This window comes from Phallusia mammillata, chromosome 5 (assembly GCF_965637545.1).
Source record: "Phallusia mammillata chromosome 5, kaPhaMamm4.hap1.1, whole genome shotgun sequence".
Classification (NCBI taxonomy): domain Eukaryota; kingdom Metazoa; phylum Chordata; class Ascidiacea; order Phlebobranchia; family Ascidiidae; genus Phallusia; species Phallusia mammillata.
The window spans coordinates 10,981,307-11,201,945 of record NC_137256.1 but is presented as its reverse complement, the minus strand read 5'-3'; the positions used below and the strand labels follow the sequence as shown (position 1 = coordinate 11,201,945).

At 37.1% G+C, this 220,639-nt stretch overlaps 11 protein-coding genes and 2 pseudogenes across 21 annotated transcripts; 7 read left to right on the top strand and 6 right to left on the bottom strand.

Moving 5' to 3' along the window:
• Positions 1-6: 6 nt before the first annotated feature.
• LOC145230183 (uncharacterized) lies at positions 7-19,265 on the top strand. Of its 2 annotated transcripts, none has more exons than XM_080095567.1 (6): positions 7-823; positions 993-1,067; positions 18,031-18,194; positions 18,305-18,440; positions 18,599-18,902; positions 19,200-19,265. In XM_080095567.1, the coding sequence occupies exons 2-6, from the start codon at positions 998-1,000 to the stop codon at positions 19,207-19,209; spliced, it is 684 nt and encodes a 227-aa protein (XP_079951693.1). In that variant the 5' UTR covers positions 7-823; positions 993-997; the 3' UTR covers positions 19,210-19,265. The 2 variants fall into 2 exon arrangements, with proteins under 2 accessions (XP_079951693.1, XP_079951692.1); XM_080095566.1 differs by lacking the exons at positions 18,031-18,194; positions 18,305-18,440; positions 18,599-18,902; positions 19,200-19,265 and adding exons at positions 1,260-1,423; positions 1,534-1,669; positions 1,795-2,098; positions 2,231-2,339 and having other exon boundaries at positions 263-823.
• A 6,373-nt stretch (positions 19,266-25,638) lies between these two features.
• LOC145229548 (uncharacterized) lies at positions 25,639-35,074 on the top strand. The gene is made up of 10 exons (XM_080094902.1): positions 25,639-25,708; positions 25,871-26,034; positions 26,145-26,280; positions 26,439-26,742; positions 33,157-33,185; positions 33,577-33,651; positions 33,815-33,978; positions 34,089-34,224; positions 34,383-34,686; positions 34,984-35,074. The coding sequence occupies exons 1-10, from the start codon at positions 25,639-25,641 to the stop codon at positions 34,991-34,993; spliced, it is 1,392 nt and encodes a 463-aa protein (XP_079951028.1). The 3' UTR covers positions 34,994-35,074.
• A 20,224-nt stretch (positions 35,075-55,298) lies between these two features.
• Positions 55,299-59,974, top strand: LOC145230014 (uncharacterized). Of its 4 annotated transcripts, XM_080095366.1 has the most exons (11): positions 55,301-55,738; positions 55,800-55,850; positions 56,137-56,178; positions 56,246-56,305; positions 56,361-56,411; positions 56,537-56,584; positions 57,123-57,149; positions 57,216-58,531; positions 58,793-59,104; positions 59,175-59,351; positions 59,824-59,974. In XM_080095366.1, the coding sequence occupies exons 1-11, from the start codon at positions 55,701-55,703 to the stop codon at positions 59,892-59,894; spliced, it is 2,193 nt and encodes a 730-aa protein (XP_079951492.1). In that variant the 5' UTR covers positions 55,301-55,700; the 3' UTR covers positions 59,895-59,974. The 4 variants fall into 4 exon arrangements, with proteins under 4 accessions (XP_079951491.1, XP_079951493.1, XP_079951492.1 ...); XM_080095363.1 differs by having other exon boundaries at positions 57,123-58,531; XM_080095365.1 differs by lacking the exon at positions 56,246-56,305 and having other exon boundaries at positions 55,299-55,738; positions 57,123-58,531.
• Positions 59,975-63,989: 4,015 nt separating this feature from the next.
• LOC145227721 (mitochondrial pyruvate carrier 2-like) lies at positions 63,990-68,221 on the bottom strand. The gene is made up of 4 exons (XM_080092617.1): positions 68,036-68,221; positions 66,057-66,097; positions 65,304-65,500; positions 63,990-65,020 (listed from the first exon to the last, which is right to left on the bottom strand). Exons 1-4 carry the CDS (start codon positions 68,130-68,132, stop codon positions 64,990-64,992), a joined length of 366 nt encoding a protein of 121 aa, XP_079948743.1. The 5' UTR covers positions 68,133-68,221; the 3' UTR covers positions 63,990-64,989.
• Positions 68,222-72,871: 4,650 nt separating this feature from the next.
• LOC145227719 (Y+L amino acid transporter 2 pseudogene) lies at positions 72,872-75,182 on the bottom strand (annotated as a pseudogene). Its single transcript, XR_013859956.1, has 2 exons — positions 75,117-75,182; positions 72,872-74,873 (listed from the first exon to the last, which is right to left on the bottom strand). The product of XR_013859956.1 is annotated as a Y+L amino acid transporter 2 pseudogene (transcript).
• Positions 74,875-77,640, bottom strand: LOC145227717 (Y+L amino acid transporter 2-like). Its single transcript, XM_080092615.1, has one exon. It carries the CDS (start codon positions 77,573-77,575, stop codon positions 76,121-76,123), a length of 1,455 nt encoding a protein of 484 aa, XP_079948741.1. The 5' UTR covers positions 77,576-77,640; the 3' UTR covers positions 74,875-76,120.
• Positions 77,641-79,011: 1,371 nt separating this feature from the next.
• LOC145227716 (peroxisomal targeting signal 1 receptor-like) lies at positions 79,012-92,266 on the bottom strand. 2 transcript variants are annotated; one of them, XM_080092613.1, is made up of 15 exons: positions 92,149-92,266; positions 91,582-91,722; positions 91,094-91,225; positions 90,806-90,881; positions 90,138-90,321; positions 88,470-88,589; positions 87,814-87,912; positions 87,595-87,738; positions 87,036-87,106; positions 86,380-86,502; positions 85,405-85,488; positions 84,961-85,102; positions 84,308-84,391; positions 83,153-83,250; positions 79,012-81,674 (listed from the first exon to the last, which is right to left on the bottom strand). In XM_080092613.1, exons 1-15 carry the CDS (start codon positions 92,264-92,266, stop codon positions 81,440-81,442), a joined length of 1,851 nt encoding a protein of 616 aa, XP_079948739.1. In that variant the 3' UTR covers positions 79,012-81,439. The 2 variants fall into 2 exon arrangements, with proteins under 2 accessions (XP_079948739.1, XP_079948740.1); XM_080092614.1 differs by having other exon boundaries at positions 90,255-90,321.
• A 56-nt stretch (positions 92,267-92,322) lies between these two features.
• Positions 92,323-93,635, bottom strand: LOC145227720 (uncharacterized). The gene has a single exon (XM_080092616.1). The coding sequence runs from the start codon at positions 93,473-93,475 to the stop codon at positions 92,702-92,704; it is 774 nt and encodes a 257-aa protein (XP_079948742.1). The 5' UTR covers positions 93,476-93,635; the 3' UTR covers positions 92,323-92,701.
• Positions 93,636-94,375: 740 nt separating this feature from the next.
• Positions 94,376-186,798, bottom strand: LOC145227715 (uncharacterized). 5 transcript variants are annotated; one of them, XM_080092608.1, is made up of 29 exons: positions 186,508-186,798; positions 185,799-185,972; positions 184,954-185,060; positions 183,811-184,093; positions 177,081-177,308; positions 173,992-174,142; positions 165,340-165,423; positions 159,384-159,466; positions 158,709-158,847; positions 158,214-158,336; positions 150,720-150,848; positions 120,328-120,360; positions 107,036-107,096; positions 106,439-106,474; positions 103,226-103,288; positions 102,344-102,577; positions 101,444-101,565; positions 101,177-101,278; positions 100,775-100,973; positions 100,477-100,617; positions 99,889-100,044; positions 98,957-99,126; positions 97,841-98,000; positions 97,459-97,542; positions 97,331-97,386; positions 96,876-96,992; positions 96,409-96,478; positions 95,806-96,036; positions 94,376-95,349 (listed from the first exon to the last, which is right to left on the bottom strand). In XM_080092608.1, exons 1-29 carry the CDS (start codon positions 186,611-186,613, stop codon positions 95,218-95,220), a joined length of 3,774 nt encoding a protein of 1,257 aa, XP_079948734.1. In that variant the 5' UTR covers positions 186,614-186,798; the 3' UTR covers positions 94,376-95,217. The 5 variants fall into 5 exon arrangements, with proteins under 5 accessions (XP_079948734.1, XP_079948735.1, XP_079948737.1 ...); XM_080092609.1 differs by lacking the exon at positions 103,226-103,288; XM_080092611.1 differs by lacking the exon at positions 150,720-150,848.
• A 15,615-nt stretch (positions 186,799-202,413) lies between these two features.
• LOC145229340 (arylalkylamine N-acetyltransferase 1-like) lies at positions 202,414-204,880 on the top strand. Its single transcript, XM_080094664.1, has 4 exons — positions 202,414-202,836; positions 203,150-203,308; positions 203,751-203,887; positions 204,474-204,880. Exons 1-4 carry the CDS (start codon positions 202,654-202,656, stop codon positions 204,682-204,684), a joined length of 690 nt encoding a protein of 229 aa, XP_079950790.1. The 5' UTR covers positions 202,414-202,653; the 3' UTR covers positions 204,685-204,880.
• A 1,596-nt stretch (positions 204,881-206,476) lies between these two features.
• Positions 206,477-208,725, top strand: LOC145227725 (uncharacterized). The gene is made up of 4 exons (XM_080092623.1): positions 206,477-206,659; positions 207,120-207,278; positions 207,341-207,477; positions 208,482-208,725. Exons 1-4 carry the CDS (start codon positions 206,477-206,479, stop codon positions 208,723-208,725), a joined length of 723 nt encoding a protein of 240 aa, XP_079948749.1.
• Positions 208,726-209,348: 623 nt separating this feature from the next.
• On the top strand, positions 209,349-212,451 carry LOC145229249 (uncharacterized). The gene is made up of 4 exons (XM_080094551.1): positions 209,349-209,531; positions 210,407-210,565; positions 210,628-210,764; positions 212,179-212,451. The coding sequence occupies exons 1-4, from the start codon at positions 209,349-209,351 to the stop codon at positions 212,420-212,422; spliced, it is 723 nt and encodes a 240-aa protein (XP_079950677.1). The 3' UTR covers positions 212,423-212,451.
• Positions 212,452-215,516: 3,065 nt separating this feature from the next.
• On the top strand, positions 215,517-218,046 carry LOC145229547 (uncharacterized; annotated as a pseudogene).
• Positions 218,047-220,639: the final 2,593 nt, after the last annotated feature.

The following is a 220,639-nucleotide window of genomic DNA, read 5'->3' as shown; positions in this document are numbered from 1 at the left end:
TGACTACAAATGCAGAAAATCACAGTTCGTTGAGTTGTAACGTTGTGGTGTATTGCCACTGCGATAACATGCCTTGACATTCTAACTCTGAGAATTTGTCACTACTGCTGTAAAAATGTACAAAGTTGTGTTTTGTTGAAACGATTTCATACAACTATTGTCATCTTCGAGTTATTTAAATTAAGATGGCAATATAGTGTTGTAAAAAAATTCGAGTATTAACAAGACTTGCTGCATTTGTATGTCCTGCTCGGACATTTGCATCACAGTTAAATACTTGAACGTTTTTTATGATGTGTTTTGCTAAGTTTTGTTGATCATGTAACATTGTACTTTAAGCCGAACAGCATACCTTTACACTACAACATTTTTTACATTGCAAATAGACTTATTCGCAGCAATAAGTTATCGAACTTTTTTGTGGCGAACAGCTTGGCAGGCAAATAAACTGCAGTTTGGTTTTGGGCAAAGGTTGGAATTTCCCACAATATTCTTTTTGCTTTTACGAAACTGACAAAAACGCCACCATGGTGATTTTGACAGTGTTTATTGTCACGTTTATCGCACCACCACTTATATGACTTTTCATCGAAAACCACTGAGAATTGCCAGAGGAAAAACACCTCTGGTCTTCAACAACTCGACTAGACGAGTGAGTCAAAACCACTGCATTGCAAGCAAGAAAAGTAGCCTGGGGCACCGACGGAAATTACCGAGTTACTGGTATAAAAGAGTGGAGGTTTGTCGAGGAAAATCATCAGTTTCATCGACTCAACAACAACTTTCCTTTGAGATATCGTCAGAAGTCGACTGTCTACACAAGGTAACATTTTTCTACAATAAATTTAATCATTACTGAATTTCAACAAAGTTATTTTAAAGTCAACGCTAAAACCCAAATGCAACAGCATACAATTTCGACGGTGTTAAATATGATTGTTGTTATTTAAAAATCAAAGTTTGTTTATTCACATATCTTTGTTTTGTTTTAGTTAAGATGAAGATTTTCATTCTGACCATCGCGTGTGCTTTTATAGGGGCTGCAAGCGCAGTGACGTATTATCCAGGTGAGATGGCTAGTGTTTCAACCAAAAGTGCAAAGTTGTTGCAATCGTAAACGCAAAATTGTTAAACTTGTTTTGCGCGTATTCAACTAACAATTCCAATGCGAGTAAATATGTCTTTAAAATCAACAAATTAACGACCAATTTAAAGTCTTGGATTTACAACTTTGCCACAAACAAAATTTTCTCGTATAGTTACTTACAACAATCTCGGATGTTGGGGAGACACCGTGACGAGAGCAATTCCTACGAGAGAAGGAGATGCTATTCTTGATGGCAGCTACGGATCAAGATCCCACGCGATTGCAAAATGCGCCAGAGTCGCTCACAACCACGGCGATGACGTATTTGCTGTTCAGGTAATGCTATTATAAGTCATTTATAAAAACAACACCTTTTTTATCCGTTCATCAGAATTTCACATAAATTCTATTCGAATAGAAGCTCCATAAAAATTCTATTCTTTTAGGCCGGTGGTTGGTGCGCCAGTTCATCCACAGCCCGAGCTACTTACCGTAAATATGGTGGGAGCAGCGCATGTGGGGCTGACGGTGAGGGTGGTGCTGGGGCCAATCAGGTTTACGAAATCGACTCCATTTCAGAAGGTAAGAAGTTATGGGTGAAAAAGCAAAAAACATTTCAACGGCGAAAAAATCGTTTAACTATACCAGAATAAAAAAACATTGTTTACATCAAATTGAAACAATCAACAACTTATTTTGATTTTTAGTCTCTCTTCAAAATCTCAGCTGTTGGGTAGACACAGTAAATCGTGCCATTCCGACACTTGAAGGACTCGACCCAGTCCTGGACGGAAGTTACGTCTCACGCCAGGACGCCATCGCCAAATGTGTGCAAGCTGCGCATGCGCGAGGCTATGAAGTCTTTGCATTACAAAACGGTGGTTGGTGCGCTGGAGCACGTGACGCCGATCTGACTTACAAACAATATGGAGCTAGCACCAACTGTGGAAATGACGGTGAAGGAGGTTTCGCGGCCAATCAAGTTTACCGCATTCGTGTCTTGAAAACTACGTAAGTACAACAAGGAAATATTAGTGTCAGTATTATTTCAGTGTTCGTTATCCAATTAAAGTTGCATGTTGTGAAACAATATCGTTTTAACCTTACCATCGCCACAAGTAAATAAAATCTATATTTTTTCAGAACCTACTAATACAAAGAAGTAAAAATCAACACTGCTTTCAGAGACGTCCAAAGTGTCTGTTTTCGGTTTATGTATATTTCATCAAAAATAAAACACAAACGCATTATATTTGTTATAACTTCCATAGCTATTTGCGGCTTCAAATTTATGCAGCTGTATAAGAAAACTGGACAAACTACAGAGGTGGTCGCATTAAGTCATGTAAATATTTGAACCAAGCCACAAACATGATTTCCCAGGCAGGACATGTTTGGTGAAAATGTGTAAAGAGAAAGTCAGTTTGGTTAGATCTACCTGCAGGTCCTAACAAACAATTCGCAAATGAAGTACTAATGTTGACACATAATTATATGAATCGTAAGCCGTAACTAAATGTATGGTAAGCCAATACTTCGGGGTCAAATGAGTACAAATAAACAGTGCTCGAATTTGAATGCTGAGTCGAAAAAACATGTTAGCAAAGTCTCGTATTGCTGCGTTGTGATTGGTGCACCAGAACACGTGACCAGAGCCTTTAGTGACATGAAATATTTGCAACAGTTTTGGCAATTAAGGTACCTGAAGGTATATAGGCCCGGAAGGTAATAAGGCCCACTACTCATATTTTTTGGTATACATGCAAAAATGTTTCCGTTTCGATATAATTTTTAGATTTATTCAAACTTACAATGATTTGAAAAGTTTTGGACCTGCAAGTTCTGTGTATTAGTTTCTACGACCAATCCAAATTCAAAAGTGTTTTTTTACAGCTTTTTATTATTTAAAAAAAAAATTTTGTTACAAAAATAAAAAGGTTTTGTTGTCGAAATGAAATCTTATTAGGATATATCAGAAAGTGGTCATTTTAGCTCAATTGGAGCGTTATCCAATCTGAAAAAAAGAATTACCTCAAATGAATTTTATTAGGGTTTTGTTTGTCAGCCATTGCTGGTAATAAGGCCCAACAAATTTTTGTCGTTTTCTAAAGTGTTTTTTATAGCAAAGGCGACTGGTATGCAAAAAATTGCTTATTTGCTTTATTAGAGAGATGAAAGTTCCAATAATAAGTCTTTTTTTAAGTTTTTGGAATGTGATGTTTCATTTCGCTTTATTGGTGATCAACTGTCAAGTGGTTGTTTATTCGTTGTTGTTAGTACCATCCGTTTTTACCCACCAAAATTGACATTTTGCCCCTTAGAGAACCCCATATTTGGATCGGAGGACCGGAGTGCGCTAGTTTGTCCGCGAATCCGCCATGTGCTAGTAGTGGTGTTCGAGGTAGAGGTGATGCCTCCTCATGTTACTGCGACTCATCATGTTCAGTTTACCAACAAGTGTTTGCAGCTACTTGCAATGGAACTGCTCATATGATCGAAAAGGAAATTTTCACTTCATACTTTACGTCTATTACAGGTACACCGTGAAATATAGAATCGGTTGACAACAAATTTTAGTGTATATAACACTATCTTTGGCTTTAAATGTATAGGAGTAAACTTTACAATTAAAAAAGTAAGCTTTTAAGAGTTTATTAGGAGAAAAATTTGGTGATTTTACTTTTGACAAACTCAGTTCATTTTTGTGACATGTCGTGCAGAGAATTTGTTCATCGACAACGCGGACTGCGCAGCATCTATTTTTACTATTTCTCCAAGATGGCCACATCCACCCGTGGGTGTGTCATCTTGTTGTTGTAAGTTGACGTTGTACATTGTTAAACCACTGAATCGAAACAAAAAATTTCTGTTTATTTTGGCGTAACTTTATTGTTTTAATTTCACCCCGAAAGATCCACAGACATTTCACCTTCACCTTGTTGTTGTAAATATTTCAAAGCTACCAAATGAATTAGCTAATATACGTGCATTACTGAACACAAATATAAATCGTATTGAAGGCTTTATACCGAATAAAGATACCTTAGCCAAAGACCGACTTTATTCGATAAAACGCCTTCAACCGACCGCACTATGATTGAACATTTACAACCAAGCCCACCGAATTAATTGCTTTAATTTTATTGTCCTATTTTCAGATTTGTTGGGTGTGACGTTGCACCAACCCTACAAAGTCCATGAGCTGACGTCTCCAAATCTAACATCCGGGACTGTCACACTCACAATTCGGTGGCTTCGTCCAACTTCCGAGACAAACCTCAATGGTTTCATCGTCACAATAAGATCATTGGATGACGTCAACGTTATGATCGAACAAGGAGTAAGTTTTAGAGTTGTTTAAAGCTATTCTTTGTACCTAGTTTCCGCTTCAATTTTTTAATACCTTTTCCAGCCAATCGAAAGAACAGAAATTTCGGTTTCTCTTTCCGAACTTGAAAGTCCTTGTTACAACACCATGAACGGCCACCAGGTGGCACTAAGCGGATTGTTACCGGGACATAACTATACTTATACGGTTACGTCACAGTACGACAATGTCACGTCACAATCGTATTGCTCCTCTGGTGATTGTGACGTGACCAGAATTGTCAGGATTCCGAGTAAGTTTTGTGCTAAAAACATAAATTTTGGACTAAATAGTATTTTACAAAGTAACATCCAACCAATTATTATTTCAGTTATTCGTAGTCATTTTACTCTAAAACAACGTTTCGTATTTATTTTAAAGATTTATTTGCTTTCAAGGTATATTTGCTTTAAACAAACCTCAGATACAATCTCGATGACTTTTGATGCGAGTTCATCACTGGATGATCTTCAAACACTTCGCCTTCAAGTTTCGTGGGAAGTAGAAAATACAGGTTGAATCTCTTTTTATTTTAACATCGCAAACGTATTTTTTATGTACTATAAAACACACCAAGTGTACACATAACTTTTTGTATTCTTCGCAGCTGGAATTGATGGATTTTTGTTGAAAGTTTCTCCAACAGGCAATAGCAGTCTCCCTCCGTTGCAACCGATACAACCTTGCGTGCCACAGTAAGTTAGCCGTGTCAACCACGAGTTAATACCGCAACGTCAACTTTTCCAAACCAGTCCACACGGCAATAACATGAAAAGATTTTATATACAATGATGTGTTTGCAGCAACTCGAATTTGTTTTAAGAATAAACGCGTTGATTGGCATCTATATGCTGTAAAGTTGCTATAGAATCATTGTGTACTTTTAGTAAGTTTTAGTCCTTTCTTATGTATTTAGCGATTAGTATAGATATGGACAAGTATATAAAGGTTTCACATTTGAACTGATGTGCCATAGTTGGGAAAATCGGTCAGACTGGCTAGTTGTGTCATTTAAACAGCTAAAACTTTGCATTAAAAATTGAACAATGATACAACTTTATGTGTAATTGATTTTCGCTGTTGACAATTTATTTTTCGCAGACTAATACGTATCAGTCTTTACAATCTTTTAACGTTTGCCATTTTGTTTCATAGAGAACCCCACATTTGGATCGAAGGACCGGAATGTGTTAACTTGCCTGCAAACCCACCATGCAATAGTAGTGGTGTTCAAAGTACATGCTGCTCTAGCTCATGTTACTGCGATTCATCATGCTCAGTTTACCAAGAAGTTTTTGCAAATAATGAGAATGGAGCTGCTGATATGATCGAAAATGAAATGTTCACTCCATACAGCAAAGTAAATGGCTATTTTAATACAAGTCTAATTATGTTTATATTCGTTTTATGATGCATATTTTTTCGCTTTATTCATGCAAAAATGACCAAACATTTTTCTTTACCTTTAAGTCCCTTCGCTCCGCAACATTTCTCGTGGATTTCCAGCGAACTTATCAAGAAGAACTTTATGTCTATAACAGGTACATGGCAAAAAAAATTGCAAACAATAAATTCTAATTTTTATAGCACTACCTTTGGTATTACACGTTTTGGAATGTACTTTTGACTTGAAAGGCTGTCAAGAATTTATTTTGAAAGAAACGGTGATTCACTTGTGTCATGTAACTTTTATAACATGTCGAGCAGAGAATTTGTTGGGAGTCATTTTGGATTTGCAAAGAACACTGACAACGTGGACTGCGCAGCAACTATTTCTATTGCAAGAACCCAAAGATCACCACACCATTCACATTCACCTTGTTTTGGTAAAACCAATTTGAAGTTGTCGATTCAACTAGCTAATATATGTATATGCATTACTGGAATCAGCTCTAATGCGTTCATTCATACAAGCGAACACGGTACACACACGTATAAATCGTATTACGCCACGTCTATTGAAGGCTTTATGCCCAATCAATGCTTGGGCGGCCGACTTATTCGGCATAACGCCTTCAAGGGGTCGTTAAGTCTTTGTCGTCCTAAAGAAAAAGTGGACACCCGAACACACCCAATTAGGTTCAAAATTTCTTGTGCCATATTCAGACTTGTTGGAAGTGACGTTGCTTCAACCTTACAAAGTCCATGAAATGACGTCAACAAACCTAACATCCGGGACTGTCACACTCACAGTTTGGTGGCTTCGTCCAACTTCTGAGAAAAACCTTAATGATTTTGTCGTCACAATAAGATCATTGGATGACGTCAACATTATGATCGAACAAGGAGTAAGTTTTAAGTTTTGGAGTTGTTTAAAGCTGTTCTGTAAAGGTGGTGAAAATTTATTTTTTAATTCTTTTTCCAGTCAATCTACGCAACAGAAATCTCGGTATCTCTTTTCGAACTCGAGCGTCCTTGTTGTAAGACCATAAACGGCCACCAGGTGTCGCTCAGCGGATTGTTACCGGGATATAACTATACTTATACGGTTACGTCACAGTACGACAATGAGATGCCACAGACGTCCTGCTCCTCTGGTGATTGTGAAGTGAGCAGATTTGTCAGGATTCCTAGTAAGTTGTTCATTTAGGACTAAGTTTAAATCCGAAAACAAACTATTCAGGGCATAGTCGTTCGTAAATATAGACTTGACATTTGTAAACTTTAAGATCCCACTGAACTGGTAACAAACAACGGTACTTTGATACAGACGTTGGGTTTACTGGTTTGGTGTAAATCGCTCATGCACTCAACCTTACTTTGGAAGGATTTATAAGCAACTTTAAGATAATACTATTTTTATTTTTTATCACTTGTAATCGTGAATATAAAAATTCTTGTTGATCTATATTATTTTATTTGTTTTAAATGTAAATTTCATAATTTGTGTTGGTTTTTACTTTAAAGGGGTTAAAGACTATTTGTAAGCCAAGAGGTCACTAACACAACAAGTTTGAAAAATTCTTGATAAAGCAATATTTGTGTAGAAAGATTTGTACGAATTTTTATGAGGCAGAACTTGAACCCATTACCCCACACGAAAAAAACACAATTTTAAAACCTTAAGCTTTTCTTTTGCAGGTTGATACTTACGCTGCCTTTACATGCTTTGCGACTAATGTTGGTGTATAACAACCATTTACAACCATTTTTATTGTTTAATCGTATAACTCCTATTGTTCGAATTTTCATCTTAAAATCTTTGAACGAATGTTACAAATGTGGACATATATATAAGTTCCGTCAAACATTTATTTACCATAGTTCAATGTAGGGGGTTATTTATACTGTGTATTGATGCACAGGATGGGCGTAACGTTTAAATCACTTTGATCCATGTGTGTGTGTCCAAGCGTATTGTGCTTCCAAATAAGGAATCACATTTCAGCAAACACTGCAATTCGGTTTTGGCCACACGATTCGGATCATTAGATATACGCCGGTTTAAACAGCAAATTATTTTACTGCATTCTATTAATGTATTAACTTGAAATAGATGTACAAATTTAAAGCAAAGCATTATAGTCGGGCCTTTTTTGCAAAGTTCATATTACCGCAAATTTAACAAAGCCCATCTGGTACACGTTCATGCCCTCATACCTACTAGGGTAAAAGTGTTGTTTTGGCAATTCAGAGGCTTTGTCATTGTCAAATAAAGCAATGAAATGTGCTAAAGGAATTGGCGGGATGTACTTGGATTGGGGCATTATATTGAGACATAAATTTGTAAATAAAAAAAAAAAAAAAACTTAACCAAACGCGTTTAATTCACTTCATCAGGTGTTAAAAAATCAATTGAACTTCTTTTTGTTCTCACAAGCGGATGTTAAAAATATTGGAGATTATTATTGACAGCATCGCATATTAGAACCCTACGTAAAGCTGGTTGATTTATTTCGTTCCTGTTCACTGATGCACATGATGGGAAAACTTTAACCCACTTAGATCCACGTGTGGGTTCGCGAGGGTAAAATGCATTCTGTGCCAAATAATGTTACAGATTTCAGCGAACGAGCTAATTGGCAATTTTCCGTTGACCGTACGATTCGCATCATTGCAGTTTGGTACATTCTTGTCAAAATCAACTCTGAACGATACCTTTATGCAAAGGATGAGTGAGTTAAAACCATTCTCATAGCACTTGTCCAAATTTGCCCAAAAATGTTTTTTATGGAACAAAACTCTGTCTGTAATTATATTCTTACGTAAACTACAGGTATAAGAGTTTACAAATACGGACTCATTTGAAAAAAGTTCTTTTGCAAAGGGTAAAGGAGTCAAGTTTATAAAAAAATGACTCAACCTCCGCTAACAATTGGATAAAGCACTTTAGTAATTAAAAATAAAATTTGTTTGTTCGGCATTTTAGCTTTTTTGGCTCGGTGAAATGCATGACGCCATTATGCCCTATTGTTGATGATGATTGTCTGCAGTGCCTTTTTCTTTCTTTGGGAGATCTATATTGGCGATCTATATTCGACATTTACCATAAAAATGTCATCAAAAGTTTCATTTAAATTTAGTTTTTATAGGCCTGCCGGTACAGTTGTGCAATTATATTTCAAGACACATGATTTTGTTTAACATAATACGTTTTGAATGGGGTTTGAACCCGCGATTCCATGAATATAACCTCTAAGTTATTTTTTTGTCTGCTTATCGGTATGCCAAAGTTTTCTTGCGCAGAAATGAGGACCCAAACTAAAAGCTCAATGTCTTATAAGAGAAAATGTTACACTGTATGCACTCGAACAATTGCTGTTGGCAAAAAAGTCTCGTTTCAACACAGAATTGGCACACACGCAAAAGTCAATTTCTGGGTCAGTGACTTTTTGCATACGTAAGCTTTTACTGTGCAGTACCCATTGAGATCAGTCTGTTAAAAAAAATCAAAAAAGGCAGCGCACTTCACTACGAAGCTACTTGACAGTGGAAATGTTGATGTATAAAGTTTTTTTTTGTAATATGTGTACTAGAGTCTTCATTAACTTTGGATTTAGCAAATCAAATTATTTGTATTAGACGCCTTTTTAGTAAAAAGCTAAGATGAAGATATTCATACTGGGATCAGCCCTAAAGCGTCCACGCAGACCAACGATCACGACATACTCATCGATAAATCGTAGTTCGCCAGGCTCATTAAAAGCGTAATACCGAATCAGTCGGTCACCCAAGCATTCATCATATGGCAAGGCACAGACTAGAAAATATAGGAATGTTAGGGAAACCGGCTTGATTCAGTATAACACATTCAATACACCTGACGTACTATGATTAATTTAAACAGCAATTTATTTTTTTGATATTATACCATGTACAGAAACTGAAACAGATTAACGGAGGTGATGAACTTAATTAATTCATATGAAATCACTGATTCTTGCATTTATATTTGCAACTTTGATCGGCGTTGATTGCCAACAAACCTGCAGAAATGGTGAGCAAAAAATAGTCTTGCAACCATATTACACTGTTAAATTTGGACAAACTTAAAATATTTACTATAAATAAACTATTCCAAAAATAATTCCTATCCTTTCAGAAACAACAGAAATTTCCAACTCCACTATTGCATCGTTGTCAATGCAGTTTGATGCAAGTTCCGCAATAAATGACACAAGTCAGCTTCTTCTAAAGGTTTCGTGGGTCATCGAAAACACAGGTACTCACAATGTAAAATGACACTTTAACTTATTTGTTGTACGGTTAGTAAATTTAAGATAAACTTTTAAAACTCAGTTATGTTTACACTGCAAAAAGTTTTTTTTGCATTTTCGTTGGATTGTTTATTCCGAAGTTTACAAAAACAAACTAACTTAATATGAGTTTGTATCATTCGTTCATCATTCGCTTGTTTACGTTTTCTCGCAGATGGAATTGATGGATTTTTGTTGAAAGTTTCTTCAGCCAGCGACAGCAGTCTCCCTCCGTTGCAACCGATACAACCTTGCGTGCCACAGTAAGTTTGTCGTCTCAACCACCGAGTAAATACCACAACGTCAGCTCTTCAGGTACCAAACCAAAGTAACATGAAACGATTGGGGTCAACAACAATGCGTTCACAACCACTCGAATTTCTTCTTAAAAAATGTTAGCTGTATCTTGTGGGGTTAAATAACCTTAAATTTGCTGTACAGTTTATACATTTGAAACTAAATCTTAAGAAACCATTTGGTATATTATTATGTAAATTGCGTTAGGTAAAGATACAAACCAATTTATGAATGTTTAAGTTATAAATGTTTGTGCTTTTGTAGAGTAAATTTGTTTACTTTTCTTGGCGGTATAGTGACTTTCAACAGGAAAAAAATAATAAACGGAAACAGACTTTAACAACAAAACAATTTTATTTTTCCATTTTTTCCTTGTTTACAATTCATTTGTTATTTAAGATGCGTGAATCAAGACCTATGAATAACTAGCCAAATATTTTTTTGACTTTTTGTCCAACAGAGAACCCCATATTTGGATCGGAGCATCGGAATGTGTTAACTTGCCCGCCAATCCGCCATGCGATAGTAGTGGTTTTCAGAGTGGACGGTTTGATTCCTCATGTTACTGCGACTCATCATGTTCAGTTTACCAAGAAGTTTTTGCAGCTACTTGCAATGGAACTGCTCATATGATCGAGAACGAAATGTTCACTCCATATACAGCAAAGTAAAAAATACTTTTTAATAACGCATTTTTCATCCATACTTTTACTTAATTTAATCCGATTGTATGCATCAGTAGTATAAAACTACAACATTTTACCTGAATAAAAACAATGTAATATGAAACAACCAATAAAATGTGTTTGGAAATATATAGTTATTCTAGCAGTTACAAATGCTTGCGTTTAAGAAAACAAATAAATACTGTTGCGTAGGGTTGCATTTTTGATTGTCGAAAAATCAAACCATATCTGCCCAATGTTTGCGACAAATCAAACCATATCTGCCCAATGTTTCCGACGGTCAAACCATATCTGCCCAATGTTTCCGTCAAACCATATCTGCCCAATGTTTGTAAACGCATATTCAGTATCTTCGCTCTGCAACTTTTCTCGTGGATTTTCAGCAAACATATCAAGCAGAACTATTCGTCTACTACAGGTACAGTGTTACATAAAACTGTACGACCATAATTACTTTTTAATGCCTAACATTTAACTTTGTCTGATTTGAAATCGTTTTTTTTTTTCAACTACTAATTTTTTTATCATTGATTCGTTGTAGCATGTGATTAAACTTCTCCGAAAGTAAATTTATATTGTCAACATGTTGTTCAGAGAATTTGTTGGAAGTCAGTATGCATTTGCAAACAACACTGACAACGTGGACTGCGCTGAAACTATTTCAAGTGCTAGAACAGGATGGTCAAAATCAGTTTCTCCATTGCTGCAGTAAGTTGATTACGTTGTTGCCTGGAGCTGCTTTTACGACTTTATCACTGCAAACTGTTAAATTCATAGTTTCTTCAAGCAATTTTATGCTGTCATTTTTGTTGTGTTTTTATTTCAGATGTTTTGGACGCGATATTTGCACAACCTTACATCGTCAACGAGATAACGTCACCAAACTTAACATTCGGGACTGCAACACTGACGGTCACGTGGCTTTTTCCAGCATACGAAAATAACCTTGAGGGATTTTCGGTTGAGATTAGATCATTAGATGGTGTCAACATAACGATCGAATACGGAGTAGGTGTTAAATTCGCTTTAAACAGTATAAGTTTTTCTTCAAAATTCACGGAGCTGTAATGATTGGCATTGTAGCTCCTGCAAAAAGTAAAAACCAACAAGAAACTATATTTTGAATTATCTTTATGTCCAGCCGATCGCGGCGGTCAAGGTTCCCGTGCCTCTGACGGTTTTGGAAAATTCTTGTTACAACACTTCTACCAGTCACCAGGTGGCGCTAAGCGGATTACTACCAGGACACAACTACACATACATTATTACGTCAGTGTACGATAATGAGACGACACAAAAATATTGTTTCGCCGATAAATGTGATTCGAGCAGAGACGTCAGAATTCAAAGTATGTTTTATGTTTAACAGAAAGATTGTTGTGACTGTATTTAGCACTGTAAGATCCTGGTTTATTTTTACTTATTTATTCCAAGCGAATTTATTTTCACTTAAAATCGATGTTTCATATCAATAATAATGTTTGTTCAGGGTATAGTCGTTCGTTTCCGTTTGCTAAGCAACAGTATTTAAAAAAATCATGTATTTAACAGTGTGACAATATGTGCGGGCAACCATTTTCTTCCCCAGATTTGAGTTTGTGTGATTCGTACGACAACGCTTGCGACAATATATAAGTATACTTCAGTTTGTGTCAGAAGAGGAAACCGATATTCATGTGAATGCAGGACGGGATACATAGTTTCAAACATAATAGGTAAGATATAATTCAAATCACAGTCACCCATAATTAACTTCAATCTCAATTACACTTAATGCTCAGATTTTCCGATTTGCACTGACACCGACTATTGCGAAGAAACTCGTACGAACTGCGTTGCCGAATCTATATGTAAAGATTACCCCGGGCCGGATCTGGGAGCATCTTGTACTTGTCCACAGGGCTACACGGGAGATGGGTAAATAGACTCAAAACTCGTTTGCGGTTTGCTTAACTTTGTTTTAAGTTTCGAAGGTCCAACAAAGACCCTAGTTTGGTTTAGCCCTAAACAAAAATAGTGTTTGCGCAAAGCATTGCAAATTGAGGTGTACTGTTCCACACTGAATAATAAAGAGCTAGTTAGAGTACGGTTGACATCACACCAAATGAAAGCAAAAAAACAAAAAAACATATCAGATATCTTTTTCCAACTGAAACTCTTTTTTTTGCAGGTTGACTTATGGAACTGGATGCAGCAGTGCAAATGGTTTAATTGCTTCTGTTCATCTTGTAGTTTTCCTCATTACATTCTTTTGGGCTTTGTAATTGTATAAAACTCTGATAACATTCTTAATATGTTGTGGATAACCCAGACAAAAACTGAAATAGTTCAATGACGAAACGTTTAAACTGACTGAATGGCGTGCACACATGCAATATATACCGTCAGTTAAAATTCATAATTGTAAACCAAGCAATGCCGTTTGCACAATTTACACTTGATTTTTTCAACTGTATGCAGGCGATGCCAAATAATTATTGCAGGTAGACCGTATGCAAATACAATGTGTAATTTTTCTTGCATTTTTGTGACAGTAATTCTGATTTGGAATTAGCGAATGTGAACGTATGTTTGATTATCGTACCTGTACAAACAATCATTGCGTTATCAAGCATCAAGTTGTTTTAGAGCTATATGCATGCTTTAGGGTGGAAAATATATCTATGTATTTTCCGTATTTTTAATTTCAGTTTATTAACATAAGTGTGTTACCAAATAAATAACAATTACCTCTACATTTTGAAACATGTATTCAATTTGAAACGTCTAGTCGGCCAAGCATGCAAAAAATAGTTTGGGTTTGCACATTGTGGGTGTTTAGTTATGCGAGCACTCACACCATTTTGGTTGCGCTCCAATAATTCTTTTACCCTACCACGAGTTGTGTTTTACGAGTTTTCAGGGTTTCGACAAAGATAAGTGGATTTAGTTTGCTAAACATCAAACACAATTCACAACAAGCTGTAAAAACAAAAAAGAACATTATTCCACAAAACGTATCTTGTTTTTTTGTCAGGACGACGTGGTTTCAGGTTTTGCATCTACAAATTAAAAATCAAAACATTTGCCATTGGATTACACATTACACTATCAAATTATTCAAATTTGTAAAAAAGATAACCAAAACAAAGCAGGAAAACACATTTTTCTAATCCAGTTAATCTATTGTTTTTGTTTGTTCCACAAGGTCTGTTAACGCCTAAAAACGTATTAACGTTAGGCCCTTTCATACGCAACCCGCCCAATTACCAGCCAGGATGTAAAAACAACAACATTAAAATAACTTTCAAAAATTGCTTCATTGGCACCTAAAGGACCTCTGACCAAGTTTGAAATTCGCTGTACTAGACCTTGACGTTTCGTGTCACTTCATTTGCACAAAACATCGTGACATGAGAGTCGATCTTAGGGCACTCAACCTGGTAATCTCGTAGTGGTAATGAGGCATAATGTTTGCAGTAGGTCGGATTTGCTTACGAAAGAACCTCATCAATCTTACCTCAAGTATACACATAAGTGTGGGATATGACTCTATATGCTACATGTGTGGCCTGTAAAATAAATCTGTTGAAAATATAATAATAAAGGGACATTTTTCATTTTGTTGAAACAAGCCACAGTTGTAGGTATATCTGAAATATATGATACAGATGAAGAATGTGTAATACTGCAGATGAAAAAATTACGAACTATTTGCGTTGATAAACTTTCTGCTGAGAATAAGTAAAATGTTTTATTGCCACACTTTAACTTAAAGAAATTGTTAATTTTCTGAAAAGAGATGTTCTTAAAGTGTGACTTAAAAATTATCTGTTAGTGATGCTGCAACGGTTGATGAAAAAACAGATTTGTTGAAATAAATCACTGATATATAACAAAAAAATGGTTTGTGCACTTAAAATGATCACTTAAGCCACTGACGCTTCTTTTAGGGGCATCGTCATGCGACAGAAAAGTCACGCAACACCAATCACGCATATAAGCGTCACAATCGTCGAAATCCAACAGGAAAAAAGGGATAAACAACAGTGATGGTGTTAGTTAGTGGACTACGTGATATGTGTGCGTCCATTTTACCTTGCTCTCAAAACGACGAGCATTCGACTTCTTAAGCTGTTACTACACCGTGATTGGGGACATGGTTTGCTTCCACCAGACTGACAGCCACATAAAGCGATCGCTGAGAATAATTTAAAATGATTTGTTAAAAACTGTTATTTTGCCAAGTTTTGATGGAAAACTAAACTTCTTGCGTCTTTTGTTTTGCAGACATTTCAACAATTGCCGTGGACGTCTTTAGTAAAATAAAAAAAATTCGCATTCATGGTAGGAAACGGCTGGAGCTTGTGCAGAATTGCAATATTTTCTACATACAAGCTTAACACTATATAGTGCAACTGTTTTCTATAAATTGATGTCGTGTGCAAAGACGATAAGCGCAAAACAAAACATCACTGCAATGTATCAATTCAACTTAACCCAATGCATCCTCAAACTGTGTGCCTCGTGTAGCCATGCCTGCCTCGATATCATGACCGCTACACGCGGCACACTCGTGTGGCATGAGAAATTTCCAAAATTTTGCAGCGAAATATTTCCTTTTTTGAAGTGTAAACATTCCCTGTTGTAATAGGTCGTCATGACGAAATACTGGTGTGGAACCTCTCTGTTTTATAAAACAAACCAATAAATACTGGTGTGAAACCTCTCTGTTTTATAAAACAAGCCAATTTACGTGAAAAGTGTGTATCAATGTTATAACACGACTACAACTGTTTGCTTCACTGGTTTAGTGTGTAAAGGTGACGATTCGTAAAGTCAACACTTTAAGAAAATTTGCTCAACCAAAGTGTATTTCAATAAAAATTGCCAATGAGAAACACCTTAATCTATTTTCTCATGTACAAATAACAGTACAGTTAACTTGTTAGGGGGTGTCTGATTTGAAACAAGTTGCAACTTATTGGGTTTAAATGAGTTGCCTGAGAGATTCGTAAAGCGACAAGCTAGGTTTGACAAGCCGAGTTGAAATGAGCTTTAGAAGCTTGCAGCGTTTCTAATTTTACAGAAAGCACTAAATAACAGTTCAAGTAGTCTTCTGAACGCTTGCGTGATTACGCACGAAAACAGCTGACTAGCGTCACAGTGGAAGACTTAGCAGAAACCAGCATGGGTATTACCAGTTTTTTTGCACATTTGAATAACAGTTCTTACTTTAAGTATTTGTTATGAACACGCAACTCCTTTCGGTAACAACAAACCCATTATAATGTTTAAAACCTTGTCCGAACCCCAGTTGAACAGGCTTGGACAGGTTAGGAGAAAGTCATCTGACGCTAAAACTCTCGGAAACGCGGTGCGTCACATCGCACGACGAAAATATTTTGACCTTTAAACTCGCTTAACCCGTTGAAGGGTCGAAAACAACATGGCTACTAAAAGTGGGGAAAGCACAGTCCAACGTGTTGTGACGTTACAATGCTTTATTATTACGCCAATGAGCTGTGCTCTTTGTTATCGTAACGGTTTGTCACCACAACCTAACACGAAGTTGCAAAAAATCGGGGTTAACCAACCTTGTTGTAGAAACGTTTTCACATAATTATTGTCATTATGTGTTGCCAAAAGAAGTATTAACATGACTTTGTATTCAACTTTAATACCAAATTTATTCGTAGCAAAGCTAAGAGACGAACCCACTTAAATGAAACGATGTTTTTGCGTTCAAAGAAAACAAACCGACTTTGTCCATCAAACTTTGCGCACAAATGAAAGTGCCCGCTTGAGTATTTAAATTTTCGGTAATTTTTTTATATCTGTTTGCACATGCCTTCGTGTTGCATCACAGACAAACCTTAAATTAGGTCGTTTCCATGTTTTTGTTAAGTGTGTTTATTCAAATAACATTTTACCGAAAATCAGCCCCGTATTAGATACAAATTGTTTGTTTCTGTTGCAAAATAATCTATTTTCTAATTTATGACAACGCTGCAACATCTATTTGACAAAAGTTTTTTGTAAGCAAGGTCTGCCTAGGTGAGGAGGCTTCTTGGATTCTATTTAAGAGCAATAGTAGGAATGTTCCACACTTAAATTTTTGAATGCTTAAAACTAAAAAAAATACCACCAAGGTGATTTTGACAGAGTTCTTTCAGCATCGTCCATAAAAAATGTATAAAGCCAACTTTTATGCTTTAGATACAAATCGTCACATGGAATCACGAGCGTTTTTTTTGCAGCGAATCGCCTGTGGAAAACACCCGTGGACGTAAACAACCCTGCCTTTCCAGTGAGTCATGGAGATCGTTGTAGTTTCAAAAAAATGGACAAATCAAAACTTCCCCAAAATGACAAGCAAAAAACAGCGCCAGGGGCGCCGAAGGAAACTACCGAGTTGTTGGAATAAAAGAGAGAAGGTTTGCTGAGATAAATCATTCAAGTCATCGACTCAACATCAACTTTCCTTCAAGAAATCGTCAAAAGTCGACCGTCTACATAAGGTAACAACTTTTGCAAGAAATCTAAATTGTTGCTGCATTTCATGAAAACGAATGCGAAGTAAGCATCTAACAACCATAAAGATTTTCACTGCTGTGTTCAGTGTCAGATCGCAATTTAAAAAACAGGGTTTGGTTATTATTATATTTGTCTTTTTTTCAGTTACGATGAAAATTTTCATTCTGACCATCGCGTGTGCCTTTATTGGGGCTGCAAGCGCAGTGACGTATTACCCAGGTAAGATAAGTGGTGTGAAAACTAAAAGTGAGAAGAAAAACGCAAAATGTTGTTTATGCAATCATGTACCAGAAAACAACAACTTAGATTTAAGATTTGTAGGTTAATTTCAGGCTATTTAAGTCATTAATTTGCAAAAGCTTAAATTTTTTTTTTGTTCAGTTACTTACAACAATCTCGGATGTTGGAGAGACACCGGGAACAGAGCAATTCCTACAAGAGAAGGAGATGCTATTCTTGATGGCAGCTACGGTTCAAGATCCAACGCGATTGCAAAATGCGCCAGAGTCGCTCACAATCACGGCGATGACGTATTTGCTGTTCAGGTAATGCTATTATAAGTCATTTATAAAAACAACACCTTTTTTATCCGTTCATCAGAATTTCACATAAATTCTATTCAAATGGAAACTCCATAAAAATTCTATTCTTTTAGGCCGGTGGTTGGTGCGCCAGTTCATCCACAGCCCGAGCTACTTACCGTAAATATGGTGGGAGCAGTGCATGTGCAGCTGACGGTGAAGGTGGTGGTTGGGCCAATCAGGTTTACGAAATCGACTCCATTTCTGAAGGTGATTGTTCGGTGAAGTTATGTAAATAGATTTGTAAGCAAAAAATCGTTTAGTCCACGGCAATTTATTTTATAAAGAAACTACTTGTACAATCGTATGATTTAGTTTGACTAAATTGCTCAAAGAGCAACAACAAATTATCAAATTTTGGTTTTCAGTTTCTCTTCAAAATCTCGGCTGTTGGAGAGACACCGGAAATCGTGCCATCCCAACACTTGAGGGACTTGACTCAGTCCTGGACGGAAGTTACGGCTCACGCCAGGACGCCATCGCCAAATGTGTTCAAGCTGCGCATGCGCGAGGCTATGACGTCATCGCACTTCAAGCCGGTGGTTGGTGCGCTGGAGCACGTGACGCCGATCTGACCTACAAAAAATATGGATCCAGCAGCAACTGCGGAAGTGACGGCGAAGGAGGCGGATGGGCCAATCAAGTTTACCGCATTCGTGTCTTGAAAACCACGTAAGCAAAATTGTAGAAAATATTTTTGTCAATAACATTTCAATGTCACAAAGTTTGCTTCTCAAACTTCCCAAGTTGCCCATTGTGAAAGCATCGCTCTCATTGTCCTAATTTAGTTGCTTCATGACTTTGTACCTCAACTATATATCAGCGTCAATCAATAACCGGATTTAGAATCACACGTCCCTATTCTTAACTTAGCCATTGCAAGACGTTAAAATTATTACCTGTTGCATCACTTGACAAAGTTCGTCCAAATCGTTTTCTCAAGATTTTAACGAATTTATCCATTTTCAGAACCTACTAATATCAACGCACATGAAGATATAATCTACACCTGCTTCCACAAACGTCAAAAGTGTCGGCGTTTGTCTTATTATTTTGTGTTGTATATTTGATTGAAATAAAACACCACATAACTATTAACACTTGCTTCGTATGTTTAATATTTGCTGCTGCAAGAAAACGGGAAAGATTAGTATAGTGGTCGAGCATGAAGCAAATTACAAGACTTAAATTAGGCCATAGACAACGATCTTCCAATGAAAAATACGTTTTGGTGATATAAAATTGTCAAGAGAGCAAGTTTGTTAGATGCACACACAAGTCCACAAACACATTTTATAATCACACTGTTTTTTTGTTTGTTTTTTAATCTCCCGGTTAGGGTAACAGCTTTTTGGCAGTTAAATCATCAAACAAATAAAACTCACGTTAAAGACTTGGTGTTATTTTTGAAAAAAAGGCTTACTTATCGAGCATTTAAATCTCGATTTCCAAATAAACAACCGAAAAAGGTACGAAATTGTTATTTACTAAACAGCGGAAAGTGATAAACGATTACAATATTTGCATTGTGGGGGTCAAAAACTTGTGACGTTTTAACGCTCGAATTATGCCGAAGTCATTTTTAAAACAAAGATTTGCAGCGAAAAAAAATATTGTCAGCATAGAAATAGGGTTGTAAAAAGAAAATTGAAAAGCTAATATAAAGCCGAAGAAATTATTATGCGACATGTGTTTGTGTAAAATGGCGCCATTTATTGCTCTACTGTGATTGGTGCACCAGAACACGTGACAACCCTCTTATTGACGAGACCTATATCATAGGAACTTCACTTGTGAAATTATCATAAAGTTAAAATTTGCTTTAGTAGGACCAGTTTGTCGGCTTCTGGACGGTTTATTTGGCGTACTCAGCAATACTTGATAAGCAAGTCATGTTTGGGCGTAGCAAAGCGCAAAACTTGCTGACTCACTAATGATGACATTGGTGTTTCTGATGCGTTTGGGTAATAATATTACTTCATTTTATTTGATTTGACCGCATTTTTTAGTCGTAGTAAAATCACTCTTCAACTTAGTGCCAAAAGGGAAGGGGACCCATAATTACCATCTAAAGTTTTAACGACAAATCAAAATTCATGTAAACAATCAGCCTATTTGTCCGCTGGTATATATATATATATATATATATATGTGTGTCCTGGTATAAACAATATTTCAGTTCAATAATGCAAGTTGGTTTAGTATAGCAAACTAAGCTATACTGCCTTTGCAGAAAAATCACAACAAGGCGTAACAGGCAAAGGCCCAGTATTATCCCCAAAAGAAAAGTTATACTGCTGCACACAAAAAATTGTCGATTGTCCTTTAAATATTGGATAAAATTTTATTTGACCATTAAATGTGAATTTTTTTTTGGGACACGCGTTTTCTTGAATAATTACAGACAAACACTGAAAGTGTCGTTATCGTGCTCTGCCTGATTGCATTTGTGTGATATTTTGGCAAATTCATTTGCATTGTATTTCAGTTCGTTCGTGCAATGTAATAATATATTGCAAAATTAACCAGGCGGCTTCTATGCAGAAAGAAAACACTTCCCGATTTGTACAACCAACAACAAAATTCTACACATTTGTTGAGTCGAAATTGTACAACATTGCTAAACAAACGAATTAAAGAAAGTTTTTCGGCATAGTTTCTTTTCTGTGATCTAGGAAAAATATTGTTTTAGCAAATGCCACATTCAAAATGGCTGGTAGGTGTGTCGCCGGAGTTTTTTGACTTTACGCGGAATTATGACTGCTCTTTTGCCGTGATTCGCCGACTGAAAAACACGTTGACCTATATGAGTCATGGAGACTATTTTTGTTTTTCAAACCGACAACTCAGGCACTGTCGAAAAATGGCGCTTAAGAAAGTCCTGGGGCACCGAAGAAAATTACCGAACGTTGGTATAAAAGAGAGGAGGTTTACTGAGACAAAACATTCAAGTAATCAGTTTTCTGAACAGGGCCGAAACTTGGGCCAGACATGACTAGAAAAAATCGGCTTGAAATACACTTTGGTCCACAGCGTCCAACATTCCAAATTTAATAACTTATGCGTTTTCTACACCACGTAAGACCGTTTATCCACCATCATTGGATTTCAAACCTTCTTTTAAGTAAATTATTTTACGACTTAATGTAATGAGTCGGACTGCTTTTAATGGAAACTGTAAAATCTTCTAACACCCTACTTTACGGCAGTCACAATTTAGCTCAATTTCGATACATGGCGCAAAGAGCAGAAAAAATATTTGGCGAACCAAAAAAATGTGGTCTCGGGCCGGATGAAATGATTTCGAGGGCCGTATCCGACCCGCGGGTCGTTGTCGGGTAACCCTTTCTGTAAGTAAACAAATAAGCAACGTATCTTTTTGCAAATGTGGCACTATTATTTCTGCGCCCAGCCCAGCTAAAACACGAGCATTAAGGTTCAGGACGCTGCTCCAACTAATAGCTGGCCCGTAAAACCAATGAATATACCAGCATGGGCTCTTTTAATGTTTTCATAAACACATAAGCAAGCGGAGAAGCAAATCCTGCTTTTGTAATTCTCGGAAAGCTCAATTCAAGGTACAAAGTATTGCTCAGGTTGCACTTAATAAAACGACAGAACACGTTATTCAAACGCTAAACAAACATCAAACAAGACTGTCGAATCAAAGTTACCCCGTATTTTAATCACAGCTACACCGCAGGGAGAAAAACCACGTAAGTTTGATTGACAAACGGCCCGAAAGAAAAAGTGAACGGGTGTATAATTAGGGCAACTTTGGAATGCCAAGTAGTCGCGGCGGTTGCGTTCGAAACGGCAAATCAAAAGAATAAAATAAAGTTAATGACAACTAACAAACGCAAAGCGAATTAGAAAATCGAAGTTAAAACAAAACACCTAAGGCGAAAATAAAAGAAAATGAATAACCTAGCGTGACGAAGCAACAAACAAAATCAGTGAAAAAAACAGTACAATAAAACAAATAAAATAATAAAGTATAGATTGAAGTAGAGTTGCAGTTTCCTGGTGATTACTGTTCTCTACATCATCATAATCCAAACCAAGTGCATAAAACCATAGGTCAAACACAGTCAACCGGTGCACAATAATTGCACAGAATATATATTTCAACAAAGGTTTTGGCATCATTAGTTCCTGTGAACGATTACAACACTGCGTGGAAAGTAAATATAGTAAAACAATAAAATAGTAAATAGTAACAAGCTTCCAGTGTTACATGCAACTCGAGTAAACCGTGCAAGAGTGCGCGCAGAACGCAAAACTATCAGATTGTCAAGTCTACTGCAGGTGTAAGGCGAAACAGAAAGATGAAGAGGTGTAGGAATGATAAGCAAGTAATTAGGTTAAAGGAAACGCGTGGAAGGACGGATTTATTAAACACGCTGTAAAATAATGCACTATCACTTTGGTTTGGCTATGACTTTTTTCTATAGTTACTTATTGGCAGCGTGTAAAAAACTGCTAACACCTCCGATTGCAAACGCAACATATCCACAAACAAAATAGTAATCGGACGTTTAAAGTTTTCAATATTCGTTCAAAGGGTCAAACAGGTCAAATGTCATGTAGCACATGTTTGAACGGGAGCTTCAACGTTGTTAACAAACTTATTTATTTAGGATTTATAACTTTATGTTTCTAAATATTGAAGATATGTACATATATTTTTTTGATATGCTACTATGTAATAGTTTATACATATTTTATATAACATGCACCTAACAAGGCACCTGCTTAGTTGGTGTCTTATTTCAACTATCTTTTTTTATATTTTTTTAAAATGATCACTTAAGCCACTGACGCTTCTTTTAGGGACATCGTCATGCGACAGAAAAGTCACGCAACACCAATCACGCATATAAGCGTCACAATCGTCGAAATCCAACAGGAAAAAAGGGATAAACAACAGTGATGGTGTTAGTTAGTGGACTACGTGATATGTGTGCGTCCATTTTACCTTGCTCTCAAAACGACGAGCATTCGACTTCTTAAGCTGTTACTACACCGTGATTGGGGACATGGTTTGCTTCCACCAGACTGACAGCCACATAAAGCGATCGCTGAGAATAATTTAAAATGATTTGTTAAAAACTGTTATTTTGCCAAGTTTTGATGGAAAACTAAACTTCTTGCGTCTTTTGTTTTGCAGACATTTCAACAATTGCCGTGGACGTCTTTAGTAAAATAAAAAAAATTCGCATTCATGGTAGGAAACGGCTGGAGCTTGTGCAGAATTGCAATATTTACTACATACAAGCTTAACACTATAGTGCAACTGTTTTCTATAAATTGATCTCGTGTGCAAAGACGATAAGCGCAAAGCAAAACATCACTGCAATGTATCAATTCAACTTAACCCAATGCATTCTCAAACTGTGTGCCTCGTGTAGCCATGCCTGCCTCGAAATCATGACCGCTATACGCGGCACACTCGTGTGGCATGAGAAATTTCGAAAAATTTTGCAGCGAAATATTTCCTATTTAAGTGTAAACATTCCCTGGTGTAATAGGTCGTCATGACGAAATACTGGTGTGGAACCTCTCTGTTTTATAAAACAAGCCAATAAATACTGGTGTGAAACCTCTCTGTTTTATGAAACAAGTCAATTTACGTGTCAAAGTGTGTATCAATGTTTCACTGGTTTAGTGTGTAAAGGCGACGATTCGTAAAGTCAACACTTTAAGAAAATTTGCTCAACCAAAGTGTATTTCAATAAAAATTGCCAATGAGAAACACCTTAATCTATTTTCTCATGTACAAATAACAGTACAGTTAACTTGTTAGGGGGTGTCTGATTTGAAACAAGTTGCAACTTATTGGGTTTAAATGAGTTGCCTGAGAGATTCGTAAAGAGACAAGCTAGGTTTGACAAGCCGAGTTGAAATGAGCTTTAGAAGCTTGCAGCGTTTCTAATTTTACAGAAAGCACTAGATAACAATTCAAGTAGTCTCCTGAACGCTTGCGTGATTACGCACGAAAACATCTGACTAGCGTCACTGTGGAAGACTTAGCAGAAAACAGCATGGGTATTACCAGTTTTTTTGCACATTTGAATAACAGTTCTTACTTTAAGTATTTGTTATGAACACGCAACTCCTTTCGGTAACAACAAACCCATTATAATGTTTAAAACCTTGTCCGAACCCCGGTTGAACAGGCTTGGACAGGTTAGGAGAAAGTCATCTGACGCTAAAACTCTCGGAAACGCGGTGCGTCACATCGCACGACGAAAATATTTTGACCTTTAAACTCGCTTAACCCGTTGAAGGGTCGAAAACAACATGGCTACTAAAAGTGGGGAAAGCACAGTCCAACGTGTTGTGACGTTACAATGCTTTATTATTACGCCAATGAGCTGTGCTCTTTGTTATCGTAACGGTTTGTCACCACAACCTAACACGAAGTTGCAAAAAAATCGGGGTTAACCAACCTTGTTGTAGAAACGTTTTCACATAATTATTGTCATTATGTGTTGCCAAAAGAAGTATTAACATGACTTTGTATTCAACTTTAATACCAAATTTATTCGTAGCAAAGCTAAGAGACGAACCCACTTAAATGAAACGATGACAAACCTTAAATTAGGTCGTTTCCATGTTTTTGTTAAGTGTGTTTATTCAAATAACATTTTACCGAAAATCAGCCCCGTATTAGATACAAATTGTTTGTTTCTGTTGCAAAATAATCTATTTTCTAATTTATGACAACGCTGCAACATCTATTTGACAAAAGTTTTTTGTAAGCAAGGTCTGCCTAGGTGAGGAGGCTTCTTGGATTCTATTTAAGAGCAATAGTAGGAATGTTCCACACTTAAATTTTTGAATGCTTAAAACTAAAAAAAATACCACCAAGGTGATTTTGACAGAGTTCTTTCAGCATCGTCCATAAAAAATGTATAAAGCCAACTTTTATGCTTTAGATACAAATCGTCACATGGAATCACGAGCGTTTTTTTTGCAGCGAATCGCCTGTGGAAAACACCCGTGGACGTAAACAACCCTGCCTTTCCAGTGAGTCATGGAGATCGTTGTAGTTTCAAAAAAATGGACAAATCAAAACTTCCCCAAAATGACAAGCAAAAAACAGCGCCAGGGGCACCGAAGGAAACTACCGAGTTGTTGGAATAAAAGAGAGAAGGTTTGCTGAGATAAATCATTCAAGTCATCGACTCAACATCAACTTTCCTTCAAGAAATCGTCAAAAGTCGACCGTCTACATAAGGTAACAACTTTTGCAAGAAATCTAAATTGTTGCTGCATTTCATGAAAACGAATGCGAAGTAAGCATCTAACAACCATAAAGATTTTCACTGCTGTGTTCAGTGTCAGATCGCAATTTAAAAAACAGGGTTTGGTTATTATTATATTTGTCTTTTTTTCAGTTACGATGAAAATTTTCATTCTGACCATCGCGTGTGCTTTTATTGGGGCTGCAAGCGCAGTGACGTATTACCCAGGTAAGATAAGTGGTGTGAAAACTAAAAGTGAGAAGAAAAACGCAAAATGTTGTTTATGCAATCATGTACCAGAAAACAACAACTTAGATTTAAGATTTGTAGGTTAATTTCAGGCTATTTAAGTCATTAATTTGCAAAAGCTTAAATTTTTTTTTTGTTCAGTTACTTACAACAATCTCGGATGTTGGAGAGACACCGGGAACAGAGCAATTCCTACAAGAGAAGGAGATGCTATTCTTGATGGCAGCTACGGTTCAAGATCCAACGCGATTGCAAAATGCGCCAGAGTCGCTCACAACCACGGCGATGACGTATTTGCTGTTCAGGTAATGCTATTATAAGTCATTTATAAAAACAACACCTTTTTTATCCGTTCATCAGAATTTCACATAAATTCTATTCAAATGGAAACTCCATAAAAATTCTATTCTTTTAGGCCGGTGGTTGGTGCGCCAGTTCATCCACAGCCCGAGCTACTTACCGTAAATATGGTGGGAGCAGTGCATGTGCAGCTGACGGTGAAGGTGGCGGTTGGGCCAATCAGGTTTACGAAATCGACTCCATTTCTGAAGGTGATTGTTCGGTGAAGTTATGTAAATAGATTTGTAAGCAAAAAATCGTTTAGTCCATGGCAATTTATTTTATAAAGAAACTACTTGTACAATCGTATGATTTAGTTTGACTAAATTGCTCAAAGAGCAACAACAAATTATCAAATTTTGGTTTTCAGTTTCTCTTCAAAATCTCGGCTGTTGGAGAGACACCGGAAATCGTGCCATCCCAACACTTGAGGGACTTGACCCAGTCCTGGACGGAAGTTACGGCTCACGCCAGGACGCGATCGCCAAATGTGTTCAAGCTGCGCATGCGCGAGGCTATGACGTCATCGCACTTCAAGCCGGTGGTTGGTGCGCTGGAGCACGTGACGCCGATCTGACCTACAAAAAATATGGATCCAGCAGCAACTGCGGAAGTGACGGCGAAGGAGGCGGATGGGCCAATCAAGTTTACCGCATTCGTGTCTTGAAAACCACGTAAGCAAAATTGTAGAAAATATTTTTGTCAATAACATTTCAATGTCACAAAGTTTGCTTCTCAAACTTCCCAAGTTGCCCATTGTGAAAGCATCGCTCTCATTGTCCTAATTTAGTTGCTTCATGACTTTGTACCTCAACTATATATCAGCGTCAATCAATAACCGGATTTAGAATCACACGTCCCTATTCTTAACTTAGCCATTGCAAGACGTTAAAATTATTACCTGTTGCATCACTTGACAAAGTTCGTCCAAATCGTTTTCTCAAGATTTTAACGAATTTATCCATTTTCAGAACCTACTAATATCAACGCACATGAAGATATAATCTACACCTGCTTCCACAAACGTCAAAAGTGTCGGCGTTTGTCTTATTATTTTGTGTTGTATATTTGATTGAAATAAAACACCACATAACTATTAACACTTGCTTCGTATGTTTAATATTTGCTGCTGCAAGAAAACGGGAAAGATTAGTATAGTGGTCGAGCATGAAGCAAATTACAAGACTTAAATTAGGCCATAGACAACGATCTTCCAATGAAAAATACGTTTTGGTGATATGAAATTGTCAAGAGAGCAAGTTTGTTAGATGGACACACAAGTCCACAAACACATTTTATAATCACACTGTTTTTTTGTTTGTTTTTTAATCTCCCGGTTAGGGTAACAGCTTTTTGGCAGTTAAATCATCAAACAAATAAAACTCACGTTAAAGACTTGGTGTTATTTTTGAAAAAAAGGCTTACTTATCGAGCATTTAAATCTCGATTTCCAAATAAACAACCGAAAAAGGTACGAAATTGTTATTTACTAAACAGCGGAAAGTGATAAACGATTACAATATTTGCATTGTGGGGGTCAAAAACTTGTGACGTTTTAACGCTCGAATTATGCCGAAGTCATTTTTAAAACAAAGATTTGCAGCGAAAAAAATATTGTCAGCATAGAAATAGGGTTGTAAAAAGAAAATTGAAAAGCTAATATAAAGCCGAAGAAATTATTATGCGACATGTGTTTGTGTAAAATGGCGCCATTTATTGCTCTACTGTGATTGGTGCACCAAAACACGTGACAACCCTCTTATTGACGAGACCTATATCATAGGAACTTCACTTGTGAAATTATCATAAAGTTAAAATTTGCTTTAGTAGGACCAGTTTGTCGGCTTCTGGACGGTTTATTTGGCGTACTCAGCAATACTTGATAAGCAAGTCATGTTTGGGCGTAGCAAAGCGCAAAACTTGCTGACTCACTAATGATGACATTGGTGTTTCTGATGCGTTTGGGTAATAATATTACTTCATTTTATTTTATTTGACCGCATTTTTTAGTCGTAGTAAAATCACTCTTCAACTTAGTGCCAAAAGGGAAGGGGACCCATAATTACCATCTAAAGTTTTAACGACAAATCAAAATTCATGTAAACAATCAGCCTATTTGTCCGCTGGTATATATATATATATATATATATATATATATATATATATATATATGTCCTGGTATAAACAATATTTCAGTTCAATAATGCAAGTTGGTTTAGTATAGCAAACTAAGCTATACTGCCTTTGCAGAAAAATCACAACAAGGCGTAACAGGCAAAGGCCCAGTATTATCCCCAAAAGAAAAGTTATACTGCTGCACACACAAAATTGTCGATTGTCCTTTAAATATTGGATAAAATTTTATTTGACCATTAATTGTGAATTTTTTTTGGGACACGCGTTTTCTTGAATAATTACAGACAAACACTGAAAGTGTCGTTATCGTGCTCTGCCTGATTTCATTTGTGTGATATTTTGGCTAATTCATTTGCATTGTATTTCAGTTCGTTCGTGCAATGTAATAATATATTGCAAAATTAACCAGGCGGCTTCTATGCAGAAAGAAAACACTTCCCGATTTGTACAACCAACAACAAAATTCTACACATTTGTTGAGTCGAAATTGTACAACATTGCTAAACAAACGAATTAAAGAAAGTTTTTCGGCATAGTTTCTTTTCTGTGATCTAGGAAAAATATTGTTTTAGCAAATGCCACATTCAAAATGGCTGGTAGGTGTGTCGCCGGAGTTTTCTGACTTTACGCGGAATTATGACTGCTCTTTTGCCGTGATTCGCCGACTGAAAAACACGTTGACCTATATGAGTCATGGAGACTATTTTTGTTTTTCAAACCGACAACTCAGGCACTGTCGAAAAATGGCGCTTAAGAAAGTCCTGGGGCACCGAAGAAAATTACCGAACGTTGGTATAAAAGAGAGGAGGTTTACTGAGACAAAACATTCAAGTAATCAGTTTTCTGAACAGGGCCGAAACTTGGGCCAGACATGACTAGTAAAAAATCGGCTTGAAATACATTTTGGTCCACAGCGTCCAACATTCCAAATTTAATAACTTATGCGTTTTCTACACCACGTTAGACCGTTTATCCACCATCATTGGATTTCAAACCTTCTTTTAAGTAAATTATTTTACGACTTAATGTAATGAGTCGGACTGCTTTTAATGGAAACTGTAAAATCTACTAACACCCTACTTTACGGCAGCCACAATTTAGCTCAATTTCGATAAATGGCGCAAAGAGCAGAAAAAATATTTGGCGAACCAAAAAAATGTGGTCTCGGGCCGGATGAAATGATTTCGAGGGCCGTATCCGACCCGCGGGTCGTTGTTGGGTAACCCTTTCTGTAAGTAAACAAACAAGCAACGTATCTTTTTGCAAATGTGGCACTATTATTTCTGCGCCCAGCCCAGCTAAAACACAAGCATTAAGGTTCAGGACGCTGCTCCAACTAATAGCTGGCCCGTAAAACCAATGAATATACCAGCACGGGCTCTTTTAATGTTTTCATAAACACATAAGCAAGCGGAGAAGCAAATCCTGCTTTTGTAATTCTCGGAAAGCTCAATTCAAGGTACAAAGTATTGCTCAGGTTGCACTTAATAAAACGACAGAACACGTTATTCAAACGCTAAACAAACATCAAACAAGACTGTCGAATCAAAGTTACCCCGTATTTTAATCACAGCTACACCGCAGGGAGAAAAACCACGTAAGTTTGATTGACAAACGGCCCGAAAGAAAAAGTGAACGGGTGTATAATTAGGGCAACTTTGGAATGCCAAGTAGTCGCGGCGGTTGCGTTCGAAACGGCAAATCAAAAGAATAAAATAAAGTTAATGACAACTAACAAACGCAAAGCGAACTAGAAAATCGAAGTTAAAACAAAACACCTAAGGCGAAAATAAAAGAAAATGAATAACCTAGCGTGACGAAGCAACAAACAAAATCAGTGAAAAAAACAGTACAATAAAACAAATAAAATAAGAAAGTATAGATTGAAGTAGAGTCAAAACCTACGGTTGCAGTTTCCTGGTGATTACTGTTCTCTACATCATCATAATCCAAACCAAGTGCATAAAACCATAGGTCAAACACAGTCAACCGGTGCACAATAATTGCACAGAATATATATTTCAACAAAGGTTTTGGCATCATTAGTTCCTGTGAACGATTACAACACTGCGTGAAAAGTAAATATAGTAAAACAATAAAATAGTAAATAGTAACAAGCTTCCAGTGTTACATGCAACTCGAGTAAACCGTGCAAGAGTGCGCGCAGATCGCAAAACTATCAGATTGTCAAGTCTACTGCAGGTGTAAGGCGAAACAGAAAGATGAAGAGGTGTAGGAATGATAAGCAAGTAATTAGGTTAAAGGAAACGCGTGGAAGGACGGATTTATTAAACACGCTGTAAAATAATGCACTATCACTTTGGTTTGGCTATGACTTTTTTCTATAGTTACTTATTGGCAGCGTGTAAAAAGCTGCTAACACCTCCGATTGCAAACGCAACATATCCACAAACAAAATAGTAATCGGACGTTTAAAGTTTTCAATATTCGTTCAAAGGGTCAAACAGGTCAAATGTCATGTAGCACATGTTTGAACGGGAGCTTCAACGTTGTTAACAAACTTATTTATTTAGGATTTATAACTATGTTCCTAAATATTGAAGATATGTACATATATTTTTTTGATATGCTACTATGTAGTAGTTTATACATATTTTTATATAACATGCACCTAACAAGGCACCTGCTTAGTTGGTGTCTTATTTCAACTATTTTTTTTTTTATTTTTTTAAAATGATCACTTAAGCCACTGACGCTTCTTTTAGGGGCATCGTCATGCGACAGAAAAGTCACGCAACACCAATCACGCATATAAGCGTCACAATCGTCGAAATCCAACAGGAAAAAAGGGATAAACAACAGTGATGGTGTTAGTTAGTGGACTACGTGATATGTGTGCGTCCATTTTACCTTGCTCTCAAAACGACGAGCATTCGACTTCTTAAGCTGTTACTACACCGTGATTGGGGACATGGTTTGCTTCCACCAGACAGACAGCCACATAAAGCGATCGCTGAGAATAATTTAAAATGATTTGTTAAAAACTGTTATTTTGCCAAGTTTTGATGGAAAACTAAACTTCTTGCGTCTTTTGTTTTGCAGACATTTCAACAATTGCCGTGGACGTCTTTAGTAAAATAAAAAAAATTCGCATTCATGGTAGGAAACGGCTGGAGCTTGTGCAGAATTGCAATATTTACTACATACAAGCTTAACACTATAGTGCAACTGTTTTCTATAAATTGATCTCGTGTGCAAAGACGATAAGCGCAAAGCAAAACATCACTGCAATGTATCAATTCAACTTAACCCAATGCATTCTCAAACTGTGTGCCTTGTGTAGCCATGCCTGCCTCGAAATCATGACCGCTACACGCGGCACACTCGTGTGGCATGAGAAATTTCGAAAAATTTTGCAGCGAAATATTTCCTATTTAAGTGTAAACATTCCCTGGTGTAATAGGTCGTCATGACGAAATACTGGTGTGGAACCTCTCTGTTTTATGAAACAAGTCAATTTACGTGTCAAAGTGTGTATCAATGTTTCACTGGTTTAGTGTGTAAAGGCGACGATTCGTAAAGTCAACACTTTAAGAAAATTTGCTCAACCAAAGTGTATTTCAATAAAAATTGCCAATGAGAAACACCTTAATCTATTTTCTCATGTACAAATAACAGTACAGTTAACTTGTTAGGGGGTGTCTGATTTGAAACAAGTTGCAACTTATTGGGTTTAAATGAGTTGCCTGAGAGATTCGTAAAGAGACAAGCTAGGTTTGACAAGCCGAGTTGAAATGAGCTTTAGAAGCTTGCAGCGTTTCTAATTTTACAGAAAGCACTAGATAACAATTCAAGTAGTCTCCTGAACGCTTGCGTGATTACGCACGAAAACATCTGACTAGCGTCACTGTGGAAGACTTAGCAGAAAACAGCATGGGTATTACCAGTTTTTTTGCACATTTGAATAACAGTTCTTACTTTAAGTATTTGTTATGAACACGCAACTCCTTTCGGTAACAACAAACCCATTATAATGTTTAAAACCTTGTCCGAACCCCGGTTGAACAGGCTTGGACAGGTTAGGAGAAAGTCATCTGACGCTAAAACTCTCGGAAACGCGGTGCGTCACATCGCACGACGAAAATATTTTGACCTTTAAACTCGCTTAACCCGTTGAAGGGTCGAAAACAACATGGCTACTAAAAGTGGGGAAAGCACAGTCCAACGTGTTGTGACGTTACAATGCTTTATTATTACGCCAATGAGCTGTGCTCTTTGTTATCGTAACGGTTTGTCACCACAACCTAACACGAAGTTGCAAAAAAATCGGGGTTAACCAACCTTGTTGTAGAAACGTTTTCACATAATTATTGTCATTATGTGTTGCCAAAAGAAGTATTAACATGACTTTGTATTCAACTTTAATACCAAATTTATTCGTAGCAAAGCTAAGAGACGAACCCACTTAAATGAAACGATGTTTTTGCGTTCAAAGAAAACAAACCGACTTTGTTCATCAAACTTTGCGCACAAATGAAAGTGCCCGCTTGAGTATTTAAATTTTCGGTAATTTGTTTATATCTGTTTGCACATGCCTTCGTGTTGCATCACAGACAAACCTTAAATTAGGTCGTTTCCATGTTTTTGTTAAGTGTGTTTATCCGAAAATCAGCCCCGTATTAGATACAAATTATTTGTTTGTGTTGCAAAATAATCTATTTTCTAATTTATGACAACGCTGCAACATTTACTTGACAAAAGTTTTTTGTAAGCAAGGTCTGCCTAGGTGAGGAGGCTTCTTGGATTCTATTTAAGAGCAATAGTAGGAATGTTCCACACTTAAATTTTTGAATGCTTAAAACTAAAAAAAATACCACCAAGGTGATTTTGACAGAGTTCTTTCAGCATCGTCCATAAAAAATGTATAAAGCCAACTTTTATGCGTTAGATACAAATCGTCACATGGAATCACGAGCGTTTTTTTTTTGCAGCGAATCGCCTGTGGAAAACACCCGTGGACGTAAACAACCCTGCCTTTCCAGTGAGTCATGGAGATCGTTGTAGTTTCAAAAAAATGGACAAATCAAAACTTCCCCAAAATGACAAGCAAAAAACAGCGCCAGGGGCGCCGAAGGAAACTACCGAGTTGTTGGAATAAAAGAGAGAAGGTTTGCTGAGATAAATCATTCAAGTCATCGACTCAACATCAACTTTCCTTCAAGAAATCGTCAAAATCGACCGTTTACATAAGGTAACAACTTTTGCAAGAAATCTAAATTGTTGCTGCATTTCATGAAAACGAATGCGAAGTAAGCATCTAACAACCATAAAGATCTTCACTGCTGTGTTCAGTGTCAGATCGCAATTTAAAAAACAGGGTTTGGTTATTATTATATTTGTCTTTTTTTCAGTTACGATGAAAATTTTCATTCTGACCATCGCGTGTGCTTTTATTGGGGCTGCAAGCGCAGTGACGTATTACCCAGGTAAGATAAGTGGTGTGAAAACTAAAAGTGAGAAGAAAAACGCAAAATGTTGTTTATGCAATCATGTACCAGAAAACAACAACTTAGATTTGAGATTTGTAGGTTAATTTCAGGCTATTTAAGTCATTAATTTGCAAAAGCTTAATTTTTTTGTTTTGTTCAGTTACTTACAACAATCTCGGATGTTGGAGAGACACCGGGAACAGAGCAATTCCTGCGAGAGAAGGAGATGCTATTCTTGATGGCAGCTACGGTTCAAGATCCAACGCGATTGCAAAATGCGCCAGAGTCGCTCACAACCACGGCGATGACGTATTTGCTGTTCAGGTAATGCTATTATAAGTCATTTATAAAAACAACACCTTTTTTATCCGTTCATCAGAATTTCACATAAATTCTATTCAAATGGAAACTCCATAAAAATTCTATTCTTTTAGGCCGGTGGTTGGTGCGCCAGTTCATCCACAGCCCGAGCTACTTACCGTAAATATGGTGGGAGCAGTGCATGTGCAGCTGACGGTGAAGGTGGCGGTTGGGCCAATCAGGTTTACGAAATCGACTCCATTTCTGAAGGTGATTGTTCGGTGAAGTTATGTAAATAGATTTGTAAGCAAAAAATCGTTTAGTCCACGGCAATTTATTTTATAAAGAAACTACTTGTACAATCGTATGATTTAGTTTGACTAAATTGCTCAAAGAGCAACAACAAATTATCAAATTTTGGTTTTCAGTTTCTCTTCAAAATCTCGGCTGTTGGAGAGACACCGGAAATCGTGCCATCCCAACACTTGAGGGACTTGACCCAGTCCTGGACGGAAGTTACGGCTCACGCCAGGACGCGATCGCCAAATGTGTTCAAGCTGCGCATGCGCGAGGCTATGACGTCATCGCACTTCAAGCCGGTGGTTGGTGCGCTGGAGCACGTGACGCCGATCTGACCTACAAAAAATATGGATCCAGCAGCAACTGCGGAAGTGACGGCGAAGGAGGCGGATGGGCCAATCAAGTTTACCGCATTCGTGTCTTGAAAACCACGTAAGCAAAATTGTAGAAAATATTTTTGTCAATAACATTTCAATGTCACAAAGTTTGCTTCTCAAACTTCCCAAGTTGCCCATTGTGAAAGCCTCACTCTCATTGTCCTAATTTAGTTGCTTCATGACTTTGTACCTCAACTATATATCAGCGTCAATCAACAACCGGATTTAGAATCACACGTCCCTATTCTTAACTTAGCCATTGCAAGACGTTAAAATTATTACCTGTTGCATCACTTGACAAAGTTCGTCCAAATCGTTTTCTCAAGATTTTAACGAATTTATCCATTTTCAGAACCTACTAATATCAACGCACATGAAGATATAATCTACACCTGCTTCCACAAACGTCAAAAGTGTCGGCGTTTGTCTTATTATTTTGTGTTGTATATTTGATTGAAATAAAACACCATATAACTATTAACACTTGCTTCGTATGTTTAATATTTGCTGCTGCAAGAAAACGGGAAAGATTAGTATAGTGGTCGAGCATGAAGCAAATTACAAGACTTAAATTAGGCCATAGACAACGATCTTCCAATGAAAAATACGTTTTGGTGATATGAAATTGTCAAGAGAGCAAGTTTGTTAGATGCACACACAAGTCCACAAACACATTTTATAATCACACTGTTTTTTTGTTTGTTTTTTAATCTCCCGGTTAGGGTAACAGCTTTTTGGCAGTTAAATCATCAAACAAATAAAACTCACGTTAAAGACTTGGTGTTATTTTTGAAAAAAAGGCTTACTTATCGAGCATTTAAATCTCGATTTCCAAATAAACAACCGAAAAAGGTACGAAATTGTTATTTACTAAACAGCGGAAAGTGATAAACGATTACAATATTTGCATTGTGGGGGTCAACAACTTGTGACGTTTTAACACTCGAATTATGCCGAAGTCATTTTTAAAACAAAGATTTGCAGCGAAAAAAAATATTGTCAGCATAGAAATAGGGTTGTAAAAAGAAAATTGAAAAGCTAATATAAAGCCGAAGAAATTATTATGCGACATGTGTTTGTGTAAAATGGCGCCATTTATTGCTCTACTGTGATTGGTGCACCAGAACACGTGACAACCCTCTTATTGACGAGACCTATATCATGGGAACTTCACTTGTGAAATTATCATAAAGTTAAAATTTGCTTTAGTAGGACCAGTTTGTCGGCTTCTGGACGGTTTATTTGGCGTACTCAGCAATCATTGATAAGCAAGTCATATTTAGACGTAGCAAAGCGCAAAACTTGCTGACTCACTAATGATGACAAAGGTGTTTCTGATGCGTTTGGGTAATAATATTACTTCATTTTATTTGATTTGACCGCTTTTTTAGTCGTAGTAAAATCACTCTTCAACTTAGTGCCAAAAGGGAAGGGGACCCATAATTACCATCTAAAGTTTTAACGACAAACCAAAATTCATGTAAACAATCAGCCTATTTGTCCGCTGGTATATATATATGTCCTGGTATAAACAATATTTCAGTTCAATAATGCAAGTTGGTTTGGTATAGCAAACTAAGCTATACTGCCTTTGCAGAAAAATCACAACAAGGGGTAACAGGCAAAGGCCCAGTATTATCCCCAAAAGAAAAGTTATACTGCTGCACACAAAAAATTGTCGATTGTCCTTTAAATATTGGATAAAATTTTATTTGACCATTAATTGTGAATTTTTTTTGGGGACACGCGTTTTCTTGAATAATTACAGACAAACACTGAAAGTGTCGTTATCGTGCTCTGCCTGATTGCATTTGTGTGATATTTTGGCAAATTCATTTGCATTTTATTTCAGTTCGTTCGTGCAATGTAATAATATATTGCAAAATTAGCCAGGCGGCTTCTATGCAGAAAGAAAACACTTCCCGATTTGTACAACCAACAACAAAATTCTACACATTTGTTGAGTCGAAATTGTACAACATTGCTAAACAAACGAATTAAAGAAAGTTTTTCGGCATAGTTTCTTTTCTGTGATCTAGGAAAAATATTGTTTTAGCAAATGCCACATTCAAAATGGCTGGTAGGTGTGTCGCCGGAGTTTTTTGACTTTACGCGGAATTATGACTGCTCTTTTGCCGTGATTCGCCGACTGAAAAACACGTTGACCTATATGAGTCATGGAGACTATTTTTGTTTTTCAAACCGACAACTCAGGCACTGTCGAAAAATGGCGCTTAAGAAAGTCCTGGGGCACCGAAGAAAATTACCGAACGTTGGTATAAAAGAGAGGAGGTTTACTGAGACAAAACATTCAAGTAATCAGTTTTCTGAACAGGGCCGAAACTTGGGCCAGACATGACTAGAAAAAAATCGGCTTGAAATACACTTTGGTCCACAGCGTCCAACATTCCAAATTTAATAACTTATGCGTTTTCTACACCACGTAAGACCGTTTATCCACCATCATTGGATTTCAAACCTTCTTTTAAGTAAATTATTTTACGACTTAATGTAATGAGTCGGACTGCTTTTAATGGAAACTGTAAAATCTACTAACACCCTACTTTACGGCTGCCACAATTTAGCTCAATTTCGATACATGGCGCAAAGAGCAGAAAAAATATTTGGCGAACCAAAAAAATGTGGTCGCGGGCCGGATGAAATGACTTCGAGGGCCGTATCCGACCCGCGGGTCGTTGTTGGGTAACCCTTTCTGTAAGTAAACAAACAAGCAACGTATCTTTTTGCAAATGTGACACTATTATTTCTGCGCCCAGCCCAGCTAAAACACGAGCATTAAGATTCAGGACGCTGCTCCAACTAATAGCTGGCCCGTAAAACCAATGAATATACCAGCACGGGCTCTTTTAATGTTTTCATAAACACATAAGCAAGCGGAGAAGCAAATCCTGCTTTTGTAATTCTCGGAAAGCTCAATTCAAGGTACAAAGTATTGCTCAGGTTGCACTTAATAAAACGACAGAACACGTTATTCAAACGCTAAACAAACATCAAACAAGACTGTCGAATCAAAGTTACCCCGTATTTTAATCACAGCTACACCGCAGGGAGAAAAACCACGTAAGTTTGATTGACAAACGGCCCGAAAGAAAAAGTGAACGGGTGTATAATTAGGGCAACTTTGGAATGCCAAGTAGTCGCGGCGGTTGCGTTCGAAACGGCAAATCAAAAGAATAAAATAAAGTTAATGACAACTAACAAACGCAAAGCGAATTAGAAAATCGAAGTTAAAACAAAACACCTAAGGCGAAAATAAAAGAAAATGAATAACCTAGCGTGACGAAGCAACAAACAAAATCAGTGAAAAAAACAGTACAATAAAACAAATAAAATAAGAAAGTATAGATTGAAGTAGAGTCAAAACCTACGGTTGCAGTTTCCTGGTGATTACTGTTCTCTACATCATCATAATCCAAACCAAGTGCATAAAACCATAGATCAAACACAGTCAACCGGTGCACAATAATTGCACAGAATATATATTTCAACAAAGGATTTGGCATCATTAGTTCCTGTGAACGATTACAACACTGCGTGAAAAGTAAATATAGTAAAACAATAAAATAGTAAATAGTAACAAGCTTCCAGTGTTACATGCAACTCGAGTAAACCGTGCAAGAGTGCGCGCAGAACGCAAAACTATCAGATTGTCAAGTCTACTGCAGGTGTAAGGCGAAACAGAAAGATGAAGAGGTGTAGGAATGATAAGCAAGTAATTAGGTTAAAGGAAACGCGTGGAAGGACGGATTTATTAAACACGCTGTAAAATAATGCACTATCACTTTGGTTTGGCTATGACTTTTTTCTATAGTTACTTATTGGAAGCGTGTAAAAAGCTGCTAACACCTCCGACTGCAAACGCAACATATCCACAAACAAAATAGTAATCGGACGTTTAAAGTTTTCAATATTCGTTCAAAGGGTCAAACAGGTCAAATGTCATGTAGCACATGTTTGAACGGGAGCTTCAACGTTGTTAACAAACTTATTTATTTAGGATTTATAACTTTATGTTCCTAAATATTGAAGATATATACATATATTTTTTTGATATGCTACTATGTAGTAGTTTATACATATTTTTATATAACATGCACCTAACAAGGCACCTACTTAGTTGGTGTCTTATTTCAACAAACCACAGAAAAGTTGACTCCCCAATTTTTTTTCGCGCGCCACATCATCGTAAATTGACACGCATGAGTAGGCGCAGCCAATCAGCGCTTAGTGACTTTTTGCCGTGCCAAGCTCATTTTAGTCAAAGTCATTTGTCTCGTGGTGTTTGCGGCGTGCGGAGGTGGAATCATCCAGAAGGTACAAGGTAAATCAAAGTTGTGTGTTTTCATCTATGCTACACGTTAACAAATAACATGATAGTATTGTATCGTGTTGGTATTTTAATCAAGTTGGTAACGTTGTACCTGCATTGAATAATAATTTGTTATGAATTGAATACTAGTTTCGATGTACAATTTAACGTTTACATGTACATGCTCAAAATAAGGGCAATAGCATGTTGGGAATATCGTAATGTTCCAATGGTGTATAAATGCGAACATTTTGGCAGTAAATTACTGATTTTGCACACACAACAGATAATTGTACATTGAAACAGTACCGTATAATATCTAATCAATAAACCGAAAATAACTAGCGTTTTATTGTTATGCTGGCATTACAAAACTAACTCAACTAGCAACTGTAGACAGTTCATTTCACAAGGCCATTGCAACACAACGCGCTTTAGGCATTGTGACGTCATACACGAGGGCGCGTTTTTCAAATCGGCGCCGCAAGTGAAATCTGCAACCCGCGGTCTACAGCCTTGAGGGTCACTAGCATTCTAAATGTATTATTAGAACTTGCACAGCCTGTACGAATTACAGATTAAAATATTTTATTTACAGAATCCGAAGTTCTTCTCCTCATGCGATCTCTTCAACTTTCATTCATCGTCGACAAACAACTTTTACTTGTATGTTTTACTTGTAAACACAGGAGTCTGTCGTGGGTCAACCGGGATTGCGGAATTGTTAGGCCTAATTAAGATTAACTGACGTTAGGGTTGAGTGACCTGTTCTTTTTCCGAGCCCGTAAAGGGAGTCCTCCACGGCCAAAGAAAGGCCCAAGTCTATAGGAGTGCTACTGTGACAGCAAGTTGGCGCTAGGGCTAGAACTAGAATGGCACTTTTTAACTAAGGGTTAGGTTAGGTAACATAGGTGGGGTACGTTTGGGATTCGCGCGCCACGTAGGGACTTTAGCTTAGAACGATTTTTAGCTAGGTGTGGCGCGTTGTTAAATGGCTTTAGCTAAAATAAGGTGCGCGTCGAAACACGGCCTGGGCATGGCCTCCACCGCATTGCATTGGCCGCGGTGCAGGCGGGACCGAGTAGCGGACACAGTTACTCTCAATGAAGGCTTTGGCTCGTAAGCCTGAGGGGGCCGACATAGCATTTTGCCAGAAAAGTCCCGTGAGCCACCCTGATAGGGTGCAAACTGTTGTTAAACATTTTTCCCATCCCTGCGTTTGCGTGAAACATCTGGGTCCTTGCGGGGGGACTCGGAGGGCAAGGGCACTGACGCGATGTTGTTGAGTTATACGCCTTAAAACGTCACTGTTCTTTTTTAAACATTTTGCTGCGCCTATCCTAACTGTAATTATAGGGATTTTGTGGATTTTTTTCGGGTTTTGACCAGCTTGTTTTATCCATGCTTGTACGTTCGGCTCAAGGTTTTCTTTTCAAAACGAGGCCACGAATTGGATATCGAGCATGTAATGTAATAACTCCTGTTAATCGAATTGAAATTTTTTTCTAAAATGTTCGCAGAATCAAATGCCCCAAACTTCCCATTATTCTGGTTAAACCCAGGTTTTATTTGTGGATTTAGGCTTACATATTATATACACTAACTTCAGTTCCGTATTCCTGCTTGACCCGTCCATCCAGTCATTATGGGGCAGTGACAATTTGGGTGGTTGTAAAACACGACAGACTCACTTTCTACTTTTATTAGGCTAATTTGCGGCGGTTGAATGCAGGGCAGGTAGTTGAGGCAAGCTTGTATACTTTTACGTCGGCCGTGCAGGGACGATGGCGGTTCCAACGTTTTTTTCAGAAACAAAAGTTTTTAACAAAGCAGATGACCGACTGATTTGTGCCGACGTTGCTGACCGTTTCAATTGCTATTGTTTAACCTTTTAAACAATTTTTCGATTTCTCTGTCGTTTTCCCTCTTTCAACAACATAACTGTGTGAAGAGTCCACTTTTTCTATCCTTTTATTTCTATTTAAGTAGATCAGTTCTTGGGGGGTGTTGTGCCTTTTTACATCAGCCGACAGGTTCTTCATGTTTTATTGTGTATTTTTCATCGCCGGTCGCTTGTACTAACCATGCGAACCGCCATCGTCAAGCGTTAGAACTTGAAAAAAGTTTAGTTGTGACAGAACTCAGGTTTTGTTGCTGTCCTTCAAATCGATTTTGTTGAATTGTAAGTTTCTTGTTTTAACTCCTGCATTGCTGGAATATGATTTTGTTCTTGTTTTTAAGGATTGGAATCAAAAATTAGTTGTTTGTTGTAAAGATTAGGTCAAAAATGTTGAATCTTTTTCAAATCTTTGCTATGCATGGACAGGATTTTTCAGGTATTTTTGAAATTTGCAATTCCGCTATTTTTGCATTAAAATTCAAATCAAATAACTACTGGAATAAACTGGAATATTCCGGCAAAAACCCACCGAAAACCAGATTTTTCTTCGATTTTTTGACCCCCAAAAATCGAAAAAACGGACAGGCTATAGCCAGGGTTGCCATCGACTTGAAATTAAAACTAAGGACAACCGAAAAAAAATTTTGTAGACGAAACAAAACAAACATTTTTGAACAAATCTTTGCATTTATAAGAGACATTATATACCCAATGCCATATTTTTGCCAGAAACCATCTGTTCCATCAATTCCTTGTTCGTAGAAAATACTTCATGCATCTCACGACAGCTCAGGTCTAGGTTTACTTCTACTTGTAACAGGGATTTGACTTGTAATTGTTGAAAATAAGACAAAAGAAGGACTCAAGTCAAAAATAAGGACATTTCTTAGAAATAAGGACAATGAACTTTTCTAAGACATAGCCTTTCAAAATAAGGACAAATCTTAGAAATAAGGACGGTATGGCAACCCTGGCTATAGCCTTAGGTTTTTTTCGAAAATCGGTTCAAATTTTCGATTTTAGAAACCGGTTTAAATCGGTTTGGTGGTTCGGTAGGGAGCTAAAACCGGCTAGAACCAGTTTGAAACTGGAATATTCCGGCAAAAACCCACCGAAAACCGGACTTTTCCTCGATTTTTGACCCCCAAAAATCGAAAAAGTTTTCTTTCAAAAATCGTGTCAAAATTTTCAATTTTAGAAACCGGTTTGAACCGGTTTGGTGGTCCGGTAGGGAGCTAAAACCGGCTAGAACCCGTTTGAAACTGGAATATTCCGGCAAAAACCCACCGAAAACCGGATTTTTCTTCGATTTTTTGACCCCCCAAAATCATAGCCTTAGGGGTTTTTCGAAAACCGGGTTAAATTTTCGATTTTAGAAACCGGATTTAACCGGTTTGGTGGCTCGGTAGTGAGCTAAAACCGGCTAGAACCAGTTTGAAACTGGAATATTCCGGCGAAAACCCACCGGAAACCGGGTTTTCTTCGATTTTTTGACCCCCAAAAATCGAAAAAAACGATACGCTATAGCCTCAGGTTTTTTTCGAAAACCGGGTCAAAATTTTCGATTTTAGAAACCGGTTTGAACCGGTTTGGTGGCTCGGTAGGGAGCTAAAACCGGCTAGAACCAGTTTGAAACTGGAATATTCCGGCAAAAACCCACCGAAAACCGGACTTTTCCTCGATTTTTGACCCCCAAAAATCGAAAAAGTTTTCTTTCAAAAATCGTGTCAAAATTTTCAATTTTAGAAACCGGTTTGAACCGGTTTGGTGGTCCGGTAGGGAGCTAAAACCGGCTAGAACCCGTTTGAAACTGGAATATTCCGGCAAAAACCCACCGAAAACCGGATTTTTCTTCGATTTTTTGACCCCCCAAAATCATAGCCTTAGGGTTTTTTCGAAAACCGGGTTAAATTTTCGATTTTAGAAACCGGATTTAACCGGTTTGGTGGCTCGGTAGTGAGCTAAAACCGGCTAGAACCAGTTTGAAACTGGAATATTCCGGCGAAAACCCACCGGAAACCGGGTTTTCTTCGATTTTTTGACCCCCAAAAATCGAAAAAAACGATACGCTATAGCCTTAGGTTTTTTTCGAAAACCGGGTCAAAATTTTCGATTTTAGAAACCGGTTTGAACCGGTTTGGTGGCTCGGTAGGGAGCTAAAACCGGCTAGAACCAGTTTGAAACTGGAATATTCCGGCAAACCCCACCGAAAACCGGATTTTTCTTCGATTTTTGACCCCCAAAAATCGAAAAAGTTTTCTTTCGAAAATCGGGTCAAAATTTTCAATTTTAGAAACCGGTTTGAACCAGTTTGGTGGTTCGGTAGGGAGCTAGAACCAGTTTGAAACTGGAATATTCCGGCAAAAACCCACCGAAAACCGGATTTTTCTTCGATTTTTGACCCCCCAAAATCGAAAAAGTTTTCTTTCAAAAATCGTGTCAAAATTTTTAATTTTAGAAACCGGTTTGAACCGGTTTGGTGGTTCCGTAGGGAGCTAAAACCGGCTACAACCAGTTTGAAACTGAAAAATTCCGACAAAAACCTCTGAAAACCGGATTTTTCTTCGATTTTTTGACCCCCAAAAATCGAAAAAAAGGATAGGCTATAGCCATAGGTTTTTTTCGAAAATCGGGTCAAAATTTTCGATTTTGGAAACCGGTTTGATGGTTCGGTAGGGAGCTAAAACCGGCTAGAACCAGTTTGAAACAGGAATATTCCTGCAAAAACCCACCGATAACCGGATTTTTCTTCGATTTTTTGACATCCAAAATTCGAAAAAAACGGAAAGGCTATAACCTTATATATGGTCGGAAACGAATTTTTATATTCTTGACCATAACCTCGTTACGAATTTCGAAACAAATTTTGGACATATCTTTTGACTACTAGATGTCAGTAGAGGATTGCAAATAAAAAATGTTTCGAAATTTGTTTCGAAATTTTAAATGTCGTAAATTATACACTTGGGGTTTCTAAGTACAAATTCACACTGCATCAATTTTATGTGAATAAATGCATAGCGAAATTCCCACAATGTTAAGCGTAGTTTCACCAATCAATTTCCAGTAACAAATTTGTTTCCAGTAACAAATGTTTTTCAAGTAACAAATTTGTTTCAAGTTTTTGAACGCTGCAGTAATATGCCACAAGGTGCAACAATATTTCAAGTTTTCAACGCCCGAGTGAAGGCATAACTTCTTGTAACAAATTCGTTTCAAGTAACAAATTTGTTTCCGGTAACAAATTCGTTTCAAGTAACAAATTTGTTTCGAGTTTTTGTACGCTGCAGTAAAAATCCACAAGGTGCAACAATATTTCAAGTTTATAACGTTTGGGTGAAGGCATAACTTCTTGTAACAAATTCGTTTCAAGTAACAAATTTGTTTCCGGTAACAAATTCGTTTCAAGTAACAAATTTGTTTCGAGTTTTTGTATGCTGAAGTAATAATCCACAAGGTGCAACAATATTTCAAGTTTTCAACGTTTGGATGAAGGCATAACTTCTTGTAACAAATTCGTTTCCAGTAACAAATTTGTTTCCGGTAACAAATTCGTTTCAAGTAACAAATTTGTTTCGAGTTTTTGTATGCTGAAGTAATAATCCACAAGGTGCAACAATATTTCAAGTTTTCAACGTTTGGATGAAGGCATAACTTCTTGTAACAAATTCGTTTCCAGTAACAAATTCGTTTCAAGTAACAAATTTGTTTCGAGTTTTTGTACGCTGCAGTAATAATCCACAAGGTGCAACAATATTTCAAGTTTATAACGTTTGGGTGAAGGCATAACTTCTTGTAACAAATTCGTTTCCAGTAACAAATTCGTTTCAAGTAACAAATTCGTTTCAAGTGACAAATTTGTTTCCGGTAACAAATCCGTTTCAAGTAACAAATTTGTTTCCAGTTTTTGTATGCTGCAGTAATAATCCACAAGGTGCAACAATATTTCAAGTTTTCAACGCCCGAGTGAAGGCATAACTTCTTGTAACAAATTCGTTTCAAGTAACAAATTCGTTTCCAGTAACAAATTTGTTTCGGGTAACAAATTCGTTTCAAGTAACAAATTTGTTTCCAGTTTTTGTATGCTGCAGTAATAATCCACAAGGTGCAACAATATTTCAAGTTTTCAACGCCCGAGTGAAGGCATAACTTCTTGTAACAAATTCGTTTCCAGTAACAAATTCGTTTCAAGTAACAAATTTGTTTCCAGTTTTTGTATGCTGCAGTAAAAATCCACAAGGTGCAACAATATTTCAAGTTTTTAACGTTTGGGTGAAGGCATAACTTCTTGTAACAAATTCGTTTCCAGTAACAAATTCGTTTCAAGTAACAAATTCGTTTCCAGTAACAAATTCGTTTCCAGTTTTTGTATGCTGCAGTAATAATCCACAAGGTGCAACAATATTTCAAGTTTTCAACGCCCGAGTGAAGGCATAACTTCTTGTAACAAATTCGTTTCCAGTAACAAATTCGTTTCCGGTAACAAATTCGTTTCAACTAACAAATTTGTTTCCGGTAACAAATTCGTTTCAAGTAACAAATTTGTTTCCAGTTTTTGTATGCTGCAGTAATAATCCACAAGGTGCAACAATATTTCAAGTTTTCAACGCCCGAGTGAAGGCATAACTTCTTGTAACAAATTCGTTTCCAGTAACAAATTCGTTTCCGGTAACAAATTCGTTTCAACTAACAAATTTGTTTCCAGTAACAAATTCGTTTCAAGTAACAAATTTGTTTCCAGTTTTTGTATGCTGCAGTAAAAATCCACAAGGTGCAACAATATTTCAAGTTTTTAACGTTTGGGTGAAGGCATAACTTCTTGTAACAAATTCGTTTCCAATAACAAATTCGTTTCAAGTAACAAATTCGTTTCAAGTGACAAATTTGTTTCCGGTAACAAATTCGTTTCAAGTAACAAATTTGTTTCCAGTTTTTGTATGCTGCAGTAATAATCCACAAGGTGCAACAATATTTCAAGTTTTCAACGCCCGAGTGAAGGCATAACTTCTTGTAACAAATTCGTTTCAAGTAACAAATTCGTTTCCAGTAACAAATTTGTTTCCGGTAACAAATTCGTTTCCAGTTTTTGTACGGTGCAGTAACAAACCACAAGGTGCAACAATATTTCAAGTTTTCAACGCCCGAGTGAAGGCATAACTTCTTGTAACAAATTCGTTTCAAGTAACAAATTCGTTTCAAGTAACAAATTCGTTTCAAGTACCAAATTTGTTTCGTGTTTTTGTATGCTGCAGTAATAATCCACAAGGTGCAACAATATTTCAAGCTTTCAACGCCCGAGTGAAGGCATAACTACTTGTAACAAATTCGTTTCCAGTAACAAATTCGTTTCAAGTAACAAATTCGTTTCAAGTTTTTGTACGCTGCAGTAATAATCCACAAGGTGCAACAATATTTCAAGTTTTCAACGCCCGATGAAGGCATAACTTCTTGTAACACTTTCGTTTCCAGTAACAAATTCGTTTCCAGTTTTTGTACGCTGCAGTAATAATCCACAAGGTGCAATAATATTTCAAGTTTTCAACGCTCGAGTGAAGGCATAACTTCTTGTAACAAATTCGTTTCAAGTAACAAATTTGTTTCCAGTAACAAATTTGTTTCGAGTTTTTGTACGCTGCAGTAATAATCCACAAGGTGCAACAATATTTCAAGATTTCAGCCCCGAGTGAAGGCATAACTACTTGTAACAAATTCGTTTCAAGTAACAAATTCGTTTCAAGTAACAAGTTCGTTTCAAGTAACAAATTTGTTTCGAGTTTTTGTACGCTGCAGTAATAATCCACAAGGTACAATAATATTTCAAGTTTTCAACGCTCGAGTGAAGGCATAACTTCTTGTAACAAATTCGTTAGTTTCATGTTGTGTTAACGGTGCGTTTTTAATTGGTAAATTGGAATGTTACGACAGTTTGCACTAGTTGGCATAGTCTGAGGAAGGACAGAATTCAACACAGAAGAAGTGCTTTAAAAGTTGTGTGCCGATCCTTGGGCCATAAACATGATTTGATACAATATGTAGCAGTTTTGGTATTTGATAACTGACTCTGGCCCTATCGGAACAAAAAATATAAAATCCGCCAAATTTCCAACGCCTGTGTGACATAAAAGGCTTTGTGACGTCACGATACCTTGTTGCATCTATAACAACACAATGACCATTTTGAATTTTAATAATATCACGCAGTGCTGCGATCAAAACACTTTGTGTCAGATATGAAATTAACAACGCAAAAAGATGGAACAGCAAATTGTAATACTACTGCAATCAGTTCAAACTCAGTTTTACTATTTCAAAGCAAAATCATCATTCAAACTGGAAAACTTAAAATAAAACACGTAAAAGACTGTAGTCCTAATTTGGTCCGTGAAAACTGTTTAACTTTATCTGATTTCATTTGTGTTTGGGAGACAGTAGAGTATAAAATAAGCGACCAAATTTTATTGCGCGAGCGGTCAAACTTTAAAAATACTTACGATGTACGCTTGTTATTTCTGTTTTACTGATCACAACAAGCTGAAACTTTGCAAGTTCAATCTGACTGCAGTACCAAGTGGGCTCGTGAAAACCGTTTCATTTTATCTTAATTCGTTTGTGTTTGGGAGACAGTAAAGTATAAAATAAGCGACCAAATTCCATTGCGCTAGCGGTCATGACTCGAAAATACTTACGATGTGCGCTTGTTAATTCTGTTTCACTGATTAGAACAAGCTGAAACTTTGCAAGTTCAATCTGACTGCAGTACCAAGTGGGCTCGTGAAAACCGTTTCATTTTATCTTAATTCGTTTGTGTTTGGGAAACCGTAAATTATAAAATAAGCGACCAAATTCTAATGCGCTAGCGGTCATGACTCGAAAATACTTACGATGTGCGCTTGTTAATTCTGTTTTACTGATCAGAACAAGCTGAAACTTTGCAAGTTCTATCTGACTGCAGTACCAAGTGGGCTCGTGAAAACCGTTTCATTTTATCTTAATTCGTTTGTGTTTGGGAGACAGTAAAGTATAAAATAAGCGACCAAATTCTAATGCGCTAGCGGTCATGACTCGAAAATACTTACGATGTGCGCTTGTTAATTCTGTTTTACTGATCAGAACAAGCTGAAACTTTGCAAGTTCTATCTGACTGCAGTACCAAGTGGGCTCGTGAAAACCGTTTCATTTTATCTTAATTCGTTTGTGTTTGGAAGACAATAAGGTATAAAATAAGCGACCGAATTCCATTGCGCGAGCGGTCATGACTCGAAAATACTTACGATGTGCGCTTGTTAATTCTGTTTTACTGATCAGAACAAGCTGAAACTTTGCAAGTTCTATCTGACTGCAGTACCAAGTGGGCTCGTGAAAACCGTTTCATTTTATCTTAATTCGTTTGTGTTTGGGAGACAGTAAAGTATAAAATAAGCGACCGAATTCTATTGCGCGAGCGGTCAAACTTTAAAAATACTTACGATGTGCGCTTGTTAATTCTGTTTCACTGATTAGAACAAGCTGAAACTTTGCAAGTTCAATCTGACTGCAGTACCAAGTGGGCTCGTGAAAACCGTTTCATTTTATCTTAATTCGTTTGTGTTTGGGAGACAGTAAAGTATAAAATAAGCGACCGAATTCTATTGCGCGAGCGGTCAAACTTTAAAAATACTTACGATGTGCGCTTGTTAATTCTGTTTTACTGATCAGAACAAGCTGAAACTTTGCAAGTTCTATCTGACTGCAGTACCAAGTGGGCTCGTGAAAACCGTTTCATTTTATCTTAATTCGTTTGTGTTTGGAAGACAATAAGGTATAAAATAAGCGACCGAATTCCATTGCGCGAGCGGTCATGACTCGAAAATACTTACGATGTGCGCTTGTTAATTCTGTTTTACTGATCAGAACAAGCTGAAACTTTGCAAGTTCTATCTGACTGCAGTACCAAGTGGGCTCGTGAAAACCGTTTCATTTTATCTTGATTCGTTTGTGTTTGGAAGACAATAAGGTATAAAATAAGCGACCGAATTCCATTGCGCGAGCGGTCATGACTCGAAAATACTTACGATGTGCGCTTGTTAATTCTGTTTTACTGTTTAGAACAAGCTGAAACTTTGCAAGTTCTATCTGACTGCAGTACCAAGTGGGCTCGTGAAAACCGTTTCATTTTATCTTAATTCGTTTGTGTTTGGGAGACAGTAAAGTATAAAATAAGCGACCGAATTCTATTGCGTGAGCGGTCAAACTTTAAAAATACTTACGATGTGCGCTTGTTAATTCTGTTTTACTGATCACAACAAGCTGAAACTTTGCAAGTTCTATCTGACTGCAGTACCAAGTGGGCTCGTGAAAACCGTTTCATTTTATCTTAATTCGTTTGTGTTTGGGAGACAATAAGGTATAAAATAAGCGACCGAATTCTATTGTGCTAGCGGTCATGACTCGAAAATACTTACGATGTGCGCTTGTTAATTCTGTTTCACTGATTAGAACAAGCTGAAACTTTGCAAGTTCAATCTGACTGCAGTACCAAGTGGGCTCGTGAAAACCGTTTAATTTTATCTTGATTCGTTTGTGTTTGGGAGACAGTAAAGTATAAAATAAGCGACCGAATTCTATTGCGCGAGCGGTCAAACTTTAAAAATACTTACGATGTGCGCTTGTTAATTCTGTTTTACTGATCAGAACAAGCTGAAACTTTGCAAGTTCTATCTGACTGCAGTACCAAGTGGGCTCGTGAAAACCGTTTCATTTTATCTTGATTCGTTTGTGTTTGGAAGACAATAAGGTATAAAATAAGCGACCGAATTCCATTGCGCGAGCGGTCATGACTCGAAAATACTTACGATGTGCGCTTGTTAATTCTGTTTTACTGATCAGAACAAGCTGAAACTTTGCAAGTTCTATCTGACTGCAGTACCAAGTGGGCTCGTGAAAACCGTTTCATTTTATCTTAATTCGTTTGTGTTTGGAAGACAATAAGGTATAAAATAAGCGACCGAATTCCATTGCGCGAGCGGTCATGACTCGAAAATACTTACGATGTGCGCTTGTTAATTCTGTTTTACTGATCAGAACAAGCTGAAACTTTGCAAGTTCTATCTGACTGCAGTACCAAGTGGGCTCGTGAAAACCGTTTCATTTTATCTTAATTCGTTTGTGTTTGGGAGACAGTAAAGTATAAAATAAGCGACCGAATTCTATTGCGTGAGCGGTCAAACTTTAAAAATACTTACGATGTGCGCTTGTTAATTCTGTTTTACTGATCACAACAAGCTGAAACTTTGCAAGTTCTATCTGACTGCAGTACCAAGTGGGCTCGTGAAAACCGTTTCATTTTATCTTAATTCGTTTGTGTTTGGGAGACAGTAAAGTATAAAATAAGCGACCGAATTCTATTGCGCGAGCGGTCAAACTTTAAAAATACTTACGATGTGCGCTTGTTAATTCTGTTTTACTGATCAGAACAAGCTGAAACTTTGCAAGTTCTATCTGACTGCAGTACCAAGTGGGCTCGTGAAAACCGTTTCATTTTATCTTAATTCGTTTGTGTTTGGGAGACAGTAAAGTATAAAATAAGCGACCAAATTCTATTGCGCGAGCGGTCAAACTTTAAAAATACTTACGATGTGCGCTTGTTAATTCTGTTTTACTGATCACAACAAGCTGAAACTTTGCAAGTTCTATCTGACTGCAGTACCAAGTGGGCTCGTGAAAACCGTTTCATTTTATCTTAATTCGTTTGTGTTTGGGAGACAATAAGGTATAAAATAAGCGACCGAATTCTATTGTGCTAGCGGTCATGACTCGAAAATACTTACGATGTGCGCTTGTTAATTCTGTTTCACTGATCACAACAAGCTGAAACTTTGCAAGTTCTATCTGACTGCAGTACCAAGTGGGCTCGTGAAAACCGTTTCATTTTATCTTAATTCGTTTGTGTTTGGGAGACAGTAGAGTATAAAATAAGCGACCAAATTTTATTGCGCGAGCGGTCAAACTTTAAAAATACTTACGATGTACGCGTGTTATTTCTGTTTTACTGATCAGAACAAGCTGAAACTTTGCAAGTTCTATCTGACTGCAGTACCAAGTGGGCTCGTGAAAACCGTTTCATTTTATCTTAATTCGTTTGTGTTTGGGAGACAGTAAAGTATAAAATAAGCGACCAAATTCTAATGCGCTAGCGGTCATGACTCGAAAATACTTACGATGTGCGCTTGTTAATTCTGTTTTACTGATCAGAACAAGCTGAAACTTTGCAAGTTCTATCTGACTGCAGTACCAAGTGGGCTCGTGAAAACCGTTTGATTTTATCTTGATTCGTTTGTGTTTGGAAGACAATAAGGTATAAAATAAGCGACCGAATTCCATTGCGCTAGCGGTCATGACTCGAAAATACTTACGATGTGCGCTTGTTAATTCTGTTTTACTGATCAGAACAAGCTGAAACTTTGCAAGTTCTATCTGACTGCAGTACCAAGTGGGCTCGTGAAAACCGTTTCATTTTATCTTAATTCGTTTGTGTTTGGGAGACAGTAAAGTATAAAATAAGCGACCGAATTCTATTGTGCTAGCGGTCATGACTCGAAAATACTTACGATGTGCGCTTGTAAATTCTGTTTTACTGATCAGAACAAGCTGAAACTTTGCAAGTTCTATCTGACTGCAGTACCAGTGGGCTCGTGAAAACCGTTTCATTTTATCTTAATTCGCTTGTGTTTGGAAGACAATAAGGTATAAAATAAGCGACCGAATTCCATTGCGCGAGCGGTCATGACTCGAAAATACTTACGATGTGCGCTTGTTAATTCTGTTTTACTGATCAGAACAAGCTGAAACTTTGCAAGTTCTATCTGACTGCAGTACCAAGTGGGCTCGTGAAAACCGTTTCATTTTATCTTAATTCGTTTGTGTTTGGGAGACAGTAAAGTATAAAATAAGCGACCAAATTCTATTGCGCGAGCGGTCAAACTTTAAAAATACTTACGATGTGCGCTTGTTAATTCTGTTTTACTGATCAGAACAAGCTGAAACTTTGCAAGTTCTATCTGACTGCAGTACCAAGTGGGCTCGTGAAAACCGTTTCATTTTATCTTAATTCGTTTGTGTTTGGGAGACAGTAAAGTATAAAATAAGCGACCGAATTCTATTGTGCTAGCGGTCATGACTCGAAAATACTTACGATGTGCGCTTGTTAATTCTGTTTTACTGATCAGAACAAGCTGAAACTTTGCAAGTTCTATCTGACTGCAGTACCAAGTGGGCTCGTGAAAACCGTTTGATTTTATCTTGATTCGTTTGTGTTTGGAAGACAATAAGGTATAAAATAAGCGACCGAATTCCATTGCGCTAGCGGTCATGACTCGAAAATACTTACGATGTGCGCTTGTTAATTCTGTTTTACTGATCAGAACAAGCTGAAACTTTGCAAGTTCTATCTGACTGCAGTACCAAGTGGGCTCGTGAAAACCGTTTCATTTTATCTTAATTCGTTTGTGTTTGGGAGACAGTAAAGTATAAAATAAGCGACCGAATTCTATTGTGCTAGCGGTCATGACTCGAAAATACTTACGATGTGCGCTTGTAAATTCTGTTTTACTGATCAGAACAAGCTGAAACTTTGCAAGTTCTATCTGACTGCAGTACCAGTGGGCTCGTGAAAACCGTTTCATTTTATCTTAATTCGCTTGTGTTTGGAAGACAATAAGGTATAAAATAAGCGACCGAATTCCATTGCGCGAGCGGTCATGACTCGAAAATACTTACGATGTGCGCTTGTTAATTCTGTTTTACTGATCAGAACAAGCTGAAACTTTGCAAGTTCTATCTGACTGCAGTACCAAGTGGGCTCGTGAAAACCGTTTCATTTTATCTTAATTCGTTTGTGTTTGGGAGACAGTAAAGTATAAAATAAGCGACCAAATTCTATTGCGCGAGCGGTCAAACTTTAAAAATACTTACGATGTGCGCTTGTTAATTCTGTTTTACTGATCAGAACAAGCTGAAACTTTGCAAGTTCTATCTGACTGCAGTACCAAGTGGGCTCGTGAAAACCGTTTCATTTTATCTTAATTCGTTTGTGTTTGGGAGACAGTAAAGTATAAAATAAGCGACCGAATTCTATTGTGCTAGCGGTCATGACTCGAAAATACTTACGATGTGCGCTTGTAAATTCTGTTTTACTGATCAGAACAAGCTGAAACTTTGCAAGTTCTATCTGACTGCAGTACCAGTGGGCTCGTGAAAACCGTTTCATTTTATCTTAATTCGCTTGTGTTTGGAAGACAATAAGGTATAAAATAAGCGACCGAATTCCATTGCGCGAGCGGTCATGACTCGAAAATACTTACGATGTGCGCTTGTTAATTCTGTTTTACTGATCAGAACAAGCTGAAACTTTGCAAGTTCTATCTGACTGCAGTACCAAGTGGGCTCGTGAAAACCGTTTCATTTTATCTTGATTCGTTTGTGTTTGGAAGACAATATGGTATAAAATAAGCGACCGAATTCCATTGCGCTAGCGGTCATGACTCGAAAATACTTACGATGTGCGCTTGTTAATTCTGTTTTACTGATCAGAACAAGCTGAAACTTTGCAAGTTCTATCTGACTGCAGTACCAAGTGGGCTCGTGAAAACCGTTTCATTTTATCTTAATTCGTTTGTGTTTGGGAGACAGTAAAGTATAAAATAAGCGACCAAATTCTAATGCGCTAGCGGTCATGACTCGAAAATACTTACGATGTGCGCTTGTTATTTCTGTTTTACTGATCACAACAAGCTGAAACTTTGCAAGTTCTATCTGACTGCAGTACCAAGTGGGCTCGTGAAAACCGTTTCATTTTATCTTAATTCGTTTGTGTTTGGGAGACAGTAGAGTATAAAATAAGCGACCAAATTTTATTGCGCGAGCGGTCAAACTTTAAAAATACTTACGATGTACGCGTGTTATTTCTGTTTTACTGATCAGAACAAGCTGAAACTTTGCAAGTTCTATCTGACTGCAGTACCAAGTGGGCTCGTGAAAACCGTTTCATTTTATCTTAATTCGTTTGTGTTTGGGAGACAGTAAAGTATAAAATAAGCGACCAAATTCTAATGCGCTAGCGGTCATGACTCGAAAATACTTACGATGTGCGCTTGTTAATTCTGTTTTACTGATCAGAACAAGCTGAAACTTTGCAAGTTCTATCTGACTGCAGTACCAAGTGGGCTCGTGAAAACCGTTTAATTTTATCTTAATTCGTTTGTGTTTGGGAGACAGTAAAGTATAAAATAAGCGACCAAATTCTATTGCGCGAGCGGTCAAACTTTAAAAATACTTACGATGTGCGCTTGTTAATTCTGTTTTACTGATCAGAACAAGCTGAAACTTTGCAAGTTCTATCTGACTGCAGTACCAAGTGGGCTCGTGAAAACCGTTTCATTTTATCTTAATTCGTTTGTGTTTGGGAGACAGTAAAGTATAAAATAAGCGACCAAATTCTAATGCGCTAGCGGTCATGACTCGAAAATACTTACGATGTGCGCTTGTTAATTCTGTTTTACTGATCAGAACAAGCTGAAACTTTGCAAGTTCTATCTGACTGCAGTACCAAGTGGGATCATGAAAACCGTTTCATTTTATCTTGATTCGTTTGTGTTTGGAAGACAATAAGGTATAAAATAAGCGACCGAATTCCATTGCGCTAGCGGTCATGACTCGAAAATACTTACGATGTGCGCTTGTTAATTCTGTTTTACTGATCAGAACAAGCTGAAACTTTGCAAGTTCTATCTGACTGCAGTACCAAGTGGGCTCGTGAAAACCGTTTCATTTTATCTTAATTCGTTTGTGTTTGGGAGACAGTAAAGTATAAAATAAGCGACCGAATTCCATTGCGCGAGCGGTCAAACTTTAAAAATACTTACGATGTGCGCTTGTTAATTCTGTTTTACTGATCACAACAAGCTGAAACTTTGCAAGTTCTATCTGACTGCAGTACCAAGTGGGCTCGTGAAAACCGTTTCATTTTATCTTAATTCGTTTGTGTTTGGGAGACAATAAGGTATAAAATAAGCGACCGAATTCCATTGCGCGAGCGGTCATGACTCGAAAATACTTACGATGTGCGCTTGTTAATTCTGTTTTACTGATCAGAACAAGCTGAAACTTTGCAAGTTCAATCTGACTGCAGTACCAAGTGGGCTCGTGAAAACCGTTTATTTTTATCTTGATTCGTTTGTGTTTGGGAGACAATAAGGTATAAAATAAGCGACCAAATTCTATTGCGCGAGCGGTCATGACTCTGTTATTTCTGAACTCGGTATAATATGGTGTGACTCTTTTTGACGGTGATATGTTTAAAATTTTGCCATGTGCTTGTGATAAATGTAATGTGCTTTCTGTTTCTGGTTCGGCCTGTCGTTTTACGCGGTCAGACACAGAAAACAAATTGAGAGATTGAGAAAAAAGTCAATTGTAATAAATTGTAACTGAAAGTTAGTCGTGATATCAGTTAATTTTGCTTTTTTAGCCTCCTCTTGTATTGGTAGCTTTTTGGCATTTTGGATTCTGCATCTACACGTGCGTTACGTAAAAGAAAAAAAACAACGATTGATGTATATTTTATATCCGACTCCATCTCTAATTATTCCTACGCAAGATATAAACTTTTTTGATACATTTTTAAATTTGTGGATGCAATTGGTTAATATTATAATGTCTCATGGTCGAATTTGAATGCGGTTTTGTAAGATTTTGGATTACCTGAATTATCAGTACGAGTGAAAGCGTATGTGCTAAACGTCGGTGAGGTGAGATTGCTATCTGAGAAGAAAGGTCGAGTAAGTAACCATTAGTGTCTAACATTATGAATGAATATGAAAGAGCTAGAGTCGAAGAAGACAGGTGAATGCTACATTTTAATAGCTGTTTTTGTTCACTTTCCTGTAACACATATCTGATTTAGTTCTGACTCAACGTTGACATCAGACTCCGAATTGAGAGGAAAAAGAGGAAGGTGACTTGTGCTTTTACTGCTTTGTATTCATTCTATGGCATACAGCAGGGGTGGGCAACCTTTGTTACTGTAGGGCCAATTATAAATGTCAAAATTGGATCGAGGGCCGCACATGTGCATCACACAAAGTGATTTTGCTTTGTTTCTTACCAAATATGCTTAACTACAAGTATAATTCGCATTTGATTCTAGCCACATTTTGCCAGATTGCAGAAAACTAGCATCAGGCGCATTAATCAGCTCAAAAAAAGACATTGTTGTAAACTGTGGTTTTTTTACATGACAGGAAAAGGCCAAAAATCACCAGTGACAGTAGCGTTTCTGAGAGGTATGTAAGCAATATACAAATGCACAAAGCGTTAATGTGTGAACATGTTGAAATATTTGTTCATTAGTGCTGGTTCAAGTTCTTGTAGTTCCACTGAAGAGAGTAGTAAAGAATCTGATAGTGAAGGGTATGTTGATGACATAGTAAATTTGTTTCTCCTCTTAAACTTAACATGCATTTAGGAAAAGTAGTTTGCTGGAAACTATTGCACAACAAAGAAAACTTCGTCAAAAGTAAGTAGTCATATCAGAATGGAATTATGTGCGAAACAATTTAATTGTTAGAATCATTTGCCTAGCTAAATGAATCATGTATTAATTTATTTGATTGTTTAACTAATGGGTGTTATGTGTTGCAGAAAACATTCCTTCTCAACAAGTGCATCCTCAAGTTCTTCAAGTGGATTGTAAGTGACAGGCTGAAATAATACAAGTGTATACAAAACAAAAACCCCTAATGGTAAAAAGTAACTTTGCCATACATTTTTATGAATGATTAATCTTTTTCTTTCTTAATTTTCGTAAGTTATACTAGGTATAGTACAACTTATCACTGGTGGGGTTAAATAGATCTTTCCAGAGTGATTCCTGAACTTTTTAAGCATGTGTCTGATTTACAAACTACTTTATCATTCCGCAGGTTATGTTGCAGGATAACATGACAAAAGTTGTCCAAAACGCTAGTTTGCAACAAAAAATAGATTTTTAATGTTGTCATGCCTGCTTGCAATCTGTTATTAACCCAGAGAATTTTTGTAGTTTTAAAATTGGAAATCTCTTGCGGAGCACTAGTGTGCCAGGGGACACAGTTTAAGAATCACTGCTTTGCAGGTTGACTTGCATAAGTGATTGTTAGCAAAACAAATATATTCATAAATATATGCTAGACTTGTCTCTGTATCTAACTGGAAACAAATGTGCAATATGTGATTTTTTGTCATGCAGGTCCTGCTCACCAATAGGCTATAAAAGGTATGTGGATTTTTTTCCCATAAACTTTGTACATTATGATATGACTTTGCAACAAACTGATTTCAGGAGAAAAAGGCATTGTCCATTTTGCTTCAAGCAGTATGTAAATGTTACACACCATCGAAAAAAACATCCCGAAGTAAATCAAGAACTATTTTTTTATGACAGCTTTTCGAAAAAAAGTAGAACTGGAAGTTACCAAAATTTTAGGGGATTCATTTGCTACTTGTGTGGTAGAGGTATATATGGCTTGAAAAGTCATATGGCTAGAATCCACCCTGAGGTCACACTTCCGCTAAGTGTTGCAGAACAACGTTCAATACCAAAAATATTAGAACTTAACGACATATTAGAATGCTACAAAGAGGAAATTGTCCATGTGGGATTTGGTAAAAGAAATGAATGCTGCAAAGAATCAGCTACTACATATTGCAGACAGATCAGAGCCTTGTTGGACAACGATTTGGAGAACTTAAGATTTCCAGATAAAATTTACAAAAAATTAACAATCAAGGCAAACTGCAGTGGAAGAGACAGCACAAGATACACTTACCTTGCTACTTTTCAAAATTTTTTGCAGTATGTCCAGATATACTATAGCAAGATTTATAAAAGGGATGTCAGAAAATTGATTATTCTTGTGAGTCAATGGATGGCAAGGCAAAGAAGCAAAAAAGAAAAACGAGAATGCATAGTGAAGGCGAATGCAACCAAAAATTTAAAAGATTGCCAGTTTCCAGGTAGTGCAGTTGTTGAATATGAGAAACAAGAAACTGCACAAAAGGCAAATTTACTAAGGAAATCTGAGCCTGGTAGTTTGACAAAAGAAGATACATCATTGATAGTATCTGATTTATTTCTAAAAATAATTTGCAAGCAAGGATGCAGATCATGTGTGCTAACAGGCATGACTCACTCAGAACTTCGCGATGCTGGAGAAACAGAGAACAAAAACTTTTCAATCATGGTTTCAGATCAAAAGGAAAAGAAACGGCAGGGGTGCATTGTACTATCTCACAGTGAACTACAAGAGTTAAAGTGCACCTCTGTTCATTTGTGGAAATATCTAGGCCTAACACCTTCAGCAGAGGATAAAGTATTTCCATCATTAAAAGTGCAAAATCAGGCAATTAAAATGCAAGCTTCTGAATTTAATAAGCTTTACAAACAAATAAGTTTGTTTTGTTTTAACAAAGAAGTAACAGTTACTGACACTAGGAAATTAATTACAAAAAAGGTCAGTAAAGCCCCCAAAAGAGTTCAAGCAGCTGTGGCAAGAGCTGAAGGACATTCAGTTGAAGTGGCAGAAAGGTTTTACAACATCACTGACCCGGGAGAGCTAGTGGAAGATGCAAGACAAGCATTAAAATTGTTGTCAGAAAGTAAGTAGTAAGGATTCAACTTTTCTATTAAAGCATATGTTTTATACCAAGCTGACAACTAAATTTTACAATTATCAGTAAGTGTGTAAAAAGTTTGTTGATAAACATACAGAAACGTTTTATAACAAAACATACTAATAACAGTTTTATTTGGCAAAAAAACTTCTTTTGTGAAGCGATATTGTGCCCTTTTAACAGTTGTAATTTTGGTAATTAGTAACTACAAGTAAAGGGGTATTTTTATGATGTCATTTTGGTCAGATGTAAGCTCTGGAGGTTCTGCTGATGCTGATACTATGAAGACTGGAGGACCTGCTGATGTTGATACTATGAAGGCTGGAGGACCAGCTGATGCTGACACTATGAAGGCTGGAGGACCTGCTGATGCTGACACTATGAAGGCTGGAGGACTTGCTGATGCTGACACTATGAAGGCTGGAGGACCTGCTGATGCTGACACTATGAAGGCTGGAGGACCTGCTGATGCTGACACTATGAAGGCTGGAGGACCTTCTGATGCTGAAAAAATGATGAGCAGGGGGGCGACTCATGCTGACCATGCAAAGGCTACAGGTAAGAACATCAAATTAAGAAAAAAGCCAACATCATAAAACATTTAACCACAAATTAAAAATATTTGCAGATTCAATTCGTGTCAAATTCCTTGATGACCAGGAGATTGTGGATATTAACAACATAAAGGACATTCGTTCAAAGCACAAAAAGAGACTGAAGAATTTGCATCAAATTGTGCTGGGCGATGAAATAAAAGCCAGATGGGCTGATGGATTGTTTTATCCAGCAGTTCGAATCCAAAAATGTAATGTTTACACTTGTATTTTATTAAATCAATGCTAAGAATATGGTTTGTATACCAGCCAAATATTTACAATACTGTACATGCATTTTTAGGGTCAAGGTGTGTTGAAGTAGGCCATCGTTTATGGTAAAGGGTAATTAAACTATCATAATTTCATTTGTTTGGGTGAAACTTTGCTGATGCAACATCTTATGGGGTGTTAAGGTATTTCAAGGATTGGTCATTATACTATTGGCTGCTATCAACACTTTTTTCCTGCCCGCTACCATCTTAACTGACTTCGGTACTCATCACATCAAACACACACATACAAAAAAAGATTTTGCATTAAAGCTTGCATGTTTTATTACTTGTCTGTGGAACTATGCATTTACATAGAAACATAAAATATATAGTAGGCCGGCCAAATACAACTGGTTTGATTGAATGTATTTAAACCACTTGTCAAACTGTAACATACCTTTATTTTTAGATTCACCAACCAAAGCATATGAATCTGATTCAGAAATCAAGAAAAAGAAATCAAGAAAAAGTCTGTTTTAGTTACTATACAGCAGTATAGTACTGCATGGTATTGTTCTTTTGTTTTTATATTCGTTAATAAATAATACAAAAAATGCAAATGACACAGACCTGATTTTAAATTGCCAAGACACTTGTGTTGAAATGAGATGAGTTTATTTTGGTAAAAGGTGACCAGCAGCAAAAACATTTATTAAAAAACACAATACAAGGCTATATTTGCTATTGTAAACGTCGTGCAGAAAGTACTTAAATGTAAGTAACAAATGTAAGCTATTGCCAGGCATAATATCAAGTTTGTAGAGCAATTTGCCAGAAGAGCTCTACAACTTGGTAAGTAACAAATTTTCTACGAAGTGGAAACAAATTTGTTTCGAAAATTATTTTCACGCAATTTCCCATTTTTGAGCTCTTTATCGACATCGAGCGAAAGCAAAATTTTCTGAGCAAAAATTCGTTTCGAGTTTACGGAAACAAATTTTTGTTTGGCAGATTTTTTTGGCAAATTTGTTTCGAAAATTTGCTTCGAAAACGAATTTCGAAACAAATTTGGCCAAAAAAATTGTTTCCGAAACAAAATTCGTGATTTCGAAACGAATTTGGCCATTTCGAAACGAAAACGGAAACGAAAATTCGTTTCAAATGCAAAAATGTATGTAATGGTCAACCTGACCATACCCTTAGGGTTTTTTCGAAAATCGGGTCAAAATTTTCGATTTTAGAAACCGGTTTGAACCGGTTTGGTGGTTCGGTAGGGAGCTGAAACCGGTTAGAACCAGTTTGAAACTAGAATATTCCGGCAAAAGCCCACCGTAAACCGGATTTTTCTTTGATTTTTTGACCCCCAAATATAGGAAAAACGGAGTATAGGTTTTTACCGGGTCAAAATTTCAGGTTTACAATTCCGGTTTAAACCGGTTTGGAGGCTCGGTAGGAGACAGAAACCGGTCGAAACCACTTTGAAACTGAAATATGTTTGGCGAAAACGCCAGAAACTTGTGCAAAATCTGATCCCCAACCCGACTGGAGTCCAAGCGATTTGTAAGAAACTCATTAACTGCCGAACCTCGCTGATAAATGCGAGATAGACGATAAACATATCGGCTTTGGTGTGTTAAGTTCTGGCTTAAGGAAAAATTAATTGCATTTGTGCCATTTTATGACTTTAGTTGTGACGTGAAAGAATGAACGTTATTCCGAGAAACAGGGCCCTGGAGAGGATAAACATGTCCTAGTGCAAGTGAATTTCTGGGCCCCTCCTCGTACACTAGTCAGAACCACATTGGCCCCATCAAAAAAGATATCAAATTGTACTGTGCAGCCAAAATAATTTAAAAGTACGGTGCGCAAAGAGCGCCAACTTTCGGGACAGTGCTATACGCTTTTCCAACAGAGGGTACCAACGTTCTAAAAGCGTACCCTTCCATCGTACCTGTACGCTAAATAAATGTTGAACAAATTATTTTATTTGGATCGTTTCCATTTGCAAAAAAATATAAATAACCGAAACCTGATTTACCGTATATACTCGCCGATAGGTCGCACCCCGTATAGGTCGCACTATTAGTTTTGTGTTAAAAAAGTTTAATTTAGAGTTGACTCGCATATAAGTCGCACTGAAAATCTAGGGTATTAAAAGGCCCTTTCCCTAGTTTTTTTTGCATAGATAACTTGTGCAATTGGTTGTTTTTTAGCATTGAACTGCATTGCATTGGATCCGCAAAACCATTTTTTCTTTAGCATTGAACTGCATTGCATTGAAACCGCAAAACAAGCGGGAAAATCCAACGCACGCTGAGCGGTCGCATGTGCGTGTGCGCTCATGAAACTGTCTCGGATTGGTATGTGCGTGCACGAGCGCATGCACCCGTATTCGATAGAACCACAGTGGCAATAGCACATTTCCACTACAATTCGCGTCTATAACGCACACCCTTAATTTTTTATTGAAAATTAGCATAAAATTTTGCGCGTTATACTCGAATAAATACGTCATATCCGCCCAATAAGCCGATCCTAGAAAATTAGGTCGAAAACGTAGGTCCTGAAAATCGGCTTATTAGCCGGAAAATACGGTACTTGCGATAGCCGAAAACTTTCAATTTTGTTCCGACTTGGTGGCGATTTGCACTTACGTCGAGCGGATGGGTCGCACCTATATATTTTTTTAAATATAAGGAAAAAAGTTGCGAACTATCCGCGAGTATATACGGTAGCTGTTTATCAAATGAGTCAAAAATGTTGATGACGTCACTGCTTTCTATTTTGTGCTTAGGTTGGTGATCGCTCTGAAAAAACAGGATTAGACGCGGTCTTTGGCTGCAGTTAAACTGCTCTTATCGGTATAACGAAACGGTCGTTTAACCTGGCTTTTTTGTGTGGGCCTACTCGAAGATCAGTTTGCGTGCCACGGCTCTAGACAACTGTCTGATTGAAAAAGCTTCAAAAGCAGCACTTGCTATTGATTCAGTATTCTGGCATTCAGTGATTGCCATGCAGTTGTCTGAAAAGTAACTATGTCGTTCTGCAGCTAAGGTTCAAAAGGTACACAATAAACTGCATAAAAAGGATACAAATCATTCTATTAATGTTATAGTCGGTATTTTGCATGTGATTGTAGCCCCTTTAAAAATCGTATCAACGTTATCGTAATTTGCAACTTCATTTTCACCAAGGATTTAACATTAAAAAATAGGATGTAAAAAATACCACGGTTAATGTCGTTACACTATCCCATCGTAGAATATGATATCAATCATATATTTCAAATAGGCGAGTTTTGGTGTGGAGCAGCTTGTTTAGACACCACTCACTTAAGTGCAAGTCATGCTCGTAAAATTGGTCTAAATTTGATTCCGATTGGTTTATTTGAACGTACGGTAGACAAAGCCATGCAGTGCCGTGCCCTAGTCGCGTTTGACATTTGGTACAGTACCAACGTAATACTTGCTATCGCCATCCTTAGAAGAGAATCAAAATGCCAATCTGGACAACAACTACTTTTTTTGAACTTCATAAAAACAGTATAAAACGTAAACGTAATTGGGTACAAGTTTACACGTTATTGGGTGCATTTTCTAACTTCCTAAATCCTAAACTCTCCGAATCCACAAATCCCATTTAAATCGGGTAACAATGTTTTCTTAGTATATTTTAACTCTTACATGCTTTGTGAAGAGCATCTTCATTGACTCCGTCGAGCTGTGCTACGTGACTTTTGACTCCACGGTGCTCAGGTCGGTGATGAAAAGCTAAATCGTGTTTGTCGGGTTTTCAGCAAAATCTCTGGTCCTGATTGAGACTTGAAAGAAGCGTGTTTTTTACTATTCAAATGAATACACAATATAATATGTATGATATCTATATGTAAAAATGTATGATATCTGTAATGAGTGTCGTATTAGGGGAATCACCTGCATGTGCTGATAATCTGATATATTTCTGCAGCGCCACGATCGTAAACGTAACGTCGTAAACTTGCGTCATTTTGCCAACTGTGCACGGCTGAAACGGAAAGCAATTATGTTAGGATAAAATAAGCACATTAACGTAAAACTTTGAATCTAATTCCAAGTAAGGGCCAACCGATAAAAAATTAACAAGGGTTGCGTTAATAAAAAGCCCAGCTGACAAATTTAATGCGTTGTTTCTTAGAACATAAGACCTCTGAAATTTTGTCGTGTTGACAGTACAGTGCAACGATTGTTCAATTTTTACGCTTCATAATACAGTGTAGCTGCATCGCGTTTAGTCAGTATCCACCAACTGTGTCAACCCCTGTTTTGTATTCCATATGTAACGTTTCAACGTTGCACAGCTATTTTCGGCAAATCCTTTCAACTGATTTCGCCACTGTTCATAAAGTTGCAAATGGGGCCCGGACTAAGTATAAGTTTACATTAAACAAACTTTGTTTAAACCTGACTGTGTACTCGGGCTCATATCACATTTTGGGTTTCAACTTTTATGTAGGCGACTTTTTTCTTTATTATTGGAGCAATGTTTATCCACAGTAATTTCGCCAATTGCATTACCTAAAGTCCTAGTTAAAACTACATATGAAACTTAGGATATCCAAGTTGGCCTTTGTCAAGCACACAGTCAAACATGTTGACACACTTTGTAACATAAATTATATTGTCACAGACCTAACATATGCACAATGCAATTTGTGTGTGCAAAAACAATTGTTTGGTGCGAAAGTTGTCATAGCAACACATCAGACACACAAAAAATGGTGTAAAATTATAAAAATTCACATGAATTGTGCTATTGCAACTAAAAACAGTAGCAAATAATAAAACAAATTAAATCATAATGTCAAGTGAAAATCACTAAAAACAGATGACGAAATCAACATTAAAATGTAATTGAAAGTCCCAAATAGGCCAACATTACGGCAAAATCTTTGGTACAATTTATAAATTGCATCAGAACATATATACCAAATGGTTCTGATGGTTGAAATAGCTTAAAAGTCAGTTTAGCTCAAAAATAGCCAAATTTGCATTTGACTCATGGTAGTGCATAACATTCAAAGCTTTGCATAAGTTCTGAATTTCTATTTCTAGCATAGCAAAGGCTATAAAAATAAGGTTATATCACTTTAAAATGCTTTCACATTTATATATATATATATATATATATATATATATATATATATATATATATACCTTATGACAAATATTATCCAACAGATAGTGTTAAAAATGTCCAACAACAATGTTTCAAACATGATGGCACAAAACTTGTAGGTAGTGATTACTTTTTAAATTTGTAACACTAACTAGTGAGACTGGCATGCCAGATAATGCTTCACCATATGTTGCAACACAGTGAAAAAAAAACACTACTTTAAAGAACACCATTTTAACAACTTGTTTTATACTGTTGTTCATTTAGTTAAGGAAGAAGTTTAAATTTTTATTTTTTAGCTAATTAGTTCAACACATTTAATGCTTGGACTAGATTTTGTTTAAATAATTCACAAAAAATATTAAATACAAACAAAAATTAAAAAAGGGTAGGTAAGGCATTTCATTTTCTTTTTGATAAATGACAAAAACACAAGCAAAGTCTAATATTCCATGTTATGCTTCATTTGTGCAAGAGTGCATTAATCTTCTTCCTTCTTGTTTAACTTGTACCTGAAAAAATAATAATGCAGCTTTAAGAATTAAATTTTATCCAAAATAGATGTTTTGAGGGCAAGTATAAGTAAGCATATTTTTTTGTGCTTTAAGAGTTAAAAATACTTTTAATATCTGGTCTAAACTGCTTTCACATGGTTACGCACAATTACTGGCAACATTCTAGCGAGAAACTCTAGTATTCTGTAACAGTTACATGGCAAGCAAAATAACTTTTTGTAAGTGATGAAGTTTGAGCTTAAATGTTGCTTGCCAATGTTTGGCCTATGTAATCACTTACTGTGCAACCCTGACAGCTTGTGTAAGTCCAGTCAATCCAAGAAACAGGTTGCAAGATGCAAGGAAATAATTCTTGGGAATAATCACGAAACAATATCTTGTCCATATGAATCCAGTCAGCATCAATGACGCAGATTGGTTAAGACTCAGATTCTCTACAGGTCGAGCCAGATCGGACATTCCAGCAAAAACAAGACCCTGTCATAAATGACGGTAAATAAAAGATACCCAAACTCTAATTGTATTTTTTACAAGTTTTACGACTGCGTTTAAGGTAATGCTTCCGTATTTCGATTAATTGAAAGTATATGTGTAGCATACTTTTGCATTATTATTATACGTTATAGCATAGCGATATTAGTTAATGTCACAAAAGTTCCCTGTTTTTTGAGGTTCGAGTGTGTTGCATGATAAAGTGTGATAAAGTAATGTATGTGATATAAAATGGTAAATAACATCTTTTACCGTACAAACAACAGAAGAAAACTCACTTATTACAAAGATCTCAAGATAAATATTGTATATATTGCTGTGTTATGATAATCTAATGTAAATACATTTCTATTAAACTACCCATGACTAGTGTAAAAGCAGTAGGCAAGCTAAGTAGATTGCAATATTTAAATTAAAGACAACTTTGATGGCATATTCAGCTAAATTGGATTATCTTGGACCTTTCGTTGTATAAGAACTACATTCTAAAACTAAAAAAACAGTTTGTGAGACAAAAACACAGTTACTTTTATATACTTACCCATTTACAAACTGGGCACCAGAAATGAATTGTCTTTGGACCTGTAACAGATAGAAAATTGAGCGTTATAAGATAGTAACTAGAAGGGTGGCTTAGCACATATTGCCATTGCACATACACCGTGACCTATTTCTTAACATATATTTACATCAGACACTTATTTTATATTGGGTCCCATATCATCCACCATCTTTTATAACCTTAGTTGTTTCTGCAAGCAGAAACTCATGGGTCCCCACACATGCAAAGTTGTAAATAACACATTTCAAGAGATAACAATGAGAAAGTTTGGCATTGTAACGTCAAACACAGTGATCGGTACTGTGCTTAAATAAATACGCTGCATGGAGTACAGACTATTCAAATTCATTCCATTCATACATTTATTAAGGTTTTTCTATTTTATGACTATCTGAGAAAAAAGTGTTAAATAGTGAGAAAATAGGCGAAAACACAACAATCAGCTCCTATTAATGGTGAATTGCACTTGACTGTAGGGGTCTAGTGGAGTAAATGATAGGTACTACAGAGTTTAAAACAACAACCAACACCTACAAATGGTACACTCTACAAACTGTCCAAATTTCATTTAATTCATACATTGTTTGAAAAATTGAACCATTTTGGGGGGATAGTGGGGTAAATGTTGGGGCAACAGGGTTAAACACAACATTATACACCTATGAATGGCACACTCTACAAGCTATGTAAATTTCATTCAATTCTGACATTGTTTACAAAATTGACCTATTTTAGGGGGCTAGTGGGGTAAATGTTGGGGCAACAGGGTTGAACATAACAAACAACAACTATAAATAGCACACTCTATAAGCTGTCCAAATTTCATCAAATTCGGACAATGTTTTAAAAATTCACCCTTTTTATGGGGCTAGAGGGGTAAATATTGGGGTTACAGGGTTAAACACACAATTGACACCCATAAATGACAAATTCTGCAAGCTTTTCAAATTTCACTAAATTCTGACACTGTTTAAAAAACTCACCCATTTTAGTGGGTCAGTGGGGTAGCTGATGGGGTTTAACACCCAAAATGATAAAATATGAAACCACGATGACCCAATTAACAGTCATGTAAAATTTTATCCAAATCAAACAATGTTTACAATTTTGACCACTAGAGGTGCTATTAGCAACATTTGTTAACGCTTCTGACGTCATAAGGCTGTTAACACCTCTCTGTTGGCATGTGCAAAACCACCCATCAAATGTTGCACAAACACAAATACAGTATATACTGCCAGTACTGGTGCCTTTATTATACCATTGCACCACAGAAATCTTTCGTTTGTGGTGCGCAGCAACATACAAAAATGTTTTACACTTTGGGGTCTAGCAGGGTAAATACTTCAAGCCAATCAAAGCAAATGGCACATCTACATTACTATATCTACCATCTGTGAAAGTTTCATCCAAATTCACCAAACATTTCATGCCAAAAGTGCATGGACAAACTTCGGCGGAAAAAAGAAAAAAAAACAGAGTGAAATCAAGATGTGTCCCCTTCAGGGAAGGGGACCCATGAAAATGGCCGATGTGATCTTAATTCAGGGTCATGGTCTTTGACATCATGCATAATAGGTCATGACATCATGCAAAAGCTCAATGTTGAAATTTGCCCTCAATACAAGGGCTTGCAATTCAAACACCAGGCCAAAAAAAATAAAAGGCTTCAAATATGAAAAAATATAAATTATGAGTAACCCCAACTTGTGTGTATTTTTAACCAAGGTATGCAGTTTACATGAAACTGTCCAAATACTTTACAGGAAAAACTAATGACAGGAATTAACAGTTCGAGTTTCAGTTTGCAACAAAGCAAAACTTTGATTACATGCAAATGTTTGTAGTTATGTAATTGTTACCATAAAAGTAGTAACTGTGACAACATAGCTCGACCATTGAGAAAAATTCCTTTAACTTGGAATGTCCACTGATTAAGGTTTGTGGCAAATTTGTACCTGCGGGATGGTTCCATTTCTCTCGAAATGCAGGAGATAGTCTGGTTTGAATTTTATTATCCCACCGAAGTAGAACCCTTCGAATAGCAACAGACATTTAAACACACTTGAATGCTGCTCTAATAACAGCACCTGCCGGAAAGAGACAATCGATGATACTTGATGAGACACTTGTTTTGACAAGAGAGTAAACAGTAACATCTGTTCTACCAACTCCTAATTTTTACTTAGCTATTTATTTTTGCGTCAATTGACATTCTATTCTGGACTGATCTTAATTCATGTTGCATAGACTCAATTAACATACAATGATTTTTTATCATACATTATTATTATCCATGTAATAATATAAATTTGAAAATGACAAACATGATTCAATGTTTGCAGTTTATATGAGCAAAAAGAATTCACTGTCAAACTAATGTTGTTTTCGTACAAAATATTTACCAAATATTAATTTAATATGAAGTCAAAAAATGTACATAAAAATCCTCTTATGCCAGAAAGTACGTAGAAATCCTCTTAGTCAACAATACAACATTTACAAACTTTTTCGTGCAACTTGATGAAAGCAGGACATGTCTAAAAGACGGGAATACGGGACGACGGCAATACGGAAACCGAGGTCTAAAAGACGGGACAGACGGGGTTACGGGAGAGACGGGAAAAGTGCCAAACTAAAAGACGGGAGAGGCGGGACTACGGAAAATCGCATATTCAAGTAGAATGAAAGACGGGACTGGGTGAAAGTTCACAGACCGTGCTTATAGCGTTAGACGGGACTACGGAAAAGCATTTGTTCGACATGACTAAAAGACGGGACTCGGTGAAAGTTCACATATAGTTCTTATAGCGCCAGACGGGACTACGGAAAAGCAATTGTTCGACATGACTAAAAGACGGGACTGGGTGAAAGTTCACATATAGTTCTTATAGCGCCAGACGGGACTACGGAAAAGCATTTGTTAGACATGACTAAACGACGGGACTGGGTGAAAGTTCACACGCAGTTCTTGTAGCGTTAGACGGGACTACGGAAAAGCGTTTGTTAGACATGACTAAAAGACGGGACTCGGTGAAAGTTCACACGCAGTTCTTATAGCGTTAGACGGGACTACGGAAAAGCGTTTGTTCGACATGACTAAAAGACGGGACTGGGTGAAAGTTCACATATAGTTCCTATAGCGTTAGATGGGACCACAGAAAAGCATTTGTTAGACATGACTAAAATACGGGACTGGGTGAAAGTTCACACACAGTTTTTATAGCGTTAGACGGGACTACGGAAAAGCGTTTGTTAGACATGACTTAAAGACGGGACTGGGTGAAAGTTCACACGCAGTTCTTATAGCGTTAGACGGAACTACGGAAAAGCGTTTGTTAGACATGACTAAAAGACGGGACTGGGTGAAAGTTCACACGCAGTTTTTGTAGCGTTAGACGGGACTACGGAAAAGCGTTTGTTAGACATGACTAAAAGACGGGACTGGGTGAAAGTTCACACGCAGTTCTTATAGCGTTAGACGGGACTACGGAAAAGTGTTTGTTAGACATGACTAAAAGACGGGACTCGGTGAAAGTTCACACGCAGTTCTTATAGCGTTAGACGGGACTACGGAAAAGCGTTTGTTAGACATGACTAAAAGACGGGACTGGGTGAAAGGGCACATATAGTTCTTATAGCGCCAGACGGGACTACGGAAAAGTGTTTGTTAGACATGACTAAACGACGGGACTGGGTGAAAGTTCACACGCAGTTCTTGTAGCGTTAGACGGGACTACGGAAAAGCGTTTGTTAGACATGACTAAAAGACGGGACTCGGTGAAAGTTCACACGCAGTTCTTATAGCGTTAGACGGGACTACGGAAAAGCGTTTGTTCGACATGACTAAAAGACGGGACTGGGTGAAAGTTCACATATAGTTCCTATAGCGTTAGATGGGACCACAGAAAAGCATTTGTTAGACATGACTAAAATACGGGACTGGGTGAAAGTTCACACGCAGTTTTTATAGCGTTAGACGGGACTACGGAAAAGCGTTTGTTAGACATGACTTAAAGACGGGACTGGGTGAAAGTTCACACGCAGTTCTTATAGCGTTAGACGGGACTACGGAAAAGCGTTTGTTAGACATGACTAAAAGACGGGACTGGGTGAAAGTTCACACGCAGTTCTTATAGCGTTAGACGGGACTACGGAAAAGCGTTTGTTCGACATGACTAAAAGACGGGACTGGGTGAAAGTTCACATATAGTTCCTATAGCGTTAGATGGGACCACAGAAAAGCATTTGTTAGACATGACTAAAATACGGGACTGGGTGAAAGTTCACACGCAGTTTTTATAGCGTTAGACGGGACTACGGAAAAGCGTTTGTTAGACATGACTTAAAGACGGGACTGGGTGAAAGTTCACACGCAGTTCTTATAGCGTTAGACGGGACTACGGAAAAGCGTTTGTTAGACATGACTAAAAGACGGGACTGGGTGAAAGTTCACACGCAGTTTTTGTAGCGTTAGACGGGACTACGGAAAAGCGTTTGTTAGACATGACTAAAAGACGGGACTGGGTGAAAGTTCACACGCAGTTCTTATAGCGTTAGACGGGACTACGGAAAAGCGTTTGTTAGACATGACTAAAAGACGGGACTGGGTGAAAGTTCACATATAATTCCTATACCGTTAGACGGGACTACGGAACAGCATTTGTTCGACATGACTAAAAGACGGGACTGGGTGAAAGTTCACATATAGTTCCTACAGCGTTAGACGGGACTGGTTGATTATGAGGATTGCTCTTACATTCTTAGCAGCACATGTTCCTTATCTTTTCGTGGTTACTTTGACCGGTCCCTGAAAGAAGACTTGATAAAAACACAACTGCAGATTGATGGCCGGACAGCGACAACAAATCCCAGCGAAAGTTTAAGTCAGAAAATAAATTTGCCTCCCATATATACGCTTGAAAATATGACTGACGAAACATCAAGTTCAACTAATGAATGAATCCAAAACTTCCAAAAGTTCAAAAAAAATCCAAAAGTTTGCAGATCTAGTGTAGCCTAAAAACATGAGCAGTACCGTCTTACGCAAACAGGAATAGCGCGACTGTATATGTTAAGAGGGTTTCCTAAACTGTTTTTCCATAATAAACAACATTCCCCTCGCCAAAACTGTGACATAAAAGCTCGTAACTGGCTTAGGTTTATTGCCAGCGATGCGACTGTTAAAAACGTTATAATAAAAAGTCTAAAGATTAACGTTTATGACCAGCTGAGAATGTGGAAAAGTTGTAATTGCCCAATATTTTCGCTCTCGAATGAATGCTTTTCGGACCTTTTTGAAACAAACGACCAACCCAACCTGTGGGCCAAATACGAGGAAGGCCATTGCCAAGAAGGTAAAACTCGAGAGAAACAGATATTTTGCAACACCTGCTTACCTGACCAAAAAAACGTGTTCTGGTACTTAACTTTTCATGCGGACACATCAGAAATAAAAATTGAATACTTTTTGGGTTTGTTTCGTGCTTCTTTCTCTTTTGCATTGTTTACAACTAGTGATGGACCGAACCCATCTAAAAAAGTTCGGGCCGAAACCTTTTGCGGCAGAATTGTTTCGGCCAACCGAAACTTCGGTGCATCACTATTTACAACCTTCGAAGATACAACCAGCATTAATAGCAGAGTGCAGCGCAAGACATTGAAATGCTGTAATAAGTTTAAACTACAAAAAGCACCAACCGTTTTCAACAGGTGTTCAAACGCAAATACAGTTGTCGCGTATTGCAAGCATAAGAGTCTGTAGGCTACTTTGTTAATAGCACCCAGTCCCGTCTTTTAGTCATGTCGAACAAATGCTTTTCTGTGGTCCCATCTAACGCTATAGGAACTATATGTGAACTTTCACCGAGTCCCGTATTTTAGTCATGTCTAACAAACGCTTTTCCGTAGTCCCGCCTGGCGCTATAACAACCGCCTTTGAACTTTCACGCGGTCCCGTATTTTAGTCATGTCTAACAAATGCTTTTCCGTAGTCCCGTCTGGTGCTATTAGAACTATATGTGAACTTTCACCCAGTCCCGTCTTTTAGTCATGTCGAACAAATGCTTTTCCGTAGTCCCGCCTCTCCCGTCTTTTAGTTTGGAACTTTTCCCGTCTTTTAGACCTCGGTTTCCGTATTTCCGTCGTCCCGTCTTTAAGACATGTCCATGAAAGCACCTCACACTCACAGTCACAACCATTTTTTTTTCCAAAAAGAAATTATAAAAACGGAAAATCGCAAAAAAACAATAAAAAAAATGTTGTAAATTGAAATTGGAACCGTTGCCTCACATTGTTTGTTATTTCATTTTGATAACTAGGGGAACTTCCGTTGTAGCGCCGGACTGTTTACTCGACAAGCATTCAACCGTATTTTATTATCCTTCCGTCTGTAAAGCAGTGTTCGAATATGTTTTTCAATCCAGAAAGCGTTTAAATTCGGAAACACAGCTTATCCTTTTGACTAAAATGTTATAACATAGAAAACGCAGATTAATCAATCTTTATACTTCGTGTTTTCATTGTGGTTTTATTTAAGAGCACAGTCGCCTTTATAATTGGCCCTGTCTGTTGTAGTTTCCTTTAGGAGTTGGACTAGTAACCTACTTTGAAAAGTTCTGAGTGACCATTTGATTAATTATGTACTTCACATTTGTTAAAATAAAGTGGAACGAACAGAAGTGGGCATTTTCACTGTGTTCTGTATTATGACTTATATACCTGTAGCCAACTAGTCATGCTCTACAAACTTAAGGAATAAATTCCACATTCACCACAAATTGTTAAAAAGAGAGTTAAATTTCCTATGCAACAACATAACTTTTTGTATTTTAAAGTACAAGGCTGGTACACTTTTAATACAGTACATAAAACAACATTAAACTGTTAATGTATATTGTTATTGCCAATATTAATGGAAATAAAAGGCTGCACTGTAGGCAATTGCAACACTGTGTCTGCTGTCTTGTGTTTTATAAACACTTCTAATTGAAAACGTTTTTCGGAAACAGGAGAAAACACTAAAATACATCAAACATGTCAATCATTAAACCATGAACTATGAGGTTAGCAATAGCATAGCAACGGAATACATTAAATGTATGGTGTAGAAAAGTATTTTGTGAAATTGGTATTTTAAAAAAGGATGTGACATGCCTATTTGGCAATTTAGAGAACAAGTACAGTGCACAATATTCATTTTCTGACACTTGGTTGTAACAGTTACTCAAATGTAAAAAAGAAACACCAAGAAAATGTTAACATCTATACAGAATTGTTTAATGTGATGTCTAAATTCTAAAACTCTTCCTCAAGTTCTGATTCAGACATAACAACAGGGAACAGTTTTTGAAGAAAACTAGTAACAGCATTCATAACAACATCCAAACATCTAGGCCGTTGAGATGGTGTAAGATAAACAAAGAGAAAGTATATCGGAATTCCTGTCAACAGAATTGCTGTGCCTATTAATGATTCAATTGTTTCAGTAAAAAATGGGACAATCACTAAAAATATGCAAGCAGCAGCAAAGATAATCGGGAAGAATATATTGACTTTGAGAGGGCGTGGCAAATCAGGTCGAGAGTAACGGAGATAAATCTGACCAATGATGGATAAGCCAACAGTCAGCCAGTACATGAAACTGTAGTAGTTAATAAGTTGAAACACATCTTTAACACAAAGATAAACCAGTGTTAGACATCCGGAAAGCAAAAGACTTGGAGCAGGAGTAAATCTGTCTGGACTGACCATGGCAAAATAATCAGGAAGATGTCTTTCCCTGGCCCCAACAAAGTAGAGCCGTGAAGATGCCATGAGTGATGAATTTAGTGCACCGAAGGTTGACATAGCAACAGCAATAGGTATCATCCAGCTGACAACACCGAGGGTTTTTCCAGCGAATCCCACAGCAACTGCATCTGAAGCAATAATCTCAGCAGGGGTTAAAACAGCATAGTATGCCACGTTTGCCAAAAGGTAAATGATAGTGCAAATTGGCAATGAAATGTATATTGCCAGTGGTAGATTCTTGTATGGGTCTTTTAATTCTTCAACCATAAAGTTCAAAGTGTCCCAACCGGCGTAGGAATATAGACCAGAATACATTGCAATAGCTATGTTACCCACATTGTTTGTGGTTCCTTCCCATGGTTTTGAGAACGATCCAACATCAGTTCCAAATCTTGCTAAGGATACCATGCCAGCAATGATGATGACTATTAAGGCAATCACCTTCGCATAAGCAAATATATCCTGGATCCGGGTGGCATATCTAACGCTCCAGCAGTTGGCAAACATGATTATACAAACACATGCTGCTGCTAACAGTCGCACCGCCATGAATGGGGGGTCACAAGTGGGGAAGAACGGCTGAATTAGGTAGATGGAAAAAGTAATAGCAATGGCTGCTTGCACCGTGGGTTCAATAATGAGCACCGAAATCCATAATCTCATAAACCCAATGAGTGGGCCAAAAGCCTCCAGGATGTAAGCATAACTTGCACCAGATTTTACTATAGTAGTCCCAAGTTCAGCATAGCAAAGTGCCCCAACCAATGAGAACACTCCACATATTGCCCAGATAATCAAACTCAGCGCTGGAGAGCCACATTCCAACTGGACTCCTTTGGGTGTAAGAAAAATGCCGGAACCGATGATATTTCCCACAATGATTGCTACTCCATTGGCAAGGGTAATTTTCTGTTTGAGTTTGATTGCAACTTCTGCTGTGTTGTCCTCAGAAGACATTTTCGCTGTATTTTAAGCCAGAGGGGATGACAGAGATCTACAAACTTCCTGCAAAAGCACAACAGTAAATTACAAATGAAAAGATTTCCTGATTCACATAACACACCCAAAAAATTACAAAAACCCACTACATCAGGAGGTAATTGACAACTCCACCTAGTAATACACAATACAAAATTAATGGCCATCTGACAAAAATAAATCAAAAGAATTTAAAAACTCATAAACAATAATAACAATATGTCATGCAAGTTCTAATCACAAACATGCATTGCAGTGGTTTTCACACACCTGCTAAACCCAAAGCCACATGCACAGAGCTTCCGAGGAAGATAAGGACATCCATGCAATTATGGTTCCGTTCTGCCCGGACTGATTTGCTGACTGAGAGAAAAATGTGCCCATGTGGCATTCAGACACGCCTGCATGCATGTGTCCACCTTTTTTCCATTGTGTTTCAAGCATGACTGAAGTGCACCTTTGTTTTGACGCACTGTGTGCACATTGTAAAGCATTGGATTTTACGATCCAGGAAAGAGCTAATAAAGTTTTACAAGCATGATGTCCGGAATAGAAAGTTCAGTTTAAATTTGCTCTTACCAAAACACTACAAAACACCCTACTACCATGAACAGCGTATTTATAAAAATCACAAAAATACAGCACTAGTGGTTTTTATTATTCACAGCATCTAAAGCAAAATGTCACCATTTTGTTGTGTCTTATTGTGTGTGTAGTCAAGGTAAATAAGTATCACTTTATTACAATCTAGGTATGACAAAAATAACTTGAATGACTATGAAAAAAATCAGGTAATATTTTAAAACAATTTAGCAACTGTTAAATCCAGCAGTGAAAGATTGCTGGGAATATCAGCAACTTTTAAACAATTCAGAAAAACAGACACAACATTTGTGTATATACAGCCAAATAAAACCATGCAATGCTTTAAAACATACAGACCATGTGACATTGTTAAATATATACATGCAAAAGCTTATCCAAACTGGACAATTGGAATGCAATGAGTAAAGTGACTAACTACTCTTGCATTGACAAACATTAAAACAACTTGTTGATCTTAAATAGTACAACAATGATAAATATCATGGATCAAATCATATTTAGCTTTTTTGTTTGTGACTAAGTTTGGCATTTGGTATAAAAAAGTATATAAGCCCCAAACTCTTGTTATTGCACCACTGTTTTCCAATTGGGTGCAACACAACATTAGCACAACCTACAAAATCTAAAATTAAGAGTTGCCATGGTTACAGTGGAATGAAATAAAATCACTAAAAATTTCCTTCCATTTCTGTTTCTGATATTGAAACTGGTAAGAGTTTCTGACAAACTCTAGTGCACCCTTCAGAGACTGTGGTAAAAAATTTTGGACGCTGGGAAGCTTTTAGCTTTACAAATACATAATACACTGGAATGCCTGTTAGCAAAATGGCAGTACCAATCAGTGACTCAACAGTATCAGATATAAAGGGTACGATGACAAGGAACAGGCTTGCGAGGCAAAAGATGATTGGAAAAATAATGTTGACTTTGAGAGGTCGAGGTAAATCGGGCTGAGTGATGCGAAGGTAAACCTGGCCAACGATGGACAATCCAACAGTCAACCAGTACATAAAACTGTAATAGTTAATCAGGTTAAACACATCGTCGACACAAAGGAAAATGAGTGTTAAACCTCCAGTGAGCAAGAGACTTGGTGCAGGAGTAAATCTTCGAAGACTGACCATTGCAAAGTAATCGGGCAAATGACCTTCACGGGCACCAACAAAAAACAGCCGGGATGATGCCATGATTGATGAGTTTAAACCACCAAAAGTGGACATGGCTACAGCAATTGGAATAACCCAAGCCATGACGCCAAGAGTTCTACTCGCAAAGCCAACAGCTACAGCATCAGAGGCAATAATTTCAGCTGGAGTGAGAACAGAATAGTAGGCTACGTTTGTCAAGATGTAAATAATAGTGCATATTGGAAGGGAAATGTAAATTGCCAGAGGAAGGTTTCGATATGGGTCCTGAAGTTCCTCAACCATAAAATTTAAAGTATCCCAGCCAGAATAGGCATAAAGTCCAGAGTACATCGCAAGTGCTATGTTGCCTACATTGTTTGTTGTTCCCAACCATGGTTTGGATAAAGACCCAGAAGAAGTGCCATTAAACATGGCTACAAAGCCCATAATGATGATCAAGATAAGAGCTATCACCTTGGCATATGCAAAAATGTCCTGTATTCTTGTTCCATATCTCACACTGACACAGTTCATTGCAGTGATAATTATCACACATGCAGCAGCGAACAGACGGACAGCATAAAATGGTGGCTCACACGTTGGAAAGAACGGCTGGACTAAGTAATTGGCAAATGTGATAGCAATCGCAGCCTGTACTGTCGGTTCAATAATCAGAACAGAAATCCAAAGGCGCACAAATCCAACCAAGGGACCAAAGGCCTCCAAAATGTAAGCATAACTGGCCCCAGATTTTACTATAGTAGTGCCTAACTCAGCATAACACAGAGCACCAATAAGTGAAAAAATCCCACAGATTGACCAGATTATAAGACTTAGTCCTGGTGATCCACATTCTGCCTGTACACCCTTTGGAGTCAAAAAAATTCCAGATCCAATTATATTTCCCACAATTAGACAAACTCCATTGGCGAGAGTTATTTTCTTTTTAAGATTGACTGATTGTTTGGTAGCAGTAAGGTCTTCTGCCGTGGACATTTTTTTTTATTTTTTTTATTTTACGAAATGGCACCTACAACAAGATGAAACTTATGGTTTTTATGCTATTAATAATGAGTATATGATACTTTAGACACCATTTCAAAGATAACAGTTTGTATAAATGTGGGTATACTTTAGTATATTTAGCTAAAAAATACACTCACATTGGTAGACAATACACTGCCCAGATCAGAAATTCCTTGACAATTCATACTATACATTCTAAACTAAAAAAGTACCAGTACCACATTCTATCAACAAAGGCTTGAACCTTGAATAACACGTTGTTCCTGGCAATGGAGGATAAAATGTCGGATTTCCACTTGTCTGTACAGTTTCGTTGTGCGTTATCACAACTACTAAGCTTCCTAGTTTCAACTCCAAACGACCGCTATTACAAATAAAGTCAAGCACTCGACATTAGTTGGCCTTGTTGCATCATTCAACTAATGTATGACTTATCTCTCAACATACATGCGGTAATATCCTACGATAACGTAACTGCGGAAGCGACCTTTAGTTAAATTAAAAAAACGCGCTCAGTACAGGCTGGCTTTTGACATGTTACATCATTTTTTTTAAACAGTCTGAGCTCGCGCGGTATAACAACCACGTGGGACAATTGTGAAACTAAAAACAAAGACAACGTGTTTACACAATGACTCACAGTGAACCTTCGACAAACAAAGGGGCCTCTTTTACTATAAATGTGTAGTAAAATCCTACTGACTGTCATTGCTCACTAGCGCTGTTGTTTCGATGAAGTGGCCCCAACTGAACTTTCTCATGCGATGCCACGAGGCACGTTGTAGACGCGGTTACTCAAGCGTGACAGGGGGCGTGTGTCTGTGTTGGTCTGCTTCCACTTATTCAACCAGACTTCTCGCAGAAATGGAAGCAGGTCTGTCGCTTCGAAGTAATCGCGTTTTTCAATTTCGGTCTACAAAAGGGGTTGCTAAGACCTGTTGGAATTGCGTTGGAGTTAAAAATGTGGTTGGTACCGGGAACTCACTCACTCACCTAGGAGCTAGTCTTTTGTCGGTGCTGGGTTATATGTGAACTTTAGTTATGTACCAAGAATGGTTAACAACTGAATCATGTAGCCTAGTTAATAAATAGGATCGCCGCGACCCTGCGCCCTAATTTTCTAACGCTTACGCCACATGCCCACATCCTTTAATGTGATTCCCTGTCACATAACGCCTACCAATAACGGTGTAGCTGTACCACGTTCAGAATTTCTACTCAATTTTTGTCCTGTCTTCCGATTGTTGTAGTGGGGCAGCTGTTTCCAGCTTGGTGACTGTTTCTGTGTAACCCAACTGCTGCAATTTATTTCGTAGAAGCTTGGCTACCAATGACTGTGTCTAAATTTTAGACAAAAAATGAATTTCTGTTTCTGAAACAACCCAACAAAAGCTATAGACACAAAATATCCTTTTAGATTTTATGCAGATGCAAAACACATCAATTAATCAAAATTGCATAGGACATGAGACATGCATGGCATTTATACATAGGCCTTTACATCTTAGGCAGAAGAGTCTATCATTCGAACTCACAGAACTTGGTTTTTAACACAAATTAACAGTTTTCATTGTAATACAAAACAACCTGGGGACAGACAGAAAACGTTTCATAATATTCCAATTCAAATCCAATTAACATTTACAATTTTCTACAGTTCGTTTTTACACACCATGCTGGGCTTATAATAAAATAAAATTAAATGCTGGTTTTCATTGATGCGAGGAAATAAAATGTTTATTTCTACCAACATACAATGGTTACTGAAACACAACCTATTTTGGTGGAATTTTTTGAAACTTTACCAACTGTGCTATTGCAGCAAGATCAATTACAAGAAGCACAAAAAGGAAAGAATATTAGTGGGTTAACAGGAAATTAAATATGTCGCAACTTTTTTTAAACTATCATTTTTCACATGTTTTTCTCAACAATTGTACCAAGCTACTATCTTAATTTTTAACAAAAGAAAATGCAGAAATTTTTCCTCTGTAACACTGAAAAAGTACACACTGGTGAAAAAAAGTCAAAAATAGTTTTGAAAAGATGAGACCCCAATAAATTTTCTGGTGAATTAGTTTTTTTCTAAGAATTTTAGGCAATAATGAGGATACATTGTCACTATATGAGAACTTTGTACTGATGTGGTTTGAAAGTAAGAGTAAGCTACAGCAATGATTTGCCTTTTCCTTCGTTTAAGAGTTCAATATCACTTTACAAGTGGTTCGCATGTATGTGACAAAAGCTAAAGATGTGTCTAAAGCTTGTGAAAAGGCAGGATAAATCAGATTATTTTAAAAGTGCCTGTTATTTATGTTTCAACGGCAGGTTGCCATGCAAACTTCTGTCATTTGACCCAAACAACAAGATATCCAATTAAGGAACCAACAATGTGACAAAGTTGTGGGGATTAAATGACAAAAGGTGATTTGATTATGTCACAGGAGGCTTTTTATGTTAACAACTGGTGTCACAAACATTGTGGCATCAAATCTCACCATATAAAACATATATTGAGACTGAAAAAAAACGTATTGTAGTATTATGATATCCATGAACGTTTACAAACAATTTTATAAATTATTAGCTTAAATGTTTGCACAAACAAGCATGTTTAGTTTTCAACACCACAGCCAACCAGCAAAGTACAAAATGGTACTTCAATAGCAGTTATGTGAAAAAGGATTTTGACTTTCCTGTTCAAATCACAATTGACCTTTAGATCAATGTTTGCACTTTACAATATCACAATGAGTTTTAATGTTAAGTGCAGCAAGTATTGAATCAGCTGCTTATGTCAAATTTTCTTGAAAAACGCAATCTTTGCAAAATATGTTTTAATAATCGTGTAGTAAACTTTTTGAAGGTTGGTTTATACTTTATATTAAAACCACCTTTCAAAATTGGTAGTTTGTAGTTGAATCTGATTTCCGACGGTTAAGTTGGCTATCAGTCACGAAATGAAATGTTACGAACACTGGAGGGAAATTGTACTGTTATTCTTGGGTAGAGCTACTAACACCATAACGAGAATCTACCCCCAAATTTGATTTCGCTTTCACAAGGGGACGTAAAGGGCTGAATTTTTATTTAGCGGCTATAAATGGGTTGGGTTGGGAAATATTTACAGAAAATTTTTACATTAGTAACTAATTTTTTGGGTTAGTTTTATTGAATTTTAAGTGCTAATGCCTTACCCCAACCCTAATAGCCCTAACCGTGAGCATTTTTGGAGATATAGCCAATCAAATTTGGGGGTAGATTCTCGTTATGGTGTTAGTAGCTCTACCTTATTCTTGTATTCAACATACGCCACACTGGTCGCAGCTGTTTGTGGTTTGGCGGGACGAGCGTGGTGCTCTCTATCGCTTGTGGTGTTTCAAACATAATTTGTGTGATATTTTGGTAGCCGACAACGAAAAAATTACCGTTTAATCAACGCAACTATTACGTTGTGTGGCGAACACCGCAGGGTTGAATGTAGTTTGACTCAATCATGTTTGCCCAGATGTTTTGTGACGTAACATTAACTATCCCCACGATTGACGCCATAATCTAAATATAAACCAACCAATGTTGGTATTTTAGGTAATTTTAAAACCTTTTGGGCACAACATCTAAAAAGGTCAATAAGGAATAGTGGTCATTCAATTACAGAATAACGTGTGTCTGCAGGGATTGCAATTTGCCACAGTCTAAGAAAATTCTCCTAATTTGACAATTCAACATTAAACCAAGCGTTAAAACCTATATCGGCGTCTGTATAAATTACTACAAATCAAAAACAACATCGCGTTTCGACATTCCACTATACCGGGAAAGGTCAATTAGAGGTCATTCCTCCGCCGTGACTTTAATAACGTCCACTGTAGTGTCCACTCCGTACTTTCTGGCCAGTTGTTCCAATTCTCTGCGTTTGACCAGTTCAAGCGACTCATCGTCCTTGAGCATGGACAAGGTCATCCTCAAGGTCGACCAAATGTTGTCGGACATCTGACCCACCTCGCCCTGAGGACCACGACCGCTCCGTTGCGCCACCAAGGCGGTTAAAAAATGCGCCACGGCCTCTCTGTGATGTCATAAACATAATTGTGAAAGTTAACATTTAAAATTCTGTGCTGAAGTAATGGCAAAAAATTATCGTATACACAGCTTTCGATTATCGTTATGCGGACATTTGAATTATCCGGTCCCCCTGTAAACGGTATACCGTGACAATGTGGTAAAAACGAACTGCGAAACATCGTACTGATAGAGGCTACATTTTTCAAAACAGTGGTTCTCAACCTCAAACTGATCGCGTACCACCTGACATCTTTTTGATCACTGCGTACCACCCAAACCGTGTTTGAATGAGTATTTCAAAATATATGCCTATGTTTCTTGACTAAGACAGCATATTTCCTAAACCAGCAAGATTAATAATTGTAAAACAATGTCCAAGACACAAGTTTCGCCTAAAACCAGGGCTAATCAGTTGGGTCAATTAAGTTGCATTTCATGATCTGACTTGAATTGGGCATAGCAGGAAGCTAATTGCGTACTATATTAAATGCTCAGGGGTACGGTGGCACGCGTACCACAAGTTGAGAACCACTGCTTTAAACCTGAATTCAATTAGCAAAAATAAACTCTCAATTTCGTGCTAGGTTTATATTTAAAATGCTTTTCAACATAACAGCGTTATTTTATCTGGTAACGAAAGATGTGGTTTATTACACAAATTTAACAATCCGTTGTGGTTTCGGTTTTTATTCAGTCAGATAAACAGATATTACGCTAAATACTGGCGGAAGCATTACAGAACTATAAATCACAGCACACGAGGCCTGCAAGATATTAAACCGAATTGCATCCCGATATTCAATCACTTCCGTGTGCTACGGCGTTTGCTGGAAAAAAAATCAGGCTGGTGGTGGGATTAACACAAATCAGTTGCATATCCCATACTGGCTATAGTCCATGTGATTTAATACGCAGCTTCTTACATACCGAGTGTACTCTGATTTATATGTAATTCTACTGTGTATGAACAGTGGAGTTACTAATGTAAGAACTCACACCAAACAACATTGCTAAATATCCGATACTGGCTATAGTCCACGAGATTAAATAGGCAGCTTCTTACATACCGGGCGCACTATGAATTTAAACAAATCGCTACTGTGTACGGACGGTGTACTCACATATTAACGTAAGAACTCACATCAAACAAGTTTGCCAAATACCGATAGGTGGCGTAAAGAGCACTAGCCTGAAAAAGCAGACAGGAGAAGCGGGATAGAAACTAAGTTTTAACGTAAGAAAGTGGTGATTTGAGTAAAGCTCGAACGCCAGCGCTTTCATATATTTTTCTTTTTGGTGTATGCGCCATGCTCTTTCAAACAAGGCCCGAACCGAAAACGTTCGCCCAATTTACAACTCTGGTGAGAATGACAATTACAATTGTTAAAACCTCTCAACTGTATTACTACATAGGTTATGTGCAGGCTTGTGTTCGACCAAACTACACGATTATGTGTGTTAAAGTCAAATCTTTTTACATACCTTTGTGCTCCAAGGTTGATGCAGCTTATTCCGAGGTTGTATCTTGATCTAATGAAACCGGGGTTAAGTTCTAACGCACGGCGGTAAGCTTGAACGGCCTGTGGAGACAAATTCTTCATTTGACAACAAAATATTTAAATCGGCAGATTAAAAAAAGTCTGTACTAGTTACATTGACAGCGTATCCCGTTCCTGTCAGTTCTGATGAAATAAGGCACATAAAAAATACTTTAAACGGGACTGTAACCGAGTTTTTTGGTTTTGTCCATAATTTTGGTCAATTTTCTTAGGAACACTATACACGGACTTGAAAGATCTTTCAAATTATCGATGAAAGTGTTTTGGCAGTCAACTTCCTTTGCGAACTTTGCACTGTTTCAGATAAAACTATTCTCTTCGCATAAAAAAATCTAAACTTTGTAACTTCTATTATATATCTTTCTGGGATGTACTTGGTCAAAGTTATTTGCTTGTTAGATTGCATGGATCTTACAAAACGCACCTTTTGATGTGCAAATATGACCCAATGGCATAAAATTCATAATAGGTTTACCAGTCTATTGCAGAGGATGCTTATGCTTGTTTAAGGTTTTTGTTTCAACATTTATAGAAACAATTGTTTTCGTTGTTAAATTGAAACAAGTGGACACAAAAACTATTCAAAATTGCATGCCTGGGGTTAAGTGGCGAGGTCATAAGGTTACGGTGTACAAAGGTCAATGAAGTGTCATTAACAGGGTTGCCATACCGTCCAAAAATAAGATCTGTGCTTATTTTGAAGGACAATGTCTCAGTAAAATAGGTTATCCTTATTTCTAAGAAATGTCCTTCTTTTTGACTTACGTCCTTGTTTTGTCTTATTTTTAACAATTACAAGTCAAATCCCTGCTACAAGTAAAAGTAAACCTAGACATGAGTTGTCGTGAGATGCACTAAGTATTTTCTACGAACAAGGAATTGTTGGAACAGATTGTTTCTGGCAAAACTTTTGGCTGGTGATATGTCATATCTCGTATTAATGCAAAAATTTGTTCGAAAACGTTTGTTTCGCTCCGTAAAAAATTCAATTTTTCGGTTGTCCTTATTTTGGCGTCCATGTCGATGTCAACCCTGGTCATACATGAGAATTTACAAGTATAGCACGTATTACACGAACCTGTTCCGATTTTTGCCCATTTGCCAAAGTTGCTCCCAACTTATTCCACAAGAGGGCATCATCGGGTCGAACAGCTATTGCCGCCTGTGCAAATTCCAATAATTATACAAATAAAAGTGAATTCCAATGGTTTTCAACAGTGTTTTGAACATATATGTTTGCTAGAATATTAGATTTAGCTGTATTTCGTGTTCTTTTGGCGTTTTAGGTTTACAAAAGTTACAAGGTTCAATAGTATGCTTTTTTTTTACCTTGACTTAACATAATCCATATTTATCTTAATCACTTGAAATTCAACTCTAACTGAAGTATGGTTATAATAGAAAATAAGACACCACTAAATAAACACACAGTGGTTCTATGTGAGAATAGTTCCCTGATGATGCTGTAAAACGAAAGGTATATTAAAAGGACAAATAGTTTGATGTTTTCACAAACTTAACCCTATTTTCAAAAAACGGCTGGCTGATTTTACACTTCGGTTATAATGAAAAAAATTAAAAATACAGTAAACCGAACCCGCTTGAACCAAAAAAATGGACCGAAATAGGCAAAGATCCGAAATTAATCGAATTCATTTTACCAGAGGTTTCTTGTATAAAACTGTCTATTGTTCGCTTTGATTTCAAGTTTTTGATGTTTACAATTCTTACCCTGAAACAATCAACGGCTTTATCATAGTCACTGGCCAAGTTGAAAAGCACACCGAGACCACACTGAACATCAGGGTCAGGGTCTGTTGGTGCAAGACGGGCGGCTTCGACATAAAGATCTTTCGTGTGGAGAAACTTTTCACTGCAACAGCAAAGTACAAGTTTTTTATACACTTTGTGTTTAGAATGATCACTTGCAGGAATGTGTTATTATTTAGGAATACTATACAGTCCATTCGCACTGATGATGACAACAGCGATTGTTAAAACGTCTGTATGATGTATTCTGTAATCTATAAACGCAAGTACTCTGGCAGTTGTGCTTTTGATTACATTATGTTTTATTGTTTTTAACATTTTATAATAGTGATCCATTGCAGTTAAGTAGATTCATCTTGCAACGTTGTTGAATTCTAAACTTTTTAAGAGAGAACATTTTCTTACCTGTTTGAAATTCCTCCCCAGTATCCAGGTTCAGCTGAAGCACCGGGATGTGATTTTGGAACTATATTAAGTAAATCTTTATATCTGAAACAAAACAACACAATTTGAAGCAAAGATTTTGATTGTGCATAAAAATATACAATAGTATGTGGCACAATCAAATTGCATTTAATACTTAAACACATCTTATGTCTGATGCTAAACACATAAAAAAAGTCAATGGTTTAAACTTTTTTATTACTTTAGCTAAGATGATAATCAGATGTCTATTACAAGGACCAGTCATCAAGAGTTTAAACAGATCAGTAATCACAACACATTGATACATATATCATAATATGTCAAGCCCATGAAAAGTATTATATAATGCCAGTCTTTAAGTATTTCTATAAAATTACTTCATCAGCAATGTAAATATTTGCATGCTTGGCTTAATGATTATTTCAAGTAGTTTTACAAACCTAAATGTTACTTATGTGATGTAAACTTACTGTAACAGTGATATCTACTTTGTGTTTGAGAACTTTATTGAAAATTGACAGCAATTTAAATTCAAAGATGAATATAACAGCCCAAATAGCGGAAAAAGTGACTTGCTTTGTTATTCAAATGTTTCAGCAAATGCTAATGCCATCATAAACAGGAGATCTATAAACAGATCCGTGTATAGTGTTCTAATTTAAGGCATAGCTTTATTAGTCTATTAAATTGGCCTTTTTCAATATCTGTCAAATAGTAGTGTGACCGAACTTGTTTAAATAGCTTGTTTTTTTTTTTTTTTTTTATTGTATTTTTCGACAATCAGGCGGCAGTCCGAGAACTGAAAATTGCCCTTTGTCGTTCACGGGATTCAAACCCAGGATACTCCCGGGGACAAAACCCGATCAGGTTTTGTATATGGGTCAGGCGCGCCAGGCCATTCGGCCAAGTTCCCGCCCAAATAGCTTGTTCAAATATTTTTTACATTCCTCTTACTTTGGATGTGCTGCAATCCACCTTTGTAAAGTTCCACATGCTTCACTCTGCATGGATTCATTTGTTTCACTCACAGCCAGTGCCATAAGTGCTGTTAAATTCTGTGGTTCCAATGCCAAACATCTAAAAAAGTTAATACGGATGATTCCAGTTGATCAAAACCAGAAAATAGGCATAAAGAATTAAAGGTATTTTTTTATTTTAAATTCTTGTGCCAAAAGTTGGCAAACCAGGCTTTCTGATATGTTTTTAGGGCCTTTCTAACTGAATAATATTCCATAGAGTTGGAGAGTTGTCACTTAATGTTTCAAGTTTCATTTATATGTGACTATAACAAGGTTAAAAACCAGAAGGATTTTGTGGCAGTCACCGAGGCTTCAAATAATGTAGTATTAAAGATCATTTTGCCCACTCTTGCCCTATGCAATTAACTGAATTGTGCAATAATCTGGTATTTATATAAATAGCCCATATCGTGTGAATGTGTATTGTATAAAATAGTTTTTAGTTATCTTAGCATCACAGAATCGGTTACACACCCCTAAATGCAACATTGTAAAAAATAAAATGACAATGATTAACATGAATACAGTGCAAAAGACAAACATAGATTAAAAATTTAAAAATGATTTTTTTACAAGGTTAGCAAATCGAACCTGTTTAATGCCCTTATTGCAGCTTGCTCCTGTTCATTTTGAGCTTGTGTAGTTCCTAAATACTGCCAAGCCTGAAATAACAAATATAAAACTGATAGCAATGGCTAAGCACAGCCAATAAGAAACAAACAATCGGCATTGAGGTAAAAGACATGCTTATTTTGTGTACAAAACCTATTAGGCCTGTGAAAATTGTGTGTTTGAAGTTTGTTTGTTACAAGGCACCAACAGAATGTGTATTTACATTCGCAAATAAATGTTTCTAGTGTTATACCTACTTTACCATGTACCCTTAAATGACTATGGCAAAGGTTAGTTAGTGGTCACTAGTACATTATTGGCAACTCTTAAAACTACTCAAATGAAAAAACATTTCCCAGTTTATCATCACAATTTGTGCTTATCATCACAAAAACTAACAATTTTAACATAATCTATTCATATATTACAAACACTGGAGACTTTAAACAATAGTTTCCTATATTAAAGCATTGCACTAAATTATATTTCTAAATTCAGCTGCTTACAATAAAAAAGAAACCAGCATTAAAACGCATACCTGCACATGGTCAGCATTAGCTTGTACTGCAGCCTCAAACAACAGTACCGCATTAGGGAGATCCCCAAGCCTCAGTCTCTTGAGGCCTTCATTGTAGGGGTCGGGAAGATCTTTGAATGGGTTCTCATTGCTAAACTCATATATCTTAGAAAAAATGTATAAATGAATTAGGTTGGAAGTATAAAATTCGTTGTAACCTTTATGCTGTTAAAGTTTTACCTTTGATTCTGCTGCATAATCATCCAACCAGTCTTGTTCTGTTGGTTTCATTGATTCTGCCCACTGTTCTTGAAGGTTGTCCCAAAATTCCTGGTTTTCCTGCAGAAATAAATTTGTCAATGAAATCAAGCGCTGAGAATAAAAATAAAGATTTGGAAGTGATTGCTTTAAATGCTTATGAACATAATGGAAACCAGATACAGCAAGGTTATTTTACAGTTCAAAGTACTAACACTTACTGAAGAGAATCACAAGCTTTTCACCAATATTACTGTGAACACTCAAAACCACAAACGTTTTTCATAAAAACTGTTGGTCAAGAGATGGAGCAAGAATGTTTCTCAGAAAAGTTTTCATAAAAAGACAAGAAAATTTTGCTGACACATTACGATGTGGTGGACACACACTTTGGAACACAACTTTAAAATGTAAAACTTAGACAACCTAGGTATATTATATACATATAAACGAGTTTATTTTTTACCCTGGTAAAGTTATGCAAACAGAAATATTGAAAATAATTTTAGTTCAGCAGGGCCTTCTACAATTTCCACATTGAACATTCAAAGGTATAACAACTGGCAATGTTCAACCATTCCAATAATAGGCAAATCAACACATGCATACGATAAAAATTTAACATGCTATTATTTTACCGGGGTTATTTCAGTTTGTTCAGTCTTTGCACCAAACTCATCAGCCCATCTTTCATGGTTGGGATTTAGCTTCTGATATTCTTCCACCCAATCCAAACCACCCTCTGGTTTCTGGTTGGTCTGAACAGTACATTGAACAATCGATACAAAAAACACATGACCAGGTCTTTGGAGTGAAACAATATGTGCCTTGCAACACTATAATTATATACAGATCTATTCATAAGTTTAGCATTAAAAATAAGGGCTCAAAAAGACCTAAAAAGGTTTATTTTGTAAACATTTTGGTAAATACTCATCTTTCTTTCCTGTGACTCAAGTGGATTTAAATGTGTGTAATTGATGTGGCCTATATATCACTGATGACATGACCATTTGCTGAAGTATTTGAAAAATAAAGCATGTCGCTTTTTACGTCTACTCGGGCTGTTATTTTCATCATGCGCAGGTTAATACGAACTCGTTGTTTTCTCAAAAGTTACTCTGCAATTACCCTTTACTACATTTTTAAATTCGGTATGTAATAAAATAACAATTAAAAAGAGATTCAGTTCCAGTTGCTAATTTTGAAACATACCAGCCGATTCAATTGAAAATTGCCATGCATTTTGTGTGCTAAAAAAGCAGCTAAAGAAATTTAGAGCAAATCACTTTTCAAATATTTGCTTATAGGTTTGTCAGTCAAACCATTCAATTCTGGGCTAGTGTGACAATTATCCCTAACAAGTACATTCCAAATGGTTGTTCATTGCTGTTAAAGTTTATGGGTTTGTTGTAAACCAATTGCTTTTTAACTGCAATGTCTTTTGTCATAATCTTTGCTCTGTTCGAAAATGTTGAATATTTTAGCACTAAACATTTGCTTTTCATTACATATTGGTTTGTAAATTTTGCCCATGTGCACAGTGTTTAACATAAAATAGTTAGGTCTCTGGGACAATGATGGGACACTGTAAAGTACTGATTGTACTTAAAAGTGAAAATTAGTGCAGTTTTTTTTATAAAAATCATGCAGTTGCCATAGAAGGTGTAAAATTTTTGTTTTGAGTTTTGTTGTTATTCTAGACCAGGGGCGTGCAACTGTTTATCGCAGTGGGCCACAACTTACAGTTAAAATGATGCTGGGGGCCAGACAATAAAGCAACACATATCTTTTTCAACAGGTTATTTAGTAGCAAAGCGCACATAAGTAAGTTACGCGTTGAGTACTTTTTAATCAATGGAATATCTGCTAACCTTTTCGTAGAATAAATGTCAATATATTTACTGCACCTATAAATCATGTTACTAAATCATTGCTAGAAAGTCAGTTCTGTCATAACGCACACTATGATGCAACAATGGGAATATGTCGTCAGTGGATAAAACCTTATCACAGTGTGACGTTTTATAAAGTCAAAAATACCAGTGATGGTGTACAAATAGCAACATTCCATGCTTTAACAGTAAAAGTATTCATATTTAATAGAGTACTTTGAAGTCTTCGCCGGCCACGAAAATAGGTGCCGCGGGCTGGACACTGGCCCGCGGGCGCATGTTGCACGCCCCTGTTCTAGACCATGTCACGTAGCAAATTAAAGCAGAGTTTACAAAAAAACAACAGGCACCAAACATACCAGCCACCAAAGCCACAAATTCTAGAATTAACATCATCATTGTGTTTCTCACTTGTAAAAACTCATTTGTCCATAATTGCGATGTGGCGTTAGGGTCGGTAGCAAGATTTGAGACATATTTCATGAAATTGGTGCTGGCTAGTTTCGGATCTTTTGAAGCAGTCCTTACCATGTCCGCTGCTGCTTTCATTAATTCTGTGTCTTCTCCTGTTGCTGATTCTTTTATTTCTTGCTCCCTGAACAAGTGTAATGTTTGTTGTATGTACTTTCAAGAGACAACTTTATGTTGGTAACCACAGTACACCAGGCCCTTTGAAGGCATTACATTAAACAAATTCGGTCTTCCAAGCATTCCTAAAGCAGGGAATGGGGAACCTGCGGCCTGCTTGCCTTTATAATGTGGCCTGCGTCACAATTTTGTTAAAGTACAGAATAAAACATAGCATCAAAAAACAACAACAATAAAATGTTTATGTACAAATATTTACTTGAAAAGACATTTTCCATATTTGACCCGAAAATGTTGTGCAATTCATGCGGCCCGCAGTACTAAGTAGGTTCCCCACCCCTGCTATAAAGAAAGGAGAGGCAAGAAAAACTAGCCTGTGGTGGGATTCGAACCCACAACAGCAGTCTTTCAGTGCCTCATGTTCTACCAACTGAGCTACACACGCTCAGTGGTAAACCCATCGAAAGTTAAATCATAAAAATTATCCTTACCAAGTTTGTTCCAATGCCGCTTCAGATCTTTCCACTAAAAACTCATTGGTTAGACTTTCTCCTGTCATTACACTATCTGCAAAAAATCGATATAATTAAGCAAAACGGATCAACATGCCAAATAATTTATCCATTTCAAATACAATCCTTTCTTTTGGGTTACACAACATTTTACCATTATAAAGAATGATTCACACTAAATAAGTTAAAACATTGGTGAAAAATGTACAAACAAATTTTACATGACCATAAACCTTAGTAATGTGTAACACAACAGAGCTTACTGACCCTTATGATGAAATTCCTGCGCCCACGCCACATCCAGTGGACGGATGACATGTTGGGAACTGGAATGAGCAACTTCAGCTTGGGAGAATTCATTTGACCAACGCTCAGCCATAGCCATGTTACGGTGAGCCCCTAAAAGTTTGGGACAAATCAGTAATAGTTTTTTGCATTATGTCCCTAATTAATAGTTTTACTGTTTCCTATAAAAAGGTATGAATTCTTTTGCGAATTAACGATGCAGATGCAAAAGCCTTTGTTCTTCAAGTTAGATGCAAAGATGGGCAAACGTATATTTTGGCTACTAAACAATATAGATGCCAAAATTTGCTTCAATTTATACAGATACTTTTAGCTGTGTATAAAAATCCAAAACTATGATCTATAATTTGTGAAGAAAGTCTTCAAGTTGTTTGCATATTTTGCTTAAAAGTGAAAAAAAAGCCTGGGATAATGAAATTGTCCTTAACTGAATTCATCAATGTACAAACCATTTGGAACAATTTGACGATCTATCTTTTGAGCTTCTCTAAGCAACGCATCCATGCGAAACGTCTGTGGAATAGCAGGCATTCGTGACTGCTGCTCCATAAGGAATTCATCAACGAGATTTTGTTCTCCATGTCTGACAGCTGTAAAAAAAGTTCTATGTGTGAAACATTTTAACGTCAAAGAAAAAAATCATTTAAACAGAAGTTGGTCAGAGCTAATAGAAAACATACAAGATGTGTTCTAGTTGGCCTGTAGCCTTTGATGTTTTACATTTAAAGCATGCATCAATCAACCAATACAAAAAAGAAAACAGATCTAAATAGTGAACCTTATGTGTATGAACACATAACTTACCAGTTTAAATTGGAATACATAAAGACAAAAATAAAAGGCTCTTTTTGTGTAAACAAAAAAAATACTCAACAATGCCATTGCAACATATTTTTCAACATATCACAAAAATTGAAAAAAGACACAATAAACAACCAGACTGAAAACTTTAACAAGTTTAAAGTCATCCACCGCTTTTTGTTTCTCCTGTTTTTGACATGTCACAAACTTATTACCTGTTCTTCTCAAGCCTTGGTCTCGGAAAGCCTGATCCCTTGTGAAGTGTTGTGTTGCTCGTACCAGTGGATTTGAAGTCCCACACTCGCCTGCCACTAAATCTTTCATGGCTGACATGATCTTAGAATTTATAAAGTTTCAACTGCCCCTAATCTTGTTGCAGTACCTCTGTGCTGAAAAAGATTTCCAAAATGTCATTTGCTAAGAAGAAACATGGCAGGGAAAGAGTGAGTTCCAAAAAAACGTTGGCAGCGAAACAGTAAAGCAGTGTTTGTTATGAAACAAGTACCAGGGTTACAAAGATATAATAAAAACATGTTAAAATTTGCATTTAATTTAACTAAATAAAGACAATACACTTTCCAGTTTTATCTTAAAAGAAAAGGGGTCTAGACAGTATAAAAGTGAAATATGTTAAAAAACATGCCCATATTTGGCCAATTTGCTATGCAGAGATATAAATCCATTTTGTTATCTGCAGCATGTTAAAAAATGAAAATGGTAAAAATCATAAGTCCCCCAAGAACATGATTACGACTTTTTAAGTGACATTTAAAAACCCTGTGGTCGCCTGTGTTTAAATTTGCCTTTAGAAACATTTTTCTTTTTAATGTTTTGCATTCGTCGGTCTTGTTTTCTTTTCTGCTTTTCTTGTACTTTTTCAGTTCTTTCCTTCCATTGTTTTTTACTCTTTTTCTTCTTTTCATCCATTTTCTTAATCGACTTTTTCAACAACGCTACATTGTCTTTTACTTTGACTCCTTTTGCTCTAGAAACAGCTTTTTTCCATGAATCATTTTCAACCATTTCCTCTGCCATTTCTGGATCATTTTGTTTCATTTCTTCCATTTTTTCTTGCACAGTGGTTGCCTTTTTAATGCATATCTCCAATTTCTTACGCTTCTTTTCTTTCCTTTTCCTTTTTTCCTTGGGCTGGTCACTGACGCCGAAATCAAACTTGCTAAAAACCAGTTTTCCGTCCTTTTCGATTCCATTTACTTCACCGTTGTGTTTTAGAGGCTGGGTTGCCTTTAAAGTTTCCGTTTTTGGTTTTGTTGGCAAAGGAATAAAGTTAGGGCTGATTTTTTTATGCTTGTTGTGCATTAAGTTAACTTTATGCTTTTTCTGTGATACTTTTAATGTTTTCTTTTTGGAGCTGGGGTCTTTTCGTTTCAATTTCGAGTCTAGTGTCAATTCGGGACCTAATCCTTCATCTCCGTTTGTTTCTTCGTTAAATAAAATCGGTTTTCTAGCAATTGGAACCAGTCTGGCAACATTTTGAAAGAAATGTTGAAAACTTTGTGCGTCCTGAGCTAAATCTGACATAACTCTTCAAGCAAACAAGTTTTTTGACAAATGTCAATATTAGTCGATTCACGTTTCAGCATTCGTTACGCTCCGATGGTTTGTCGCTTCCGCATGTCGTGGACTGACTGTCGCGAGTCGCTCCAAATACGAGTTAAAAATTTCCTGCTTTGCTGCTAATGCACTTTTGACACTGTTCTTATTTATACAAGGCCATGTGATGCTAATTTATCTTTCTCGCCATTAGTACTTTAAAAACTGTTTTTTTGTTTAAATAAACGGGTTCTAATCGTTTGGACTTGGGATTAAACGGACAGCAATTATGCAGTACTTGAGTCAAAGTAAAACTTAAAACAGTATAACTGGCTCTCTATTTCTCTATCCCAGTGGTTCTTAACCGGTGGGAAATTTAATGTTTTTAGAGGGAAATTATGTAAGTCAGGTAACCAAACTCGGGCCCGAGGGTCGAACCCGGCATTGAATTAATCGTCGAAAGTTACTTTCCTAAACGCATAAAAATCCTCGGCCGTTTGTTACATCACAGACATGTCTGAAGGTATCAATGACTTTGCTATTGTGCGCGAACAAAGGCCTTTCCTTTGTTGATTGTCATGCAATAAATCACCATTGCAAGCAGAGGAAACTCTTTAATATTCCAAAAACTTTAATTACTCACAGAAACACTGTTTTAACTGAATAAGATTCAAGTATATACCTTTGGGGTTCCAGACCAAATCGCTTCACAAAATTATTTCCATTAAAAAAAAAATTTTTTTGTTAACGTAGGGCACAAAACATTATTATAACAATAACAGAGGGGGAAATTCGAAGCTCGTGATTGACTTTAGTGGAAAACCACACCAAAAAGGTTAGGAACCGCTGCTCTATCCTCTCTACAGTTTTTATAAATCACCACACAGGGAGTTTTAGGCTTTCAATGTTTACGCCTTATGAAGTGATAAAATCTAAAACAGACCCATAGAAAAATACTGGATTACACAGATGACGTCATAAGGTTGTCTTGCGCCACCATGCGGAGACACGAAACGGGGCTGAAATGGTTGAAGGAACAAAATTGCCAACGTTTTTTTAAGCTCAGACAACTCAACTTTGTGCCCAACAAAAAGCTACGTGGGAAAACAGACGCTTTAACAAAAGGATTAATTTAACTTACAATTCGACCAGTGATCTTTTTAGAGAGATTTTCTGCCGTGTTAAATACGAAAAAAACTTTGAAAACGACATTGAGTGAAAAGGTTCGGGGAAAAAAGTGCGAGCACAGCATGTGACGTCAGGTTTACAGCGAATCTCAACGATAAATAAAAATAAAAGCGAAAAACGACAAAAAAAGCCGACTCGTGGCCAGACCGACACGACGCCATACACTAAACGGTGACGAAAGCACAAACCGAGCTTGTATGTCATGGTTACGTCATTATAACGTCTACGTCACTGCTACAGACACACTTACACGCAGACAGGTTGCGGCAGTATTGATTGTTGTCGGGCAAGATTAAAAAGCTCGCGAGAGGACGATAGAAAAAAAAGTAAAAGAAAAACGAAGAAAATAAAACCAACGCACCACGCACTCAACACTGTGATCGTTTGTTTGGAACTATCAAAACTTTACAACACGGTCGCCACTCACGACGCTATAGAGCTGGCTTTGAAGACATCGAGCGCACTGCTTCGGGTCGAATCAACGGACATAAGACGTGCACTCATGGGACGCTTTTGCCGACGATTGTGGCGTAACAACGACTTCAAACGAGGTGCTCCTCTGTGGCGGTGATTCCCCCGAGCCGCTTGGAGATTGTCGTGTTGGAATTGATGTCACCAAGACGACGAGTCACGTGGTTTGTGTCTCGGACACGCTTCACCTCGTTGCGCAAATTCTGGTGAAATAAAAAAAGTGAGTTTCAATCTAAACAAACTGCTTGGTAAGCTATGGTGCAGAGTCAAATACCAAGTTTGAAAGCAACCATAAATGCACACAGACCAACAATAAACGGCAAGTCCACTTTATTAGAACTAAGTCATTATTCAAAGTAAAACACAATTATTACTGATGTGCTTAGCTTCAGTTATTCACAAAATAAATTATTACACGTGGTTCTAAATCTTTTTTGCAGTTTTCTCATTAACAGATATCGAACATAAAAAGTTAACTCCCTACATTTCTTCAACACATAAAATTCCTTGTACTTGAACAACCGTTTTCATATATCCATCCAAAAGCATTATAAACAAACCCCTCCATGGTTAAGAACTATTACACGACATAGAAATCGTCTTTATACATAAAAATCTATTTAGTTTTAAGCAACATATGTTACACACGGAATACTCACCATTAATTCCTCCTGTTGATCAGCTTTCTCTGTCCTCAACTTTTCCATTTCATCTTTGAGATTTTCCAACTCTTGGGAAGACACAAGATTTCCTCCTCCACTTCTCACATCCCCGTTTATCCCGTTCTCATGGATCGCATGCTTGTCACGATCCAAAGATGAGATCGTCTTCCCGGAGGAGTTGTTCTTCCTCGGCCAGGAGTCGGTCCTCGAGGAGGAAGCAATACTTTCCTGAAATAAGCAAAAAATGAGATAAAATTTTCAAACTTGTTCTGTTTTATGGTGATATTGTTATCTTTATTAGGATATTGAAGCTTGTGAACTAACAATACTCGTAGGATCCGTAAAATAAACTGACACAATTTTTGTATTTTCTAATTCGGGCTTTACAGACCAGTTTCTGATTTGATTTTATATAAAACTGACTTGAATTGAGCCTGACATCACAATCGGCATTATTTGTGTCATAATTTTACCACGGTAAATTCAACTTTCAGGCTAAATTCGACCTTTGTTTTTAAAATTATTCGGGTTCATGCCAAGTTCGTGCCCCAGTTTGGTCTACTTTCAACTCTTATTCACAACAAATATCGAGTCACTCACTAGTCCTGTGTCGGAGTCAAGACTCGTATAACTCCCGCATGATTGACAAGGTGATGAAGATCGCATTGGTCTAAGTAAAAAAGAAGAACAAAAGTCATAAGGAGCTCCAAGAAAAACAGGGCATGATTGTGTATAAGTAAGAGCTAACGGTCTAGAATTTATTTAAGCACTACTACATAATTTTTCAGGATATAACTACAGTTTTACACCTAAAATACCATAAATCTACCTTGACTGGCTATGGTAACTTAAAGAACACTTAGTAACCTAATGGGGAGATAGTTGATAAAGTAGCATTTATATAATGCAGTGGTCCTATCTCTTTGCGACAGACAGGCCCTATTAGGAAACTTGAAACTGTTTGATTTTCATGGACACATAAAGCCTTCTTACGAACCACTAATTAAAAGGATTCTAATTGCTTTGCAAGAATTTGATTTAGATTTAACAAAAATATAGGGACTAACCGTGTTTTTTTCGGTGATTCCCCAAGTGACGAAACGCTTCCGTGGTTGGATTTGGGGTCAAGGGTCATGTCTGACACGTGACCGCTGTCATTTACTTGCGACGCACCAGGAGACAGGCTGGAACAAAAAATAAAGTTTAACAATGCGAAATAGGTTTTTGTTTTAGTGACGTCAACTTTTTACAAACACACTAAACCTAAAGTCTGGGGTTTTAAAAATGGGTTAAATGTAAGTCAGAGGAAACTTGTAGCTTTGCAAAATTGCGTTGAAGAAACTTAGGCGGTGATCTTTTATTTTTAGTAGTTATAATTTATTGCCTTATAACCCAACTAAATATTTTTTTCTCCTACTAAATGGATTTCTTTAAATTTCCCAAGCAAATTAGACGAAGTCTGTCTTTATTTGTAAAAAGTCTTTAGCCAGTCTTTGTTTTTATCAAATACACGTCAATTCACCTTGTGTCGTCATCAGTTCCGTTTTTGGAACTTTCCCCTCCCTTCTGCGTTTTATCCTTAAGAAGCAAAAAACATAAGTTAATACACGAAAAATGGAAATTTATATAAATCTTTAAAATAATACTTACCACGTTAGTTTTCGAACCATTTTTGTTGTTTAACGTAGGACTTGCGCTGCGGTCATCGGACGGACGCCGGTTACGAGCTAAACGCTGAAATCAGAAACGAAATGTTAGCTTCTAAGGAAATACCATGGAAAAAATGCCTGTTTTCAGATTAGTAAACAATCCTAATCAAAATTGCTACGGCCTGTCTCTCGTTACCAACTGCACTGATGAGGTCTTATAGGTCGAAACTGTGTGCACTGTCTGCAGCTTATCATTTACTGGCTTGATGCTTTTGCATTCAATCATACTTATTTGTAAACGTTTGCCAAATTGATATTTAAATGCAAAAACCGAAAGTTTTACGATATGCAAGTACTGTGGACGCAATTCTACGGATTCTTACCCTGAAAGCTTCGAAGAAACTACTTCCGGTTTCACGCGCTGTGTCTGACGAAGCGGAAGAAGTGCTGATGTTGTCACCACCGCTAGATGGCGCCGCGCAGCCGAGTATCATCTCAGTTCCACGATTCAGTTCGTCGTGAAGTTGATCCAACAACATTGACCTGAAAATTTAATATCGTGAGTAAATTTGTAAATGAACCAGAAAGTGGGCTATCGTATATGTTGGTTATTTATGTATCAACCTATTTAATGGTTCTCCACATCATCCTACTTAATGGTTCTCCACATACATCAATTGTCATACTATGAACGAATGTACGTTTGTTTTTTAACTCTTTTTTACATATTAGATATCTAAGCATTTAAAAAAAGCTACATTACTTTACAAATATATTTTAGTGATAGTTGGAGAAAATTTCGGAATCATTTGTTACTAGAATTATAATCATTTTTATAATTCTATTACATACTAAAAAAATTGTACAATCGTATACCCTTTGCATCATAACCATACGAACATTAAATGAACTAAAAAACTCTATATATTAAAAATATTTTATTCACACAGTTCTGTATATTTGTGAGTTTACTTTATTATCGCATTAAAACTAGTGATGCACCGAACCTGACTAAAAAGGTTCGGGCCGAAACCGAACATTCGGCCATGCGGCCGAATAATTTCGGCCGAATCAGGCCGAACCTAAAATCCCCTTTCTTATGGATGTTTTCAACTAAACCTTGCGTTGTTTATGCGAGAGAACTCAATTTTGACAAACTAAAATCACTTTCACAATGTATAAGCTTTAGTAAACATCCAATATTTTGCAGACAACGTGGCTCGTATTTTATAGATACAACAAATAGTTACCTGATGTTTCGTATGGGCGAAAATGAAATTTAAGGCCTAAATTCAATGCAATAAAAAAGTTCGGTTTCGGCCGAATTTTTAAAAAAGTTCGGGCCGAAACCGAAACACTGGAAAACAGCGGATTCGGCCGAAATGTTTCGGCCAACCGAAACTTCGGTGCATCACTAATTAAAACTACTCGATTTTAAACAGTTTACTACCCTAATTGTTTTTCAAATATTATCAGAAAATCAACAATGTAAAATTTACCTTGTTCTATATTGGAGCTTTGCAAATTGTTCCGATTTACAACAAGCAGTTTCAGCGTTGATGAGTTTACAGTAGAGCCAAGTGCGGAATTGATCATTACGTTCGAACACGGCCGGCTCAGGAAGTGGAGGACCAAACTCAGGGACGTCCTCTCGACACGTGACAGACACCTGTAGGTTCGGATAAAGTGTTACATGACAATCTTCCCGGATGTATTGTGTTTTATGAGAATTTTTTGTGGGAAGTCGGTGTTTTCTGTCTGAATATTGTGCGTACACGGGAGTACAGAAACGGATGGGTAGCGGGCTGAAAGTTTTTACGCGTTAATGTAAACAACCCCCAAGGTGAGGGTCTACAAGTTTTTTGCGAAATAAATGCGTAGAATTTAGAAACAGTAGCTGAAATGGCAAATATTAAGTAACGGAATCAGTCACGTGGAATATACATATTTCGACTAACTTGCATCTCCAGCTTCTATAAAACCACGGGATAAAACATAATAAAAGTAATTAAAACACAACGAATTGAAGTAGGTCTCATTGTACAGTTGTACAAATTATAACTCTTTTCAACTTTGTCAGTGACACAATTGATAGAACCGCGTAAACGGTTTTTCAATCGTAAACTGGTTACATCAAAAGGCGACATTATAAAAGGGTTAAATAAACATGTTGCATTTTCAACGAACAATATTAAAATGTGACATTTTATTCGAGCTATATGAAAATGTGATCATGTCTACTAAAAGCAAGGTTTTTTCTTCATGCAAAGTGAAGTGTATTTTTGTTTTTCAGTTGGATATTAAACGTACCGTAATTGGGACAAATTAAAACACTTTGCAACGTAATTTTTCTGGTTATTGCGTGCAATTGTTCCTAAATACATGACATGTGGAATTTATTTAACACTTTCAGCAGGTCGTTTCTCCTCACCTTATAGCGACATTTATCGGTGCACGGGTTCAAAGGTTGAATGACGATGTAGGCATGGAGGAAGTGTGACGTAATCATATTTGGGACAAACGGAGTTTCTTCATCTTGGAAGACGATCGCAACGATGTCGTTACCGATGTGACGTTTTCTTTGAAGCTGTGGAGCATAAACAGGGATGTTTTAGTTTTACAAACGTTGTGCTTGTTATTAACATATATTTTGAGACGCTTTTGGGCCACAGAGAAAATATATAGATACGCAGTTATTTCAGCTAGTAGTTGGTTAAATTATTCAAAAATTGAAACAAAACAGGGTGAAAACTATAGATAAAACAGAAAAGTACAGGCACACAACACTTTTACGGGTTTAAATCCACTTTGTGCCATAAACCAAATATATATTGTTTCATTTCTATATGATGTTTTAACAAACTATGACAATATAGTCATTATTAAAACCTCTAACAAGTTTTTGATGACCGATAATTGGTCAAACCAACTGGTTTATTAATTGAAATTAATATGAAAAGCACAGACGTAAACCACATTAAAGAGGCTTCTGAGATTATTTTATTTTTGTATCTCTTACCTGTTGTCTGTCGCCTTCAACATAAGGAAGTTTGGTGGAAACGTGGAACATAATTTCCCGATCTTCGAAAACACTGTGGATTGAGGTTTCTCCGGTGTGTCCGTGATTAACATCCAATCCACCTCGGAAACCTTGGAATCCCTGCAGCGGAAAAAACGGAAAACATCAATTTGCGGAACATTTTAAATCAGAGGTTTTTAATCCTTTGGGTAATTACCTCCCAAAAAGTAGTTTTGTATTTGTGGCATTTTCAGTTGTTAGAACACTTTACGACAAACGGTTATAAACCACTGCTAACCTGAAGGTTCACGCTGTCTCCGAGGAAATCAAGGAATTCCCGAAATCCCGGAGATTCCACGCAATTCCCGAAAACCTCTTCTTCCCTTGCTTGTTGTTTCCGCTGGTAAACCAATCCGAATTTGTGCGAGGAATTAATGGAATGTTCATCAAACTGGAGAACGTTCTGCCACACGGTGGGGCTAATGACCGGCAAGAACCTGAAACAAGATGAGTTTGTGAGTTTTGTTTGTTTCCTTTTTGCAAAATAATGATCTGAAATTTGCGTTTTTTTTTCAACTATTTTATCTACAAACTTGAAGGTTAAAAAAATATTTATAACTTAAAATGGAAAAATTGTGGAATGATATAAAAGACTGTTTTGGCTTTTTATGTAAATAATCTTAACAAAACCTTTCCTTACTTGTCAATGTTCATGTCTTCACAAAGCGTTTTGGCCCATTGGACTGGGCCTCCACAGTCAGGGGTTACGGGAAAACACCGGGTCCACGACGCATTGCGACACCTAGGGGATAAAATACTGTGTAACGAAAAACAAGAAAGCTTATGCAAAGGCATTTCTTATGACTATCTAATGCTTTGGTAATAAATGAAACATTTAACTTAGGAAACAAATTGTCGATAAATCGTTGTTAACGAAATGTTTTGTTTTTTTACATTTAAAACTGACCTGAGTAAAACTCGGTGGCGCCCGAGACTTGCTTTGTCGCTGCTGTGCTCGTACTTTACTGACATCACAATGGAACCGATTGTATCGTTTGTCTCGTCATAAGCATACAGATTAACGTGCTCCTGAAAGAACAAGGAAAGATTAATGCTTTCCGAAGCCAAAAAGACTTGTGTTTGCAGAGAATATATTATTTCATATGGTTTGCGCATAGGTACTATAGGGAAACTTAACAATGCGTTCTTTGTTTCAACAATGTACCACTAAGCCAGGGGTCACCAAACTACGGCCCGCGGGCCGGATCCGGCCCGCGAGGTCATTTCATCCGGCCCGCGACCACATTTTTTGGTTTGTCAAATCGCATTGATAACTTTGTGACATTTAAAAATTAATCTACTTCTTACGAAAGTTTTCCTGTCGCGATATGTAGAATTGATATTACCTTGTTTTATGGGATTACAACTCCCAGGATTAACCCAAAGCCAGTTGTTACGTCACAAACAAGACTAAAAGTGTTAATTGTGCGCAAACAATTGCTTTCTTTGGTCACTTGTGACGTAATATACAAGCGTTGCTTGTAAGATGAGACCAGATTTTAATGGGATTATAGAAAGAGCATATCTTGGCGCCCCTATCAAAGTCGCCTTGCGGGCTAAGTTCGCAAAGACTGCGCTGGGGCATGTAAACTGTCCGGCCCGCGCGAATTATTATGAAACTTATCCGGCCCGCAGTGAAAAAAGTTTGGTGAACCCTGCACTAAGCGGTAGTTTGAAGATGATATGGTACACTGGGGGTACAAAAGCACCCCTAGCATTTGTCTGGGACAGAGCACTACAGTTTACTTTCAGTTTATTCTTGTTACGGCAAACTACGTTTTATGACTCCATTTTCAGATATATTTACCTTTCCAACAAAATGCTCGCGATAAGCCGTAGTGACGTCATCTTTGTGGATATGGCTGACGTAGGAGCCGACGACGCACTGGAGCTCATCGGGGTCGACACGGAGGTGGGGAGAGTCGGGGTGAAATCCCTGAGCCCAGTATCCCCCATGCGGAGGGGGAATAACCTGGGCGTAGGGGGCTCCGTTGCGCAGCACCTCGTTGATTGATGGATACAGTGGGGTTGGAGCGTCAGGCTGTAGGGGTAATTTAGGGGTTATGGGGCTGTTCTAATAGTAGTGTTTCGCAAAATAAAATTGTGCGGAATTTTTAAACTCAAACACTGTTTATGATATTTCGACTGGTTTCATAAGGAACTCGCTTTTATACATTGCTTTAAAACGAACTTAAAATTTAGTAAATTTTAAGTTAATATCGCAACAAGCGACATCGTACAATCACACAACGACAGCAGCACAGTGATTTTCGTATAAAAAGCGTGGAAATCACACGCAGCAACAACTACACAAAAAACAAACACACACAACTACGCTCAGCTAGAAAACTTCATGCAGCAAAAATAAACAAAACAAATTATTATCTCGTTGTTTCAGAGTGAATTGAAACAACAACTGTCGATTGTTACTGTGGTCAATTTCGATCAATTTGATTAATTTGTTTTTTTAAAACTCAAATTCATTATTTCGAGTTAGTAAAAAGGCAAATTTCATGAAAAGAAAAAGAGGATATTAAATCGAAATTCGAACCGAGCCATAGAATAGAATCTGACGTCAATGTGACGTCATAACCTAATGACGTTAGATAATAAAAATATGCGACTGGGTTAGGGGTCGCTTAGGGAATTTCCCGCCCGTAAATGGGGGTAAACCGGGGTAAAGACAGACCTGGTTGTCGTTGGTGGGGACAGGAAGTCGAAGAGAACAGCGCTGCTCATCCATGCGTGTCGCCTTTGAAAAACACGAAAACACAAACTATCAACAACCGCACGGCGCCATGTTGACGTCAACACGTTTCCATGGAGATTGGACACGTCAATGTGATGACGTATGACAATTATAAAAATGTATCTTTACGAAAACGTTTGAAACCGATTTCTAAACTGTATTGATCTTCAAAGTTGTTTTGTGAAGTTTTAATATAATGGCTCTTTCCCTGGTTTCGACAAATGTCGTCTTATATTTGAAAAACGGTACTGAGTGGGTTAGCCTAAATAAACGGAAGAAAACGTAATGGTTTATGGTGTTCGTAAAGTTGATATACTCTGCCACAGAAGTAAAACTGACTATTCCACAAACTTGTTTGAATTGCTGTTTCATGAGCTCGATTTATGGGGAAGGAAATCAAAGCTACGTCAAATCTAACGACCATTCAACAAAATCAATAATTTGACATTTCCAAGGTATTGCAACTTTAGGCCAACCAAGCTACTACCATATTACGTTGAGGCCATTGATAAATAGGTATTTTGGAGTGGGAAATTCGGTAACGTTTTCAAGTTTGACAACTTGTGCTATCTTAAAAGGAGTATTCCTTTATTTACCCTTATTTCTCGGTCTCCATTTTAAATTATGTTCTGTTATTTGAAGTATCTCACCGTATTTGGGTATTTGACTGCGGAACGAAAACTTCTTGAATATTTGCGCACTCTCCGCATTTCATGTTTCCGAAAATGTCCCTACTTTCCTACAATTACTGCTGCCTATTACAAACACAAATATAACAACACAACTGTTGACAAAATCTCAAGCTTGTATGGTCACCATTTGTACCTACTGACTGTGTCAATTTTCACCGTCACTATAAAATGCTATCTGGCAATCCAGTATAACTACAGCTGTATAATGTCTTACAGTCATTTCTGACTAGGTGTCTGTTAAAACAGTTCTATAACAGTACAATATCTTTCAAGTAAACATCAATAGAATACGTATAATAATTTCCCCCTTATGAGCATACTTAATGGCAAAGTGCTGTACTACAGGCGCAGTAGCTTCACTCCCTGTTTGGAACCTGTAACGCGTGATCTAACAGCGCAAACCATCACGAAAGGTGAACTTCTAGTTCCAGGAGAATCGACAAACGTGAAAAGTTAACGTGAGAAAAGAAAGGGGCAAATTTTGACTCCACCAAATAACTAACGTCTCTGAACTCCCGTCGAAAATTCACACATTCCTCATTTGTTTGTTGGCCTCGTCTTTCCTCGTTTGCTCACGTCGCGGGAGTTGAACTGTGACGTCATAACGCGAGGTGCGATAACAAAGGGGTTGCTTCCGCATAGAGAGGAAGTTAGCGGTCAAGAGCTGCCCACTACGCGATGACCAAGATGAAACATCCGTTGTGTTGATTGTTACGTCATAGTCAGCAACTGTTAAGATTGGAATAAAAACAAACACTGCCACTGTTTGTCTTCTATCTGGTTGTGATTTAACCGACTAACAATAAAAAACAACTGTACCTAAGAAAATGCTCTACATCGATCAAAATCGCACCTTTTTAATCTGACGCCTTTACTAGTCCCTGAAATAGTTACTCCTTTAGGTGGCTCTCTTGCTGTCAAATTCTAAACAACAGGTTTGTCTATAGCTTAGAATCGTACAACATTATACAATATTGTAGAACACTACTCCTTTGCACTAAAGTCGAAAGACATTCACAGCGTAGCAAAAAACCTGCACTGAATCAAAATCAACCGCTCGTTCGATGTGAAAAGCCTGACAAGAACTGATACAGCGATAAACCCGAAGCGTATATCTCGTAAACCATTTGCGTCCCTAAAGAAATTGATTCGACAAACCGCAAGCAGACTGTGTAGCAACACCAATACTGTGCTGAACTATAACGCTTTGCTACTAACTGCTTTGTAATCTTCAGATTGCTTCACATACATTGCTTAGCAATTGGATTTGAGGTAAGAAACCGTACAGTTGCCCACACTTAGAAAAACATGGACCAGCTGTGCGGCGGGGAGCTCCACAAACACATAACCAGTTAAAAATAGATCAACAAAGGCCGAAATGTGGGCGTTTTGCGAGAAACGGACCCAAGAGGCTGATGTGATGTGTTGTGAGTGCTTGAATTTATTGATTATGGCCGGTGGTTGTTTAATTACCAGAAAAAATGTATATTTCTCCCCTGAATACCTCAGTGTGCGTTAACGAGAGGCATTGAAAGGAACGTAAAATTATTTCTCCATCCATTTTAAGATTGCTATTAATCGTAAGTGATATGTTGAATGGAAAATTTCTGCAAGGCCAGATCAAAGAAGGCACAGAAAATTGTAACAGTATTTCTAACCTTAACTGTGTATCAGACAAAGCTTACTTGATTCTATTTGAATAAGGAACTGACAATGTTATCTAATTCAAATACAACTTCTGCACGTTTCAACTGATTCTATTCCTTGAAAGATGTTTCTATATTCCAGAGGTTAATGGCAAGAACAATTATTCTTTTCAAGGGACAGATGCGGTTTATGTTTATCAACGTATACTTCTCACAAAAATTCAAGACTAAATGCACTGATTTCACTCAAAACCTGTAGGCTTATTTTTGTCACTGTACAAATCACATTTTTACCTTTTCTTCAGTTTTACCTGTGCTTTTTTTTGTTCAAGTTGTTTAACAGCATCTTCATGTAAAAACAAAACTGCGGAGAGTGCGTTTTTTGTGCTACTTAAATCGACTGCTTGCCACATTGATGAGACTAGATAGATTGATAATATTGATTTCCTAGCGATCATTAAGATTATAACACTATTTTTTAAACCTATGCTGTTGCTCAAGTGTTTAGATCAATGCCTTTAGTGAATTTTGACAGCGCAGAATCGATTTAGGAATACATGCTCATTTACTCAGGAAATTCATGCGAAACTTTTGGGTTTAAGAAATCTTTTAGGCTTTACACATGCACGTTAACGCGTTCTTGGCGTTTAAGTTGTGAACATGACAAAATCCATGTTATCTTTTTTATACATTCTATTTTTTAGTGTCGACCACCAGACGTGGAAGACTCTACCACCCAGGGGTCACCCGAGGTCATACTGTATGCGCGTCATCGGGGTCACCCGAGGTCACACGCGTTTGCTAGAAATTCTTACCTGCATTTTTTCGAGCATGGCGATAAGGTCATCGGCCTACAACAAGACACAACAAGTAGAAATACAAGCACAAAAAACAAACACATGGAGGACAAATCGACTCTTGACGTCATAATACGCTGTGGCGACGAGTGAGAGAGGGTTGGGTGTTGGTTGATGGCAAAAGTAACATGTGGTTGTGATAACTCATATCGAATCGGCGCATGCAACAAATTATATGTGTCAGCGGGTTCCGCTAAGGTCGACGATTACACGAATCGGCGTGTGGATTGAAACATAGAAATCATGTGTGGCACTCGACAATCCAACACACGCACACACAAACACACTAAGGTTGACTACACTCGCATGACAAGGCCACTACAGTTAAACAGCTAAACTAAAATACTGTTTGTTGTACTGTCTACAGTCGAAAATACAAACAGAACAACAAAAGATTTTATGAAAGTTGTTGGGCTTTTCATACACAATGGTTTTTATCACTGTTTTTTTTTCCCGACTGTATCCAGATGTTACAGCAAGACAGTAGCAAGCACACACTCTATTCAGCAACAAAAACATAGCTACAATAACAAAATTTTGCCAGATATAACTTACCTTGTCATTGGAGGCGTCATCAGAACAAGGGTCGCATAAAACACCGCCATCCGACTCTTTGCTGTAGAAGTAAATGTTTGAGATATTAGTTCAGAAATACGTAAACCACAATCAAACGTAACTGACAAGTTTAATGCAAAACCCGTTGAAGGATCGAAGTGAACACACATTGTGTTCCAAAGTATAAATTATTTTGTATGAGTGTGTAGTGTGAAATAACCCTCAGACAATTTTAAATGGTTTTACAAGACTGTTTTTTTTTCAACAATGTGTTGTCATTCAACACCTAGACATTTGTGAAAGGTAGTATGACTTTTCAGACAAGTGATTTTGCTATCTATAAGACCTATAACCTTTCCAATGCGCACGGGCGCCAACTTGTGGTTAACAAAACCTCATTTTTGGTCGCTACCTTCTAGGGTTGCTCAGGTAAGTAGCAAGTGCAGCAGCCTTTGCCACCCTCTCAGCCTTTGACTTTTGCGCCGAATGCTTCTGCAGGGAACCTATGAATCGAGCGGTTATCCGCATCGTGTTCTTCTTCATCGGCATTCCAAACTGATCTATCGCTATTCCCTCTTCAAGAGTCGATTCATTCACACCAGGCTGGTCGATAGAGGTCGCTGCTGAGACCGCCGCGCGTCTTTGACGGAGACGACCCACTTGCGTTTTATCTCCGGGTCCTAGACTTCGAATCCTGCGAACTCCATGACTCTGATGGAAGTGGAAAGCTGCTTCGCTCTCACCAGAAGGGGCAGAAAAATTTCCAAGGCTTTCTGTGCTCGCCCGAGACACAAGCTTTCGTGATTTTGCGCTTGGAATCGGCCAATGAATGGTCGGAGAGAATGGAAAAGGGATATCTTCCTGGTCTTCTGCTCCGGCACTGAACAACCATCAATGGTTGGGTTGTTTTATGTGACAGGGCGAAACAGCTTCTGACACACACCCTTTATGCACTCATACACCAAACCATTCACACTTTTTCCTAAACATAACTCATGTGTTACTCAAAAACCTGCATTTTCAACATCATTAAGCAAAACGCACAGCGAACACTTTATGTATCACAGAATATAGTACAAATGCTTCGACCAATTTATTTGACACGAATGCTGGGCCGGTAAAAAACGTTTTTCACCAAACTTTACTTAAACGACTATTCTTTTTTCCAAAAACATCTTAACAGAAAAAACGCATTCCACTTTGTGTATCGAATCACAATGGATCTATTGTGATGTCATAACGAATGGACGGATTATAACGCACCAGGTGTCCTTAGTCATACCGACCAACGGGAATTTAATAACAACAAAAAACAATTCCAGGCCGGGTAAACCTAGAATGTTTTAGCTTTAAGCTTTTGCTTTTCCCGGTCGATAAGCTGAAGCTGATTGTTGTTCAGATTATGACTTTGGAATTAATTTGCTGGCACGAATGCGGCGACATGCAATAAACCGACATTTCATCGGTCGATAACCAATTGCGGCACAATTTAGCGTTTGTGACGTCATACTGTTTATTATGCGGAAACGGTTGCATGTTCCGCGATGTTATTGATCAACATAAAAGCAAAAGCGTTTTAATAATCTATCAAGCATTTTGCACAGTAATTTTGAATAAAGCCCTTATACCATTCAAGTTGTTGTCCAAGACAAATATTTTTTCAATGTGACGTCACAAAGCCAACGTAGTGACGTACCAAGTGTGACAGCGGGAAAGGTTACCAGACAAAGTACGTTAACTTTTGTTTGACTTTCCAAACCAACTTAACTTTACAAAAGACGCCAATAGGTGATGTTTACTTGTGGTTTATATTTCGTCCTTTTTTGTGGGTATTGACTACAAAACCATTCATCAGTATTTTTTTACCCAAAAATGTTCAATCGCAAAAAGAAAACACAAGAAAGTTTTGACCACGATTATGAGGCGTAGGTACTGTAAGCATGATTAAATTTGTTAAAGCCTACATATAACATAAGTTGGGGGTCAGATTACAAAATACACAAGCGAGCTAAACCAACACGTCGCGCCGAAACATTTGCAGTATCGGATTAAGCTGGAATATAAAGCACGTGCTTGAGTACAGGCCCCCCGTCCGGTATTGAATTGTTACAACCATTGTTGCGAATTCTCAATGAGTCTATAGGCGAATTATGACGTAACAAAGGGAATTGTCAAATATAATTAGGTGCTGTTTTGTTGTTTGGGACTGTAATTGCTAAATTTAGCAGAGAAAATACATTGGAAGAATCTACTATTGACAAACACGGTTGTTTCCTACTATTGATTAGCGCCAAAGCTGTTACCAGTCTGATGCACTTAAAACAACAACTAACGGTCTTGCAAGTTTCTAAACCAGCTTTTAGGTCATAACAAAAACTACTAATCAAATAAAATAGCCTTTCATTAATCACTGCAAAGTTTTCTATATATTTTTTTTACATTTTCTGTATGTGTCACTAGTAATTTCTTGACACTCATGTCTTTACTTTCCTTACTATTTTTAAGCTGTCTGCCTGTTTACAGCAAAAACACCAAATTGAAAATTTCTGAACCAACCTATTTCCTTGTTTCTAAAACTGTCTACCGGGTAATCTCAGCTTTTAAGCAAAACTGTCCTGGTACGAACCAATCCCACTTTTTCAAACTTCCTTATCGGGGGTCTGGGCAAAAATAACACAAGTTTCTTGGAAAACACGAGTCTCACGTGAACACTTAGAGCAAACAAGATCGAACATACATTTGCTCGGCGTTGGGAAACGTAAATAAACTATACTAGAAGTCAATTATTGACGAGCAAAAGTTCATGTGTTTGGTATTGCTTGCGGCGTGAGGGCCAAGAAGGGCAAATAAGAAAAAAGGGCCTGAACAGTCTTAGCGGGATGGTTTCATCAAAGAGATTGCAAGGGGTCAAACAGGGACATAAAGGTTCAACGTAAATCTGTTTGCATTAAATAAGCTTCGATAATATGGTCGATTCAAAATTAATTTCAATTTGCAGAATTAATTTTGTTTAACTGACGTTTGGCGGATTCGCTTTGATCTTGATGGGGCCTTGCATCAAAAAGTTTAGTTTCTGCAGCTTTTTTATTCTCTTATTTAGCAAATTTGCATCTATATAACATTAAACCTCTTTAACAAACCTAAAAAAAACACTAAATTTGCGACATTTTCCAAAAGGCAACACTTTAATCTCGGTACCTTTCTATTCTACACGCTCCCAGATGCGTGACTATGGGCACTTTTGTTACGTCACAATGCACAGTGTGATGTCACAGCCCGCTGAGGTGCGTAGTTTGACACCATAGCGCGAAAAAGGCGCAGGTAAGGCGAGCGACCAAACAAGAAAATCGCGAGGGAAATTAAAACCTTCCTTTGCCCCTTATGTCCGTTCATGACGTGATTTTAATAAGGCGCATGGGGCGATTTAATAACTATTGTCGATATTGGGGTACACAAAAACGTATGGGCAATTTAAATTGGAATTTTACATGCCTCTCACAGAATGCTCATTCTTAACATTTTTGCGATAATTTTTCAAACCTCTTTCTTCACACTGATACTGAAGATACGTCACGAAGATGTAGATTTTAATTTGAGTTTAGTTTTCCATCATAATGGTTAAGTTGGCTTTGAAGAAAAACTTTAAGAACTTTTGAAATAAAACCAATAATTTTTAACATGTTTCAAAATCATCTTTGACCAACAAAATCTTCACTAACTTTAGTACTTTCTTTTGATTGATCACCACAACTGTGCACAAAACAAAATAAACTATGCTCTCAGTTTTAACCGTGACTGCTGTCATAATGTGACAAAAAATCACATCGTGCTACTCGAATGTGTTAGCGGAAGGAAGTCACATCGCATTGTGACGTAACGGCTGGGTATAACGTCACAGTCTACCACTTCTTATGTTGCTTTCCGCCACATTTGAATATAAAATGTTGTTTGAAGCTGCTTTACACAATAGAAGACTGCGACGTGACAATAAACGCGTTCTTTTTCTTTACTTAAGTCAAAAGAAACTTTGTTGCTAGCCTGGGTTCTTCAAATAACTGTTAAAACTGTTTACAGTGGCGAGACTGGATGTCTAAATAGTTTTTTTTAAAACTAGTCGGAAATAAAAGCCAACGCGGAACACACCATCGCCTCTGCACATTCAACTCATACGTCACAATCACAACTATGTAGGTGAACAATGGACGTATTCGAGTAGGGCTCTTCAGCGCCACATGTGGCTGAGTGTTAGATTTTTTCAAGTCATGGCACCACCAAACGATTAATTGACCACCTGTGTGACATTTCGATAAGGGGTGACCAAATATGATGCACAACACATATTTTTTCCCACATTAATTTATTTTTTTTATAAAATTTTGAAAGTTACGAGTAAAAGGCGCAGGGGTAGGGTAACTGCTTGTTTTAAACATTATTACAACAGTGATTTTGTTGTAAATGTCGAATTGCTTTTCCAGCATATAACAAAAGCAGTAGTGGTTAAATGTTTGCAATAAAATACTGTAACTTGGTAGAGATTTGGATATAAATTAACTAAACGCTTAATGATGTTTTTTGTACCGGTCAGGTTATAAATCGTTCAGGTGCGAACTGACAGCAGCTAGCATGGGATGTTCCCGAGAAGGAAATATAACTGCGGAACACTATCAGCTTCCTTTTGCACAAATACGCGCACAAACAACTTCCATCCGTGAACTGGCTTTCAATCAAACAAAATGACCTCATAACACGACGCGTGAACACTCATTGTGACGAAATATTGTGCTTTGAACGTAGTCGATTTGTGCACGTACAAAATTCAGTGTCGAATCGATTTTAAAGCATGCGGCGCCGGCGCTTTGTTACGTCATGGAGAAATGGCAGATTTTAAAATGGTGATTTTTTTTATTCAGCAGCTGCGCGGTTGGGCAATAGTTCAATTTATATTGTCCACTTTTGGATGTTTAATGCCTAGCGCTGCCAGTTTTGGCGCCTTGTTAAGTATCAATTGCGAACTGGATCATGATTTATCTACGAAGCAATACACAAAATCAAGGCCGGAAAAAGCAATACACACATCACCATTGGGACATTTGCTCAGGAAGCATGTGGTCTATTGAAACTTGCAACTGCACGCCTTCAAGCCTCAGGTGTTTAAACAACCTGTTGTAGAAGGTCTCACGACCATAACGGTACACACTAAAACATACAAACACACACACAATCATACAGTCGCCATCACACGCTGTTTCGCCCTGTAACGTCACTTACCTTGCTGTCAGCGCCGGAAGGTAGATGACGTCATCGTCATCTTCGTCGGATGAGAGAGAGGCTGCGAGGTACGAAGGATCGCGGTATGACATCATAATGCCTGCAAGCTTTTGTTGTGGTTCGAATTGATTGCAAAATTTGTTTTCTGAAACCTAACTGCTCAAGTTCACTGAGGATAAAAACTTGTAAACAAAGAAAGAGAGGGTTTGTGATACAATAGTTGCAATATTTCGTCATAAAATTTCACATAAGATGTGGTTAAAATAAAATGTTTCCGTAATGCAAGTGTTTCCAAATTCCTTCTTGAGCGAACAACCAGTGTAAAATAGCCAACTCCTGAACAGCCAGCACTAAATTGCATCACAGCCAATAGTTGTTGCACTGCTTCAACTTAAACGACACCAACTAAATGGTGTAACATCAACAGAGCTGTGGCTGGCCTTTTTCGCTAAACGAGTGTGATGAATAGACCGAGAAAAAACGGGACGTTCTGCTGTGTGGTGACATCAGGTGAATAACGGACATCGGTTAGGTAGGTAGGGAACTGATTGTCTAAAATCGAGGTAACTTGGCATAATTTACGCGGTAAAATCAATACACACATCCACCAGCGTTGTTCAGCGCTACACGTTCTCTCAAGTGCTTTCAGCAATCGTCAAACACCATCTGCTGGTGATGTATTCTATCTGTTACTTGAACTACTCAGTGCCACACATGTCATGCATATTTTAATACTTTCAATATTTGCACGTGACCATGTTAAAAGCTATTTACGAAAACGGACTTGCCAAAATGCGCACTAAAAAGGGGACGATTTTTGATAAATGTTGTATTTTCAATTATGTGTAGCTAAGTTGTAAAAATTCAATTAAATCCAGACTAAAAAGCGTACAAAAACATTCTGCAAAACCTCACGGTTAAATACGGTTCAGTGCATATAATAAAACTGGCGCGCCGTTTCCTAAAACTCCACACTGATAATGCAGCTGTTAAAATAACAACAGCTTCTATAAAGTTTTCTGCTTACGCACAAGCAAGGCATTAAATGGGGTTAGGATGGAACCCTGGGGAATACCATCGCAATAAAGTTTATTTTCAAAAGGATTAACTCCCATAGCCGAACAAACAACAACAATATTAAACCTGCAAACTGCCTTTAAAGCGCACCAGCAACGAATAAAGAACAACTCATGCGTCATTGACATATTATTCTGCTTTAAATTTGCGACATGGGTGAATCATGAGGTGTCGTTGAATCTATTCACTGACTCATTAATGCCAAGATCGGACTTAGAATTGATTTTGTAAACATGCAAACGCGTTATATGGTCAACAGTTTCGAAATGCACGCAGAGGGTGTTCGATTTATTGTGCTGCGTGCGCATACGCAAATGGCTGCTTATTGTCCAATGTGTTTTTACATAGATGGGAGTAATTTCTGTATAAATCTTTAAAAAAGCTGGATTAAATGCTAAACGCCTTAACTCATTGCGGTGCTAAACCATTATTCACGGCCCTACGACAGAAAACTAAACAAATCGTTCATTTTACTTGCCTTTTGCTAGTACATTGTCTCTTAACAAGTTTTGAAACTTTTTTGTAATGTAAAACTTAAAATTTAGAAAAAAAATATTAAATATTACTGTTCTGTCTGAATAATACGTAAATAAAAATGAGCCACCAATTAGTGACAAAGTTTACTGATTGCCCTTTGTCCAACTGCTACCAATCCCGAACTTGAAAACACTTAACCATACTCGCATAACTTGAAACACACAATGAAGCAAACGCACAAACTGACTCAATAATCCCACGAGCACGCAGAATGCTATCTGCTTTTCAGTTGGTGTTTGGTGCCGGCCAATATTGATTGGTCCATAGCCACTATAACACACTTTATGTTAATCATGCAATGATTGTTGCAACGCCCTGGGAAAATACAATTTTTGAAAAGACGTCGCAATCAGCGACCAGAACATGGCATCACGAGCAGATCGATGGAGTTCACCTGACCAAAGAGCATTGGAGCGCATCGATTAGCACATGACGTCATACAAGTGGGGCTAGGCTGCTTAAAATCGAGATGAGATTTTGGAGAGTAGATATGTGTACTGCTGGCCACGTCCGAAGCGTAGCTATATGACAGAGATTTTTAAAATTGTTTCCCTAATTCCAGCACCATTAAATCCCGCTTAAAAGCCAATTACTTGAAATTGCAAAAAATCGGTTTAACGGTTGCAGATCGATGTTAAGCAGATGAACTCACATCACTAGGCGACGCAAGGGAACATGCAATGGGTACTCTCTTTAACTCGTGTTTTATCGATCAATTGATTTTTAAACTGAAATTTCCTTCAGGTAGGAGCAGCAGATACAAGTCGCTTTGCATTAAAAATAAATAAATAAACGCTCAATTGCCCGTACTGCACTATTTTGAAAGAGAAACGTGTAAACAGCTGATGCTTTTTCAGCAGCTTTCAGCCTTCATTATTGTCAAAAGATTACTTCGATTTTCAACACTTATCAACTAAACTTAAAACATTTCGCCTTATTTCTATTACACCAAAGCTGTAGAACTCAATGAGATAAAGCTCAACTCTAGCTATTCACGTCATTTCACATCAAGACATCCAAAAAACATAAGCTAATTACAGACGCAAGCATTGTCCTACGAACACCTCGGTACGTCATCCTTGGGAAACGCCTACAAACTGGAAGAGAAGAGTTTAACTTAACCTCTTATAGAACGAGTTACAGTTCTAAAACCAATTCAACCTTGTCTTACGTTAAAAACAATGTCCTAGAGGCCTCCCATTTAATTTTGACATTAAAAAGCTTTGTTTTTGGCAACGGATAAGAACACGATGCCGTTGTTAAAACACAAGTTGAGAACATTAGCTCCTTTGAGACAATAGACTTTCTTTATTCGCCTCTTCTAACACAAAGTTAAGGATGAGGCAAAACGTGCAGTTTGCTGCATTAATATGATACGCACCCTGTCATCCTAGCGGGAAGTTGCTATTCACATCAATCAAGTCATAGCCTCAACTGCCTGTTGTTGTTGTTTGCAGCAACAACACCGAAAAATACGTGCGATCAGTAAACCTTGCTTTACCGAGAAATGGATGAATATCAAGGAAGGTTAAAAACTAGACGAAAAATAGCTTCACTAATGCTCGTGACAGTGGCCTACGTTAATCCTCGACATTGTTTTGAAAGCCGTTTTCTGCGATGTTTTTTATCCGACTTGGAATGTTTATTCATTCCTTAGGTTTCCACGATCCATCCAGCATAGAAAACCCAGATACTCCCGTTGTGAATGACATCTTTTGACAAGAACTGACATCGTTTCGAGGACGTTTCGTAAGATGCAGAAACTTTCTACTGGGATAGAAGGCTTCAACGACGTTTGATGAGATCCTAAATTGCCAATTACCAATCCGAATACAGACCAAATCTCATGTAACAAAACGCCACACATTCACCCCGTGGCCTAGCGCTTCAAAAATTTCAACTTTCGCTACAAAAACAGTTGAACTGCATAAAGGGCGCTTTCACATCAAAGCTGAATGCAGGTGCTTCCTTTTTATTTCCCGTCCGGACTGAGGAACTAAATTATTCGAAGAACAAAAGTCTGTTGCCTGCAGATTACGAAATCAACAGAAAAATAAAATCGGTCACAAGTGCTCATAGCTTTCAAGTACTTCCGCAACACGAGCCAACGCCATCAGGAAATAATGCGGCAGTGGAACTGTTGAAAACTGTTTGACTTTGTGGTAAAACTGTTTGACTCTGTGATCTGAATTTCTCTACTTAGTTTTTTTTTGTACCACCACTGTGACTAACAAGCCTAGAAATTTGAAGAAAAACAAGACTGTATTTCACGAGGACATTTCTCTTTCTAGTTCAAAACTTCTTGCTTTATCTGCATTTGGTTGCATTTACATCTGCCTTGAAACTTTGTGCAGAATACAATATAGCAATTGCTAGTAATTAGGTTATAATTGCAAAACCCTGATTCAAAACCGCTGCTTTAAACTGAAGGGATCCGTTTAAAGACCACATAATACACCTGAACAAGAAGTGCAGATTCATTAGGCAGGGACTGTTTGTAAATGTACGGCCACGGTGTTTTACATCTTTGCCACTTGATGCGCTACTAACGCAACAAACCATCCGGGCATGAAACAAGTTAGCACACACATTTGCTATTGGGTTGTTTGATGTCGCCGATTTCAACCAGCCATGTTTGTTTTAGGGTAGGTTTTACCATTGCAAACGAATAACGCTGTAATGCCCAGCTGGGCCTCTAAGCTCACGTTTATTTTTGTTGTTTGTTTTCTTGAAGGATATGAACTTAAATATATGTGCGGTGTACATTGCTTAAACCAAGTTGAATGTACTGCTGCTTGTTGTCGAATTACTCTTCTACCTTTTTGCAGAAAAGTTTTCATATATTTGCACGTTTGTTTAACACAAGTGCTTTCAATGTTTCTTTAAGCTATGAAAGCAAAGGAGCTAAAGGTAACTTTGTGCGCCATTTTTAGCTAGGTTTTTTTTCACATTCAATAAAGTACAAAAGGTATGCTCTAATGACTGCTAGCATGGACATTTGGACAGTAAATAAACATAAACACACTTCCTACTTAATACCTTGAATCTGAGTCGCATTTTGTACTCGTAGCTGCATCACTCGGGTGTCTTCGCTTTTTCATGCCAAGTCGCCGCCTAGGGGGTGAAGGTGTCCAAAAACTATTGCCACTCGATGTCGCTAGTAATCCACTAATGGGCGACCAGCGACGGTTCGAATCTGGGCTTGATTTCGGAGGTCGCAATATTTCCGTAGCTGCCCGGCGACGCTGCAGACCTTTGGCGCTCGGCAGAGACGAGAAAGACGCTCGCAGTTCGGCCTTCAGGGACAAACGGCCTGGAACCGGCGCATCCTGTTTTCTTTGATCGATGACGTCATCAGCACTATGACGCACCGACAATCTTCGGAAAGTTTTCATGGGTTTCTTTCGTTCGAGAATTGAAGTTTACAAGTTTAACGCTTCTGTTACTTAGCAACAGCTCACTTTGCGTCTAAATTCAGAGTTCGACAAAAATCAAAATCAAAAGTCAATATTTTGGTTTCAGTAAGTTGTACAAGAATAAGAAAACATCATTTAGATGGTCGCTAATCCATACACGTCTTATGTCATTTTGCCCACCTTTCTTGTAATATTTTAAACTTTCGGAAAACGAATAAAATAGACTTTGTTACTCCAAGTTATCCAGTCTATTCTCAGGTCTTACAGCAATTTTCCGTCATCTGAATATTAAGTTCAACTGTAATCTAATTTTTAGCGCATTTCCTTACACTCCCCAAAAAACCTCCGCGATAAACTAAGGAGTATGTAAATTATAAACCACGGTTCCATCACAAGTAACTAGTTTCCTTAAGCTTGGCGTATGTGAGTCCGTATTATACGCAAACAAGATACATCTCTGGCATATGACAAGCGTAGCGTTTGCCATATGTCATTGTCACTTAACTTTACAAACGAAATTGGATCAACGTTTTAACCTGTAACTGTATATGCTTACCGCCAAAGCTGTAAAGTTCATAGCTACAGGGCGAGTTGCCGTTGCTAACTGAGATCTGATTTGGCAACAAGAGCGCTTGATCATGTTTCTAAGCAAGTTTTAAACCGTAAGTTCAAAAGATTTAACCAGCACACGAATTCAATTATTCACAATTTTTATTATTATTACTTTGATCTGGTTTCGATTTCGTAAATGCAGTACAACTTCTGAAAAAGTTTTCAATATAAATCAACATAACAACGATCTCTACACTGTCTGATAATTCCTGACCGTGAAGTCTTTACAAGATGTTTGAAACAGGTTCCGAACTAGCTTCAACCGGTCAAGCAATCATTTCATCTGACTGCACATAATTCCTTTGAAAAACTGCTTTGCTTTAACTAACTGTGATCAAAATTCCTTGTATTTGAAATTGGGAGTGTGCTCTTTAGCTGAACTATACAACGCACTTATCAGAATCTCCCATGAGATAGTGAGCAACTGTTGGGAGTTACGGGGAAGTGGCTCGCGAGAGCAATTCAACGCATGGAGCAGAGGGACCGCTGTGTACACATCCAACAGAACGTGCCTATTCACTCGTGTGACGCCAGAACTTTATCAACAAGTGGTCGACGAAAGAGACATCACACGTAAATCTATGCGACCCGAACATAACACGTCAATTGCTTGTTATAACGCGCCTGTCGCATTGAAGAGGTTTTGCAGTAGACCGAGTATGCTCGTATACTAAACCTTGTCGTTTCAAGATGTAACAATTGCCAGTGTGTGGTGTTTTTTAACTTGTACGTTGCTAACTTCATGACTCTTTCCAAAATGCTTTCATAAAGAATTTTTCAGCGCTTCAGGATGATCAAAAATTAATATGTCTTCGCCTGTAGTTTCCGATGCAACGTTGTCCAAAATTTTACTGACTATGAAGCTTGCTTTTAATACAGCACTTTAGTTCTGCTTTAAACATGTATAACACTGACAGATACCTGGAAATTAATCGAGTCCCAAACTTTGTAGTCTGTTTATGGGTCTACTATGAAGAATTGCAACATTGCAATGGCTTAGCACAGCGCATACGACTGACTGCTGATGCAATTCGTTTGCACGAAAGTGCCTACGCAATGTCACAATTGTATGCAACGCAATTTCGCAAGCTTATAATCTTTGCAGAGCGTCGAAGGGTCATTTCAACTAAACGAGCCTCTCGAAATACCAATATTCAATTTGGGCTATTTTTCATCGAGAAAATTACAACCGCATTGAACGTACTTCATGTAACACGTAGACTTTAATCTACAGTTCAAATCCACAGTGAAAATCTAGAAATCTGACGGACTCTGCGATGGGCAGCTTGATAGTTAACTTAATGTGCCCAAAGTTACCTTTAGGTCCTACGCAAAAACAACAAAGCATTGGAAATCTCACTCTCATGGCTCTGAGGTGCACTGATAATTGTTTAGGCGTTTTTACTCTCAAAGCAGAAGGGGCACAATGTTGGTAGAAGAAGGAGGGCTGCTGTAATTCACGAAGATGCCGTATGTCACTTATCAAGGCGCCTGTCTGTTTCTAAATGAACTAAAATGACCTTTCACGTCTCGATGCGTGCTCGTTCGTGCGTCAAGTGCACTTATTCTGCATTGAATCGATGAGACGCAAACAAAAACGGGTCGTTTTAAATTACACTTTGCCCGTTATCGGTTCGATGGTATTTTGGAACAGTTAGGAGCATACCAGACCACACGAACAAAATGTAGTATTCATTTTACATTTCGAAATCAGCGCTTGTTGGGTAAATGCGGATGCATCTTCAACCCTGCCAGCACTTATCAACAACATTTACACGCACTTGTTTTTTCTTGCTTCACTGTAAGTCCCAAATTTGCAGAATGATTAGAACATATTTTTTTAAAAAAATCTCTGGTTTTTGACACCTGAGTCTAATCAAACCTTTCGGTTAAATTTTTTATGGTTTCTACTGCTCTGGTATCCAATTATGAAATATCAAACAAAGTTCCTCTTCATATTTTTCTGTCCACTGCCAACAACACACCAGCTGGCAGTCGCCTGCACTTGCACTGTGATGTAACAATGCACATTGTGGCGTGAGAAAGCACCCACTTGTTGAGGGCAGAAAGGAGAAAGGTGCAATTGCTGATAAGCCCGCAACAAAACAACTAGAAGACAATCATCGTCACTTTTCAGCACAGTAGCAGAAGTTCATTTGAAGGTCAAAGGAAGAGCTCAGCATTCAGGTGTTACTGAACACGTTGCGTTGACTTGTATGCAAATTGCCTAGTCTAATTGTGTTATTTGTGGTACTGATTAAGTTATGGTTAATGTCTAAACCCAGCCTAATTGGTTAATTACATGAGGGAATTCAACGGGTTTTGCATTTGGGAAAACTTGTTAGGTAATTTTAACAACAAATAAATAAAATAAAAACTTACCGAGCCGTTTTCAGTGTTAGTGGAGCATCACACCTAAAATACAGAAAAACACAAAAATTAAAATCTATAATTTGCAACAGGTTGAAACACAAATATAATATTCTACAGGAAAACATTGAAAACGAAACCCTTGGTAATGCAATAAGGCCACGTGTTGAAATGCAGAACTTTGATAGGTCAATTTAAACCTTACCTGTCGGCCCGCGATTTTTTAATTCTTAACGCTGGAGGGCGCATCGTATCCAACCATTTCCTTTCGGGCATTTTATCACAATATTTTTTAAACTCGCTCACGTTTTGCAGTTTTAAACGCACTACCTGAAACTCGAAATCACTTATAACAACAAATTACAATCCTGCGAAAACAAACAAAAGGATGATGGGCTGGTTCGTAAAGAAACCGCGTACCGCGCTCACACACAAGTGTATCTGTGACCTCACAATCGCTGCACGATTGACGAAGTCCACGCGACTATGACGTCATAACTGTGATTCAGAAAGTGCGCAAAACCCGCGCGGCAGGTTAGTGGGGATAAGTCGTGAAATAAGTGCCTCCTTTGTACGTTAGTTCGGTCTGGTTCGTATGTAGATGCTGGTTTCTATTACATTTAAAGGAAGTCTTGTTTTTGCATTTAAATTTTGATTCATAAACGTTTAGTACAGGGCAAAATTATCGGTAAACTGGCAACATTAAACAAAAAACTTTGCCATGAAACAGACTGACTAAATAGCATTTTGCTAACAAAATTGCCTTTAAAGTAACATAAAACTCACACATTAAACAATCTTGCGTTATTTTGTGATTAATTGCCTTACTAGTGACAACAATAGTTTTGTTAAGGCCTTTGAGAAAATACTGTCTACAATTCATACAACTTATATAGCAATTTAAAGAGTCAACTTGTAACTGAAAGCTTAACATCTGCTAGAGCGATATACTCAATAATTTGCTTGTTTTTCTTGCTGTTGATGAAATGTCAGCGCCCATGAAAAACGTTTAGCCACACCTCAATCATGAATCATTGTAAAGTTTCCAAACGCTTGTGTTTTATGACTGCTGTAACTAGGAAGACATTTATACAACACACTAAACACATAGTGATAAACAGTTTACAACCCTTAACACCTGCTTTGAGATCCAATACGAGCAAAGCTAATCCTACTTTCCGGACAAATATTGACACGACCTGTGTGCGTACCGGTTTGTCGCGTGTGACATAATAAAGACAAGTGTTTCTCTTTCTTGACAAACAAACCAACTGCAAATTTAGTTTCTGTGGTAAAACCTATGTACGTGGCATTTATAATAAATCGTTTGTTGCGTCATAGCAGCGAATATTTCTAAACAAACAATTACTGGCAGCGTTTCGACTTTTGGTGCAAAAAATCCATTTACACTTAACAGTTGCAACAAGCACTGTGACGTCACAATCTCGAGACAAAGGATGCAATCGAAATTCATTGTCACCAGTCGCACAGCAATAGAACCTGGGTAACTCCCGGTCACACAGATGGCGAAATGTTACTGTATTAAATGGGCATGAAACTTGTTGATTGTATGTTTGTTATACAGAGTTTCGCAATTATAGAATCCAAATCAAAATGCAATATGACATTTTATCGAATACCATAAAACGACAGTATCGGATTTGCTTTTGCCAGATTTCAAATAGGTTTACTTCGAAATTTTCTGAGGGTTCAACGAAATTATTGGTGCCTGAATTTTTGTAAAAAACAAAAAAGTTGAATGCATATGCATATGTCTAGACGATTTTTACGCGTTATGTTCATTAGGGAACCTGTCGCAAAAAAAAAGAAAACCTTCTCATATTTTTGTCGCAATTATAGGAAACATCACAGACATAATCCCCCCAGAAACAACCTTTTACTATTTCGTAGACCTGCTTTACATTTTCTGTCCCCTTTTAAACGTATTGATTAGTCAGGTGTGTTGAAACGTACATAACCTGTCGCTGTATAAAAATCAAGCGAAAACTAATTGGTGAGAAGGTTTAAAATATTCATATTGGTTACATCCTAGCATGTAAAAAAGTAATAAACTGTTGGAAAGAGTTTTGTAGGTTTAGTATGTAACTTTGTCGCGAATTCAGCATTTAGTCGACTGGGTTATGAACAGGAGTTAAGCTGTTTATAATTGACCATTCATAAACTATATTCTAATCTGCTAATCGAAATACGATTGATCGTTCGTAAACCCACAGCCTAAACACGTAATCACCTTTTATTTGCATTAACATACGCGTTTGATAATGAGAGTAGAATGCAATTATTACCAGTCGGTCGTAAGGTCATAAACTGTCAGTGGTTCCTTCTAAAAATACCGAACCAGGGGCAGCACAGATCACGACAATAATCGATATTACTTGTACGGCTATTGGAGACGTGAAAATCCCTCGGGGGAGCAGGGCCTGTGAAAAGGCGACTCATGACACAGGAAACATGCATTATCGATCACATCAAACTTATACATCAACTGCTGCATTGAGCGGGTTACTAGGCCCGTGGATGCCCGACTGCAGGAACGTGCCGGTTTTAATTGGATTTTACTTAAACCGTCATGCGTAAAAGAATGATTTAGGTTGAAACACTGTTCTGGCACTCGGAACGACTTTTCTGTCTGCGACAATCAAGATGCAAATTTGAACGATTATTTTCTGACACAAATAACCCCGATTTAGACCTGACCCTGCCGCGTGAAGTTTCCCTGCCAAAATCCGCGCATTAGTAAGTTTAAAACTATTTGCTTTGAACCGCTAAAGAATTTCTCCCTCGCATTTAAATATAAACTCACTAGACATGTTTTAACAAGCCGCCCTTTATAATAGCTTAACTACAGTCAAAAAATCAGCATTGAATTTACAAGATAGCAAGTTGTTTTGCCTGTGTTACAATTTGAGGCAAATTTAGACATACAAGCACAAAACCAAGTTTATAGTTTGTATGGCCACATTATTAGAAACCAATCAAGTTTAAACCGACTTTAACGACAAATTAAAACAACAAATTAAGTTGAAAACGAGTTTATCTGACTGCACAAACTTCACAAGCTACTATCAGTTATTAAAACGCGATTCCCGCAGACAACAAAGTATGTCAGCACACCATGGCAACTTCCTGCAATTGTAACACAATATCTTGGACACTATTCTCAGCGGTACAAGCTTACAAGTTCTTCCATCTGGCCTAGTTACCACCCATAACTTGTGCTGGGATGGCAGGAAAGCATATGGCCCACTGCCAACACTTGACACCGCCGGCCACGCTGAAAAGAAGCCTTTCTCACAAGAATTCACAAATATCGAGTCAGCTTAACAGGTGATTTTGAATTTGTAATGCGGTTGTAACTTCTTCGTGCGCTGAATGTACAACCAAACTAGATTTGTTCGGCTTAATTCTGGAGTTAAGGTCTTCGGTTTATCTATAAAAGGTCCAATATTCGGATCTTTTTAATACTACTTTCAATTCTTTGTCCTGGTTTATATTAAAAGAGGCACATTCGTTTTGTACCATGTTTAACTTGAAAACAATTTACCTTCGTACTTTAGCAATGCGATTACTTCATTGATAATGGCGAGATTTTTTAGAACTTTATAATTATTACAAGATGACTACAGTTCAAAACATCTGTGTAAAACCTAGTCACGTGCTGTCACACTAAGTCTTGCAATTTACAGCCTTTTTGCTGGTTAATGATTATCCACGTTTATCCTGGAAGACACTTCTGTTCAACACACAAACAAAACAAAACAAACCACGCCTTCTACAACTCTTGTCATCTTTCTGACATCACAATAGCCATAATAGCCAAAAACAATCGCATATTGTTCAGACATAGACAGTAATTGTGATGTGAACCAACTGCATCAACTATACAACTAATCTCTCGTCTCGTGTCTTGTAGTGAGATTACGTCGTCACGGTTAAATGAGCTTACCGCCAACGTGTCACGTGATTCAGTGCCTTTCTCTTCACGTCAGACAAACGAGAGAAGGCAGGTGGCATCGATATGAGTTTGAAACAACAATAAATTGCCTAATAAAGCCTTTTTGAGTAAGAATAGGATATTTCCGCAGAAAACAAACTATATGCTTATTGAATGGATAACTAGTTCATATTTGAACATATAATCTTTTTACTCGCAAAATATATATGTCAACATCCAAAAATGATATTTTTTCACACAAGAAAGGTCAAAACCCTCCAACACAATTCTACAATTTATGACTACTGAAACAACGACAAACTGACTACCCACTTCAAAGTGAGTTTACAACCATTTAAATGCAAATAAATTCACAGCGCCATACACCGCGACGCTATGTCATTTGCTTCACAGCAAGACAGGAAGTTTTCAATTTCGCTTCTTTCACCTCATCTTGTCTACGGATGACGTCATTGATGCGTAATCGTGGGTTTTATCCGTAACGTTGGAGTTTTCGGGCTAATCAATGCGACGGTTCTCATTACCCGATGATATTTTTAAACGCATCAACAATCAAAATGAGTAGAAAAACAACGTTTTATTCCTAAATTTATAAATATTTTTTCTACTTGATTAGGGAGCTGACAAGCAAAATATGTGTTACTTACAATTAGAACTGAGTGATTTTTTATTGAGCGTTGTAACGTCCACTGGTTTTACTGCTTAAAGGTTTACAAAGCCAATTCAATAACCAAGTATTATTGGCGATGTTCTTTGATCCATTTTGAAACATGTTGTTTTGATAGGCATATCTTGACATAGTTTTCTGACACTTATAGCCTCCAGAAATTCCCCTTTGGTATATTAACTGTATCGTAACTTCAGCTCTGTTCTTAGCGTGATAGTCTATTATTCTTATGTATACAGTCCCATTCATGATGTAATCGTTGATTGAGTCACAAAACTTTTACCGGTAAAGATATAAGGTCGCAATCAGGAGAAACATGGTCAGCTGTTCACTATAAGGGTTAATAAGGGTCCTCTTGCGCCAATAAAGTCTATAAAAATAGCGTTAGTCAGAAAATATTCTACACCATCTTTTTGATGAGTCAACGCCATTATGTGTTGGTCATTTTAGAACTTAACAAGATAAACTTACGCCCATATTAAGCTGAATTCTGGATTACATGATACTTTGTTGGACAACAGTCATACTCATAGGTTTTGTTGTCCAATTATTAGCATCACGATTTGAGTTGTAATGTTAGTGAACAAATATAACCCTAATAATTTCGTCACAACATCGCTTTTAGCTGATTTGTATTTAGTCTAAAACATGTTTTTATTTGGCGAACTGCATTAGCTATTATGGGTTTGCTCATAGGCTAATGGACATGTTGCAGAAAAACTTCTAACCGACGAGAAAGAACTGGTAACAAACCTCACTGCAGCTAAAATAAAACTTAAACAATGAAGCTTTGCTCTTCTATATTTATAAAACTAAACAGACTGAAGCACATCTAACCCCAACTTTGATAATGTAACGCCCAAAACCAAGTCAAAATCGAAATACTAAAAGGTCCTCACTTTAAAAAAAACATATCCTTTATGTTTAATTTAACATACAAAGTCATAAAACAGTAACTAAGTTTATGTCAACTAGCAGCAGCTGGCAAATCCGCTTTACTTAATGGAAAGGCAACAACAATTCAATTTAACTGATCTTATTATGGCGTCACAAAGAATGTCAAGGTTAAACAGAGTTCAAATTGCTGCCAGGCCAAAGCTTTGATCTTGAATCGAGTTACTTCTAAATTGGTGACATTTCTACTTTGGTGTCAGGCAAGAATTTTTAACGTGATCAAATTTCTGCAGACTAATCCCTACAATCACTTTTGCTATATTTCAAAGAGCTATTTCAAACAACAAAGTATTGAGACTATTAGTTCGTTCTAATCTTACCACACACATTATTTGAAAAGAACAGAACAACAATAACGCTAAAATTCTGAAAAAAAGTAGCTAATATTTCCCCATTAAGATTGCATTAGCATACAAGAAACCAAAAAACTTCAGTTTTAAAGGCGAATTGAGGCGAATACCTTGCGCAAAATAATGACGCTTTACTTGAAATTTGAATCAATAAACCACAGCGGAAAATTGATCGGCACAAAAATATACAATTGCCCAAGGGTGAATGTTTTCCCTCGAAGAGTTCTAAACATGAAAGTGATGATTTATCGTAGGAATTTTAACCTGGCATAACCTCTCTAACGCAATTTGTACAATCCACAACTTTTGGTTTTAAATCCACCAATCCACAAGTTTTTGAAGACTCTACTGATTATGTAAAGAACGATTAGGCCATAAACCCTTAACTACGCCAATTCTATGTTAACATTCGTTCATTTTGATTCAAAGAAGCTAGTTTGCAAATGTTCACAAAACGATGCGTTTCACTAAACAAAGCTAAGTGGCAAACGCCCCCTTTGACTACTAGATGGTTGGCTACAAAAACATTCCCTATAGTACTACACCAACTGCTTATGTAGCCCTTGGGCTTGTTTCAATCGTCACAATTTTGTTTATGACATGTGATGACGCAACAAACGACTTGTTAACCTTGCATATCCTCCCTAACGTAAGTTTGTTAGATTTACGATGAAACGGATCAGACAATACGACGCTGCCGAGATTATCCTCGAGCCCAAATGACACAAGGCATCCAAGCGATTTGCCTGAACCTCTCAACAGGACATCAAGTAATTGGAAGTCAAAGAATTGATGCAACTGAATCGAAATTGTTTTAGCTCGGAATCCAAGCTTGACCTTTCGTTTTGTAAAAAAACAACTTAAACTCTCTACATGACAACTATGACTAACTTTTTAACCTATTTAAAACAACACAACTTTTTACCACGAATAAGACAGAAAACTTTTCCAACGCTTTAAAATATTAAAACCCAATATCAATACATAAGATTGCGCAGACAAAAACTAAAACGAATTGCTTTACCACACCTCAAGCAAATATACCTGCCAATGAAACTGCATATAAATCTAACTCACATTTATGTCAAGTTAGACAGCCTTCTCATATAAGTCCACCATAAATTCAGATACCGCGTAAATCTTGAAGCTCTTCCACGAAAAAAACGCGCGAACTGTCGCATTTATGACATCACAAACCGTCACTTCATACAGTATTCGTGTATTGATCATTCGCGGGACTTCCTGTTCTGCGCGGGATACAGGGCGTTTATGACGTAACACAGGGGGGGCAGCGGAATCGCGCGGGGCCAATCACAAACAAGGCGTCGCACGCTATAGCATTGTGACGTCAAATCACAATGATTCGGTCATTCGGGTTTATAGTGATTGGAGCGACTACATGACACAGGAAAATTTTAAAATCCAAAAATTAAAACGGAACTCAGAAACGGAACAGGATAATTACGATTGGAAAAAATAAGTAATTTATCAACTTCTCGTGTGCAAAGTGTTTCAATCGATGTGAACAATTCTCCAGGTAAGGAAGTGTATGTTGTTTATGTGGAAGCGTGGAAATTGGATCAAGCCCAATAACCTGCGGTTAATTGGGAGTTTTTCACAGGGGTAAAACATAGATAAAAAAACGGAAACAGGCTTTCAGCTGTTCACAAGACCTCAAAACCAGCTAAATTACAAATTTCCCAATACAAGAAGGCATTGGTGCATTTTTAATAATCGTCATGCATTAAAAAGTTTACAACTTTGTGACAATTTATTTTCCTTTTTTCCTAATTGGACTTACTTTATTTGGCTCATGGAACATTGGAAATTTCCGGCCTGTCTGTTATACAACACCTACGTTTACCACAAGCCAAAAAAAGCGTTTATTTAGTATTTCAAATCTTTTCAAGTCAAATACAAGCAGCAATTTGAGGCTTACACCATCCTCATCTGTTTCGCATGTAAACCGCAAGAAGCAGCAGAACAGATTGTCAAAACCGCATCTCATGTAATCTTTAACCGTTTGAAAAGTACCGTAGACGCGTGTAACTATAGGAAGTAGACCTGCAAGGGTCAGCAAATCTTGAGTCTTTCAAAACAAACCTTATCTCTGCCTCAAGCTTGTCAAGGAACATTCAAATGATGCTAAAGAAACCCTTACTAAGTCGAAAGCAATGTTTTGCAGCGTGCATTTCACTGATGATGACAAGTGACAACATAGATGTCTCACGACATAAGCATTCCCAACCTTACAATTTTTTTTTACTCGAAGCATTCGACAAGAACCACTTTCACTGAACACAGTAATTTATTTGGTTTCAGACATAATCGAAACCTAACTAAAAATTGAAAGTTCTTTAGCCACTTAAATGTACTCCTGATTTAAGCAAAACAACTTTTCCGTTTGCATTTTATCTAACGGCAGTTCCGCGCTTGTGTGACGGCATAATGTCCGCCGATTGTTGGCGCGTCGCGATCACGTGACCAAGCCCCGAAACGTCTATGACGTCACAAGGTAGACGCAACACGTGCGTGTGTAATATCGGTGTTTCACGCGATTAAAGTGTCGATTCACCAAAAAGCGAGAGGAATTTCAGGCAAGGGGTTGAGCGTGAGGTAAACACGTCATCGAAAGAGTTTCAGCCAATAAGGTCAGTTGGCTGAATGAAATATTTCAAAGTTCTAAAGAAATCTGACCCAAATACATTACAACTTCGCAGACAAGAAAATATGAAATCACAAGACACCTATTTTTCAATTTACCCTGTTCAATACATGTGATACTTATAAATACTAGACACGGACCTAAAAAGCAGCATGGAAAAAGAAAAAAATCCCAATAAACTTATGCAGGGAAAAATCATACTTGTCTTATCAAGTTCGTTTAAGAGCCTTGAAATGCTTCTTGGTATATTTAAACATCTTGTAATTGGTCAAATATCTTTAGTACAATACGTTTGTAATGAATTTCTTTGATGATTTTACCACAGTCGTGGGGGTCTGTATTTCAGCTGTTAATAAGTTTGACAACAAGTTAATTAAATTCTGCAACAGCTCTATAGGTTATAACGGTCGGAAACCAAAACCAGTTTACAACCAGCGTTCCAATGTTTTTACAACGCAACGGTCAAAATTTGTCTGCCCAAATTCAAATTTTCATGTGTATCTTATACATCTCGGTGTATCTTTAAAAACGCAAAAAATCGACATTAAAAGCAAACAATAAACCGAAACACTTTAACAACTTCCTGACATATTTTTGACAAATAAAACCGAAATCCTCAGAATTTGTCAAAGAGTTCAGCTTCTAGGCGTGAAATATTTAACCCACTTCGCCTGCAGAGATCAGACGTTTATCTGCGACAGATAGCTAATGCGATTGAACCTTACTAAATGTGACCTTTAACCCGTGACGCGAACTCTGACCCCACAACTGAGCGAAGTCAGCGTCTGACAGCTGGTGGTGACATAACAATGCGCTTCCTATTGCGTAATAAGGCATCTGGTTGACGTGATTATAGAGTGTGACTTTTGTCTGAAAAAGTTCTTTGAGGTTTGGAATAGCTTTTTAACACAAGCATTACTACATGCTGATCTCACATTGACAACCGAATAAAAATGTAAACCGAATATTTTATCAGAATGGTCACAAGAACTTTCTTGGCACAATTACGTTTTGGAAACAATAACAAAAGTCAAAAACCAAACAAAACAGATATATATATATCAGTAATGTGATCGATTGGCGTTTCTGATTCAAACTCGATTTGAGTGACAAAACGAATTAAGTTTGAAAAGCCCAAACCCGCTAAAAACATTTTGTGCATTTAGCGCCTCATCGTGTACAAAAATAGTTAATTCTATACCACTAAGTGGCGCTAGCCATACAAAGTAACAGCAGCTCAGTGTCCAACCGCACTTTACAAACGCTGTTGGTTTTAACCAAACAAAAAATTCCAAGTCTAATACAGCAAACCGTAAATTTGTAAATTCGATTTTGGTGCTTATGAAAAAAGAATCTTCAAAAACTTCAATTTCTTTGATGTGGGAAAGGCAAAGTATTAATCTGTTTACGAAATGCGATTAAGGAGAAAAAACTGTTGTTTGCAGTCAACTTGAGGTTGTGCTGATACAACAGCCAAGTGAACAAATTGAATTAGGTGGCCGCAGTCTATAGTATGAGTAACCTGGTCGTACCGATTTCAACCTACTGACGGATATTTTGCGGTGCGCTAATCCGATTAGGTGACGTTTAGGGAAAACATATTTGCGCGTTATTTGTACGACAACGTATTAGGCGGGAAAAAGTTAAAAGTTGCGGATTATTGCTTATTAGCAACTGTGGGTTTTGTTTTTGATGCACAAGTGTGTAATTCTCGTATTGTGACTTTAGGTTTAGGAGAATATGCCTAATTTACATCTGATACATTTGTATCACAAAAACGAAAATTGTTGTCAAAAAATGTCAAATAGCTAAGAAATATGAATTAGTTTATCTAAAAGCCAATAAGCTTCTCTACATATTAGGCTAACAGCGGAAGACACACACAAATCTTTAAGTTACGTACATGACTTAATTGGGACGAAAAAATCAAAGCAAATCTCTCTTCAAGCTTCGTTACAAATCTAAAAGATACATCAAGCGACTTCAATAAACACCAACAGTCCCTTAAAAATGTCTCCTAAATAGCAAATCCTATTAACTCTACACCTGAAGTAACATCCCACTAAATTAACTCACACAATCACGTTGAGTCACAAAAACAAGAGCATAAAAAATACCTTTTCTTGCCAAAAACCTTCCGTCTTTCAGTGGATCGAAATTTGCTTCCGAAAGAAGACGAACTTGATGTGGAAGATGCAGAAGATGCAGATGATACTTTTCTCGTTTTCCGTGATCCCGGTTTGCGGAAGAGCTCTTCCACGATTTGATGCTCGGGAAGAGACTGCCTCCTCTCGGAGGACGCGACTTGCTCCTCTTTATCAATGCTTGATGAACGGGAGATGTGGAAAACGTTCTTGAAAATACTTAAACCGGACAAAGAGTTCCTTTTTAAGCCGAAGACATTTGGTAGAGAACGCCTTCGACTCTTCTTAACCTCCGCTTCCTCCGGTAAACCGCGCTTCTGCCTCATCACCACCTTCACAGGCGTCTCCTGATGTTCCGATTCAGAATTTTGATCCGGATAATCCGAAGATCCAGACTCCAAAGGGGATGACGTCATGCTGCTGACGTCATCGCTATCGGGTTTTGTTTTCCGCACGACGGTGGAGGAATCCCGTGTTTTTGTAGTTGACGTGATTAGCCGACTGGAATCTTCCATTGGTTCTAACACGACTGGGTTGACCACTAGCGACATCGGGCGGACGGGGGTCGGTGCAACTCGCGACGTTCTGACGTCACAATCATTCGAATGACTTCTCGTCACCGCCAAATGGGGGGAGCGCCCGTTCATATGCGCGTCATCGTTCGGAATATCAGAGAAAATCGGAAAGGCTTTGGTTTTCTCGACTCCAAACGCGCCGACGGATTTGACCTTCAACGGGGTCAGAGGTCGATTGTTCAAGTTTAAGCGGTTCCGGCGTGTGGGGGGAAATCGGGGCGTCCATGGGTTCTCGTAGCACGTGGTGAAGATTTGTTCAGAAGAGAAACCAGAATCGGTGGAGAGAGCATCTTGCTCCTTGCCCGCCTCAAAGAACATGGAACTGCTCTTGAGGATAGACGCTGATGGAAGAGATGCTGTTGACCGGTTCATTGTGATGTCACAAACTAAACTATGACGTGCACTTTGTATTACATAATCCAATTGAAAACTGAATTTTACACTTTACGTTTTTAGTTGGCTGCAAAATGAACAACACTAATTTTCAGAAGTGCTGACTTCCACAATTTAACAAACTTTTCCTGAAAATGCTAAAAAGAAAGAAATGCTAAAAATTGATAAACTGTATTATACTTTTTTTGTCATCAATTTGATCATAACATCAACAACACGTTAGAGATTTAAACTACTTTAAACCTTTAAACATCGCAAAACAAACTTGTACAATTTCATGTGAAACAAAAATCTGCTTAAACTAATCTAAAAACTGTCTTGAGGTACCTTAACTGCACAAAACCCCCTGTACCTTACATGCTGCAGCACAAAAAATAACAAAATATATCCCGCTACACGTCAACAAGGAAATGTTCTAACTCAAATTCCCAAGCCTCAGTCGATCAGTAAGCTGAAACAGCTGACCGGAAATTTGAACACGCAATAGATGGCCGCAACCACCACTCCACCAACATCTCCCCTATCGTTGCGTCACCATGCGTGCTGTGACGGAACAATGCTAATTGTGACGTCATGTGCTTCGGGGTTCAGCTGAACAAATGAAGTTTGAATGGACGCGATTGGTATATAACGCTCCGCGGGTAAGCCCCTACATTGCGACCATAAAATCAAAAATACTTTATGTTTGTAGTTTTATATCCATCTACTTTGCTTAATTTTGCAAAACGTTGATTTTGGTATTTTGGTGAGTTCTAATAAACGTGCATTTTTTATATTCAGTATTGCCAAATTGACCTATAGCGGGCATACGTTACAATTTCAAATGGTCTCCTGGTGCAACTGATACGGTATTCGATTGTACGGAAATTCCCATACAAAATCCAGCATTCCTACGTCACAGAGGGAAGGTTATTACATCACAGAGGAAAGGTTAACCTGTTGCTAAGCAACATCCGGAATTAAAGACATTGACAAGAACCTTATAACAGCAGGTCGCAGAAAGCTTCATCAATATTTTAACACGTGTTCATACATTGGATTTGAGTTACACGACTCTGTGTTTTCATACAAAGTTATAAGCTAACAACACGACGTTTTCAACCAAAAATTGGCAATTAATTATTTAGTTTAGAAAAGCAAGCACAAGCGTTTTGTATTGGGTCAAAAATTATTTAATTTTTTTGCACTAGAAACTTTACTGTCTTTACTTTAAACACCCTTGTAGTATTGTGTTTTCCACTAACAAAGAATACCTGAATTGGATGCACACTTGATGCAGGTTACCAAACTAGCTCATGTAGCCAATTGTCTAACAAAATAAAAGTTGTTTAAAGCTACCTTTTGTAAAAAAAGTTACCTGTAGCGAAAAAACGAAGCAATATTGTAGTAAATTTTTTACTTCACTGTGGTAGAATGAACTTAGCTGTGGACTTAGAATCCCGCTTAAATCAGTGGTTTATACTTTTTCACAACTGACCGCGCATTGCTGTCCAATTTAAGCTGAACGGCAGAAACAATAGACTGAAAACTTAAATCCCCGACAAAAGATTAGCGCTATTGGCACGCCCGCTTAGTCTTTGTTTACAAACACATTAAAAGAAACCGGATTTCGGTTGTTAACCTTTTCTACAGCAGCCGATAAGCCTGCGAGTCACCTACGAACTATAGTTACCTCTTGTCAGTCATAGGAGCCGCTGTTGTTCCAACAAACCCACAATTACATCGACCGTAAACTATGGAGCGGATTGCTCAGGGCAAAATGCGTTAAGAATGCGAGGCATCGTAAAACTGCGTCGCTCAACGAAATTAGAAATATCTTCGCGAAATGCGAGTCCGAGTTTTAAATTAAAAACTGGTATTGCCTAGTCTCGAAGCGTACAAAACATGTTCAACAATGTATATTGGCATTTTGCCCTTATAGTTTCTGTTTGACTGCAAGTTATAAAAATCTGAACTATTTTGGAAACTAACCTTTGACATAATGTATAATGATTCCCCAAAATAACACAAAACATTAAGGTTTGGTATTTTTTCAAAAACTAACATTATTCCGCTTACAAACTGACGGCACCTTTCATTATTTGACAAGTCAACTCACATGTACGATAAACTATTCGGTAAAACAGCTGTTTACATGCATTTAAGCCAGACTCATTTAAGCAAGCTATTGCATCATCCTTGATGATCAAAACTGTTCACCCATTTATTGTCATTTCTTGACAAAAAAGACAAAGTACCACCACAATAAAAGCCATTTCTGCTTTGAAATATTTGACCACAACAAATCTAACCACTTTGACTAAAACACAACAACACACACTGGAAGTAGTATTTCAGCGTAAAACAAATTCTGTACTGCAGATTAACCGGCTTATATCTAAACTGCGCAGACCCTTGCCAAACTGAACAGCGGTGTCGAGTTACTACTACACCAGCCACCACGCGCACATGCTACACACCAGTGAAACGCACGGCTTTAATTTTTCCGGATCTTTTTTCCCCACTCGGGCAGAGCCATGCCATAACACAGTCTACTACCCAGACTGCTGTGGCTGTGTTTTTAATTTAGCCTAGGCGTTTGTGGTTCAATTTAACCCGAATTGGTCTGCCACCACCGCGCGTATGTTATTTGCACGAAGCAGCTTGAACTCAAACCTATTTTGCGGGCAATTCAGTCCTGATTAGACGCCGATAATGCTGTATACATTTATGTTGCATATGTTTAAGGTCCCTGCAGGTTTTAAGAGCTACCTCTAAATTTCTTATTACTAAAAAACTACTCGTACGGGTCGCAAACTTTGTAAACTAGTACATATCAGCTTTCGGTTGAGACCAGAAGGCCTTTTTTCATACAGTATAAAATGCGCCTTAACACCTTTAGGTACTTTATATACTTGTTCGTTATGAAACAAAGTCAATTACAACATTTGTTGTGTAACACTAAAGTTATGAAACAAGGTTTAAAAACGTAACATTTTGAATGTAACTCAGTATTTTACAGCAAGTTTAAAACAAACAAATATTTCCTTCACGTAGCGGTGTTTATTGATGCTTACATAATTGCCACTGAAATTGAATTTTCTACCGAATACCGGTTCTTCCATGAGCAAAAAAACACCCTTTTAAACACACAGAAATCTGTAAAATGGAATTTCCAGGCGCATTATAGATAAGCTAATGACCTTTAAATCAACACCAAACCTACCATCAGGCATCAGCAAAGCCCCAAATGATCACGTTTTTCTGGTCTGAAAGCATACGAGGCAGTGCATTTTGGTTACGCTAGTGCTGTTGTAGCGCTTAATTGAGCAGCGAGTTCACGGTTATATGACCTCAAGCTTAACAGGATATTTATATGAAAACCACACTGGTTGCCCTACTACGTGAAATCAATCAACTATGAAACAAGGGGTGACTTGAACAAACTAACCAACTGTAGTTTGTCTCTTTAGTTATGTGTTCCATAAAACACCGGATACGTCCTACATTTCAATTTTAAAGAAAGATAAACGACTTGAAGATATACGTATGTTCTTTATTTAACAATCAACCTAATTTCGCCTGACTTAACTACGCTTTTGGTGATTACGCATTTCTGATATTGTTTCAGCTGTACTAGAGATGTTACCTTTTGCTTCCAGTTTTACGTTTACAAGTTGAAGAGATATTATGAGCACGACCATTTACTCCAATCACAACTGAGCAAAATTCACAAACTGACCCTAAACATTACATCTATTCAGCGTTTAACTCTCAAAGTAGCAACAAAACAGGAAGTATGTGTGGTAACCTCAACTTCTGATGGTTTGTGCCGGCGTACACACAAACAACATCATAGCGTATTTTTGTCAATAAATTCATGTGTCACATCAAAAAATACGTCGGACCGCCATCAAAACACAACCAGTGAGTCACTGTAACGACGGAAAGACCGCTTCACGCAGACCGCAGATAGAACGGGCAATTTGAAATAAAATGTTTCAAACATCGGGTTAAGGATGCGAATATATCTAAGTCAATATTTACCCGCCGATATGGTACTTGATACTATTTGCACATCTCAATGGGAAATAGATGACACCAATCACAAACAGGCGTCGAAGAAACATAAAGGTTTAAATGTAACGAGTCTCTATTGTTCAGGGGTTAAGGTTGATTCTGCTTGACTAAGTGCTAAAGGTTTGGGTAGAACCATTAGTGTAAAGCTTTGATCACAATGGACTAAAATGATAACAAATATATGGAGTATTTGACTATACGATTATGGTATGTCTTTATCGTTATGAATACATTCGGGCCAATTTTAAATCGGTTTATAACTCAGAAAAGCAAAGTTCAATTGTAGGTTGATTTTATTGGAAATGGGTAAAACAAGGTAAACCTACAATTTTTTCAATTCTTATAAACCCCTTCAAGAATTGTATGTTTAGCTTTAAAGTGGACTTTACACATAAACTTGAAAAAAGTTATTTCAGTAAAAACTATTTTCATCAAAGTAGCATTTAGAAATGGTCACCGATAAAGGTTGTATCATACCAACACTTACTGTGAAGGTATTTAAACCACCATCAGCTCCTTATTCTACATTTAAAGGTGGCTTCATTGTATTCTGGTTTCCTAACCCACTCATATGCGACCACAAGGCCATCCACTGTAAACCACAACTTACTAAAGGTCCGTGTTACACAGGAAACTAGCAGCATATACCAACATGTTACCTTTTCGTATGGGATCAAATTACATTGCGTTAATTTAACAAGGAATGTTTACCAAATGCCAATAAACACCTATAACTCTTTATATTTATATAAAGAGTTATAGGTATTTACTTTGCCTATATTTATCCAACTGACTTTAAAGGTGTCCTAATTAAAAATGCAACTTATTAGCATTTTGTACTAATCATGACCACAGCGATTGCTGAAGCGTCTGCATTAGAATGTATTCGCTATACGCATTTCCATTCACAAAGGTATGAGATTTGCGTTTTCATCCTAAATGACTTACAACTATCTTTCAGTGTTCACTTCGATTTTGTTCATAAAACACCTTTGTCCTATACATAACCTAAAACATTACATAAAGTTTGTTCGTTATAGCTTCATCCATCTGTTATGCCCCTCACGTTTTATATGAAAAGTCTAGTCATGGTTATCGATTTTCGTTTTTGTCCCACGATTTTTTATCACCGACCGAAAACAACCAACTTTCATGCTAATATTTGGCTACCATTTGCTTTGAAGGAATGCCAAGCTTATAAGCTGTGTACCGACATGGTATATGTCACTTAATAGCTGCGTTATGATCCTTTTTATGGTTTGATGGAACCTGAAGCGACCACATAACGTTTGGGTCCAACAAACAACGCAGTATATACGTTACTTGACACACGAAGTCGATCAAGAGAATTCACTGAAATGCAAAGGTTTCAAACACGGTGTACACGAAATACAACAACAACGATTGTTGAAATATCGACATTGCTAAGTTACACATATGTGCTCTGTCAGTTTTGTTTTTTGACTAAATTTTATCTTAAACGCGCAAACTTTGCCTGACAAACCTCATGCAACAACCTCGCAAACTTCTGCTAAAAACCGCAAACCAACTCAAACCCCTTTGAATCAATAAACAAGTCATTGAATCGGTGGCAACAAAATCCCGAGCGGGTAAGGATCAATATCTCGGGTAATCAAAGGCGACAGTTGGCACGCTTTCGGACGCAGTAGGTACGGAGTAAGGCGCAAATTGCCGACGGGAGAATCGCAATTGATTGAATCACCTCACTTCGTCCAGATCACACAAATGTTACTGTCCCTATACGCAAGGGTGCAGACGGTTGACTGACGTTTCGACGTATTTAGGTGATCTTAACCTTTACCTGAGCACGTTTACGGACAAACTACGCCATGTTTGACCTGTCTGTAGCCCGAAACGTCCTGCTCTGGTGTGAGTGTGTGGGTTTGTCTCTATATTTAGTTTGCACACATTTCATCCCCTTTGGTCAACAATGCATTTGCGACTAATAAAAATGCTAAGAAAACAGTTACCTCGACCACAAGTTTAAATGGGACAGAATCATATATATTACCAATAAACCAAAGCGGAAACAGATAATATAACTGCTGTAAAGAATATTGCGGTACAAATGTACGTCAAAGGCGGCATGTTTTAATTTCAAGCGCACTGCATTTCAAGCGCACCATGCCGGAAAGAATGTGGCCTTTAACTACAAAATTTAACCAACATATCCTCACAAGACTTAGAAACAGTGCTGTATATGGTGTTCTAGCAAACTTTTTACCGGTATTAAAAAAAACTGTCAAATCACTTTCTGTATGAATTACTGAATCTTAATTATCATCATATTACATAAAACACTTAGGCTACTGCAAGACTCACTAATGAAACTATGATGTGACCGGCAATGAAGATGCTTGAGTTTCGAAACGATTCAGCGTTGGGCATTTAAAAAAGATTCACGCAAAAATTATCGTACCACGCAAAAATTATCCATGAAACTGTGCGTTTGTTCGTTTCTATGACATGTACCTTTGTACACATTCCCACCAAACCAACCCTTTTTCGATCCTTACGTTTTTGTTGGACAATGTGGCAAATTGGCGACCAGAGATAAAAACAAAATAAGAAAACACCTACTGTGAAATATGAGATCTAGAACTAGAGAGTATCTACGTTTTGCTCTCGTTCTCTCTCTATGTTTTATAAATAAATTTCGATCGATAATTTTCACATTATTTTCTAAATTCGAATTCCTCGGCAGATGACACAAGCGGGGTCAAAAGTGACGTTGATAATTTCTACAAATATACCACGATTAGCGGTGTTGTTTGCAAAGCGCCAATGCTGCAGACAATCCTTATGCGGCAACCAATACATACTAAACCTAATCTGTCCTCATAAAAACATAAATGGTCTGCGAGCATCATAAGAAAGCGATTAAAAGGGTAAAATAAATATAAACGATAAAGTATTCGCTACCAAACAAGTTTTTTCCCAAGCAGAACCTGCCAAAATTATTTTCTGTTACAGTCGTTCTTTCATCTATCGATTAGTTATTTTCAGTGCAAAAAGGTTCTTACATGCAAACTATCTAAAAAGTTGTTTATAACCAAGCTAACTTTCAACACTGTTTCTAGCGTTTTGAAATCACACAAACAGACAGAGCCATTACCGAAACTATAACACCTCCCCCTAAAAAGTAGACAATCTTACCAAGTTACCATCGACTTTCACGGGAAAAAAAGTAAAACTGCATTAAGGGTTGTGCTCAGTTAAGCGTGACGGCGCCTTAGTGGCTCCACAAACCACGTGACAAATTTGCCACGGATGTTTGATGAACGAGTTCTCCCCCGAGAAGCGACGGGAGATAATTTTAGCGCTTTCAAGCTGTCTGCCGTGTTTTATCGAACTGTTAATTGACATCAGATGTGGAAACGAGTTTGTGTGTTCGAATCGAAGGGGTTAATTTGTTGCAGATGGTGTGGTGAGCATATTTGTAAGTGAGAATTATTTTGTTAGCTTTCAAATAGACTGCGCTACATAATTGCTATTACAAAACAACAGTTTTAAAACTCAACTCAATATTAACTTCAACACCATTCTAATCTTTAATTTGCGAAATTCGAAGAATACATTGCAATTCACGTTTCTTTGGAAATTACTACACTTTCCTAATGTCGCAATATCCAATATAAGAAACTAAAATACCAAAACAAGCAATCAACCTGTAAGTATAAGGTTAAATTCACAACTGCCTTTCTCAATACATTTCAATTGGCCACAAAAATTTAACAATGCCTGAAATTCGAATCACCACCCATAATGTGGAACTCAGTAATTTCAATTACACGTCTATGTTATTTGACTACGAAGTATACGGCAAAGAATGGTTGGTAGTCCCAATATAGACATACCCGTCTTCACAGCCTAGCATGAACTATAGCAGGTTTCATATCTTCCGTCATTATCAAACTTGAATGGGTTATGCTTTCTATATTGTATTTTTAATTTATGCAGATTTTAAACAAGGTTTCGAAAAATGTTCAATGAAAGCGAGGTTACGTACAAACAGAAAAAAAGTGAGTTTCGTGGTCAATACGAAAGCAAAAACTAACAAAGTTTTTACTTCTAGCACCAGGGCCACTTAACTTTAGTCGAAATGAAATGGAAAGGAATATGCTCAAGTTGCAGCGATGTGTTTAGTGAAACATACATGTTGAATCATTCCCTTGTAGTGGCTTGCTTTTACATTAGAGCATGTTCAAATCTACATCCGATTAACCCCTTAATTTTCGTTTCATTTTGTTGCGGGTGTCTATGGTTCACAGACAGGCCCAAGAGATACTAATTCATAACCGTCATCTACAAGCATTTGCACGAAGTGGGTTAAATTTTTAAAGTTTTTGGTGGTTCAAATTTTTTTATGGGTGCACGTTTGTGTGAAACATATAACTGATATAACATAGTTACATTTCGCAACGTTTATTTTGACTTCTGGCTTTAAGGAAATGCAACATTTTGGACGTGATTTGAACCCATGACCTGACTTGTGGCTCGAAAATTTTGCTTTAAAATTTCTGAAGTCAAGTGCCAAATCCCACCAAAACAAAAACAACACACGAACTCTTTTCGTGAAACAACGAACTCTACCCTGTAACGTCACGCAAACGCGGAAGTTTCAGCACGAAATGACGTCACGCTTTCAAAAGTTTCGTTTCGTCATAGCAAAGAACAATTTGTGCAAAAAGTTTCGTTTCAAGGGAAATTGTGCTGACTGAAACAACGCCATATAAGGAAAAGTACAAGCGTTTGACCCAAACGACTCATAAACACGTGGAAAACAACTCCAACCTTGTCTGAGGGGCACAAAGTTGCACAAAGTTGCAGATAAGTTACTGATTTGAAATAATCGTTTCGATTAAAAATAATAACACATAATGCTACAAACATGTGCCCATGAAAATAAGAAAAGTCATCAAGCTTATGATGTTCGTAAACCACAACTTGTAGGGAGAGAAACTTTGCGAGTGACTTGATTCGCCCAAGAAATCGTGTTCGTTTTGGAACTGCTGGACGTAGGTTATTTTTAGCTTTAAGTTTAAAATGTCCGGATTCCCGAAAAAGGCATTGGGGCAAAATGCGTTTTAAACTAAAAGATTGCACGGAAGTTAAGGTTTATCACGTTCTGCTTCGGCATTTTAACCAAGTGACACGAATCGCGTGAAAAACTTGCAAATCAGCGCAGAACATCTCCGCCTCCGGAAAAACAAGATAAATTATGACGTGTCACGAATCATGACGCATCAGAAAAAATACTTTGTGGCACATCAGGAACCAATGCATACGCGGATAGTTTGTAAAGCATTGATCCTTAACCTGGTAATTATGCCCAATTGGGCTATTTGATACTTTTACAGGGTTATTCTATAACCATTTTTTTTTAATTTGTGATGTAATATTTTGTGATATCATAATTGGTAATTTTGGTGTTTTTGAAAGGGGGTAAATAAAATTCATTAGGTTGTTTTCAGGGTAACGATAATAAAAGGTTAGTAACTATTGTCCTAAAGCAGTGGTTGGCAACCGCCAATCCGCAAAAAGTTCGTTACCGCCGGGCCGTATAATTTTCAGGTTAAATGCTTTGAAACGTTTTCCCCGTGCATTCCGGGGAAGATAATCTAATTTAAGCGTCTTTATTGCTATATATTCGTAGTTTTTTTTTTTCAAGGCCAGTCCGAGATAAAATTTCAGTTTCAAAAACGTTCCGCAGTGCAAAAAAGGTTGCCGACCTCTGTTCTAAAGCATCCAACGACCGACTATGCCAACGCAAAGCAAAACATAAAATCTACATTCTTGATATACAGCCTAAAACGTTTTTTTTTCAAGTTCTCGCATACCTAACACGAAAAGCACCGAAGTTAATTTCGTATCATGTGCATTCGAAGATCGTTGATTGTCGCGTCATAATATGTAATTATGACATCACAGGGCGATAATTATCTTGCCTGTGAAGTTTTGGAACGGTTTAATTGTTTACAAGTGGCCCGTTTTATAGCTGGGCTACCCACACAAGTTTGACGCAGCGCTCAAGCTTTCAACCTACGTGTGTTGTTGAGTTGCTTACAGCTAATTAAGTTTTCTACAGGTGTGTACAGGTAAATTGAAAACAACTTGAAAATGAAAAGCATCAAATACGGGATAAATCTTAATTACACCTTCTTGTTGGTAGTTATAGCCGCGTTATACTTGTGGTTTTATCCATATGTGGCGTAAGAGAATAGTATTGTTTCAGAAACAGTGTATGTTTTCTAAGCAGAAAAAACACAAGTCAGTTATAGCAGGGGTCATCGGATGATCCTACATTCGCTATTGTCACTTTCAGTTGAACAAAATTAACAACAAATGTATAAAAAAACATCTCATAATCTCTTTTTCAGAGTGCAGGTCTAGAGTATAAAGAGTAATCACTTGTTTTTCCAGCATGCATAGCAGGGTGTTAAATCGATAACAGCAATCAATACCATTTCACAAATATTTTCGCAAGTTTTGTTAAATCCCTGGATTTAGGTCCATACAAATGTTTTCGAGAGTTTAAAAAAGTTTGAAACGAAACGGGTCGACTTTCTAAAATTATTGCGAAGAGAAATTTAGATTCCGTCTGTTTTCCGTGAAATGTTGAAATTATTTTTGTGCCCTGTTTATACAGACGAGTCATAACATCACCCATGTTACACCACCAACCAACCTTTAGACCCAGTAACTTGCGAAATAAAGTCACTTAATTAACAAGCTATCAAAATTTTCGCTGAAACAACTAATCACATCTAAAGGTCCGTCATATGATTTCTATTAAAACATGTGACTTCTATGGACGGGTTGCAAGCAGTTCCTAGAAGTATGACACATTTTACATAACTTCTATCGTGCAAACGCTTCTACGTAGGAGCTCTATAACAGAGCAACTTTAGAAATTACATAGGCGCTGACCCCGCCGACCCAGTTTACTTTTAGCTTCAGTGAATTTTGGCGCCAAACGTTCAGCGCGAAATATTAACCCCTGAGATCACGTGCTTATTTCCGGTGAGACATCACAAACGTCATGTTAGCGGTTGCCACATCCTATTTGCGACAGACAGATAGAAATGTGTTTGTGACGCAACAAAGTTTAATAAGGTAACAAGGTACCGTGGAAAAACATCGTACTTGTTGATGACAGGTTAACACAAACTCTTGACACTTTCGTTCAATAAAATGGGGTTTATCTTTGTTCTATAATATACTTTGACAAAGTTCATGTATAACATATCTGGTAAAGTATGTAATATTTGGCCCAAATGTACCTTTAAAAGCCTCTAAAACTGTATTACAACCAAAAAACTATTGCTTGTCTAAAACTATTAACCATGTTATTCCCAGGTTCGGATTACTAAGACAATTTTACACTAGCTACAGCCTTTCCATGAAGAGTCATACTATTTCACAACCTATCTGCTATGATAACAATCAAAGTATTAGGTTACTATTGTGAGTGGTAAATTGGTAGGTAAAGAAATCAAACCATTAACCCAGGTATATAAGATTACAGGGTCTACCTGATACTTAGTTGTTTTATCATTTCCAAAAAAATTATTGAAATATACACACATGATAAATGTATTCCCACAAACGTACAATGATTCCAATGTAGATATATTATCAACCTTATCCAACAACAAAGAACAAAATTATGTTTTTGAGACGTTTTAATACTGATGCACTGATAAGTATAAATGTTTACCACTTTTTATATTTACTTCAATAGTTAGCTTTCAATTTTCGCTTGCTCGCCCACAAGAAATAAAACTCATGTCTGTACGACTACCAGTACTAACGTCTTCTCCATTATACTTATTATCGTGTGATAATCAATATTAATTCATTCTGTTGCCAAGGGGACTGAAGCCGGAATCATTCAACAACTTTTAACAAAAAACTCCTGATGAAGCTTTACACGTCAATCAACAACTCTTTACACAAGGGAGTCAGGATTAGGTTTGAAATAAAAGTGACTAATGGACGACCACCATGTTAGAGGAATAACGTAATGAATTGTTTTTGCCAAAATCCAACAGCACTCGTATCATTGAGATTTAAAGTGCCATTTTTTGCTCGAAAAATATTTTTTGAAATATACTATCAACATTAGAACTTACATTTACTCAGACAAAGAAAACATAATTACAAGTCAGGCAAAGAATTCGTATCCTGTAAAATTGTTTTTCCGCATAATCGCGCTGCAAAGAACACCCAGAAAATCAGATCATAAAGCACCTCTTTATTACTCTATGCGCTTCCGACTCAAAGTTGACTGATTCAATATCACACAATTTATTTGAAAACACGTAAGCATCTAACAAACTCTCTGGTAAACGTTTTCGGTAAACTAGCCGGGATGTAGACGCGAAACTCGAAAAGTCCATTGACTTTAGTCGCTTTCCTGCCAGGTTTCCTATCAATTCACAGTCGCAAAACATTTAACCAATTAGAGTCCCCCAAACCACTACGTCATAACGAATCATTATCTGTCCAATTGCGAGGTCATGTCCATAAGAGTGGCATTACTCGGATTAGGCACTTTGGGATTTCATTGTATTGCTATTTAATAATAATATATAATATAATAAATATTGCTAGAAGAGCAATATCTATTTGTACATTATGCCTCGCAGGAATAGCTTATTTCCCTAATAACAATGTTATTAGCCATTCAAACATAGACTGAAAATCGAAAACATCCCACAAGTAGAATCCAAAATGAGTAAGAAAATGAATTTGAACAAACCACGAGATGGTCAACGGCATCCGTCGGCACGTTCTACCCCAAATTCTTATCATTACATGCTAAAAAGGGATTTGTTTTAGCAACAAGCTGACTTCAGCCAACAATTGCAACCACATGCAATGAGTCACACCGATTGACGTAAATGTTCGAAACGATGTGGAAATAGAGAAGTGGAACCATTTGTCACAGTGGACAGTTTTTAACGTTTTAACTTTTTTAAACTTCTTCAGTAGCGCCATTGAATCGAAATAAATGAAGGTTTTGTCATATGTTATTTAAATTTATTACTGTTTGTCACAGTAATGTAATGGACATAAATAAAAAAATACGCAATAAAGCACAACAAACGTTCCAACAAACAAATATTGCTGGATTTTAGCTTAAATTGGTAAATTTGGTAAGAGTGGCAAAACGCTAAAGGAGGGAACTAAAGCGGGAAAAACTGGGAACTAAATACGCAATTGCAAATTTCATATGTTAAATAGATGTGCATAACTATCGAATATAATGTTACTGAGGTAAACTCTTCACTATGAAATCGCAACAGAAATCACAAAATGTTTGAGCTTTTTCTAATAAACCTAGCAGATTTCCAGTAATCGATGGTTTGAACTTTATACATTACCCCCTCCGCCAAGCAAAGCATCACATTGCATGAACTGTTGCCCATTTAGTTGCCCTCGCATAGAAAAGGATGTTCGATTTCCTAGCCAGTCTGTTCACAACGGTTCGGCGCATGTAGAAAGCACAGAACTCGAGTGGATGTGAAACATATGATCGGTTTTGCGGGGTTAAGTTTCGGGGTCATTCAAAGGACAAAGTTGGCAATAGGATGCAGCTCGCATAGAGATGTATTGTTTTGTAACAACACAAGCTCTGCGTTAGTCAATTCCTCTTCCGTTTGTATTGCAGCATTGCATAAGCGTGTTGCAATGCTGGTGCAAATCTATTGCTACATTCGTATACCGTGCTATGACAAAGTTTAGGTAATATTAAATGCCTAATATCACGTTTTAATAAGATTGTTGTAAGAATATGTTATGACATGACTGCGTTAATCTGTCGAAATATCCGAAAGCTAAACCATTTTGTGTTCATTTCGAACCCAGTGTTGTTTTCGATTTGAGGTTTACAAAGAGGTACGTTGTCTATATAAGTCTGGTACTTGTAAAGAGATATTGCCACTTCAGTATCTTTATGCACGTCCCTTGATTGCCTTTCAAGAATCACACAACCATTTCAGCCGTTCAACACTGAAAATGAAAGTAGCAATATGCCCTGAAACCAGACAGTTGGTTGATGATCAATGCTCCAAAAATCTCTAAACGCTTTTGCTTGGCAAAAAGGTTCAATAAAACCTTATTGATTTTAGTTTCTCTGCACAATCGTTGACAACAAAACAGGAAATGATTAACGATTCGCAAATACTCTTTGAACAAATGCCGCTAAATATAAACCATTGAAAAAAAGTTGCAGCTTAGATAAACACACAGCGCAATATGCAAATCATTTTTACAATTTATAGTTCAAGCTAATCAACAATTTATGTTTAAGATATAGAGTACAGATTAATTTCTACGAAAGGTTGGCATCAATACATTTGTCAGCAAAGACTATCCAATCACGACAAAAGTAAATCCGTTGTGGGAATCACATGGCCCAACTGAACGGAAAATTCATTTCCATAAAATTTACCTTCTATACCCGCTTTGCGCATCTTAGTCTGTTTACTGACGGAAATGCCGCCTCCCTTAATTTTCCAGTGTTTACGGAAAACATTTTGTCTATAGATGAGGAGTGGAGGTGGAATGGAAAGGGAAACACTGAATCCTTTCAAGACGTCGTTTCCACATTATCACAAAATATTGGAGTTGCAAACTACTCTATTTATTTATCTCGCAATCAATATCATTTCGACCCATTTTCTTACTAACAAACCTTCATGGAATTGTCTCTTTAGGTATTTTTAAACCGGTGCAATGTTATCTCAACTCAACTGTAAGTACATTCGTTGCCTGAGCCTGAGTTCTAACTTGTTTCATATCTAAGGACTGCAATCTGGAAAAAGCTATCAGCCATATTCTAGCAACACCAAGATAAAACAAAGTTCCAATTGATCACTCACACATTCCTCACTCAAACATTAAACGGTTGACCACTAAAACTGTATTGTTTTTCATATCTCAGTAGTGTTACGCACATGGCACATACACCTACATATGTAGTGAGCAAACAAGACAACGAGACCTTTAACATTTACAGTAGTCGCCAGCACTATTTGAAGTCAAACACATCATTCAATTCTTCGACCACATTTCTTTTAATAAGGCGATAGAAGAAATCCCTTCCATTGCTCAGATATAAAGACCAGTAAGACGCACTTTGCTAAGTGATTGTCAGGCATATAACTCAATAAAAAAGCCTTTGCCCGAAATTATAAATTACTGTCATTACGTAAATACAAAGCTTGTCTTAACGCAAACTTTAGTGGGTAAAAAAGTTACTAATCCAGCTTCGCAGCGCCATCTAGCGACCAAGAGTTTAAACCAAACAAAACTAAGAAAAAGTGGAAAAGTTAAACACACGCGTATTCTTTCAAGAACATGACACAAATATTCGAGTCATTGTACGCAAATCGTCGCCGATTGCACAGGAATGTTCGTATTTGCCGCCAAGAAACACAATAAATCGGCAAAACAAGCACCCCAATAAAGTGTGAAACATAAACATCATACTTCACACGTGCACGGCCATGTGCTTCATTGTGACGTTGTGCTTACGTGACAATGTGAACGTGCCTCAACATGCAATGTGGCCGCACGGGAAATCAGATTCGCCTCCAGTGTGTTTGGGTTTCCACGCAACGCGATCACGTGATCGACCAGCCGGCGGCGGACCGGGTGTGGGGGAGGTCACGTGATGATGCACGCGTGCAGGCGGCAGTCGGTCTTAGCATGCAAGTCTGTGACAAATGTTGAACATATAACGACACCAGACGATACTGGTTCACGACCAATAAGCTTAGAAATGTCGCTTTTACTTGCATCTGCTTAACTTTAGTTTGCTGTTGTGGCAAGGAACGCTACAATCGTAGTGTCCTATAACGTTTTAACGAAGCGCACCTCATATGTTATTTATTGAAGTCTGACAAGTTCCGAACATAAAACAACAATTCCATGCGCAGTGGTATAAACTCTACCAAAAATGGTTCTTAATCAGCTAATGGTATCGGCAGTTTTTCTAAGAATAAAAGAATTAAAATTCCAATAAAAAATGCCAAACTTATAATTGTTTTACTTCATTTCGGCTGTTTACGCTTTACACTTCTGTTGACATGGTTTATTAAATAGGGTAAAAATAGAATTCCGATTTTAAAGCCTTTACTTTCTGCCAATGTATTTAATACCACCCGTTGGTTATACAATGTTTCGGAAAAAAAAATTTTGTTTCAACCATAACAACATAGAAATCTCAAACAAAAGTTGCCTACTTTGACAATTTAGGCCGGAAACACAATGTTTGTTTTTGTTTCGCTCTGCAGAACGTATCTGTATACAATTTGTACAAAGTTAAGAAAAAACGCCGTTTTACTTATTAATGGAGAACAGTATCTAAAAATCTGACAATACAAAATCCAAAGGTTACAAAGCCATTTAATTACATAAAGTTTCTATAACTTGTGTTTAATTTTTGACTTTATAAAATGCCCTATAATGCGTTTACATAACGTTTTATAAGTGACTTCATCTAAACTCCATCTTAACAAACACAAACCAGTACAAACTACAGCCAATATCAGTTTAACAGCAGCTATCTTTGTGTACATTTCCACTGTACAGAGTATGCGATATCCTGAGCACTACGGTTCCTGTCATATTTTAAGAAACTAGCTCAGTGCGCCGGCATTTAAACCGACAAAACGCATTTGTTCTCTCAGCCGAATCCATTTGACATCTCACTTTACACGTATATGAATTGGAAGTGATGTAAATTCAATTTAAAGCTATCTTCAGTTTACGCTAGTATAGTTGCAGCTGTTGGACAATAAAACATTTAAATACGAGTAATCGCAAAAATGCGGCATTTTTAATGAACATTTGGTAAACGTTTCAAATTTGTCAACCCAAAATCAAATTCTTTGGGTCAAAAAACAGAAAATTCGAATTGTAAAGTTTACTTAACAAAAAACACCTGATACAGATATGACATTTTGAGTCAACATAATGCAAGCAACTACAACGTCAATGCGTTATTTGCCCCCAAAAGGCGATTTTTATCACGTGCAAAAGATTAAAAATAAAGAATCGGAAAGCCTTCCACTTCGAGCTTAACCATAACAAAGACTGTATGCATCATAAGCATAACAAATGCCACGCTACCACTTACTACAATACAGAACAATTCTAAGCTTTCGCCGCAAATGTGTTTTGCAGTAGTCGTTCGCTACAAACGGCAGCGGCACATTGTTTACTTTTCTGTCCCGTGCTGTTTGCTGAAGACAAATACGCGAATGACCCGTTGCAAAACAATACACGTGATGATCTAACAAGACAAAGCAGGTAAGACTGCAAACTACATACCCAGTTTGAAACACACGTTGTGTTTGGCCAAAAAAAAACGAAAAACGAAATAGACATAATGTGTAGGGTGCAGAAAATCTCGAGTAAGACCGAGGCTTACATTTCATTTCACGCACTTTGCCACTGCACCTTATTCAGCGGAACGTCTGCTTCTACATATTCACGCAGAAGGACATACTTACCTTTGGCAAAATTTTAGCAAAATCTGAACTAAGGCGTTAGCATAAATCTGACAGACAATGCAACAATCATGTAATTACGCACATGTCTTCTGCAGTAAGATGCCCCAGAATTATAAATTATTATTGACAATACACACAACAGATGTTGCAACAGTGCAAAATGTAAATAGCAGTACTTTTCCGAACACATTGTGTCCCAAGTTGATTTAAGAAAGATTCAGCATTCCTAAATTTTCAACCTACAACACGTGGATAGTAACATCAAAAAGATCGTTATCGGCCAAACGGAAACAGAAAGGTTACGTAAATGTGCAACAATCCAACACAGACAGGAACGAAGACTAAAAAAGTTTAAATACATTCGTCTTTGGTGTTTGAATTGTCTTTCATGGGGTTCGAACTAAAGACTCGAAGTGAGCGTACAGATGAGATTTTGTTTGGTCTTACAAGTGAACTTACCTGAAGTGTGCTCCATTGCGACGTCTTGTGGACAAGCAAACTGATAGACTCAAGTATTTTAGCCAAGGCGTTAACTCGAGGTAAGAATAAAACGTTTGGACTTTAGATTCATGAAATTTGTTTTCAAACAGTATCGGAAATATGGATTAAAATACAAGACTGTCTGGAACACTGAACCTAGGTTTGATCGCATGTCTGAAATGTGTGTTTCAGTTACAGACCAATTGCCTCACATACTTCAGCAGGCGCGGGTTCAAATCCCAAACAAACCTTGATTTTGTTAAGTTCATTAACGAAAGAACAAAAATGTGTATTCGATGTTTCAAGCAATACCAAGGGTTCCGTTTTCAGTATAGCAGTATGTACGTGTAGAAACAAAGCACGCAACACCTTACATTAAGATATGAATCAAAAATTTACTTATTTTGCACTAAATCCATTAACCAACTGAAATTTTTCCGCACAAACAAGCATTTGTAAATCTTTTTTCTTAAAGTTTTATGCTAGATCTAGCATAGAAGCAAATAAAACTTTAAGAAAAAAGACTTCCTCGAGGATAGTAAGTATGTCAATTGGTTGAGTTAAAAACGTCGAATAACTACAAAATCGACTTACTTTCTACATTTGAAGCAGTCCTTGTGGTAGTGAACGGAGTTGACCGAAACGTACAGCTCCGAGCTGGTGTTGACCACAAACCCACATCCGTGACATTTACTCTGCGATGATGCGCCGTCACTGGATGAGCTGAGGGTAAGTGCAAGGAGAGGTTAGTGTCATCGAATGTGCGTTAGTGTACATTTCGAAAAATATATGGTAACATAAATACAACAAACTAGGTATATTTCAAGAAAATAATACAACAACAACTATATTTTTGTAAGTTTGACTTTTAAAGGACATAAATTAAAAAAAGGTCCAAAGAAATCAAACAGTAGCCTTTCAAATTTAAATGGTGAAAATTATATTTAAATGCAATGAATACAGGAAGCAGCTGAATCCTGCAAGCCTCTGATCTAAATTTAAACATTCGGCCGTTCAAGAATCTAACCGTTCGTGTTGCGCAATAATGGGTATTGTATTGTCTAACGTGCATTAACGCGAAACCCACAATCGATATGCAGGACCAAATTCAACGCGCAACTCGCATAAGGTCATTAAATGTGCAAAAATTATAAAGACGGATGAGGGATGAAATTTTTTTGATTTTGGAGTGTTTAAAAGCATAAGTTTAAGATTGTTCTCAGGAGCATTAAGCAGCAATAACCTAAAAACAGAGCTACATACAAAAAGTTGTAAAATCAAAGTGATACAATTTTTTGAATTATTAGGAGCATAATTTTGGTAAAACATTCAATAAATGTCTTTCTACTTTGCCTTGTAAAGCTTGTTCATGTTAAAATTTTCGAAATTGATCGCAGCCTTTGAGAGCCTTGCACAAGTTTTGGGAAGGAACGCACAAGCAGCCGAGCTGCGTTTTGAACTCATACCCGTTTGAGAAATGACAAAAATCATGAGACACTGTATTTAGATACATCAGGTAAAGAGACTGATGATTTAAATAAAATTCACGTGAAAATGTTAATTCCAGTTCTAGACTTATTCATCCGGCCACTTACAGGCATATAACGTTCACTTGACAGTTGACACGGAACGAACGTCATAAAAACTTGATTCGTTATAGGTCAAGTATTGAGTACGTATTTGAAAACAACATGAAATTGTTATGCTTGAGACGTAACAAGTGTTTAGAATGTGCCCTTGTTTAGGCGTGATTCATATGGCATAACTTTTGTAGTGTCCCATTTTTGCACAAATATCAACTAATCAACATAATTGCAGCAACTTAGTGACAAATTTAACACTAACTAACAGTGCACGATTAAAACATATGCAAAGTTGTTTCTTACTGAAAGCGTCTAAATCTAAACATGTTATATCTCCGGAAATGAGCAACTCGGCCGAGAAGGACCAAAGAGTCAGTACTGGAGCGGTGAATATTTTGATGTGCCATCTTTCCGGATTTGCTGACCGCAGGCTTTTAATGTTAGTTCAATGAGTCACAATGCATAAGCAATATACCCTACATAGCCACACACAAACTTATAAACGAGCAAGACTGAAAAAAATATATAATAACAATTGCACTTTAAAAACTAGTTTTACCCTTGAAGCACAATACGTCGAACAGACATTTAGTTGGGAATCTACAACTCTCTACCTATTCTTACTTATACAAATGGCATTATTCTTCGATATTTACATCACTGTACAAAAGTAGTGCAAAGTCAAACCTGCTGGCACAGCTAGCTTGATAAAACAAAGCCTAAATTTATTCTAAATAGTTAAACCTGCTTGTAATGTAATAAAACCATTGTTAGTTCATAATGCACGCACTTGGTCAACATTTTAACCAACTCTGCTTTTTTCAAGCTAAAAATGATTTCTGTAAGGCCAACATGCTTTGATGCACAAACATGAAAAACTCAAAGTTTACTCCAAATAAGAACTCAATAACAAAGACTGCCTGACTATTGTTGCAACTCAATCGGCCTTTGCATGTACTGTTAACAACATGCGTGACTTAATACAAGTAATAAGATTAAGTAAAGAATTTAGTTCATCTCAGTGAACTTGGTGGCAATCTGATTTTAATCTCTATCGCCCAACCTAGAGTCAACCAAGTGCTGCCCGAGTGGCTTATGCCATTTGGGAGCATGGAAAATCATCATTTGCCTTTTACTTCTTTAGACAAGCGCTCCTGTGGTTAGCGATGCGTGTTGATAAGAATAATGCAGAGTTCGAACTGAGGCTACACTAAACATTTCGTTTTTTTAATCTATAAAACACTCTACTTTTAGCAAATATACTCTAAAATGTCCAGGGTTAAAAGTTAGAAAATGTTGTGGAAACTCTTATTTCTCACTTTTACCTCTGCGACATGTCTTTTCGAAACTAAAGAACAGAAGTCTTGTTTTCTATTGAACAGCAAAGAGTAATCAGAATTTTAGAACCCACACAGCTTACATTTACAGTAAACAACTGACGCAATTTTTAAGCCGTAAACTTGCCAAATAACCAAATTAGCCGTTTCGACGTTGCTACGATTTGAACAAATTCGTTTAGGACTGAAAATACAACTATGCTTTTAACCATTGCATTACATGCTCACATTCTTTCATCCATTTTCGATTATTTGCTAACGTTGCAACAACATCGCTTACAAGTAGAGTAGTCCAACCTTCCAATGTAATTGTTGCCGTGAAAATCCATTTGTGACGTAACAACGAAATGGTTTCGCAATGACCGATTTTAAACATTTTGTTTCAAATTGTGACAATTTCCGACTTGAGTACTCAGAAACAGAGCTTTGAATACCCCAATGAAGTAGAATTTATGTTAATGCTTCGTATCAGGTATTGTTATTTCCTTGTCAACATTTCGACAAAATCCGATTTTTGGTTGTGTACATTATGGCGTTATGTTCATTGGCGCAGTCGTAATACATTATGTTGCGATTGTTTTAAATTTATAAACTTTAACCGCAACAGCATTTATGCAAGCTTTATTTATTAACCGTATTAAACATTTAAAAAGACGACGCGCTTATTTTCAAGAAATATCCACAATGTATTTTTTTTACTTTCGACATATTGTAAAACATTACAATCTACCTATACTATTAACAAATACATGCTAACGTCACAAATTACCCTTATTTGATATTTTTTTACAAAACAAACTACTGTTTTAACCAATACAATGTCAAATAACATTTTGTTACATAAAAAGCTATGAAACTAATAAAACCTTCATGGTTCTTTCATCACATCAAATTAATACCCCGTCTGTTGTTATTAACAGCAGCACATAAACAATCGTTTACTTGCATTCATTATTATCTTGCCTGTCAATTTGCTAATAACTCTTGCCTGTTAATGCAACGTGTACAATTTTATATGAAACTGACAATCCAGGCTTATCAAAAGCAAAAAGAACGTTGTCAGCGGGGGAACAATGGCTTTAACGGCAATTATCAGTTTTGCAAATCAACTTTCCACTTCAATCAAACGCCTATAATGCAGCTAATCAACGCGGGGAAGCCGACAGGAAGTGCTTCGACCTGTCAATCACCCAGACTCTATGGAAGCTTCCACGCCTTACAGCGAACTGCAGGCGTTTAAACCGAGTAAGATCCGTTCTGATAAACTAAATACGTTTCTTCAATCAAAACGATAAAGGCAGCCTTCCGTTTATTGTAAAACACCTTAATTGGGCGATTGCTTCTTCTAACAAAACTGTTTTGGGCTAAGTACACCTAAATCAAAACAAGTCGCTTGCATTTTTGAGTAATTAAGGCCGTTTTCCGTTGAAGCAAAAGCATCTTAGTTGTTATTTTGTTGGCGACTACCAAGCATAACCCTTAATACAATGCTAACTTGGGCTTCGTGCTGACGGTAGATTCATTGTTGTTTATGTTTGTCGTTACATAAACAAACATAAATGGGCGTTTTATGCCTAAGCTGGCCAACAACTATTAATCATATCAATTGCGAGAATATCAGCGAAAACAAGGCGTTCAGATTACTTGGAAAAGTAATGATTACTATTTACCATTTAACTACCAGACAGCTTATATAACTTAGCGAATAAATTTTATTGAAAAGTATAAAGAAAGTATTTTTTTATTAATTAATTTATTTTTAAAACCTGTTTTTATTTTCCAAGTAGTTTCATTTTATAAAGCAATCCAACACAACCTACAACTCTTTCATGAATAACATATACACTAATAGCCTAACCCTTCAAAAATAGGGGAAAATAACGGACATAAGGACATCGCTGATGAAGCCAATGATAAACGTCTTTATACCTTCGTCTATTGTGCGAAACAAAAATTGATTTTTTTATCGAAAAATGTCGCGTTGTGCGTATGAACCGGAACACGAATCAAATTGATGTCAAAGCCAACGATTTTTTGCTGTTTGTAGCAAATATTGTGAAGCAAACAAAAACCCAACTGAACAGCAATTCATTTCAACTAGGTTAGGTTGAAAAAAGCTATTCAATGCCCAATCAAAATTCATTCAAAAAACGTATTTATAAGACTATTCACATGCAAAAGAATACTAAACACGTCCTCAAAAAGTAGCTCAATCGAAAACAAAACTCACAGCAAAAAATGCATCTTCAAACACTTATGATTATTCACGTAGTGTTTTAAAACGTGTTTTGACATGTATTGGGACAACTTTTAAAACACTAAATGGGTCAAAACTGAAAGTGGATATGAAATAGGGGCCTAGAAACAAAAGTACAAGCCAAGTCCAGATTAGGCCAAAATTTGATGAAATTAGGACAAAAATAATGAGTGTGAAGTCAGGCCCAAAAAATAACCCGTTTTTTTTTCGAATTTAATCCCGAACCTAGGCCCAAGTCTATGAAAAAATATTGTGGTTTCTACAACAACAGAAAATTACAAATACATTTAATAGTCCCATGTTGTCATCATCTTGTATTTTTGTGAGGGCAATGACTTTTTTGTACCAAGCGACACAACATCAAATTACATAATAATGAACGTTTAACGCCGAATCAAACACTAATGTGTATAAAATCGCACGAAAAACGTGCGGTGGTAAACCGACAAGTTGACAACCTAATTTCGTATGACTCATAGTTGTTCTAAAATTGTCCAAAGCAATTTCTCCTCGGTGGTTAACTTACAACCAACAAAGCAAACACAAAACCTCTTAGAACCCTAGATACTAACAAAAGAACGCCTTAGGACTCGAATTAAGCGCAAAAGCTCACGAATAACTGATGAAATACAAGCATTGGGTTGAGAATAACTTATACCGCCAATCTTGCCAGGTTAGTGTTGCGAAAATCCGCTACTATTTTCATGAAACGGGTTTAGTGTGGTTGACGCTGAATTTCTTTATCGATTTAGCTTAAATAGACTGTAAGACAGCTTTACATATAAATATAAATCATTTAGTAATTTCGTAGGTTATCCAACACCATTTGTCATGGTTTAAAAAATAAATTCAGGTTTAAAAGCTACAACACACTAAACCAGTGGTTCCCAACCTTTTTTTGACGCGACCCAAATACTTACCAAAATTTTATTTAGTGGTTTCTCGCGACCCATGGACACGCTACTTTAGTTGTATTTTTGTCTGTAAATTCGGAAAGCTTTTCAAAAAATTACTACGCAAGTTTAGCAAATCAATAACCTTATAACAAACAAATAGTGTTGTTTTTTCCGACCAAACATTTCCATTTAGCCAGGACTTGGAGCTGAATCGAAGAATTATTAGCCAGACAACGTTCAATTTTGAGTTAACACATTAGTTTATGACGTCACAGACAGTTTTAGCCATTATCATGACAAGTTGTGATAAAATTATTGTTGGGCAACAATTTAAAGCCTTGGGATATATGTAGAAATAACGCTACAAGGCGAAATCAAAAAGTAGATGCTCATATTCGAAAACAAGCGACCCAACAGAATGTTCAGGCGACCCAACTTTGGGTCGCGACCGATAGGTTGGGAAACACTGCACTAAACCACTAAAACTTTTGCAGATTAATCTGCGATTCGAGCTAAAGTATTATGATTATTACTTGAAATGTATATTTTCAAAAATGACCTTCATGGTTGAAAACTCGCCCGCAAAGCTAGTTCAAGCGCCAAAAAAACATTTGGAATATATAACCCAATAGTAATACAAGCACAACAGTCAATAGATGCAGAAACAAACAATCACATTTCAGCTGACAATCATAACCTCCAACACAAGGCTGGTACCTCTTCTAACCTTTTGACAAGGAGATAAGTAAACCGAAAGACTGGTTAAGATAACCGCCCAGGCTTTCCCAGCATTGTCTTAAAACGGAAACTGATCGACAACAAAGACGAAGGGAGGAGAGCCCAACAGCTAAACGCTATTCATAAAAGAGCCTTATTGGTAAACGACCTTTTATCTTGAAAGAATCGTTGCTGCAGCTTGAAAGAATTGTAATTGAAGCAATGTGTCAGTTCCGTCAATTATTTGTAGTGGTTAGTGTTTATGAAATCACAAAGGGTCGACGCAGTAAGCGATGGGAAATGAAAATGTGTTTATACCTAAAGGATTTAGGTGTCTACAAGTGCAACAAATTTCCACCACAAAAAATGAAGCCGTACTGCCATGATAACAGACGAAGTTTGCATCACCGTTTAGGAAAGGATCCACCAATAAGTTGATTTAGGACAGCTAATCTACTGATTTATCGAATGTACCACATCTTATCTAATCGTCAGGCAACTTAAAGTAACCCCCTTTTGCACACTGCAATCTTAAAACTTCTGGAACAATCTCTTCCAAATAAGTTTAACTTTATCATGAGACTGTCAGAAAACATCGGACACATTCACAAAATACGGCAAGACCACATAATACAGTGGCACTGATATCTCTGCAAATATTTTTCCCCTATAGATGTTCATTTCTTCGCCTATTTCATATTCGCGACACCGTGACCAAGAACGTCGCAGTTATTGTTAACACAAACGCCGTATTACGTCACAATGTTGAGCTAAAGAGATTAAAAGATGCGTTCCAAAGTCCGAAGTTAACAATAGCAAATGCATACGTATTTTAAGAAGAATAAGTCTCATGAATATCAAGTCAACAATAAGGTCGGTAAAGTAATCGAGGAATCTTATTGGCCAAAGAAAAACGTCCTATGGCGTCACAATGTCAAGTTCAAAAGCGTTCCAAAGGTGACAATAGCAAACAAATCCGTATTTTTGTACGAAATACCTTTAATGTCAATCAATTAGGACTTTACCACACAATGGTATCATGCTTTAGTTTTCTCGGCAATCTTATGCACCGTTTTGATTCAGCTATGAAAGGGAAACTTTTCCATTTACGTAGGAGAGTGATGTTGAGGAGAGCCACTGATGTACATGAATTTTTCGCGGTGTTTTATGATTTTGAGGTGATGGATTAGATTGGTTGCTTTGGAGCAGTTTTCAAATTATTTAAATTTAATTTTCAATTATTCAACGCTTTCGTACAAACACTTTTAGTGAGTCCGACTCCCAAAACTTTAACTTACCGAGTGTGCGTTGGTTGCGGCTCCTTCAACTCTCCTCCTGCCAAAGATGCTCCTGACTGTTTCTTTTTTAAGCGCTTCAAACTCCTCCGAGGCGAGAACTTGGTTTTCGAAGAGGATTTTTCCCTGAAAATAGAAATGGTTGAAAATGTTTGTGGCATAATTACCCACATCAGATAAACTAAGTGAGGTATATGAAGTACATAAAAACAACGATAACAATATTTCTTTTTTACCAAATGCTTTGTGCTATAACCAGGTTGTTCTATCCATGGCGTGCTGATTGAGGTTATACCACAACTACACTAAAAGACAGCAATAATTAGGGTATTGACAAAACAAAAAATGTAAATAAATTTTGAAGTCAAAACACTGAATCAGTCGCTGTATTTTTATTACTTGTTAAGTTAGGGATGTAAAAGTTGCTTGATGTATTGTCAACATTATAACGTAAATTTTAATATTTTCGTTTGTGACGTAAAAATGTTGTTATCTTACTTTTCGTCCTGACTTCCTGCTTTGTCCTCAAGGGCGTCATAGTGGTAACTTTTGCGCAAAAAGTTGCGGACAAATTGCGACTGAGAACCAGGCGACGTGCTAGCGCCATCTGCCGACGTGTTCATGTCTAACGATGAACCTGAAAACAAAGGTTGAAAGTTTTATACGTCACGTTTAATAATACAGCGTTTTGGTTGTACACAATCCAGAATGCAAGCATTAGCATTAAGGTTTTCCTAAATTCGTGAGAGCCTACGAAAAAAATACAGTTTTCATATTTAGATTTTAAATGAAGTAAAAATCTTAGCAGAGTACAAACAGGGAAAGAAGACAATAAAAATACTTTTCAGGTCAAACTTTTAAGTGGTGAATTTAAATCAATCCTAAAGTTTGATTTTCCAAGTAGAAACTGCATCGCTTAAATGAATGAAAATCCGGCAACAGTTGACAATAATTTCAGCTTTGTCGCTCGCTTTGCAACCTACACATGTTTAGTAACAAGCTATCACCGCAAGTAAAAGCAAAAATATAAACGTTCAAGAGTCTTCTGAGGGCCTAACCCATCCATGAAGGTGTTACATAGTTACATTATATCACGGTTTTAGTCATAACAAAGTTCTTGTATAAAAATACAGCAATAAATGTTACAACAGAAATTTAATACTTTTTTCTTACCAGTAGCAGTTTCACTTAAATTTTCTGTACTTGTCTTCGGTGATTTCCTACGATCAGGAGAGAGTCGTCGCAAGATGTCGCTCCTGACAATACAATCGAACAAAGCAATGTTAGGATCGAGCAAAAAACGAACAACAGGCCTTGTGACGCACAATGCGCCTGCCTTGTGACTCATAATAGAACGGAAGCAATGGATTAAAGCTTTACTGTGATAGAACTGTTATGTGGCTGGTCCTACCATTGAACAATAGTTGTATTTGAATTCTGGTAATGTCCTTATTGATATGTAACGTGCAAACGGATTGTGACGTAACAAACATGGATCCTAACTGCCCATAGAGGTACGGCGGTTTGAAAAAAGAACATTTGGCTCATTAAAGCAAGATAGAAGTAAAATCGTTTCATAACCCCTAAATACTCTTTTTGATGAGTATATAAGCACTAAATCCTATAAGATATGCGTTGGATGAAGAAGAAAGTGTGCATTGAAAGAGTCATTAAAGATACGACTGTGCAGTCGGAGATATAAGATATTAACTGACCCAAGGCTTTCGGTTTTTAACTTTTTAAGCTTCTTGTTTCGTCCTTGGGTCGTTTCGTGTTCTTTAATTGAGCCGCGTTGGTTTAACGGCAAATCACTGATATTGTAACCCTGAATTTTCGCAACAGGAGCGCGTTCCTTGATAAACTCAGCGTCAGAGGCCAGTTCCAATCTAACAACAATAGGAGCCGTTTTTCGACCTTTTCGCTTCGGTTCGCCATGTCCGCTTAATCTCCAGCAATCCACAATCGACAAAGCTTTAATTTCTTCCCAACTCAACCCGAGAGACTCGCGCAAAAACATCTTCAACATTTTCTCAGTCTCAAACGGATCCTCAGTCGAGGACTTGTCGACCTCGACGCCCTGGATTAGCAGAAAACTTGCGCCGGGACCAAAATCCGAAGCGATAGAGACCTCATCCGATTCTGTGACGTCACCAGCCTCGCTGACTGACCCAAAGTTGACCCTGAATGACGAAGTTGATGACGTAGTGCTTGGTTGCTTACGTAACACCTTTCTTTCGTCGCCTTTCTTGAGTTGCGAGAGAGATTGTTCGATGTTTCCTAATCTTGCGATTGTTTGTTGTTCGAGATTTTCGAGTTTCGATTTTAGGCTGAAAACTTCGGCTTCAAGATTGTTGACGTCATAATCGACTCGGGTTGAATCGTCAAACGAACGACCAAAGCGGTGGGAAGCCCTTCTACCAGCCATTTAAGGTAAAGTGACTTTCACAGCAGAAACAATAGGGAAGAAATTATCTAAAATCTAAACTAAATTGAAATCCTGATTAATGTGTTCAGAACATCTCTGAATCCACAGCAGATAACGGCGTAATAATCCTCTATCAAACACGTTAAATTCATGATTTATTTTCTCCGTAGGTTTATTTTGCTCCAAAAAATTACCTTTCGTTAAATCTATATTCGAAACTGGACCCACGTAATGCAGAACCCAGAAGAACAATGACCTGCTGACATCTGCGGAATGATTCGCCTGATGCTTATTGCACCATGTAGTGACTAACATACTGACAAGCTTACTTCCATATTTATCAGCAAAACTTTTCTACTGTTTACTCCCCACAGTCAGTATGCGTTTACCAAGGAAATGTTTTTTTTTTTGCAAGACATTGTCAGACTTTTGCAAACTTACCAAGTTTACAGTAATCGTGGTGGCATTAGTGGAGAAAAAACTAAACTTTCAAAAAGATTTAACTAGACTGCATTAAACCTCCACTAGCCAAAAAAAATTCTCGTTGTCATTTAACATTAGGCCTTGTGTTAGTAAAACAACAACAAACAAATTCCAAAATGGGACACAAAATCTCGAAACCGGAATAACATTATGTTTGAGATAGATTGTGTAACAAAACTCTGGTGTGTATGGTAGAATTCCATTTGATCTTACTTGTTACAAAAAGCAGTCACAAGTTTACCACTTAATCCCTTCCATTTCTATATGTTTAGCATGTAGTACCACTAATAAACGACCACTGTTTTACGGTGGGCCCCAACATTGCAGTATTGGAAACCACTGACCTTTGAGCTAGTACTACTACTTTACTGTTCTATATCTAGTTAACTTTAAGACCGTTTACAAGAATGTCTAATATCATTAGGTCAAGCAAAAAACAACATCACAAAATTTCTTCCCAAAAAGAAACTAATTGGCCTGAACTGGTTAAGACGATCCTTAATCAACTAAAAACTAAAGTAAGCCTATCTTTGCTGGGATAGCTTACTGTGCTTAACACAAAGCCCACACAATATGATGTAAACATCCTAATCGTTCTGCATGAAGCCCGGGGTACTAACATCACAGCACAGCACAGCACAGCACAGCACAGCACAGCACAAGAAGCAATAGATGATTCATACAAACAGGCAGAGTATATGCACATTCATTCACGTGTGTGTTTGTGAAAATAAATAAAATGGCAGACACCTTTAAGATCTAAACACAATTCATGATGACTTGATGTTATGGTATCCCATAAACTTCTTTGAAGGCATCATACAAGTCACCAATTTTTCGGTTAGAGTGTTTTATACTAAAGAGCTAGAAGTAACTTAAGCAATAGTAGAATTTTTATGCCTGGTTTTGTTTGCAAAAATTGAAAACCATTTTAGAAGCATATTGGAAGATGAACCTCGAAAACATTGAACAGGTATAAAATAATGACAACGATTAAACATGTGTCCAGAGTTTCTGTAGAGAGATAGTTTTCAATCGTTAAAAGAAAACTTTCAGGGTTCCTAAACTTTGGGGAAGAAACTTTGTTGCTCAATGATTTCTTGAAAAGGATACAAGCTAAGCAGAAAACCAAGTTATATGAAATGCCGGAAATGACTACAAACCTACAAGTGTCCACTAGGGTGCAGAAAAGGGCAAACTTTTACAAATTCGGGACTGTTGCAAGTACTTTGTCTCTGTGAGCAATTTAGTCCAAATTTATAAATTTCTGTACATGACCTTGCTTCAAGTAACACTCGATTTTTGTGATGTCACAAGGGAACATTATGGCGTCAAAACCACAAGGGTTATGAAGCAATAATGCACTGCGACGTATTTTAAACCGAGGCCATGGTTGTGGTCCCTTGAGATAAATGGCGGGAAAGGACAGGATAAATTACATGATATTGTGACATCAATTGTCGTCCCAAGTGAAGGTCGTGCAAACTGGGCGAGCGGAAGAAAAATACACGACCTATTTCTGTTTGCGTATTTCGTTTTAATTATATGAGGTGTTTTGAACTAATCATTGTATTTATTTGCAAACTTGTACCAACAAACCGTTGGTCATACGTCATACACTAATTACGAACGGGGGTTGACGTCACTACTAATGACGTATCAAAAACGTGCGGTCACTTATTTCACAAAAAGTTTTGTAGATCATAATGTGCACCAACTTCTTGACAGGGGAAAAAAAACAATTGGAAAGTGCTGGTAGTTTCCTTTCACTAAAAGTTAAAACGACAAGAAAATCGTCATATCATGTTGAATGGGTGATGGCGCAACACGTCACAGTTCGGGGTGTGACAAAACAATCGCTATTGTTTCATGGTAATGAGAGCGTTAAGTAGCGTTGAATTTCACTTCCCCTAATTAAACACTGCGGTAAACATTCCATCTATAAGGAGTTACCTTAAAACTGCTAAAATAAGTAAAAACTTTTCCTCCTAAAGCAAATTTATACAAAATGGAAGATAAAAACCAAATAATAACTGTAGTATAATAACAGGTTAAAACTTTCCATACCTCTCCAAAAAATAGGTGTATTAATATTTTTGAATGAAAATTTTTTTTAATTGCCTCTTATAGTTGTAAAAACAGACGCAACATTTTCAAACTTTTGATTGATCTGTTTGAAACCTTCATGCCGACAATGCTTTATGGCAGCGGGTTGTGTGCTCATGCATTGTGACATAATAAGTCATGAATATTTTTTGATTCTGGGAAAAGCGGATGAGACGTAGGTTCGCGCTTTCTCTTAAATTTTGGTGTGAACTGGTCTCATAAACTTAATATGGATTCGGTGAACTCAGCAAAGATCAATAAAAGTTTCCCCTGTGTATGTCTGCTTTATTGTTTGTTCCATTGTAGCCATAAATGTGTTACTCTGTATGTTTTCTTGGATTTGTTACAATTAATTTAATTAAGTTTGTCATGTACTGCAGTTGGATTCCACCAGGCTATATTGACTTATTTGCGAACAACACTTTAATCGTGACGTAAGAATAGTGTCGCATTGTCAAATATTCGAACCAATTTAACTACAGACAGTTAGCACACACGAATAGCGGAATGTCAATATTGTCTCACTGGTGTCAATGACCTGGACAGACATGGGGTCGAATACACGCGTCCTGTATTCGAATACTTTACGAATACCTGCATGACTGTATTCGAATTCATGAATACTTTGGTAATTTTTGAGTGACAGCAATTCGAATGGTATTCGAATAAAACGAGTCAAGTATTTGTATTCATGAATTGTTGACCAAACTACAACGACAAGCAATTCGAATACTATTCGAATAAACCAAGGCATGTATTCGTATTCATGAATTCTAAGCACTTTTTAAAGTTCGACAATTCGAATTGTATTCGAATAATGCAAGTCAAGTATTCGTATTCACGAATTGTTTTGTAATATTAAGGTGGCAGCAATTCGAATTGTATTCGAATAAAACGTGTCAAGTATTAGTATTCATGAATAGTTGACCAAAAAACAACAACGTGTAATTCGAATACTATTCGAATAACCCCAAGCGTGTATTCGTATTCATGAATACTTCGTAATTTTTGAGAAGTAGCAATTCGAATTGTATTCGAATTAATAGTTCTAGTTATTTGTATTCACGAATTGTTCAGTTGTAGTAAGAAGCAAACAATTGAATAGCATTCGAATGCACCGATTCGGATATTTGCAGTTGCGGAAAATAAAAGAAATAAAAGCGCCCCGAAACTTAAAAGGTATTCGATCAAAATGTAACATGGGTTTATGAATTGCAAATTTATTGGTAAAAATGTAAACCAACGAGCTTTGTTTGCCACCTCAGCTTGACTGATTTAAGTCTCCGTAATATAAATTTAACCAAATTTACATGAGATGTTTGCTTCATGAACACGCTACACCTGTCATGTGCTGAGAAGAACCCAATGTTGCAAGCTTTGTAACACAATTCCATTTATGTAACGTCACAGTTAAACTTCTATGTGTGATTGTTTCGTAACATAATCAAAAACTTGTCAAATCAGGTCACTCACTGCCAATTTGAATTGTATTCGAATCTATTTGGCAACAATATATAGCAAAATATTCTCGAATCTCGACTACTCCTAGTCTGGAGGTAATCGACAATTCACATTGTATTCGTAAAAATGTAGTCATGTATTCGATTTTACGTATCTTACGTTGCCACAGACTGACAACAATTCGAATTGTATTCGTAAAAATGTAGTCATGTATTCGATTTTGCGAATTGTTACGTAGAAACAGGCTGACAACAATTCGAATTGTATTCGTACAAATGTAGTCATGTATTCGATTTTACGAATTGTTACGTTGCCAAAGGCCGACAACAATTCGAATTGTATTCGTAAAAAATATCGTGTATTCGAATTTGCAAATTCTTAGGTTGGCAAAAACCTAGAACAATTCGAATTGTATTCGAATAAATTTACTCAAGCTTTTGTATTCATGAATTGTTGGTTCAAAAGATAACATCAACTATTCGAATTGTATTCATGCACTATCGAACGAAAGCCAAAATCATTCGAATACAGCATGAAGGTGGCAAAACCTGTATTCGAATGCATTCGAATACGAATTGCCCCATGTCTGGACCTGGAGTTAGGCGTGTCGGGGTTACTAAAGGTCACAAGCAACAAAGTTTAACTTGAGGTTACCTGTCAAAAAATCCAGCCGCTTTTTGCAGAAATTTCTTCTTACTCGATGGCGAAGTGTTGACGTCGTACGATTGTCGTCGATTCCTACGTCACAAAAGAAACAAAGTTGCTTATGACGTCACAAATCATTTGATTCATGATCTCAAACCATACGATATTTAGGATTTTTAATACCATACAACTAATATTAGGGTTATTTTTTATATTTTATCCAACTTACAAATTTTAATAGCTTGACGATTGTAACATGTATTGTCGAATAAATCCAAGATATTTCAGTGAAACTTAAACTTAAAACTTTCCTAACTAAATAAAAACCTAATCAAATGCCAAAAGAAACGGTCGACTCAGTCTCAATGTCATAACACAACTAACGTCAATGAGCAGGCCCTATACTGAAATACTGCGGCATTTACTGATAAAACAACGCATTGTGTCATCATCAACATATGCGCTTTCATGACAAGAATGCGTTATTGTCTCACAACAATGCTGGGAGCTTTGAACTATTACATCACAATAACACAATGACTACATCACAATTAAATCAAATCAACATTCTTTTATTGCTAGTTTACATTTCAGTAAAGATGAAATTCGATTCCGATTGTGACCAGGTAGATCACAACACCGCTTGTAACGTTATAATGTTACCCTATCACGTGTCAAACAAAGCGTGACGACATGTTGCCGTTTATTATTCGATGAAAAGTGAACGTTACTTTTTGTGGAAATTTTCGGGTCAAAATGACAGGAAAATGCAAAAACGGCTTAAAAAGTTTGAGAAACATTTACATTACAAAAGCATCACGTTCATTTCGACTAAATGAAACTCACAGAAAGTCGTTTTGTGTAAAACAAATGCAACTACTAACTTCTTGATGAAATAGCTACATGTATGATCGAAAATTGAACAATTGAACCAAGTTATGGCACTTACATGAAATAATGTTTTGGGAAAAAACTAAACAAAATGTACCGAAACAATGAATAAGCTCTTGGCTATCCCTCAAAAACAATTGTTACACCTGTTTCCCAATTGGTACAAAACCGACACTACGCAACAAAATGTAAAACTGTTTTTATTTATAAAAACTATTGCTGCATAATATATCAACTAAATCAGGGCTTCCCAAACTGGGGGTCGCGACCCCGGAAGGGGTCGCTTAACAAACTTGAGGGGTCGCAGAGAGCTGTACCACTTTTGAAGAAAGTACTCCATACACTGGCGTAGAGTACGGGGATACCGCATACCCCCGGCCTTGACCTTTGTATAACGTCACAATGCCATTTTTGTTTAAGTTACGTCGGTTTTAAAACGTTTTTAGCTAAGCGCAAACGCGCTTGTAGTGACGCCATTGATCGAACAGTCCGTTTGCAAAGCACTGCAACGGCCCAAACTTGGTCCAAGGTGATAAGTGACTATTTGCAGAACAATGCACGTACAAGGTATCGGTGTTTGGACGTGTAAAGTAGTAGACTCCGAGTATCGGTAAGTTGTTTTTAGTTTTCGCTCGAATTAGCCCTTCAATAAATACAACAAACGTATTTTTTGCATTGTTGATCATATCATCCGTGAAGGGGCGCGGAAGATTTAAAGAGATTAAAGGGGTCGCGATCAAAAAAGTTTGGGAAGCCCTGAACTAAATAATGCTGTTCTGGCAAATGTAATTCTATAACCGACGCTTAAACGTCTATTCAGGGCCTTCATCTTACTATTTGGGCTTTGTAAAACAATTACATCATACCATACCGAAATTTCAAAGTATTTAAGTATAGCTTTTCTGCCTTGATGTTGCCTGTAACTAACATCTAACCTCACCACAACTGGTAAACGCCTTTGACGCTTTCTGAATAACTTTAGGTAGAGGTTGTAAAATCCTTTGACTTCCGAAAGTGTCTGATCCGTGTGGGGTAATATTCTTGTCCGGGTATGTACAATGCTCTCATGGGACAACAATACGAAACTAATCTCAAGTCTGTTATAGATATGAAAGTTTTATTTTTTAACGTGCTGGTTGTGTTCATTATAAAGCAAAGTTATTACGCGATTAAACAAATTTTATGCAACAAAACATTACTTGCACCAAAATGTGAATTCCAAATCCACTTAAATACAACGAGATTTGTTTTTGCCTTATAAAATTCACACAATTTTATTCAAGTGGAATAAGCATAAGAACATTCTTTCACTGGAATCTGAACTATTAGACAATTTGGTAATGAGGAAAACAACATACCTAATCATAGGAAACAACGAACTACGAAACACAATTATCTAGTGATATCTATCTGGTTACATGATAAAATATCTGTTTTTTGGTACATTTTGATTAATTAAATTGACGTTTGCTCAGCAAGATACAACAACCGTGTACGCTGATATTGGTCACATGACACAAAAATGTTTAACAGATATACAGAGAAAGCAAAGCAACCAGCAAAACAAGGTGAATTGTCTCTAGCCGTATGAAAAGAATAATATAAATGCTCTTTTTTTGCTGTTTATATCCAAATTCCAACTGACCTGTTATAAACAGTCATTAGCATTCAACACTTTAAGGAACTAAAGCCTGTCGCAACGATTTAACACTATTTTACTTCACACGAAGTTCGCTGGTCGGTGAAACAAAACACATCAAACACGTCTTCCTATTTCCAGGCATTTTATCACCCTTCCAATAACTATAAACCAGAGTTCGGCCTCATATCTGCGAAACCTCATCTAAAAATCTGGCTCAGTGTCAACAGGCCACCCAGCATGCGTACGAATGATGGCAGCTACCAAGGAAGGCCTCAGTTCGACAACAAGTAACTTCGTCTGCAAAACTTCGCAAGCTCTTTATTTGCTTTGTCGTTTCCCTATCTACAAGTCCCTGAGCCGACGATAAAGCCCAATGCGCGAGGTTCCTGTCACCGGGGGTGCAATTGCACCTCCAAACTATTTCTGCATGTTTCAAACGGCAAAATGTGGTCGCTGCTGATAGGCCAGCTGTCAAAATGACAATGAATTTAGCTGAAGCGTAAATATCAAACTTTTTTACATATTGTCCAAATTATTCCTGATAGTCCTCCCAAAGACTCGTAGAAGCATTACAGATAAACACACCTTGTTACCATTAACAAAGACATTAACCTGTCAAACAGGTGGTACTTTGGCTAAATATTTGACCTCCACCTTTCAATGGTTTGAACCGGCCCTGGCCACCCTTCCACTATCAGTCAGGGCGCTTGTCGAACAAGGAAGCCTTCAAAACGTAACCACGACTGATTGGGAAATGGGAAGATATAAACTGCATTACGTCACGTAAGTTGGTTGCTACTCGGGTTAACCACCAACAACTTAAACTGCGCTAAGCTACAAAAACCACGTGTATAAAACGCGTAAAACTTGTGACAAAAATGAAGACAAACCAAATTTACAATCCGTGCTTTACTAAAAGCTCATTGGTAATGTTTAGCTCAATCACAATAATTGCATCATGGAAGACTCAAAATTATAGTTTTTTTGCATGATAACCTGACATTACTGCCTTATGAATACGGTTCTCCATTGTAGCATTGATATAACTTTCCAGATAAGTAAATCCTAATCAAAACACTTCTAAGTTGTTAAAAAGCTATATTTATGAATTAAAGTAAACACCATTGTGTAAAAAATTTGTATGATAGTATTACGACGGTATCAGTTTTATTGACCAATAAATCTTGAAAGTGATGATGATTTTAAAACGGAATGCCCAAACTATATGAGGTCCCATCATTGTGTAGTGCATTACAAACACAAACTGTTACTAAAACCACATAATGTTTGTCAGGAACTTTGCTCTCTTTTGGGCACTACAAACATTTTGCCGTCAATCACGTTACCAATAAATGATAAAAAAAGGTTTTCTACACAAAATGCTAAAAAGTTTCTAAAACTTTAGGCGTTTAAGTAGTTTTAAACATTCCGAAAACCAACACGTTTGTCTCAAACACTTTGTTAACCCTCACAGCAGTGGCAAATATTTTGTACCGTCTTTCATTTTCTCCAACACGTACGACCTCGTTTGACGCCGATTGCCGGCACCTCTGGAGCGCTGGACATTCTACAACTGTATGATGTCATAATCGCGATGGTTGTTTGCGCCGCGACGGACGATTTGTGACGTAAGAAACGTCTGGTGGGAAAAACAAAGGGCGCGAGAGTAAAAGGCGAGGAAATAAGAAAGCGTGATGACAGCCTCCTTCCGTAACATGTTTGACAACGAAATACGGAATGCAACGTTTTCAACTTATCTGACTAAAATAATAACTTAATATGCTACAGAAACAGAATCAGCGAAAATATGTCACTACAAAGACTTTCAACAATTGTTGTTGTTTGTTTCAAAAAAATACTGTTTAAAAAAGTTTGCAATAAAAGTATTTACCGCATAAAAGTTCTTTGGAAGTTTTATTGCTACTTTTCACGTGGTTACAAAGATAAATACATGCCAAATATAACAAATTTAGGCCGTCGCATGTAGTATATGTCAAAGCACTTATATAACACCATAACCATCTCTCTAAAACAACAACAACAAAAACTACACACATATTTGCTGGTAAATTTAACATTTGCTGCTTATGAAATAAATCTTTCCATAATTGACAACAAATCTAGCTTACTCCGATCCACTAAACTTTACTAACTCCCAAATGATTTAAATTCCCACAGCGGTGTTTGAAATAACATGTGAACCTATTTCGTTCACGAATAAAGTTGATTTGTAGGGACAAATGGCCTAACAACACACTTGTATTTATCAATCTGCCTTTTATTCTAAAAAAATGACATTACCAACAACCCTTAAACACATAATTTGTAACTAATTCCTGAAAGTAACTTAAGTCTTGATGTAAGGTAATCTACATTATAGTGTTGAAACATAATCAGCTATTTATCGACTTCACAGAGCTCTTCTGGCAATCGTATTTTTGCATCGACGTTTCGGCGTCCTATAAGATCGTCTTTTACATATCAAGGATTTTGCAAAAATGTAGTTGCCAGAAGAGCTCTATAAAGTTGATAATATTCTTGGTAGCACCAGTTTATATAATTATATTTTATCTTTTTATAATCTCTTCCTAGGATCTCAAAAATTGCTGCCAATTTAAGTTGCCATATTGCGTCAAAGTTATGGCATAATGAAATAGAATTCCAGCGCATGCTAAAAACACCAGGCAATATCTCAAAGATAACCACACCCAATAGCCAACTATTCAAACGAATAAACATATCCCTTGGCTTGTCTGTGACAGGATTTGTCTTTGATAACGTCCGTTCATTTTGTCATTTCCTATTTCAAAATTGACGTCTTCCATGCAGTAATCGTGCTTAACGTAGACCCGACGTGCTCTAATGACATTGACTGCGCATAGACAACAAATACCAATGACAGCGCTTACAAAATTAGTTGTTGTTTTTTCTCATTCGTGTAAGTGTATCATGAAGTTCTGCTTCAAAACCAGTCAAATTTGTATTGGTAAAAGCACGTATTTTACTAATATGTTCATCGTAATTTTTTTTATCCAATTAGAATTCAAAGACTTAAATCACCATCTGTTATTCCCGTTTATATCCAACAAGCTGAGAGTATGAGCCTAAAAAATGCACATTTGTTACAACCAGGAACTTCTTAAAAAAGGCAGCCCATTTTGGGCAGCGTCAAAACGTAGCAAACTACCTTTTAGCTAACATAAGTAGAAGCCAAATCTCTGGTATTTCTCAAACTCTAACTTATCACAATTTCAATCAACACATCAATTTGAAGGTAGTCCATTTATCAAAATCAACGCAACAGACCTCAACGCCAGGCATAGTTTTATACTCACACCAAGCCAATACCATTCTGGGTAGCACACAGTAGCTCGAGGCGTGAAGCGTTGTGAGAAATAGCGGTTTCCGACTTTTGAAAGTTTAGGCGATCAAAACCTATGCTACACTGCTATCGCAACTTTTGACAGCCGAAAAGAAAACTAAAAGGCAATTTAGCGATAGGAGAGCCTTCATATTGTCGAGGTTAACTGGTTGGCTGGGAAACCTAAAATATATCAGGGTTTAACTTCATTAGCTCACCAACAAGTCGTAAACTCAGCGTAAGATTTTTACACAGACCTTTTACAACAACTTTGCACTATCAAATGGCAATTTTACCTTAAAACTTAGCATTATGTCATCAATGGTTCAAACTTAACAACAATGTGAATAATACTGTTATTTTGGGTTAACAAGCAGACTTAGAAATAAACGTACGGTATAAAAAAAATTGGTATTAGCATGTTTTAAAGTGAATCTTTACTTCACGTGTTCAGTTGTTTGATTCACTTATCGGTAACCTTTGGAATCGACAGTTATTTAAGAGCGTCAAACCATTTCAAACGATTCGTTAAATTAAAGTCAAAACACATCAGGTACAACCAGTGTTTTTTTAAGGTGTTAAAAAATTTCTCCAGCGGTTTCCCAAAATTTGGATTTGGCTATTTTTTGGTATTTAAATGAAACACTTGCGGTCTCTTAAAACTACTTAGCGGTCACCCAAACCAAACCTTAAAAAAAACCTGGGTACAACCTTATACAGAATACGACAAACAGCCAAACTGATAACCACATTACTAGCTCAAATTCTGCCTTGGGAGCATTTCACCACAATCAACAAAACCAAACATCAAGATAAAAGTTAACAACAGCTAAACCGCCAGTCTTACTGATGGTCAACAGACTTCCTCTGCACCACAGTCCGTCCAAATACGATTTTGGCCAAGTGCCAAGCAGGAACCTATCCCTCCTTCCGCGTATACAACCGCACAGGCTATGACGTCATGCGTGACGTCACGCAGGTGACACGTCGGTCGGTGGAGTAAGGGTTGAACGCAAATGAGCGAAGTGTCAAAATTTGTAATATGGAAATAATGTACTGTACACAAACATTATACGACATGCATCATCATTGAAACTTGTAAATAACTGGCTGGATTGATTGTTCAACTTGCTGCTCTGAAATAATATTAAAACACCATCCCACTGCACTTTCAATGACAGTATTCGTAATGCGTGGGTCTTGTCGCTGTTTCCATGTATATACTAACGTACACCTACATATCCGGACCCTGCAATTTACCTATAAATACAAAGGCAGCAGACTATCACTTAATCCTAACTACATTTTGCAAAAAAGAACTTAACAAGATTATTTAAATTTAATTTTTTTATCGTCCACGACTCTGGTAACCGCACAGTGTACAGTGTACACAGACAGATAGGTTAATTTCATACTTCCTTTTTGTTTCGTTTTTTCCTCTTTTTAATATCGATTTTCCCTGTTATGCGAAGGTGCTTTACATAAACACAAGGATAAGTTTTATAGAAAGTTTCTTCTGACAAACATTAACAACTGGCCACTATTATCACGACCACTATTCCAATGAGGAACTCATTATTTCATATCGTCAATATAACACAATTTTGTCACCTGAAACGATTTTGTTTTACCTAAGGTTTTTAACGTTCGTTCGTTTTACTGGGGCCACCATAAAACACAAAAACGAAACGGCTAGTATGGGTATATTCACAATAACGAAAGGCTAGTGTGGGTATACATGCTAACAACAACTAAATTATTCTTCTAAAATCCTGTCAGTGTGTAGTATACAGTTTTGAATACTTAACAGTAACCAAATATAGATGATAATATACAAAACTAAATTAATCCGCATAATCCACAACAAACAAACCGACTTATGTTCAATTCAAATAATTGCAAAATGTTGTTTTTTTGTCCGGTGGTGCCAGTCAACTTACTACTTATAAACTATTATTCATAACTTGGAAAATCCATTTCTCAACAATTGCCTGATAAAATTTTAAACACGTGTCATCCAACTGTCTCAAAGCCAAAACATTATTCACAAGACTCGTGTCAAAAATAATATAAGAATAGGATTCGATATTCTAGATTCGCATCAATTTTTCTAGAATACCCAATTATTCTACTTTGAACATCCCTACACAAGACTCGTGTCATTACTACACTAACTTAATTAACAAAGCATCAGTCGATTTTGACAGTCAGTCAGTTTCGGTAACAGCCATTACGTCATAACCCAGCCATCACTTTGGCATGTTTAAATAAGGCAACATACATAATGATTGGATGCAAAAATACGTGCCTTGAAACAAACAAAAATACCCACAGAACTTGATTCGAACTGTGCGAAAAAAGGGAAGCCGCCTTAAAAACGTGCACCATGAATTTATATGGACTAAAACTCCGGCCAAGTTGTTAATTGATTTTGTGCCTATTGTCAGGGGCAAGAGGGGAATCGAAGAACGTGCATTCAGGTCATTTGAACAAAATCCAAGTTGTTCACCAAATAAAGAACAGTTTGGAAAAATTTAAATAAATTCTAGTCAATTTAATGCATATGTTTATTATTCATGTAAACATCTTTTATTAATCCAAATCAAACAGCAAGTTTGAATATCAAATAAAACCGAAGTAAAATATCCAAGGTAAAAATTTAGCAAAAAATTGATAAATTGAAAATAACAACATATTATCCTATTTTGTTTGTTGAAATTTAGAGATCTTGGTTCGAATCCCGACCAGACCAGAAACATTTACTTACGTTGGGTCGTCTTCATCTTTATGTCTTCCATCGTTGTGTTGTTGACGTTTCTCGTACATATACATGTCGGCTTTACTGAAACTGTGGGATCTCCTCTTTAAGTGGGGGTCGTCAGTCACCATGAAATCGTAGTCAGTAGGCGACAAGAAACCTAGAAAATAACATTGTATCAACTAATAATGGATTTTAACCTAGATCAGAAAACAATTTTGTTTCGAAAACAGCTGCCAAAACGTAAGTATAGCCGAAATATATGTTATCGCTTATTGACTAAGTTTCAAGGCTGTGCAAAACGACTTATCACAACAACAATTGTTGTGAGTGTAGCAGTATCTTATGAATTGATATTACTGGAGTTAATAAATCAGGGAGATAACTCTAACCAACGATTTTTACAGTAGAAGCTATTGATAGTGTTTCGAAATCTGTAATGTAGTGTTTAAGCAGATGTTTTATACCAACATTGACCACAGTAGAAGAAAACTAGCGTCCTATTGTTTAAGCACCGAAAACATACACTTTCGCGTGATAAAACAAATATCACACCAAGCACAGCAAGTTAAACGTGGTACTAGAATGTTACTATACATTCTTCAGGCAATTTTGCATCGACATCGATAGGTCACGTGATATACTTCGCAAAAACACAATGCTCATCGAGTTATAAACCTGTAATCTATACGTTTATTTAAATGAGAAAACAAAAAAACGCCTTGCTTGCATACTAAAAAGATCTTTAAAGTACAGCTATTCAAAATTACTGTTGCTTGCATTGCTGCTGACTGGAAAGTCCAGATATAAGGTTGAATATTCCTAATATGGCCGTACAGCTCGCAATGTGATAGCACTGCACTATACGCGCGGTCAGGTGTCAATTTAATGCACTTCTCATGTGTGAAGAAACGGACAAAGCGATAAAGACGACGTGTGAACAGGGAGAATCGCTCTGTGAGACACAAATGCCACAGACAAACGGGGTTTTATCGATTATGTGTATTTTCTCAATCGCGAATTCATATGCAGTAAATCCAAATTTATTACAGTTATAAAAGATGGTCATTTTATTCCCTTTGTATTAAAAATGTGCTTTATGAAGAGGCAGCTGAATTGTTTGTTTTAATATTCTTGATACAACGCCATGATTTTTGCTCAATAGCGCATTCTGGCGTGTTATATTTTAGCAAAGCAGTCAGAAGTACCATAGTCGTTAAACGAAGCCAGTTTACGAACTAGAAAAGTGGCTTTCTGATATACTTCCATGTTATATATCGTATGTCCTATTTACCAGTTTACTTTACACATAATATGATCTACACGTATGATTGTTTTTGCAAGCAAAAACGAATGGGTCCCCACACGCGTGTTTATGCGGATTAACGGTAATCAAATGTTGCGGTTATTTTTAGATTCTTAAGGACAAATTTTTCCAAAGCATTAACTCAACCTTAAAAGTTTTTGTCCGTATTCTTTTGGCATCATTATTGTCATATATGCTAATTAGAAAAAAACAAACAGGAAAAATACTTTCAATTTAATCACTTGCTTTGACCTTGATATTGTCGTTCAAAAAATATTTTCCTAGAAAGCCTTAACTGTTGTTTTAGACACTATAAATTAAAAAAATGTTTGCTACAAAGGTATACATAACAACTTGTTTTTCACTTAACTTTGTTTCGCAAAAACAATCGTTTAATCACCTTTTGACACCGTTTTTAACACCATGCAGTCCTTAGTGTTCAACAAAACCGTTTTACCTAATTTATACCTTACTTAAGTATTGATTCTTGAATTGATTTGTCAAAAATAGCTACGTTACGACGAAAAATTCTATGTTGTAATGCCTACAAGTTGACCTTTTTAGTGACCCGTGGTTATGCAGCGACCAAGCTGACAACGAGAATTTAAAGACCATATATTGCGGCTTTCGAAAAACTTAAGTTTATACCCTTATGTTGCTTGACATATACGAAACTGAAACAAGTTTATCGAATTTAAATCACATCGCAGGTGTGAAACCTTCAACAAACTCAAAATGCGCGTGATAACTTAATAAAACGACACCTCATTGCTGCACAAAAAACAGCTGATTTTTAATCGCCCATACGACCGTCTCGTAAAACGTCTGCCCGGACGTCAAGCTGAGCAATCCCGCTCTGCCGCCTTAATCGTAAACCCGTGAATTACTCCCTTGGGACTTATATCTGACTGATAGCGTACACGTATTATGGGCTGAAAAGGTAACTGGCAAAATTTAAAATACTAAACGAATACCCTGCTCAAACAATTGTTAAAATTTTCGAAAATTTCAGCACCATAGGGCTTGTAGTTCTGGCCTAAAACTAAAACCGAATATTTCGGGGTTTAAAGGGTGAAAACATGGGTGAATCCAATAAAAAGTTACAAAATTCTTTAAAATACGTTACATTGCACCAACCAACAAAGCATGAAACTCTCAGATTATGTGCTATAGTCAGTACAGTCGTTTTTTTTAAAAAAAATCGTTTTGGGGGCCTGTGGGTGAACCACTTGGTCGTCCGGGGTTAAACTTATGGAGGATAAAATTTATATCAATAACTAACATCTGTCCAAATTTGAATAAAAATAAAGCACTCTTTCTTGACCAATCGCGATTAACAAAGCAGGGTTAGACCGAAACAAATATTGTGGGGTTTAGGGGTGAAAATGGGTAAATGATTTTTTAAGGTACAAAATTATTTAAAATACCTTACATTGCACCAAACAACAAAGCATGAAACTCCTAGTTTCTGCACTTTGGTCAGTACAGCCGTTTTCAAAAAAATACGTTTTGGGGGCCTGTGGGTGAACCGCTGGGTCATTCGGGGTCAAACTTAAGGAGGATCAAATATAGGTAAATAACTAACAACTGACCAAATTTGAATAAATTTGAAACACTCTTTCTTGACCAAACGCGTATAAACAAGCCAGCGTTAGAAAAAAAGAAAAAAAAAAGAAAAAAAAAAAAGAAAAGAAAAAAAAAGAAAAAAAAAATACGGACAAAAACAATATGTGTCGCCTTCAGGGAAGGGGACCCATAATAATCATAGAAGTATCGCAGTGCAAGTCCTAACCTGTGCTTCCTGTATTGACAATAGCTGACTTGTCACTTCCATTCCCATCGTCAACAAACATTTTCTCAATGGTGAAGGTGGGGGTTTCCCTGTTTGCACGTGACCCGGAGGAGGGTGGTGATTGGTGCGTTGAATCCTTGCTCATTTTGCGACGCAGACTTCCTAGTCTCAGAGAAGACTTTTTGGCGCGCAAATCAGACAAATCACCTGACTCGCTAATCCGTGTATCTGAAACAAAAAAGAAAAATTCTTTGAACTACTAATCAGTAAAACAAATAGTTTTTTGACACCTTTCTTTTTTAAAACTGTAAAGCTTTTCGTAATTCTTCTCTTTGTTACATCCAACAAAAATTTGAAATAAGGTGAATAAGTTACGTTAGCGTAAATTGCAAAACTATTTTAAGATTTTCTAAAATTAAACTGTTTATAAACCAATTCTTTCAAAAAATTAAACCAGACAATATGCAATGTGTGGTTAAAGACAATTGGTAAAACGCATACACAACTATCTGAAGTTTGATAAAAGCACTTAAACAGTAGCATTGAAAGAACGCAACTAATGTGTTAAAAGGTAAACGTAATCACAAACATTCACAAGTCTTATATTTGCCAATAAGAAGTCTTATCTATTTTTGTGGGGCTTAAACCTGTTCTCTATTCAAAAAACACCATATTTCTCTTTATGTGTAAGTAAATGTTGCCATTATCCAATCGATCAACCAATAAAACAATCAAAGTTACAAACATTTGAAAGATGTACATTTAAATGTAACAAAGAAATGGCTCCATTGCTCAGGTTAAGTTGATAACCTCAACATTATACGCGTGCCTTCTTCATAGCAATTATCTTTGCTAAGACGTAGGTCATGTTTCTCACTCACGACAGCCCATGTATTATTCACAAGGCAATCCACATGGGACGTTATGGAAGAATGTGAAGATTGTTATTCCACTTTGAGATGTAAATAACAAAAATCCACGCCTTGAGCCTCACAAGCTCATGCCATGCAGACACAAGTACAACACCTAGCGGATGTTTTGATAATTTGAAAATTAGTCCATAATGCTCTTAAACGTATTACTTTACTGTCGAGTTTCGCTTTGCCAGACCATATATTATCACAAACAAGAACAATTTTGAACAGAAATGTTATCAAACACCCAAAGGTGACAGGTTAGGAACCCCCGTTCTATGCGCTTCAGTGAATTTAATCATTTTTACTGACATTACAGTTCGAAAGGACAAACTGTAGGTATAATGAAAAATGCACTACTGTGAAGTTTGGTTGCGACGAAAACCAATCCAGACAGCAGCTAAGCTGAAAGATTTGGTAAACGCCCTTTTTTAACTAATGCAAGTTTCAATTCATATCTCAAACACATTTTCGTTGAATCAGTTTGTTTTTACTTGGTGCACATATGACCAGAACTAATAATTTTAACGCGTGTTTTTTTTTTGTTTTTAGGTGATGACCAGGCAAACATATAAAACCTCATTTTGGATTGCGCGGTTACTAAAAAAACTTTTTCTTGTGTATCGATTGCAAATCGAACATCTTTAAAAGAGAGCAACTCATCTTGGTTGGGGTCAAATGTATTTAATTCCCAGACGTAAATTGCTTGATACGAACCCATGCAACATAATATGTAGTAATCAAGGAAAAATTACCTTTAAATCCTAAATGTCAATAAGTCCTCGTGGTTTAATTTGAATCATTATATTCAAATAAACCAGAGTAGTTTCTGCCTTTTTAACAAAATCTTCAGCTTTTAGAAATGCAACAAAATTTATTAAGATCACTTGATTTAAAAATTACAAGCATAAAATAAGTAAATAAATCCTAATTGTTTGTGCTGTTGTAACAATGACTTTATCATGTAGAAATGCAAGAAAAATTAATTAAGATCACTTGATATTAAAAATGCATAAAATAAACATACAAAAAAGGTAATTTTAATGCCTCGCTTTCATTTAACTGTTATGTTGTATGAACAATCAAATTTTAAAACATATTCACCAACAATCGTAACACTGTTGTGGCAAACCGACTCGAAAAACAAGGTCCGACCCAACTTTTGAACCTGCCAGCACATATAACAGCTAAAGCCTTGCTGGTAATCAACCCAGTTTTTATAATGAGTTTCCTTTCTATTTAATACATTTTGACACAAATATGTCTTTAACATCTATTACGGTCGTTGTTGAGTTCAGTTAGAAAACTGTTTTAAAGCATAGAAACATTGTACACAGAAACCCCACAGATCCGCGCCTGCACACACGCATTTAACCATGCCTTCTCTTACTGACCTTTAGAATGTATTGATTGTAAAGCCCCCAGCGAGCAAAACGACAATCAAAGTCTGCTTTTGTTGTCAAGCATACGAGATAAACCTCATTGAACAGATCACTGTTATAGCCAATCCCCACCTTGGAAAAACGTTTGTAGTTTCGTCGTTTGTGACTTAATCAAGAGTATTAAGATGCTTAAGAGGACTTAGGTGGTTTGATTTGTACAAAGTGCACACACAAAACGTCGATATTACACTCTGGGTATACAACCAATCAGACATTGTATTATCCGATAGTCCTTATTTGTTCTCCACATTTGCTGAGTTTAAATATACTTCTTTCTTTTCGATAATTGTAACGATGTTACGAGGAAAACATATTTGTTGAATTACTTATATTCAAAATTTACGAATACTAAAGCACAGCTAACGATTGTAATATGCATTTCAAGAAATAGTTAAATTAATGGAAACATTTTTTTTAAAATTAGTTGTACTTCTGCTACTTCGCTAACTATAACAATGTTATGGAGAAACTGTATATTTTGAATTACTAATATGAACCTATACTCTCTAATTCCAAACCTAAAGCCACAGTTATCATTGCTAACAACAGAAGCATCTATCTCAATGTTCATACCACCTAAGTCAAAACAACTAGGCGATAAGTTAATTAACTTTGGGACCGTGAGCGAAGGATAGCGATGTAAGATGTGGAGCAATTCCTGGAGGTATTGGAACATTGCTTGTGGGTTTGTAGTCAACTAAGTAGCGCTAAAAGCATACACAAACCGAGATACACCCATTTTGACACATTTTGACATTTCATCTTAATAAAAAGGGTTAGGACAAAGACAGTGCAAGGTCCACATACAAAAATTCTCAACTTACCGGAAATATATGTTATTTCAGACGGACAAATGAAAGTTCAAGAAAAAATGCTGTCACCCTGAAACAATTATTTGATATTTACAAGATTTGCATGAAGCGACTGAATCGTAAAAATACCTTTAAACTCACAAGAAAAGCACGAATTATATGCAAAAACCTTTTCGTAGTTTTCCAAACGTTCGTCAAAATTCTAAATGCAACACCACCACTAAATTCTTGATGCGAAAAAGCTTGGACATATTAGTAAAGCGACAATAGTGCGTTAGTAGCGTGCTGTAAATAGCTGGAGGTCGGAGTAAAACATTAACTATATGGACTGCAATAAAACCTTCACGACAACACCTGTATGTTATGAAATTGACAAATCATCAATTTAATACGTTACGTGTTTGGTATTTGCTGAGATTTTAAGGCAGCGAATTAGCAGCATACGCCTGTTTATATTTTTCCGAAAAATTAAGACTTTGTTTCCGTATTTCTAATTACCACTTATTCCCATTTACTTTTTTCGTCTTCTAATGTTCTTATTCGCTAATAAATAATGTTTAATAGCGTCCTACAGTTGAACGTTTGTTACATCATAACCGACCCTTTATCAATCCAGCGCCTTGTGACACTAACAAGGGAAAATGTAACAGTCGCAAAAGAGTTGTTTATATGTTCAGTTTACCTATCGTTTCGATCTTCAACAGACAATGGCCTTTTGTTACTGAATAATTAATAATGCTTTATATCAAAGCCATTTGAAACCGAGCCCTAACATGTCGACGAGAGAGACATTTCTTTTTAGGGCGTGTACAGGGCGTGGCTCTGTATCCGTCAGTGTTTGTCATTGCGTTTGGTTCCACCCAATGCTATTATTGTACTGTTGGTTATTATTGTATTCAATTTCTACATCTGTTTTCGTGCAAGCTCAAGACCCTAACAACATACATAACATGATTGGCCTTTCTATGACCCTCTGTTATATGTTAATGCATAATTTTGTATACCACTATCGTCTAAAGCAGTGGTTCTGAACGATTTTTTAGGCTTTGGGGTTGAGAACCACTGGTCCAAACCTGTTTTACCCCTTTTAAAGCGAACATTCAAGTAATGTTAAATCGGCTTATATTTAAATAACTTTGCCTTTATGCTTGGCATTCTTTAGTACCACAAAAGACTTTGATAATACTTCATATTCAACCGCGGCCACATTTTTTTAGAAAGACACGTGGCAATAGATAAATGGTCGAAGCTAATCAAAAAAAAAACGCTTTAAGCTTGAAAAGTCTTAGTGCCTAAAAAGTTGCCTGCCATTTCATTTTTAAATTTTGCCAAATCAGATAACAAAATCTGTTGCGAGCCCAATATTTATGAAACTAACTAATGCAAACAAGAAGGCGCAAACTGTATTCAACAAGCTATAATGCATTGCACAATGCACATGCAAACCGAGATGTCCCTTACGCAACCACTTGCTTCTTTGCAAACTCCTCAACTTCGCAACAACCCTCGAAATACCACGAGCAGAGCTGATAGACTTTAAGACAAGAGACTGAGCTGTAAAATATTGATGTCGCATTTTGCACGTCACCTTTTTACGTCTTTTACAAGCCTATGCGCGCCACGTTAAGACCGGAAGCTTTAAAAGTTACAAGAGCTTAGCAGCACAATGGCCAGTTTGTAATTCTGAAAACCAAATCTGTACACATACATATTTACCTATAAGTTTACACATCCATTGCTAATACGGGTTTTTGCAGCGAGTTTTGTGGAGGCCAAATAAACATCTTGATCAAAAATACAAAACTACCTAAGAGCTTCTATGCAGTTAATACGTTTACAGAGCAAACGCTTTAATAATTATTATAATTGCTTATAATTGCTATTGTTAAGTATTACTATGTTGAAATGTCTGCATGGAAGGTTTGTTGCATATTCAAATCTATTCAAGCTGTGAAGGTTTTGATCAAGATACTCTTTAGGCTGTAGCCTGGACTTTCTAACTAAACATGTTCCTGGGTCTGAGAATGGTCATATAAGGGCAAAAATAGATCACAATCTTAAAAGGTTCAGCAACGCTAGTAGAAAGGATCATTATTCAACGTTGCTCTGACCTGATCCAAACTTCTTAACACACCTTAACCTAAACAAAGTGCCACGACTTAAAGCAGCAAGTTATACATAGTAACACCAGTTATCGATCAATGTCAGTATATAGCACAGCAGCTAAATAAAGCTTCCTCTGACCCGAGAGACAAGCAACTGCAGCGAAATTAGAACCACTTTCATCATCTGAGTCGAATTTATCTGACTTCGGTCAAGTACGTTGTAATAAACCATGTGACTTTGGTTCTAAATTTATACAGCGCTTTCCAAGTATAGGACAACCGAAAATAGTCCAAGGCGTGTTTTTAGTCGTTTTGCTCTTAATGCAATTATATTAAACTTAAAACTGAGATTAATCAATTTTAACATCTATGTTCTGCAATAAAGCCCAACCTTACTGTTGTGTCCAGCATCTGACCGCTTCAAGCTGGGTACTTTTTTTCAACAAAATCAATACAAAGCATCAATAAAATCTTGGACATAATCTTTAATTTACACATCAGAGACACATTTCAATCACTAACCTGACTTTCTGATTTCTGATTCTAATTATGCTTTGATACCTCTGCACCCAATTTAGCCCACAGTAACGGTTTTAATCATATTGAATTGAAAAAGGGTTCATCACATCTGTCACTTGTTGTAAACAAGAATAATGATGTAAAATTGATTTATTTCGTGTACAGGATGTGCAATGGTCAGGTGACCGTAAATAACCTAATAACACCTGTGTTATAAGTGACTTAATTGGTACTTTGCTTTTAACATTATTTTTTGTTGTTTGCTTTTTGGCCTTTAGTTTTGCTAACCACTATTTCCCGGATGAACATAAAAGATTATGCAGTATTGTGAGGCCGGGCTTTTAGCTCGAAGCTGTTTGTTTTTTGGCCTTTTTTTGCTACCCATCATTTCTTGTTATCAGTTATAAAATGCTTATGTCTTAATATTTTTTGTGAAGGTAATACTTGATATAGAAAGCCCTCACATAAAACATATATCTAAAGTTTAAACAAAGATCATCGTTGGTTTAGCAATAAGGTGTTTGGTAAGCAATCTGCAGCAATAAATGAACACCCAAGTACTTTTTTTAAGAACGAAAACCGAAATCAGAAAGTTAACACACCAACGAACCCAACTGAACCAGTAAACTGTTTTGACCATTTATAATGGTTCCTTATTGAGTTGTCAAATTAGGAAACCAGTGTTATTTGCACTGATGAAAGCGTCCTGTATACGACGTCGAAACGCTGGTACAAAAAAATACAGTTGCTAGAAAAGCTATGTAAAGTTGACATAAAACCTTACGCTGTAAAAAGTGTCTTAACATACACTCCTTGCGCAACGACTACAGGACCTATTGATCGAACAGCAAACAATCAATTTGCTGTTAGAAGAAGTCAAACTAAAACTCATTAAAGGCGTTTGTGACCTTTGACCCAAACGGGTCACACGAACTCACCTGACCCCGACGGGGGAAACCCCTTTCGCGTGCGATCTCGTTTGAATCCGGCGCTGGCGGTGAGACGACTGTTACGTATGAATGGCGACGTTCTCTTTTGGTCAGGTGATTTCTTTGTTGTGGGTTTGTTGGTGTATCGAACTGGAGATGGAAACTCATGAAGCGTCGCGCGTTGACGACTGTTACGCTGGAAGGGCTGGTTCGACGGAGGGGCAGGGGTGCTGTTGCCACCCGGAGATGATGACCAGAATGATGCAGGTGCTGGTCGAGCCGCTGGTTTGCTCTAAAAATTCAACAAGAGGATATTAAAACGACACAGTATACACGGATTTAACCAGAAGACTTGTGTGGAATAAAATGCACAAATTGACATAAAAGATGATGCTTTGTTCTTAAAAGTGTTGGCAAATGTTCAAACAAGTATCGCAAGACCGGGTTTTTAGCTCGAATTAGGTTTCAGATTTAAATACAACGTGGTTGATTCGGACCTGACTTCAGACCTGTCCCAATTTTTGCAACAAATTTACCAACTTTGTCGCCTGGGGAATTTTTCAAAACATTTTCGGGTTCGGGTTTCAAATTTTGGGTCGGGTTACAACTTACAACAAGCAAAATTCCTTGCCAGAACAAAGCGAGCAAAACTAGTAAAACATGAGACGATAATTTCTGGGAAGTGCATCACGTGAAAAATAAAATTCAAATTTTCGATGACAAAAGTACGGATATATTTACAAAAGTGCCCAAACAAACATAAAAACATAAAAGTTACGCTTTGTTTAAGTGTCTGCAAATGTTCACACCAGTATCGCAAGGCCGGGCTTTAGGGTCGAATCGGGTTCAGATTTAAATCAAAGGTGCTTGATTTGGGCCGAACTTCGTACCCGCCAAATTTGTTCAGCAATTTCACTAACTTTCGGGCTTGGTTCTGGTATTGTTTCCAAAATTCGGGTTCGGGCTCAAATTTCGGATCAGATTACAACTATAATTACAACTAACTTTCTTGCAAAACCAAAGCGAGAAAAAATGGTAAAACACCAAACGTAACTTCTGGGAAGTGCATCGTTGAGAAAACAACATTTCCATGACAACGTAGGATATACGGATACTTTACAAACGTCTACCGATTCACAAATCACCACTCACCACCGCAGTGCATCTGCAGTTTTCGCGACCGCATGTGATTTTCTTCCAAACCACTTTTTCCGCCATCTTTATTTCATCATTCTTTCTTGGCTTGTTGGGACGCGAAACTGCAAATAAAGAAAGTATGTCTAGTTCGAGTTAATTTCGATTTGATTTTCATTGTCACATAAACAATTTTTTTATTGCTAAACGGTTTCGTAAAACAGCAAATAATTTCAAATGTACGCTTGGTGGAAGGCAGCGTTTTTTTATTTTTCGTATTTCAGGTCGCCTTTCACACAGTTTACATCAAACTTTTCTATCCGAAGGTGAACGAGTTTTCTGCAGCAGAAGTTCTCAACCTAGGGTCAATTTATACCCAAAGAGTGAATTTAACATGCTTCGGGGTGGCATTTTAGTGATTTTAGAGATATACAGGATTAGTGCGTGTAAACGAAAATTGGGACTAACTTACAGATCATAGTATGCCAAAGCTAAGTTCAACATAGAAAGTATCATAAGGAAAATACTATTATGACGAAGTTCCTATGCGCAAATGCTGGGTATCTTTTGTTTTCCATTGCATAATATTAAAATTCCTGGGACCGTAAGTATACACGGTTTTAACAACTAAAGGATTCTGCTGAGCGTGTTGGTAAACTACAAGGTCAATCAAGATAAACATTTGCACGTAGCAACTTCGAATAGCTATCACGTGTGTTAATTGTAACAAGTTTAAACCACTTTTTCTTGACCAAACGAAAGGAACGAACCCGCGATATACAAAAAATTCAAACAAAAACAAATCCAGAAGTTTTGTTAAAAATTTAGTCAAAGCGTTTTGAAATGTATTTTGGCAAACTTACTTTTAATTCCCCGAGTGGGGTTAGAGAGTTTGCTCTGTAGCGTCCCATGAGTCTTGCGTTGTGCTCTCGGATTTTCCGCACGTGGTCGCTCGTTGTCGTCGATGTTGATCGGGAAAACAAAGGGTGAGAACTTTGCGTTTCCCGGCAGTGGACTGCCCGTGCTTGCACTGCTTCCTGTGTGGGGTGAAAAGCTTAAAACATTTCTTGTCTACTTACTGATGTCTGAGTAAACCAACAGCTTAAATCAGTGGTTCTCAACCTTTTTAGTCCTTTCACACTCCGTAAAAGGCACTTTTGGAAGATAACTTTTACCCCAACGGTTAAAAAGCTAGAAAAGTCGCTATATTAAACGATGTGCTGCTTATTCATATTTATTTATAAACCATGTCAAACATTCGTCTTTGAGAGGTAAATTTGCTCCAGGTAAAAGCCTGTGGCGAAAAAATATGTCCTACACATATGTAAGGAACAGCATACAAGGTCTGTTAATAAAAAAAAGATAAAAAAACAACGTTTCAATGTAACTCGCCCGCTTTGGGATTTGAACTTACAACCTTTTTCATTTTGAACCGTTTGTTTACCGCGAAACTGACATTGCGACATAGCCATTTAGTTGTTTATTAATTTTACGTGATATATGAAAGTCAATGTCAACTTTAGCGTTCACGAACTAAAAGGTTGTAATGAGATAATAGATCAAGTTGTTTACCAGCACTCGTTGGACTCTTTGCCATCCAGTACTGTCGGAGTTCTTTAAAACTGTCTTTCGAGTTTTGCTTGACAACGATTCGTCCAGGCCGATTCTCTCGATTCATATTTATCTGTACCGCATAGGAAAGATTGCGTCATTCGATAAAATCCCAACGAAATATTCTACGATGATATATCCAATACAGCAGTGTGTAAAATTCGTTTTGCTTGTTTTTTTCTTGTTTGGTTCACGATTTTAAGTATTTTGTTTTGTTTTTTTACATTCAACTTAATATTTTAGAAAATAGCAGCATCTGAAAATGAAAATCATTCATTACCTCATAGGCCAGGGGTGTCCAAACTTTTTTAACGGGGGCCAAATTTTACCAGGTAAAGACGCCCGCGGGCCAACGTTTTTTCAGAATTAAGACACAAATTTACAGGATTTAAGGAAATTTTGTGATTTTGTTGAGTCAGCACCTTCCTTTTTTGCCGGTAAATGAACTTCCATGGAAAGCTTTTGCGTGATGTAGCGTCGCCAAAACCCAAAAACTTAATCCAAAGTTCCAAACTATGGCGGGCCATACGCAACACAATTTAAAAAAAACAGCCGCGGGCCACTTAAAATGCCGTCGGGGGCCGCATTTGGCCCGCGGTCCGCAGTTTGGACACCCCTGTCACAGGCAAATGCTGTTTATTAAATTGGAAATTTGTGTTCACCAAAAAGCTTATATCCAACAAATAAATTTCAAGTACTGCATTAGTTTTGCCATACATCTCATGTAGTGTTGCATTTGCGTTCGCAGCGTTTTAAAACCTCTTGAACTACTCACTACTAACCGACATTAAACGAACCACAGAGTAACACCACCATAGACATGACAATCAAATTCATTATAGTCCAGTTCAGAACGTGGCGCATAAGAAGAAATGCAGCACTAACATTAACATTTCAACTGCGGTTGGGACATTAACGCGCCACAATGTTTTGCTTATTGAAATGACAATCTACAAATACATCCTTCAACGCAATAAGGTTACTTGCACGCAATGTAAACGGGGTAAAACAAACATTCCTGCTAAAACTATAGTATAGTTAGAAACTTGTTTACAATGTATAACTCTTGCCTTCATTTTGTTTCAAGTGGTTTGGTTTTACGAGATAATTACGCCACAAATGCATGCTGCACTGTGAAAACTATTTAGTCTCTTCTGAGTACTTCTAATAGTGCAGAACTAAAACGAAAACTAACATAGAAGTTGTAACTGCAGTTTATCCCAAAAGACAGGTACAAATGTGACGAACATGAAAAAAAAAACGGAAAAGCAAACATCTACTAATGCATTAAAAAGTCTGTATCTTAACATTTTGCCACATTTTAAGCCTAAACTGCAAAGAAATCTACAACACCACTTATGAGCCGACTAAACTACATTGTTTAAATGCATCACGCATGCGTGGACCAAAATATAGGCATGTTTTTCAAGACATGTTGACTCAGTTGGGTTGCAATCTTGATTTTGACTGGAATAACGTGTTGCAGAATACATTTCGCTTACCACATAAAAGCTCGGGGGCGCTAGTGCTAAGCGTTTGAGAAGTGAGAACCACTGCTAAACAATAACTTTTGAAAGTAGATAGATCAAAAGCAAACCTGTCACAAGTCTATATAAGACATGTATCGCAGACGTGTAAATAGTTGCTTTTAAAATATATTCACTTTATAGCAGTTTTTTTATCAAGCTAAATACACATTTTCTATTCTTAACTGCTTATATAATTTAATTTAACTGCTTATAAGACACCACTCGATAACGTTATTCAATTAATCAACTAATCATAAACAAGGTCTGTCTCGACAAGAAATTGTTTTCCAATTGAGCTAACCAGTACACAAACATGTAAAACAGTTCTAATAGCTTCCTGATTCGAGTTTTGCTGTTGCAGAGTAGTTTGGATGGCCCTTAGTAGCTTTAAGACTGTCGAGAGGCCACTGTACAATGTTGGGAGAAAGGCACTGCGCAAACAAACATACTTGGATTCGTAGTTTGTTGATAGAGCCACGTTCAAACATGAATTTGCATTCGGAGTTAGCAATTAAATGCTCATTGGTCTGGTTGCGAAGCGGCATCATTATGTTGAAAGAGGAATGCCTTGTGCCTGCTACGGACAAATAGAAGGGCTTTACGTTCACTCTGTGTATTGCGTGTTCCTAACCTAACTTATACGTGTATCGGCTTCGGCTTTTTCATATTTCACAGTTGCTTAACAATCACATCAAATACAAACACAACTGTGCCAAACAATGTAAAAAGTTGAATTTAAAAACACGTATTTTAAACGGTAACCCTTAAAGTTAAAAGTTATATATGACATTTAAAGTTAAAAGTTATATATATATTTTCTTCACTATCATTGCGTCTTAGCATGTATGAAGCACGCACGGAAGACAGGCACTGTTTAGCCTCTTATAAATTCTTTACATTTCGCAGTAACGCAATCTTTCAAATATAATTAGCTTTATCATTATTCATCCGAGTTTCACTCTGATTTTACCTATTGTGTGTTGATATAAACTGTTTCGGTGTTATTGTGCAGCCATCTCTTAACCACGATGTGGAGATGGCTACACACACTGTCGGTGTCTGAAAGCAAAACGGCAAAACTCAATGAAACTTTTAGGATTGTTTTCACAAATTTTTAATCCTGTGGCAACTATAAGATTTAGGCAAATACTTGTGATATATATTTTGGCGATTGTATTCGACAGAAGACTATTGAAATAATTCGTGGAATGCTCCGGATGTTTTACACCAATTGACATCTTTATCACGAGAAAATGAACCCGTCTGACCCGTAGACCATTCAATATTAACTGACCCCAATTCGGTAAAATAAAAACAAGCATGCACACTGTATGTATCCTAACAAGATATCAGCATTTTTCAATAGTATACTGTACACCCCAAGCATCAATTGAACAGGAAATACTCAAGCATCTGCGTTTATGCGCTGGCTGTACTACTTCCAGACACTCGCTAAGGCAGCGGTTCTCTTAACTTTTCAAGCTTGCGACAGCGCAGCAAGTTAAGCTATACTTTGGACGCAAAAACCCAAAAGTTTGTATGGAGATTTTAATGTTATTATTGACACTGATCTCGAAACCAATAAGGTCAAAATTGGGTTTAAGTTTTCATGTTAACTCGTAGTTTGCATTTGAAGTTTTAAAACTCAAAATGAAAGCACATGAAGGAATATTTCGCGGCACACTAGCAAGCAAATTAGCGTACACAACTTTTCCTTTAATCGCTTAAAGTACGCTTTCGCCTAAAGCAGCGGTTCCCAAACTGGGGTCCGCGGTCCTTTAGGGGTCCGTGAGGCAATTTTGAGGGGACCGCGAGGCGATTGAAGTAATTCTATAATCTTATTTGGCGTCAGTTTGTGCCACCAAATAAGTTTAAATCAAAGCAGAATTGAGAATCGACTGTCTCCATTGCTAAACAATGGCCTTTATTGAACGACAACTATAATAATTGCAATTGTTCGCGCACAATCGTAATGTTTTTTGTCCTGTTTGTGATGTCACATGCTGTCTTTGGATGATTATTATGCGCAATTTTGCACAACTGGCTAAAATCCTGCAATCAACTTTTGTTTTTATGAAATACACATTTAGGCTTAAGGAAGGACCGCGAGCCCTCAAAATAATGGCAAGGGGACCGTTTGGAAAAAAATATTAAAAAGTTTGGGAACCACTGGCCTAAAGTATGGTTGACAGCATAAATAGTTGCGAATCCGCTCAATATTCACAAACTACAACATATGACTAAACATTAATGCCATTTTCGTTCAAATCTGGTTAAAATGGATTAACCACATTACTTTGTGAACATATCAGTCAATACGTCAACGAGCTAACTGTTAACCACTTATTTGTTGAGCAGCAATTAAAAAATCAATGGAAAATCAAACAGATCGAATTCACCGATTTCATTGATTCAGCTTCAGTAACGTCACAAAGGCCACATTTCGTCACAAATCGAAATGCCAAAAATATATAAAGGAAGCCAAAGGGGCGGTTTGGTTACATTACAGAAGTTAGAAAAGCTGCAAAAAAGTAATTGAAATGTATCAAATATAAATGACACCTTCGTTAAGATTCTGAAAAAACAAAACTACTATTTGTCTGTGGAAGTTTAATACCAATATTTTCTAGAATGCAGAATACTTTCAAAATTTCGGTTTAGCGTTGAAAATAAGAGCTTGTTTTCATTTCAACTTCGTAAAAAGGTTAAACAAATGCCTGAAACATTATGGATCCCACACACAGGAAATTAATTGCAAACTATAACCCACATGTTGTGCACAGCGCGCGGTTAACCAGTGACAGAACCACCATCAGCATTTTACCACTGTAGCCTTACTTGCTAGCTCAACTCTCTAAAAGCGTCATACACTAGTATTCAATCCAACACTAATCAATATGGTTACTAAATAAGAGTCTAGTTGAATTCAAGCACTGAATGATTAAAAGCGATTGTATTTATGTCCTTGTTTATTTCAAAAAACGTCTAATTTTGTTACTACTGCTTATGGAAAACTGATCATTCAGAGCGTGACAACAAGACGCAGCAATAGTTGACTTGTAAACGTGTGCTGACTTGGAACACAACTTTTCCGGTTCGTGAAAGATGGACCACATTTCAAAATTTAGCTCGTGTTTATGTGGGCATGAGTTTCAGTGCTGTAATGCATACTATTCTGTTCAAATTTATGCAACAAATTGTGGGCAGAAAAAGTAATGTCTCAAAATGAACTAGTTTCTGATTCAAATCGTCATAGTTGTTTATAGAGTAGTTATTTTTAGTAGCCTGACCAGTTTTAAAACAAAATAGATTTCGATAACAGGGTGGCACTTTCGTTTTCCATTTATGGAAGCAACTCTGTCATCTATACAAGTAAAAGTCTTGCCTAATAACGAGACCCTCAGAAAAACTTGCCGATCTAAACTTTTACTGCCTTTGCTTGTAATCTAGCTAAATGATAATTATAAAAACGCTTGCTTGCTGATGTTAAACACAATACTTCACATTACAACGGTAACCACAAATCAAAATAGCCAAACCGCACTGAACAGCGTATAATGTTTAACAAACAATTTATGTTTCACTCCAATCTCACATTACTTCCACTCACGCACTGTTTAGAGCGATTTCAATCTTAATTTTGACTCATCAGCTAAAAATAACTCAACAAGCAATGACGTCATGTTCTTCGTTCTCGCCGAGGTAAAATCGACTCGCCCGCGTCTTAACCTCAAAACAGACAGTTTTCGGGATAAATCAGTTCGAAGCCGCCCGTCGCGCGATTGTTGCGTCATAAAGGTGGATGCGCTCAGGTGGAAGTCGACCGAATAATGGAAATGACGAATTCTCGAATGTTTTTGTTTGTCTGCGTTCGGCGCCGAGATGTGGTTCGATAATTTCGACTTGTGTTCCTAAAGTCAAATTGTACACAACGAAATTTGGGAAAAACAAATAAATTTGTCCCTTTTCTTGACAAGAAGAAAACAAAAACATAGCGTTTGTGTTTAAAGTCAATTTGTTCCAACACAACGTGAATACAAATGTCGTCAATTTTGATTATGTTTAGAAATAAACTGGGCGTTTGCCAACAATAACAAAGATTTGCGCTATAAGCCTATGTCATTTGTTAGCGACTTTCAGACCACCCCATGTTGCTATGAAATCTAGAACAAAGTGATATCTGCAATAGAGGACCTTGCGTTACTTTCTTAAAATAAATTTAAATTTTGTAATGTTAAACAAAAAACAAAATCGCACAGCTGCTCGTTTAACATTGATCCTCCAACTATGCCCTATACTTTTTGCACTCCTTAACGATTTAACGTTCTACACTACAGTAATGTATGGCTATATGTTTTCTTTCAGGCAAATTGTGCTCAACTTAAAAGCACAAGCTACCTAATCTAAAACATAATCCATACAAATATTGTAATCAATCTTCTTGAGATAATTTGACTAAAATTGTGTCAAAGTTGTGATCCGAAAGTCCTATTCAAATATTATAAAAAAACATACGGTTTCTGCAAAATTGAAGACTTGTCTGGTAGACTCTACGAGTGATAAAATTCTCCGAGTGCCACAAACTTATTTTTGCTTACACTTACTTAGTATCGACAAGCGAAAATTACTTTTTGTCGAGTAACGATCCTAACTGAAACCCCCGTCTGGCGAAGCTGGTGTCGCTAACAAGCGATTTGCAGGGATTCGATTAAATTAACGCTTTTACTCTTCATTAATATTTCATTGGCGGCAAAACAGAAGGTTAATGAGAAAAGTGGGTTTCACACCGAGCCAATAGACCGCGAAATGCCTTTTTAGTGGGACTTGAGAAAGTACATTTCACAATTTTTTATAGTTTAGTTTACCAAAATTTACACAACAAAGTGATCAATGTTACAATATTGGAAATATGGACTATGTTAGAGCTTGTACGATAACGTGTGTCTGATCAACGCTACTTTTGCGAAAACTTGCGAAAAAGTCGTTTTGAAATGTGTTAGGTTTGGAGGCATAAAAAACTTATATTAATTACGACCAACTTATAGCGCACTATTAGGACACCTAAGAAATAGATAAAATGGCTCACATATCATAACGCATATGGTCTATAAATCTAAAACTGCTGTGCTTGCACAAAAATCGCCTTAAACCATGTGCGTTTAATACAAACGATTCTAATTGCGGATAATCATACTAAAGATAGGCAAACGCAGAGTCGATATAATGGAAATTTTGTCCATTTAAAATTTAAATTAAATCACCAATCTGACTTTACTAGTATATAGCCGACAGAATGTAAAACAACTTCTGAAAACAGTGTAACAGCACCCAGTCTGTCACGGTAACTGCTAATCAAACTGCGAACACATAAAAAGAAGGAAGGTGATGTTGTTTTGACATTTGATCTCTGTCCCTCGACGGTCATTGCTTGTGAAAACGCAGGGATGGTTCTGTTATTTCAACCAACCAGTACCAGTCCAGTATGTACTTCAAAGCTTTAACCCACACAGAAACGGCTGTGGTTGCCACATTGAAAGTTTGGGGTACCAGTTTCAAATGTTTTCAGTGTAAACAGAAATTAAAAAGTTTCTTTGCACATACGGAAAGGCGTGGTAAAGGAAATGCGGGGCCTAAATCTTTAAAGTCTGCCGAAGGATTGATTTATAGGAAGTTTTAGAACCAAATAAATTTGTAGTAACTTACACGAACACAAATTAACTTACTTGACAAAACCGTTCACACTTTCCGACAAAACTAATTAGAAATATGTAAGCTATTGCTGCCAGGCATAATTACGCAAGGGTTTAATGCTTTTCCTTTGTTTATCGTGCACTGTACTACGCGCATTCAGTGTTGTTTACCCTGATAAAGGCGACCTGTTTTGGACGTCGAAAAGTCGGAATGAAAATACCTCTACCTGCTAGAAGAGCTCTATACATATGATTAGAAATACTTTACTGATACACATGTTATACGATTTGGGTTTCAAATCATAGAAAAGATAAATAAAACCTGCTTGCATTGTGCGTGTCAACAGGTATAACTTTGTAAGGAGGATTGCTATTCCTATAGCCAGGGTTGCCATCGACTTGAAACCAAAAATAAGGACAACCGAAAAATCAAATTTTTAGGCGAAACGAAACAAACATTTTTAAACAAATCTTTGCATTTATAATACGAGTCATGACATAATATTTGCAATATTTTGGCCAGAAACAATATGTTCCAGCAACTCGTTGTTCGTAGAAAATATTTTGTGCATCTCACGACAGCTCAGGTCTAGACTCACTGTTACTTGTAGCAGGGATTTGACTTGTAATTGTTGAAAATAAGACAAAAGAAGGACTACAGTCAAAAATAAGGACATTTCTTAGAAATAAGGACAATGAACTTTTCTAAGACATAGCCCTTCAAAATAAGGACAAATCTTAGAAATAAGGACGGTATGGCAACCCTGCCTATAGCCAATCATTTAGGCAAAGATAACCACAGTTTTCAAAGGCAGACTTTCCCATGACCAGTGTGCATTACCGAAACACTGAAAGCTACGTTTGCAAACAAAACTTGGCACACAACATTCAACATCATGACAATGACAGCTAAATTGCGTAAAACTCAACACAAAATCTATTTGAAATGAACACAAAAAACGAAACACAAATACGTGTTGATGTACACATACTGTCACTTGCTATTAACTCCAGCTAATTCACTCCAATTACCCAGGTATCTAATTTCCTACTCAACCGTCTGTCTACTTTACGCTTCAGACAAAAGCTATTACAACTGATAGTTCCACAAACCAACCAGCCCACAACCCACAAGTCGTCTATGACGTCATACACACAGTTTGTTACGGTACAGTGGCGGGCATTTTAAATGAAAACAAAAGCCTCCTACATGTTAGAGCTTTGATAAGTGCTTATCTCTTCGTTAATTCGGGGTTTCCTTATTTCGAATGCCTGATAACAGTTCGTGTACAACATCGCATGACTGGTTGGCCAAACAGGGCTTGTTTACAACTTGTTTGCCGGTTTAGTCAACAAAGTCAGTCCATATTCGAGGCTCATTAAAGTTTGATTTAGTTCCAAAGGAAAACGACGTCATTGCAGTTTGTTCGATAGTTTTTCCGTTATCTTGCACGGAAAAACTCAAATGATCTATGCCTGTTACTTGACATTTTTCATAGACTCTTACTGTTCCAAGCGCTTTTATCACTTTGTGTGAAATGGTTTGACTAACATTTTTGCATTGAACCCTTTGTGTAGTTATACATTATACTGTCGATTAAACTAGGTTAACTTACACAAAGTTGAGACTAGGTTTTAAGTTTTGTGGTCGAAAAGGTCCTAATGGGTTACTTTTGACATTACTGTTAATCATTTGGGCTTTAAATGTCAGGTAAATAAAGTTGCCACCCATATAAGGTTCGTGATATATTACAAATCGTCCTGTCACATTTAAAGTGCAACATTACTACAAACCGTAAAAGCTAAAAATACTTCGGAATACAGTAGAAACATTGTTTTTATTAAAGACATAAACCAAACAATACATGATGTCCAAATTTTTGCACTAAACCCCGATGGGTAAATTTAGCAAAAGTGCAAAATAAGTTCCGTAAATGCGATAAACTATCAATATAACTTAACTGTATTGAAACTGAAAGTAACCCACATCAATAGCTCACTTAATACTTCCTTGTCAATATTCATGAGTCAAAGCAGCTACTATGGAAAAAAATCTACTGTCCTATTGCACTGTGTACTTTCGAAGCCACAATACAACAAACGGTTCAACTTTCGTTTGTGACGTCACATGAGGTTAAGCGCGATGCGTCAGCGACGTCAATTAAACGTTCGACCACCATTATGGCGTAACAGACGTAAACAATTGAATCCAACGCGTCTGGTGGTTTAGGGCGTTTAGTTATTGAAGTGATATACCAGACACAGCGCACACCTGTAATTATGACGTCACACTGTCTGTGTTCTAGATTTTGGATTTTGTCTGGCTTTTGATTGATTGGCCTCATTTAGAAAAGGTTTGCATCAAAAGCAACACCAAAAGACAATTTCTCTTTAGGTAAAATTTAGCTGCTGTAACCCGATGACAATGCGGCCAAGTTTAACACATCAAAATGTTCTTTGATGTATTTGCATTTTTACTTTTTTACTACGCCCTGCAATTTTGTTGGTTATGCTTTTTGTACGTTATAGCCGGTTAAAGCTTTCCATAGGCGATTTTATTGTATAAGTTTTAAAAGCGGGTAACGTAAGATCGACATATGGCCACACTTCGGTAGAGTAACAGTTTTTGTGTCATTTGTTAATTAAACAGATGATGTAACATGTAACCCCTTTTCCTAAAGCATAATTTGTAAATCATTAAGCCATTTGCAATAAAGTTAACAACCAGATAATACACCAATTTAACTACGTACCGACAGAAATAAGTACACAAATGCTTACAAGCCTGAATGCACAGCTATTTTCTCATCACTTGTTTGAGCACGTGCGTTGTAACAAGCCGGTGTTACGCCGAACGCGCAGTCTGTTAATACATGAAACTGTCTGACAGGGTTTATTTCTGTGGTTTCTTTTCATGTCTAACCCCACCCTCTTTCCCTAACACGAGTGGTTAGTTTTATGCCCCTTCGACTGATCCTACCAACGTTTCTCCCAGTCGTATTTACCCACAATGCACCAACCTCACTTTCTTGCAAGCCCCAGTCACTTAACTCTCGTAATTTAGATATAGCTATGGTGCGTTTAGCTGTAACCGACCATCTCTTATTTTGCACCTATTAACGTTTAACCAATGTGTTTGTTGTTTTGATATAGTAAACTGCCATGCAACGTCCAAAGGTGCCGACTTCCCAAGGATGTCGTCACCACAGTTTGCACAACATTTCCACTATCACTGAACAACGTGTGGTACCAAAGGTAACTAGTCACAACAGTTGCGGTTTGGCCTATAAGACAACACTTGAGTGCAGGCCAAGAGACAAAATTACAATAAAATATTCAGCAGATGCCAACTTGGCAATTTGTTTTACTTTTCAGATTTTAGTGAACTGCAAATTATTACGTAGGGAAACCTCTATTCCGTTGGTCACTGAGCGCACTACTATCGTCTCGGTAAAAGTAGGTTTTTGAGTAACTTTAGCTTTATACGCTTTAAACCACATTTATTAAATCAACTATTTTTGTCCTATTGCAATTTTATGTACAAAATTAAGTGCTTTTGTCCGTTCTATGACGTCATAACCACAATAAAAATCAAATTATTTTAATATTTTGTTACGTCACGTCATTGCTTACGCAAAAGTCACATGTTTTCGGCGGGAAAATGAATCTGATAATTCAAAACGCAATTTGAGGTTATGTGCCAAAGTGACCTCAATAGATAATTCATGAGCATAGGACGGGTATTGCCATTGTGACGTCACAGTGCTCAACACGACAAACGGTGTATTCGAATTTGATGAATTCGCTTCTGGTAAAGATTTTCTTTTTATAGCCTCTCAATAAAAATATCATATGGCTTGCATTTTCACAAAAGAAACTTAAATTTTAGTATTTAACTTAAGTACAGACATCTTCGTAAGTTAGCATACATAACAGCGTAACTTACAACATAAAGTTCCTATAATATCGTCCAGCGAATTTAAACAAAGCAGCCAAAAAATAGCCATTTTGCTTGATTTAAAAGTTACTAAAACCTGTGTTGCATAACTACAATCGTTTTACTACAAGTCTTCAACAGTTCAACCCAATGACCGATTTACATTTACTACAACTTGTACTATGTCTAAAAATTGCCTCACCAGCATGTACACAACTTAAATATGTCACATTAAACACATGAGACAACAAGCTACTATGCTAGATACAGAATTACATCTGTTAACAGTTGAAAACTCGATACTAGTTCTAAGGCACAAAGCGCTTCATTCAAATAGGTGGGAGGCGCAAGTAACTCGATTCTAATCAGCTGCCCCAGGAAAGCGTGGGAAGAAGTCGGTTGAGCTGCTGGGTATGTTTGTGTTATGCTGGGTATGCTGAGGTATTAGACGTGGAAAATGAACACAACAATTTGTCTTCGTATGTTGATCAAGCAGTTTAGGTTCACGAGAATATTTGTGTGAAAGTTTAGGGTCCGTAATGTTATGACGCTAAAGTATATGATCAAAAAAACCCACAATGTTTATTGTTTGCTTGTGCACTTATCCGATTATTTAGGAAACATTTCTTTATAGGGCAGGGGTGTCCAGCCCGTGGCCCGCAGGAAGGTTCTGAGTGGTCCGCGTGGTATTTTTTGAAACAACTCATATTGGCAACTTAATCGCCTACGTAATTTATGGCGAACTTTCATTCCGAAAAATTGGCATTTATTGTTCGCTTTATTTCTTTGTTAATAGAGTAATACACAACTGTTGAAGTTACTTTTATTGCATCACAATGCGCATTGTTACGCATTACAATTTCTACATTGTCACGTCACAATCTGACTTGTGCTTCAAGAATCAGTCAGTAATGTTTCTTGGTTCATTGAGAAACATCTGGTATCAAAGACTCGCGCAAAACGCATTTAGCGGTAAAACATCTTCCGCACTCTGCTGCAGTGATATAGAATATAGATTATGAAACAAAAAGCAAAGAACGCCAACAGAACTTTCCAAGAAAGGTTGACATGTGACTTTAAATCCCCTGTAAGATCAGTAATTTCTGACAGCCATATGGAAAAATCACTTCGCACTGTTCCATCTCACCGAATATTGCCAAACTTGTTGGAGAAAAACAGTGCCAAACTTCACATTGAAATGTCGACGAGTGGGAAAAACTTTGTTGACTTAACTATATCTTGGTGTGTTTATTGTTCTTATAACTGTAAACGAGGATAATACACATTTCTAAGATTAGAATTTCGGTGTGAGGATTTGAATTAGAAATTATAAGACAGCTATTTCTAGGATTCCAAATTAGCAGTAACACTCAAGTGGCCCGCGCAATCATTTGTAAACCGCATGTGGCCCTTTGGCCAAAAAGGTTGGACACCCCTGTTATAGGGTAAGAGTTTTTTACGGGCAAGAAAAGGTTAAATGACAACAACCATTAACAGAAAATCTAACTTAAAGCTTAAAGGTTAGGTGCCCACATTTTTAAGCTTTTTTATCACATTTTTTGTCAAAATGTAAATTTGTGAATAAACTCTGCTTTATGTTATGTTTTGAATTGAAATCTGGACGCAAAACAATCAAGAGAAGCACTACACGTACAGCAGATTTAAAGCTAGCTAATTTTTGATTCTCTAGCGCTATCTAACGGCAAATAAATTGATGCACTTCTAAAGAAAACAAGTCACAAGCAAAAAGACAAAAAATATGTATGCAATAATTTTTAGCAGTAAAGAGAGGTACATTTAAGCACATTTTTTGTGGTGTTCCATAACTCGATTTGATACAGTCACGTGGTAATATTGTTTATTTTAGCACTTTAAAATGTGGAAAAACAACAACTAAGCACTGTTCAATTGGCTTAAGTTTTTGTTTGAACAATTCAATGACAACTTTAAAACAATTAAATTCAAAAACCAAAGACCCAAATAATTTAACTTAGAATTTGAATTATATGCTTATTGCCAAAACATTTCATTGCATATAAATAAACCACAAACCAAAAAGAAATGATATTGAAACCCATTGTAAAGGATAAAGTCAAGAACCGCATGCACGAAATGAACTGTGAAATGAAAACTTTACTATCAAAATTTGTGAAAGAGGTTTGGATTTCAACAAAACAACACAAAATTCACACGCAAGCTCAGCCCAGCAGAAATAGTATTGGTTTAATCGGTTTAGGCGTTTAGTGTTTACATTGCTTTTACAAAGAGCCCTGTTTTATCCCTGCATGTTAACGAGCTAAATCAAAAGAAATCATTGTATGGAAACGGGAAATCCTTCTAATCGCGGCAGGAACTTTGCAGATAAAACATGCCGCACATTTTGTTGCAACATATTGAGTGGTGCATAACTCGGCAACACAGACTAAGACTAATTTCTGTTTTCTTTGAAAAGTGATCAAGTTTCAAATTGCAATATGTTTTTCGAACAGAAGGCAGATGTCATGTTCTTTTGCACAGTACTCGGTTTTCTCGGATTGCGACAAAAACTTTTAGGTATGCCGTTGTCAAACAAATTAGAACCATGCATTTCAAAAATGGATTATTGATGTGTATTTTCTCGTCACGTTTATTCGCATGTATTCTCTTTTTAGAGTGTTAAAAAGAAACCTACGACGCAAGCTCATGAAAGGCAAATTAACCCCTCGCCTTAGCTGCGTCGGGGCAGATGTTTTATGTTCAGGGTTAGGATTAGTTGCATTGAGACTGAAACCTAGTGTTTAGCCTATTTGTGGCGTCAGTTTAGACTTAAGATAGATATCGGAGTCTTAATAGGCTAACTAGAAACGTTACATTGAGCAATTGTACATATTCAAAACCTGCAAATATTATTGTCATTTTAGTCGTCGTTTTGGCTTTTTAGTGGAAAATGACGTCGCTATTTATTGTATGAGGTCATAATGCGTTTATAAAATGTAATTAAACTGTTTCTTTCTTATTCAAAACTCAAAAAATAGGTAAAGATCATTGCTTAAGCCAGCACATCTTTGTTTTGCTGTTTAAATTGGCCATACTGTGATAGGAGAAAAAAAAGAAAAAAGGAACAGGTGAAAAGGAGAGAGGCTGTGGTGCTTGGCTTTGGCAATTAGTTAATGTTTGGCAAGGTGCCTTCACTGCCCTGTGATCTCACAGCAGATAGGTGTGTGCTTAACCATGCTCTGCGACACGGCTGAATGCATTGGACGTAATGCAACGTTAAGTAGTTTTTAGTTGTAGAAAATGGCTTGGGCATAGACATCGACACCTTATGCGTACAGTTGCTCAATGGTTTTTCAGCTTTTGTACGTGGGAAAATGCAATTTGTGAGACATAACCAATCAAGAGCGAAACTAAAAGCAACTGGTTACGAATTTTACACAACGAGAAAGCGAGTTTGGATTGGTTGTCACAGGCCGCCCTACTAACCTCTCTGACATGTATTGCAAAAATGTGCAATGGTGGTAGCGGAGTAGTTTTATTTAGCTAAGGTTATTGTTTAATGAGAGCTAGCTTTGCTGGAAGTATTACTAGCCCTCGGTAGTGTGCATTTTACTCACGAACTAGTTCAGGGGTTCCCAAACTTTTTTGGTCTGTGGCCCAAATGTCTATTTAATAGCGATTCGTGGCCCACCACGTGCTGTAAATATAGGCACAAAAAAGCTCAAAGACAGGCGCAATTGTTTCTAGCAATTTGTGTTTAATGAGATACATGATTGTTCCTGAAATTTGGCAACAAGATACGGAATTATTTGCAAATATTATGTTTTTCAAAGCAAAGTGCATAATATCTACAGTATAACAAAACAGTAGAATTTGTTCAAATGGTTCTGTGGCCCATTGAAAATGTCTTGGTGGCCTAGTACTGGGCCATGGCCCACAGTTTGGGAACCACTAGACTAGTTCAAAGCAGGTAAATTCCACATTCAATACCGCACTATTAGTCACAGAGTCAATTATTGATTACAAAGACAATTGTTAAGCTTACACAGAAAAGTTTAAACTTTTAAAAAAAGTTACTTAGTGTGGCTACATTACGATGTTGTGATTGTGAGTGTAGCTAAATGCCGGGTGCAGTCACCAGACGGTTAACCTACATTAGGTCGCCTTTGTCGATGCCCGGTTAAAGGTTCCGGTTGAATGTACACCCCGAGGCTAGCATTATTGCACTGGACCTTAGTTACAGCGAGTTTAAATCATGACTAGGTCGAACTGTTCCAGGCCAGCCAAAACTCAGTGTTGTATTAATGATCTATTGCTTGTTGCCACTAAGAAAAAGTATAAAGAAAGTTTAATTTAATAACAGACTACAGTCAAACTTCGATACTACGCCACCTTGATATTATGCCACCCTCGATACTATACCACTTTTGATAGTCACCAACTAAATTCAATAGAAAATATATTTACTATGCCTCCCCTTACCCTTGATACTATGACACATGGGAGTACAGTATTACTGTATTAACGGTCTGGTTCCGGATTGAAAATTGGGCCTTCTGACAATTTTCGGTTTGAGCTCATGATAAAACAGAGAAAACATGAAAAACAAATCGTTGAGTAAACAAACGTGGTCATGTTAAGAGGTTTCACGGCTTTGCAGCGAGTTATGTAAACGCCGTTCCGTGCTTGTGTCCTGACAAAACTAACAGATCTTGTTTGTTCTATGCACGATCCATCCGTTTTTTGTAATAAATTATACTGTAATAAATTACAATCGTACAACACAACGTGGCATTACAGTACATTGTCACGTCACAAGATAATTTTTACAACCAACCCTCGTTATTATGCCACCCTCGCTACTATGCCACTTTCTCTCGGTCCCAAAGGGTGGCATAGTATCGAAGTTTGACTGTACTCTAAAAAACCTGACTGGAATACTTTTACTTTAATAGAAAGGTTACAATAGATCAAAATGTCGAAACAGCTTGTAACCCTTTATGGTAAAGGCGATATCTGCTGGCGAAGACTTTCACCAAATGATTTCGATGCCATGAAAGAGATGGTAACCAGTCAATTTATTAAACGAGAACCATTGAGTGTCGCTCTCGAGCTGCCAGTTGAAGATGCTCTTGTCGGGTTTGTTGAGCACTCAAAGGTAATTCAATGTTGTTTAATTAAAAACCAATATCTAAGATCTTAGAATATGTAAGCAACCTTTGTGTATTTAACCGCACCGACAGAATAACAACTTATTTTTAAAGTCATTTTTCCCTAAAAATACTTCTTACATTATGTCGAATTGTGATTGGTTTGAAAAAGCTTTATGTCTTCTGATTGAACTATAGTGTCTTTGGACGACTATAAATTGTATGCGAGTGCACATTGGATGCTCGCGGGGCAGCCCTGACAGCAAATGCCTTTAATACCTACATGTACTATTATCATTCTATTTATGTTTGGATTTGTAGGCTTGTATTATGGATGGCTATTCAATTTGTGCTTATGACACAACCAACGATAAAATATGCGGCATGTTTCTTAACTCGGGTCCGCATACTGCACAGAAGAGTTCAAACAATTGGGGTGAAGGGTTGGAGTTGCCTTTAAAAATGGTCCAATTATTTCGTGTAAGTCTGTGTTTGGAAATACTTGACGTTTAAACCTTCTGTTTTTGCTGGCACTTGATAATGATGGAAAGGTTTTAACGTGTCGTATTGTAGTTTGTGCTTTGTCTGCTTTTAAGCTTTGTATGTATCAACATTGTGCAGTTTTTTCATTTTTTACTAAGCAAATCCGAATTTACCCGATTGTAGGCCATATTTAAAATGGTTGAGGTTCAAAAAACATAATCTAAGACGCCATCGATAAGCCGTATGTAAGAAAAAAAACATACAAGAAATGTTTGCATGCCAAAAAAAATTAACGCGATGACAATAAAAATGTGTACTGCTCTCAATTGTAAACTGAAAATAGTACAAAACTTAAGACCGAAAGTCGAGAACCACTCTTTAGAACTATTTTTAATATATTTGTTTAGTAATTTCAACAAGACGAATCTCAAATTTTCAGGTGTTGGAGTTCATGTCGAAAGGTCCAGAAAAGGCAGTCGCAACGAGAGCAGGAGACGCGAAGTTCATGAAAGGAGAATATTTAATAGTTCACGATGATTACTTAAAACTGGGTCTCGGCGAAGCTTTGTGTAAAAAGTATGTCACGGTCTTACTACATTTAAATCTAGGCGTAGTTTTAAATATCGATATTTTAGGATGAGATGAAAATTGCGTTGATTGTTTTTTCTCGGCCTGTTTACATTTGCTTCATTCGATTCTCAGACACACATTCAAGTATTTTTTTATACGTATTCAAACATTTTTTGAGATAAAGGACTAAAAGGTAATTATTATTTGTAACATATTAACAGTATAGAATACATGGTTTCGAAGTATAATTAAATACATGTAATAGTTTTCAATTTTAAGAAGAATTTAGCATAAAGCGTTTTAGCATAAAGCGTCGTTTTCACAAACCACATGTTAAAAACTATATTTACCAAACGTAACTTAGCAAAATAAAGTGTAAAATCTACAAACGAACATCGAAAGAAAGCGAGTTATCTCTAATTGTTCGCAACCAAGCATAAAAATGGTTACATTTCTATTTGTAGATTTCTATCTTTGGTTTCAAAATACACTTACGATTTTGTTGTTGAGTAGGGTTTCTAATTCTGCGTAATCCAATCTATTTTAATTCAAATTTGGACACAACAAATTTTCACGTAACTTGTTTTTTCAGATCTTGGGAAGTAGCTAAAGATCAAGGTTGCAAATATTTCTTCGCTGAATGCACATCCACGTTTACAACGAAGATTTTCAACAAACACGGCGCAGAAACTTTGAAAGTTGTCGATTATTCCGAATACAGAGATCGTATATCCGGCGAGAGAGTTCTTACAAAATATCCTGAGCCGCACAGTATTGCCACTCTCGTTTGTCAAAAACTCTAATTCCATCATCAACACAAATACTTTGCAGTTGCTGCTTTCAAACTATACAAATGCCTCAAGTTTAAAGAGCTCTTCTGGCAAATGTGATTTTATTCCGACGTTTCGACGTCCTATACCACTGGTGCTTTTTTACCCTGGTGAAGACGACCTGTATAGGACGTCGAAACGTCGGAATAAAATCACATTTGCCAGAAAAGCTCTTTAAACTTTATACAAATGCCTGATGGTACATATACGAAACCGATTATTTGAACAATCCCCTTAATCACATGAGGGACTCAAATTCTAACCGTTTTGACAAATTGAGAATGACAAAAATCCGGTCATCTGCATTAAAATTTTGGTTATGCGATTATCCGGATTAATTTGTATTTAACAAACAACACCTAACTTTGTTTCCTCACACTTGATTTGCCGCTTTTAATCACGTTATTCAACCTTCATTAACACATCTTTACTGATGCTTTAGCTCTACGATTATTCACACCGATATGTTTTAGGCCTATCAATTTTTTGAGAAATACGAAAATATTTCTATTTACATTTTGTCGATGTGCCGCTAGTTTATATCAAATTGTTCAGCTTTAAAGAGAACTGAATTACAATTTTACTTCGTCCATCCAGCATGACTTTGCAGTTTTTTCCTTGGATGCCCTGGTACACAATGTTACCAGGTTGGATTCTCAAAAGGCGCAACTTTGCTGGTCAAGAACCAGGCCCAAAAGCGGAACAACACAGTTTCAAAAAAGACAAAATAGGGCAATTTTAATGTCAAGTACATACTTGCGAAAACTCATCCATGTCTAACTGCGTGTAAAATAGCACCAAAATTGTCTTTTGACAACCTACCCAAAAAGCCCAACCCGTGACTTGATGTCAAAAAGGAGCCCAATTCGGCTACAAAAGTGCCGCACTGGCAACACAGCTGCCAAATTACATGCAAATTTTCTTGTAAAAACATGTGCTGAGCATTTGTGGTATTTTTCGTGAGGTTATAAGCCTTTTTAACATGAAAGTCGTTCACCAAGTATTTACATTTTGTTTAAATAATGTGGCGCGATACAAACGTGGTCGGGTGTTTATCATAGTTTAAAGTTTCAGGTCAATGGCCACCAGCCATTTTAACAATATATCGTTTGTTACAGTTTGTTGAAGCCAACGGCGTTTCACAGTTTGCTAAGTGATTGATAAAGACTAAGCTAGTTTCAAATTACTACATTGAAAAGTGACGTTTTAGCTAAACTTGAATTTGTAATATGTACTCATCGCACATCTCTATCTGTTGCATGTGCATTAAATCCACTGTCATAGATTTTCATTTAGCCTATATGTTAAATTGCTTAAACGTAAGTTTTACTCCAAATTTTGGCATATTTGACATATTTTATAAAGTATGAACCATGCGCTCGCTCCGTAGTTGAAAAAAAGGTGTCACTTGTTTTTGATTGATGTTTTACAACAAATGGCTAAGTACATCGCACTGATACAGAATTTGCGTCAATAATGTAGCTGTCTATTGAAAAGAATGATTTGTATAAAGTGACAGATTTGTATAAAGTTGCAAGTACAACCTATAAGTTTCAATCAGTTGTTGGTTGGTTTACACAGTTTTAATCGAATGCAAATACGTTTTGTTAAATAATTATAAAAATGATGTTCACAAAAAGTAAAATGTTTAAAAATCATTTCTAGCTAAATATTTGTTGTAGAATTAATTTTGTTCTTTGCAAAACTCTTAAAAAAATTAAAACTACCCAACTTTGAATTTACTTTTACATCAAGATTAACAAAAATGTCGAATAAACTTATGACGCACCCTAATGGAAAGAGCGACATTTGCTGGCGAAGACTGACATCCGTTGACTTCAAAGTGATGAAAGAAATGATAGCTGAATTTGTAAAACGTGAACCACTGGGTATCGCTCTGGAGATGTCAATTGAAGAAGCAATTGACTGGGATGTAGATCATGCAATGGTAAGACTTAAATGCTGTTAAATTGTTTAATATCGGCCGTCGAGCTGAATGTTTAATTGCAAGTCCGTAAACCTTTTTTTTTACAACAGTTGGGATTTGGTAACTTTAATTTAATTTAACGAATCAGATTTCTTTACGTCAGACAAAAGTTGCCTGCTTAGAGACACAAGTGGTCAACATGAGATTAAAATCCATAATTTAGTGAGCACAAGGCGGTTGCGCTAACCACTCGGTCATCTTAAAACTCAAACCCATAAAGAACGCAGTTTCCAGATAGTACTGACAATCTTATTGAAATCACAATTGCCATTCATATTGCACAAAACGATGTCATTGAATTAATACATACATGCAAATCATTGTAAGATTAAAAAAAATAGAGTAAAAACCGCATGTTAATTAAAAGGGATAAGATTGCAAGGCATTCGTTAGTGCTTCTTTTTTCTGTATGTATTCCTAGGCTTGTGTTTGGGATGGTCATTCAATATGTGCTTACGACACAAGCAACGATGAAATATGCGGAATGCATCTAACTACTGGACCTCATACTGCACAGAAGAGTTCAAACAATTGGAGCGAGGGCTTACAACCGCCTCCTAAGATGGCTCAAATTGCGTGGGTAAGTCAGTGTGCCAGAAAGTGTTTCACTTATAAAACGCCAAACTTCTTTGACATTGTTAGGTGCTGGAGCTTTTGACCAACGGACCAGACAAAATGATTGCAACCAAAGTTGGAGATTCGAAGTTTTCGAAAGGAGAATATTTGATGGTGCGAGATAATTACACCAGACTCGGCCTCGGTGAGGCATTGATAAAAAAGTATGTAAATGTCTTTCTACATTTAAACCAGCATAGTGTTAAATATTTGTGAAACAATGGTTTATTTGTTTTTAAGCTTGACATTGCGTGATAGGCCTAAATAAGCGGGAGACAATGAACACAGCTTTGACCAATAAGTAAACAACAAGTTTATGGCCGTAAGTCACGACACATGGTTCCTGTTTCAAAATTTGGGCATCGTTCAATTAATTGCCTCATAAAATAAAATCCAACTGTTTTAAATCGCAATGAAGGCAAAAAAACTTTTTAAACGCAATGAAGGCCAAAAAGTCCGGCTTTCCGCGACATTTTGCGTCCGAATTCCCCACCAATTTTCGGACATTAGATACGCACTGTCATTTTGTAGCAGACGCAACTCTCACGTAAAGCCGTTTGTTCTTGTGTAATTATTTTTCATCATATCCTGCTGCCCTTGTGCAAGTTCTTGAAAAACAATTTGTTTAGAATTATGCCAGTTGAACCACAAAACTGTTAAACACTCCAGTTTATTGGGTAGTTACATATTTTTGACCGAACTGCTTGTAACAAACATCCCTTTGTGCATTTGACAAACAAACAACCTCCTAATAAGATGTTTTTTAAATAAATAGATAAATAGATAGTATCAACTTTGCACAGTATATTGGATCAGACACAACGTTTCACAATTATTTTCATCAATCATAGAACATTTGCATATTTGAATCATGTGTTTTTTAGAAACCTAAAATAGATCTTAAGTTTTTTGTGACCACTAATTATAAGTAATTTACCACCGAAGAACATCAAATTGATGTTGTATCTAGCCTTCTGTAAACATTTTATGGTTCCTAAATCCAAATCAATCAGGTTCAACAAAGTCCTCATATACTTAGCTAGATGATTCTGTTTCAAAAGTTTCTGCAGCTCGATCTTACCTTAACGTTTTCGTTCGGTCATTTCTATACATGTTTTGAACCATTTGGTTTTGTAATTATAAAAACAAACAAACAATTTCATGACAGATTATGCGAGGTGGCAAAGGAACAAGGTTGCCAATATTTCTTCGCCGAATGCACATCAAGATTTTCAACAAAGATTTTCGAAAACCACGGTGGAGAAATTTTGAAAACTGTCGACTTAGCCGAATACAGAGATCCGATTTCTGGAGAGAGAGTGCTAAAAAATTATCCTGAATCTCATAGATATATCAGTCTTGGCTGTTTTGATTTGCAAACCTTATTCAGAACTAATATTGCACGCTTGTAACAACGATCAAATTAATTTCATGATGGTTGTTCACAGTTACTAGCAGCTTAAAAATAAAAATAAATGTTAAACCACTGTTCGTTTTGTTTGGTTGATTTCATTTTTTCTATGGTGGGCGGGCGATCTACCTATTGTATTGCAGGTACTTTTTAAACCATTTTTTAAGGAGATTGGGATTTAGTGACTTTTATTTATTTCAACCAATCAGGTTTCTTTTTACTTTGTACCAAAGTTTCATACATAAGCTACTGCTGCCAGGCATAATATCAAGTTTGTAGAGCTCTTCTGCTGGCCAATATAATTTTATTCCGACGTTTCGACGTCCTATACAGGTCGTCTTCATCAGGGATACCGAACAAGCGCAAAGTTTCATATTTAGAGACACACAAGGCGTTTGTGCTTTCATGTTTTATACAAGTCTTTTATCGAAGTCGGGAGTTAGTAATTATTTGTAGTTCAACATACTAGATTCCGTTTAGTAGAAGCAATGCCACTTAAAAATTTTCGTCGTGGAATCACTAGTGGCCGAGATAGGATTAGAATTAAGTTTGTTCTTTGCAAAACTCTTAAAAAAATTAAAACTACCCAACTTTGAATTTACTTTTACATCAAGATTAACAAAAATGTCGAACAAACTTATGACGCACCCTAATGGCAAGAGCGACATTTACTGGCGAAGACTGACATCTGATGACTTCGATGTGATGAAAGAAATCATAGCTGAATTTATAAAACGTGAACCACTGAGTATCGCTCTGGAGCTGCCATTTGATGAAGCTATTGACTGGGATGTAGATCATGCAATGGTATTTATATGCTATTTAATTGTTTAATATCGCATAAAAAACGATTAAATTAGCAAACATAATATGGATCAACAAGCTTTGTCTAATAACCAACCCTAGCATAGAAAATAAGTAGCAGTTAATGAGAAACAGTTTGTTTTATTTTATCCTTGGTGTGCAGGTAACGCCTACAATGAGTCCGCCGTCCAGCTGCATGTTTTATTCAAGTCTGTGATTCTTTTTTATAAACGTTGAGATTAGGTGACATTAATTTAGTTCAACCAATCAGATTCCTTTACGTTGGGCCAAAGTTTTCTGATCAGATTTTTACAAGTGATCAACATGGAATTAGAATCCATAATCTTGTAATCACAAGGCGGTTGCGCTAACCACTCGGTTATCTTGAAAATCCGACCCTTTAAAAAATTCAGTTTTCCAGATAGTACCGTGAGAAAAAACGGTGTTTTAAGAAAGAAGGGATACGATTGCAAGGTATTTGTTAGTGCCAGAGTTGCAAGCGGGCCCGAAATCTGAACCCGAACCCGAAAGTATAACCCCGGAGCCCGACCCGAACCCGAAACGTTTTTGAAAAGCCCGTTTAGGTCCGAAATATGTTGATTGACAGGCCTATCCACGAATGCCTCGCAACAAGAGTGAGAAAGACAACAAACACAATGAACAATAGTAGCCAATGGGGTAAAAAAAATACGTTTTAGACTAGGGTGGGCATTAGATCAAAGCCAGAGACTTGTTACTTAGCTGAGTGACTTTATTTGAAAAAAAATGGCGGACACGGAACGTAAAGTCAGGTCCGTTTTCTCACAAATACTTAAGCCCGAACACGGCCCGACTTGCAACTCTTGTTAGTGCTTTTTATTTCTATATGTATTCATTAGTGTTGCATTGCGGATGGTCATTCAGTATGTGCTTACGACACAAGCAACGATGAAATATGCGGCATGATGCTTACAACTGGACCGCATACAACACTGAAGAGTTCCAACAATTGGGGTGAGGGCTTAGAACCGCCTCCTAAGATGGCTCAAATGGCGCGGGTAAGTCAGTGTGCCAGAAAGTGTTTCACTTATAAAACGCCAAACTTCTTTGACATTGTTAGGTGCTGGATTTTTTGTCCAACGGACCAGACAAAATGATTGCAACCAAAGCTGGAGATTCGAAGTTTTTGAAAGGAGAATATTTGATGGTGCGAGATAATTACACCAGACTCGGCCTTCGTTGGTTATTGATAAAAAAGTATGTAAATGTCTTTCTACATTTAAACCCACATAGTGTTAAATATTTATGAAACAATGGTTTGTTTGTATTTAAGCTTGACATTACGTGATAAATTAGCGGCAGACAATGTACACTGCTTTGACCAATAAGTTAACAACAAGTGTATGGCCGTATTGGCTTTGTAGCCAAATTACGACACTTCAGTTTTTTTCTGATCATAGAAAATACCGAACATGCGTTTCGTCCACCAGGTTGCATATTTAACAAATATGTCTTTCAACTGGTGCAGCGGTTCCCAAACTTTTTCATATTTTTTTCAAAACGGTCCCTTTGCCATTATTTTGAGGGCTCGCGGTCCTTGAGCCTAAATATGTATTTCATAAAAACGAAAGTTGATTTCAGGATTTTAGCTAGTTATGCAAAATTGCGCATAAAAGTCATCCAAACACAGCTTGTGACATCACAGACAAGACAAATGCACTACAATTGTGCGCGAACAATTACATTTTTGATGGTTGTCATTCAATAAAGGCTATTGTTAAGCAATGGAGACAGTTGATTCTCAATTCTACTTTGATTTAAACTTATTTAGTGGCACAAACTGACGCCAAATAAGATTAAACAATTACTTCAACCGCTTCGCGGTCCCCTAAAAATTGCCTCACGGACCCCTAAAGGACCGCGGACCCCAGTTTGGGAACCGCTGAACTGGTGTAATGCTAAAAAAATACTAGTTGTTTTTCAAGAACTTGTATTTATGCTGACGTTTTACCCACCAAAATGGTAGGGCTTCTTCTTAGCAATGAATGATATATTGCGATCACACAAGCGAAAATGTACAAGCGCAGTGGGATATGATGAAAAATAATTACACAAGAACAAAAGCTTTCCGTGAAGAGTTACGTGGGCTACAATATGACTGTGCGTATCTAATGTCCGATATTTGGTGGGGAATTCGGACGAAAAATATTGCGGGAAACCGGGATTAGGTTTTTGCCATCACTGCGATTTAAAACATTTGAATTTAAAGTTATGAGGCAAGTTTGAAAAACCTTTTCGTTCAATTTGATTACTGTTTCAAACATTAGGTATAGTTCAATTAATTGCCTTGTAAATTTAAATTCAACTAAGCAACCTAAAGATAGATCCTAAACAGAAGTTTTTGGCTCCCCAACTTTACATACCCATTTACTATCAGTTATTTACCTCCAAACAACTTCAAATTGATGTTGTATCTAGCCTTCTGCAACCATTTTATGGTTCCTAAATCCAAATCAACAAGGTGCAACAAAGTCCTTATACACCTAGCTAGGTGATTCTGTTTAAAAAGTTCCTTGCAGCTCGATCTTACATTAAAATCTTCGTTCGGTCATTTCTATACATGTTTTAAACCATTCGGGTTTCTAATTAAGAAAAAACAATTTAATGACAGAGTATGCGAGGTGGCAAAGGAACAAGGCTCCAGATATTTCTTCGGCGAATGCACATCAAGATTTTCAGCAATGATTTTCATAGACCACGGTGGAGAAATTTTAAAAACTGTCGACTTAGCCGAATACAAAGATCCGATTTCTGGAGAGAAAGTGCTGAAAAATTATCCTGAATCACATAGATATATCAGTCTCGGCTGTTTTGATTTGCGTACCTCATTCACAACCAATATTTCACGCTTGTAACAACGATCAAATTCATTTCAGGATGAATGTTCACAGTTACTGTTGTGGTTCCGCTTCATGTACTGTCCTTAAGGCAGTATTCGCGTACGCGCATTCCACAGTCACGTGATTCGTTAATTGTACCGCCTTCATTACTATTTTGCTTGTGGTGATTACTATTCGTGTGTGCTATGTAAATTGCCAATTATCCAAGCTATAAATGCTTGTTTCATTTATTCGTTATTCATTCTATTTTACTCTTCGAGCGAACAATACAAAGAAATACAACAGAGTTAATTGGCGACGAGGATGGGATCTACCAACTGAACGAGTTATACGCAGTTTGGTATCGAAGATAGTTCTTTCGAAGATGGAGAAAATTGCAAAGCTGATGCAAGAACAACTACAAGAGCAGCAAAGACGCCACGACGAACAAATGAAGCTAATTCTCGCCTTAGTTGAGAAAGCCGGTTCCAGTCAAAACGCTGCACCTTCCGTTGCTACGCCAAGCTTTGCCTCATTCGACTCAATATCGGAGCTATGGGACGACTACTGGTCGAGGTTTACAACGTTTATACAGGCACATGCTGTACCAGAAACGAGGATGGCTCAAGTTTTTCTTACCAATCAAACCCCTGTGACGTACAAGCTTCTATCCAATCTGGCTGGTCAAAGCTCTCCAGTCAAGACTGTGAACGATCTTTCAATCAAAGAAATTGAAGGTTTCATGAAGGAACAGTTCGATCCGAAAAGGTTTGTTATACGGGAACGCTTTAAGTTTTGGAGCAACATGCAACGCAAGCCCGGGGAAACAGTGCAAGAGTTAGCTGCACGCATTCGTCACGATGCAGGCACGTGCGATTTTCCTTCAATTAAAGACCCGCTGGACGAAGCGTTGCGTACAAGGTTCATTTGCTCTATACTATAGGTAACGAAGCAGTGCTAAAGGCAATCTTCAAAATCAACGCCGATGAGTTGACATTTACACGTGCTATTGAAGTTGCAATGCAAACCGAAGACGCTGCAAAGGTTGCAAAGGAAACCGTGTATGGAACTCGCGGATCGGTACACAAGGTACGGGATGCAAAGAAAGGTTTTAGTACGTCCACACCTACAATTGACAAGTTTAGAAAGAATACAACTTGTTACCGATGTGGAAAACCTGATCACCTGGCACCCGATTGCCGTTATAAAAGAGCCACTTGCAAATTCTGTAAACGTATAGGCCATTTGGAAATTGTTTGCAGAAAGAAACAAGCGTCTGTTTTGCCAGTTCAACATGTAAATTCGCTACTTTCGATGAAGCCAGAAGCAGATATTAGTCCAAAACTCGAGGTAACCGTCAACATAAACGGTAAAGCTTGTCTGTTGTCGCAAAAGATATTTGGACTCCGGCGAAATTTAACGAGTGGGGGACACCAGTAGTTCCTAAAAAGGTCACCACTTCCCGGACAAACTAAAGCCAAGATACGAGTTTGCGGAGACTATTCTGTAACAGTTAACCCGCAGTTATCTACACACCGCCACAATAGCTTGAAAATAAATAAAAAATGTTCACCACTGTTCGTTTTGTTTGGTTATCAAATGGTCAAGATGATAGTTACTTGTTCGTTTTGCCGCACAGTGTAGCCACTCTCGTTTGTATGAAACTTTAATTTATCTTGCAATTGTCAGCAAGTAACTATCATCTTGACCATTTGATACCATATGTGACCTTTAACCTTCCCACCTGATTGAGTTGAGTTGTGACAACAAAGCAAAACCATTTCGATGAGTCATTGATTGGGGCCAAACTTTTGACACAATGGGTCAACACCGGCACAACAATACAAAACAAATTTTATTTCAGTTTTTGTTAACCATAGGTTAATCCCTAATTCAAATAGATCATACGTTTACAACGAAGATCTTCGACAAACATGGCGCAGAAACGCTGAAATTTGCCGATTATTCCGAATAAAGAGATCGTATATCTGGCGAGAGAGTGCTTACAAAATATCCTGAGCCGCACAGTGCAGCCACTCTCACTTGTGTAAAACTTTAACGTTCTGTTATAACCCACAAATACTTTGCAGCCGTAAAACGATTTTTTGTTGGCTAACACATTTCATGGACAAAAGCATTTGGTGTTTCACCATCGGTACTTTTAACTAAAGTACGATTTTTTTTTTACCCTCTGTTACAAAGACTTCATTTGTGCCTGTTTGTTACAGTTTGTAGAAAAATGCAACCGCATTTCACAGTTCTCTTAGTGATTTTTAACGACTAAGATAAATTACTACATTAAAAAGACGGGAATTAAGATTCGAAAATGTCTTCGGTTACCCGTTTGACCTTTGGAAAAAACTTTATTTTTACTGGAACATTTTGTGACATTGCCGATTAAGTAGTTCTTATATCTCGTACATATTAGTGAAGTTTTTGCTCAAACTTTAGTTGGTAATATGTACTTATCGCACATCTCTATCTGTTGCATGTGAATTGAATTCACTGTTATAGATTCTCATTTAGCCTACATGTTAAATTGCTTTTAAGCCAAATTGTGGCTTTTCAAAAGAAAGTTTGTATGTTCGACTTTAGGGCCAAATGTAGAGTCTAGTTTACATACATGCAGTAAAATCAAATATTTGACATATTTGATAAATTATGAACCATGCGTGCGGAAGATTAAAAGAATGATAAAAGTGTCACCTGCTGCTGATTTATGTTTTACAACTGTAACACATGCTGTATGTAGTTAAACATGACTGAACACATCGCACTGGTACATGATTTGAGCAAATCAGAGAAGTTACAAAACGCAGTGTCCATTAACTGACCATTAAATAGGCGATGGCATAGTAAGTGACAGATTTGTATAAAGTTGCACGAGATTGTTATTTTAGTTGGTTTGTAATGGAATAGCGAAATACAGCCTGTAAGTTTCAGTCAGCTGTTGGTTGTCTTTGACAGTTTTAATCGAATGCAAATTCGTTTTACTCGTAAAAATGGTGTGCAAAAAAGTAAAAGTTTCAAAAATCATTTCTAGCTAAATATTTGTTCCAGAATTATTTTGTGGTTTGCAAACTCAAAGCTGCCCAACTTTGAATTTGCTTTTACATCAAGATTAACAAAAATGTCGAACAAACTTATGACCCAACCTAATGGCAAGACCGACATCTGCTGGCGAAGACTTACGTCTGATGACTTCGATGTCATAAAAGAAATGATAACTGAATTTATAAAACGTGAACCACTGAGTATCGCTCTCGAGCTGTCGTTTGAAGAAGCTATTGTCTGGGATGTAGATCATGCAATGGTATTTGGATGTTGTTAAATTGTTTAATATCGCATAAAAAGCGATTGAATTAGCAAACACAATATGGATCAGCAACCTGTGTCTAACCAATCCTGGCATAGAAAAAAGGGAACAGGAAATAGGAATCAGTAAGTTGTTTTTCTTTTTTTTTGAGCACTCAAAGCTATTTTAGTTGTACAAAGACAAGATGGTTGAACAAACAATCGTAGTATTTGTTGCACTAAAACGTGACGTATAAAACTTGGAAGAAATGCTTGGTGCTAAATTAAAGGGAGCAAATGTAACACATATAGTATTAGAATATGATAATTTCTAGGATTATGTCAACCAATCGTGTGTTCAAAAACATATATCTTTTCGGCGGAAAGTAAATGCTTTGACCTTAGGGTCTCATCAGTGAAGACATATGATTATATCGGCTAGTGCAGCCAATTAACGTTATTTTAGTATGTTGGAATAACAGGCTGAAAATGTATTTAAGTTCAGTTCGTACTCTTCAATGACACAACTAAGCATGAATCACAGAGTAACCGCTTTCACATTGTATATCTTTTTATTTTTGGATTTGTAGGTTTGTATTATGGATGGTCATTCAATCTGTGCTTACGACACAACCAACGATAAATGTGCGGAATGTTTCTTAACTCGGGTCCGCATACAGCACAGAAGAGTTCGAACAATTGGAATTGCGGCATCTCAATGCCTTTAAAAATGGCCCAATTATTTCGTGTAAGTCCATGTATTATTAATTATTGACAAAAACTGAGTATTTACATGGTGCTTTGATGTATATTTGTGTCGGAATTTTGTGTGTGAATTTTTAGGTGTTGGAGTTTCTTTCCAAAGGGCCTGACAAGACAATGGCTACAAGAGCAAGGAATTGGAAGTTTATGATTGGGGAATTCTTAATAGTAGATGAGAGTTACACAAAACTGGGTCTTGGAGAAGCTTTATGCAAAATGTAGGTTAATTTCGTTTTCTTTATTTAAACGTAAAGCTTTGTTAAACTTACAGGTATCGGACAATAGATTGTGTAAATCCTATTTTTTGGTTTAATTGACGTCAATTTGGACGAACTACATAAAAAAGTTGTTTAACGTTGTTTAAAATATGGCAGAAATTTTCATCGGGATTTGTAATTTCTTCAATTTTATGTTTGGTGCAGATCTTGAGAACAGGCTAAAGAACAAGGCTGCAAATTCTTCTTCGCCGAGTGTACATCCACGTTTACAACAAAGATCTTTAATAAACACGGCGGAAAAACTTTGTCGATTATTTTGAATATAGAGATCGTATTTCCGGCGAGAAAGTGCTCACAAAATATCCTGAGCCGCACAGTATCGCAACCCTCGTTTGTCAAAAACTCTAACTCCATCCTCATCACCACAAACACTTTGCAGTTGCTGATTAACTTTTAGGGCCCCGATAAAGCGATTGCAACCAGAGTAGGACATGCAAAGTATATGATGAGAGAGTATTTAATGGTGCATGAGGAATATAGAAGAATTGGGCTTAGTGTAGCTTTGTGCAAAAAATCTGTTCATTTCCTGCCCTACAAAATGTACACAGATCCCAATGCAAATTCACAAATGCATTGAGATCAGACGATAGATTGTAGAGATGACAAATTTCAATTAACCTATTTATTCTGGTCAGATTTGGACAAATCGCTTTGTAGTGGAAGTGATTGGAAGCAGGATATCAAACAGACAACCGTATTCAGTAGTAATGGTAAAATATCTATGAACAGAAATGAGTGATGTAGAACATTTACCAAATAATTTTTATACAGAATTTAATATAAAATCAACGTTAGTAAATAATTATTTCACAAAAAATATTATTTTCACAAATTATAATCATTCACAAAGCAGTATATAATTGTGCAATATTATGACGAAAAAAAGATTTTAACCTCGAAAGAAAATGTTATCTGTTTTAAACAAGAAGTTTAAATTGTTGTTACAGTGACTTTGGCAATTTTAATGCGGTAGTTTGGTATGTCTTAATATCTGATAAAACGCTATTTTTTATATTAAAATTTTTTTATGTGCAGTATATTGAAATACACATAAATTTGTTGTGGTGATTTGAGTATCAATTAGACTTAGAAACAATTTTTGACGCGTATTTCAGATCTTGGGAAGTAGTAAAAGAACAAGGCTGCATTTTTTTCTTTCCTGAATGAACTTCAAGTTACACAGACAAGATCTTCAACAAACATGGCGCAGAAACTTTAAAAGTTGTCGATTATTCCGAACATAGAGATTGTATTTCCGACGAGAGAGTGCTCGCAAAATATCCTGAGCCGCACAGTGTAGCCACTCTCGTTTGTATGAAACTTTAATTTATCTTGCAATTGTCAGCAAGTAACTATCATCTTGACCATTTGATACCATATGTGACCATTAACCTTCCCACATGATTGAGTTGAGTTGTGACAAAAAAGCAGAAACATTTGGATGAGTCATTGATTGGGGCTAAACGTTTGACAGAATCGGTCAAAACCGGCAACTACTACACAAAACAAATTTTATTTCAGTTTTTATTAGCCATCATATAATCTCTTATTCAAAAAGATTGCATAAATGTTTTTAGCCCTTGTTTTAATGATTCTGTTAGAGAATGATTAGTGCTTGCTTATCTGTTTGCATCAGTCGAGCATTTCCTTTTGGTAAACTATTGGAAAACTTTCATGTCCTCGGATTTAAATGATCATCCTTTCAATCCAACAGGCCGAATAACGTTTTTTCTCATCTCTCTCAAGCTTCGACTAAAACACGACAGGTTCTAGGTCGGCTGTACAAGTAAAAGATTAACAATTGCTACGAAAAACAGCAACGTTGCATAATTCGGGACTTTTAAATCCAGAACAAGGGGTAGTTGTTTGCTCTGGGTACACAAACTTGATTTCGTGCAAAGTGGCGAACCGGTTATAAACAGCGAATGTTCCTGTCGCGTTTAAGAGAAAATTCTCGGATTTGAGGTAACTGTTGTGTCGAATTATGACTGACAAAGTAAGGGGTATTACAGCTGATAGATTTGATAAGATTATTTTTAGCTCAGTACTGTCAGCAGCAGAATAAGTATAAAACAAGTCACAAAACATGCAAGTAACTGTAGAAAGTGAGGCACAACGAAGATCTTCAACAAACATGGTGCAGAAACGTAGAAGGTTGTCGATTATATCGAATAAAGAGATCGTATAACCGGCGAGAGAGTGCTTACAAAATATCCTAAGCCGCACAGTGCAGCCCCTATTACTTGTGTAAGACTTTAACGTTCTGTTATAGTCCACAAAATACTTTGCAGCCGTAAAACGATTTTTTGTTGGCTAACACATTTCATGGACAAAAGCATTTGGTGGATAACCATCGGTACTTTTAACTAAAGTACGATTGTTTTTGTTTTTTCATTAAATAGGCGATGGCATAGTAAGTGACAGATTTGTATAAAGTTGCACGAGATTGTTATTTTAGTTGGTTTGTAATGGAATAGCGAAATACAGCCAGTAAGTTTCAGTCAGCTGTTGGTTGTCTTTGACAGTTTTAATCCAATGCAAATTCGTTTTACTCGTAAAAATGGTGTGCAAAAAAGTAAAAGTTTTAAAAATCATTTCTAGCTAAATATTTGTTCCAGAATTATTTTGTTGTTTGCAAACTCAAAGCTGCCCAACTTTGAATTTACTTTTACATCAAGATTAACGCAAATGTCGAACAAACTTATGACCCAACCTAATGGCAAGAGCGACATCTGCTGGCGAAGAGTTACATATGATGATTTAGATGTTGTGAAAGAAATGATAACTGAATTTATAAAACGTGAACCACTGAGTATCGCTCTGGATCTGTCGTTTGAAGAAGCTATTGTCTGGGATGTAGATCATGCAATGGTATTTAGATGCTGTTAAATTGTTTAACATCGCATAAAAAACGATTGAATTAGCAAACACAATATGGATCAGCAAGCTGCGTCTAACCAATCCTAGCATAGAAAAAAGGTAGCAGTAAATAAGAATCAGTACGTTGTTTTTTATCCTCGATTGGCGGCTAACGCCTACAGTAAGTCCGCCGTCAAACTGCATGTTTTATTCAAGCCCGTAAACCTTTTTCATAATGGTTGGGATTTGGTGACTTGATACTTTAATTTAACCAATCGGATTCCTTTAAGTTGGACCAAAGTTTTCTGAGCAGAGAGTTACAAGTGGTCAAAATGGGATTAGAACCAATAATCTTTTGAGAACAAGGCGGTTGCGCTAACCACTCGGTCATCTTAAAACTCAAACCCATAAAGAACGCAGTTTCCAGATAGTACTGACAATCTTATTGAAATCACAATTGCCATTCATATTGCACAAAGCGTTGTCATTGAATTAATACATACATGCAAATCATTGTAAGATTAAAAATAGAGTAAAAACTGTATGTTAAATGAAAAGGATAAGATTTGCTAGGCATTTTTGTTGCTTTTTTCTATATTTATTCCTAGGCTTGTGTTTCGGATAAACTTTTGACACAATCGGTCAACACCGGCACAACAATACAAAACAAATTTTGTTTCAGTTTTTATTAGCCATCATATAATCTCTTATTCAAAAAGATTGCATAAATGTTTTTAGCCCTTGTTTTAATGATTCTGTTAGAGAATGATTAGTGCTTGCTTATCTGTTTGCATCAGTCGAGCATTTCCTTTTGGTAAACTATTGGAAAACTTTCATGTCCTCGGATTTAAATGATCATCCTTTCAATCCAACAGGCCGAATAACGTTTTTTCTCATCTCTCTCAAGCTTCGACTAAAACACGACAGGTTCTAGGTCGGCTGTACAAGTAAAAGATTAACAATTGCTACGAAAAACAGCAACGTTGCATAATTCGGGACTTTTAAATCCAGAACAAGGGGTAGTTGTTTGCTCTGGGTACACAAACTTGATTTCGTGCAA

Coding starts and splice junctions, on each gene's coding strand:
- LOC145227715 (XM_080092608.1), bottom strand. CDS start 186,613: ATGAATCGAGAGAATCGGCCTGGACGAATCGTTGTCAAGCAAAACTCG. Junction 150,849..158,213: donor CCGCAACCAACGCACACTCG/GTAAGTTAAAGT, acceptor ACTTACCCTCAG/CTCATCCAGTGACGGCGCAT. Junction 100,045..100,476: donor TTGAAGGCGACAGACAACAG/GTAAGAGATACA, acceptor TATGCTCCACAG/CTTCAAAGAAAACGTCACAT.
- LOC145230014 (XM_080095363.1), top strand. CDS start 55,701: ATGAATGAATATGAAAGAGCTAGAGTCGAAGAAGACAG. Junction 55,851..56,136: donor TTGAGAGGAAAAAGAGGAAG/GTGACTTGTGCT, acceptor TTTACATGACAG/GAAAAGGCCAAAAATCACCA. Junction 56,306..56,360: donor AAAGAATCTGATAGTGAAGG/GTATGTTGATGA, acceptor ACATGCATTTAG/GAAAAGTAGTTTGCTGGAAA.
- LOC145227716 (XM_080092613.1), bottom strand. CDS start 92,266: ATGTCAGCCATGAAAGATTTAGTGGCAGGCGAGTGTGGGACTTCAAAT. Junction 90,882..91,093: donor GCAGGAATTTCATCATAAGG/GTCAGTAAGCTC, acceptor GATTTTTTGCAG/ATAGTGTAATGACAGGAGAA. Junction 87,107..87,594: donor CTAATGCTGACCATGTGCAG/GTATGCGTTTTA, acceptor TTGTTATTTCAG/GCTTGGCAGTATTTAGGAAC.
- LOC145227725 (XM_080092623.1), top strand. CDS start 206,477: ATGTCGAATAAACTTATGACGCACCCTAATGGAAAGAGCGACATTTGC. Junction 207,279..207,340: donor AGATGGCTCAAATTGCGTGG/GTAAGTCAGTGT, acceptor TGACATTGTTAG/GTGCTGGAGCTTTTGACCAA. Junction 207,478..208,481: donor GGTGAGGCATTGATAAAAAA/GTATGTAAATGT, acceptor ATTTCATGACAG/ATTATGCGAGGTGGCAAAGG.
- LOC145227721 (XM_080092617.1), bottom strand. CDS start 68,132: ATGTCTGTTGCTATTCGAAGGGTTCTACTTCGGTGGGATAATAAAATT. Junction 66,098..68,035: donor GAAATGGAACCATCCCGCAG/GTACAAATTTGC, acceptor TATCTGTTACAG/GTCCAAAGACAATTCATTTC. Junction 65,021..65,303: donor CAAGCTGTCAGGGTTGCACA/GTAAGTGATTAC, acceptor TTATTTTTTCAG/GTACAAGTTAAACAAGAAGG.
- LOC145230183 (XM_080095567.1), top strand. CDS start 998: ATGAAGATTTTCATTCTGACCATCGCGTGTGCTTTTATAGGGGCTGCA. Junction 1,068..18,030: donor CGCAGTGACGTATTATCCAG/GTGAGATGGCTA, acceptor TTTTTTGTTCAG/TTACTTACAACAATCTCGGA. Junction 18,195..18,304: donor ATGACGTATTTGCTGTTCAG/GTAATGCTATTA, acceptor CTATTCTTTTAG/GCCGGTGGTTGGTGCGCCAG.
- LOC145229548 (XM_080094902.1), top strand. CDS start 25,639: ATGAAAATTTTCATTCTGACCATCGCGTGTGCTTTTATTGGGGCTGCA. Junction 25,709..25,870: donor CGCAGTGACGTATTACCCAG/GTAAGATAAGTG, acceptor TTTTTTGTTCAG/TTACTTACAACAATCTCGGA. Junction 34,225..34,382: donor AATCGACTCCATTTCTGAAG/GTGATTGTTCGG, acceptor TTTGGTTTTCAG/TTTCTCTTCAAAATCTCGGC.
- LOC145227717 (XM_080092615.1), bottom strand. CDS start 77,575: ATGTCCACGGCAGAAGACCTTACTGCTACCAAACAATCAGTCAATCTT.
- LOC145227720 (XM_080092616.1), bottom strand. CDS start 93,475: ATGTCAGATTTAGCTCAGGACGCACAAAGTTTTCAACATTTCTTTCAA.
- LOC145229340 (XM_080094664.1), top strand. CDS start 202,654: ATGTCGAAACAGCTTGTAACCCTTTATGGTAAAGGCGATATCTGCTGG. Junction 203,309..203,750: donor AAATGGTCCAATTATTTCGT/GTAAGTCTGTGT, acceptor TCAAATTTTCAG/GTGTTGGAGTTCATGTCGAA. Junction 203,888..204,473: donor GGCGAAGCTTTGTGTAAAAA/GTATGTCACGGT, acceptor TTGTTTTTTCAG/ATCTTGGGAAGTAGCTAAAG.
- LOC145229249 (XM_080094551.1), top strand. CDS start 209,349: ATGTCGAACAAACTTATGACGCACCCTAATGGCAAGAGCGACATTTAC. Junction 209,532..210,406: donor GGGATGTAGATCATGCAATG/GTATTTATATGC, acceptor TGTATTCATTAG/TGTTGCATTGCGGATGGTCA. Junction 210,765..212,178: donor CGTTGGTTATTGATAAAAAA/GTATGTAAATGT, acceptor ATTTAATGACAG/AGTATGCGAGGTGGCAAAGG.